Source organism: Eurosta solidaginis, chromosome 1 (genome assembly GCF_040869045.1).
Source record: "Eurosta solidaginis isolate ZX-2024a chromosome 1, ASM4086904v1, whole genome shotgun sequence".
Lineage (NCBI taxonomy): Eukaryota > Metazoa > Arthropoda > Insecta > Diptera > Tephritidae > Eurosta > Eurosta solidaginis.
Window position 1 is genome coordinate 168866365 of NC_090319.1, and position 232612 is coordinate 169098976.

Genomic DNA, 232612 nt, shown 5'->3' on the forward strand with positions numbered 1-232612 from the left:
CAAGGGTTTACAAGTTGCCGTGGTATACCAAAAGCTTAAAGACTCTAAAAAATTTGCGTAATAAATATCATAAACTTTTTAAAAAATCAGGAAGTCCCGAACTCAAGCAACAATATCTGAATTACGCGAAGGAGTTTAATTGTCTTGATAAGTTTCTGTACAATCGATATATTCTCAATTTCGAAAATAATATCAAATCGAATCCTAAATCGTTTTGGAATTTCATTCGCTCCAAACAATCGGTTTCAACAATACCGTTGTCTGTGTCTTACAAGGGCAAGAATTCATCATCGTCTAGTGATTCAGCCAATTTGTTTGCAGAATTTTTTAAAGCAAACTTTGCTATTGATGATCTGTGGAATGACGACGGGGATACGTTGAATGAGATAACGTCTTGTTTCGACTTCTCCTCATTAGTTCTAGATATTGATGATATTATCTTAAGTATTCAGACGATCAAGAGCTCCAAGCAATGTGATTATCAAGAATTTTCATCTTTTTTCCTGAAACAATGTGTAGCTTCCGTTGCAGAGCCCTTGTTGCATATATTTAATTTATCATTAAAGTCTCGTATCTTTTTGGATGAATGGACAACTACTTTTATTCAACCTATTCATAAAAGTGGTAGTAAAATTGACGTTACAAACTATCGGCCAATATCGAAGAAACTTTTCGAGAAAACTTTTTGAGAAAACGGTGATGTTTAAATTATCGTCCGCAGTTAAGCGTTATATTTGCCCATGTCAGCATGGCTTTGTTCCGGGGCGTTCAACAGTAACTAATCTGGTCGTTTTTTCGAATTACTGCATCTCGTCTTTTACTCATGGTTGTCAATTTGACTGCATATGTACGGACATATCCAAAGCTTTTGACAGAGTTTCGCACAAAGCTCTCTTGGCTAAATTGCGAAAAATGGGTTTCCACTCAACATTTTTACAATGGATTTATTCATACTTATCCAATAGGATAAATTTTGTTGTTATTGACAACGTAAAGTCATCGCCTTATGTAGCAACCTCAGGTGTGCCCCAAGGTAGTATCCTTGGCCCACTTTTCTTTATTCTCTTTATCAATGATGTAAGTGCTTGTTTCAAGCAATGCAATTATCTCCTTTACGCTGATGATTTGAAAATATTTTTCAGAATCAAGAACGAGTCTGATACTCTCATACTAAAATCTGAGTTAAATAAATTTAATGAGTGGTGCTGTAAAAATAAGCTTGCGCTGAATGCCAACAAATGTTATTACATAACTTATTCCAAATTATGTAATAAATTGATTTCGTCTTACTATGTCTCTAATAAGCCGTTACTTAGGGTGAATAAAATTCGGGATTTAGGTGTTGTATTTGATTCGTCTTTTACATTCACCGAGCACTTAAATTTTATTATCCCCAAAGCATATTCTTTACTGGCCTTTATTAAAAGAAATGGATCCGAGTTTGAGGACCCATATACTAAAAAACTATCATATAATGCCTTTGTGCGGTCAAGGCTTGAGTATGGTTCCATAATATGGAGTCCTTATTATGAGGTACACAATAAGAGAGTCGAACGTGTGCAAAAAATATTCATGAAGTACTGTTTATACGATATAAACTTCGATCTGCCTCTTCCTCCATATATCTCTAGATGTAAGCTAAAATCTTCACACATTAGAAAGTAGAAGATTAATTACATCTATAATGTTTATTTATGATATTTCCAATGGCAGTATTGATTGCCCGATACTGTTAGAGTCTTTGAACTTTTATGTTCCATCACGGACTTTGCGCCAATATACTATGTTTGTAGTGACCAGTTTAGATCTAATTACGCACTTAATGGCCCGATCACTCGCGCTCTAATTGCTATTAGCTCAATCAATAATAATTATTGTATTGATTTTGCGATATCTCGTCGAAGTTTTAAACATATGTTTTTTTCCATTTTAAATTAAGTTTACTGTAAATAAACCTTATGTTTAATAATGTTTAATGTAGTCTGTAAAATTTTTGTAAATCATAGACTGAATAAAGAAATATGAAATTACAAATGAATTAAAAAAAATTGCATTTGGTAAAACCAAGCAAGTTCACTGGGTCATTCAACGTAAAATGAAACAACGCGGCACACTTATAACAGTGACATTAGAGTGACCGTATATAATTAAGCATACAATTATATACGCTCACTTAAAAGGCCGATGGTGTAGTATTGCGTGGAATTCACCTCACTTCAAACACGCTTAACGTTACAAATATACTTACAAACAAACGTTCATATCTAATTGACCCAGATAACCACCATCAGTTCATTCGCATTTGCCAAATCGCCCAGTATATTGATGCGTCATACCAAACTGCCCAAGCGGGGATCATATTGACAATATGTAGGTCAATATAATAATTTGCTGACAAACCATTTCTCATTATTAAGTCATGCACTTCTGGTATGTAAACATTAATGTAAGTACGTATGTGTAGGTTAAGAAATTTTGTATAGATAGAAATGAATTTCGTCAATAAAGAGGAATTGCTTGGTAACGCAAACGCTGGATTTTCCCGCTTTCGGTATGAAGACTACTCGAGCCGTTCTCCAAGATTGCAGGACGCGGTTCGGCTTTATGCAAACTTCAAAGATTATTCTTAGCCATTCTATATTTGGTCCATCGGCCATCTGCAGCGTAGCAGGGAATATCCCATCTGAGCCCGGCGATTTGAATATAGCAAACGTTTTTATTGCCCATTCAATTTTAGTATTTGTCACCAATCCTGGTACCTCTCGCTCCGTATCGGCCCTTCTATGAAGCGAAAGGGTATGTATGCAGGCCTTAAACCGATCAGCCCCATAGGCCACGACAGGGTGCCTGCTATAGTGAGGGTATGTTCAGCCCAATTCTAAACAAAAATTCCTTGCGAGTTTTTCCCTTCTCCCATTCCTCGTAGTCTGAATAAAGAACCCCTGTGAGTTTTTCAATTCTTGGAGAAAACTAGGTATTATGAATATGATTGAAAGGAAGATTTCTCTGCCATTTTTTAGAAGCTTTTTCACATGTTGGATTAAAGGAAATGCATCTAAATAGTTTAAGTTTAATGTTTTTTTTTTTATTAAAAAACACTAACTTGTATAAATTTGTGCTAAAAGATATAAATATGCTACCACAAAACTTTTTTTTAAGTCCAAAAGTATATGAATAAGCAACGGAAGAGTTCTTAGTAAATTTGATGCAGCTATCCAGATATTACGCAAGGATTTTTTAAGAAGACTTCAATCGATTTTGGCTTATGACGGAAGAGGAATCAAACTCGGCTTGGAAGCAGGCAACTCCATTGAATTTGTGCTATAGCGCAGTCTTCTTCTTATGCTCCTCTGCTGGTGTTGCTATGGCACCAATTCGTTATTCATTACCAAATGAAATGCAATACTTTGTGCTTTGTTTATATTTTATTTCTCAATTTTAAACAAATTCGCAACAATAACTAAACTTTTCAATTTGTAAAACAAACATAGAAATAGAAATTTCAATTGACAAATCAGCTGACTTCGAAAATTCGAAATTCCTATTCCCCAATTATTGTTCTCCTTACGAGAGAATAATTGAAGGAATTTCTCCGCGGGAATAAAAAAATCCGCGAGAACAAAATTCCCAGGGAATATTTAGAATAGAGCTGGTTGTAATTTGGTACAGAGGTTGTGTTGGCTGTTATATATGAGCATTGTGAAAATTAACAGAATCCATTGGCGGCCAAGCCCACTTGAAATAATTATTTCAAAGGCGAATGGTAAAAAGAAGTCAACACCTCTGTTGTATATGGCTAAATTATGCTGATATTTCACCTCAGTAGTGATATGATGCAGCAAAGTTCGAAAGTTTAAAAAGTTTTTGAAAGTGGGTGTGGCCCAATTGCTTTGTATGTAGTAATGGGCGTTTCTTTACCTTTTCCCCAGGTACTGCCAGCAAAGGATTTGAGGATTTTATTACGGCTCTGGATTTTCGGAACAATTGCGTCTGCGTGCTCACCAAAATGTAGATCCTGATCAAACGTCACACCCAAGATTTTGGGGTGTAGGACAGTCGGTAGCGTAGTGCCATCGACGTGGATGTTCAAAATGGTCGACATTTGGGACGTCCATGTTGTAAATAAGGTCGCGGAAGATTTAGTCGGTGATAATGCCAGGTTTCGCGAGGCAAAAAAACTGGAGAGATCAGGGAGGTAGCCGTTTATTTTGTTGCAGAGCTCATCGATCTGTGGGCCAAGGGGAGCAAAATTGCTTCAAGCGTCTTTGCTACTGGCGATAGGAGAGATATCGGACGATACGACTCTCCTATGTTAGCTGGTTTCCCAGGCTTTAGTAGCGGGACCACCCTGGCCATTTTCCATTTTTCGGATATGACAAAGGTGGAAAGAGACAGGTTGGAGACATGTGCTAAGTATTTGAAACCCTCTTTCCCTAGGCTTTTAAGCATCGGCATGGCTATGCCGTCTGGGCCCACTGCTTTGGATGGTTTAGCGTGACCAATGGCATCTTCAACCTCTCTGGCGGTGATGGTAATTGGTGACGCGCTGAATTTATGTTTATGTGCGTGTCTGTTGGCCCTCCGTCTATCTTTGTCGACCGTAGAATGCATTACATATTGACGGCAGAAAGCACTCGCGTATTTTTTCGAATCCGACAATACTTTATCGCCGATGGCGATGGAAACTTTGTCATTGTGCTCAGACGGATTCGATAGGGACTTTACGGGGGACCAAAAATTACCCACACCGGCAGAGAGGTTACAACCTCTTAGGTGCTCCTACCATTTCGCCCGCTTGTGTTCATCCACAAGCAATCTGATGTGTTGGTTTATATTCCTTATTTGGGGGTCGCCTGGGTCGAGCCGTCTTATAAGGTCACGTTCTCTTGCTAAATTTGCGGCCTCCGCCGGGAAGTGGGGCCGAATTTCGGGAATTCTCCCGGCGGGAATGAAACGTGCCGAGGCGGATTCAATGACCTTGCGGAAAGCACGCTCCCCTTGGCGAGCATCAGTCGGGATGGGGAGGGCAGCAAAGAGGATGTCTGTAAAAGATTTGTATTCGTCCCACTTTCCTTTTTTAAAGTTTATGAAAGTGCGTTTTTCTGTAAAGATGAAGTCGGCGGTACGCTCGAACGAAATAAGTATAGGCAGGTGGTCGGATTCCAATGTTACCATCGGCTGCCAGTTGACGCAGTTTACGAGTTCTGCGCTCACGATTGAGATATCCGGCGAACTGTGACAGCTTCCTACAGCTAACTCGACACATCTACAGCTAAGCCAATCATTCCGACTTCCTGACGCATGCAGTGTATTCCAAGCCGAGGTCTATGCCATAGACAGAGCGGCAAAGCTGCTGCAAGATAACGCGGTCTCCAACACCGACGTAACAATCTTTGTTTACAGCCAAGCCGCCTTAAGGCCATTAGAGTCCAACATGATAAAATCGTGCGGAGTCGTAGAGCCTCTCTGGCTTCTATAAGTCATCTCAATGTCTCCCTTTGCTGGCTCCCTGGCCACAGCGGTATTGAAGGGAATGAACTTGTGGATGAGATGGCTAGGAAAGGTTCCGACTTAGACATAAGTGAGGTGGACAGCTCCGCCCGACCGCCGCTGAGTTGTCTCCTAGGGAGAATAGACGAATATGAGAACAGGGCAACGGACTTGCTATGGACCAATAGGGTTGACTGCGAAGTCTCAAGGTCCTTATGGCCATGCTTGGATAGGAAGGGCACCAGCTACCTTCTCAAACTGAACAAATCTGCGGTGAGGGTGCTTACGGGTGTCATCACAGGTCATTGTGCTATCGCACCAATGCTCCGACGGTGGCGAATACCAACAAGCTCCCTCTGCAGAAGCTGTCAGGATGAGGGGGAAGAGGAGTCGATCTACCACTTTCTCTGCCGATGCCCGGCGCTTCAAAGACGAATTCTCAGATTTCTGGGCTCACGCTTCTTGGCAGAGGTTGAGAGGGTGGACTTCTCGCTTCTTCTTGGGTTCATCAGGGAAAGCAAGTGGTTCGTTGAGGACCGCTAGGAGGTAATGGGGCTAAATGAACAAAACAATGGACAAAAATGTCTCCGAGTGGAAGTGTGGGTATCGCCCACGTACGACTTCTTAACCTAACCTAACCTACTTCGTTATTTTGTTCTACAATTAATTTCGCAACTACGTCTTTCGGCTCAGTAAATGCCGTTGAGGCTAAAATAATTTTAACTAAATCATTTCTGGCGCTTAAGCGACACACGTTAACCGTTTGTTCGACTGCCATTTCATGAGCTTTCGCTTGAGTGATCCCTTCAATAATAAGAGACCGCTCATGTGAGTCAGCTAAATCTTCAACTCTTTTTGCAAAATCTGTATAGTTGCTGTTGTTAACGTGCAACGCTGCTATTTTCCCTGCCACAATTTTCGAGTTGTCTGGTTTGATCCTACTACATAGAGCTACTTTGGTATTGCTTCACGGGATTTACCCTCAAGTTTTGATTTCAAAAATGCTATAAAAGTACCAGCTAAGTTTTCATCGGCGAACTCTTCAAGTAATCTAATTTTGTCTATAAAGGTTTCAAGTGCTAGAGGATCACAGCTGTAGTTTTCTCTAATAGTAGTAGCACACATTGTAATGAAAGATTCCTTTTGCTCAAGTGTTGCCATGATTTGATCGTTAAGATCTGAAGCTGAATTAGAAAAAGATGAAGCAACGTTTGCACTATTTGAATAGTTAAGATTTGACTTTAAGATAGAAGAAGTTGAAGTTAATTGTGCACTATTTGAATCGTTAAGATTTGGTTCTGGGTTGGAAGAAGTTAAATTTTTGCTAGAAGAATCTTCGAAGCCTGGGAAATTTGTCAAAAAAGATCTCTACATAATAGTGTGGCGAATATTAGCATCACTATGCCGCTAGTAAATAATCAGAACAACAAAAACAGCAAGCAGCCACACTTATGTACATACATGTACACATTAAGCAAACAACCACATAAGCGTGGCAACGAAAAATATTCGACACACATAACCAGCAGCTCGAAGTGAAGAGATATCTCACATGCACACATGTAGTAATCAGCTAAGAGAAGAAGTTGTTAGTCACACATAAGCACGCATATAGCTAACTAACGAAGTATGCGATACATCCTTTCAATGTTCGTCAAAAGTCTAGGCCTTAGGAGAAATGTGTGAACGAAGAAAGAGGGAGTATAAAAGCAGCGCAAACTGATTTTGCAATACTGAATATTGGACTTATCTATTATTCCACAGTTCAGCGATTCTTGCCTTAGAAGAAGATTAAAAAAAAAGCGGAATTTCCCAAAATTCGTTACAATTGGTGTCAGAAGAGGAATAGTTGAATAAATTCCAGAGAACAACAAGTATATGGCCAAGTTTGGTGAATTGGAAATTCAGTAACTGAAAAAGGAGTTCGAAGCTTTTGGATTGAATACTACTGGCAACAAATCCGAGCTACACACAACTAAGGGAAGCTATGGAATTGGAAGGAATCAATGTTGAAGAGTATGTCTTTCATCCTGATAGCGACGAGACAACAACAAAAAGGGAATAAAAAAAACCCAACACCGCCGATGTGACGAACACAGACTTGAACATGATATTGGCTGCAATATCTTCACAAACATCGACTATGGCATCTCAACTGGTGGAACAGAACACATATATGAAATCACAACTGGAATCTCAGGAGGCGCGTTTAACATCCAAGATGGAATCACAGGAGACACGATAAGAGGCACGTTTTTCAGAAATGTCGTCAGTAATAGCTCCCAGGATTGAAGCACAGGAGGTACGTATATCCAAAGTGTATTCACAAATACCATCCAGGACCGAAGCACAGGAGGCACGTATATCCGAAATGTCGGGACGAATTTCAGCACAGATATCATCGCAGAAGTCTGCACAACTGAAAGCCCGTATGGACAAAAAAATAGTTCAGTTTGAGAACAAATTAGAGGCCGAGGTAGATGCTTTAAAAGGTCGTATACAGGAGCTGCAACTAAATCGCCCAACTGTTTCAGCAAGCAGTCCGAAGGTTAGAACTCCATATTTTGACGACTCTGTTCCTTTACAGGTATTTAAGCTTCAATTTGAGAAGACATCAGCAATGAATAACTGGAATGCTGAAGATAAAGTTGCTGTACTATTCGTGGCTTTGAAAGGGCCAGCAGCTGAAATCTTACAGACTATTCCAGAGGGCGAACCGAACTGGTATGAAGCATTGATGGGCGTTCTAGAGAGGCGATACGGAACCGAGCATAGGAGACAGATATACCAAATGTAGTTACTGAACCGCTTCCAGAGGGCTGGTGAAACATTGCAAGAGTTTGTGTCGGATGTTGAGAAGCTTAAAATTCAGAGCTTTATTAATGGAATACGGGATGTTGTTGTTGTAGCAATGCTCGCCCCACCTAATAGCCGCGACCGATTACAAATTGTCATCAATATCCTCTAACGGGAGTCCAAGGAAACTTGCCGTTTCAACAGGGGTGGACCATAAGGAAAGGGGTGTTAGAGGCGTTGGTTCCACATTACAATTAAAGAGATGGTTGGTGTCATGTGGGGACACATTGCAAGCGGGGCATACATTTTGTATGTCGGGGTTGATTCTGGAAAGGTAAGAGTTTAACCTGTTACAGTATCCAGAACGAAGTTGAGCAAGAGTGACACGCGTTTCCCTGGGGAGTATGCGTTCCTCTTCCGCGAGTTCTGGATATTTTTCTTCAAGTACTGGATTCACCGGGCAATTCCCGACATAAAGGTCCGACGCCTGTCTATGGAGTTCACCAAGGACCTGCTTGTGTTTTTTCGCTTCATACGGCTGGGTTCTCAGGTGCCGTATTTCCTCAAAATGCTTACGGAGATGACTCCTTAAGCCCCTAGGCGGTGCTGGTTCGTCAATCAGATGTCTGTTGGGATGCCCAGGTTTCTGGGTATTCAACAGAAACTGTTTGGTCAGCATCTCATTTCTCTCCCTGATGGGGAGTATTCTCGCCTCATTATGCAGATGGTGTTCTGGGGACATAAGAAGACAGCCCGTGGCGATTCTGAGAGCAGTATTTTGGCAGGCCTGTAGTTTCTTCCAGTGGGTAGTTTTTAGGCTTGGCGACCATATGGGTGACGCGTAGCACGTAATCGGCTGGGTAATTGCTTTGTATGTGGTCATGAGCGTTTCTTTATCTTTTCCCCAGGTACTGCCAGCAAGGGATTTGAGGATTTTATTACGGCTCTGAATTCTCGGAACAATTGCGGTTGCGTGCGCACCAAAATGTAGATCCTGATCAAACGTCACACCCAAGATTTTGGGGTGTAGGACAGTCGGTAGCGTAGTGCCATCGACGTGGATGTTCAATATGGTCGACATTTGGGGCGTCCATGTTGTAAATAAGGTCGCGGAAGATTTAGTCGGTGACAATGCCAGGTTTCGCGAGGCGAAAAAACTGGAGAGATCAGGGAGATAGCCGTTTATTTTATTGCATAGCTCATCGATCTCTGGGCCTGGGCCTGTGGCCATTATTGTGCAGTCACCGGCGTAGGAAACGATTGTGACTCCTTCCGGTGGTGAAGGTAGCTTAGATATGTAGAAATTAAACAAAAGTGGGGATAGGACAACACCCTGTGGCACCCCTTGTTTAATTCTCCTTGGTTTTGATGTTTCGTTTCTGAATTGCACCGATGCCTGCCGACCACCCAGATAATTTGCGGTCCACCTTTTAAGACATGGGGGAAGGGTATACCCTTCCAGGTCTTGCAGTAATGAGCCATGGTTGACCGTATCAAAGGCTTTTGATAGGTCTAGCGCTACGAGTACTGTTCTATGGCGGGGGTATTGATTCAAACCGCAATTTATCTGGGTGCTAATGACATTTAGCGCGGAGGTAGTGCTATAGAGTTTTCTGAAGCCATGTTGATGAGGGGCTAGCTGCAAATGTGCTTGGAAATAAGGGAGCAAAATGGCTTCAAGCGTCTTTGCCATTGGCGATAGGAGAGATATCGGACGATATGACTCACCTACGTTAGCTGGTTTCCCAGGCTTTAGTAGCGGGACCACCTTGGCCATTTTCCATTTCTCGGGTATGGCAAAGGTGGAGAGAGACAGGTTGAAGACATGCGCTAAATATTTGAAACCCTCTTTCCCTAGGTTTTTAAGCATCGGCATGGCTATGCCGTCTGGGCCCACTGCTTTGGATGGTTTAGCGCGACCAATGGCGTCCTCAACCTCTCTAGCGGTGATGGTGATTGGTGACGCGCTGAATTAGTGTTTATGTGCGTGTCTATTGGCTCTCCGTCTATCTTTGTCGACCGTAGGATGCATTATATATTGTCGGCAGAAAGCGCTCGCGCATTTTTCCGCATCCGACAGCACCTTATCGCCAAAGGCGATGGAAACTTTGTCTTTGTGCTTAGTCGGATTCGATAGGGACTTTGCGGTGGACCAAAGTTTACCTACACCGGTAGAGAGGTTACAACCTCTTAGGTGCTCTTCCCATTTCGCCCGCTTGTGTTCGTCCACAAGCAATCTGATGCGTTGGTTTATATCCCTTATTTGGGGGTCGCCTGGATCAAGCTGTCTTATGAGGTCACGTTCCCTCGCTAAGCTCGCGGCCTCCGCCGGGAAGTGGGGCCGGATTTCGGGCATTCTCCCGGCGGGAATGAAATGTGCCGAGGCGGATTCAATGACCTTACGCAAGGCACGCTCCCCTTGGCGGGCATCAGTCGAGATAGGGAGGGCAGCAAAGCTGCTGTCTGTTGCAGATTTATATTCTTCCCACTTTCCTTTTTGGAAGTTTATGAAAGTGCGTTTTTCGGTGACGATGAAGTCGGCGGTACGCTCGAACGAAATAAGTATGGGCAGGTGGTCGGATGCCAATGTTACCATCGGCTGCCAGTTGACGCAGTTTACGAGTTCTGCGCTCACGATTGAGATATCTGGCGAGCTATGACAGCTTCCTACCATACGTGTGGGGGCGTCTCCGTTTATTGTGCAGAACGTCGTTTCTTCTATTTGATCCGCCAACATCTCACCCCTACTGTCCGCCCGCAAGTTTGAATGCCATAGGTCGTGATGGGCATTGAAATCGCCTAAGATAATGCGATTGTTGCCAGTGAGTAAGGCCTCGATTTTAGGGCGGTATCCACTGGGGCAACAGGTGACAGGAGGGATGTAGATGTTGATGATTTCTAGATTTGCATCGCCTGACCGGACAGATAGGCCTTGACGTTCTAAGACATTGTCCCTGCGGTCGATGCCAGGATCAAATATATGATATTGCACAGAGTGGTGTATAATAAACGCGAGGCCGCCTCCATTTCCGCTCTCACGGTCCTTCCTGTGGACATTATACCCAGAGCAGGTCTGCAATGCAGATCTTGCTGTGAGTTTAGTCTCTTGAATCGCAGCAATGCGGATGTTGTGCCGCTTCATGAAATCGACTATCTCCGTAATCTTCCCAGTTAGTCCATTACAGTTTAACTGCAGAATTCTGAAGTGCATGAGGGGTGACGCCGCCACTCTAGGGGTAAGTGACGGGTGACTACGCCTAGGTTGTGGAAGGCCAGGACGCAATTGCTGTTGTGGCCTTGGGACTGGGCGCCCTTGGGCAAGCATTGGGGTACCCGGATGATTTGGGTTTGCGACCTGGCAACATGGCGCGATGAAACCCGTCGAGGGGTTGCCGTCGCGGAGACCAGAACATCTAGGAAAGTGGCACCACCCAAGGCAGGAGCTGCATTGAGCGGATGTCGCAAGGCAGTCGGTTCTATGTACCGGAGCGACTCGGGATTTTTCTCGACCAAGGACTGTCATTTCAGTGTGACCCCATTTAATACGGGATGTCGAAACGAAGCATTCGCAGAAACGGTATCACATGCTCTGATTCAGGAAACAGCATCGCTTCTGTGTAAGCCAGCTTTCAAAGCACGCCGTGTGGAAGTAGAAAGGCCAGACTAGGTGAATATTGGAGGCAGTAAAACGACCGCAAAAGCAGAGGTACAGAGTAATTAAATGCTTTAAATACGGGAAGCCAGGTCACATTGCACGACATTGCGGTCTAGTGGTTCCAACAGCATGGAAGGTCTTACGTACAAAGCTAGAGGAGATGAGCAAGAGCGAGTCAGATGTAAAGATCGAGAGCTAGCTCCAGCTGTTGAATGTCCCTTTATCTCTCTCTCACAAATTGGAAGAAAATTGGACAGTCTTATCGGACAGTCTTACTCAAAAACATGATTTTCTCGAATTATCATATTTTACGTTCGCAATTTCTTGCGATAAATACTTATAAGGACGAACGATCGCAAAACAATATATTTATAACTTTTTCATTTTTGAGATACTAGATAAACAACTTTTCACAGCAGCCTTTCTGCCGCGATCGATCGCTTTGTACGCTCGTTCGTTTTCGATGTGTATACATAAAATTATTGCCTGCGGTCTCAACTACGAAAAATGTTTTAACGAACGTTCGTTGAACTTAGAATTTATGGTGAAAGATGGCATTTTTGAGCAATCGCGATTGTTCTTCTTGCGGTTGCGGATGCAAAAAGTTGAGCTTAACCAGTCGAAAAAAAGTTATATACGTGGTAGATTGTTTTTAATCTTATTAGTATTATATTAATAAAAAAAAAAAATGGGCAAAACATCGAAAATTGAAAAGGCAAAACTTGTGGGCCTTTAATAAAGATACCAATTTGTCAATATGCCTTTTATGCGAAAAAAGCCTAAAAGGCATATATTAGGAAACATTAAAAGACACTACGAGACCATACATAAACATAGCTTTGGTGAAGTGGAAGCGTCCACAAGCGCAAATAAAAACTCAAATCGTGTAAAGTTAAATAAAACCGAGTTTATAAAATGTTGCGTTGGAGTGGTAAAAAAACATACCAATTCGAATTTTCGACGACGAACTATATTTTAAGCAAATGATTGCACCCTACGAAAAAAAGTTTAATTTGAATTTGAATTATAAAAATATTGTTGAGCACGTGAACCTTATCGCAGATAATGTAAAAAATATTTTGAAACAAAACTTTTGCAAGAAAATTTTATGTTTAAAGATTGATATTGCTACAAGAATGGGGAAAAGTATATTGGGTATAAATATTCAATACATCAAAGATTTTAAAATTGTGATAAACACTATTGATATGATACAACTGAAAAAAGGCATACGGCATATTTTTTAAAAGAGGAAATATTAAAATGCCTGCGGGAATATCAAATTAAACTGAAAGAAATATATTCAACTACATCAACTGTGTAAGCCAGCTTTCAAAGCACACCGTGTGGAAGTAGAAAGGCCAGACTAGGTGAATATTGGAGGCACTAAAACGACTGCAAAAGCGGAGGTACAGAGTAGTTAAATGCTTTAAATACGGGAAGCCAGGTCACATTGCACGACATTGCGGTCTAGTGGTTCCAACAGCATGCAAGGTCTTACGTACAAAGCTAGAGGAGATGAGCAAGAGCGAGTCAGATGTAAAGATCGAGAGCCTAGCTCCAGCTGTTGAATGTCCCGTTATCTCTCTATCACAAATTGTAAGAAAATCGGACAGTCTTATCGGACAGTCTTACTCAAAAACATGATTTTCTTGATTTATTATATTTTACGTTCGCAATTTCTTGCGATAAATACTTATAAGGACGAACGATCGCTAAACAATATATTTATAACTTTTTTGTTTTTGAGATACTAGATAAACAACTTTTCACAGCAGCCTTTCTGCCGCGATCGATCGCTTTGTACGCTCGTTTGTTTTCGACTACGAGACCATACATAAACATAGCTTTAGTGAAGTGGAACCGTCCACAAGCGCAAATAAGATCTCAAATCGTGTAAAGCTAAATAAAACCGAGTTTATAAAATATTGCGTTGGAGTGGTAAAAAAACATACCAATTCGAATTTTCGACAACGAACTATATTTTAAGCAAATGATTGCACCCTACGAAAAAAAGTTTAATTTGAATTTGAATTATAAAAATATTGTTCAGCACGTGAACCTTATCGCAGATAATATAAAAAATATTTTGAAACAAAACTTTTCCAAGAAAATTTTATGTTTAAAGATTGATATTGCTACAAGAATGGGAAAAAGTATATTGGGTATAAATATTCAATACATCAAAGATTTTAAAATTGTGATAAACATTATTGTTATGATACAACTGAAAGAAGGCATACGGCACATTTTTTAAAAGAGGAAATATTAAAATGCCTGCGGGAATATCAAATTAAACTTAAAGAAATATATTCAACTACATCAGATAACGGGAGAAACAAGATAAAAGCCACCAAACTACGCCAGCAGGAAATTGGAGGTTCCTTCCGAATACGAGGATGACAACTGCGAATCAGTACAGGACCGCTTAAATTCAGTACTGGCCATAGTTAGATGTGCTGCGCACACAATTCAACTTGCAGCTCATTATTCCTTCAAGCAACTCCTAAGGGGGAGCATTAGGCGTGGTCGTAACTCTGTGGACACACGTATGCCACCTCTGGACATCACCCGCTGGAACTCAACTTTTGAAATGATGGAGGCCCTGTTGAGTTTAAAAGATCTTGTTAGGGTATTATTACCCACCGTAATTTATCTGCTTGTGGCCGCCAATGATTTCTTTATCCTTGCTGGAATTGTGGAGGGCGCCGCCTCCAAACCGATGCAATTGTAGTTGACTCGAAAAGAATGATTAGTGTAGCGGTAATCTCCGCTTTCTCCAGTGAAAAACACAAACGCATGTATTATGCACAGACTTTATTTATAAAACTACTCAGTTAGCAAGGCACGTCCGACTTGGTTAAGTGTAAAATTTATTGTATCTTGTTTTTCATTTTTCTGACGTGGGCTGCAGTTGCGTTTGACAGTCCGCGTTGCCAGCTGCACGGGCCTGTCAAATGCAACTTATGCCCCACGCGCATAGATTACATTATTATATTTCACTTAAGGGCTTATTTTGTCCTTATATCACCCTTCCTTTTCAAAAGAAGAATTTGGCAAATTAAACACGTGTGCCATATTTTTCTTTTGCATTTTATCAATTTGTTCGAATGAAAGAAAATATTAGGGTGTACCTTCCTTTTTTTCGTTTATACGAAGCAATTTTACATTTTCATATGTAATTAACTAAACATTATTTTGTATTTTTAAAGTCGTTAGCATTACATTAGTGAGTTTTTTTTTGTTGTTTTATAATACAGTTCTATTTTGAATTTTAATTTCTTTTAATTAATTAATTTATATTAGAAAATATATGTGTGGACATTTTAAAAAATATTTTTTTTACATTTTATATTGATTATATGCTAATACCGAAATTTAGATTTGTATTTTTGTTTTTTTTTTGTTCTGTCTTCTAGGCTGTTTGTAAAAAAAATTGTATGTACATATGAATCTAATATTACTGAATATATTAATTTATTTTGTTTATTCTATTTTTATGTACAGTCTTATCTTTTTTTGTTATTTCATCAAAAATTGTAACATTAGGGTCGTCAATTTTAATTACAGCAAAATGACCCTGGTGTATATTTTCATGTTTGTGGCGTGGTTCTTTTTGTACAAGAACTTTATCGCCTATTTTAATAGCTAATTTTCGTGCCGTTCTATCATAAAAAGTTCTGTTTTGTATTTTATTTTTAATTATTAAATTTTTTGCGATTTCATGTGTTTTTTACATTCTAAATTTAATCTCTTTAGCATAGTTTTCGGTATTGTAAAGTGGATCAATTTTTTCAATTTCGTAATTCATGAGGCAAAGTTGCCTTTTTACCAAATACTAACTCGAAGGGAGAAAATTTATTGTCGAAATCTGTGTAAGTTGTTGTGTTATGTAGGAAAGTAAAGTATTTTAAATAAACATCCCAATCAGAAAATGAGCTGTTTACATATGCACGTAATTATTCATTAAAAACTCTATGATTACGTTCAATTGTACCAACAGTTTCGTGATGGTATGCAGTTGAAAAATCATGTTTTATGTTTAGAAGTAATGTCAATCCATTTAAAAATTCATTTTTAAATTCTGTGCCTAAATCTGATTTTATGGCGTTTATTACGCCGTAAGTTAAAATCAATATTTCGAAAATTGCTGAAGCAATTGTTTTTGCTGATTTGTCTGGTATAGCAACGGTTACCAAATATTTAGACATGTCACAAATCATGGTAACTGCGAACTTGTTACCGTGTTTGGGCTCAGGAAGAGGTCCTATTGTATCTATAACTAGTACATCGAATGGTTTACAAGGAGTTGGTGTTAAAACAAGTTTTTCTTTCGCTTTAGGTTAAACCTTGTTTAAAAGACAATATTACAACTTTTGATATATTTCGATATATCACGAGTCATGTTCTTCCAATAAAATTTTGTTCGTAGTTTTGCGTAAAGTTTTTTGATTCCGCAATGTCCACCTGATATTGGATCGTTATGGTAAATTTTCATTAGTTTTAGTTTTGTGTCTTCATCTGTTACTGTCTCCACTGGATCTGTTAGGATAATTTCTAATGATTTTAAAATTTTTTTTCCGATATCTTTTAAATTTGTAATAGTAAAATGTTTGAAAATGTATCGTTTTTAGGCCATTCAATTTGTTTAATTTTGCGTTTGCTGGCTTCTAATTCTAGCCTCGAAAGTAATTTCTCTAAAGTCATTATTTCGTTAAAAAACTCAAAACTACGTAACTCGAGTTTTTTGTTTTATATGCGCAAAAATTCGTAAATTTGTTTTTTTTACATCTTTATCGTAAGTTATTTCAGATCTTATTCGCGGAATCTTTTTTGAAAAATTAAATGAAACGTGTAAAGTAAATTGTTTTTCGTCGTTTTTGTCAGTTTTCCTAAGAAGGTTTTCATCGTTTTGTTGTTTTGTCTTTGATCGTGTTTGTACTGTTAAAATTTGTTTGTTCGATTCCTCAATCTCATCGATTGTCATGCGCGATAGTGCATCAGCACCAACGTTTGATTTACCCTTAGTATATACAATAGTGAAATTATATTCAGCTAGTTCTAGCCTTATTCTTGAAAGTTTTGAAGATGGGTCTTTCATATTGAAAAGGTATACTAGAGGTCTATAATCTGACTTTACAATAAAATGGGTGCCATAAACATATGGTCGAAATTTTTTTATTGCGAAGTAAATAGCTAAGAGCCCCAATTTTATAATTGGTTTTTTCTGCTCTGCTTTACTAAATGCTTCAGAAGCGAAACAAATTGGTAAATCACTGCCTTGCGGTTTTTGACTCAAAATAGCGCCACATCCGGTTGTTGAAGCATCGACGGTAATAATGAATTGTTTTGTAAAATATGGATATTGTAGTAATTTTGGTGAAAGTAGTGTTGCTTTCAAGTATAAAAATGCTCTTTCGCACTCAACATCCCAAACAAATTCAACTCGTTTTCTGCTCGATTTAGAGGCGCTGCCAGAGACGCAAAATTTGGTATAAACCTTCTGTAATAGTTTGCAAACGCGACGAATCGACGTACCGCGTCTTTATCAGTTGGTTTTGAATACTTTTTATTTGCGTTTATTTTGAAGTCGTCTGGCAATAAACCTTTGGTTGAACATTTGTGACCTAAAAATGTAACATCTGGTCGTAAAAAGTTGCATTTATTTGGGTTACGTTTAAGATTGAAAGACCTACAAGTATTGAAAACTTTGGAAAGATTTTTAATATGGTGTGCTTCACTACCACCTATGACGATAATATCGTCGACGTACAAAAATGCGACATTGGGTGGTATACCCGAACAAGCGATTGTCATCATTCGTGAGAAAGAATTTGGTGCTATATTTAAGCCGAATAAAAGTACTTACCATCTAAATGCACCTCGGCCAGTGCTAAAAGAAGTAATGCCACGTGAGTCAGGATGCAAGGGGATTTGATGAAATCCCAAAAAAAGATATAATGTCGAAAAATACATTGCCCTGCCAAGATTGTCTTGAATATCGTCAACTGTAGCTAGTGGAAATTTATCAGCAATGAGTTTTTTGTTTACTGCGCGAAAATCTACGCACATCCGATAATTTTTTGGACCATTAGTATCTTTCTTTGGGACTACAATCAAAGGACTATTGTAATTAGAGTAACTAGGTTCAATCAAATCCTTGTCTAAAAGTTTATTTACTTGGCAGTTTATTTCTTCGCGTTGGGAGTATGGCAATCGATAGTTTTTAACATATACCGACTCGCTGTCTGTTAGTCTTAATTTTTGCTGGTAGAAGTTGTTTAAAGTCATTTTGTCCGTGTCAAGAGCGAAGATGTCGGCATAATCTATGCAAAGTTCAATTAATTTACTTTGAGAATGCTGGGGTATTTGATTTTTTTTAATCGAAATCAATTTTTTCGTACGTTTGTCTTCTGTTTCTGTCTTGTTAATTGTATAGACCTTGTAATTTGAAAGTTTTTCTGTCCGAATACTGTTTCTTTTCACATACTTTACATCATCCGTGGTGTTTATGACTTTAATTATTGGGCTACTGGAATTAACAAAGCACCTAGCTGCAAAACACCCTTTTCAATTTCCTGCGAGTCCACAAAAAGTGGCTTGGGTTAATCTCCTAAATCAAAAAGTCTGAAAATTTCACATCTGGGAGGAATGATACAACTGTCGCTTTCTGTTCCGTGCAGGATTGGTGCCGCGACTTTTTCATTTCCTACCCAAAAGGAAATACTATTTCTTTCATAATTAATAATGCATTTGTTAATTTTCAGAAAATCTTTACCCAATATGCCGTCGGATGGAATATTAAAGTTTTCTTTTACTACATGTAAAGTATGTTTAAGAGAAAAGTTTGAAAATTTTAAATATACGGAAATTTTACCTAAAGTAGAAACTGAATTGGAAGTGATACCGGTAATGTTAATAATGCCGTTTGTATTTAAGGAAATATTACTGTCTATACATGATATTTTTACTAAGGAAATGTCTGCTTGAGTGTCTACTTAGAAAGAACAAAGTTTTTTTACTCGTGAGATGTAATTCTATGAAATCTGAATAATTTAAATTTAAACAATAGATGCCTATTGGTGAGGGAAATTCGCTTACTCGCTTAGTTCGTCCTCCCCCAGTGTCGCTCCTGAGGGGCACTCGCGTTTAAAGCGCGGACGTTTGCACTTCTATCTCTACCGTTTGACGATCTTGAATTGTTACCTCTATTGTTACTATTATTTGAATTTGAATTTGAACGTGTATTACTGTTGTTGCTATTTTGGTATCTATTTCTGTTATCATATCGATATCGCTGACTACCGTTACGGTTGCTGTTGTATGAAAATGAACTATTATTTCTATAACCAGTGACCCCCTAACCTCCCTAACTGTGAAAAACTGAAAAATGTACACTCATTGAAAACTCATTTGCACACACAAATTACACTATAAATTTTCATGCGATTCTGTAAATTATTGTGTACACTGTTTTGCTGAATGAGCGCTGAATGTAAAAGTCATATGTCAGTGAGAAAATGTTGATCAAACGCCACGAAAAGAAAAATTTATTCTGCAACAGTACGTATGAGTTTTGAATGTCAGAATAGTGTACACTGGCTGCCAAGAAAACTCACAAAGTTTTTTCAGTGCGTTTTTTTGTTCACAGTTTTGCTTTACAGAATCAGAATTTCAAAGTTTACACAATTTCTTGTGTACACTTTAAAACTCACAGTTAGCGAATAGGGCCCCAGTATAGCTGCGATTTGTGTAAAAGCCACGATAGCGACCACGTGAATTTCTGAATGTATTGTTACCACGCGATCGAAAAGCTGAAACCTGACGCTCTTTTACTTCGTTATTTCCTCCGCTATGGCAGGCACCTTGTCGCTGGGCGGGGGTTTACGCCGCTTCCACGAGGCGGTGAACATAAAAAAGGAGATGCTCCGGCATCCTCCGCCCGTATAGTTCGAACTTCGTGGAGAGGTAACCAAGAATTGCTACTTTTGCCTTAACGGCTATGATTGTGCTACTGTTTTCCAATGTTAGGGGCGGCACCTCTTATCCTCCATATGCGTCTGTTTCTCCATGTTAGGGGCGGCATCTGGTACATACAGCCCCTAACGGGTCAATAAGTCATCAGATGCGTCTGTTTCCCCAGGTCAGTGGCGGCACCTGGCACACATAGCCTTAACGGCACGTGTGCGTCTGTTCCCCATGTCAGGGGCGGCACACAACGACGTCTGTTTTCCCCATGTTAGGGGCGGTCGAGTCTGAGTCTTTTTGGGAGGAGTGGTAGACTTAAAAGAAACTCCAAGGGTAATGGCGAATTCTGTTCGTGGGGTATGAGTGTAAACGAAGGGAGAAAAGTTACGGTGCAGGGGGTCGGATCCCTAGTACCGGCGGTAGATGGTGGGCGAGAAGGCCATCTGGCGTCGAGATCCAGCGACTTCTCAGGCTGTGGAGCGAAATCCCAAGCTACACAGTCTACGAGTGCTACTGTCCGAGCACGCTCTGTGGAGAACGGCAAAGGCAGGATATGATTCTGGTGCTGAGGGAAGCGTTAAGTCTCGGTTGAGGAGTCTAACCATCGTCAGTGCCACCGAGGATGAACTATCATCACTGGTGAGCAACGACGATCAAATAGACTCCGAGGCTGAGAGCGTTATGCTGAAGGACCAAGCCCAGATGTCAGGCACTGCGGAGGACAGAGTCGGAGAAGGTAAAAAGGGAGCAGAAAGCCCTGAAGGGCTACAAAAACTCTTCCTACTACCTTCGAAAGATGCAGAAGAAAGATCCTACCACTCTCACTGTGAGAGAAAAGGCTCCTATTAAGAAACACAGAAAGGTAGTAGAAAAGTACAAAGCAACTAACGCTGCCAAAGCTGACGGCCAGAAAGCGTCAAACGATCAATGCAGGGATGCTAACCAAGCGTTCTCGTCCGGATCGATGGCCGCACAAGGCCGGAAGAGGATCAGATCCGATGAGGGACCTGAAAAGGACTCGAAACAGCGGAAACCTCAGGCTACCTTCGACTGCCCCTCAGGTCTACAAGTAGCCATCATCAACAAAATCAACCCTGACGGGAAGATAACGCCGGAAAGGTGGCTGCTTGTACAAGGCAAGCTAATGGAGAGGATGCTCGAGGCTGAAAGTGATGAGATATCCTTCGACGGCGCGGGCTGGCAGAAGGGCGTCTAGGTCATCGGCTGCTGCAACAAGAAATCTGTGGATTTCTTAACGAATGCAGTCCACGGCTTGGGCGCTTTTGGCCGGGAGCACAGTTGGAGGTGGTCCCTCGCTCCAGTTTACCGCTTCGTCCGGTGGTCTCAGTATGGATGCGACCTCCAGTACTGGCAACGGAGTCCATACTGAAACTACTGGGAAAGCAGAATAAAGAGCTGAAGGTAGACCAATGGCTGGTGGCCTCGATGACCCCTTCCAAGACAAGGGCGGGCAGCGACCTACTGATCGCAATCGATCAAACGTCGCTTCAAGCCATAAAGAGGCTCAACGGGGTCGTTAGGTTTGGGCTGGGCTCCCTTAAGGTCTTTGTGCCTGTTGACAGGCCAGACGCCACAAAGGGAGAAGCTCGCGGTGGTGCAGATTAATTTGCACCACTCAGCTTCCGCCTCGCCCGACCTAACGAAATACATTGCAGAGAACGGAGTGGGCATAGCTCTAATTCTAGAACCTTGGCTGGTTAGGGGCAGGGTTTGCGGATTAGGGCTAGACGGCTACCGCCCACTTGCACCACAAGAGGGTAAAATTAGAGCATGCATTGTAGCTAAGAAAAATATTAATCTATATATCTCTACACAGCATTGCAACGGAGACCTCGTCACTGTAGTATGCGATCAAAAGCAGGATCCCAAGATGCTGCTATCGTCCGCATACTTCCCATACGAGGGGGGCACGCCACCACCGACACCTTTCAGCGAACTTGTGAAGTTCGCGGCCTTGTCATCGGCTGCGACGCCAACGGACATCATGAGCTATGGGGGAGCAGCCACACAAAGGCAAGTGGTGAGTCCATTCTTGACTACTTACTACTACCCTAATTGTATGCAACAAAGGCAACCAGCCAACGTTTAGGAATAGAATTAGAGAGGAAGTCATAGATATCACCCTGGCCTCAGACTCTCCCACTGTAATAATCGATGACTGGAGAATGTCAGACACATGCTCCTTCTCGGACCGCAGTAGGATACTCTTCAACATCGATCTTGAAGTGGAAGTTCCCCGTTCATATAGAAATCCAAGAAAAACGGACTGGAACAAATATTCTGAAGTAGTATCTCACAAACTTGCATCCACGGAAATGGAAGTCAGACGGGGAGCTATAATGTAGACAGAGCGGTAAACTGACTGACAACGATATTGACAAGCACTTTTGAACTCTGTTGTCCCCTTACTAGACAACGGGTAAGACCTAGAACTACGTGGTGGAACACAGAGCTAAGCCAACTCAAGTCAATAACAAGAAAACTCTTCAACAAAGCCAAACATAGCCGGCTGGAAGAGGACAGGGATGCCTACAGATGTAGCTTTAAGAAATACAAAAGCTGCATCAAGAAGGCAAAAAGAATATAATGGGAGCAATACTGTGAGAACTTGGCGACGCCAAATGAGGCATCAGGACTTCGCAAAATACTATCAGGATCTAGTTCAGCCCCTGGTAGCATAAGGAAGTCTGATGGCTTATGGACCGTCTCAGACAGGAAACTCTAGAGGTCTTGACGGAGACACACTTTCCTGGATGCACGGATACGACAGGCACGACGATGCCAGAAAACCGCGCATACACTCCATAAACCGACGTCACGGACATCGTTGACCGGGATAAAATATCATGGGCTATAAAATAATTCGAACTCTACAAAACGGCGGGACCGGATGGTGTGATACCGTCTATGTTAAAAGCCGTTTGTGACGAACAGACACCATATCTACACGGCATCTTCTCAAGATGCCTACAAGATGGTTATCTACCCGAAGCCTGGAGAAATGTACGGGTGGTTTTCATTCCCATAGCAGGAAAACTTAACATTCGGAAGCCTAGGACTATAGACCAATAAGCCTCTCCTCCTTTATCCTTAAAACTTATCGATCTACACATTAGGAACAATGCCAATCTCTGGCAGATAGATGCATCATAGGATGCATACAAAAAAGGCAAAGCAGTTGAAAGTGCCCTTCATGGGTCAGTCAGTGCCATCGAGAACTCACTAAGCTGGAGAAGGAACGTTGATATGAGATCAAAGAAAGCTCTAGCAGCATACTACGCGTGCAAAAGGGTTTTGGGCGGAACTGGGGACTGGCACCACATGTCATTCATGGCATGTACAGCACAGTCATTCGACTGATACTAATATATGGAGCTCTAGTCTGGTGGAAGGCGCTAGAAAAAAAGAGTAATCAGCAGAGGATCGGGAAAGTACAAAGGCTGGCATGCCTGAGAATGTCAGGCCCGTGAGCAGCGCGCCTCAGGAAGCGCTAAATTTCATCTTTCACTTGACGTCTCTACAAGTGTTCGTGCAGGGATTAGCCGCTAGAGGAGCTCTACGACCAAGAGAATCTAACATGTGGAAAACAGCTAAGCACGGACACTGGACGATATGACGAAGAGGCAATTAAACGGGATAATAACTGACCTAACATCCAAAACAGACCACACCACAGGGGTTTTGGACTTCCAGGTTCAGATCATACGATATCCTTCAAGGGAAGAATGCGAGGTAGGCGTAGACAACGGCATGGGCATCACAATATACACCGACGGCTCAAAAATGGAAAAGGGAACTGGAGCTGGGATGTTGTTGTTGTTATTGTTGTAGCAGTGCTTCGCCCCACCTAACAGCCGCGACCGATGTCATCAATATTCTCTAACGGGAGTCCAAGGAAACTTACTGTTTCAACAGGGGTGGACCATAATGAAAGGGGTGTTAGAGGCGTTGGTTCCACATTACAATTCAAGAGATGGTTGGTGTCAAGTGGGGACACATTGCAAGCGGGGCATACATTTTGTATGTCGGAGTTGATTCTGGATAGGTAAGAGTTTAACCTGTTACAGTATCCAGAACGAAGTTGAGCAAGAGTGACACGCATTTCCCTGGGGAGTATGCGTTCCTCTTCCACAAGTTTTGGGTACGATTCTTTGAGTACTGGATTCACTGGGCAATTCCTGACATAAAGGTCCGACGCCTGTTTGTGGAGTTCACCAAGGACCTGCTTGTGTTTTTTTGCTTCATACGTCTGGGTTCTCAGATGCGGTATTTCCTCAAAATGCTTGCGGAGATGACTCCTTAAGCACCTGGGCGGTGTTGGCTCATCAATCAGATGTCTGTTTGGATGCCCAGGTTTCTGGGTATTCAACAGGAACTGTTCGGTTAGCATCTCATTTCTCTCCCTGATGGGGAGAATTCTCGCCTCATTATGTAGATGGTGTTCTGAGGACATAAGAAGACAGCCCGTGGCGATTCTGGGAGCAGTATTTTGGCAGGCCTGTAGCTTCTTCCAGTGGGTAATTTTTAGGCTTATTGACCATATGGGTGACGCGTAGCACGTAAACGGCTGGCCAATTGCTTTGTATGTAGTAATGGGCGTTTCTTTAGCTTTTCCCCAGGTACTGCCAGCAAAGGATTTGAGGATTTTATTACGGCTCTGCATTTTCGGAACAATTGCGTCTGCGTGCTCACCAAAATGTAGATCCTGATCAAACGTCACACCCAAGATTTTGGGGTGTAGGACAGTCGGTAGCGTAGTGCCATCGACGTAGATGTTCAAAATGGTCGACATTTGGGACGTCCATGTTGTAAATAAGGTCGCGGAAGATTTAGTCGGTGATAATGCCAGGTTTCGCGAGGCAAAAAAACTGGAGAGATCAGGGAGGTAGCCGTTTATTCTGTTGCAGAGCTCATCGATCTGTGGGCCAAGGGGAGCAAAATTGCTTCAAGCGTCTTTGCTACTGGCGATAGGAGAGATATCGGACCATACGACTCTCCTATGTTAGCTGGTCTCCCAGGCTTTAGTAGCGGGACCACCCTGGCCATTTTCCATTTTTCGGATATGACAAAGGTGGAAAGAGACAGGTTGGAGACATGTGCTAAGTATTTGAAACCCTCTTTCCCTAGGCTTTTAAGCATCGGCATGGCTATGCCGTCTGGGCCCACTGCTTTGGATGGTTTAGCGTGACCAATGGCATCTTCAACCTCTCTGGCGGTGATGGTAATTGGTGACGCGCTGAATTTATGTTTATGTGCGTGTCTGTTGGCCCTCCATCTATCTTTGTCGACCGTAGAATGCATTACATATTGACGGCAGAAAGCACTCGCGTATTTTTTCGAATCCGACAATACTTTATCGCCGAAGGCGATGGAAACTTTGTCATTGTGCTCAGACGGATTCGATAGGGACTTTACGGGGGACCAAAAATTACCCACACCGGCAGAGAGGTTACAACCTCTTAGGTGCTCCTGACGGTTCACCACCTAATTTTTAACAAAAATTTTCAAAGTTGGTATCAAAATACACTTTTCGACCTCCGTTTTTAGAATCCGAAAGCAAAAATTAAAAATTTTATTTCTGTCGTATCATTTCGGCTTAACTTTTCATGTGAATGTTGTATTTTTCCAGATTTTTTGTACGCACTAATGCAGAAAACTGTTGGACGCACCCAGGGTTATTTTTATAAATCGCGGTCGAAGGCCGCCAACGCAGAAAGGTGTTCTGTGCAAAAAACTATGAATCGGGCCTCATATTTCGGACCCTCTCGGAGCCATTTTATGCCTTTTTGTAAATATCTTTCGATAGAAATAAAATTTTTAATTTCCGCTTTCGGATTTTTAAAACGGATGTCGAAACGTCTTTTGATACCACCTTTGATACTTTTTGTAAAAAATTAGATGAGGCACCTTCTTGTAAAAGAGTGCCGGAAAGAAATGAAAAAAAAAAATGGAAAGCGAGTAAACATTTTTAAAATTCATTTAAACAACCTTATAATCCGCAATTTTGTACACACTTAAAGTAAAAACTAGTTTTCAACCAAAGATTACATTGAACATCTTTTTGACTTTCTGGAACGTCATCCGGAAGTTGGACGAGGCAAGGCGCAGTTCGGATGCAGCCAAAATAGGTGAAATTATGCGAACATGAGTCCCATAGATACTATCCACTACTCCTGGGAATCCTGTTTTAAAGTAAAATGCGTTTTTTGTAGCGCTTTGCTCTGGAGTCATATGGGTTTTAATCCACTTCGCACAAATATGCTCCTCAATATCTAAAACCTCTTTTTTATTAACTATAGATGTTGGCCAGTGCAACACTAAAATTATTTCCACAAAATTTTTGATAGCTGCCGTCCGCAAAGAGTGTAGTTTTAAAATAGGGGTACAGCCATCCGTCTAGCAATATTCTTCTTACTTAACCCAAAATAACTTACAAATCGGCGAAATAACTTCATTAGAAGCTCATCATTTGTCACTTAAACGTTTTCTTACTTGGTGATTGATAGTTCCAAGGGATTATAGTGATCATGCGAATTATTTCCGTTTTAATTTATTATTTAATTGATATCCATTTTGCTATTAATAAAAAAATCAATTTTGCATATGCTGGAATTTCCGCCACAAATTGCTCAGCTGTTCATTTATCTGCCAAATCATAACTTTTTTAGGTTGGCACCATCAATTCAACATCAACTGAAATACGTTGTAATTCGTAATACCAAACAGGAGTTGAGTTGTCTTAAAGTTGAGTTGTTTTAATTACAACCCAACTAAATTGAGTGGTAAACCGTAATAGGGGCATACATTTCTAAAAGTTTTATTCAAGTTTTACTAAATTGTTGCATGAATCTCTTTTAAATATTTTATATTTTCTTTGAATTCATATTTTTAAGTTTATTTTCATTTCATTTGTGTACCTACTTGAAATTTTTCATTTACAGAATTTGGTGATGAATTACACTAGGCATCAAATGAAAGTATAAACGTTACTTATTAACAACCGTTTACCAGTTACGTTTTCAATACTTGCATTATATTCAAAAAGTATGCCATGATGATTCCCCGTAAGGTGAATAAACAGTTCGAACAAAATTATAATCTATTATTGAAATGTATAATTTGAGTTTGTGCCGTGGTTTAACATAGCAAAACCAAAATTAGCTGCAGAACTTACTAAAACTAAATGGAAAAATTAATAGAGATACATTTTTGCATTTAGTTTTTTCTGTCACAAGAGAAAAATCCGCAAAACTGAAGAAATTCGGAAATTAATTGTAGAAGATAGGAAAAAGGGTGAGACATATGCAAAAATTGCTGAAAAATATTCTATTTCGATCGGAGGGGCCAGAAAGATTTTTGAAAACTTCAAGAAGCGGAAAACATACAAGACTCAGAATCGAGGAGGTCCGAAGGCCAAATTCACGATACACGTTGAGCGCCTCATGAGAAAAAAAGTTGCAAGCAACCCGGAAATTTTTAGCGAGGGAGCTAATCGAAAGTTTGAATTTGAATGTTTATACCAGTACAGTGCAGACAACATTACGTGCATCTGACTTGAAAACCTATGTCGCCAAAAACAGACCCCTGATTTCCACTGCAAATAGGATAAACAGACTGGCTTTTGCAAAGCAGTATGTAAGCATGACAAACACGTTTTTGAACAAAGTGATTTGGTCCGATGAGTCAAAATTTAAGCTGAGGACATTTGGGGGACCTTCTGGTCACTTAAAGCCTCAGGGTATAAAATCAATGGTGAAACATGGAGGCGGCTCTCTCATTTTTTGGGGCTGTTTCTCAAAATTTGGCGTAGGTAATCTAGTAAAAATCGATGGTCGTATGACGGGGGCTTCTTATGTTGACGCTCTCAGTGAAATTCAGACTCCCTCGGGGTCCTCCCGGGGTCATTTAGGGGTCGTTCTGGGATCTTTTTGGGGACCTCCTCGGGGTCATTTGGGGGACATTCCGGGATGGTTTTGGGAACTCCATCGGGTCCTCCCGGGGTCATTTGGGGGACATTCTGGGATGGTTTTGGGGACTCCCTCGGGGTAATTTGGTGGACATTCTGGGATGGTTTGAGCGACTCCCTCGGGCTCATTTGGGAGTTATTCTGGGATGGTTTTGGGGACTCCCTCGGGGTCATTTGGGGGACATTCTGGGATGGTTTTGGGGACTCCATCAGGGTCATTTGGGGGTCATTCTGGGATGGTTTTGGGGACTCCCTCGGGTCATTTGGGGGACATTCTGGCATGGTTTTGGGGACTCCATCGGGTCGTCCCGGCGTGATTTAGTGGTCGTTCCGGGATGTTTTTGGGGACTCCCTCGGGGTAATTTGGGAGACATTGCCGGCATGGTTTTGGGGACTTCATCGGGGACATTTGGGGGACATTCTGGGTTAGTTTTGGGTACTCTATCGGGTCGTCCCGGCGTCATTTAGTGGTCATCCCAAGCATCCCCCAATGACCCCCAAAATGACCCCGAGGGAGTCCCCAAAACCATCCCGGGATAGCTCCCAAATGACCCCGAGGGAGTCCCCAAAACCATACCGGAATGTCCCCCAAATGATCCTAAGGGAGTCCCCAAAACCATCCCAGAATGACCCCCAAATGACCCTGATGGAGTCCCCAAAACCATCCCAGAATGTCCCCCAAATGACCCCGAGGGAGTCCCCAAAACCATCCCAGAATAACTCCCAAATGAGCCCGAGGGAGTCGCTCAAACCATCCCAGAATGTCCACCAAATTACCCCGAGGGAGTCCCCAAAACCATCCCAGAATGTCCCCCAAATGACCCCGGGAGGACCCGATGGAGTTCCCAAAACCATCCCGGAATGTCCCCCAAATGACCCCGAGGAGGTCCCCAAAAAGATCCCAGAACGACCCCTAAATGACCCCGGGAGGACCCCGAGGGAGTCTGAAACACCATCCCGAAATTACCCCCAAAAACCCCCACAATAATAGCAAAAGTAATAAATGTTCTTCTATTTTCTCTCAATCGCACAATAACAGAATTCTAATTTAAATTTATCCGTATAAATTAAATTATCAAGAGCGTTTGACTTATTGACAATTTGTCAGCGAAAAAGCACAGAATAGGGCCAATAGACTTCATATATCAAAATGATCTGGGCGAAATAGAAATTCATTTAGCCATGTCCGTCCGTCCGTCCTTGATTTAGGTAAATTTTGAGGCATCTTGATGAAATTTGGTATGTAGGTTCCTATGCGCTCATCTCAGATCGCTATTTAAAATAAACGAAATTGGACTACAACCACGCGCACTTTTTCGATATCGAAAATTTCGAAAACCGAAAAAGTGCGATAATTCATTACCAAAGACGGATAAAGCGATGCAACTTGGTGCGTTGATCTTATGACGCAAAAGAGAAAATTACTAAAATGTTGGACAATGGGTGTGGCACCGCCCACGTTTAAAACAAGGTAATTTAAGAGTTTTACAAGCTGTAATTTGGCAGTCGTTGAAGATATCATGATGAAATTTGGCAGGAACGTTACTCCTATTACTATATGTGTGCTAATTAAAAATTAGCAATATCGGATGACGAACACGCTCACTTTAAAGAAAAAAAAATTTTCAGTCAAATTTTAACAAAAAAATTGAATATATTTAAAGTATATACGTAAATTAGGTTAACATTCAACTCCAGTAATGATATGGTACAACACAATACAAAAATAAAAGAAAAGTGGCTCCGCCCTTTTTCATTTAATTCGTCTAGAATACTTTTAATGCCATAAGTCGAACAAAAATTTACCAATCCTTTTGAAATTTGGGAAGGGCATAGCTTCTATGACGACAACTGTTTTCTGTGAAAATGGGCGAAATCGGTTGAAGCCACGCCCAGATTTTATACACAGTCGACCGTCTGTCCTTCCGCTCGGCCGTTAACACGATAACTTGAGCAAAAATCGATATATCTTTACTAAACTTAGTTCACTTACTTATCTGAACTCACTTTACCTTGGTATAAAAAATGGCCGAAATCCGAATGTGACCACGCCTACTTTTTCGAAATCGAAAATTACGAAAAATGAAAAAAATACCATAATTCTATACCAAATATGGAAAAAGAGATGAAACATGGTAAATGGATTGGTTTATTGCCGCAAAATATAACTCTAGAAAAAACTTTGCAAAATTGGTGTGAAACCTACCATATTAAGTAGAACAAAATGAAAAAGTTCTGCAGGGCGAAATCAAAAGCCCTTGGAATCTCGGCAGGAATACTGTTCGTTATTACATATATATATAAATTAGCGGTACCCAACAGATGATGTTCTTGGTCACCCTGCCAAATTTTGGGCGATATCTCGAAAACGCCTTCACATATACAACTAAGAGCCACTCCCTTTTAAAACCCACATTAATACCTTCAATTTGATACCCATATCGTACAAATACATTCTAGAGTCACCCCTGGTCCACCTTTATGGCGATATTTCGAAAAGGCGTCCATCTATAGAACTAAGGCACACTCCCTTTTAAAATACTCATTAAAACCTTTCATTTGGTACCCATATTGTACAAACGCATTCTAGTCACCCCTGGTCCACCTTTATGGCGATATCTCGAAAAGGCGTCCACCAATAGAACTAAGGCCTACTCCCTTTTAAAATACTCATTAACACCTTTCCTTTGATACCCATATCGTAAAAACACTTTCTACAGTAACCCCGGGTCCACCTTTATGGCGATATCCCGAAATGGTGTCCACCTATTTAACTATGGCCTACTCCCTTTTAAAATATTCTTTAATACCTTCCATTTGAAGCCCATGTCATACAAACACATTCCAGGGTTACCCTAGGTTCATTTTGGTAAATGGGGATTTTCCCTTATTTTGTCTCCAAAGCTCTCAGCTGAGTATGTAATGTTCGGTTACACCCGAACTTAGCCTTCCTTACTTGTTTCATTTGATGTCATCATAATTGAAATACGCTGTATCTATACTTACTCATGTATGTATATACATGCATAATACATACCTGCTACTGTTGAGAAGTTTTTTAAATCGGATATTTACATTTAAGAATGGTATACGGTAGCTACAGTAGGCAGAGGCCCGTAGTCATAGTCGAAATAAAATAGAGTTTTATTGGTTTAAACATGGTTCTAAATTAAATATCATTTTAAGTCTGTTATAGTCCACTTAAAACATATTTCATCACCAAAAAAGTATTTCAAATTTAAAATGACGGAGCGCGATTTAAATTTTTTAAAATAGGTTTTAAGTTTGTCGTCTGCTGTCAAAAGTTGCGAGAAATTAAACCGTTTGCTATCTAAACGCGATGAACTTTAATGGAAGTGAAAAAAGGCTTCCCCGACAAGCAAATATACGTCAAGAACTAATTTATTATACCTAGAATTCGTATTATATAGCCATCATCCGGTGGACAAATCCTGAGCCAGATAAATAATTTTGCATGTAAATGCAACAACAACGATTTGAGCCAGATAAATCCAGATAGAAGTCTGGTTCAATTTGTGAGCAGATTTGTTTAATAGGTTTTTCGATGTTCACTTGGCAGCACTAGCTGTTTTGAGAGGTAGAACTGTCAGTTTGATGTATACATAAACAATTTGTTAGCCATATTTAAAAGCAATTTGTTCAACTAGAAAGGAGAAAATGGACAACTTTAATAAAATGTATGTATAAAAAATAAAATTTAAAAATTTTAATATATATTAACCATGCAAACTATTTTAGTGAAAGAAGAATTTGGTCTAGAGAGGAGACAAGAGCTTTTTTAAATGCGTACTTTGCTAGGAAGGAAGAGTTTGCCAGCATTAGGAGAAAAAATATGTCATGGAGAATGTGCTGATGGATTTGGAGAGCGAAGGTGTATTGGTGAGTTTGATGTTAGCCCACGATAGATGTTTACAAAGTTTATTAATAATTTGTTCTTGCTATATTTGTATCTTAACACAGAGTCAACCAACGACGGTGGAGATGCTTTCGGCAAAACTAAAAAATTTAATAAGCGCATATAAACAGAGAGTGAACAATAATGGCAGGACAGGAGCAACGCCATGCAATGCTCCATTTGCTGATTTGATGGAGGAAATATTTGGTGATAATCCAGTTATATCAAATAACCACTCCATAAATTTATTCGGCCAACCTCTAAATCTTCCACCACAGGATGGCACACCTAGCTCTTCCAACGAAGGCGGAAACGCAAAAAAATTACCAAAATGTTATAGAAAACAAAGAAGCTATAGACCTCCATTGAAAGAAAAAATAATGGAAATGAAAATTCAGTGCAGAAAGGAGCTTGCTGCCAACAAAATAAAGGTCCTCGAAGAGTATGCTGCAAAAAAAATTTAAAAGATGGAGCAGGCGCAGCAATTAAAGAAAAAGCGGCATGAAGAAAAAATGGCCATGCTCAAGCGTTTATGGATGCAAAAAAAAAACAATGTGATATGTTTATTATTAGTATTTATTATGAATTACCTTTTGTTCAACATGTGCTATTTTAAGCATGTATGTATAGTTATAGTTAGGAATATGAGTGAAGTCTGTATATATTTATAAACCTAGATAATTGTAAGTAGGAATGAACTTTGGAGTATTTTCGCGACACTTTTTAGTTTGAAAAATGTGAAGTCAACTTCTTTGTGATATTTTATGAGTACTTTTAACAATGGAGTGTTTTTTGTTTTTGAATATATAATGATGTAGCCTAGATTTAAGAAATATAATAGACGAATTTTCCTTACACCTGTACCTGGATTGGATGTTAGTGTTTTTTACTTTACCTGAAGCAGCAAATAATAAATAAATGAATTTATATGAATATAGGAACTTCAATCCAAATAAAATTTTTATTTCGAGGAAAATTTCAGTTTGACAAGTATTTTAGAACTAGAAACTTAAGCGTATAAGTAAGTATAACCTACGACGGCGTGCTAATAACATTTGTATCGATTAGGTTTTGTAGAACAATACCACGCATACTTCCAGAAGCCGCTTCGTTCCCCTGCAGATGCATATTGCTTACATGTTCTTCATCATCTATCAAATTCTCGTCTTCAATGCTGTCGTGTTCCAAACAACAAATGTTATGAAGAATGCATTCACATATAATAATCCGAACGATCGATTGCAGGCCTGTATTTTCAATGAAATGAAGCAGTCGTCTGAATCTCATTTTCAACAACAATTCTGATTGACGAATGTAAATAATTGAATTGCCTCTGGGCTGATGTCAAAAATCCATTATCTCGAAATGGACTAATCAACCATTCCGTATTTGCGTAAGCTGAGTCTCCAAGCAAACATGAGTTGACTGGAAAAGTGGATGTCATATCATCTAACGCTCGTTGGTATAAACTTGATCGTCTCAAAACTCGACTGTCATGTAACGAGCCCGGTTCACCAGCGAATATGTCTATAAACATTTTATCTGCGTCTACAACAGCATGCAATTGCAGGCTATAAAAATGCTTCCGATTGAAATACGCTTCTTTGTTTGATACTGGGGCTTTAATGTTTATGTGCGAGCAGTCGATACAACCAATCACATTTGGAATGCCCTTCATGGCATAAAACTTGCGTATATTGTCCCTTGCTTTGGACAGAGAAGGCCACTGAACATATTCATGGCCAATTCACAATAGCCATTCAATCACTCGCCTTATTACTCTCCATGCAGTTGACTCAGCCATGTTGAAACGACTCGCTATTTCACGAAACGTACTGGTATTTGCCATGTACCACAATAGCATATATGGCTGATTCTCCGCAAACTCTCAGTTTTGTGAGTGCAAAATTGAAAAAAATAAACGTGCGAGTTTTGAATATTTTTTGATATTTTAAAGTTCATTTATACTTGTGAAATGGACTGTCAAAGTGGCCAAGCTTAAAGAATAAACTTATAGATTTGACAGGTAAATCTCTGAAATTCGTTTGCACGGTTGTGACCGGATTGCCCCGGTTGTGACATTAGTAACAATCGATATAAAAAAATAGATTACAGGACATAGTTAACATTCTTCGCTTTATTTATATAAAAGTTTAATAATATTTAACCAAAATCAAGTAATTGTTCTATGTTATTTGGAGTTTCCAGTTTAACCTTGACTAACTTTATTAAAAAAATCAATAAGCAAATGAGTACATGAAGTAATGAGCATCATATGTACATATGCATGCATATACATTCATGCATACTCGTGTACATATGTGCTATATATTAATTAACGTACATATATTTAAAGGTATGAATTAAGTAAAGAATTAGATAGTTACAGATTACAAATGGTGTTGACTAACGATAGTAAATTATCGATTGTTAATTATTGAAGCGTTCGATTTCAATTTTATAAGCAAAACAATATCAGCAATAAACAATTAGTTTATTTACTTCTTAGCTTAATATATCTTACGAAATGTACCAAGATGCTAAACAATCATTTAGAACTAGAGTAACAATACCCAAATATTTCGACTGCTCTAATATTTCGGGAATATATTTCTGTCTTTATCATCAGAAAGACTATAATTTCAATTGATATTAACACTGAGTTATACATCAAAACCTCACGAAATTGTGACATTTTCCTCAAAAGTAGACAACCTGCCACGGTTGTGACATTTGACGAGCGCCACGGTTGTGACATTTCAATGAATAACTGTACATTACAAAAATGCAATTCAAGCTAAAAGATTTTCCGACCGTTTTGAAGGTTGTGTTAGCGAACCTGTTGAAAAACCCGTAAATTGCAGTACACACAATGTACCCTTTCCGAGTGGCAAGTGCCACGGTTGTGACGTGCATTTTCGAAACATACCGTTTTTGGTTTCCGATTATATATAAAAAAAAGACCGGTGTGATTAAGAATGCTATATTAACAAAAAAACTTTCAGTGACGCCTGCTGATTGAAACTGGCCCCTGCATGGTGTAGGCAATCCCGCACTGTAGTAATACTCGCATAAACAATTGGACGACATTATTTTTTTCAAACCTAATCGACACTTTTCAAAGTAGAGTTAGGAATTGAGAAATGAATACCAGCAACTCAGAAATGTGAAATATTTATCAGTGAATAACGTATTTAATATAAATAAAAACTATTATTCCCATTATTAGCGATTTGAGTCTGAACCAAATTAAATCATTCAAGAATTGAAGTTGGCGACATGCCACGGTTGTGACATTAGTATGGTATTGCCAATGAAATCTCGATAAAATTTTAGTATGATGCAACAATTTATTCTAAACTATTTGAAGAAAGTCACTTTTCAACATTTAGCGTGCATAGTTCATTGATAATGCTTAATGAGTATTAAAAACCGCCAAGCGACACAAAACTGAGAGTTTGCGGAGAATCGCCCAGTTATAATTATATGGCGGTAACTAAGTAAATTCTGGAAGCGCCTAGAAGATGCAACGAGTAAATCACAGAGTATAAAAGCACCAACAGTAGAGGCGCGAGAGTCAGTTTTGATTAAGCACGCTATCTTTCGAGCAATAAAGACCATTTTGCATTACTGAATAGTGGTGTTATTTATTCAACAGTTTAGTGATTCGAACTTAACAGAAGGTGGGAAATAAGAAGATTTGCAGTAAATTCGTTACAATATTATTAAAAAATATCTTGTCGTGAATTTTTGTACCGTATGCTTGATATGGGTAGTCAGGCAAACGTAGATAACTTGTCTGTCTTTCAGTACATAATCAATGGCATTACCGATACAGTAGTAAACAAAACGATTCTGTTCGGAGCAAAAACAGTGGCGGAATTCAAAGAAAAGTTAGAAGCATATGAAAAGATGAAAACAATTTTTGGGGAAGACAAGTTTGTGAAAAATAACTCTGGTGAGCGACCTCATAGCGATACGAATAATGTAAAAAAGGGTAATACGACTAAAACGCGGTATTGCTTTAATTGTGGTTCGTCAGAACATGAATGTTTCGCTTGTCCTGAAAAGTCGACGGGTCCAAAATGTTTCGGATGCAATAACTATGGATATAAACGAGTTGATTGTCCAGCAGCAACGAAGGTATCGGCTAATATTCTCCAAAAGCCAAACATGATTCGTCGAGTCACAATAAACGGTGAAGTTTTCTCTGGTTTAATAGACACAGGTAGTGATGTTTGTATCTTAAAAAAGTGCCACTTGCGTACAATTCGCCCTCAGGCGACATCCAAAGGTACAAAGCTGTCGCTAAACGGTGCAGGTGCAAATATCAAAGCTAAGGAGTCTTGTCGGGTCAATGTTAATTTGGATGGTGTTGCCTTTGATAATATAGAATTTTGGACAGTCGAAAATAGTTGTATTACCACTGATGTAATAATAGGAATGAGCCTACTCGATAAAGCTGTAGTGAGCATAGATCGAGGACAAGTCACTATAAAGAAGCATGAGAATAATACATCAACGAAGAGGGAATCCAATGCGGAGGTAAGCTGTTTTCTGGCGAAAGTTGACACTGATATATTTAGTGCAAGCGAACATGACATCATGGCCAGTAATTTGCCCAACAAGGCTATCCAAAAAACAGGTTTCGACTTGATTGCTACACCCCAGCCAAACAAGTGAGTACCCCAGTGGCAATGAACATAATACCGATAGGTGAGGAGAAAGTTTACCGACCTCTACGACGATTTCCACCTGTAGAGCAATACGACATTGACAAGCAGGTAACTGAATGGCTTAAAGTCGGAGTTGTTACAGAGAGTGTGTCTGATTATGCGAGCGACGTAAGGTTGGTCAATAAGAAAGACGGCATACTACGTCTTTGCATCGATGACAGGGCTGTTAACAAGAAGATTCATAAAGATAGGTATCCACTGCCAGTAATTGAATACCAAATTGACCGATTAAAAGATGCACATTATTTTACCACGTTGGACCTTGAGAAAGGGTTTTTCCACGTGAACATCGAAGAAAAAAGCCGCGAGTACACGCAAAGCGGTCAATTCGAGTTTACTAAAGCACCGTTTGGCTTGTGTAATTCTCCAAGCGTTTTTCAAAAGTTTATCAACTACGTTTTTCGAGATTTGATACGTGATGGAATAACGATCGTATAAGTTGACGACATCGTAGTACCATCCCGAACCATCGAAGATGACGTCACTAACATGAAGAAAACTCTTGATGTCGCTTCCGCGAATGGCCTAAATATAAAGTGGAAAAAGTGTCAATTTTTAAAGCCAGAAATCGAGTTTCTTGGTCACCGTATATCTAATGGAACCGTAGCTCCCTCGTCATCAAAAATGAAAGCTGTGCTGAATTTCCCGGTTCCGATTACAGGGAAGCAGCTTCAGAGCATTTTGGGGCTTGCCGGGTATTTCAGAAAGTATATCGCTAACTTCGCTATACGAGCGAAACTACTTACGGAGTTAACTAAAAACGACGGACGTATCAATTTAGGTCAGCTGGAATTAGCTGCACTCGACGATCTGAAGAATGCATTATCATATAATCCTGTTTTGCGAATCTTTGAGTATGGTGCTACGACAGAGCTGCATACCGATGCCAGTAGCAAGGCTATGGTGCAGTGCTTCTCCAAGCTTGCGATGATTACAACGCACTTCATCCCGTGTTTTTTATGAGCAGATGTACAACCTATGCTGCAAAAAATTATTCAAGTTACGTGCTGGAGGTCCTGGCAGTTATCAACGCTGTGAAGAAGTTCCGTATATACTTACTTGGCCAGATGTTTAAAATTGTATCTGATTGCAAGGCGTTCGAGTGTACGTTGAAAAAGGAGGATTTAACTACACGAGTTGCAAGATGGGCCCTTTTGCTAGGAGAGTTCAACTACTGGGTACAGCACCGAACCGGGACAAGTATGCGACACGTAGATGCTTTAAGCCGCAACCCAGTTGTAAATGTGCTGCAGGAGGAGAACACCTTTCTAGATAAATTGTTAGATGCCCAACGTCGAGATGATAGTCTGAATGCAATTTTAGAGATGTTAAAAAGTTGGCCTTACAAGGATTTCACCACCCAAAACGGTATATTATGTAAAGTTGTTAATAATAATATTTTGTTTGTTGTTCCAGAGGCAATGAGAGCTTCGGTTATACGCGGAGCACATGAACGTAGTCATTTTGGTTCCCGAAAAATGAAGGAAGTTTTGGAAAAGGAATTTTACATACCCGATTTAGACCGACGCATCGACAGATGCATACTTTCCGATCGCAAGCGGGGAAAATCAGAAGGTTTGTTAAACTCTATTCCTAAAGGAGAAATTCCTCTTGCGACTGTACATGTTGACCATTTGGGGCCGATCAGGGCCGTAGAGAGAAAATCCGGGCCCGGGACTAAACAATTTATGGGCCCCTATAAAAAATCACATTTGATTAATTTGGATTACATCAAACAAAATTTTTGCCACATCAACTAAATGATTTTTGGACTAAGAGCCGAAAATAAAATTAGCACAGAATATTTACTATTTATACTGTTTTATTGTAACGTAGAAATAAAATTCTCTTTTAACAGGCACATATTGCTTCAAATAAATTTTCTAGTTAGTTGGTAACATTTTAGTACATTTCTGATAAATATAATGATGACTATAAATTTTAAGTATTGAATATAGAAGGTTCGGATGTCAAAGAGTGGCTTTTCTTGATTTTTTCGCTGCAAAATTTTTTATAATAATATCAAAATTTAACTGCCTTGCCAAAACAGATTCAACACAAAGCATGGCAAGTCCTGAAATTCGCTCTTGAGATGAACACGATCTGTGAAAGTTTTTGATTCTTGAAAGGACGCTGAAAGAACGTTCTGCACTAGCTACAGTGACAGGTATAGTGCAAAAGATACGTAAAGCAACACAAATGTTGGGGAAAATCGTATACAGATTGTGAACATAGATGGCATTTAGCAATTCCAATGGTGACAGACCTTTATCAAAATTTACTTCGTAAATGTGTTTCAAGTGAATTGTTTTGCATTCTAAGCTTTGAGAAACGTCCGACTTGTATTTTTCGGCAAAGTTCGCTGAGCTCGCCCAAACCGTAGTTTCATCCATATCTTCAAATTGCCACAAAAAGGAAAACGTTTCGCTCAAATTTCTCATAGCTACAAATCGATCTGTAATGCCAGTGATTACCGAATCAGCGATCATCAGGAATGTATTGTTATTAAAATCAGACTGTGAATCATCCGTAATCATCTAATTTAAATTATCTTCAGAACGTCTTTTGGGTTTTCTCTTTCGAATATCCGGAAAATTTAGCGACATGTTCGATTGAATAGCAACTGTTTTGCGTTCGTTTAAAATTGTTTCCCATTGGTTCCTGATCAACTTCAAATCAGCTAATAAGTTATCTATATGTCGGACCCCAACATCTATGGTGGCGTCTCTAGCTTGGAGGACCACGTTTCTTTCATTTACGGTAGTCAGTATTTTGAACCAAATTGAGGACAGCAAGATACATTCGAACTTGTTGATGTACTTGAGAATGCCGGTACACAACAAGTTGCTTGCGCAGTCAAATTTGGCTTTTGGGTGAAAGACTATGAAGAGAGCTCGGTAAATTTTTTTTGAGGATATCCCATCGTTGTGGAGTGCGGCTGAAAATAGTAAAACATTTGTGTACAACTCCGAAGAAAGTAATTGCATCCGTACAACATTCTGCAGCAGCAACACCACATAAATTGAGACTGTGGGTTGCACAAGGCGAGTAATCAGCATTCGAGTTTTTGTCGAAAATGTGACGTAGTGATCCGTTGTAAGCTCCTTTCATATTGGGGCCGTTATCGTACCCTTTTGCACGACAATCTTCAATCAAATATGGCAAATTAGATCAGCGATTCTCTGACCAGTTTTTTGGTTACAATTCACGAAAGCCAAAAACAGTTCTTGAATTGTAAAATTTGTTTCTTTCGAATTGAAATGGATTTATCGCAAAATGAACAAGGTCAACGTTACTAACATCAGACATAGCATCAACGATAATAGCAAAATAGTTGGCTTTATTGCCTTGATCTAATATAGTTTCCCTCACGTGCTTTGCACAAATTTCTATAAACTCGTTCTGAATGTCTGGGGAAAGATAGTGAACTTGTAAACGTTTGTGCTGCTGTTGTGAAATCCTAACCTTCTCCAAATGATCTCTAAGTATCGGATCATATTGGCTTATGAGATCTTAGATGCCCAAAAAATGTCCATCGTTTCGTTCACCAAAATATATACTTTCGCCTTTGAAAGCTATGCCTCTTTCACTCAAAAATAAAATAGTGTCCAAAATTCCATATAAAATTTCTTTCCACTTTTGAGTTTCAGTGATTAGCTGGTCATTGATAAGTGTATCAATTGCAGCCTCCTTTTGAATTCGATTTTGTAAAGATCGCCATTGAATATAACATTTAGTGTGATCTTGAGTACTTTCGTGTTCTCGCAGTTTATCGTATAGCTTCTTCCATACCTGGAATTCGAATATCCGCAGAATAAATTTTAGGTCGATTTAAATTGTATCTGATTGCAAGGCGTTCGAGTGTACGTTGAAAAAGGAGGATTTAACTACACGAGTTGCAAGATGGGCCCTTTTGCTAGAAGAGTTCAACTACTGGGTACAGCACCGAACCGGGACAAGTATGCGACACGTAGATGCTTTAAGCCGCAACCCAGCTGTAAATGTGCTGCAGGAGGAGGACACCTTTCTAGATGAATTGTTAGATGCCCAACGTCGAGATGATAGTCTGAATGCAATTTTAGAGATGTTAAAAAGTTGGCCTTACAAGGATTTCACCACCCAAAATGGTATATTATGTAAAGTTGTTAATAATAATATTTTGTTTGTTGTTCCAGAGGCAATGAGAGCTTCGGTTATACGCGGAGCACATGAACGTAGTCATTTTGGTTCCCGAAAAATGAAGGAAGTTTTGGAAAAGGAATTTTACATACCCGATTTAGACCGACGCATCGACAGATGCATACTTTCCGATCGCAAGCGGGGAAAATCAGAAGGTTTGTTAAACTCTATTCCTAAAGGAGAAATTCCTCTTGCGACTGTACATGTTGACCATTTGGGGCCGATCAGGGCCGTAGAGAGAAAATCCGGGCCCGGGACTAAACAATTTATGGGCCCCTATAAAAAATCACATTTGATTAATTTGGATTACATCAAACAAAATTTTTGCCACATCAACTAAATGATTTTTGGACTAAGAGCCGAAAATAAAATTAGCACAGAATATTTACTATTTATACTGTTTTATTGTAACGTAGAAATAAAATTCTCTTTTAACAGGCACATATTGCTTCAAATAAATTTTCTAGTTAGTTGGTAACATTTTAGTACATTTCTGATAAATATAATGATGACTATAAATTTTAAGTATTGAATATAGAAGGTTCGGATGTCAAAGAGTGGCTTTTCTTGCTTTTTTCGCTGCAAAATTTTTTATAATAATATCAAAATTTAACTGCCTTGCCAAAACAGATTCAACACAAAGCATGGCACGTCCTGAAATTCGCTCTTGAAATGAACACGATCTGTGAAAGTTTTTGATTCTTGAAAGGACGCTGAAAGAACGTTCTGCACTAGCTACAGTGACAGGTATAGTGCAAAAGATACGTAAAGCAACACAAATGTTGGGGAAAATCGTATACAGATTTTGAACATAGATGGCATTTAGCAATTCCAATGGTGACAGGCCTTTATCAAAATTTACTTCGTAAATGTGTTTCAAGTGAATTGTTTTGCATTCTAAGCTTTGAGATGTGGAGATTGAAACCACGTTTTTATTTTATAACAAAAATTTAAATTATATTTTTTTAAACACGTCAAATTCTTTCTTTATTTTTCACAAAAAATGAAAATTTTTGAAAATTGAAAATCAATATTGAAACTTAAAATATTGATAATACATTTAAAAATTAAAAAGTTCAAAGTAACTAAAATACAAAGTTAAATAAAAATAATAAGAACCCTACATTACTCCCCCTTCAAGAAAATTTATCATTAAACAAATTGAATGTAACTCTCTTTTTATGTAAATTCTTGGTGTTGTTTGTGTCTGTTGTCTCAATTATTGCAGGCTTTAATCTATCAATAGGAATAGTTTTAATATTATTATCTATTTCAAGTTTAAAACATTCTTTGTCTTTTTCCACAATTTTGTAAGGTCCTTCATATGGTTGTTGTAATGAACGTTTATTAATGACTCGAACGAATGCAAATTTACAAGTTTGAAGATCTTTTGGAACATAAATTCCAGTATCAGCATCTTTATGATGGCTTAAATTTGATTTAACATTTCGAAAATGTTCACGTAAATTACTTAAAACTTCAGTTGATGAGAAATTTTTAGCTGATGGCACAACAAGTTCCCCTGGCAAACGTAAATTCTGACCGAAAACCATTTCCGCTGGTGTAGCCGAAATATCTTCTTTGTAAATAGATCGCAAACCAAGTAATATGACAGGTAACTCGTCATACCAATTATTTGTGTCCTCTCTAGCTATTATAGTAGTCTTTAATTGTCTATGAAACCTTTCAACCATACCATTTCCTTGAGGGTGATATGCGGATGTTGTAATTTGGTGACTACCAAGTAATTTAGTTAACTCTGAAAACAATTTCGATGTAAATTGGCTACCTTGATTAGTTGTTATCTTTAACGGAACTCCAAACCGAGAAATATATTCTCTAAAAAACTTATTTGCAATTGTAGGGGGGATTTTGTATGACGATAAACTTTAGACTTTTGACAATTAAGACACTCTTTTGACCAAATATTAATATCCTTATTCATATTAGGCCAATAATATTTTTTAACTATGAGCCGTCGTGTAGCTCTTGTACCCGGATGTGCTATTCCATGTAAAATATCAAATACTGTCCTTCGCAAATTACTCGGTACAAATGGCCTAGGAGTTTCTCCTGAAATTTCACACCAAATATCAAAATTTAAAATGGGAATATTAATTAACTTTAAATTTAGATATTGAGAATCAGATACAAGTTGATTTAAGTCATCATCTTTTTGTTGTTCAGTTTGTAAAATTTTAAAATTCAGTTCTGTATTATATATTGCATTAACCTCAAAAGCTCTAGATAGCGTATCTGCTACAACATTGGATTCTCCTTTAATGTATTGTATGTCATCAGTAAATTGTGCTATAAATTCCAATTGTGACGTTTGTCTAGGACTTCGTTCTGTTTTTGAATTTAAAGCAGTAGTCAAAGGTTTATGGTCCGTATAAACTGTAAATTGTCGTCCTTCCAAAAGATATCTAAAATGTTTTATATTTAAATAAATCGCCAATAATTCCCTATCAAAAGCGCTATACTTAATTTCAGTTGGAGAAAGTTTTTTAGAAAAGAATGCAATGGGCTCAATTTTATTATTGTAATTTTGTTGTATAACGCCCCCAATCGCTGTGTTAGATGCATCTACTGTTAAAGATAATTTAGCATCTTTGTTAAAATGATTTAACAATATCGTAGATGCAAATTTATCTTTAATGCATTCAAAAGCTTCATTCGAATCCTCATCCCATACCAAAGTTTTGTCACGTTTCTTATTTACTTTGTTAATTAGATCATAAATTTTGTTTGTAAATTCTGGTAGTTTTAAAATGTATCTATGATAATAATTTACCATACCAATAAATTTCTGTGCCTGCTTAACTGATTTTGGACGTTCCAAATTGCGAATAGCTGATACATTTTCATCGGAAGGTCGAATACCTGTTCCAGAAATGTTATGTCCTAAAAAATCTATATTCGTTACACCAAAAGTACATTTACTTGGTTTAATGTTTAAACCGTACTCTGTAAGGCGTTGAAAAAGGATACGTAAATCTTTTAAATGTTGTTCTTCGTCTTTGCTTGCAATAAGTAAGTCGTCGATGTAAGCATATACAAAATCTAAGTCACCTACTACCTCATTTATGAATCGTTGAAAGGTTTGTGCAGAATTTCTAAGTCCGAAAGGCATTCTCATGAATTCAAACATACCGAAAGGAGTTGTAATAGCAGTTTTATAAATATCTTCTTCAGCCATAGGAATTTGTTGATATGCCCTAACTAAATCTAATTTTGAAAATATATTTTTATTATGAAGGTTCATATTAAAATCTTGAATGTGAGGTAAGGGATAACGATCGGGAACAGTTACAATATTCAATCTTCTAAAATCACCACATGGACGCCAATCATTCAACTCTTTTTTAGGTACAAGGTGAAGTGGTGATGCTACTGAAGAATTTGAAGGCCGACAAATGCCTGTTTTAACTAAGAAATCAAACTCCGTTTTCGCGACTTTGTATTTTACCGGATCTAAGCGCCTGGGCTTAGAAAATGGAAGACTACCTTCTGTTACAAGTCGATGTACTGTTGTATGTTTAACAGGTTTAGTATAATTTGGTTCTGAAATAAGTGACGGAAACTCTTTTAATAATTTTGTAAATTTATTGTCAACCACAAATAATTTAGGTAATGGAATATCACAAAAGTAGGATACTGTATTAACTGTGAGATTGGTTAATGGATCTACTAAACGTTTATGTTTAATGTCTATAAGAGGACCATATTTACAAAGAAAATCAGCACCAATTATTGGCTTGGCTATATCCGCAATCAAAAATGTAAAGGGAAATTCAAGTCTTAAACCTAAATTTACGTTTAAAAGCCTTTTCCCGTAAGTGGCAATTGTTGAGCCATTAGCTGCAGTGAGAATTATGTCTGAACGTTTCGTATGAGGAAATTTAGACGCGGGTAATACCGAAATTTCTGCTCCACTATCAATTAAAAAATTTTGTTTGTTTTCTCTATCAAAAATAAATAAGCGACGCGTCGAAAATTCTAAATTTCCGTTGTTCGTCGCTGCAAGAACGGAAGAATTTAGTTTGTTGAATCTTTGTTTTTTGTTATAAGAGCAAGGTTGTTCACAACTTTTAGCATTATTTCCAAATTTGTAGTGAAATCTACACAACCAATTTGGATTATTACGTGAGCTAGAACGACGCCTAAAAGAATTTCTAAAATTGTTCCTAGAATTGGAACGCGACCTAGATTGATTCCGATACATTTCTCTTTTAATTTCACCTAACTCCAAAGAAAGTTTCTGAAAATTTTCACTCATAAAAGAGGTGGTTTTAACCAAGTTTTCAACAACAGAATTTTGTGCTTTTGTATCCGAAAAATTATTAATCGAAAATACTTAATTTTTGTTTATCATTTCCCAAATATTATCTGCTAATTTTGTTAATTCGGTAATATTATTAGAACTCGAACTAGCCAAAATCATACTCAAATTTTTAGGAAGTTTACGCATCCAAATTTTCTTTAAAATATTTTCACTAAAATTTGATTCGGCTAATATAACTAATGAACGATAAAATTCTGATGGCTTACGATCACCCATCTCAGAATCGTTTAAAATTTTATCAAGTTTCGAATTTTCGCTAAGTGAGTGTCTTTCTATCAACACTTTTTTAAGTTCAGTAAATTTGTTATTAATGTGGGGATTTTTGATAAAATCCAAAATAGTTATTATCACTTCCTGCGGAAGTGCTGTAATGGTGTGTTCGTATTTAGTGTTTTCTTGTGTAATGTTTTTAGTACTAAATTGTGTTTCGGCATGAATAAACCATGCTTCCGGACAATTAGTCCAAAATTGTGGAAGTTTTACTGAAACTGACAAAATTTCATTTTGAGTAACATTTGCATATGTATTTGTAATTTGTTGTTGATACGTGTCATGTGGTAAATCTATCAAAGTTTCGTTTAAATTGTTAGTAAATGTAGATTGTGTATTATGTTGTGGTGAACGAATCATATTGAATTAAATGAAAAGAGAGTTAACTAACAAAACAGTAAAATAAACTAGTAATTCTATAAAAAGAGAGTTTACAATAATAATAATAATATATCTATATATTAGTATACATACATAAACACATATAATGTAAATATAACTGTTCACCAAAATACTTGCTGTGAATATGCAGTTTGTTGCTGTTAATGCAATGGCTTTGTTGAGATTGCGTGTCCTCAATATAGTTGGATGATACAATATTGATGAGTTACGTTGTTTATTTTTGTTGTTGTTGTTACTTAACATCGCATTTAATAATAAATGGTACATTTACATAAATCTAAGAGCAACAGAAGTAGTGATTTGGATCAGCTTGAAAGACTGCACATTATTCTTCAAATTCTTTTTGAACACGTTCAATCCGGATATACGGTCTTGAAGGGAGTTCGTACGATGTAACAAATCTTTGTACTGAGTTGAAATTAATGAAACTTCTTGACGAATCTGACTTTCTGCATTAGATATTGGTTCTATATGAGGTAAACTTTCGGGTAACGATATACGAAATTCGTTTCGTATTGATTGTAATATTTTCTTGGATGCTATGGCTATATTGCGTATTTTTTTTATGTACCTTGTAAATATATTTTCAATAGTTTGGCCAGCTGCGGCGAGCAAAACTGTGATGCAATGGCAGATAATGGCGTAATTAATTGTTCAGTTGTACGTGTCCGAGTGTTTCACCAAAATGTTCATATTTTGTTGATTAAATATTTGTTGTTGGTTTTGCTTTTGTTTAAGCTATTTCCAATTCGGCGTGTATGCTTTTTGACCGATGTAAATTGGAATGAACGTCTGTTGTTTTGTTAATTAAATCTTTGTTTGAGATATTCTTCTCATTTTGAACAATTTACTTTTTTTTTTTTTTGCTCGTTATCTGTTATAATTTTATTACAGTTCGCACATATTTCTCTTTTTTTTTTATTTGTAATATACTTTTTGTTTTTAAAATCTCACTTCCTTTGTGCATAACAATGTCGCAAAAGTTAGTTCATTTTATCACTAAAGCAAGATCTCCAGTGTGGAGATTGAAACCACGTTTTTATTTTATAACAAAAATTTAAATTATATTTTTTTAAACACGCCTAAAAGTATGCGTCAAATTCTTTCTTTATTTTTCACAACAAATGAAAATTTTTGAAAATTGAAAATCAATATTGAAACTTAAAATATTGATAATACATTTAAAAATTAAAAAGTTCAAAGTAACTAAAATACAAAGTTAAATAAAAATAATAAGAACCCTACATGAGAAACGTCCGACTTGTATTTTTCGGCAAAGTTCGCTGAGCTCGCCCGAACCGTAGTTTCATCCATATCTTCAAATTGCCACAAAAAGGAAAACGTTTCGCTCAAATTTCTCATAGCTACAAATTGATTACCGAATCAACGATCACCAGGAATGTATTGTTATTAAAATCAGACTGTGAATCATCCGTAATCATCTAATTTAAATTATCTTCAGAACGTCTTTTGGGTTTTCTCTTTCGAATATCCGGAAACTTTAGCGACATGTTCGATTGAATAGGAACTGTTTTGCGTTCGTTTAAAATTGTTTCCCATTGGTTCCTGATCAACTTCAAATCAGCTAATAAGTTATCTATATGTCGGACCTCAATATCTATGGTGGCGTCTCTAGCTTGGAGGACCACGTTTCTTTCATTTACGGTAGTCAGTATTTTGAACCAAATTGAGGACAGCAAGATTCATTTCGAACTTGTTGATGTACTTGAGAATGCCGGTACACAACAAGTTGATTGCGCAGTCAAATTTGGCTTTTGGGTGAAAGACTTTGAAGAGAGCTCGGTAAATTTTTTTTGAGGATATCCCATCGTTGTGGAGTGCGGCTGAAAATAGTAAAACATTTGTGTACAACTCCGAAGAAAGTAATTGCATCCGTACAACATTCTGCAGCATCAACACCACATAAATTGAGACTGTGGGTTGCACAAGGAGAGTAATCAGCATTCGAGTTTTTGTCGAAAATGTGACGTAGTGATCCGTTGTAAGCTCCTTTCATATTGGGGCCGTTATCGTACCCTTTTGTACGACAATCTTCAATCAAATATGGCAAATTAGATCAGCGATTCTCTGACCAGTTTTTTGGTTACAATTCACGAAAGCCAAAAACAGTTCTTGAATTGTAAAATTTGTTTCTTTCGAATTGAAATGGATTTATCGCAAAATGAACAAGGTCAACGTTACTAACATCAGACATAGCATCAACGATAATAGCAAAATACTTGGCTTTCTTGCCTTGATCTAATATAGTTTCCCTCACGTGCTTTGCACAAATTTCTATAAACTCGTTCTGAATGTCTGGGGAAAGATAGTGAACTTGTAAACGTTTGTGCTGCTGTTGTGAAATCCTAACCTTCTCCAAATAATCTCTAAGTATCGGATCATATTGGCTTATGAGATCTTAGATGCCCAAAAAATTTCCATCGTTTCGTTCACCAAAATACATACTTTCGCCTTTGAAAGCTACGCCTCTTTCACTCAAAAATAAAATAGTGTCCAAAATTCCATATACAATTTCTTTCCACTTTTGAGTTTCAGTGATTAGCTGGTCATTGATAAGTGTATCAATTGCAGCCTCCTTTTGAATTCGATTTTGTAAAGATCGCCATTGAATATAACATTTAGTGTGGCAATAAAAAGCATTGCTACTGGCACTCCACACTAACCAGTCACGCTCCACGTTCTCTCCATTTGGCAATATTCTGTTTAACAACGAGGTAGGAAATGGCTCGTCATGGCAATCACGTGGAAAAATAACAGGACACTTTTGATGACCTCGACGAATTATTTCGTTGACTTCTTCAGATCGCAAAAACTCATTATTCACGGTACCGATATCGAAGTCGTTTAAATAATCTGGACTGTGATACAGAGTTCGTGGTATTGTTGGAAGACCTTTTGAAGATGAACCTTCATCAGTGTCACCACGAAAACTTTACGATTTCGGATTCATCTTAACATACATTTTTGTTTGAGGTTTTATTGTCTCCTCAGGCCCAGGCAAAAAATCATTATCAATATTCGTTGCTTTTGAAATTCGGCTTAAAATTTGCACATGGAACAACTAAAGACTCTCCTGAATTAAGAAAGACGTTTTAGTACCTCTAAATCGCGGCCCCCCGAGAAACCCCGATCCCGAGGGGAATCCCCCCCCCTCTCGTCGGGCCTGAGGGCGATGCAAGACACTAAAAAGGGCTATCGGTACATTTTAGCATTACTTCCAACAAAAACCCTAGGTACTGAAGAAGTTATACAAAAAATGCAGATTATTGCAGAAACGTTTGGCTATCCCCATTTCATGGTATCTGACAGGGGTGGCGCATTCATATCAACCGATTTCAAAAGTTACTGCACGAACCATGGTATTCAACAGCACGTCACAACAACTGGAGTGCCCAGGGGTAACGGGCAGGTGGAACGCCACACGCAGTCGTCATTTCAGCGCTAAACAAAGCTTCATTGGACAACCCAGATAAATGGTATCAAAATGTAAAATAAATTCAGAGAATTATCAACTCAACTTATCATCGATCCATAAAGACAACGTCATTTCATTTGCTAGTTGGTACAGAAATGCGTTGTAAAAACGGTACGAATTTGATAGGGTTGATTGAAACTGAAATGCAACAGCAGTATGAGAATGCAAGGCTGGAATTGCGCAATGAGGCAAAGCAAGCAATAGCGCAAGTGCAAGCTGAAAATGAGAAACAGTTTAACCGAAGACGTCGACAAGCAATGAAATACCAAGTAGGGGACCTGGTAGCTATTGAGCGAGTACAATACGGAACTGGTCTTAAAATACGCCCAAAATTCTTTGGCCCCTATCGAGTAACGTCAGTAAAGGGATTTGAACGCTACGAAATGCAAAAAGTAGGCGAGCACGAAGGGCCAAAAACCACCAACAGCAGCATAGACAAGATGAAGCCTTGGATTGAAGACCTAGTTTCGGATTACGAAGATGACGATGAATCGTGCAATGAAAATCAAGGCGATAGTCCCTCGCCTGAGGCAGGCGAGTAATATGGATGGCCGAGTGTGGAGTGGTCAACGAAAGTGGCAGTCGTTGCTTGACCGCCGTGGAGATTGAATGTCAACCGTAGACGCTGTTACTACGCTAACCGTGGACGCTGTTGATACATGCTTTCATAATAATATTCGCTTTTCATATACTTGTATGTTTAACTACTTGCCATATATTACCTAAAATATATATGTACTTCACTCTCTATTTAAATAAAATCCTACATACATACATAGTGTGCCGCTATTTGGAAGTCTGAACTTTGTCCCAAATTTTATTGGAAGATCACCGTACGGACGGTAAAATCAGAAGATATTACGGACTGTTACATATGTACATAAAATATTGGCAAGTATTGCATTCTTTTGGTTGTCGAAAAATTTATGAGTGCCCAAGCATATGTAAGGCAGAGTAAGCAAAAAAACAATCAGCAAGTTTAAGTCAGAGTAAGCGGACACACAATCAGTGCACGCAAGCTTATGCAGAGTATGCAAAGCGCAGCCATTATATACAAATTATTTTAATATTTCATCAAATATTTTGCCGCATATTTTAAATTATTTCTCTAAATCGTATAAATTTGCTATACAACGATAAACACTAGAAATAGAAATACCAGTGCAAGTGAGCATGAGGAAAGCCATCCCGACTCTGATGCAGATGCCACCGCCGTAAATATGGGAGCGCATAGCTCTGCAACACAACCGCAAGCAACCATTGGTAGTGATGCGATAGCATCTTTGGTAGCCAGCATCGAAGCCCTAAATGCCCGTGTACAAGGGTTGCGGAGCGAAATAAATAATAGCCAATCTGAGGTTCAACAGTTACGGGCGCGAATGGAATTAAATATCGCTAACGCAGTTACGTCTGAGGTGCAGCAGCCAGCTGCACAGTCGCCACACTCAGTACCAGATTTGCCTCTGCCAATAGCACCGCCGCCAACGTCGTTGCCAAGAAACGCATTTCAATTTGTAGAGGGTTCAGCCAGGCTTTATCCGTTGCCAACATTTGACGGTAAACCCAAGGATTGGCCGTTATTTCTTGCAAATTTTAATGATGCTACGGCAGAGTTTGGGTACAATAACAGACAAAACCTTATGCGATTACAAAAGGCTCTGCAAGTTAATGCCAAACGCTCAGTTACATCGATGCTCATTTACCCTGATGACGTGCCCAAAGTAATTAAGGAGTTGGAATTTAACTTCGGCCGCCGGGATTTGTTAATACGTGCACAGCTACAAAAAGTGCAACATTCAAGACAACCGCCTAGATCATTTATTGGAATTTTCGAGTCGAGTGCCCAACATATCAGCGTTTTTTAAATCAGCAAAATGTGAACACCATTTGATGAACCCAACTCTTTTGGATCAACTTATATTGAAGCTGCCATCGTCGAAGCAGTTCGAATGGAGCAAACACGCCGCCAACATTTCTCCATTTCCAACTGTGGAAACATTTGCCAATTGGTTGAGCGATCTGGCCAAGGTCGTGTCAATCATGCCTGGTGTAGCCGATAATTCGCTTCGCAATAGTCAGCCGCTTTCGTCATCGTGGCGCCAAAATACAAGCGCGAATCGTCAACCTACCTCGGGCGGAGGAGTAACGCGTCGTGACTTGCACAGTAGTGAGGGGCAGCATAAGTGTCCATGCTGCAGCCAGGACCATGTTATCACGAGTTGCCGTAAATTTAATTCACTAGACTGTGCAGGTAAGTGGTCTTTTTTAAAACAACAACGTATGTGTTTTGTTTGTCTTCAAGAGAGTCATGGTTTGTCTGATTGTCGCCGTCGCAAAGTGTGTGCCATAAATGGTTGTGCTGGTATGCACCATCAGTTATTACATCAAGATGACTAAACGCCACCGAGGCCCACTTCTGATCGAGAGCACATTCTGAACCGTCGAAGCATTTAAGAGTCTAGTCTTTTAAAATATTGCCAGTTATTCTGTCAGGCGGGCATGGTAACATGGAGGTTTACGCCATGTGCGTAGAGGGGTCCTCTGTGACACTCATTGAAGATGAGGTCGCCACGAAATTGGGGTTAAGAGGTCGAGCCAATTCCTTAACCTTGCAATGGTATGGTGAAAGCCAAACAACTGAGCCTTCAAGAACTATATCTTGCGATATCAGAGGGTTAAGCAGCCGACAGAGCTATCAGCTCAAAAACTTACATACGATCAAACGACTGAATTTGCCTACACAGTCGTTCGACAAATCGATGCATCCACATATACAAATGCTGCCAGTGCATAACTATGTAAAGTGGCATTTTGATGCCACTTATCTTTGGGTTTGCATCCCCACGCTCACACACCAAAAACAAACAAACGCAGCTATTTTTAATTTTAAATTTTATTTATTTTGTCTTTTTAATTGTTCAATAAAATGTTTGTTAATTGTTTTATTAATTATTGTTTCATATATATTAACACTTCTTAGTTTTTAGCGTGTTCACTTCAGTCGTGTGTAAAATTGATTGCTTAAAAAGTATGTATCTCTTGTGCAAGCCGCTCACACGCCGGGTTGCACTTTCGACATCAGCTGATGTGCGCTTGATGTGTTGAGTTTGATTGTAGGGTGCCATTACATCACCCTCCTTTGGAAAAAAAGGAGTCGGTAGGGTGATCAATTCTGCCGGCTTCTTCTTGCCAAAAATCAATTGATGTGTAAGATGTTTTAAATGGATGAACTCAAACACATATCAGCTTATGTTTCAATTAATAATAAGTACATTTATTTGCACAATGCTATTGAACTTATTTAATATTTAATATGTAAAATAGTTTTAATATATGGTAATTCAATTTATTTATACAAGAAGACAAAAAGAGTTTAAATTAATGCTGATTAAATTAATTTATACAATGTTATTGAAAAAGATATTTTTTTTGCATTGCATTGCACTATGCAAATATTAGTTATATGATATAATATATTGTATATACAGATTAGGTATAACATTTTGATACAAAATTCAGTTCATTTTTGTACTATTAATTAAACTTTAGTTAAAGTTTTAAATATTATAAAGTACAATATATTCTTTTTTTGTTTTTTTTTTAATTTTACATTAGATAAGGAAATTGTTCCTTTTAATTAATAATTATTTTGTATGTTGTATATATATACTTATAATAATAATATAGTGAAAATCTTATAATTATATAATTTGGATTATTTTTTTGAATGTTAATAAATTAGGACATTTTTTGTGTTCCGTTCAGTGTACGGATAAAAATGGTCTATGTTACTTTTTGTACACGGTTTTTATGGATTGTTTTTAATTTTTTTGTTTTTCTGTCAAAAATTGTTACATTTACGCCATCCATTTGCTTAACTACGCATGGACCCTCGTAAATGCTTGCATGTTTATCGCGTGGTTCTTTTTCTACTAGGATCCTATCGTTTAATGCAATGTCTGAATGACGTATATTTCTATCGCAATATAATTTATTACGTACCTTGTGTTTATTTATGAGCTCTTTTGCCAATGCATGGGATTTTTCCATGCGGTACTTCACTTCCTTTGCGTAATTATCTACATTATATATTGGATCAATGGTTTCTTTTTGTAGTTCATTTGGTAACACTGGCTTCCTACCAAATGTTAATTCAAATGGAGTGAATTTGTTGTCAAAAACAGTATTGGATGTTGTATTGTGTAAGAAAGTAAAGTACTTTAAATACGTATCCCAATCAGAGAAGTTTTCGTTAATATATGCCCCTGGGTATTTGTTAAATACTCTATGGCTACGTTCATTGAGCCAATTGTTTGGTGATGATACGCTGTTGAAAAGTCATGTTTGATATTCAAAAGTTTCATAAGTTCTGCAAAAATTTCATTCTTATATTCGGTACCTAAATCTGACCTGATGGATTTCATAGGACCATATATCAAAATAAAACTCTCGAAAATTGTTGAAGCTATTAGAGGGACTCATGAAAGCATATAAACTTATAAGGTGTAAAATTTATATCCATTTACACACGCTGTTATATGAACGCACCTAGTAATACTATTGATAAATCAAGAAGAGGCACAACTTCTCGAAAAGGGCCTGAAGCACAATATCATGGACCAGAATACAGTAAGAAATACGGAGCAAGCGATTGTAGATGCGGAGATCGCAATATCATTGATACCACAGGAAGAATCATAAAAAAGGAGGTGAAAGCACAGGAAGGACAAAAATCGAATACAGAGGAGAAAACAATAAAGAATCTACGGCATAAACTAAGGAAAAACAATGTTGTCACAACGAAAGCGGACAAACGAAACACCACTGTGCTAATCGAAAAAGAGCAATATATATCCAAAACCGAGGATCTCATAGAGGAAATGAAATGTCGTAGAATGAGAGAGGATCCCACAAATGAATACCAAAAACAAATCAAAGTTGTTATAAAAAATGCAACCAATATAGTAGATTCTAACATGGCACATAGATTGGTCCAAATGAACCCTTCGGCTCCTCCACTGGTTGCGCTACCAAAAATCCACAAGCCGGACACGCCAATGAGGCCCATCATTAATTTTAAATCGGCACCATGTTACAAACTGTCCAAATATTTAAAAACGATATTGATAGATACTCTGGAGCTAAGGAACGAATATGCAATAGCTAGCACAACAGAACTAATAGAGAGACTCGAGACCGTAGAGCTAACAAGAAACAGCAAAATGGTATCTTTTGACATAAAAGATTTATACCCATCTATACCACTATCGGAGACTTTGGACATAGTTAGCCCAACAATAGTTCATAACACAAAAAACAAAGTGAAAAGTATGCAAATCACAAATACGCTAAGAACCACTTTACGTCAAAACTATTTTCAATTCAACGATAAAATATATAGACAAACAAACGGTCTTGGAATGGGAAGTCCCACATCAGCAATTCTTATGGAAGTGTTCATGCAAAATCTGGAAGAAAAGTACATACAGGAGCTGAAGTCCAAATTAGGCGTGACATTTTATGCTAGATACGTGGATGACATAATATGCGTTTTAACTACTAATAGCGAAGAGCTTGTACGGGAGTACCTCAACAAGCAGCACGGAAATATAAAATTTACAATGGAAACCGAAAAAGACGGAGGAATCAACTATCTAGACCTCACGATAAATATTGATAAAGAAGCCAAAAGATTTAACTATGACATATATAGAAAGTCAACGGCCACCGACACAATAATACACAATACCTCAAATCACCCTCAACAGCATAAAAAGGCAGCATTAAGGCACTTGGTACATATACTTGAAAGAACACCTCTTACACAAGAAGCATATAAGAGAGAACTTGAGGTCATATATAATATCGCTGCAAACAACGGATATAAAAAAGCACTAGTAGATAAGCTCAGAAGGACAAATGGAGATCCAAAAAGAAATAATGAAAAGGAAAATAATAGCTGGACGAATATGGCATATACTGGAAAAGCAACATATAAATTGGCAAACTTCTTTAAAAAATATAACATTAACACAGCATTCAAAACATCGAACAATCTAGGGCGAAAACTAAGAACTAACATTAACTCAGAGGATCCGTTTAGCAGCCACGGCGTATACAAGCTTACCTGCGGATGCCAGCATAGTTACATAGGACAAACAGGACGGCAAATAAGAATGAGGTTCAGAGAACATATTGGAGATTACAACAAAAAAATACTGAATCCAAACATTATACCCGATTCTAACTTCGCGAATCACATGGTCGAGAATGAATGTTCCCCAGCAAACATCAATAAAACAGTTAGGGTTCTTCACATACAAGAAAAGGGCCGACGTCTCAACGTACTCGAAAACATGGAAATCTACAAACAGAAAACATTCGACGGTAGAATAATAAACGAACAGATAAACACAATTTCTGACACAATATTGGAGCCTTTAAAACTTGTCTACAGGAAACAACTTAATCACACAGGTACAACAGACAAACACACAACAACAAATAAACACAAAACAATTAACACACCAAAACAAAAAACCGACAAAGAAGGTCAAACGACTAAAATCACAGATTTCTACCTACCCCAGTCAGCCACACAAATCGATTAGTAAACCACCCTCGGTTCTGAATGAACACACAGCACATACACATAACTAAATATACACAAGCATCAATTTGACAATACCTGCTCATATACCTACGAACTATAAATACAGGACAAACGACAACAACAGATCAGAACGAAAATCGACACTGATGATGGCACAACGCCGAAACCGGTTTGTCTCAAAACCAAATTTGACAAGGGATGACGGAAAATCGTTCCAATAAACACTATTGATAAACTTGAATGTTTATCAGCTGTATTATTGCCGAACAAAATTTTTTTGATTGTTATACAAATTAAAAAATTCCAAGATTAAGTGAAAAATCAAAACTAAAATGCATTTACTTGGTGATGTTGGAGATTTCTGATGAAAATGCCTGCTGTAAGGTCTGCAAGGTTGCATTCCTTTGAGTTTACCGCGTTTAATATTGTGTAAATGATTTTTCATACAAAATTTGACAGCTCGTTTACGCACTAGATAAATTTATACGTTTACACACTTTATAAGGCATTTATACGGTTACATGAGTCCCCCTATTGTTTTTTCGCTTTTATCTGGCACTGCTATTGTTACCAGGTATTTTGTTAAATCGCATATGATGGTAACTTGCGAACTTGTTACCGTAACTCGATTTTGGTAAAGGTCCGATTGTATCAATAATAACTATATCAAATGGTTTACTCGGCGTTGGAGTCAGTACTAAATTTTCTTTAATTTTTGGTTTGACTTTGTTTACTAAACATTTTTGACAACTTTTGACGAATTTAGCAATGTCACGAGTCATGGTTTTCCAAAAGTATTTAGTACGAATTTTTGCGTAAAGCTTTTTAACACCGCAGTGACCGCTGATATGGGGTCATTATGATAAATTGTCATGATTTTGATTTTTGTATTGTCGTCTGTTATCGTTTCTACTGGGTCTGTAAGTAGTATTTCTAACGTATTTTAAATTTTATTTCCGCATTGTTTTAAATTTAAAATTGTACAATATTTGAGAAATAGATCATCTTTTGGCCATTCAACTTTGTTAATATAGTGATTGTTAGCTACTGTTTGTAACTTCGAAAGTAACTCTCCTAAGTTTGTTATTTCGTTACCAATCTCTATATCAAGTAGTTCGATCTTTTTGCGTCGCATATGTGCGCTTATATGCATTTTAGAAATTTGAATTTTATCATCATAAAAAATTGTGGTTCTTATACGCGGAACTTTTTTCGAATAATTAAATGAAAATTTGTCATAAACGTGTAAAGTAAGTTGTTTTTCGTCTTTTTTGTCTGTTTTCTTAAGAACGTTTTCATCGTTTTGCCGTTTTGTCATTGATCTTGTCTGTACTGCTAAAATTTGTTTGTTCGATTCTTTAATCTCATCGATTGTAATACGCGATAGTGCATCAGCACCAACGTTTGATTTATCCTTTATATAAACTATAGTAAAGTTGTATTCTGCTAATTCTAGCCTAATTCTTGAAAGTTTTGAAGGGGGGTCTTTCATGTTGAATAGGTATACTATAGGTCTATGATCTGACTTTACAATAAAATGGTTGCCATACACGTATGGCCGAAATTGCTTTATTGCAAAGTAAATAGCTAATAGTTCCAATTCTATTATTGGTTTTTTTTCTGTTCGGCTTTAATAAATGCTTTAGAAGCGAAGCAAATTGGTAAATCACTACCTTGTTGTTCTTGACTCAAGATAGCGCCACATCCAGTTGTTAAAGCATCAACGGTAATAATGAATTGTTTTGTAAAATCTGGACATTGAAGTAATTTTGGTGAAAGTAATGCTGCTTTCAAAGATAAAAATTCCCTTTCGCACTCTACATCCCAAACGAATTCAACCCTTTTCCTGCTTAATCGGTTTAGAGTCGCTGCCAGAGTCGCAAAATTTGGTATAAACCGTCTGTAATAGTTTGCAAACGCGACGAATCGTCATACCGCGTCTTTATCAGTCGGTTTTGTATACTTTTTAATTGCTTTTATTTTGGAGTCGTCTGGCAACAAACCTTTGGCTGAACATTTATGACCTAAAAATTTAACTTCTGGTCGTAAAAAGTTGCATTTATTTGGGTTAAGTTTTAGATTAAAAGACCTACAAGTATTGAAAACTTTTGAAAGATTTTTAATATGGTGTGCTTCACTGCAACCTATGACGATAATATCGTCGATGTACAAAAATGCGACGTTGGGTGGTATACCCGAAAAAGCTATTGTCATCATTCGTGAGAATGAGTTTGGTCCTATATTTAAGCCGAATGAGAGCACTTTCCATCTAAATGCACCTCGGTCAGTGCTGAAATCTTGTCAATCTTAATTTTTGCTCGTAGAAGTTGTTTAAAGTCATTTTGTCCGTGTCAAGAGCGAAGATGTTGGCATAATCTATGCAAAGTTCAATTAATTTACTTTGAGCATGTTGAGGTATTTGGTATTTTTAAAATCGAAATTAGTTTTTTCGTACGTTTGTCTTCTATTTCTGTTTTGTTAATTGTATAAACATTGTAGTTTGAAACTTTTTCTGTCCGAATACTGTTTCTTTTCACATACTTTATATCATCCGTGGTATTTATGACTTTAATTATTGGGTTACTGGAATTAACAATGCACCTAGCTGTAAAAAACTTTTTTCAATTTCCTGCGAGTCCACGAAAAGTGGCTCGGGTGAATCTCCTAAATCAAAAAGTCTGAATATTTCACATCTGGGAGGAATGATACAACTGTCGTTTTCTGTTCCATGTAGGATTGGTATGGCGACTTTTTCATTACTTACCCAAAAGGAAATTCTGTTTCTTTCATAATCAATAGTGCATTTGTTAATTTTCAGAAAATCTTTACCCAATATGCCATCGGATGGGATATTAAAGTCTTCATTTACAACATGTAAAGTATGTTTAAGAGAAAAGTTTGAAAATTTTAAATTTACGGTAATTGTACCTAAAGTCGAAACTGAATTTGAAGTTACACCGGTAACGTTGATAATGTCGTTTGTATTTAATGAAATATTACTGTCTAGGCATGATATTTTTATAAAAGAAATGTCTGCTTGAGTGTCTACTAAGAATGAACAAAATTTTTGTGACCCCTTTAAGTTGTAATTCTATGAAATCTGAATAATTTAAATTTAAACAGTATATGCCTACTGGTGAAGGAAATTCGCTTACTCGCTTAGTTCGTCCTCCCTCAGTGTTCGCTCCTGAGGGGCGCTCGCGTTTAAAGCGCATACGTTTGCGTTTCTACCTCTACCGCTTGACGATCTAGAATTATTACCTCTATTGTTACTATTGATTGAATTAGGATTTGTATTTGAACGCGTATTATTATTGCTGCTATTTTCGTATCTATTCCCGTTATAATTCCTATATCTTTGATTATTGCTGCCGTTACGGTTGCCGTTGTATGAAAATGAGCTATTATTTCTATAACCAGTATAGCTGCGATTTCGGTAAAAACCTCGATAACTACCACGTGAATTTCTGAATGTATGGTTACCACGTTATCGAAAAGCTAAAGCCTGACGCTCTGTTACTTCGTTGTTTTGTTATACAATTAATTTCGCTACCACGTCTTTCGGATCTGTAAATGCCGTTGAGGCTAAAATAGTTTTGACTAAATTGGATTTTGCATTTAAACGAGACACGTTAACAGTTTGTTCGACTGCCATTTCATGAGCTTTCGCTTGAGTGATCCCTTCAATAATAAGAGACCGCTTAAGTGAGTCAGCTAAATCTTCAACTTTTTTTGCTAAATCTGTGTAATTGTTATTGCTAACGTGCAACGCTGCAATTCTCCCTGCTACAACTTTCGAGTTTTCCGGTTTGATCCTACTACGTAGAGCTGTTTTAATTTCGTTGACTGAAGTTACTCGTCTTGGTATCGCTTCGCGGGCTTTACCCTCCAGTTTTGATTTTAAGAACGCTATAAAAGTACCAGTTAAATCTGCAGTAGCGAACTGTTCAAGTAATTCAATTTTGTCTATAAAAGACCACTGTAGTTTTCTCTAATAGAATTAGCACATGTGTTAATGAAAATTTTCTTTTCCTCAAGTGTTGCCATAATTTGATCGTTAAGATCTGAAGCTGAATTAGAAGAAGGTGAGGCAACGTTTGTACTAATTGGATCGTTAAGATCTGGATTTACGTTAGAAGAAGGGGTAACTAAATTTGTACTATTTGAGTCGTTGAGCTCTGATTTTAAAGTAGAAGAATTTAAAGTTAATTTTGCATTATTTGAGTCGTTAAGATTCGAAGCTAAATTCGAAGTTAAATTTTTACTGGAAGAATCTTCGAAGCCTGGAAAATCTGTTGGCAAAGATAATCTATTTTCTTGTTTGGTGACTTTTTCGGTCGAAGATGAAGTTAAACTTTCGTAGCTTGATGCTGATTTATCGGAATCGAATTCTGAATTTGAAGTTTTGTGAACTCTCTTCCTATCTCTAAGGTTGTACATATGTAGTTATCGGAATAGCGAAAGAATTTAGTTTAACTACTATGAAATTTATGAAGTACTTATCTGAATGTAGGCATTTATAATTGAAGCTGAAATGTTGAAGAAAAAGAGAAAAAAATATTTTGGGAAAGTCCTGTCACGGTCGCCATGTAAAGTGGCCTTTTGATGCGACTTATCTTTGGGTTTGCAGCCCCACGCTCACACACCAACAACAAACAAACGCAGCTATTTTTAATTTTATTTATTTTGTCTTTTGAATTGTTCAATAAAATGCTTGTTAATTGTTTTATTAATGTTTGTTTTATATAAATTAACACTTCTTAGTTTTTAGCGTGTTCACTTCAGTCGTGTGTAAAAATGATTGCTTAAAAAATATGTATCTCTTGTGCAAGCCGCTCACACGCCGGGTTGCATTTTCGACATCAGCTGGTGTGTGCTTGACGTGTTGAGTTTGACTGTAGGGTGCCATTACAACTACACGGACGTGCAACCAGTCTTGCTACTTGGACTGGACAATTGCTACTTAAGCGTGCATAGCCAAACAGGCGCCGCCAGATACAACCAACCAGTTGCCATCAATACAAAGTTAGGTTGGGTCGTGTACGGAGCACTTCGCGAGGAGATGACAACCACTCCAAAGGTGTTGCACATCCGTCAATCAGACACTATGGGCCAGCTCAATAAATTAGTGTAGGATTAGTTTTTTGTTGAAAATTTTGGGGTCAATTGTAAGATCGCATTAGAGTCCGACAAAAATCAGCGTGCCAGAAAAGTTTTAGCAGAAAGAACGAGAGATCTCGGTCAGAGGTATGAAGTTGGTTTGCTTTGGCGTGAAGAGAGGGTCAATCTTCGGTCAAGCTATGCAATAGCCAAGCAACGTTTGCTCAATATTGAGTGACGCATATTAAGAGATCCAGATTATGCCAAGCGGTACAAAATGGAGATGGCAAAATATTTCGAAAAGGGCTACGCAAAACTACTAACACCAGATGAAGCCGCCAGGGAAGGGCCAACGACTTGGTATCTCCCACATTTTGGAGTAATTAACCCGCATAAGCCACAAAAACTGCGTATTGTTTTCGCCGCAGCCGCAACTATGTACGCCGTCTCTTTCAATTCAGTATTACTAGAAGGTCGGGAGCAAGATCAACCACTACTGGCTATAATCCACAAATTTCGCCAAGGAATAGTTGCCGTCGCTTGTGACATCCAGGAGATGTTTTCTCAAGTGCGAATCAGAGACGCCGATCAGGATGCACAGCGATTTCTATGGCGAGATGGAAATCAGAACGAGCCGATCTGTACATATAGAATGCAAACAATAATTTTCGGAGCAATTTGCTCACCATGTTGTGCTGAGCATATTAAAAATACTAACGCCGTCAAGTTCCAGTCAACGATGCCCAGAGGTATGCGTGCCGTCATTGAACGCACGTATGTCGACGATCTGGTCATAAGTTACAACAGCATCGAAGAAGCCGTCCAGGTTACTAAACAAGCCATTGAAATTTACGCCGCCGCTGGCTTTAAACTACGCAATTTCGTTTCCAACAACAAATATGTCAAAATTTAAACAACGAGGTAATAAAGATGGAGCGTCACGCAACAATGGAGAAAGTACTAGGTATGTTTTGGAACACTGCTAACGACAGCCTAGAATTTAATTTCAGATTCCATAAAATTGCCCACGTTGTTCCCGATGGTACATGATCGCCCACTAAGCGCGAGTTATTGGCCGTTGCCATGTCAATGTTCGACCCGTTTGGTCTTTTGGCGAACATAACAATAAGCCTTAAGTTACTTGTGCAGTCGTTGTGGAAGTTGCGTGTACAATGGGACAAACCAATACCAAATCAGTTAGCAGAACAGTGGTCCAAATGGTGGAAAAACATACAGTACGTGAATTGTCTTTCAGTGTTACGATGTTATTCCATTATGTTTCCAGCAGCAGAAAACATACAGTTGCATATTTTCGTTGACGCCAGTTCCTGCGCGTATGCCGCTGTTGCGTATCTACGCGTATACAAAAGCCATAAAGTTGATGTTACGTTGGTGTGTGCAAAGTCACCACTGAAGGGCATGACAATCCCGCGATTGGAGTTGCAAGCCGCAGTTTTGGGTTGCCGTCTCAAGGAGTAGCTCGAACGCTACCATGATTCTCGAGTGCATAGTACAACATTTTGGGGCGATTCCAAAACCGCCATACTCTGGATTCGCTCTACAGATCGAGACTACAAACAGTTCGTCGCATTTTGTGTTACCGAAATTTGAGTGTTACAACTGCAAATCAGTGGCGCTGGATTCCCACCGCCTTCAATGTAGCAGAGGAAGCAACACGATCACGTAGACCGTTCGAGTGTGAACCAAAATCAAGATGGTTCATGGGTCCTGAATTTCTATATCAAGATGAGTCACATTGGCCTAAACAAATCGCAGAGTTGTCGTCTGATCATTGTGCCTTAGAAGAGTCGGAAAAACGAGTAATGATGCTGTCAAATTTAGAGAAGTATCCTAGATTTGTTTACTAATTTTTCGTCTTTTTTAAAGATTGTCAGAACGGTCGCCTGGGTTTTTCGATTTTGCCATAATGCCAGAGTTGATACTCGTCGAAGAGGGGAGCTTACCGCCTTAGAGCTTTCCGACGCCGAAAATGTAATCCTTCGAAGAGCTCAGTCCGAGTATTTCTCTGAAGAGATCAACTCCATTGAGAAGAATAAATTTCTGTTAAAATCCAGTGCGATATATCAACTCACACCATTTTTAGATGTCGATGGTCTGCTCAAAGTCAATGGCAGAATCGACGCCGTATATTGCCTACCAGTCAAAGCTAGACGCCCAGTTATCCTACCACATTATCATCATGTTACACGACTTATAATGAAGCAATATCACTGCCGTGTACACCATCAAAACGATTCGCTTACTATAAATGAAATGAGGCAAAGGTTTTGGGTATCTCGTGCGCGCGCATTACTCAAGTCGATCATGAAGGAGTGTCCCAAGCGCATCTTTAACAACGCCAAACCCGCAACACCACTAATGGGTCAGTTGCCGAGTGATTGACTTACGCCATATGTCCGCCCTTTTTCATATTCTGGGGTTGATTACTGCGGTCCGTTTACTGTAACAATAGGGCGAAGAAAAGAAAAACGATGGGTGGCATTATTCACCTGCTTAACTACGAGAGCAGTGTATTTAGAGGTAAAAGACGAGCTATCAACTGACGCATTTATTTTGTGCCTGCAAAATTTTGTAAACAGACAAGGGGTGCCAATTAAAATTCGGATTGATAATGGCACAAATTTTGTTGGAGCGCAAAGGGAGTTGAAACAAGAAGAACGTTTATTTGACTTCAATCGTATTGAGGGCGAGATGGCACAACGTAATATACAATGGGGTTTTAATTGTCCTGCGAATCCGTCTGCAAGCGGTTGCTGGGAGCGCCCGTCCAGTGCGTCAAGCGTTTATTACAGCGTGTGTTACTACAAGAAGCACCGCGACTTGAAGCCTTTCGGAGCGTTCTAATAGAGGCGGAGAATATCTCTAATAGTCGTCCATTGACTGAGTTGCTAATTACGCCACATGAAGACGAGCCGTTAAGCCCGAACCAATTCTTGTTAGGATGCCTCAATTCCACTCAAACGCCCAGCCAAACCGAAAAGCAAACGTGTCTACGAAAGCAGTGGCGCATAGCGCAAAACTTAAAGGATCGTCTTTGGAAGAGGTGGACCGTCAAGTATTTGCGACAGTTACTCCGCCGTTCTAAATGGAGAGCGGAAGTATTTGCGATTCCGCCCGACTAAGAAGCCAGTGGGAGCGAGGTAGAATAATGGAGGTGTTCGTAGCTAAAGATGGGCAAGTTAGGACTGCTACAGTCCGTACTAGCTCTGGAATAATTCGTCGTCCAGCAAGCAAGCTAGCCGCTTTAGAAGTAGTGAATCCTCCAGAGGATTCACCGGGGAGTGGGATGTCATTGCACGATACGAAACAAGATGGCATCATTGTAACTTGACGAAAGACAAAGCAAAAGTGTATGTCATGTAAGCGGCAATTTTCAGTACAATATCGTCAGTGTAGCGGGCAAGGCACCAATTTTGAAATACACAGCCATACAACAAAACGTCATACAAACACAACGTTAACCACACTGTCAAGCAACAACACAATAATTAAATTAAGTGAATTGTCATTTCAATAATTGTGCTTTTTAATACTTGTACTCAATCTTTAATAATAAATGTTTTAATGTAAAATATAAATCGTTCCTTCGTCGTCGACAGTTCTATTAGGTTGATTTTATCAATAAATTCAAGTGATAACGGATCGCCGCTGTAATTTTCTCGCATAATCGAGGCACAACTATTAAAAAATTATTTCTTTTGCTCAGCAGTAGCCATTTTTGGATTGCTAATGTTTAAATTGGGACTAACCATTAAATTAAAATTTGAAACAGAGTCTGAAATAGATTTAGAAATTGGAATTTGTGATGAATTTGTTGGAGTGCCGAATCCTGGAAAGTTTTCAAGCAAGGAACATCTAGGCTTGGGAGATTCTATTGTGGCATTTGAAGAATTTGAAGAACTATCGGAATCTGACATGTATAGGGAAGTGAGACGAAAAATTTAACTAACACTGTATTTTAGAAAAATATGTGAAATCTAATTTGAATCGAAAGGTATTAGATTAGACCAGTGTCTGTTGAAAAATGATTTTACTGAGCTGTATGTATTTTTGTAAGCTTTTAGCTTTTATAATTACTCAATTGGTTAGCGAATACTTATTGGAAAAACTTTAGTTAGTGAATTTTATTGAAATAATAAGTTAGTGATTAGTTAATAAGAAGAATTATTAGAATTATTTACTTTACGCTCTTGTTGTCCAGAAATCCAAACCCAATGACTTGAATTAGCTGAAAAATTTCCATGCAAAACGGGAAATGGGAATTGGGATTCACATGCAATTTAAAAGATTATTCAACATCTTTGTTTATGAATATAATTATTGAAATTTAAGAAGTAAAGTTTTTAATTGTACAAAATGTGAAAAAAAATTTGAATTTGAAATGTATGGCAAAATTTGTAATTTTAATTGAATTTTTATTATCTAAATGCAAAAATTGGAGAATGGCAAATAATTTTATATAAGGGCTGAAACGGACGCACCGCTTTTATCAGAATTTTATGGTTTTATTTTTATAGAGACGGGCGCACCGCATCTTTCCAAACTTGTAATATAAATGTTCTCGGACGCACTGGGATTAAAAAAAAAATGTATGTCATATTTATTCACGGAAAAGAAAAATTGTAATCATATTTTTACACGGACGCACCGCTTAAGAAAAGTAAAAAAAATTTTTTGAATTTTTTTAGGGCAGAGTTGGACTAAAACCAACAACTTTTATTCAAATGGTTAATTACTAAATTTTGACAAGTGTTTTCGAAATAACCAAATAATAAAGCTTAAACAATTTTTCCGTTTTTGTCCCACCCTGTCCCACAGTCCCATGTACCTATATGTATGTGAAACTTGAATATAATGTAATGCAAAAATATTAATTTTTTTGAAAAATCGTTTTTGAGAATGAATATAATATAAAATATATTTGCATTATTTTAATAAGTACGTAACGTAAATGTCGCAAAGTGAAAATGTTAATATAATATTGAATGTGTTTTCATTTTAATAAGTATGAAAAATAAATGTTGAAAAGTGAAAAAGAGTTAATATAACATGAAATGTATGTACTATAAATTATATATTTGAAATTGAAAAATGATTTTTTTTTGCACACTGTGCGCCATACCAACTGCCGCTACTGTACCACCATATAACTGTTCGCTGCTCTGCTGCTGATGAGCAATTTCCGCTATCTTCTATTCTTCTTGTGGTCCCGTTATGGAAGCGACGAGGGTGTCGTTTTTTTTTTTTCTATGAAAAATTTTGTTGTAGTTTTCTGTATCGTCTAATGGTTCAAGTGGCGTTTTCCACCAAATTTATAATTTTTGACGATTTTTCGTAAATTTTAATGTATTTAATTTTGTAATTTTTACATAAATATTTTGTGCGTAAATTGTTTTTTATATAAATTTTGCATGTTGCAGTAATTCAAGTTTTTTTTTAAATGTTTTGTACTGGTGGTTCCGCCATGATTATAAACTTTTAAACGTTTAGTGTTTTTTTTAGATATTTTTCAGTTTTTGAATTTTTTGCAATTTTATTTTTAATTATATATTTTTTTTTGTATTTTATTTGATTTTATATTTTTTTGTAGGAATTTTTAAATATTTGTAATTTTTTTTTGTAAATGGTTTGAATTTCTTTTGTAGGTTTTTTCTAAATTTTTATATTTTTTTTGTAGGTTTTTCTGAATTTTGTATTTCTTTTGTGATGGTTTTTAAATTTTTATATTTTTTTGTATTTTATTTGTATTTTTATTAATTTGTCCGATATTTTTTGAAATTTTGTATTGGGGTTTTCCTTTAATTTGAGCACCCACATCTGTTGGGAGGGTTGCCTCCTTTCGGCCACACACCGTTTTTACAGGGCTTCGGCCCACGGTCGCCATATGGAAGATCCATTTTGGATCTGGGGAAAAACTAGCGCTCCAATGCGCTCGCCACTACACACGTAACTCACCTCTTAACTTTTTTCTTTTAATTTCTTTTAATAAGATATTTATTTTCGTTGTGTCAGTATTAGAAAATCTTTTATGAATAACTTTTTTTCGTTTCTTAAACACTTAGTTTTAGATGTAAAATCGCGCTCTTACACTTTAGTTCTCAAAGTTAATATAAAACACTTTAAATTTAGGTTCTTTATATGCTCTATAATTTAGTATTAAACTTTTAGGTTCTTAGCTGTTCTTACTTTTACAACTTTTTTAATACATTCACTGTAAGTTGTGGGTTTTAAAAATTGCGCGTGTCTATCAGGTGAAGGTTCACTTTAAAACTGACTCGAATGAAAAATTTACGCTTTGAAAGCAGCCCTGCTGCTATGCAAAAGCGCATAGCGGTTAAATCGCATGATGAAGTCGAATAACGGGAGATTCGGCCAATCAGAAATTCTACGCGTTATTCGACTTCAACATTTTTAGTGATGCCAAGTGCATCTGATGCATGGTTGCATCTTGCATTTGGATGTGAGAAGGAGTTGCCAGTTTTAATTTAATCTAATGCAGTGACTTAATATGGCACTACAATAGGAACTTTACGGTGGACCAAAGCTTACCTACACCGGCAGAGAGATTACAACCGCTTAGGTGCTACTCTCTTTTCGCTCGCTTGTGTTCATCCACAAGCAATCTGATGCGTTGGTTTATATCCTTTATTTGGGGGTCGCCGGGATCGAGCTATTTTATAAGGTCACGTTCTCTCGCTAAATTTGCGGTCTCCGCCGGAAAGTGAGGCCGGATTTCGGGATTTCACCGGCGGGAATGAAGCGAGCCGAGGCGGAAAGGACGCTCCCCTTGGCGAGCATCAGAAGTGGGCGGTACGGCGTAGAACAGCATGGAGCCTTGGGCGTGAACAGCATGGAGCCACAAAAGAATTATAAAAGTTACGTGGACGTCGGGTTTTGGGATCTAGCCTAGAACAACCTGTCCGATGCAACCATCCCTTGCACGAGACACACTGACAAGAGTATGACCGTCTTAATAATATTCTTATCCGGCAGACCCAGCAAAACCATTTTTTAGGACGGGGGTCAGGAGACGGATTGGTTTCGATACCTTTCCGGAGCAAGAGAATATGAAGCAGTCCCGCTGTAAGGAGCTACTGGGAGGATGACATTTTGTGGGAGGGACGCAACAAATTAAATGGGTTATACTGAAATGACAGTCCTTGGTCGGGAAAAATCCCGAGTCGCTCCGGTACATAGAACCGACTGCCTTGGGAAGCAAAATTTACACTATCAATATATTTTGTTTTTGTAATTCCCTGAATAATTTGTATTCGAATATTATTGAGAGTGTTGACACTGCTCTGGTTTGTAATCAGATTCAGTTGTATGCCAAAAATGTTTGGCAAGTAATTGATTGATAATTCTTCTTATTTTCCTTTCTCCTCTCTTCTCTTCTCTTCTCCTCCCTTCTGTTCTCTTCTCTTCTCATCTCTTCTCTTCTCTTCTATTCTCTTCTCTTCTCATCTCTATTATTAATATTATTTATTATTAATAAAAAATCAAAAACCTATCATTGAGTGCTCAGTGTTCCACCGGGGTCACAAGGTGACGGATCGTGAAAGGTCTCTTGTAGTTTAGCTGCGAATAACCAATAACGGTCAGAGAGGAGGGCGTGGCGCAAAAGGCAATACATACCCAATGAAACTTGGTGCAGTGGCAAGTGGGTGCCACCCTAAAACTTCAATAAGCACCCTTAGGGTCGAGTTCAGTAAGATCCTGATGGCGACAACTGGAAACACGTTTAGGAAAAGATTGCTATGGGCAGGCCTTGACGTTATTCTACTACCATACTCCACGTCACACAGGGAAGACGTGCAAAGAAACGTATGTGCAGATGTAAAATGATAATTTTTTGTGATAGTTTGTTATTGTTTATTTATTATTATTTTTGTTTTTATTAGTTTTGTAACCCTGATGACGATTGCCGCCGAGCAGTCGAAATATATTGGTTGAGAAAAAAGAATAAATCATCAACGGTGTTTTATTTTACAACACAGACCTCGAGCCAGCTAAATAAGATAGTTATTTGAAAAAAAAAGAATATATTAGATAAATACAAAAGTGACACATTAGTATATAGTTTTCTTAGGCTGGATTTATCTTTCAATTCAGAACAAACATTTTGCTTACATTTTTCTCTTTCTTCTTTGTTCGGAACTGGACGTTTAATCCAGATTTAGGGCTATATATTCTCATTTTCATAAACATTTTTTGTTTATTGGGCAGATAGGTTTCAAAAAGTTAACTGAAAAAACGGTCTTAAATATGTTTTTTATTTACCCATTTCCACATAGTTTTTGATTAAGTCGTTCACTATCATCTCGTAGTTAGGACTTTTGTGTTTGCCTAAAAAAGAAGTAACGACCTTTTCAAAAGAATCCCACGCTGCTGCCTCCACTGGTGACAATAGCTCTTTGAAATGATTATTGGTCATTATTTTCCTTATTTGCGGTTCCACAAAAATTCCTTCCTTTATTTTTGATTCTGAAATCTCTGGAAAGATTGTCTTTAAATTATGAAAAGCTTTGCCTTCTTTGTCAAAGCCTTAACAAAGATTTTGATAAGGCCGAGCTTGATGTGGAGTGGAGGTAGAATTATTTTTTCCTTCTTTATAAGTGGAGAGTAGTTTATGTTATCCACCCCAACCTGAAACTCGATTCGTTCTGGCCAATCCTTTATGATATAGTGGTATTGACGACCTCGGTATCCCATTTGCATAGAAAGCAACATTATTTTGTGTATCCAGTTTGTAGACTATATAGCATTCCAACAACTTTAAGATCGGCACATATTTTCCAATCATGTTTCTCGTATTTGATTAATTTAAGCAATTTTTGCATTATCTCATACGTTTCCTTCGTATTTACTACATGCGCGATCGGGATAGATGGCTTTTCGTTGCCAATATGCAATAATACGGCCTTTAAACTTAATTTATTGCCGTCTATGAACAATCGTCACTCCTTTGAATCATATGGTTCACCAAACTGTTTGAATAGACCAGCAATGTCTTTGCAGTAACAAACACTGTCCTTATTCGTATAGTACTTGGAAAATTTTTCGTGACGAGTTCTATAATATGTTACCTTAACATAGGATGAAACAATTTAAATTGTTGCATACGAGAGCGGTGTAGTTCGGCCTTTTCCTTTGACAATTCCAAATCCCTTATCCAATCATTGTTATGCTTGTGACAAAGAATTTCTTTATTTTTCCGTTTGAAATCCAGCACAACATGATGCCGCGTAATCAGATATTGCTGTTGACAATGAAACTGGAGCCGGAACTAAAGTTAAATTTGATTCTGGCAATGTAGGTTATGACACTGTAGATACGCCTGACACTGTAGATCAAGCCTACCTAGACAAAAATGTTCCCTAGTTCTACCAAGAAAACACTACCTGCCTTAAAAATATGCTCTTGCTTGAAATGTACCTGGGTTTGAGAAAACGACACTAACAGTTTTTTGTATCTACCCTACAAAAATCGTGTGACCAAAACGCACACAACCACACGAATTTTTGACAGGGGTGATGATTTGGAATGAAAAATTCTGCAAATGAAATAGCATGTTGACAATTTTAGCTTCCCACAATGTATCGTGCTCTCTCGCACCTATTATATTCATAGGTATTGTGAAATATGTTATTTTTGCGTGCAAAAAATTTTTCTGTGAGTCCGCCATTTTCCACGAATTTAGCTGCAGACCTGTGCTAATTTTGGGGCATTAAATATTGTCGAATATATATACTTTTAGTAGGTAAATATAAAACGTTCATGCAAATATGAATAGGTGTGATAATTGAACATATTTTTCACAAATCCATTTAGAAGCAACAGTTGTTTCCTTATTAAACTTCAATAATATACTTAAGCTTGCCCAATAAATCAAACGATGTAAATCATATATTTATTTGCCCTTTTTTCTTCATCCAACAGTTAACAAATTCTATGAGCGACCTATCCATTGGAGCAACCGTCTCCGACTGCTCCGCAACCCAATGCACCATATACAAATGCTAACCTACCAGGTGCTCCTCCAAATAATGCTACTCAGCAAGATGTTCTACCATTATCCAATGCACCACCAACTGGTAGGCAATTGCAACAACGGTACCATCAATAACAATAACTTTATAGCAGGTCAATATGCCAATGATCAACCAGCTAAGCCGCCGCCTCGAGCCAATGCGCCAACTTCCAAGTATTCTCCAGCAACGACACTGCCAGGGCAGTCTGTACCTAGCGGTCCCAATCAGATGACTATAAATAGCACAATTATACCTGGCTTGCCTCTTATGCCACCACCAACATGCAGTATACGCAAACAAACATTTTTAAATAATTTTCTCTCTAATAAATTTTGTTAATTTTCTAGACTGGTCAGCTACACCACCAACATCAATTGCAGGCGGTGTTACACCTCCATACCAGCAAACAGGTGAACAGAAAATGCCACCGCAACTGGGTCCAATGGCACGATATTTTGGTCTAATGCCATCACAATCCGGTCAAATGCCACATCAACACCCTATGCACCTGCCATTTGGTGGCCATGAGCAACATGGTCCTCCAGGTATGCCGCCCACATTTACTGGACCAGGTGGGGCAACGACACCACATCCAGTTATGCCAAGGTATATACCACAACATCAACCGGGTTATGCAATGCCAAATCAAAATAGCGCTTGTGGTGCTTTTATTACTAATCAACAGGATTTATTACAACCATTGGTGACCACAAAATATATGGTACAAGATCAGGGTAACTCTTCGCCACGTTACGTTAGGTATTGATGTTCGAAATAAATGTTTTGCTTGGCAATTACATTGATCTTTCTCGTTTGCAGGTCCTCTTTTTATTGCATACCTGCCACAGCTGATTTATTAAAAACAACAAGGTTTGTCCATTACACTTACCCTCCCACCAATGGCACGCACGGTTGAAAGTGAATAGTAGGCACCCATTGTAAATTTTGGTGAATTGGGTCCAATTAGATGTAATCGTTGCAAGGCTAATATGCAATTTGTAGATGCTGGTCGTCGTTTCCAATGTCTTATGTGTAAAGTACCTAACAACAGATGGTAAAAAAAACTCATTCACTTCTACTTGTGTTTATTGATCCATATTTTTTCTCAACAGTGCCAACTGTATATTTCCAACATTTGGGCCACATCGGACGACGTGTTGATAAATATGAACGTCTTGAACTTGTATTGGGTACATATGAGTTTTTGTGTAAAAAATGTTTGGGCCCCTATAGCTCTCAAGGTAAACCTCAACTTAATCCAACATCAATGCCTCGCAATCAATTGTGGTCGCTATACGCACTACATTGGGTCCACACATCAGGTTTGTCATGTCGCTTCTAACAATCTGATAGATTGTGATATAAATTTCCATCGGCAATATCTGTCAATTGATGCCTCAAATGACTGACAGCTGTCTAGCAGGGTATGGACAAGCATATTGTTGATTCCAGTGGTAAGGCCACAATTTCAAATGATCGTGTACCCAGTATGAAACTATTGGATATTGTGCATCCAGCCGTAAAACTCTAGTCGACATCGCCAAATCTCAAGATACTGAGGTAAGTTTTTTGTTATATTAGAAAGTGTAGAGTAAAAATGTTTCTAGTATCAGGTCGGCCATGGCACCACTTCAGTAGTATTTTAAGCAGGTGAAATCTTAAAACAAGTTAAGCCATATGTTGAGGAAGGCGTGCATGCACGTATCATCATTAAAGCTACACGTAAAACACTACAATTTTGCATGACCAAAATATGACATGGCTGTACATGTCGAAGCGCCAATCAAAAGAACAACAACGTGCTTTATTGGAAAAAGCGCTGCCACAGCAATGTCCTCCAAACTTATTCATCAACAAAAAGATTTCTTTTCTAAAATGGTTTTGGACGCTGTACTTTTCTTTGATGGATCCATCGTCATACAAAAATTATAAAATCGTATTATTAAATATAGAATTGGAATTCAAGGCTGAGCGTGATAATGCTGAAGTACGTGTGTTATGGAAACGCGTTTACAGTGGATCAGCAAGGAAGGCAGTCGGCATGATCTGGTGGTGCACTGTGGCTAGTCATGTCGGCTGGGCGGGGTTCTTGCCACCCTTGCTGTCCTGCGCTATAATCAGAAAACAGGTCATATCATGCCTTTAAAAAAAACTAACACAAGCGCAGAGACCACTCAAAACGCTTACAACTTCAAAATAAAACGATTGAAACGGTTGAACCGGATGTCACGGATAGGCCGTTACAACATTCAAATTCAAAATTCAGAAAAAAAAATCTAAATCCAAAAAAAAAACAAACTTAATCGAACCGGAGGTGACCGGTTACCCAAGCGTTCAAAATCCAAAAAAAAAGCTGAAAAGGGGAGAAAAAGTAGAAAGGGCCGAATATACATAGGGGCGCCGCGGGAGTTGTTGCGACGCCCGGTGCTTATTCCCACCCTCAAAACCATGACCACCGACGCACCTATATTTCGATGGCCCCTTACCTGTAATGCCTATGTGCCTTCTAATTAAATGAGGAAGTCAGCATTCCCATATATAAAATTTATTAATTACAATTCATTGGACAAATCTAAAAAAAATAGTTCAAATTTCTGTGCATACATGTGCGTATGTTGGGTTACTGATACATATGCACACAAATTTTAAGTAGTTGTATACTTGAGAATAAGCATATTTAAAAGGTGAATGTATTTCTATGCCTATGTATATACGCAAGTGTATGATAAAGTATGGGTGAGTTGATTCTACTAGCAACTATGAATAGATATGTATGCTTATAGAATATGCTGAGCCAAAATTATAATAAAATTGTATTTTATTAAACAAATGCAATCAAAGCCTTAATATTACTGAAGTAAATTTTGTTGGTTGCTGCCAACCGCAAAATTTACTTACACATTTTAACCTAGGTAGGTAGGTTGAACTGGCCGGTCCATGAGGACCTCACATAGACTGATTGAGTCCGTAGTGTTACCAGAAGTTTGTTTTAACGACCAAACTGAAAAACCCTATCAAAAACCAGGACCTATGTTATAAAATAACTCCGTCCTCTTGGCAAATACTAGAAGCTTCCTAGGACTTAAGCCACTTGCTGCTTCTAGATCTGACAGCTGTATCACTCCTAATAGCTGGAGTCTTAGCCTGGCAAGTGCAGGGCACGAGCACAGAACGTGCTCGATCGTTTCCTCCTCCAACCCGCACTTCCTACACCTGCTATCACTGACCAAGCCTAATTTAAAGGCATGTGACGCCAGAAGGCAGTGTCCAGTCAGAATACCCGTCATGAGTCTACAGTCCTCTCTTTTTAATGATAGAAGCAACTGTGTTAGTCTAAGGTTGTAAGACCTACACATAATCTTCGACACTTTACAGCCCCGCGCTTGAACCCACGCCTTTTCTGCTTGGTCGATCATGTGCACCTCTCGCCTTCGCTTAATCTCGCCCAATCTAATTGGGACGTCTACGGAGCAAGCTTCAAGGGATGCGCCCTTTTTAGCTAATTCGTCCGCTTTTTCATTCCCATCTATTCCCATATGCCCTGGGACCCAATATAGATGTATGCTTCTCCCTGTCCCGATTCTCTCCAGAGACTGCTTACACTCTAACACGCATTTAGATGCTGTGCTATGCGAGATTATTGCCTTAATTGCTGCTTGACTGTCAATATAAAAGTTAACACGGTTGCAGATTAAGCTATTCTCTTCCAGGGTTTCTACTGCTTTGGTTACGGCTAATATTTCCGCTTGGAAAACGCTACAGTAATCCGGCAGCCTGTAGGATCTGCTTAATTGCGGATCAGCGCAGTATACCGCAGACCCTACTCCTTCCACTATTTTGGAACCATCGGTGTACACATGTATCGCCTCGTCCGCCATTTGCGCACCCTTGCGCCAACCGTCCACCTCTATTGTGGCCTTAAGATCTCCCTCAAAGTGCAGGTAGGGAATCATGTAGTCTGTTCGTCTTGTGACTGAGGACGCTATACTACTATGGCCATATGGTCGGCGCTCAAGCTGCCCCGAAGCACCGAGCCTGGTTGCGGTCGTTAATGCTTTGTTCTTTGCTACCAGGTCTACAGGTGGAATGTGCAGAATGGCATACAGTGCAGCCGTCGGGGTTGTTTTCAGGGCTCCCGTAATGCAAAGCATCGATAGTCTATGCAGACATTTTAACCTAAGCATTAGAAAAAAATTTGCGCATATGCTGAATGCGAGCAGCAGTTAACCACGCCTCAAGTTTTGCGTTTAATGTAACATAAAGTTAGGCGTAATTTTTATAACATATTTGGATGTTAACTTAATGAAAACGTATTTCTTCTACAGTGTCATCTCAAGACAGCTTAATTGTATACTTAAGATTTAAATTCAATTATTAATTTAAATTCGAAGAAAAAGAAAATGGTGTAAATTCCTAAATCGCCCGTATTACGGAGCGAACTCACCCATTAGATGTTGTTCTCGTTGTCATAGCTGGTGCTGTTGTAGATGGATGGTGCTGCAGGAGGTCGTTTGAATGGGCCTCTGCCTCATGATGTCACTAATGGTGCTGCAGGAGGCCGTTTAGATGGGCCTCTGCCTTATGATGTCACTATTGGTGGTGCAGGAGGCCGTTTAGGTGGGCCTCTGCCTCTTACGTGTTACTGCCGATGCTTCCAGAGGCCATTTAGGTGGGCCTCTGCCTTTTAGTTGTCACTGGCGATGCCACAGAAGGCCGTTTAGAAGGGCCTCTGCCTTTTGGTTGTCACTATTGGATTTGCAGGTGGCCGTCTAGATGGGCCTCTGCCTTATGATCCCACTATTGGTGGTGCAGGAGGCCGTTTAGATGGGCCTCTGCCTTTTGTTGCAGGTTTCGGTAGGCGTGGTTGATGTGGTAGTTTGATGTTCCTGGGAGAAGAAAAAAAAGTAAAATAAGTGGCATTTATTATTGTAAAGTATTAAACCTTTTTATTTTATAGGCACCTTCGCAAATTTTGTCGGGCTTCTCATTTGCCACAGCGATTTGCTATTTGGCCCTTTGCCAGTGTTTTGCAAAAAAATGGGACGCGTTCCCACGGCAATGCGGCACGTAGCACACAATGCAGAAGCCGCGTTTCACTATATCAGTGTCTCAGCCTCTACTCTTTTTTTTTAACTTTTTGTAGGCTTCTACGGTAATGTTTTTTTTTTTATTATTTAGGATGGACTCTTTCTTTGTTTTTTTACATGTTACATAACGTTTCCACTTAGGGGTATTATTAGCAACTTATTTCATTATTCACAAGTTACTCGGAATATTTCGAATTTCCCGATCGGCCACGCACTTGAGCTACACTTTTCTTTATGATTTCTAAAATGACGCTTCCGCCGTCATGCCGTTAGGAAGCCAAAATTTCCAGTCCTTCCTGCGACTGCGCCACGGAGAACCGCCGTTAAATGGCAATATTTAACTGTGGTTGCCATGGTGGAACCATACAAGGTGGTGGCCATGGTGACATGCCTACGCCATTATTAAAAGCTCCATGTACCTTATTTTTGTGAACCGATGGACTAATGTCAAAATCATACCGCACCAAAAGTTGATGTGTCAAATCCTATAAAAACTTGCGAGTCCGCTGCCACCTTGTATAGTTACGCCATGGTAGTTGCCGTTAATGGGAATTTTCCCACACCATTGGAATCTTTGGCGATGCCACCCACGCGAAATTAAAGAAAATTTGTTTTGGACCACCCCAGGCAGGCATGAGTGAGGGTGAATCCTACCTTTTTCCCTATCGCTAGCCAACTGTTACGTTCCAAGGGTGAATCTCCCAAGTGGACCATAACACGTGTTGATAATGTTCAAGAGTATCAGAAAATTGTTGATGCTGAATGGTGTATTCTGTACAATAAACTAGCTAAGTAAGGCGTCAATGTTGTGTTATCTAAACTACCAATTGGTGATGTTGGTACACAGTATTTTGCAGATTGTGATATGTTATGTGCTGTTCGTGTACCAGAAAGATTTGAAACGTACAATGAAAGCTTGTGGCGGTGCTGTTATGACTACAGCTAATGATATTAATTCAAGTGTTTTGGGTCAATATGATTACTTTGAAGAACGTCAAGTTGGTGGTGAACGTTTCAACTTTTTCCAAGGTTTGATATGATATTTCAACATTTTCCAAGGTTTGATAGTGGGTTTGACACTGATTTTATTTTCGTAGTTTTTAATTTAGTTATTTAAAGGTTGCGTGAATGTTAAAACATGTACATTGATTTTGCGTGGCCGTGCCGAACAATTTTTGGAAGAAACTGAGCTTCGTTACATGATTCTATAATGATTATGCGGCGTACAATTAAACATGATTCTGTTGTTGCTGGTAAGTCAAATACAAATTGAAAGAAAATGTCTAATCTTAGGGCCTCATTCTCTATTACGAAACGAACTTTCGTTGCGGATCAGAGACGAATCGCTAGTGTATTTGCACTATGTTAAACGATGGCAACTTATCACTTGACAAATGCTTTTGCCTTCCTGTTAGTTGGAAACGTAAAGGCCGAACGAAAATGGTAGAGAATACCATTGCTAGACGAAATCGTTTGGAGGCGACTCGTTCGTCTGATCTATCGTTCGCAATACAGAATGAAGCCCTTAATATAATGAAAAGTTTGTGTACAACTACCGAAGAAAAAACTATAAAATTTGTGTCAGTGAAATGATAAGTATTGCTTTTGGTTGTTAGTTTTGAGGCATCGTCTTCGAGTGCCTTGTGATCGTATATGCCGTTTCTTTTGCCAACTACCTGTCAGGCGTTAAAGTGATCAGTAACTTTGGTAACGGCTAATACTTCCGCTTGGAAAAAGCTACAGTAATCCGGCAGCCCGTAGGATCTGCTTATTTCCGGATCAGCACAGTATACCGCAGACCCTACTCCTTCCACATCTTTGGAACCATCTGTGTACACATGTATCGCCACGTCCGCCATTTAAGCACCCTTGCGCCAACCGTCCACCTCTTTTGTGGCCTTAAGATCGCACTCGAAGCGCAGACAGGGTATCAGGTAGTCTGTTCGTCTTGTGATTGATGACGCTATACTACTATGGCCATATGGTCGGCGCTCAAGCTGCCCCGAGGCAATGAGCCTGGTTGCAGTTGTTAATGCTATGGCCTTTGCTACCAGGTCTACAGGTGGAATGTGCAGAATCGCATACAGTGCAGCTGTCTGGGTTGTTTTCAGGGCTCCCGTAATGCTAAGCAGTCTGCATACCCCCTCTAATTTTTTGAGGTAGGTTGTTTTTTGTGCGGCTTCCCACCAAACAAGAACTTCATAGTATAGGATAGGGTTTACAATCGCTGTATAAACCCAATGAGAAAGAGGGGGCGATAAGCCCCACATACATCCTAGCATTCTTTTACATGCATAAAGTGCTGTTGAAGCCTTCTTTGCCCTCTCCTCCACGTTAATCTTCCATGACAGCTTACTGTCTAGGATGATTCCTAGATATTTTGTGCAAGGTTTCTCCCGTAGGGTCACCCCTCCTAACTTAGGCCTGGTACAATTTGGGACCTTGCACCTCTTTGTAAACAAGGCCATAACCGTCTTCTCCGCGTTGGCTTTCAACCCGACATTAGATGCCCAGGTATGAATATCCCGAAGTGCTCGATCCATCAAAGAGCTAATCGTTGGAAGGTAATTTCCACTTATGACAATCATCCGCGTAAGCAGTAAGTTTTACGGGTCCCTCATCAAATCGCCTGAGCAGTGGGTTGGTGACCAGCGTCCACAGCAGAGGTGATAGCACCCCTCCCTACGGAGTTCCCCTGTCCGCTGATTTCGTGGCCTCGTACAATCCCCATTGTGACGTAATCTTCCTGCAATTTAACATGCAGCCGATCCATCTGGTTAAGGCTGGATGTACTTTAACGTAATTGGGACCATCCATAACCGCCCATTTAGAAACATTGTTGAAAGCCCCGGCAATGTTTAAAAAGACTTCTAGACCACATTCCTTATATTCCAAGGCTTTTTCTATGCTTATTACCACCCTATGCAATGCGGTGTCTACTGACTTGCCTTTGGTGTACGCCTGTTGTGTTGTGGAGAGCAGCTTTTCATCCACGTTGGACTTTATGTACACATGTATCAGCCTCTCAAAGGTTTTGAGCAGAAATGATGTTAAGCTAATGGGTCTATAATCTTTGGGATACACGTGACTGATCTTCCCCGCCTGTGGTAGGAAAGCTACACAAGCGGTTCTCCAAGAGTGCGGTACATGATTCAGTCTTATTTACCCATCGAATATTATTTTAAGCCATTCCACCATCGCCCTATTTGAAACTTGTAGCAAGGCCGGGAATATACCGTATGGGCCCGTTGATTTAAACTTAAAGAACGTTTTCACTGCCCATTCGATCATGGTATCGGTCACCAAGCCCGGCACTACCCGCTCCGCGATCGAAGTGTGAGTGATGTCTGCTGGCTCTTCTAAACCGCCTCCCGTTGGGAAATGTGTGTCGAGAAGCACCTCAAATGATTCCTCACTATTACGTGACCATTCCTCGTTCTCTTTCTTTATTAGTCCCTGGACTATGTTTCCCCTTGCCAGGACTTTTTTCAACGGTGCTGTTTCGCTGGAGCACTCTATGTCCCTACAGAAACTTTTCCATGAGATTCTCTTCGCCCTGGAAATTTCACGCTTGTAGATCCTCAGTAGATCCCTGTACTAGTCCCGTCTCGCTTCGCTTTCCGCGGTCTTTGCGAGCTTAAACATTTCTTTTACCTGTCTTCGTTGAAGACTCAGCTCATTGCTCCACCAAGGCGGCTTTGCTTTTCCTCTGAATCTTCTTAGATGGCAAGCTTTGTTATACGCAGTCATAAGCATCCTTGTTAGGAGTTAATTCGACTCCTCCAGTTCCTCCACATTGGCAACCTCTTTGGGTTGTCCCAGCTTTGTTTCTACCTGTTTCTGGAATTTAGTCCAGTTCGTTGACCTAGGCTTTCTAAAGGTTCTTCCCTTCTCTACCCTCTTTAGGGGGAAGCTGAAGCTGATATACGCACGGTCGGAGAAGGATGGTCTATCAAGAACCATCCAATCATACCTTGATATATCACGCTCGGAGCTCAATGTAATATCCAGAACATTGCTGGACGTTGGACCAATGTATGTAGAGACATTTCCCCTGTTGGCTATCCGTAAATTGGTTTGCAGGATGTAACAAAACAGAGATTCGCCTCCCTCGTTCGTATCTGCTCCTCCCCACGCATTGTGGTGCGCATTTGCATCTGCGCCTATGACCAACCGCCCTTTGCGCCCTTCCTCCTGTACTAGCCTTTTGCACTCCATCGGTGGAACCTCCGCAGCTTGGGCCATGTAGCAGGACGCCAAGATAAATGCCTGCTTATTCTTTTGCTCAACGGCCACCACAACGAGGTCCTCAGTAGTGTAGTTAGGCAGCATATATGAATGCAGCTGTTTCCTTATCATTACTACAGCTCGCACCCGTCCTTCCATTTGCGCACAGTAAACGCCACACCCGCGCGCGCTAAGTCCAGAAACCTTTCCTCCCGATGAGATCCACGGATCCTGGATAAGTGCCCCGTCAAACGAACCCTCCTCAAAGGTTAGGAGTTCGCTCGACGCCACTTTACTGTTTTGGAGGTTTATCTGTAGGACTCGCAGCACCATTGGGCTGTTTGTCCCCCTCCAGAACCTTCGTCGTGACGTCGTCGTCCTCCCCCTGCCCTTTTTGGTTTAGAGTATTTGAGGCTCCCTTCAGCCTCTCGTAACTGGTGTACCGGGTGTTCTTCTGTGCGAGTCACTGCACCATTTGGCGGTTGGTCCTCTTCTAACCCCTTCGTGGTAACGTCGGGGACCTCCACCTGTCTTTTTTCCCTTAGGCTTTTGAGGTCCTTTTCGACTTCGCCCACCTCTAGCGTGTTAGGGTTTTTATCCTCGGGACTTCTTTTCCTGAGCCGCATGTAAATTTTGCCAGCGCCAAAGGACATTTTGCCATTTGCAGCCTTCGCCTGCTTGTTTATTTGGAAGATATAGAACTGACCTTCCTCAGTAGGCCGAGATAGAGTAAGTACCTTCCAATCCTGTGTCGGTATGTTCGAATTCTGAGTCTGCAGAAGTCGCAGTGAATCCTCCTACTTCATCACGCATGCTATCCATACCTTAACTTTTGGTACCGTGGGGGTTTGCGCTTTATCCACCACCTCAAACCGCGCTTTCGTGCCTTGCCTTTGGAGGTTTTGAACCACTTCCTCCAGCCACCGCAAGCTCGCGATGTTGTCGCACGCTATCATCTTCACACCATTATACCATCCCCCCGAATCAAAGGTTGGAAGGCACTTACTTGGTTGTTCCCGCATCATCTTAAGCATTAAGCTAATAAGCTCCCTTTCCACAGATTCCACCTTTCAGTAGTCATTTGTCCCGAAGGACTGCTACGATCAACCAGCGCCACACTCAGTGACTGCTTTGCCACATCACTCATCTTCTCGGGAAAAGGAGGACTCTTAGCGTTATCTCCTTTTGGCACCTCCGAGAAAGCCGGAGTGTTAACGTTAACTCCCTTTAGCGCCTCCGAGAAAGCCGGAGTCTTAGCGTTATCTTCCTTTGGCTTATCTCCTACTTCCGTAGTTGGAACTTCGCTCTGACTCGCAGCTTTCGAGGTAGTTGCTACATCGGGGCCCAACTGTTCTACAACTTTGGGTCTACTTGTCTTTTCTACGCGACTGTCCTGCCTCGCGGCTCTGGGACCGGGTCCTTTCTGCCTCTTGAAAGCACGCTTGTCGCCTTCCGCCCAACGTTGCCTCTTCATTCTGCCTTTAGACACTTCTTCCTCCTCGTACCGGTTGCAGAACCGAGGGTTTCTCGCAGCAAACCTTTCGAACTGCCTTCGACCTACTTCTACCGCCTCATAGGCCCATTCCAAGCGGTCGATCTCCACTTCTGTTGGATCGACCACTGCTCCCAATCGTTGTACAATTCTTAGTGCTTCACGGTACTGCCTGCGAGAGAGCTCTTTTACTTCCTCTGCTCCGTACCCTTCTCCACTCTTCTACTCCGTTTTCATTTGTGTGATTTTCCAACGCGGAGTTCATTGAATCAGCACTACTCTCGCTCCCCGAGTCCAACACATCGCTTAATGCGTATTTATCACCTTGGCTTGCGACTCAGTCCTCTTATCATCCTCCTTATTACAATTATATGAGTCGCTCATCTTAGTCGTACGGGGAAGCACCGTCAGCCGCAGCAGCGCCCCTTACTGTGATAACGTCATCAATACTTCCCGAGGTGGCCCGGTATCGGGAAGGCTCCTTTCGAATACAGCCGAATTTATCCCCTGGCTGCAAATCGTCCAATAGGCACGGTCCGCATAACACCCTGGATTAGGGGGTTGGCAGTTCTTGGTCACCGACATCCCGCCGCCCTCCTATGACGCGAAACGGCGTAGATGCCAATCCTAAACAGCTCCGCCTCATAGTCGGGCGCTATGGAGATCGGCTAAGCCCTCACACCAACGACAAGGTGCCTACCCTGGTGAGGGAGAGATTGGGGAGATAGCTGTTTACTTTATTACAAAGCTCATCGATGTAGGAAACAATAGCATAGGCGTAGAAGCAATAGTGACTCCTTCTGGTGGTAAAGGTAACTATTGATATGTAGAAGTTAAACAGAAATTTGAATATGAGTTTTTTTAAGTTATTGAAAAAAAAGCGTTGAGGATTTTTAATATCTTACGGGGTACCTTCGTACGTGTTTCTAAGAATGAAGAATGAGACTTATTCAAACTTCGCTATACAATACTTTACCCCATTTTAACACAACTATTATTTTTTGATTTTATTAAATTTTATAAAATGTTTCTACCTCTACAGTTCAATTTACGTATTAGATGGTAAAGATGGCTTCGCATTTTCTCCATCAATAACTGTGACAAGGTGGCCACAGCGTAACTCGGAGCCTCCCTTCAATAGCTCTCTAGTGGTGATGGTGACAGCAGAGAAACCCAACTGTTTACAAATTTTACACTTCAAAAGGAATCAAAATATCTGCCATTGCGTCTACGGCTCAAATATACCCAGTATACGAATGAATTGGACGCAACTAATTGTCTGTCTAACCGATAGTATACATATTCATGATATACGAGACATGAAAATGTTACATCAAATGGAAAATATTGCACCAAACGAACTGGGTGGGAATATTGAAACAGTACACATATTCAAAATTGATGAGAAGGCTGTGATGATGGCATTAGAGCGTGAGTTATTGAATAACATACGAAAACAACTTTAACCCATCTATTTATTTGCGCTACAGCTGAAGCTTTACAAACAGCAAAAATTGCTGGCGCCAAGCAATTGGAAAAGGCAGAGAAGAATTCATCTCACTGTACGGATGGTGCAAAGTCAAAAACTGCTGTTGTAACTGCTGCCACCGACACAACGGTCATCTCTACTTCGCCGAGTAGCGGCTCGTCCGACTATCTATCGAAGACAGTGTCATCATATCCTTTTCCAACACAGGTTAGCGATGTGTTTGCGCAGGAAAAGATTTCAATTGGAAAACAAAAACCAATTAAGCGAGTTTATTTGTTATTAAAATACTTACTTTTCGATCGCGGGTTCGAATCGAGCTCAAGGCCTAACAATAATTTTTTATCATTATTATTGTTATGATAAATTTTTTCTTAATTGAAAAATTTTTTAAATTAGAATAGAAGAAAGAAAAAATTGTTAATACTTACTTTTCTTTATATCAACTGTATTAGTTTAAGTTGCAATTTCATGTACATATATAATAAGGTATGGTCGTGATCCTATTGCTGACGGAATTAGACTTGAAACCAATCACTACTCCTGCTAAGAGTTGCAGAATTATTGCTTGAATGATTAGATTTAGAACAATAATAAATCTGACTCAATTACTAGTCCTACATTTTTCAGTTCATATTTTACTTTACTTTATTATTTTCAAATTCAATTACGACAGCAATCGGATTCCACGACACCTTTTAATATTCTTGATCTGAAAAAAGAGTAAATCTAATCTAAATTTCTACTTAGCTTAAGTTGTAGACCATAATTGATTCAAATAATCAAATTATTTATTCGGAACCATGGAAACAACTCAAATTTTACATGAATATAATACACGTCTACGGCGGCCACCGTGGTGTGATGGTAGCGTGCTCCGCCTATCACACCGTATGCCCTGGGTTCAACTCCCGGGCAAAGCAACATCAAAATTTTAGAAATAAGATTTTTCAATTAGAAGAAAATTTTTCTAAGCGGGGTCGCCCCTCGGCAGTGTTTGGCAAGCACTCCGGGTGTATTTCTGCCATGAAAAGCTCTCAGTGAAAACTCATCTGCTTTGCAGATGCCGTTCGGAGTCGGCATAAAACATGTAGGTCCCGTCCGGCCAATTTGTAGGGAAAATCAAGAGGAGCACGACGCAAATTGGAAGAGAAGCTCGGCCTTAGATCTCTTCGGAGGTTATCGCGCCTTACATTTATTTTTTTTTTATAATACACGTCTGAATTGTCAAAATATAAAGTTAGCTGCTTTTTTTGGTTGATATTTTATTCATGTGGCTGCTCCAGGTAAAGTAAATCAGCAGGTAAAATTCAAGTTATATGACGGTTATATAAAGGGTAAAACCACAGTAAAATTGATTGTCAAATGACTCGAAAATGTAGAGTGAAATGACCGAAAATATGACCGCCATTTGACACGCACGGTGACGTGTGTGAGCAGAACAGTGCTATGCTCACATCGTATAAGTGGGAGCGGAATGCACAATCACATAAATAGGTACGAAATGGGAAAAAAGCGCAAAAAATCTACTTAATGCAAACGTGACTAAAATTTACCAAGGGGCGTGACCGCACAATGACCGTAAAATGGCTAGTCAGATAACGTGGAGCGTTTTCGCAGGGTAATAACCCTTCGAAAATCGACTGCTAACTAAAGCGCAAAATACACGACACGAACATTCCGCAATCTTGTTCGCAGCTTTGCCCATACACCATACGAACTTTTGGCCGAACATTAGTTCTCTTTCCGACAGCGATGAATACGGACAACAATTGTGCTGCAGCAATATTGCTCGCTGTGGCAATTAAGCGTAAAAAAAGAGAGAAGATCGCAAAAAAAGAATTTGGTGCAAAGAATGGTTTTAAAAACGAGCAGTTCTTGGACAAAGTGAGCTTATTAAAGAACTGGAATTCACGTCACAAAATGATTTTAAAAATTACGTTCGTATGAGCAAGGCAACATTTGACCAACTTTTACAAAAAATTTTGCCACTCATAACGAAACGGGATACAATAATGAGAGAAGCCATTCCCCCTCATCACCGCCTTGCTTTAACTTTGCGCTTTCTAGCTAGTGGCAATAGCTTTGAAGACTTAAAATTTTTGACAGCAATTGCGCCCCAAACGATTGGGAAAATAGTTACAGAGACTTGTGATGCCAAAATAAGTCACTTGAAAGATTTTATTAAGGTAATTATTTATTGATTAAATTATTTGTTTTCGACTAAACAAGAAAAGTTTCATGTGTACATATGTGTGTCTGAAAATTATTGGTTTTTTGAAGTAAAAATAAAAATAAATTATTCGTCCGTTTCAAACGATGCAAAGAAATTTTGTAAGTTTTCTACCGAGTTCGAATTAATGGATGATGTATCTTCAACGATTCGTACGTTTTGTGTGACTTGAGGTGACATTCTACTACTGTTTATGGAAGAGCCGCTACTTAAAGGAGTCGGAACTCTTATTGTATAATTCTGCATGTGTTGGGGCACCACGTAGTTAAGTTGCGTAGACGTGCGCATTGGGTATTGCGGAATGACATTTGGTGTTAATATTTGACTTGGGTTAAAAACATTTTGGATTTGAATCGCGTGTCTAAATTCCAATGCTCCCAAGCAACCTTGAAATAAAACATCTGATATGATTTTTCGCGCAATCGTTTTCTGGGAGGCCTCCATTTCACTATATTGCGAAGCCCACGATTGAGCCAAGAAGTCACCTTCTGTGGGTTCGCGGCTGTTGGCAAGTCTCTCGCATGCAATTTTAATAAGTGTATCTTCTTCAGAAACTTTTCTTTTGCTTGGTCGAATAGTGAATTCCTAAAAAGAAAGATTTATAAGTTTTTCATTACTTTTCAGCTTCCACAAACAGAAAAATATTGGAAGGTAGAAGCGAAAAATTTTGATGCACGCTGGAACTTCCCAAATTGTATAGGCGCAATTGATGGAAAACACGTCAATATAACAAAGCGACCTGAATCTGGAGCTTTTTATTATAATTATAAAAAAATTTTTCCATCATTTTAATGGCAGTGGTTAATTCTAATTACGAATTTTTGATGGTGGATGTTGGCCAAATGGAAGAGCGTCTGATGCCGGTCTTTTTAGCGAAACAAAATTTTTTTTATCTCTAAAAAATAAAACATTGAAAATTCCTGACCCTCAGCCGCTTCCAAACTGCGAAGAAAAACTACCATTTGTATTCGTAGCTGACGATGCTTTTCCCCTATTAGAAAATATCATTAAGCCATTTAGCCACAACACACTCAAGGAAGAAGAAATAATTTTTAACTACAGGCTTTCTCGGGCGAGAAGAATTGTTGAAAACTGTTTTGGCATTTTAGCATCAAGATTTAGAATTCTCCTACAAACTATTAATTTATCACCAGAAAATGTATGAAAATTGTGTTAACCTGTTGCTACTTGCATAACTTTTTACGGAGGCAAAATGAGGAGACGTATTTTGAAGGTGGATTCGATGTTGAAGAAACAGATCCCGGAGCGATAGAATACGCCGATTGGCATAATGACCATGGACTTACAGCTCTTCAAGCTTCAAGTGCAAAGAATGCATCCAATTTAGCAAAAACTACTCGAGAAAAATATTGTAATTATTTTAATACAGTGGGAGCAGTTCCGTGGCAGAACAATATATTAAATATAAGAAAGTGAATCATTTACGGAATAAAAACAAAATGAATGTTTGTGTTCACAAAAAAAAAAGAAGCAATAAAATTTGGACTTTGCAAATCGATACTCGACTTAATTTATAACCACCCATACCATCACCGCCATATGCGTGTGCGTGCATGTACATGAACGTGTATGGGTGCCTTTTGTCAGCACTCATGCATATGCATGTCGGGGTTGATGTGTGGGTGCCTTTCCCCTTCAAAACGTAGGATTTTGCGGGTCAACGGTTGTCGCTTTCGATACAAGCGGCTTCTTTGATTTCAACAGCCATCCTGTAAGCATCTGCCGCCGGCGATCTCTGCCGTAGTCACATACTCACAAGGTAATATATTTTCCTGTATATCTCTTATTTACCCAATAAAACATATCATTATAACGAGATATTCTCGTCTGCTCTTTATTTATTCAAAATACAAGCCGCTCACTGAGATCGACCTCGGTGCCCACCTACCTTCAGGAGCAAACGCACCCCGGCCGAACATTTGGACCTATCTCCCCGAGAAAGGAATTAAAGCGCCTATATACAGTCCACCTCACAAAATATCATAGCTGACCGCACCACAAATCACAAAAATTTATCCGGAAAAGCATTTGCCCACCAACAGCTATACAACACAAAATTGGAAGGTTATATTAGGCCTCACATCAGCGCACATATCGTCACATATCACCAAAACGTGAAAATTAATATTATTCAACTTAAGTGAAGAAATGGTTTCATATTTTACGCACCTTTTTCTCAATGACCATTCGATGTCGTCCACGCGCCGCAAAGAAAGAAAGAGCAACGAAAAAAAAATGCATTCGATGCAGGTCCCATTTTTTTGTTCCAATTCATCAGAATTTTCCATTCAATACACATATGTGTGTATGATTGTTCTTTTGCCGTTGACATATTTGTAACCAACGTATGTCCCCATGTAGGTATGTATGCCTACTTGGTTCGGCACATTACATTAGTGTTGCATTAAAAGAGGCAAGCGGGTACCGAAAACCTGCAAAACACAAAATCGGGATCGGCCGGTTTTTCTTTTTTTCCCATACGGTCTCCCCATTACATACAAACACATAATAAAACGAGCAATACAACATTACAAAAATTATCCTCTTATAAAAAAAAAATATATAAACTTTTTTCTTTTTTTGTGCATTCGGTTTCCATGGTTTTATGGGCTCGTTTTTTTTTTTGGGCCGGGGGCAGGAATTGTTGGTTGTCAACAATAAACACCTTGAGCACTCCTCAATGAAGGGTTCGGTACAAAAACAATCCGAGTCCCGAAATGAGATAAAATCAACTTTTCTACGGCACTAGTGCGTCAGCTCGCATGACAAAAATACATAATGTATATAAATTCGCATGCTATAAATTCACCACATCAGCTCTATCAAAAAAAAAAAAAAAAAACACGCGACAGGGTGGTACATTGGTACGTAACATTTAGCATAAAGGTACATGCAGATAGAACCCGCCGTTAAGAGCTTCGCAAATCTGAAAATTCTGCTTCGTTTGCACTTGATCTATTTATTTTAACATACTTTTTTACAAAATAAAATTTTATTTTTACAAATCGCAACTCCGTTGCGCTAAAAAGAAAAGTTTCGCTTCCAGGCACCGCCAAACATTTATAAATGTGAGTCTACCCACGCAATCATAAAATATCTACTGACTAACTTAAATACGGAATGATTTGGGTGGGTGGCTTGGAATCATGTCCTTTCCAACCTCCCACGCTTATCACCAAAACAAGTAATTTTGCGCGGGTGGCTTGAAATCACGTCCGTTCCAACCTCCCACACACCGCAATCTTACTAGTTTTGTTAAATATGCATAATCTGCTCGAAATCACGTCCATTCCGACAGCACTAATAATCATCACCCAACCAACCTCACGGACAGTCACCCTGTCACCTCAATAAGATGCCACACCACCATCAACAAAAAAAAGCAGTCGCCCGCGAGCGACACGATACGTTAGATGCTGGAACGGAGACTTCGACCTCTTCGTCCAGCCCAGGAAAACCTAAACACAAAAACTGCGAGTCTGGAACGAAGACCTCGGCCTTAACGTCCAACAAAAAAATGTTGCCAGTCTGGAACGGTGACCTCGGCCTCTTCGTCCAGCCTTATTGGCCTTCGACCATACCTATATTACTTTATGAATTTCTATATTTAAGAGTTACGTATAAGCCAGTGGCATTTCTAACTGGGTCCATCGCAATATGCCAGTAAATGTTTCTTTCTTTTCAGTTTCTCTTAGAAAAACATAATAATTGAAATTTAATTATTATAAGCCGGTGTTAAGCTCATGAATTCTTAAATATAAGTATAAACTGAACACGCCATTAAACAAACATACATAAATATGTACAACTGAGCCCGAGTTTACAAAGCTTCTCATTCGCAACGAAGAAGAACTTTACAAAAACAAATCTACATGGCACACAAATTCATATAGAGGCAAAATGTCTCAATTGTATTGTTAGTGTAGAAATGAGAAAAACTGAATTAAGCATGAAAACAAATACCAGCAGGATGGCCTAGTGGTTAAAGGCTACTGCAGTTTCACCATGTGATTCACGGTTCGAATCCCGGTGAAACCTTTGATAACATTACAAAATTGCCTGATGATGATTACGTTGGCGGTTTTCGAAATGGGTCCATCGCAATATCCCAGTAGATGTTTCTTTCTTTTCAGTTTCTCTTAGAAAAACATAATAATTGAAATTTAATTATTATAAGCCGGTGTTAAGCTCATGAATTCTTAAATATAAGTATAAACTGAACACACCATTAAACAAACATACATAAATATGTACAACTGAGCCCGAGTTTACAAAGCTTCTCATTCGTAACGAAGAAGAACTTTACAAAAAGAAATCTTCATGGCACACAAATTCATATAGAGACAAAATGTCTCAATTGTATTGTTAGTGTAGAAATGAGAAAAACTGAATTAAGCATTAAAACAAATACCAGCAGGATGGCCTAGTGGTTAAAGGCTACTGCAGTTTCACCATGTGATTCACGGTTCGAATCCCGGTGAAACCTTTGATAACATTACAAAATTGCCTGATGATGATTACGTTGGCGGTTTTCGAAATGGGTCCATCGCAATATCCCAGTAGATGTTTCTTTCTTTTCAGTTTCTCTTAGAAAAACATAATAATTGAAATTTAATTATTATAAGCCGGTGTTAAGCTCATGAATTCTTAAATATAAGTATAAACTGAATACACCATTAAACAAACATACATAAATCTGTACAACTGAGCCCGAGTATACAAAGCTTCTCATTCGCAATGAAGAAGAACTTTACAAAAACAAATCTACATGGCACACAAATTCATATAGAGACAAAATGTCTCAATTGTATTGTTAGTGTAGAAATGAGAAAAACTGAATTAAGCATGAAAACAAATACCAGCAGGATGGCCTAGTGGTTAAAGGCTACTGCAGTTTCACCATGTGATTCACGGTTCGAATCCCGGTGAAACCTTTGATAACATTACAAAATTGCCTGATGATGATTACGTTGGCGGTTTTCGAAATGGATCCATCGCAATATGACAGTAAATGTTTCTTTCTTTGCAGTTTCTCTTAGAAAAACATAATAATTGAAATTTAATTATTATAAGCCGGTGTTAAGCTCACGAATTCTTAAATATAAGTATAAACTGAACACACCATTAAACAAACATACATAAATATGTACAACTGAGCCCGAGTATACAAAGCTTCTCATTCGCAACGAAGAAGAACTTCACAAAAACAAATCTACATGGCACACAAATTCATATAGAGACAAAATGTCTCAATTGTATTGTTAGTGTAGAAATGAGAAAAACTGAATTAAGCATGAAAACAAATACCAGCAGGATGGCCTAGTGGTTAAAGGCTACTGCAGTTTCACCATGTGATTCACGATTCGAATCGCGGTGAAACCTTTGATAACATTACAAAATTGCCTGATGATGATTACGTTGGCGGTTTTCGAAATGGATCCATCGCAATATGACAGTAAATGTTTCTTTCTTTGCAGTTTCTCTTAGAAAAACATAATAATTGAAATTTAATTATTATAAGCCGGTGTTAAGCTCACGAATTCTTAAATATAAGTATAAACTGAACACACCATTAAACAAACATACATAAATATGTAAAACTGAGCCCGAGTTTACAAAGCTTCTCATTAGCAACGAAGAAGAACTTTACAAAAATAAATCTACATGACACACAAATTCATATAGAGACAAAATGTCTCAATTGTATTGTTAGTGTAGAAATGAGAAAAACTGAATTAAGCATGAAAATAAATACCAGCAGGATAGCCTAGTGGTTAAAGGCTACTGCAGTTTCACCATGTGATTCACGGTTCGAATCCCGGTGAAACCTTTGATAACATTACAAAATTGCCTGATGATGATTACGTTGGCGGTTTTCGAAATGGGTCCATCACAATATGCCAGTAAATGTTTCCTTCTTTTCAGTTTCTCTTAGAAAAACATAATAATTGAAATTTAATTATTATAAGCCTGTGTTAAGCTCATCAATTCTTAAATATAAGTATAAACTGAACACACCATTAAACAAACATACATAAATATGTACAACTGAGCCAGAGTTTACAAAGCTTCTCAGTCGCAACGAAGAAGCACTTTACAAAAACAAATCTTCATGGCACACATATTCATATAAAGACAAAATGTCTCAATTGTATTGTTAGTGTAGAAATGAGAAAAACTGAATTAAGCATGAAAACAAATACCAGCAGGATGGCCTAGTGGTTAAAGGCTACTGTAGTTTCAGCATGTGATTCACGGTTCGAATCCCGGTGAAACCTTTGATAACATTACAAAGTTGCCTAATGATTATTACGTTGGCGGTTTTCGAAATGGGTCCATCGTAATATGCCAGTAAATGTTTCTTTCTTTTCAGTTTCTCTTAGAAAAACATAATAATTGAAATTTAATTATTATAAGCCGGTGTTAAGCTCATGAATTCTTAAATATAAGTATAAACTGAACACACCATTAAACCAACATACATAAATATGTACAACTGAGCCCGAGCTTACAAAGCTTCTCATTCGCAACGAAGAAGAACTTTACAAAAACAAATCTACATGGCATACAAATTCATATAGAGACAAAATGTCTCAATTGTATTGTTAGTGTAGAAATGAGAAAAACTGAATTAAGCATGAAAACAAATACCAGCAGGATGGCCTAGTGGTTAAAGGCTACTGCAGTTTCACCATGTGATTCACGGTCCGAATCCCGGTGAAACCTTTGATAACATTACAAAATTGCCTGATGATGATTACGTTGGCGGTTTTCGAAATGGGTCCATCGCAATATGCCAGTAAATGTTTCTTTCTTTTCAGTTTCTCTTAGAAAAACATAATAATTGAAATTTAATTATTATAAGCCGGTGTTAAGCTCATGAATTCTTAAATATAAGTATAAACTGAACACACCATTAAACAAACATACATAAATATGTACAACTGAGCCCGAGTTTACAAAGCTTCTCATTCGCAACGAAGAAGAACTTTACAAAAACAAATCTTCATGGCGCACAAATTCATATAGAGACAAAATGTCTCAATTGTATTGTTAGTGTAGAAATGAGAAAAAACTGAATTAAGCATGAAAACAAATACCAGCAGGATGGCCTAGTGGTTAAAGGCTACTGCAGTTTCACCATGTGATTCACGGTTCGAATCCCGGTGAAACCTTTGATAACATTACAAAATTGCCTGATGATGATTACGTTGGCGGTTTTCGAAATGGATCCATCGCAATATGACAGTAAATGTTTCTTTCTTTGCAGTTTCTCTTAGCAAAACATAATAATTGAAATTTAATTATTATAAGCCGGCGCTAAGCTCATGAATTCTTAAATATAAGTATAAACTGAACACACCATTAAACAAACATACATAAATATGTACAACTGAGCCCGAGTTTACAAAGCTTCTCATTCGCAACGAAGAAGAACTTTACAAAAACAAATCTACATGGCACACAAATTCATATAGAGGCAAAATGTCTCAATTGTATTGTTAGTGTAGAAATGAGAAAAACTGAATTAAGCATGAAAACAAATACCAGCAGGATGGCCTAGTGGTTAAAGGCTACTGCAGTTTCACCATGTGATTCACGGTTCGAATCCCGGTGAAACCTTTGATAACATTACAAAATTGCCTGATGATGATTACGTTGGCGGTTTTCGAAATGGGTCCATCGCAATATCCCAGTAGATGTTTCTTTCTTTTCAGTTTCTCTTAGAAAAACATAATAATTGAAATTTAATTATTATAAGCCGGTGTTAAGCTCATGAATTCTTAAATATAAGTATAAACTGAACACACCATTAAACAAACATACATAAATATGTACAACTGAGCCCGAGTTTACAAAGCTTCTCATTCGTAACGAAGAAGAACTTTACAAAAAGAAATCTTCATGGCACACAAATTCATATAGAGACAAAATGTCTCAATTGTATTGTTAGTGTAGAAATGAGAAAAACTGAATTAAGCATTAAAACAAATACCAGCAGGATGGCCTAGTGGTTAAAGGCTACTGCAGTTTCACCATGTGATTCACGGTGCGAATCCCGGTGAAACCTTTGATAAACATAATAATTGAAATTTAATTATTATAAGCCGGTGTTAAGCTTATGAATTCTTAAATATAAGTATAAACTGAACACATCATTAAACAAACATACATAAATATGTACAACTGAGCCCGAGTTTACAAAGCTTCTCATTCGCAACGAAGAAGAACTTTACAAAAACAAATCTACATGGCAAACAAATTCATATAGAGACAAAATGTCTCAATTGTATTGTTAGTGTAGAAATGAGAAAAATTGAATTAAGCATGAAAAAAAATACCAGCAGGATGGCCTAGTGGTTAAAGGCTACTGCAGTTTCAGCATGTGATTCACGGTTCGAATCCCGGCGAAACCTTTGATAACATTACGAAATTGCCTAATGATTATTACGTTGGCGGTTTTCGAAATGGGTCCATCGCAATATGCCAGTAAATGTTTCTTTCTTTTCAGTTTCTCTTAGAAAAACATAATAATTGAAATTTAATTATTATAAGCCGGTGTTAAGCTCATGAATTCTTAAATATAAGTATAAACTGAACACACCATTAAACAAACATACATAAATATGTACAACTGAGCCCGAGCTTACAAAGCTTCTCATTCGTAACGAAGAAGAACTTTACAAAAAGAAATCTTCATGGCACACAAATTCATATAGAGACAAAATGTCTCAATTGTATTGTTAGTGTAGAAATGAGAAAAACTGAATTAAGCATTAAAACAAATACCAGCAGGATGGCCTAGTGGTTAAAGGCTACTGCAGTTTCACCATGTGATTCACGGTGCGAATCCCGGTGAAACCTTTGATAAACATAATAATTGAAATTTAATTATTATAAGCCGGTGTTAAGCTTATGAATTCTTAAATATAAGTATAAACTGAACACACCATTAAACAAACATACATAAATATGTACAACTGAGCCCGAGTTTACAAAGCTTCTCATTCGCAACGAAGAAGAACTTTACAAAAACAAATCTTTATGGCGCACAAATTCATATAGAGACAAAATGTCTCAATTGTATTGTTAGTGTTGAAATGAGAAAAACTGAATTAAGCATGAAAACAAATACCAGCAGGATGGCCTAGTGGTTAAAGGCTACTGCAGTTTCACCATGTGATTCACGGTTCGAATCCCGGTGAAACCTTTGATAACATTACAAAATTGCCTGATGATGATTACGTTGGAGGTTTTCGAAATGGGTCCATCGCAATATGACAGTAAATGTTTCTTTCTTTGCAGTTTCTCTTAGAAAAACATAATAATTGAAATTTAATTATTATAAGCCGGTGTTAAGCTCATGAATTCTTAAATATAAGTATAAACTGAACACACCATTAAACAAACATACATAAATATGTACAACTGAGCCCGAGTTTACAAAGCTTCTCATTCGCAATGAAGAAGAACTTTACAAAAACAAATCTACATGGCACACAAATTCATATAGAGACAAAATGTCTCAATTGTATTGCTAGTGGAGAAATGAGAAAAACTGAATTAAGCATGAAAACAAGTACCAGCAGGATGGTCTAGTGGTTAAAGGCTACTGCAGTTTCACCATGTGATTCACGGTTCGAATCCCGGTGAAACCTTTGATAACATTACAAAATTGCCTGATGATGATTACGTTGGCGGTTTTCGAAATGGGTCCATCGCAATATGACAGTAAATGTTTCTTTCTTTGCAGTTTCTCTTAGAAAAACATAATAATTGAAATTTAAGTATTATAAGCCGGTGTTAAGCTCATGAATTCTTAAATATAAGTATAAACTGAACACACCATTAAACAAACATACATAAATATGTACAACTGAGCCCGAGTTTACAATGCTTCTCATTCGTAACGAAGAAGAACTTTACAAAAACAAATCTTCATGACACACAATTCATATAGAGACAAAATGTCTCAATTGTATTGTTAGTGTAGAAAGGAGAAAAACTGAATTAAGCATGAAAACAAATACCAGCAGGATGGCCTAGTGGTTAAAGGCTACTGCAGTTTCACCATGTGATTCACGGTTCGAATCCCGGTGAAACCTTTGATAAACATAATAATTGAAATTTAATTATTATAAGCCGGTGTTAAGCTTATGAATTCTTAAATATAAGTATAAACTGAACACATCATTAAACAAACATACATAAATATGTACAACTGAGCCCGAGTTTACAAAGCTTCTCATTCGCAACGAAGAAGAACTTTACAAAAACAAATCTACATGGCAAACAAATTCATATAGAGACAAAATGTCTCAATTGTATTGTTAGTGTAGAAATGAGAAAAATTTGATTAAGCATGAAAAAAAATACCAGCAGGATGGCCTAGTGGTTAAAGGCTACTGCAGTTTCAGCATGTGATTCACGGTTCGAATCCCGGCGAAACCTTTGATAACATTACGAAATTGCCTAATGATTATTACGTTGGCGGTTTTCGAAATGGGTCCATCGCAATATGCCAGTAAATGTTTCTTTCTTTTCAGTTTCTCTTAGAAAAACATAATAATTGAAATTTAATTATTATAAGCCGGTGTTAAGCTCATGAATTCTTAAATATAAGTATAAACTGAACACACCATTAAACAAACATACATAAATATGTACAACTGAGCCCGAGCTTACAAAGCTTCTCATTCGCAACGAAGAAGAACTTTACAAAAACAAATCTACATGGCACACAAATTCATATAGAGACAAAATGTCTCAATTGTATTGTTAGTGTAGAAATGAGAAAAACTGAATTAAGCATGAAAACAAATACCAGCAGGATGGCCTAGTGGTTAAAGGCTACTGCAGTTTCACCATGTGATTCACGGTCCGAATCCCGGTGAAACCTTTGATAACATTACAAAATTGCCTGATGATGATTACGTTGGCGGTTTTCGAAATGGGTCCATCGCAATATGCCAGTAAATGTTTCTTTCTTTTCAGTTTCTCTTAGAAAAACATAATAATTGAAATTTAATTATTATAAGTCGGTGTTAAGCTCATGAATTCTTAAATATAAGTATAAACTGAACACACCATTAAACAAACATACATAAATATGTACAACTGAGCCCGAGTTTACAAAGCTTCTCATTCGGAACGAAGAAGAACTTTGCAAAAACAAATCTACATGGCACACAAATTCATATAGAGACAAAATGTCTCAATTATATTGTTAGTGTAGGAATGAGAAAAACTGAATTAAGCATGAAAACAAATACCAGCAGGATGGCCTAGTGGTTAAAGGCTACTGCAGTTTCACCATGTGATTCACGGTTCGAATCCCGGTGAAACCTTTGATAACATTACAAAATTGCCTGATGATGATTACGTTGCCGGTTTTCGAAATGGGTCCATCGCAATATGCCAGTAAATGTTTCTTTCTTTTCAGTTTCTCTTAGAAAAACATAAGAATTGAAATTTAATTATTATAAGCCGGTGTTAAGGTCATGAATTCTTAAATATAAGTATAATTTGAGCACACCATTAAACAAACGTACAAGAAATATTCACTTCTATCTGTTCATAACCGCTAATTTTTCATCCTAGCTCAGGTGGCATGCTGAGCAAGTCGGAAAGGATTCCCGGCCATTTGCGTCGCAGACGAACTCCTCATCTAGATTAAGTTTAGTGTGTAAGTTTTATATTAATTTTTCTTATTTCAGCAGAGGTCATTGGCGGAAAACGATGTTGCGTATCGCAAGGGGGGCCGGCATGTTTAGGCAGGATGCCTAAATGTTCCGCATCTGATTGCGATCCCCAATGCAACTCTGCAAATCCATACTCAATACTCGACTTAATTTATAACAGCCCACACCATCCCCGTTATATGCGTGTGCGTGCATATACATGCACGTATATGGGTGCCTTTTGTCTGCACTCATGCATATGCATGTCGGGGTTGATGTGTGGGTGCCTTTCCCCTCCAAAACGGAGGATGATTTTGCGCGTCAACGGTTGTAGCTTTATATACAACCTGACTCCTTGATTTCAGCCATCCTGTAAGCATCTGCCGCCGGCGATCTCTGCCGTATTCACATATTCACAAGGTAATATATTTTCCTGTATATTTCTTATTTACCCAATAAAACATTTTATTATAACGAGATATTCTCGTCTGCTCTTTATTTATTCCAAATATAATCCGTTCACTGAGATCGACCCCGGTGCGCCCACCTACCTTCAGGAGCAAACGCACCCCGGCCGAACAACTTGAATGCTTATAACTTTTGTATTAGCCCATCGAATTTGTTGATTGAAAATTTTTTTTTGTGTAATAAAACAGAGCTTAGAGAGAAAAAAAATCTGCAAAAAAATAAAAAGTTTTCGAATTCCTTCCTCGCAAAGTACAATTTTTTTTATATTTTTACAAAAAAAATTTTAAAAATCCGTAATGATTGTTCGTTATCTTTGAATCTGCAGGGCCTAGCAAAAAGTGTTGTATGCACCGGTTTGGAATTTCTCAATTCGTTCTTATATATATGATTAGGTGGACCCAATTTTTTATTTTTTTTTTGAAAAACGGGAATTCGTAAATATTTCAAAAACGTTACCATATGATTAAAACTAACCTTGATTTTCGGAATCAGGGGGTGATTTTACATAGGAATTTCATAATGGCGTCTCTGGTGCAGAAAAAAAATTTTAATTTGTGATACAGTGTTATTGTTAGGCCTTGATACGAGCCCGCGATCTTACAATTCAGTAGGCTGACATAACATAAAAAATTGTTGGTACATCCCAAAGCAAGGGGAAAAGGTGTCAATTAAGAAAAAATATATATTAACAATAATAGTGATAAAATAATTATTGTTAGGCCTTGAGCTCGATTCGAACCTGCGATCTTACAAATCATTTGTTATGGTCCACTTGTGAGATTCACATTCTGAACGTTCCGTAGGGAAGATCAAGGCCGTACTAGGGGGTTAGAGGTGTTTGAACCCCCCAGGGGGTTATATTTAAAACACCGGCAAAAGGGCCAAATAGCTAATCGCCGTGGCAAATGAGAAAGCCCGATAAAAATTCGCGAATGTGCCTATAAAATAAAAGGTTTAATACTTTACAATAATCTAGTGACGATAATTGTGAAAAAAATAAGATTTTGGCTTTTTTCTGTTCGGGTGTTGAACGGGCACAAACTAGAGGAACTTGATTGTGAAAATATCTAGAAATTCATTTACTAACTGAGGTTATATTCGCATGAGTGGCTAACTAAGCAGCGTAAATGCACATATATTTCAAAAGCGTTCAATTTTTGTGCTATCGGACGTTGAAGCGATTTTCCAAGACTTGGGGTTGCGAAGGAAATCACAATAAGGCGAATTACATACAGTGAGTAGAGAGATAACAGCGAACCAAGCAGTTCCTACGTGTGGCGCAACAAACAAATTTACTACACAAATTGTTCGCATTACGTCTACGATAATTACAATATACACCGCCAATAGCTTAGTAAAATTTGGTTTACCCTATATCCAAAATGTGACTGTGTTCCGGAACTGAAATTTCAAAGAGCGAACTTTTCCGTTCATATCTGGTTCGCTCAACATTAAAGAAGGAAGCCGTAAGTAGAGCAGTGCGCAAGAGAGTAATAAAAATCCTAATCCCAGTAAACGCCCACCCCTACGCTCTACATTAAGTTATAATAGTATAACGCCGAAGTCACTTCGGCCAGCGTAATAGGTGCCACACGCAGTGACCATAAATGCCATTTATTCTACTCTTTTTTCTCTTCCCAGGAGCACCCCAAATATCACAGAATCAACAGTATCGTGAGGTCTAAGCGCTGAAACCTGTTACAAAAGCCGCCAACAACAGCACGCGCTACCACCATCAATACCGCCAACAACCGTGCGTTAGCACCATCAGCAGCGCAACACTGCGCGCTACCAGCAACAACAACAGACCGCACCATAAAGGCGGCCTCGTACTAGGAACAACAACACCAGGCTGCACCATAAAGGCGGTCTCGTACTAGCAATAACAACACCAGGCCGCACCATAAAGGCGCCCACGTACTAGCAACAACAACACCAGGCCGCACCATAAGGCGGCCTTGTACTAGCAATAACAACACCAAGCCGCATGCTGCGACAACAACAGGCCGCACCATTAAGGCAGAATTATACCACTAATAACAACACCAGGCCGCACCATAAAGGCGGCCTCGTACCAGCAACAACAACACCAGGCCGCACCATAAACGCGGCCTCGTACTAGCAATAACAACACCAGGCCGCACCATAAAGGCGGCCTCGTACTAGCAACAGCAACACCAGGCTGCACCATAAAGGCGGCCTTATACCAGCAATAACAACACCAGGCCGCACCATAAGAGCGGCCTCGTACTAGGAACAACAACACCAGGCCGCACCATAAAGGCGGCCTCGTACTAGCAACAACAACACCAAGCCTCACCATAAAGGCGGCCTCGTACCAGCAACAACAACAACAGCTGCACCATAAAGGCGGCCTTATACCAGCAACGACAACGACAGGCCGCACCATAAAGGCGGCCTCGTACCAGCAACAACAACAACAGGCTGCACCTTAAAGGTGGCCTTATACCAGCAACGACAACGACAGGCCGCACCATGAAGGCGGCTTTATATCAGCAACAACAACAACAGGCCACACCATAAAGGCGGCCTTATACCAGCAACAAAATCAAGAACAACAAACACCAAATTTAACAACAACCGGCCGAGTTCGTTCCGTGTTACGGATGAACCAAAAATTTTTTCCCCCCTTCTTCAACATACTTTACGCCGAAGTCACTTCGGCCAGCGTAATAGGTGCCACACGCAGTGACCATAAACGCCATTTATTCTACTCTTTTTTCTCTTCCCAGGAGCACCCCAAATATCACAGAATCAACAGTATCGTGAGGTCTAAGGGCTGAAACCTGTTACAAAAGCCGCCAACAACAGCACGCGCTACCACCATCAATACCGCCAACAACCGTGCGTTAGCACCATCAGCAGCGCAACACCGCGCGCTACCAGCAACAACAACAGACCGCACCATAAAGGCGGCCTCGTACTAGACACGACAACAACAGGCCGCACCATAAAGGCGGCCTCGTACTAGGAACAACAACACCAGGCTGCACCATAAAGGCGGCCTTATACCAGCAATAACAACACCAGGCCGCACCATAAGAGCGGCCTCGTACTAGGAACAACAACACCAGGCCGCACCATAAAGGTGGCCTCGTACTAGCAACAGCAACACCAAGCCTCACCATAAAGGCGGCCTCGTACCAGCAACAACAACAACAGCTGCACCATAAAGGCGGCCTTATACCAGCAACGACAACGACAGGCCGCACCATAAAGGCGGCCTCGTACCAGCAACAACAACAACAGGCTGCACCTTAAAGGTGGCCTTATACCAGCAACGACAACGACAGGCCGCACCATGAAGGCGGCTTTATATCAGCAACAACAACAACAGGCCACACCATAAAGGCGGCCTTATACCAGCAACAACATCAAGAACAACAAACACCAAATTTAACAACAACCGGCCGAGTTCGTTCCGTGTTACGGATGAACCAAAAATTTTTTCCCCCCTTCTTCAACATACTTTTTTTTAGAACCTATATAGTACAATTAATTTAAAGTTAGTAAATTACAAGATGGTATTTTCCTTACTTTAAATCAAAATATGTCAAGCACCGCAAAGGCGGCCTTATACCAGCAACGACAACGACAGGCCGCACCGTAAAGGCGGCTTTATACCAGCAACAATAACAACAGGCTGCACCATAAAGGTGGCCTTATACCAGCAACAACATCAAGAACAACAAACACCAAATTTAACAACAACCGGCTGAGTTCGTTCCGTGCTACGGATGAACCAAACTTTTTTTTCCCCCTTCTTCAACATAATTTTTTTTAGAACCTATATAGTACAATTAATTTAAAGTTAGATGTTAAAGATGTTATTTTCCTTAATTTAAATCAAAATATGTCAACATTTGTTTTCTTTTAATTTTTTTGTAAGGAAATTTTATACAATTTAGAGCATATACGTATTCGGCTCTTAAATAAGAAAATTATTCAACTTAAACGATAGAACGTGTTACATGAGTAATATTATAATTATGCGAGGCAGTTTAATAGACTTGAATGGTTTTTTTTTTCTAATGCACAGTCATATAAGAAGCATACCCCTTTTCTTAATATATTTGGGTAATTCCATGCCAAACCGATTGTTGGTAACTCAATGCTGCCTTCCCAATATATGCTGGTCGAAAACAAGTACTAAATTTCGTTTGTTCAATGGTAGAACCAATATTTTCGGGAAGCTACCTGATGCGAATGTAGATTCAATATTCGCTGTTCATAATCCGCATAAGACTTCATTGTGTCAAGCAGTGTATGGAAGCCCTAAATACCATTCACTGATCAAATGGACGTGGAATTACGCAGCTTACCTAGACATTGTTAGTAACAACACCGACACATTCATCGATTACACTTAATTAGAAATTAGTAGCATTTGATACATAAATACTAATACATAACCATAACTACTAATACATAACTAATAATTCACTAATTAAGTTAAAATTTTTCATTTTCATTGTTTTAATGTAGTTGTGTGCGAGTATTCGTACTTTCGAACTATTATAAGCAAATCAAGTCGAATACCTCGAATAAGCCGACTAATTTGAATAATTTAAAGAAATGCAGGCCTTTTAAATTTTTAGGCGATCATTTTCTGAAGATCTTAGGTATAATAAGAAGAAATTGAAAACGGCAAGGAGTAAGATGATTGCTGTTAATTAAAGGGGGGGGGGGGGGGGGGGGGGGGGAACTATTAACTTTATGGAATTTGTAGTCTCGAATGACTTCGTTAACTTTTCCAAATGAGATCGATCAATTTAATCGAATATCTTTTTTTCTCATTGACATATGAGTTGAATCCTTTTTTAGAGTAATAATCTTTTATAAATAGTTTATAATTATCAATTTTTCAAAATATTATTAATAAATGTTAAATAAAAAAATTGAAAAAAAAATATAGGAGGAAGCGTAATGTAATTTTTGTAAGAAGTTTTCGAGAATAAACACTAAGCTTACTAAATTTTGATATCTGTTTACCAATCGTTTAGGAATAAGGTGGAATAGTCGAGAGGGTTCATTGCCTTAAGCTTATAAATGTATTTTATTTTATATAAAATTATAATGAATTACCAATAAATCTTTGTATAATGATAGGAATGCTAATTTCTTGGTTCATTTAGAAGGCACTTAGAGTTCTCAGGTAAGGGGCCACCGAAATTCTGGTGCGTCGGTGGCCATGGTTTTGAGGGTGGGATCAGCACCGAGCGTCGCAACAACACCCGCGGCGCCCCCAAGTATATTCGGCCTTTTTATTTTGAAAATGACACTATGGCATCATTGTCCAATGTTCACATCGTTTCTGCAACAGATGTCGCAGCACTGTGTAAATCAATTGGCAAGAAACAGGATAGAAGTAGTAATAATAAAGACAAATAAACAACCGCTGTGATAGCAACGGCGCCTAAGCGTTGACGATGAAGGAAACAGTTTCCGAAATGGATCTATACAACGAGCTTTGGCAGTTGTCTAAATTTCTTTTTTCTCCTATTCTAATTTAAAGTTTTTTTCAATTAAGGAAAAGATATCATAACAATAATAATGATAAAATAGTTATTGTTAGGCCTTGAGCTCGACTTGAACCCACGATCTTACAAATAGTGTTGAAAAGTGGTATCATAACAATTATAAGATAAAACAATTATTGTAACAAAACTCTATGTCAGAGAATAATGAGTTAAACCGATATGAGCAGGAAACTTTTATGTTATCGAACAAAGTGACTTGGTTAAACTCTAGTCAACTTTAACTGAAGTTAAAACTTGTACTGAACAACCGGGCATGAATAAACTAAAAAAACCCCAATTTTACAACATGGGCATACAGTTAAAGACCGATTGTATACAGTTTATTTTGTATTAGAAAACATGAATCACCCCGGGATTCATTAAGAATTTAATATTGAGATATATGACGTACCCTGTTATGTCATTCTAGCCGGGTTTTTTTCACACACGTATACGTTTACGTTTGCGCGTTAAAAAAAAACGCTTATCCTCGCTTAGATAATGCTTAGAAGACCCATCTAGCGGCAGTGGTTAAATAACTAGATACAGCACAGGGTGTACCGAAAAGCGGAGACACAACCCTCTGATGGCCATAGGGTATAACAAATTGCTGAATCAGTTGCGATGAGTTGCGCACACGCATATAATACTTAGAATTAGTGTAGAGGGTGAAACATATACACATATTTCAGTTACATCTGAATATAATGCGTATTGAAATTTAGTTGGACATTTTATGCGCAGCAATTTCACTAACCTTTAAATTAGCGACTTTAGCATTCAGGTGTGGGGTTGGTATTTCACTAACCTCTTAGGGGAAAAAAATTACTAAAAGAATTTTATAAAGAGAAATGCTTTCAACCCGAAGCACCAATAAATCTGAGGTTATATCCAACCAAGCTAGCCATTCTTCTATCACAACAACCGCCCCCATTACTACAATTGGTGCCCAAACCCCCACCACCTCCACATTAAACAAAAATGCGTAACCGCTGAATTTACCACCAATCGGTTGAGCAATACCGCCACCACCGCTGATACCATAACCAATACACAAACTAATGCCACCAGCACAGCCTCGGGTAATCCACCGCCACCGCTGAATTTGTTAATACCATACTTGATGTACCAACTATCAATGCTACTCTAGTTGTGTCTGCTGCGTCGCCGCCGCTATAATCAACCCTGTTGTGGATAAACAACTTTTGGCTAAATTTACGAGGCTTTCGAAAGTATAAAGAACGAGCTTTTACTGAGTTCTGAATAATTCGCTTTTATTATTTGTAGCGTATGAATGTTGTGTCATATGAATGAATTGTAATGAATAGTTCAATGAAATATATGGCGAACTTTTGCGCTTTACTAATAGTTATATAGAAATTGTTGAAATTAGTTTAGCTAGCGTTTTAGTAATTAATTTGGAAAAGTGGAAAGCGTTTTTATTATCTTTTCGTGCCTCGTACGCATCTAAATTTTCGTAGCTAATTGATTTCCCAAGGAACGCTTCGGTTTATTCAAACGCGCGTTTCATTTAAATCATATTTAAAATATTGTAACGGTCTTCAGGTATATTTCCAAGCATTCGGTGGTTTAAGCAGTAACAATTGTCTGCTTCAATCCGTAGACTCTGTAACGTGTCCAACTATGGTGCTCGTTCTTTAAGTGTGAACATTAAAACACGTTTTACGTTTCTCACCATTCTCTCCCATGCGCCTCCTGCAGATGGATTGTCAGGTGTGCTTACTCCATTCCTTTACGATCGCATTCCGATTGCATGCTAACATGCACGCTTACCCAGTCCTCATTGCCCGCGCCGACAAAATTCGTTCCCATACCGCTCCAAAGTCGGTTTACAAAATTGCGACAGATAATTACGACAGAATCTGTCGACAGGTCCTTAGCTAGTTCTAAATGGATGGCCCTGATATTTGTCTAACTAAGCGCGACGGTGGCCACCGTGGTCTGATGGTAGCGTGCTCCGCCTATCACACCGTATGCCCTGGGTTCAACTCCCGGGCAAAGCAACATCAAAATTTTAGAAATAAGATTTTTCAATTAGAAGAAAATTTTTCTAAGCGGGGTCGCCCCTCGGCAGTGTTTGGCAAGCGCTCCGATTGTATTTCTGCCATGAAAAGCTCTCAGTGAAAACTCATCTGCCTTGCAGATGCCGTTCGGAGTCGGCATAAAACATATAGGTCCCGTCCGGCCAATTTGTAGGGAAAAATCAAGAGGAGCACGACGCAAATTGGAAGAGAAGCTCGGCCTTAGATCTCTTCGGAGGTTATCGCGCCTTAAATTTTTTTTTTTTTTTTTTTTTTTTTTTTAAGCGCGACCCAACAATTTTCTTGACGCCGGCCTATAGATACCAATATGGGCCCCAAATAGTCGACGCCTGAATATGTTAACCGGCGAACGAAGGCATAATTCGATCGCTGCGTACTTGGCCCATGGATTGCTGGTTCAGGTACAGCTGATACATTTTTGAACATTCGATAATTAGGTTTAATTGATCTTAATAATCGGTGTTCGCTAGGAATCCAAAGCTTCCGACGTATTGCGCATAGTTCTGCTTCAAAATTATGATGAAGGACAATTTCATGATAGTGTTTGGCTATAAGCCTGGATATAGGATGGTCTTTTGGCAGAATTATTGGGCGCCTAGTTGACAGTGGCCGGCAATCCACGTAATTAATCTTCCCAGCCAATCGTAAGGTGCCTTCCTCGTCTAATATTGGGCTGTGTTCAAAGAGTAAGGTACATTTCTGAATTTGCGCACCTTACGTAATGACTCTTTCTCGTCAATAACCACTTTTTGATGTATTAGTGCGCAAATCAGTAACTCAGTTGGCTTAATTTCATTTGCAGTAACGAACTTTGATGCATATATTACACATAGCCTCTACCCTTCCGAAATTCTAGTATAGTGCGGGTGGAGCTGTGTGTAGAAGTCCACGAAAGTGGGTAAAGCTTCTGACCGCCATTCACCTGGGAATGGCCAGAGCGATTCCTTTGCATGCGGTTCAAGCAGCTCACTACTTCCGGTCGCTTGCGGCCAAATATCCTCTGGGTAGCCACTGAACATCCGTTTAGTGGTGAGCTAATTTGAAAAGGTGACAACCTGGCTACGCCACTCTGACATACTCGGTTTAAGGGCTAGCTGAGGGATCTTTCATCGGCAGCGGCTGCAAGCGGGCATCTGTCTTGGACCAAGAGGTTCGCTATATAAAAGTGCAAATAATATTTTCATCCCCGCTGAGCGGATTGTGCGCTGGGGTTGGGACCCGCTACGTCAAAAGACGTATGACGACAATGGCAACGTTTGAAGGACAATGATTTGAGGGCATGCACCTGGAACGTCCGCTCCCTGAATGGCCTTGGTGCAGATGCCCGGCTGGTTGATGTCCTCGTCAGAGCAAAATCTGACTTCACCGCCATCTAAGAAATGCGTCGAACGAATCAAGGAAGAAAGGAGATTAAAAATTGTGACATCTATTTGAGTAAAATAAATAAATGTAAGGCGCATTAACCTCCGAAGAGATTTGAGGCCGAGCGGGACGGGACCTACTTTTCTTATGCCGACTCCGAACGGCATCTGCAAGACAGATGAGTTTTCACTGAAAGCTTTTCATGTCATAAATACACTCGGAGTGTTTGCCAAACACTGCCGAGGAGCGACCCTGCTTAGAAAAATTTTCTTCTAATTGAAAAACCTTGTTTTCCAAAATTTTGATGTTGCTTTGCCCGGGGTGAGAACCCAGGATCCTTGATATGGTAGGCGGAGCACGCTACCATCACACCACAGCAGCCACCATGTCTATTGGAGTGGCCATACAAATATGCGCAGTTTCGGCGTCAGATTCGTGCTGGGAGAGAGACTTTGTCGCTAGGTATTGGCGTTCACGCCTGTGGACGAACGTCTCGCCGCTATCTGAATAAAAGCAAAATTCTTAAAATATATCATTCATCTGCGCTCATGCACCGAAAGAGGAGAAAGGCGATGAGGTGAAAGACTCATTTTATGAACGATTATAACGCACACACGAGCGCTGCCCCCGCCATGATACAAAAGTCGTGCTTGCGGCTTTCACGCCAGAATGGACAAAGAAGGTGTTTTTTGCCCCGTAGTCAAAAAGTTCAGACAACCCAATAAAACTTCTCCTAATGGACTGAGGCTGATAGACTTTGCAGGGGCTCGAAACACGTCATATCCAGGACGAGGTTAATGCATAAAAAGATACATCAAGCTACATGGCTGTCCCCGATCGAAATAATCGCAATCGACAACGTTATGATAGATAGACGGCATGGCACCAGTGTTTAAGATGTGCGCACGATCCGAGCACCTAACATCGACTCGGACCATTACCTCGTTACAGCCAAAATACGCGAGTTGAAAAGGGAAGTCAGACGCCTCTTTGGGAAGAAAAAATCAGAGGGAGAAAGGCGTGAGTGCGAGGAGCTTCAGCTGCTAGCCATCAGGAATAACGCCCGAAAACTTTACCAAACAATTCGGGGCAAACTCTTGTAAGAACGAAAACGGCGTCCATGTAACTGATGTCGACAGAGACAGCGATTTCCCGTACAGGTATGACGAACCCGATCCCGCTATCGATGATGATAAAATAAATGTCCCTCCACCCGATTACGACGAAGTCAGAATAGCAATAATCAGATTGTAAAACAACAAGGCCGCGGGCGCTGAAGGAATGCCTGCGGAGCTATACAAATACGGCGACCTGGGTACTAGTCATCACACTCCTCATCAATCTATGGCGTTGATCAGACAATTAAATAAAAGCGTTGGACGCGTCATATTTCTCTTGATAATCATAAGTAAGGCCAACTGAACCTTAATCAGGTTATGTTACGCCTCACATTTTTAGAAATTTCATGCGCCCAACGCTTTTATTTAATTCTCTGATCAACGCCCTAGATTGATGAGGAGTGTGATGACTAGTACCTAGGACCTACCTAATTATTTTCTATCTTTTGGTATTATTACTACTTAATGTAAGTATTGATTTAAAGAAAACCGTTTAACCTAAAATTTTTTTTTAATTATTTTATTTTCTATCTTTTAGTATTATGTAAGTTTTGCTATCAATAAAACCGTTTAACTAAAAAAATTGTTTAAATTTATTTTATTCGAATATCTCAATTTTTGCGACACCTAGCGTAATTTTTTTTTACTAAAGTGGTTTCTATTTCTGTATGTCAAATATGATTTCCAAATATGAGCCAAATCGGACAACAAATAGGGTTTTTGTGAATATCTCGATCCTTGCGCCACCTCGCGACGACTTTTTTCATAGGTCGCTTTCTATTCATGTATGTATTATGTGTTCCAAATATGAGCCAAACGGACCACAAATACGATTTTTGTGAATATCTCGATCTTTGCGCCACCTAGAGGAGATTTTTTTCATAGGTAGTTTTCTATTCATGTATGTATTATGTGTTCCAAATATGAGCCAAATCGGACCACAAATACGACTTTTGTGAACATCTCGATCCATGCGCCACCTAAAGGCGATTTTTTCATAGGTCGCTTTCTATTCTTGTATGTATTATGTGTTCCAAATATGAGGGAAATCGGACCACAAATAAAATTTTTGTGAATATCTCGACCCTTGCGATTTTTTTCCTATTATTGCATTGTCATCGGGTTCTGAACTAAATTCCAAATTTCAGGCTTGTAGCTTATCGGGAAGTTACTTAAATTTGTATTAAAAAATTTGCGCTGGCCGTGCAGCCTATCAAGTCAACCTAAATAAAACCTTTTAAAAAGAAGCAGCAAAGATGGGTTTGATGGTGAATGAGGAAAAAACGAAGTATCTGCTGTCATCGAGCAAAGAGTCAGCGCATATGCGCCCAGGCAACCATGCTACTGTTGGCAGCCATAATTTAGAAATAATAAAAGACTTCGTTTATTTGGGAAGCAGCATTAACACTAACAACAATATTAGCTCTGAAATCCAGCGAAGAATCACTCTTGCCAATAAATGCTACTATGGCAATTGAAAAGTAAATTTCTCTCTCGGCAAACGAAAATCATACTCTTCAAGTCACTTATCGTAAGCGTCCTGCTATATGATCCATGACAACATCAGATGAAGCGGCTGTAGAAGTGTTCCAGAGAAAAGTTCTTCGAAATATTTATGAACCTCTTTGCGTTGGCGAGTAACGAAAAAGATTTAACGATGAGCCGTACGAGCTTTACGCAGATATCAACATAGTAAAGGAGAACTAAAACGCAGCGGCTGCGCTGGCTAGGCCATGTTATGCGAATGAATGATGACGCTTCGGCTAAGAAAGTGTTTCTATCGGAACCAGCCTATGGAAGCAGAGGAAGAGGGCGGCCCCCACTCCATTGGAAGGATCAGGTGGAAAACCCCCTTGGTGTGACCAATTGGCGCCAGTTGGCAGAGAGAAAAGGCGACTGGCGCACCTTGTGGGACGGCCGTAACCGTTTAAACGGTTAAGCGCCAATTAAGAAAGTAATATCGTACCCATGTCATTACTCGTAAAAACTTATAATAATTTGAATACTTGTTGAATGGGATTACCACGTCTGCTAAATCTATCGTGTATATTTGCTTACAGCGTTTCTCTTCTTGGCATTCGTTTCGATTAATATCGCTTGGCATTACTGGCCATTCAGTATCAGGTAATCTCAAACAGTTAAGTCCATTTAACCAACTACCATTTCCAGAATATGTTTTGATGCTCGTTGCACAATCGGCTGGGTTGTATGTACCTGGGACCAACCTCTCAACTGACTGGGTTTTGATGTTTGCAAGATCTCAGCTATAATGTGTGCTACGAACTACTTGTAGCATCTGAAATCGGACCTTATCCACTGCAGAACTATTTTTTAGTCTGACCAAAATATCACTGTATTTAGCTGCACGTCACGGCTATTGTATACCGCTTCTTTCAACCTTATACCCAGGACAGCTGCTAGGAACTCAAGCCGTGGAATGGACAGGGGCGTTTGGAATAATTTTCATCTTTAAATTTTGAGCATTGATTTAAACTATGACTTTGATCAAATAATGATAATGTTACAGTCATTATGGGCTTGGTGGACCTTTCGGTTTGCGGAATGAGGGATCGTCCAATATAGTCCGTGTTGGGATAACATCTATCGCCATGGACACATACATGGCGTTGTTTTGCAACCAGTTTGAAAATTGACGCACATTTGGATGCGGATTTTGTATTTCGAGGATGTGCAGTGTCCACTCTTCTCTCTTGTTGAGCGGTAATTTGCTCATTAACTCGTCGTTTAATATTGGGTTATTCAGCACCATCGAAATAAAATTTAGTATATCGCCGATTCGTCCGGCAGTGACAGGCTCCTAATCAGAAGCTCTGGGCGCTCATAGTGAATTTCTACTGTTTTCACGGCTGAATATACGCTAGATTTGTGTATCAGTAGTGACTCTACTCGCTGCCTCCTTTTAGGGCTTTCTGAAGACGCAGCAAATTTTCCAACTGGGAGTACGAGTGCATTTCAGTGGTTTCCTTAAAGGCCACGGAAAACATAGGCCACTCTTCGGGTGAATCATTGAGCTCTGGTAAATCTAATATCTTACATGAATGTCGTATTGGACTCCAGGATTGGTGTTCCAGAGGGGCGTTTTGTGGGTTATACACTGAAGGTGTCGTGGGTGGAAGATTGCTTCCTGGCGGAAAATTACCTCAATAGAAGTTGTTTATGTGGCAGTGTGACTGCATTATTGGTGGCTGACATGAGGGCGATCACATGAAAGCGCCACGGGTTGCATCGAATTGGACGTTGTCTGCATTAACGTCGACGGAGGCGTTGGCGGGGTTAACGCTGACTGAAGCTGCGTCGAAATTGTTTGCAGTGGTATATAGGCCACTGTTATAATGACTGCTAGTACCGTTGTGCTGGCAAAGTTAGCGCATGTGGGTACAAACTGGTGTGTATGGTGCTGGCACAACTAGCACCTGGAGATATAAAATTGGCCTGTATGGTGCTGGCAGAATTAGCACCGGCAATATAGGCACTGGCTGAAGTAGTGCTGACTTTCGTGAGGTTTGCTTTTTATTGTGCTTGAGTTCGAAGGAAGGAGTATCTCAGATACAAATATACGATTAACTGTGTTAACAAATATGGCTTCATCGGGCTTGAAGCCGGCAGACTTGGCTTCGTTGCTGGATACGTCGGCGGCGGTAACGTTGTTAGCTGTTTGACGATGTAGGGCATCTTTGTATTCCACCTTTTCCTTCTCCGATGATACAAGTGACATTTGCAAGGTTTTTATTTGCTGGTGTAAATCTTGAATAAGTTGAGCAAGTGCCATCATTGTGGCGGTGGATTCGTCCTCACTGCTGGAAATCTTATTCCTATTGTTGTTGTCGGCCATCTTCTTATCTAGAATATTCGATGAGCGCTTTCTCTTACGAAGATTATAGCGTGAAGTTACTGGTGCAGATTTTAAGCGAGTATTCTTTCCGAGCTTCATTAACGATATTTACGATTTGCGATTATATAAGCGCGGTTAGCATATCAATTTGTACATAAATTGCGAAAAGATATAAAAAGTAGTTGTGAATAAACAAATTTTGGCTAAATTTACGAGGCTTTCGAAAGTATAAAGAAGAAGCTTTTACTGAATTTTGATTAACTAGCTAACTGGTTCCTCGAAGAAACGCTTCGGTTAATTCAAACGCGCTCACATTTTTTGGTACGGTTGCAGTTTTGAGTATTATTGCAGATAAATTGTAATTTTTGGCATAAAAGGTAATATAATTCAAATTCAGTTTTGAAATAATTGACAAGCAATTTTATTTAAATCAAAATTTAATAATATTTCCTAGTGTGAACTCCTGTTTAACCTCCAGAAATCATTCTCCTTGCGTGCACGCACGCTACCACGCACAGGCACTCCCATTATTTGCAACCACATATTTTATTTCAGTTAACTATCGTTCTTTTTATTTGTTTATGTTATAGTTTTATAAAAAGTATATATATATATAGTTTCCACAATAGTTTTGGGTTTCTTTAATTTTAAATGGAATCACTGAGTTCAACTTAGTTCTTTTCCAACCGTGTTCGCCAAGTCCAAAAATGTATATCCTAATGATGGCCGCCTTTTTCTCTTTTTTTCCGACTTCCCCGTTTCCAACTTGTTTCAACACCTGTTGTCCATTCACAATAGACAACAGGGTTGCACCAAGTGGGAAACAGGGTGAGATCATAAGGCTGCGGTTACACCATCCCCCTTTTTGAAAAAAAGGTTGAAGTCGACAAGTTGATCAAGTTTGTCGGCTTCAACTTTTTTTGGTGGTATGGGTTTCAAATACCTTCCGAATAGCAAATTGAACAAATTGAGAAAAAAATTGGACTTTTGTGGCAGATATACTTAAGTTAACGTAGTTAATATAACTAACTACATTTAAAATTAGAACCTTTGCGGCAGATATAGCTAGGTAATCTAGTTAATTTAATTAATTACATTTATTTGTACTTATATGTGTTATGCTTAGTTTTTCATTTATTGTAAGCCTACATATTTACATATTTGAATATTAATAGTTTATTTATTATTCTATTTTTTCTGTAAGTTAGCTTAGTTTATTTAATTAATTACATTTATCTGTGCTTTAAGCCTACATATTTACATATATGAATATTAATAGTTTTTATACCTTTTTGTTTGTTTTCTTTGTACTTCAAAATTTCATTTACATCGGTTTTGTATAGTAACTTATACATACATTTTCTATTTGTTTATTTTACTTACAATACGTATTGTTTTCACCGTTTGACATATTTTTATTTAAGTTTGCTTTTACTTAAAATAAGTATGGTTTTAAAGTATGATAAATTTTGATTTAAATTTTCTTTATTACATACGTATTGTTTTCACCGTTTGACATATTTTTATTTAAGTTTGCTTTTACTTAAATTAAGTATGGTTTTAAAGTATGATAAATTTTGATTTAAATTTTCTTTATTAGCGAAATGAAATAATAAAAAAAAATTTTTTACTATCTCAAAATGAAATTGGGTACATCCGATTTTATTTATCTAGGTACTCCTCTTATGCGGTTTTTATGTACCGTTTTGTATTTTTTGTTTTCATTATCAAAAATGGTTACATTTACACTATCTATATTTGTTACTAAATATGGACCCTGATATATGTTTTTATGTTTTTCCCGTGGTTCTTTTGGAACTAAAACGCATCGTTTATGTTTACTACTATTGGTTGTGCATTTTTGTCGTATGCATCTTTATTTCTTATTTTGTGTTTTTCTACTAACTCTTTAGCCAAGGCGTGGCATTTTTGCATTCGGTACTTTACATCTTTTGAATAATTTTCGATATTATAAATGGGTTCGATTATTTCGTTCCTCAATTCAGATGGCACAATGGCCTTTTTACCAAAAATTAATTCAAACGGAGTAAGTTTATTATCGACATGTTATGCCAAAACGTAAAATATTTCAAATATGTATCCCAATCATCAAAGGAATCACTTAAGTACGCACGTAGGTACTCATTGAAAACTCTATGGTTTGTTTCGAAGGTTCCTACGGTTTCATGGTGATCTGGTGTAGAAAAGTTGTGATCAATATTTAATAAACTGGTTAAATTTGCAAAAATTTCATTTTTGAATTCAGTGCCTAAATCTGATTTGATGGATTTCATAGTACCGTATATTAAAATGAAGCCTTCGAATAGTGCTGACGCGATGGTTTTTGCACTTTTATCTGGTATTGATATTGTAACTAGGTATTTTGTCAGATCGCATATTATGGTAAGCGCGAACTTATTACCATATCTCGATTCTGGCAATGGGCCTATTGTGTGATGGGATCATTGTGATAAATTGCTAATAATTTTGATTTTTGTTCCTGATCGGTGATTGTTTCAATTGGATCCATTAAAATAATTTTTAAAAGTAGTAAAAGCTTATTTCCTATTTCCTTAAAATTTGTAATTGTAATGTATTTGAAAATTAAATCGTTTTTTTGCCATTCTATTTCCTTAATATTAAGTTTTCCGGCTTCTTTTTCTAGCCTTGAAAGTAAAGTATCGAAATTCTTTATTTCGTTAGAAAATTCAAAATCAAGTAAAATTGTTCTTTTATGCTTTATATACACGCATATTCTTAAAAATTGTTTATTGTTTTTATCACGAAATATTTCTGATCTAATACGAGGAATTTTTTTTGAAAAGTTATGAGTGAATTTATCATAAACGTTTAATGTTTGTATATTTTCACATAAGTCTAGATTTTCGATAGAACTACATTTATCCTTTTCCTTACTCATAGCCCTAGTCTGAACGGCAAGTATATTTTTGGTTGATTCTTTTATTTCGCCAATGGTTATACGAGAAAGTGCATCAGCTCCTACATTTGATTTTTCCTTTATGTATTATATTGTGAAATAGTATTCTACCAACTCAAGTCTAAAACCCACCTATACTGATACTTAGCATAGACTTGACTTGACTTGGCGTAAACTTGGCAACTTAGCCACGATTATACTCCACTTGGCGCATAAAATCTGGCATCATAATCAGCGTTTAAATTTATTTTTAAATAAATGTCAATTCGTATGACAAAATGTCAAAATGAAATGGAAACAACCAAATGGCATCTCAAAATGTAAACGTCACTTAGAACTTACATAGAAAATCAAAATTCAACAGACTTCTAAGTCAAGTTAAGTTTTGAGTAATCAGTAACATGCAATGTTCATTTAACAGAACTGTAAGTGACAGTTCGCAAGCCAAGTCAAGTCTATGCTAAGTATCAGTAATGGAGCCTTAATTCTAGAAAGTTTTGAAGATGGGTCTTTCATAGTGACTAGATAGACTAAAGGCCTGTGATCTGATTTTACAATAAAGTGATTTCCATAAACGTATGGTCTGAATTGTTTAATGGCAAAGTAAATGTCTAATAATTCCAACTCAATGATGGCTTTTTTTTTGTTCTGCCTCATTAAATGGAAATTTGTCTGCTATTAACTTCTTGTTAACTGCGCGAAAGTCAACACACATTCGGTATGCTTTTTTGCCATTTATTTTCTTTTTAGGAACTAAGATAAGAGGACTGTTGTAGTTAGAATAGCTTTCTACTATTAAATCATTTTCTAATAATTTTGTAACTTGTCTGTTAATTTCTTCCCGCTGCGAATCGGGTAGACGATAGTTCTTTATATACACTGGTTCGTTGTCAGTTAACCGCAATTTCTGCTCATAAAAATTATTTAACGTCATCTTATCGTTGTCAAGCGCGAATATGTCAGCATATTGTATGCATAGATCTAAAAGTTCAGATGGTGCATCTTTTGGAATTTGATCTTTTAAGATCGAAGATATTTCGTTAATTCGCTTCTCATCTGACTTAGTTTTGTCGATTATGTAGACGTGATAATTAGATAAGTTTTCTGCTTTAATAGAATTTTTGTGTACGAATTGTATATCACTTGTGGTATTGATTAATTTTATGACTAGATTATTGGAATTTGTAATGCATCTTGCGGTAAATACGCCTTTTTGTATTTCTTGAGATTCAACGAAAAGTGGAGTTGTTGAGTCACCTAAGTCGAAAATTCGAAAAATTTCGCATCTTGGTGGTATAATACACATATTGGCATAATGACTTTTTCTTTATTTGCCCAGAATGAGATGCTACTATTTGAATAATTTATTACACATTTGTTATAATGAAGAAAATCTTTACCCAGTATACCGTCTGATGGGATATTGAAGTTATCTTTTACCACATGTAAGCTGTGTTCGACTAGATTATTAGAATAATTTAGGTCTATGTTTATTTTACCTAAAGTAGCAGCAGAATCTGATGTAACGCCAGTGATATTTACTATTTCGTCATAGTTAATGGGAATGTGCTTATTTAAGCTTGAAATTTTAATCAAAGAAATATCAGCATGTGTATCTAGTAAAAATGTGCATAATTTGTTAGATCTGGCTATATAAATTTCGACAAAATCCGAGTAATTCAAATTCAGACAGAAAACATTTTTAGTATTTATTCGTTTATCTCCTCGTCCCTCAGTGTTCGCTGCTGAGGGGCGTCCAAGTTTAAAGAGCGAACGTTTGCATTATTTCGCGTATTTGAACTTCCGGCGTTAGTATTGGTTCTGTTTTGTAGCCTATTTTGACTGTTGCTAGTGTTACGCGAGTTACTATTGCTTCGGTTGTCGTTGTTTTGCCTATAGTTGTTGTTTTGCCTATTTTGATTGTTATTATTGTATCTACCGTTATTATTGTTGTTGTACCTATTGAAATTATTATTGTTATTGAACCTGTTGAAAGTACTATTGTTGTTGTATCTATTATTGTTGTTGTAGTAGTTATTGCCTCTATTGTTATTGTGAAAGTTGGTTTGATTGTTAAACCTTGATCGAAAAGCTAATACCTGTCTTTCTGTAGCCTGATTGTTTTGTTCGACTATCATTTTTGCTACGACGTCTTTTGCGTCACTAAAAGAGGTTGATGCGAGATGTTCAATCGGAATTGACTGGTCACAAATGTTAAGTGTAGTATGGTAACGCCATAGCCGGGGATAATTCCCAGTCACAAGCAGCATTGGTTAGCATATTGTGCTTTAAGCTATTCGTTACTTTTTTTTATCATTGTAATTTGCTTACAGTCGTTTTCGTACACTGCTTCAATAAAGTTCATTTATTCTTAAATCGTATTTTACTTTTTTAGTCACAAGATACATTGGAGACCGTGACAGGACGGTGAAGCAAGCATTTCGTTATAAAAAACCACTATACATACATATAAAGGTGCTCGCTGCCGTCAAGAACAGTAATAAATTGGAGTACACGGAAAAGAGAACAATTTGGAGCCTCACATTTTAATATACAGGGCAGTACATGTTCTCGTATACATATCGTAATTAGTGCTGCATTGGCATATACACAGCCTACGCACATAATCGCAAGCGTATTGTTTTATATTGCGGTTGTTTACATTTCACTTTTGGTTTTCTGAGTACATGTACATATATATCATAATTATCGCTGCATTTGCCTAAACACAGCCTACGCACATAATCGCAAGCATATTTTTTATATTGCGGTTCTTTACATTGCCCTCAATCGCATTTGCACGTTTTGTTTTTGCTTAATACGGTAATAAGCAAAACCGCAGATTGCATATAAAAAGAAAAGTACTGTTTTCCGCGAAAAATATCACACCATATCTCCGTTTTATATTGTGGTGCTTTACTTTGGCATCAGTCCGTTTGCACGTTTGTTTTTTACCTTCATACGAGAACACGCAGCTTGCAAATTAAATAAATTTGAGGAAAAACCAATCAACACACAATTTTTGATATCTAAAGGCCGGAAACATACCAATGATACATCGGTGGAATTGCCACCGCTGCGTCAACAACGCGGTTCATTGAAGCGGAATATCACAAACCTTAAAACTAAAATTGAAAGGGAAGGTGCTGCAGCTGACGCCACGATTCTAGAGTGTCAATTGCAAATATTGGAATCATATTTCAAGCAAGTATGTCACATACAAACCCAAATTGAAAAACTTTGCTTTACAGACAATGGCCGCAGTGATTTAGAGGAAGTCTTCACCACGACCAAGTCAAAATTATTAGGATTCTTGAACAAAGCACGTCGATCAAGCAACGCTGAATTAAGCTATTTTAATACAACGACCCCTTCGCTTTCTTCACATCGCTTGCCCAAATTAAAGTTGCCAAAATTTGACGGCAAGTACACAGAATATTCTCGATTTATACATACGTTTGAGTCGTTTGTACACTAGGACTCGTCCCTATCACAAATTGACAAATTTAATTTTCTTCCTGATTGCTTGTCCGGGGATGCGCGAGCAGTTATTGAACCATTCGACGTTACAGAAGCAAACTATCAGCGAGCGCTGCAAAGACTAAAATAGCGCTTTGACAATAAAACCTTAATTTTTATTGAATATATAATGATTCTGCACACGTTGCCATCAATGAATAAAGGCGATCACATCGCTTTGCGATCTCTTATCGACAACGTTGCTTCTATTAAAGGGGCTTTATTATCGATTAGCTCCGAAAAGGACATAATGGAAGCGTTGCTAATTGATATTATTTTAACCAGGTTAGATGCTGACTCAAAAAAGGCTTATGATGAACGCCAAGAATTTAAAGAACTCCCATCATTCGAAAAGTGTTACACTAATCTAAGCCATCGTTGTCAACTTCTCGAGAGTTGGAATAAGCGCTCCTCTGACGTGGCTAATCACATTCCCAATTCGAAGGTAAGCAAATCAAAAGCTTTCGTCACCTCCAAATCAAAATGTGTCTGTTGCCAAGCAGGGGACCATCTCATTCATCGATGTATGAAATTTCGCAACATGAGTGTGGCCCAGAGATTTGACTTAGCTAATACGCCAATTACACGGCTCAAGTATCCTTGTGCCAATTACCAATTTGCACGAGGATTTGCCCGGTGTATGCACTGGTTGCGCTATTTGCGCAGAGAACTGCGCTAAAATCAAAACGACTTTGATATTTACGCATGTCTCCAAATATTTCGCATGCTTTTTTCTTCGTGTGTGGTGAATGTTACACAGTTTAACAGTGGTTTCTGATAATATAACATCAGTAATTATTGCTTAAAAATGTTAATATCGAAGGCGTAAGGACCATCTCTAGCTTGTAACAGGAATTCACACTAATTCAATAATACATAATAATTTTTTATACAATTAGAACCATTTCATTTGTTGTGTTAGTTGAAAAATGAATATTGCGCAGTGCTGCAATGAGTTGAGCTGGTCTTGCAATTAAAATATATATATTATAAAAACAATGGAAAATAAACGCTTCTAGTGCGAGTTTTTCGACCTATACCGTGAATTAACAGCACTGTGGAAAATAAAGAGTGGTTTTTTATACACTTAGTGCCTTTTTTATACAATTAATATACATATACATGTTTCCTTTGTTGCGCTACTTTAAAAATGAATATTGCGCAGTGTTTTTGAGCCGTGTATGTCAAAATTTTCAAATGCACAAATTTCGTCGTTTTATATTTCCGCATGGATTTTGTGTCATGTATTGGCCGTCTAAGCTATCATCTCTATGTATTAATTGTTTGGGTACAGGTCATGTAGTCGCTAAGTGTCCATCACAAACGCGATGCCGGGTGTGTAACACTTTGCACCGTACATTGCTACATCGAGTGTCTTCATCTGGAGAGACGCCTATTTCATCTTCATCGACCTTGTCATTTTCGCACTCCGGTTCAGCTCCAGCATGGAAGTCCGGATCGAACCAACCCACCAACCAAAATTTTGCATCGAAAACACCTACCTCATTGTTGGCACGGGCTACTGGTTGATCTATCATTCAAACAGCAATCGTTTTGATTAAGGATGCTTGCGGCATCTTCCAACCAGTTCGTGCATTATTGGATTCTTGCTATGAGCTGAATTTTATAACGCTTGAAACTGCAAAGCGTTTACGTCTACATCAAATTCGCTTCAATCAGGAAGTAGCAGGGATCGCAGGCGCTAGCGAAAGAGTATCCACTAAGGTAGAAAACACGATTCAGTCACGGTTTTCAAATTTTAATTGTACTGCAGAGTTTGCGGTTGTCAATACGATATCATCAAGACAGGCTAGCCAATATATAGATACGAAAGGTTTAGAATTTCCTCCAAACGTCAATTTGGCGGATCCCTATTTTTTTAAGCCGCATAAAATAGATCTGCTTATCGGAACAGACATTTTCTTCGGACTTCTCGATGAAAGAAAATTGTTTCTCGATGGGAATCAATGCCTTATAGTTAATACTCTTCTAGGGTGGATAGTAGGTGGGAAATACGAGAATCACAGTACCTTGCGATCGAATGCATGCTACTTTACGAAATCACTATCTTCACCTAATTTATCCGCCCAACTACAACGTTTTTGGGAAATTGAAGAGTATAAACAAGAGCAACAACTCTCTGAAGAGCATGTGGCATGCGAAGCCCATTACGTCAAACATGTTACGTACACAGCAGATAATCGGGTTCAGGTTTCCTTACCATTTATTAGCTCACCTAAAACACTTGGCAATTCGTTTCAGAATGCTTACAGGCGGTTTATATCTCTAGAACGCCGTTTCAAAGGAGACACAGAGTTAGAAAAATCGTACACCGAGTTTATGAAGGAGTATGCATCACTTGGGCACATGTCTCCGATCAATGAGGTCGACATCAGTCCAAATCATTATTTTATACCGCATCATGCCGTGCTGCGCCCAACAAATGTAACAACCAAATTGCGTGTCGTATTTGACGCATCTCAAAAAAGCTCATCTAACATATCCTGCAACGATTTGCTTATGGTAGGCCCAAAGATCCAGCCGGATCTCATAACAATTTTGCTTAAATTTCGCCTTTACAAACATGTATTAACTGCTGATATTTGTAAAATGTATCGCCAGTTCTGGATGTCACCGAAAGACAGACAATTTCAACTAATTGTATGGAGAGAGGAACCACATCTTCCTTTACAGTTCTATGAATTAAATACTATAACATATGGAACGGCTTCAGCACCATTTCTAGCAATCCGCAGTTTATTTTTTATTGCTGAAACGTATGGAATCTTTATCCTCTTGGCGCACACGTCTTGAAATCCGATCTATATGTAGACGATGTTCTTACAGGCGCCGATACTCTAGAGGAGTTAAGGCAACACAAATTCGAATTAACCCAGTTATTAGCGATGGCCAAACTCGAACTCGCTAAATGGAACAGCAACTGCATTGAACTTTTCACAAACACAGATGAGGTAGCCATTCAGCTGGCCTGCGGCGTTACTAGTACACTGGGAATGTTATGGGAACCAAGGTCAGATCAATTTTGTTTCCAATTTAATAACGAACCCCACAGGAATACTACAAAGCGTTTAATTCTTTCAAAGACAGCAAAGATATATGACTTACTAGGGCTTTTGAGTCCAATTGTAATTCGATGCAAGATGCTTCTTCAAGCACTTTGGTTACACGGTGCCTCATGGGATGAGGAAGTGCCCAAGCTACTTTCCGATTTATGGGCTAGCATAGAAAATGATCTGCCTAATATAAACATAATTGCCGTTCCTCGCTACGCATTTACTTCACCGTCACAGAGAGGCGAACTGCACGGGTTTGCAGATGCCTCTGAGCGAGCTTATGGATGCAAGTCCAAAGTAGCTCCAGTAAAGGCACAGTCTGTACCAAGGTTGGAACTGTGCGCTGCATTTCTTTTAATACGAACATGGAAAAGGTTTGAAGTGAACCTTAAGCAGAATATGAACACAGTATATTTTTGGACCGATTCAACCACAGTCCTTCAGTGGTTAAAAACTCATTCCTCAACTCTTACTTCATTTGTCGCCAACCGGGTCTCGGAAATCCAGGAACATTCGCAGGGAATCATATGGCGACATGTACCATCGAAGGATAATCCGGCCGATTTAATTTCACGCGGCTGCAGTGCTGCTGATCTATGTACCACAATATGGTTTTCTGGCCCATTATTCCTTAGTAAGGAGTCAAAACATTGGCCGGAGCTGGTAGTCATCATCGACGCACCAGTGGAAGAGCAGCGTAAGCCCAAACTAACTCAATGTTATAAAACAAATCACACAACACACATTGTAAATGATATCGTCACTCGAAATTCCTCATATATCCGCATCCTTCGCATAGTAGCATTTATTCATCGCGTATATAACACAATTCCACCGCAAAGAAAGATGCAAATACAAGATGTAGAACCCATTTCTGCTGCGGAACTCAATAATGCATTCAATTTTGTTGCCGTAACCTTACAACGCGATTTCCGCTCTTCGGAAATTAATGCATTAGAGAACAATACAAATATACCTCCATCGTTTCAGAAACTGTCGCCACTCTTGTGCCAACTGCAAATATTTAAGAAGATGCACACCGTTGTTAGAGTAAGCGCACGGTTGTTGCAAGCACCTATTCCAATAGAAGCAAGATGCCCGCTAAACCTGCCTCACGACCATCGTTTCATGATCCTCTATATAGAGCACTTACATCGTACAAATCTTCACGCTGGACCGAAGGTTCTATTAGGTTTGCTCCGATAGCGCATTTGGATTGTGAGGGCTAGAGAAAATGTACGCAAGATTGTGCGACAATGTGTTCATTGCTTCAAATATCGACCAATATTGCAACAACAAATCATGGGACTCTTACCAGCGGACCGATTTCATACAGAGCGGCCATTTTATATTTGCGGAGTGGATTTTTGTGGACCTTTCCTTACCACTTACCGTATCAGGAGAAAGGTTCCCTACAAAACCTATGTGGCGATCTTTGTGTGCTTTTCGACGATTTAAGTGCCGATGCATTTATATACTGTCTCAAACGATTTATAAACCGGCGAGGCGTTCCACATCGAATTTACTGTGACAACGCAACAAATTTCGTGGGGGCTCACAACAAATTGCAAGATTTTTACCAGCGCTACTTGTGCGATCAAAGGCGAAAGGAAATTTCCGACTTTTCGTCCATCACAGGTTTCGAATTTCATTTTATCCCACCGCGATCGCCGCATTTCGGTGGGCTCTGGGAAGCTGCTGTTAAATCAGCATAGCAACTTTTTACCAAATACTTATCCCAAGGTGGTCTCACGTATGAGGAACTCTTGATAGTCATAATTGAAGCAGAAGGCATTCTTAATTCTCGTCCATTGGTAACAATGTCAAACGATCCTAATGATGGAATCGTCTTGACGCCATCTCACTTTCTTATTGGTGAAGCGATTAGGAGCGTACCCGAACAAAATTGTGACACCAACAAGCTATCATATTTATCACGATGGCAACGCATCACCCATATAAAAAATTTGTTTTGGCAACAATGGCGACGTGACTACCTTTATGAGCTGCAGCAGCGATCCAAACGGCTAACTCACCAAGCTAACTTAGAACTTGATCAGCTTGTACTTTTATATGAAGATAATATACCATCTAACCAGTGGCCATTAGGCCGAATTACCAACGTTATCCCAGGTCCAGACAAAAAGGTCCGAGTGGTGGAAATTAAAACAGCAAAGGGAATTCTTCGCCGACCAGTTCATAAACTAGCCCCATTACCATGAGGATATTGAAAGGATCCTTTCAACGGGGGCAGGATGTTCAATCGGAATTGACTGGTCACAAATGTTAGGTGTAGTATGGTAACGCCATAGCCGGGGATAATTCCCAGTCACAAGCAGCATTGGTTAGCATATTGTGCTTTAAGCTATTCGTTACTTTTTTTTATCATTGTAATTTGCTTACAGTCGTTTTCGTACACTGCTTCAATAAAGTTCATTTATTCTTCAATCGTATTTTACTTTTTTAGTCACAAGATACACAAGAATTGATTTGACTACGTCTGAGCGCGTATTTAGCCTACAAACATTTACTGACTGTTCTCGTGCGCTTTGGCTTTTGATATTCCCACGATTATTAGAGACCTCTCTAAAGCATCAGATAATTCCTCTACTCGTTTAGCAAACTCGGTTAAATTATTGTTCGTAACTATTAGTGAAGCTATTTTCCCTGCAACGACTTTTGAATTGTCTGGCTTTATTCGACTTTTAAGCGCATCTTTAATTTCTTGGATAGATGTTATATTTGTCGGAATAGCTTCTCTTGCTTTTCGAGCTTCGATTTAACAAGTGAAATGAAAGTTGGCATAGATCTATACAGCCTTCTACTAGTACAATTTTATCTATGAAGGAGTCTAGCGCTAAGGGGTCACCGTTATAATTTTCCCTAAATAAGGGCGCCCACGACCCAATAAACTATCTCTTTTGCTCTGGTGTAGCCATTATTGTTGGTTCTAGAAAATTAGTACGAGATTGGTTGGAATTTGAGAAAGTTGTTAAAAGCCCTAAAGAATTGTTTGATGTAACGACTGGGTTATCGAAACCACAGAAGTTTTCTTGTAATGAAATATTTTCAGTATGAGGTAAAGAGCAACTTTGTTCACCGATACGACTGTCGAGTGTTTCCGGCATTGATGAGTCAGATAATTCTTCTTCTTCCTCAGATTCGATTTTTTATGCGTCGAAGGATCCTTTTCCTTCCCCAGTATCTGATATAAAAGTGATATCTTGGACTAAGTCGCTGTAGTTGGTTGATACTTTAACTGTGCAGTTGAGTTTTGTAAAACATTTAATTAATACTTCCCTACAGCGTGATAAACTTTTATTCACATCACACCTAGGTCGGTTTTCAAAATGACCATTTACCTCTACTAAAATGTTATTATATGCCTCAATTAAAGAATTTTTATATTCATCTAACTTCTCTTGCCTTGTCGGTAAAGAACGACCTGTATGCAAAATGCGTTTTTTAATTTTAAAGAAATTTTCTCTAAATTCTTTGAATTTTGTTTCGAAATTTGACATTAGCAGAAGAAAGACTCTTACACTTGCAGCTTTTTATGCTTGGATATTAAGGAATTTGAATGAAAAAGAAGGTTGAAATGATTTTATAATATAATCGAATTGTCAAAAAGTTGCAAGTTTGAGGTAAGAATATGAACGAATTTGAATGAAAAAGGAATTTGGAATGGTTTTATAACCTAAATTGTTTGAGTTGTTAATAAGAACAACTTTGAATGGAAGAGCGATTTCAAATGGTTTTGTAACCTAAATTGTATTAACCTAAATTGAATTGTTGCTGCAGATTTGAGACATGAATGTGAACAAATTTGAATTGAAAGGGAATTTGAAATGGTTTTATCACCTAAGTTGAATTAATAAAAGTAGCAAGTTTGTGTTATGAATGTCAATTTTAATTGAAAAGAAATTTAAAATGATTTTATAATCTAATTTGAAACCGCTTTACTTGAACTGTGCATTGAATTTTAGTATAAATTTGTTAGGGTTATTTGAAGTTAGAATTGCTTGAAAGTGGATTGAATTGTATTCCAGATGAACCGTCGATTAAGTTTTGGCTTTGGAAAATTTTGTTTTGTACCGGGCGTGCTACCATATACGACCTACAATGGAAGCCTGATCTATTTTTTCAATTTTCGCAAGACGATATTAATTTTAAACGGGTTATGTTTATTGCAATTTAGTATTTATTTCAATATTGTTTAACGTGACGGCCGCACCGTTGCACAAAAAAAAATCATTAAATTTTACGTGACGGCCGCACCGTTGCACTAAAAAAACATTAATTTTAGAACTTTTACGGACGCACCGCTTTCATCATAAAATATATTCATTGTTTAACGTTTCGGCCGCACCGTTTCACAGCAAAATGTTCAGTAAATGAAAAAATGTATTGAATTTTCATTATTTAAAGTGTCGGCCGCACCGTTTCACAACAAAATGTTTCTTTTTTTGTTCTTTTTTTGTATTAAAAATTTTTTGTATTAAATTTTATTTTGTTTTATCATTTTTTTTGCTTTTGGTTTTTTTTTCGAGTATTTTCAAAGTATAAGATGTATTACGAATTTAATAGTTTTTAATGTAGTGAATTTTTAAAGTGTTTTAAATGTACTGAATGTGTTGGAAAGTAATTAAATTTCCACAAAGCGTGTCAATGTATATGCATACGTCATTTTAAAATGCACTAAGTATATTCTCTTTTAGCCACGATTTATATGCATATACATACGCACTTTATAAAAATGTCTATAACTTCCCAATATAGATTTGCATTACTGCAAGGGAAAATACGATTTTGAATTGTGTATCACCAATTTCATTTTTTCCGGTTTGTGTCAAAAAAGATTTTTTTTTGTATATAATTATTTGACGTAAGAAAAATTCAAAATTCCATTCAAATTCGAAAAAAAGATATCAATGCGGCGCACCGCGTTTAATCAAAAAAAAAAAAAAAATGTGAAGTTAAGTATACATATATATTAACATTCATATGAAAAAATTATTTTGAATACTTATATACATATATGTATATACTTATTTGGTTTTTGCCGCTACGTCTGTTGCCGGTGGTGGCTGCTAATTACCGCTGCATGCCAATGTCGATGCTGCTGCCATTGGTCGCTGCTGCTGCTGATGTTTCTTGGTGCTGGCGTGGGCTTTTATATGCCGTTATGGCGTAGTACCGTTTTGGTATTATAATTGAAAAAAAAATTTTTTTTAATTTTTGCGTTTTATATATTTTTAGGGTTTTATATTTTTTATATATTTTTTTGTAGATTTTTTCGTTTTAAATTTTTTTTGTATTTTATATTTTCTTTGTAGTTTTTTTTGTATTTCATATTTTTTTGTAGTGTTTTACATGGAGTGCAAACTGGGATGTGCACCCAGAAATGCGCGTAGTAGTGCACGCCTTAGTTTAGTTCCCTGTTTAAGTTCATTTAGTTTGTAAATTAATGCAGTTTTATTTTAGTTGCTTTAGAACTGTATATGTATTTATTTTTACTTGCATTAGAGCTGTATATGTATTTTTAGTTGAATTAGAATTGTATATGTATTTTTAGTTGAATTGGAGTTGTATATGTATTTTTAGTTGTAGATTCTTAGTTCTCATAATTAGTTTTATTAGCTCTTGTTTCTGTTTTATAGTTTTTCCACAGTCACGGTCGAAGATTGTAGGTTCGAGTCCTATCACGGTCGCAATGTGAACTCCTGTTGAACCTCCAGAAACCGTTCTCCGCACGCACGCTATCACGCACAGGCACTCCCATTATTTGCAACCACAGATTTTATTTCAGTTTACTATCGTTCTTTTTATTTGTTTATGTTATAGTTTTATAAAAAGTATATATATATATAGTTTCCACAATAGTTTTGGGTTTCTTTAATTTTAAATGGAATCACTGAGTTCAACTTAGTTCTTTTCCAACCGTGTTCGCCAAGTCCAAAAATGTATATCCTAATGATGGCCGCCTTTTTCTCTTTTTTTCCGACTTCCCCGTTTCCAACTTGTTTCAACACCTGTTTTCCATTCTCAATAGACAACAGGGTTGCACCAAGTGGGAAACAGGGTGAGATCATAAGGCTGCTGTTACACCAGCATTCGGTGGTTTAAGCAGTAACGTCATCTCTTTCAGAAGCTCTGCTTCAGTTGCTGCGCTATATGCCATTGTTTGCGCAAACATTTTTCATATGATAGTGCAGACGTTTGTATTTCATTTGCGCACCCTAGCAAAAAATGATTTGGTGTTACAGGTTCGGTGTCTTTATTTTCTAGTGGAACATGTGTTAGTGGACGCCAATTTATCAAATTTTCTGCTCTGTAACGTTTCTAACTGCGGCGCCCGTTACTTAAGTGTGAACAATAAAACGCGTTTTCCGCTTCTCACCATTCTCTCCCATGCGCCTCCTGCAGATGGATTGGCAGGGTTTTCGAAAACCCACTCAACCCCTCTAAGATCGCATTCCGATTGCATGCCAACCTGAACGCTTACCAAGTCGCGCCGGGACACCTTTTCGGACTACAAAATTGCGTCAGACAATTATGGCATAATCTGTCGTCAGGTCCTTAGCTAGTTCTAAATGGATGGCTCTGATAATTAGACGAGTAAAACGAGTAAACGTTTTTCTCGAGGCCGGCCTATGAATACCCTTATGGTCCCAAAATAGTCGACGCTTATATATGTAAACGGGCGAACGAAGGGCTTAATTCGATCGCTGGGTACTTGGTCCATGGTTGGTGGTTCAGGTACAGCTGATAAATTTTTAAACATTCGATAATTAGGTTTAATTGACCTTAATAATCGGTGTTCGCTAGGAATCCAAAGCTTCCGACGTATTGCGCATAGTTCTGCTTCAAATTATGGTGATGAACAATTTCATGATAGTGTTTGGCTATAAGCCTGAATATAGGATGGTCTGTTGGCAGAATTTTTGGTCGCCTAGTTGACAGTGGTAGCCAATCCACGTAATTAATCCTCCCAGCCAATCGTAAGGTGCCTTCCTCGTCCAATATTGGGCTGTGCTCAAAGAGTGAGGTACGTTTCTGGATTTGCGCACCTTATTTTACGACTCTTTCTCGTCAATAAACACATTTTGATGTATTAGTGCGCAAATCAGTAACTCAGCAGGCTTAGTTCCATTTGCAGTAACGAACTTTGATGCATATATTACACATAGCCTCTACCCTTCCGAAATTCTAGTATAGTGCGGGTGGAGCTGTGTGTAGAAGTCCACGAAAGTGGGTAAAGCTTCTGACCGCCATTCACCTGGGAATGGCCAGAGCGATTCCTTTGCATGCGGCTCTTCAAGCAGCTCACTACTTCCGGTCGCTTGCGGCCAAATATCCTCTGGGTAGCCACTGAATATCCGTTTAGTGGTGAGCTAATGTGAAAAGGCGACAACCTGGCTACGCCACTTTGACATACTCGGTTTAAGGGCTAGCTGTGGGATCTTTCATCGGCAGCGGCTGCAAGCGGGCAGCTGTCTTGGATCAAGAGGCTTGCTATATAAACGTGCAAATAAAATTTTCATCCCCGCTGAGCGGCTTGTGCGCTGGGGTTGGGACCCGCTACGTCAAAAGACAACCCTTTACGGATGACGACCATGGCAAACGTTTGAAGGACAATGATTTGAGGGCATGCACCTGGAACGTCCGATCCCTGAATGGGCTTGGTGCAGATGCCCGGCTGGTTGATGTCCTCGTCAAAGCAAAATCTGACATCACCGCCATCTAAGAAATGCGTTGGACGAATCAAGGAAGAAAGAAGATTAAAAATTTTGACATCTATTTGAGTAAAATAAATAAATGTAAGGCGCATTAACCTCCGAAGAGATTTGAGGCCGAGCGGGACGGGACCTACTTTTCTTATGCCGACTCCGAACGGCATCTGCAAGACATATGAGTTTTCACTGAAAGCTTTTCATGTCATAAATACACTCGGAGTGTTTGCCAAACACTGCCGAGGAGCGACCCTGCTTAGAAAAATGTTCTTCTAATTGAAAAACCTTGTTTTCTAAAATTTTGATGTTGCTTTGCCCGGGGCGAGAACCCAGGATCCTCGGTATGGTAGGCGGAGCACGCTACCATCACACCACAGCAGCCGCCATGTCTATTGGAGTGGCCATACAAATATGCGCAGTTTCGGCGTCGGATTCGTGCTGGGAGAGAGACTTTATCGCTAGCTATTGGCGTTCACGCCTGTGGAATAACGTCTCGCCGCTATCTGAATAAAAGCAAAATTCTTAAAATATATCATTCATCTGCGCCCATGCACCGAAAGAGGAGAAAGACGATGAGGTGAAAGACGTTTTTATGAACGATTATAACGCACACACGAGCGCTGCCCCCGCCATGATATAAAAGTCGTGCTTGGCGGCTTTCACGCCAGAATGGACAAAGAAGGTGTTTTTGCCCCGTAGTCAGAAAGTTCAGCATATACAATAAAACTTCTCCTAATGGACTGAGGCTGATTGACTTTGCAGGGTCTCGAAACATGGTCATATCCAGGACGAGGTTCATGCATAAAAAGATACATCAAGCTACATGGCTGTCCCCCGATCGAAATAATCGCAATCGACAATGTTATGATAGACAGACGGCATGCCACCAGTGTTTAAGATGTGCGCACGATCCGAGGACCTAACATCGACTCGGACCATTACCTCGTTACAGCCCAAATACGCGAGTTGAAAAGGGAAGTCAGATGCCTTTTTGGGAAGAAAAAATCAGAGGGAGAAAGGCGTGAGTGCGAGGAGCTTGAGCTGCTAGCCACCAGGAATAACGCCCGAAAACTTTACCAACAAATTCGGGGCAAACTCTTGTAAGAACGAAAACGGCGTCCATGTAACTGATGCCGAGAGAGACAGCGATTTCCCGCACAGGGATGACGAACCCGATCCCGCTATCAATGATGATAAAATAAATGGCCATCCACCCGATTATGACGAAGTCAGAATAGCAATAATCAGATTGTAAAACAACAAGGCCGCGGGCGCTGATGGAATGCCTGCGGAGCTATACAAATACGGCGACCTGGGTCTAGTCATCACACTCCTCATCAATCTATGGCGTTGATCAGACAATTAAATAAAAGCGTTGGACGCGTCATATTTCTCTTGATAATCATAAGTAAGACCAACTGAACCTTAATCAGGTTATGCTACGCCTCACATTTTAAAAATTTCACGCGCCCAATGCTTTTATTTAATTATCTGATCAACGCCCTAGATTGATGAGGAGTGTGATTACTAGTACCTAGGACCTACCTAATTATTTTCTATCTTTTAGTATTATTACTACTTAATGTAAGTATTGATTTAAATAAAACCGTTTAACTTAAAATTTTTTTAAATTATTTTATTTTCTATCTTTTAGTATTATTGTTACTTAATGTAAGTATTGCTATCAATAAAACCTTTTAACTAAAAAATTTTTTTAAATTTATTTTATTGGAATATCTCAGTTTTTGCGACACCTAGCGTAAATTTTTTTACTAAAGCGGTTTCTATTTCTGTATGTCAAATATGATTTCCAAATTTGAGCCAAATCGGACCACAAATAGGGTTTTATGAATATCTCGATCCTTGCGCCACCTCGCGACGATTTTTTTCAGAGCTCGCTTTCTATTCATGTATGTATTATGTGTTCCAAATATGAGCCAAATCGGACCACAAATACGATTTTTGTGAATACCTAGCGGCGATTTTTTATAGGTCGCTTTCTATTCTTGTATGTATTATGTGTTCCAAATATGAGCCAAATCGGCCCAGAAATACGATTTTTGTGAATATCTCGATCCTTGCGATTTTTTTCTTATTATTGCATTGTCATCGGGTTCTGAACTATATTCCAAGTTTCAGGCTTGTAGCTTATCGGGAAGTTACTTAAATTTTAATTACAAAATTTGTGCTGGCCGTGCAGCCTATCAAGTCAACCTAAATAAAACGTTTTAAAAAGAAGCAGCAAAGATGGGTTTGATGGTGAATGCGGATAAAACGAAGTACCTGCTGTCATCGAGCAAAGAGTCAGCGCATATGCGCCTAGGCAACCATGCTACTGTTGGCAGCCATAATTTAGAAATAGTAAAAGACTTCGTTTATTTGGGAACCAGCATTAATACTAACAACAATATTAGCTCTGAAATCCAGCGAAGAATCACTCTTACCAATAAAAGGTACTATGGCAATTGAAAAGTAAATTTCTCTCTCGGTAAACGAAAATCATACTCTCCAAGTCACTTATCGTAAGCGTCCTGCTATATGATCCATGACAACATCAGATGAAGCGGCTGTAGAAGTGTTCCAGAGAAAAGTTCTTCGAAAGATGTATGAACCTCTTCGCGTTGGCGATGGCGAGTAACGAAGAAGATTTAACGATGAGCCGTACGAGCTTTACGCAGACATCAACATAGTAAAGGAGAACTAAAACGCAGCGGCTGCGCTGGCTAGGCCATGTTATGCGAATGAATGATGACGCTCCGGCTAAGATAGTGTTTCTATCGGAACCCGCCTATGGAAGCAGAGGAAGAGGGCGGCCCCACTCCATTGGAAGGATGAGGTGGAAAACTCCCTTGGCGTGACCAATTGGCGCCAGTTGGCAGAGAGAAAAAGCGACTGGTGCACCTTGTGGGACGGCCGTAACCGTTTAAACGGTTAAGCGCCAATTTAGAAAGTAATATCGTACCCATGTCATTACTCGTAAAAACTTATAATAATTTGAATACCTGTTGAATGGGATTACGACGTCTGCTAAAGCTTTTGTGTATATTTGCTTACAGCGTTTCTCTTCTTGGCATTCGTTTCGATTAATATCGCTTGGGATTACTGTCCATTTAGTATCAGGTAATCTCAAAAAGTTAGGTCCATTTAACCAACTAGCATTTCCAGAATATGTTTTGATGCGCGTTGCACAATGGGCTGGGTTGTCTGTACCTGGGACCAACCTCTCAACTGACTGGGTTTTGATGTTTGCAACATCTCAGCTATAATGTGTGCTACGAACTGCTTGTAGCGTCTGAAATCGGATCTTATCTACTGCAGAACTATTTTTGAGTCTGACCAAAATATCACTTTACTTAGCTGCACGTCACGGCTATTGTATGCCGCTCCTTTCAACCGTATACCCTGGACAGCTGCTGGGAACTCAAGCCGTGGAATGGACAGGGGCGTTTGGAATAATTTTCATTTTTAAATTTTGAGCATTGATTTAAACTATGACTTTGATCAAATAATGATAATGTTACAGTCATTATGGGCTTAGGTGGGCCTTTCGGCTTGCGGAATGGGGGATCGTCCGATATAGTCCGTGTTGGGATAACATCTATCGCCATGGACACATACATGGCATTGTTTTGCAACCAGTTTGAAAATTTACGCACATTTGGATGCGGATTTTGTATTTCGAGGATGTGCAGTGTCCACTCTTCTCTCTTGTTGAGCGGTAATTTGCTCATTAACTCGTCGATTAATATTGGGTTATTCAGCACCATCGAAATAATATTTAGTATATCGCCGATTCGTCCGGCAGTGACAGGCTCCTAATCATAAACTCTGGGCGACCATAGTGAATTCGTACTGTTTTCACGGGTGAATATACGCTAGATTTGTTTATCAGTAGTGACTATACTCCTATCCTTTTAGGGCTTTCTGAAGACGCAGCAAATTTTCCAACTGGGAGTACGAGTGCATTTCAGTGGTTTCCTTAAAGGCCACGGAAAACATAGGATACTCTTCGGGTGAATCATGGAGCTCTGGTAAATCTAATATCTTACGTGAATATCGTATCGGACTCCAGGATTGGTGTTCCAGAGGGGCGTTTTGTGGGTTATACACTGAAGGTGTCGTGGGTGGAAGATTGCTTCCTGGCTTAAAATTACCTCGATAGAAGTTGTTTATGTGGCGGTGTGACTGCATTATTGGTGGCTGACATGCGGGCGACCACATGAAAGCACCACTGGTTTCATCGACTTGGACGTTGGCTGCATTAACGTCGACGGAGGTTAACATAGAGGCGTTGGCGGGGTTAACGCTGACTGAAGCTGCATCGAAATTGTTTGCAGTGGTATATAGGCCACTGTTATAATGAGTGCTAGTACCGTAGTGCTGGCAAAGTTAGCGCATGTGGGTATAAACTGGTGTGTATAGTGCTGGCACAACTAGCACCTGGAGATATAAAATTGGCCTGTATGGTGCTGGCAGAATTAGCACCGGCAATATAGGCACTGGCTGAAGTAGTGCTGACTTTCTTGAGGTTTGCTTTTTATTGTGCTTGAGTTCGAAGGAAGGGGTATCTAAGATACAAATATATGATTAACTGTGTTAACAAAGATGGCTTCATCGGGCTTGAAGCCGGCAGACTTGGCTTCGTTGCTGGATACGTCGGCGGCGGTAACGTTTTTAGCTGTTTGACGATGTAGGGCATTTTTGTATCCCACCTTTCCTTCTCCGATGATACAAGTGACATTTGCAAGGTTTTTATTTGCTGGTGTAAATCTTGAATAAGTTGATCAAGTGCCACCATTGTGGCGGTGGATTCGTCCTCACTGCTGGAAATATTATTCCTATTGTTGTTGTCGGCCATCTTCTTGTTTAGAATATTCGATGAGCGCTTTCTCTTACGAAGATTATAGCGTGAAGTTACTGGTGCAGTTTTAAGCGAGTATTCTTTCCGAGCTTAATTAACGATATTTACGATTTGCGATTATATAAGCGCGGTTAGCATAACAATTTGTACATAAATTGCGAAAAGATATAAAAAGATGTTGTGAATAAACAAATTTTGGCTAAATTTACGAGGCTTCCGAAAGTGTAAAGAACAAGCTTTTACTGAATTTAGATTAACTAGCTAACTGATTCCTCGAAGGAATGCTTCGGTTAATTCAAACGCGCTCACTTTTTTTGGTACGGTTGCATTTTTGAGTATTATTGCAGATAAATTGTAATTTTTGGCTTAAAAGGTAAGATAATTCAAATTCAGTTTCGAAATAATTGACAAGAAGTTTCATTTAAATGAAAATTTAATAATATTTCCCAGCATTCGGTGGTTTAAGCAGTAACATCATCTCTTCCAGAAGCTTTCCTTCAGTTGCTGCGCTATATGCCATTGTTTGCGCAAACATTTTTCATATGATAGTGCAGGAGTTTGTATTTCATTTGCGCACCCTAGCAAAAAATGATTTGGTGTTACAGGTTCGGTGTCTTTATTTTCTGGTGGAACATGTGTTAGTGGACGCGAATTTATCAAATATTCTGCTCTGTAACGTTTCTAACTGCGGCGCCCGTTATTTAAGTGTGAACAATAAAACGCATTTTCCGCTTCTCACCATTCTCTCCCATGCGCCTCCTGCAGATGGATTGGCAGGGTTTTCGAAAACCCACTCAATCCCTCTAAGATCGCATTCCGATTGCATGCCAACCTGAACGCTTACCAAGTCGCGCCGGGACACCTCTTCGGACTGCAAAATTGCGTCAGACAATTATGACAGAATCTGTCGCCAGGTCCTTAGCTAGTTCTAAATGGATGGCTCTGATAGTTAGACAAGTAAAAAGCGCGACCCAACGTTTTTCTCGACGCCGGCCTATGAATACCCTTATGGTCCCAAAATATTCGACGCTTATATATGTGAACGGGCGAACGAAGGGCGCAATTCGATCGCTGGGTACTTGGTCCATGGTTGGTGGTTCAGGTACAGCTGATACATTTTTGCACATTTGACAATTAGCTATAATTGACCTTTGCGTGCGCTTGGAATACAAAGCTTCCGACGTATTGCGCATAGTGCTGTTTCAAAATTATGGTGATAGAAAATTTCATGATAGTATATGGCTATAAGGCAGGATTTAGGGTGTTCTTTTGGCAGAATTATTGGTCGCCTAGTTGACAGTGGTAGGCATTCTGCGTAATCAATCCTCCCGGCCAATCGTAAAGTGCCTTCCTCGTCTAATATTGGGCTGAGATTAAAAAGAGAACTACCATACGTAACGACTGTATTGTAGCATTCATTCATTCAGTCATTCGTTCATTTGAACAAACACATATTTTCGTTTTGGTATGTCTTGAAATGCATTGACTCTTACATACATATTCATTCATTTGTACATACATACCGTCTAGGTCTCGTAACTTGAGGCTTCTCCTATTTCAAATTGCTCACTCCAAACTTTCGCCTACACATAATTTATTCCCACGACAACTTCCATACGCTATTCCGTTTTTGCTTACTATGCATTTCCCACAACTAATGTTATATGCGCTGAGCTTGCGATTCCCACCGAGCTGTATATATGTATCTGCGCAGTTCATATTTTGTACACTTAGTACGTAAGTATGTAATAATGTAATTATGTATGTAGGTAGCTCATAAGAATTGTATAAATACTAAGTTAACATCGCAAATAAAGACAATTATTGTTTTTGTTTTTATCGGCCTATTGATAAATGATTCAAGGTTCGATTCGAGCTCAAGGCCAGAACAATAATTTTTTTTTCTAATGATATGTTATTTTATAATTTTTCTAAATTTGAAAAGTTGTATTTTGTTTTTGGAATTGTAAGTAGAAAATTTTTCAGACAACCTGCCATAGCTGCGCAGATAGATCCATTTCGAAAGGTGCTAAACCTTCATCATCAGTACGCTTTAGGCTCGCTGCGCAAACCATTTAGCTATACAGCGGTGGCGTGTTTGACTGACAAATCGCTACTTCTATTCCTTCTTACCAACTATATTTATTCAGTGTTGCGCCATCTGTTGCAAATCACTAATGATGCTGGATTTGTTTATTGTCAATTACTTTGCTTTGACATTCCCAAGTGCTCATGGTTTTTTAACAATTGTTTTTGTTTTTATCGGCCTATTGAAAAATGATTCAAGGTTCGATTCGAGCTCAAGGCCAGAACAATAATTTTTTTTTCTAATGATAATTATTGTTATTTTTTTAATTTTTCTAAATTTGAAAAATTTTAGTTTGTTTAGATCTATCTATGGAAGGTTGTCTGAAAAATTTTCTACTTACTATTCCAAAAACCAAATACAATTTTTCAAATTTAGAAAAATTAAAAAAATGACAATAATTATCATTAGAAAAAAAAAATATTGTTCTGGCCTTGAGCTCGAATCGAAACTTGAAAGACAATTATTGTTTGGTCAACAAACCGAAAACCAGTTTTACCTTTTTTTAATCTATAGGGGGACTCATTAAAGCATGCACATTTATAAGGTGTAAAATTATATCCATTTACACACGCTGTTATATGAACGCACCCAGTAATATTCTCCATAAACTTAATTGTCGATCAGCTGTATTATTGCCAAAAAAATGTTAGATTGTTATACAAATTAAAAAATGCTAAAATTAAGTGAAAAATCAAAAATAAACATCTTTACTAAGAAATTTTTGTAAATCACGGATATCGGAGATTTCTGATGAAAAGGATGAGAGTTATGTTTGCAAGGTTGCATTCCTTTGAGTTTACCGCGTTTACACCATGAAATGAGCGCGTAAATTTATACAAATTGTGTAAATGATTTTTCATACAAAATTTGACAGTTTTTTTACGTACTAGATAAATATAAACGTTTACACACTTTATAAGGCATTTATAAATTTAAATGAGTCCCACTTATATATATAAAAATAAAATTCTGTGTTTGTGTTACCTATGGAAATGTATTTCCCACATCTCAATCATCACCAAATTTTGGATATAGGCTCCTTCGATCAACACGAAGGCTTTAGGCTAAAAATAATTTTGATATATAAAAGGGGCGTGGCACCTCCCATACAAATGGAATTTTTGGTACTGCATAACTCTGAAGGTATACATGCCAGAACATTGAAATTCAGTAAGGAGTTATATGAGGTCAATCCCTAACACTACCATGAAAATGTGGTATTAGGAAAAAGGGGGCGTGGCACCTCCCATACAAATGGAATATATCATACTGTAAATTCTGGATGTAGTAATGGTGGGATAATGAAAATTTGTAAGGAGCTATATGAAGTTAAGTCCTAACACCTCCAGTAAAATTTGGAATTGGGAAAAAAGGGGTGTGGCAGCTTCCCTACAAATGGGATTTTTCAGAACTATGGCTGCGGTACAAACTGAGGTTATTTTAACACCTAAATTTTGACTGTATTGTTGAGTTTGGCTTTTATTCCTTTCGGACGTTTAGTAATCTGCCGCCGTTAAAAAAAATTTGTTAGCTTCAGTCTATCTACATCTTCAATAAAAATCAAATTCTGTGTGTGTGTTCCCTATGGAAACGTAGTTCCCACACTTCAATCATCTCCAAATTTTGACTGTAAGTTCCTTCGATCAAGACGAAGGTTTTTCATATTTCAGAATTCAGAATTTTAAATAAAATTTTTTTTTGGCTATGCGAACGAGCAATCTTAGCTCCCAAAAATGATAATGTTAACAAAATCAATGATCGCATTCAAAACAAAATTCCTGGTGAAGTGACGAAATATAAATCGATCGACACAGTTACAGATGAAGACCAAATTGTGAATTATCCAATTGAATCTCTAAACCACATGGAATACCTGCGCATATATTAACTTTGAAAATTGGCTCACCAATCAGGCTTCTTCGGAATTTAGACCCACCAAAAATTGTGCAATGGGACCAGACTCTGCGTTAAGAAATTAATGCCGAATGTTATCGAAGCAACAATCATCAGCTGTAAAAGCAAAGGTGAAAATGTGCTCATACCATGGATCGGAACGATTCCTACAGATTTGCCATTCAATTTTAAGCTCTTACAGTTTCCTGTACACACTGCTTTTGCAATTACAGTCAACAAAGCATAAGGACAATCGCTTACTGTTGCAGGATTAAATTTAGAGAGTCCATGCTTTTCCCATGACCTGCTATATGTTGCTTGCTCTAGAGTTGGAACCGAAAAAAATTTGTTTATCTTTGAACCGAACAAAAAAAAAACCAAAAATATTGTGCACCCACTTGCATTACAATAAGATACAATAACAAAATATTTTAATTGATATTAGAGAAAAATTGTAAGTTTACAAACGGCGATGGTTCCTAGGACATGTTTCTGAATTTCAATTCTTCATCAGCTAGCCTTTCGGGAGCTGAGCGTTGAAGTCGGATCTTCAACATTCATATGAGTGCAAAGGCAGATGCCTTTGGCTGCTTAGCCATATGAATGTCCCGTTGTTCGCTGTACAATTGGTCTCTAAGAGTTAACTTTTTGTTTTTATTCCTTTTGATCACCATGTAGGCACATATACTCTGTATGTAGTTTATTCCTAATGGTGTGGATATAATTTTTAGGCGCGCTTTTGAAAGCTTAGTAACATTTGTTCGGATTTTTACAGTATTTGTTTTTAATACTTCCGCTGTTACTATTATATCAATATGATCATATGTATTTAATTAGCGAGCATTGCTCATATTGCTTATACACTGGTTTTTGTTATTGATATTAGAGAAAAAATGTAAGTTTACAAACGGCGATGGTTACTAGGACATGTTTCGGAATTTCACTTCTTCATTAGCTAACTTTTCGGGAGCTGAGCGTTGAACTCGAATCTTCAACATTCATATGAGTGCAAAGGCAGATAGATGCCTTTAGCTGCTTAGCCATATGAACGTCCCGTTGTTCGCTGTACAATTGGTCTCTAAGAGTTGCCTTTTTGTTTTTATTCCTTTGATCACCATGTAGGCACATATACTCTGTATGTAGTTTATTCCTAATGGTGTGGATATAATTTTTAGGCGCGCTTTTGAAATCTTAGTAACATTTGTTTGGATTTTACAGTATTTGTTTTTAATACTTCCGCTGTTACTATTATATCAATATGATCATATGTGTTTTTATTCATACCAAGTATGAGTGCGAGGTAACACGACTCTTTCTTACCAGTGCGGATATTATGAAAATAGATATGAAAGTATGTGATAAGCTACTGAGCCTCGTTTGTGTGTACAGACTTCACTCTGTTCCCTTACATTCATTTTATGAAGAGTTTTCATCGTTTTTAGAAGAGGTTAAAACAACAAATCTAGTTATTTTAGGCGATTTCAATATTGATTTATTCGGCAACAACTCTGCTTTAGATAATCATCTTGAGTTAATGGCAATTCATGGTTTGTCATCGTTTATTAAATGTGTTACTCGACCTGACTCTGGCACATGCTTAGACCATATATACGGACGCTTCGATGATTCTATTTTTTGCCCATGTGTGGCTTTAAACCTTGATCTGGGAGTTTCCGACCATTGTATGATCGGTCTGCAAATTACTTGTTTAAATTTTATTCGTAATAATAACCGTAAGAGGATGACAGCTGTCAGGAAAATTAATTTCAGAGATCTTCTGATATCACTTCGTTATGAAAAGTGGGAAAATGTTTAGGCAGAACAGGACATAAGCAAGGCGTACAATTTATGTTTGTCTACGCTTGAAGCTCACTTAAGTTAATCCAGTTCTGTAACTTTTCCAAAGCGTTCGGATGTGATTCTCAAGCCCTGGATTAACCATAATTTACTCAAAAAAATTAAGCTAAAAAATACGAGCTAAAAGTTACAAACATTCCAGCAACAGTCGTCTCCGGAAGCGCGTGAACCGTCTTACAAGCAGGTTGCATAAAGAAACTCGTTTAAGTCAGGAACTTTTTTATAAAAATAGGCTAATAGCTGCATATGGTGACCTTAAAAAAGAATGGAATGTGGTTTATGACATCCTTCATCGGAATTCGGTCACCAATGCTAATTCTATTGTTTTAGATATCAACGGGGTGGATGTTTCTCACCCAGTGGACGTTGCTAATCACTTTAATGACTTTTTTGCTACAATCGGAAAAACTTCCTTGCCCAATAATAGCCCTATTAGCTGCACATGTAACATCAACCATTTTGATTCTGGAAATACTTCTCCAGGAATTAGCTTCTTTTTTGACCCTATCTCTGGCACAGAGATCCTGAGGTTAGTAAACTCTTTGAAAAACAATAATTCATCTGGAAATGACAATATTTCGAATCGCATGTTAAAAAAGATTGCTCTCTATGTTGTTGACATTTTAAAGTATTTATTTAATTGTAGTATAGTCTCAGGAGTATTCCTAGAGGATCTGAAATGTACTGTTGTTTTACCACTATATAAGAAGGGAAATAGGAAAGATAAGAACAACTACAGACCTATTTCTCTTTTGACATCAATTTCGAAAGTTTTTTAGAAAGCTGTTAAGTGTAGGGTCATGGCTTATTTAGAAAAAATTAAATATTTCAGTCCTATGCAATTCGGTTTCCGGTCAGGAGCTTCTACTGAAGATGCTCTTCTTTACCTATGTTGCTTTATGTATAAGTCCATGGACGAAAGAAAGTATTGTGATAGTCTTTTTGTTGATATAACAAAAGCTTTTGACATGGTTGACCATAATATTCTTCTAAGTAAACTACATTAAGCTGGCATCCGTGGAAATGTTCTTGATTGGTTTAAATCATATTTAAATACAAGAATACAAAGGGTCAGAATAGACAATTCTTTAAGCACAGCTAGATCGATGGATTTGGGGGTCCCTCAAGGTTCAGTCCTTGGTCCAGTTTTATTTTTAATTTATATAAATTTTATATTTTCAATACCTTTCCTGGGTAAAGTCACTGCTTTTGCAGATGACTTGGCTACTGCATATGCGACAAACAATGCATTCAATCTTTTTGCGGATATAAATCATGATGTGCACCTGCTGAGGCAATGGTTCGCTTCTCATAAGCTGATTGTTAGCAATAAGACCAAGCTGATGTATTTCAGCCTCTCAGGCAAGGAAGTGCCAAGCAGTGATATTACTTTTCATTCTGCAAGTTGTATGCGGTATGAACTTTATACTCATACTTGTATTGATCAGGGGTCTCGAGTTGGCTATGCACCTGAATTTGACTGCGACGGAAAATGCTTTAAGATCGAAGTGGTATCCAATTTTAAGTACCTGGGTGTTATAATAGATCAAAATTTGAGTTGGTCGTCCCATATCTCTACTATGAAACAATATCTGTTATCCACTCTGCGCTCATTTTATCGTCTTAAAAAACTATGTTCACGCAGTGTGCTGAAAATGGTGTATTTTGGACTAGTACAATCTAAATTACAATATGGTATAAGTTGCTGGGGAAGTGCGTATAATAGTAAAACTCGTCCGCTCTTAAGTCTGCAGAAGTGTCTCATAAGAAGAATATGTAACGCGAACCGCCTATCACACACTATGAACCTTTTTAAACGGTTAAATATTCTGCCTGTGCGGCACTTGTATTTCTATAAAGTTTTAAAAATATTTTTTATGAGGTGTGGGTATCTACGTAGTCCAATATACCCCCCACAAAGGCTAAGAAGCAGCTCACACTCAAATGTTGTAGTTCCTGCTTCTCGTACCACCCTGTTTCGCAACTTCTACACAATAGTGTTCTGCATGGTTTTCAATAAGCTTCCCGAAGCTATACGAAGCATTAGGAGACTATCCGTTTTCTTGAAGGAGGTGAAATTATGGCTCCTTTGTTTGAATCATGATGATATAGAAGTTCTGTTGCGGCCTGTTACGTAAAGTATTTCCCTTTAAAAATTTTAAAATTTAACAAATTTTATAATTAATTAATATAATATAATATAATATAATTACTAGTATTTTCATTATATTTTTTGTCTTTCACTACCTCTGTATAATTCTTTCGTAGTAAGCACACTTGTAAATTGGCATTTGTTTAATTCTTCAACTTCTGTAAATATTTTTTCTTCATTACATAGATTTTGTATTGCACCCCACAATGTACAACATAGATTTATAGTTATTTAAGGAAATGGTGTTATCTCTGTCCTGTTATTTGGACACTAAACACCATTAACTGTTATCTTTTGCTAATTTTATATATATAATTATACTTCTGTTTTATGAATTGTATAAATTTAAGATTGCACAGGATAATAATGAATAAAATGAATGAATGAATGAATTTAATTAGCGAGCATTGCTCATTGTGCTCTGTACAATGGTTTTTGTTATTGATATTAGACAAAAATTGTAAGTTTACAAACGGCGATGGTTATGGAATAAACTGGATGGCATAAACTACCTACAGAGTGTATGTGCCTACATGGTGATCAAAAGGAATAAAAAAAAGGCAACTCTTAGAGACCAATTGTACAGCGAACAGCGGGACATTCATATGGCTAAGCAGCCAAAGGCATCTGCCTTTGCACTCATATGAATGTTGGAGATTCGAGTTCAACGCTCAGCTCCCGAAAAGCTAGCTGATGAAGAAGTCAAATTCAGAAACATGTCCTAGTAGCCATCGCCATACGACACACATAAAGCAATTTCGAAGGCACACATACTTGAAGAAGTCTAAATACTACAGTCAGAGAAAATAGCCAACGAAAAAATTCAAGAGGGTTGCAAAGCATTTAAAATCATATCATTAAATTGGTAAAGACTGGCAGCACAAAACATAATTGTAGAGTGGAATATACAACAATTTGAATGGTAGTAATAAACAAACAATTTGAATGGAAGTAATAAACAAACAGTTTGAATGGCAGCAATAAACAAACAATTTGAATGGCAGTAATAAACAAACATTTTGACTGGCAACAATAAACAAACAACACGACTGGCAGCATTTAAATAATAAGTGTAAATTAGAATAATTTTGGCAAATTCACGGTTGCTCAACTAGTAACAGAAATTTTTAATTTTGAAAAAAAAAAATAAAAAAATGTTTGGTAGTTATACATAAATCTAAGGAAAAAGCTTAGGAAACATTTTATTTCTAGTTAAATTACTAAACATTTTTCTCAAAAAAAAAAAAAAAAAGAATACAAGCTACGGCCATCCCTCAGTTATAATAGATGACGTAACTGAGGAACAATTTCATGAACTTTTCGATAAATGCGAAAATAAATTAAAACAAAAATTGAAGGAACTCAGTGAAGAGGTTTCCAATAAACCCACAGTGAAGCAAGGTCCGACACCGATAACTATAGAGGAATAACAGGGACGGAATAAGCTTGACAAAAAAGAAATACCTAAAATGCCTGCCCCGGTGAAGAGATTAAAGCCAAAACGGGGAGGTAAACAATTTCAAAGGAAAAAGAGTATATAGACTTCTTAATTTATCAACAAATACGGAAGAAAGATTGAAGCTAAGAAACAGAATTAAAGAATTGAGAGAAAATAAATAGAGTAAATTGGAATGCCCCAAAAATATTTTAAAAATCCCGTTAACTGGGACGAAAATGCCACGTTAAAAATAGAAACAATAGATTTTGAAAAAGAATTAGTTTTTCTAAATTTTGGAAAACCATTGGAACGAACAAGGAGCCCACAATCGAAAATGTAAAAAATCCCACTACCAGAGGTGAAGAAACTGTACGAATGTTACGAAAGGTTTTCCCAAATAAATTTTAATAAATAAATACTAAAAAAATATATATATATTTTTCTACTTACTTAACAATGAAATAAATAGTTTTCTTTTTAAAAACTAGCGTACAAAACCGTATTTAAAGAAAAACTTTAATACGTTAATTCCCTTCTTTCCATTAAAAAGAAATGAACAAATGGGAAGAAATTTATAATGTAAATCGGAAGAAAAAATAAAGGCAGAAAAATCGTATAAACATATAAACAAAAATACCTCAATAAAGCCTGAAACAATAATTAAACATTTAACGATTATTTTAGAATCACTGAATAATTTGGGAGCTTCAATAGAAAAGTAGAAGCTATTCTCACAAGAAACCACCAGACAGAGGCATACTAAATTTTTTCGAGTGTAAGAGACAATTTGGTGTCCTCGCTGGGAAGGTACAACATAGAAATAACAGTACCTACTACAATTGAAAAACACCTTGACATTGACTTCAATACCCTCTTATCAGAGTCCTCTCCAATTCAGACTCCATTATCTGAAGAACAAAAACCTGCAGAATTTCCAAGTACGATCACCGAAATGGTACAAACAGTAGTAGATTTCATTAAAACAGCCTCATCAGTACTACATGAGTTTGATGGTAGGCTAGAGAATTTGAACAGTTTCCTAGATGCTCATGATATTCTTGAACAGATAAAAGATAACCATGAAGCTATGGCTATAACATTGATCAAAACTAAACTAAAAGGCACGGGCCGAAACCTCATTAGCAATGAAACACAATTCAGGAAATAAAGACAAAGTTGAATGAATCAGTAGAAGTTTTGACGGCAAAACTCCTGAACATACACCAACGCAGTAAAACTGCAAACCAGTACACTGCGGAAGTAGAAAAAATTACCAAGGCACTGGAAGGAGCTTACATATCTGATGGATTAAACCCAGACTTGGATATTCTACACAAGCAGCAGTCAAAGCTATGTGCAAGAACTGCTCTAACGACAAAGTCAAGATGATAATGTAAGCCGGAACGTTCACATCAATGAACGATGCCATTTCCAAATTCACTAATAGTTGTACGGAAATAACAGGCAGCTCAAATACAATTATGAGCATAAGGCAACAAAACCAATATCGTAGTGGTTTCCGTGGAGGTTACAGAAATAACAACTACGGAAATTATCGGAATAGAAGATTTAGACTACAAAACCGATTCAACAGCTTTAGACAGAATAATAACTTTGGAAGTGGACAAACCGGCAGTCCTCAAAACAGAAATAGAAATTTCAACCAAACACGAATAATATTGGCAATGTTACGTAATTGCACCCAGCAGGAAAACCAGAACACTCCATCTCAACAGTAGATAACAAAAAAGTGCGTATACTTAGTCCACACTTAAACAGCTACATATCCTCCAAAACTAGTCTAAATAATTCGCTTTCAACTCTCCAAGTAGACACAGGAGCAGACGTATCAATTATAAAAAAGGTCAAATTGACAAAAATTTAACAATAAATAATTTACAAATAACAGATCTAAAGGGCATTGGACAGGGAGTAACGAACACACTAGGTACAGTTACATCAGATTTAATAGGAGATGATCTTTTAATAGCGCAGAAATTTCGCATAGTAGATGATAATTTTCCAATTCCATGCGATGGAATCCTAGGATTGGACTTTATCAAAAAATATAATTGCATTTTAGATTATCAAAAAACTGAAGACAGATTAATTCTAAAACCCCGTGATTTTCCACAAAATATAATAATTCGAATGACAAATTCACAATTTTTATAAGCAAAAATTACATATAAAAGATGATAGCCCCGTCTACATTAAAAATTACAGATTGCCGCAAGCGCACAAAAATTTAATAAAAAAACAAGTAAAGAAATTACTTGATTGTGATTTTGGCGACCTCTTAATTAATTACTTATTTTGTTTAAAGCTGGCTTCAGGTCAAATTGAGTAAAACACATTATGCTTAAGTTTTACTACCAATATATTTCGGTTACTCTTCCGGTAACCGTCTTCATGGCGTAAATCCTATTTATTTACACGTCTGCTCTGTCTGACGTACACATTACACAGCTCCACGTCAGTCAGAGCAGACGTGGTTATGCTTGTGGCGCAGTCCTGAGTCAAGAATACGAAAGCAAACAATTACCAGTTGCCTATGCTTCAAGATCATTCACAAAAGGTGAAATTAATAAAGCTACAATAGAGAAAGAATTAGCAGCAATTAATTGGGCCATAACTTTCTTCAGACCATACTGCAACGACAGCCTTTGAGGGTTTCCTGACGACACGCAAGCGGGTATATGAACAGATATGTAAGCAACCGCTAACCAAATATCCTTCTCCGCTTTACGATATTAACAAAGCGGATTTTTGATTGTGTGAGTGGGTTAAACTGTTGCTTGCACATATGTGTATATACGTGCCGCTTAAGGGGCGAACGCGGGTTGGTTCAACCAAAGCAGGAAGGCGATTCGTGATTTACGGTGTCCTAAATGCCGCAAGGCTTAGTGGGCATTAAAAATCGAAAATTCGCGGTCTTAACTAGTGCCAAAAGTGAAGTGAAAAGTTCCATATCAAAGTGCGTTTTGTTCACCTTAAAGTGTGGGTGCGCGAGTGACAAAGTTTTTTTCTAAAGTGCGATTTCACGCCAAAAGTCAACGCGAGCGAATAAAATAAAAGTAAACCTGGATACCAAGGAATCCTCCCTAGGTGCACCGCCGAGCAAGGAGTGCCACCACCACTGGGCGTGGAAAAATCCCCTCAAGAAAGCAGCAAAGCGACAGGTAAGCCAAAGTGTGAGATTTGAAATTCCTTTTGTTTGGAGAAACCTTTGTGTTTTTTACCCGCGATTTTGTTTACACCTTTTTCCTTTTATTAGGACATTTTTTTTGAACCTTGGTTTAAATAATTTTGTTTGAAATTAACATTTTTTTTGGTAAATTTTGTGAAACAGGAGAGTTGTTAGTAAACCATTTTATTTTTAGAATTTTTTTATAAAAAAAAAATTTATTGAGTTAAAAATAGTGTCGAATCGTTAGATCGGCTCAACCTAAAGTCCGCTTCGCGAAGGTAGAGTTTTTCATAAAATTTTCTTTGGCGCCTTTACACAAAAATCATTCCTCTGTTATCTAGCTAAACATTTTTGACCCAAAATTCCTTTTGACATTTTGAACGTTTTCGTTGTGACCAATATTTTTCATTGTATTCCCGTCGAAATATTTGTTGTGAACTTTTATTTTATTGGATTTTTATTCGATCGAGTTTGGTGTGAATTTATAATTCATAAATATTAAAATATGCATAAGTGCACTTACATGTACATATGTATATACTTATATATGTACACGAGCACATATGCAAACAAAAAGGTAGATTAAAAGAAGAAGAGGAAGAAAATATCGGAAATAATTTAAATATTTTTTTTAAGTCATTTTAAATTTGGAAGAAGAAAAACGAAATAGCTAATTTTAATTTTAAATACAAAAAAAAATGTTAAGCAGAAATCCTTAAAAATAGTTAAAATAATATATGCGTTCTCTTTTTGCAGCGCACGAAGCCAGCCGAAGGCCGCGACTTCTTTTCACATAAAGTTACACAAAATCACACGTAAAAACATACCAAAAGATACAAAGAGTTGGCCAAAGAAAACACGCAAACTAACAACAGACACCAACCACACATACAAAAGGGGTCAGTAGTCCAATCAAGGGATTGGTTTCTGGCCAAAAGGGGCTGCCCGAGGCTATATTGGCCAAAAGCGTCCAAACGGATTAGCGCCAGAATCGACGAACACCAACACACTTAAGCACACGCACATAACACAGTCAGCAGACTCCCAGTATAGCAACATTCGAGCTCAAACATATAATAAAACACGCAACACCATACATTTTTCACAAAACCAACAACAGGTAACATAACACACTTGTATATCCACAACACAAGAAATTCTGGCAACGGGTCGTATCAGCCCATTAGCAACATATTTACATTTTTTTGGCCACGCAACATCCATCGTCGCTAACTTGTTGCTAAACACTTAGTGGTGCAACCACCCACGTAGCTAACAACGTAGTACACGGCATCATCGGCCACATTCATCCACCTTTATTCACTACACTGAAACCCAACACGCCACTAATCACATCTGAGAGCGAGAGAAGTTAAGCGCGACTCACCCGGAGCGGGCTCGCCAACTTGAATATTTTTATTTACTCACCACAGTTTCAATTTATACTTATTATATTAGGCCGTACAACTATTACTTTTTTTTGAGAAAAAAAAGGATATTTGAAGTTTGAATTTATATGAATTTAATTACTTTTTAATTTAATTAATTTTTTTTATTATTAGTTCTATAACTTAAGGCGTATACGTTTTTCTTTTATTCTTGATTTTTCTTACCTTAATTCCAAATTCCGGCGGCCACCGTGGTGTGATGGTAGCGTGCTCCGCCTATCACACCGTATGCCCTGGGTTCAACTCCCGGGCAAAGCAACATCAAAATTTTAGAAATAAGATTTTTCAATTAGAAGAAAATTTTTCTAAGCGGGGTCGCCCCTCGGCAGTGTCTGGCAAGCGCTCCGATTGTATTTCTGCCATGAAAAGCTCTCAGTGAAAACTCATCTGCCTTGCAGATGCCGTTCGGAGTCGGCATAAAACATGTAGGTCCCGTCCGGCCAATTTGTAGGGAAAAATCAAGAGGAGCACGACGCAAATTGGAAGAGAAGCTCGGCCTTAGATCTCTTCGGAGGTTATCGCGCCTTACATTTAATTCCAAATTTAGCATATTACCACTTTTTGTCGACAGGCACACAAATTTTTGGGTTTTCACACCCAGCCCTACGAAAGCATACCTATTTGTATATGCATGAGCCACTCACGAAAATTTATTCTCAAACAATATTTTTTATGGTAATACTAAATTTTCGGTTAAAAAATTGTATGTCGAAATCTTTTTCTGTGAATTCGTAATTTTTAGATAATATCCACTCGGCACTTTCACTATCGTATTTTCGCGGTAAAAAGAAAAAAAATTGTTTGTAAATATTTTTGTCATTTTCTATTCAAAATGTAGTCCCAATTTGGCTTAATTTTCTTTTACGCGATTTTTATTATTTCGAGTTTTTTAGCAGGTGCATAAAAGTATGCACATGCTTTGAACCGATACGTGAAACTAAAAACAAAAGACATTTGTGCATAGGATTAGCCGTGACCACGGTCAATCGGCCAAAGGCCTGTAACAGAACAAAAAAATTCCATTGTTCTGCATATGTTGTTTTTTTTTTTCTTTTTCTACTTTCAGCTCCGCACAACGATTTGGTACCAACTCGGGGTTCTGAGCGAGGTGAGTTTATCATAAAAGAAAAAAAATTGTATGCACACACATCTTAACCCACGTACATTTATAAAATTACCATCTCAGAGTAAAATATCACCCACCCACACCTATAGTGAATTTTAACATTTTTTGAGTGAACGCACACACGTACGTGCATTTGTACATATGTTTATACATGTGCTTGTGCATAAATAATTAGATAGACATTAGGCCGTTGTTGAATTTTTAATATTTCTTTGTAATAATAATTATAAAAGTTTCTTTGTAAATTTTCCTTGCAAATAAAAATTAAAAGTTTGAGATTTGGATTAGAGAAGAAGTAATGAAACGGGAGTTATAATTGTTGATTAGCTGTAAGGAGTCATTTATAAATTATTTTAATAAATAATTTTTAATTTTAATTTTTTTAATAAATATTGTTTATTAATTTGAAGTTGGAATTCATTGGAATTAGCGTCTTTATATAGTGGTATATGGGCTGAGGAGTATTATTTTTCATACATAGGTAATTTCAGCTACAACATGTCTGGCTAAAGGTAGTTTATTTGTTGGTGTAGGTGTTGCCCTTGCGGCAACTGATGGTAAGTTCGGGCAGTTGAGGGAAAAGATGGAAGATACGTAGATACCTAAAGACGGAAGTTACTCAGGTTCAAGGGGACTCTACTCGGGAAGCGGAGCCATAGCAGAGTCCAAAGGCTGTTCACATCTCGTAAACAGGAGGGGTGGGAAGGCTCCACCCGAATCGGACAGGTTTTCTCCGGCTTTCCTATATTTATTTTTCTTTAGTTTGTTTAGATACTTTCCCTCAGGCATGAACTCAATTTTGCTACGTAACTGTTGGGGAAGGAGAAGTGGCAAGAACCGCGCCTCAAAGCCGACGAACCTCAGCCAGGCTACTACCATGCCACTCCGCCACTCCTCCTCTCCCGCACCAGGCAGTTATGTAACAATGGCGCCCAACGATTTAGCCCACTAGTTATTTCCAATTTTTCACATATTTCGTTTCTTTTACTTTCCAATTTTTCTTTTCGTTCACCTCAAGTTGCTTTTCAGTATAATAGTTTCAGCTTTTCACTGCCTTATCTATTTTCTTAATTTTCCTTCTCGCGGACAGATTTAGGGTCACGAGGGCAACATCGCTTGTTGTCAGCAACGAGAGATATGTGCCCAAGTGACAAACCAGTGGGGGGAGTGCTGGCGGTGATTTCTGAGTTCCTTTTAAGAACTCCAACGTTTTTTAAAAGTGGTATCAGAAGTCATCGGCAGTACTTCAGGACAATAAATTTTTTTGTTTTTGTTTTGTTGCAAGCTACATCAGCTGCCATGCGTATGGTCCATCACCGTACGAATGTGAGGTTTTTGTACGTTTGCAGGGGTAGATAATTTGACAGGGTAAAAGGGGAATTGTGGCAACCACGTCTTGTCCTAGTTCTTAAGACGTTGTAGTGCCACAGTTCGCAATTAAGAGGGGATTAGCTGACTTTGACTTTGGACAGAATACTTCATTAATTTACTCAACTACCCACAGAGCCCATCAGGCGAGGACAACACCAAATGCACCAACAGTACCACAATATATTTCAGAAAGTTTAAAATTTCATTTGGAAACTTAATTCAAAATACTTAATCATACTGAGATTTTTACATTTTTCTTATAGTTTTTTTTAATCATTTATACTTTGAAATCTTTTTTGTAAACAGACAGGTTTATTATTATTTTTTTAACACTTGTTTAAAGTTTTATTACTTTTTTTATAAAATCTTTTTTACAATTTAATATTATTGCTTTTTAAATTATTTTGTAACACAAACGTATTCCAGGAAACAGTTTTCTGAATTTTTATATATTTCCCTGGTTTTATTGCTACTCTTTGAGGTTTGGTCTACAACAATTGTCTTTTATAGTTTCTCTAGCGTTTTGAATAAGTCATTGAAAAATTTAATATTATTATATTGGCAATTTTTTTTATATATATACTTTTAAGAATTGTTCTTGAATTCGTTTTTTTCTTTTTTTTGCATTTTTGCTGTCATTCTGCGCAACAGTTTTGTTAAACACAAAACAATTATTGAAATACAGTTTTTCTGTTTTTAGTTTTTTTGATTAATATCAGACAAGCGTTTTATATATATATATCGGTACACCGTCAAAGGTTTTTATCGAGGCTATTTATTTTGAATTTGTTTGCCTCTTTGAATTTTACCCTTTTAAATACATATACATACATATACTTTAAGAATTGCCCATTTTTGAATTTTGCACATATACTTTTTTACCCTTTATACACATAAGAATCTTTTTTATACACTTTTTATATACATATATCCACACATACATATATTTCTTTCATACCATCTTTATCATTTGAATTGCGACTGTTTATTTAAAAATTTTTTAACTCCGATTTAAGAAATAAATCCATAGGTGAAATAACCGTTGAATTTAAAAAATTTTTTTTTTTGCTGTACAAAAGCGTTTCGGTTTTATTTTTTTTGTTTCCTTTGTCCAACTTTGGAGTTTGTAGTTTTTTTTCATTACGTTTCGGTAGTCGGGTTGCGGACTCCCTTTTGATACCAGTTTCTTAGTTTATGGACAAGTCCAAGGACCAGGGGGCGATTCCAAAGAAGGGTTTAGGACTGTTAGGAAGCAACAGGCGAATCACACGTAGCGTAGCAAGGGGTTTGGAGAAAGAGGTGGTAGGTCCTACTTCAATCAAATCGACACAGGCATCGAATTACCAGCCGAATTCGTCCCAATAGACCTCTGGAATCTTTGCACTGCTAGGGTATTTGGGCAAGCAGAGGTGTCGGTTACTGATAGGGTTGTCATAAACACGTCAGATCGCTCGCTGAATTTTTCACAGAAATTGGAAAGATTGTTGGAAATGTCGGACACAGAGGATGGAGCTGTTGGAGGTGAAGGGATACAAGACCCCAGGACAGGTGCAGCGGGGACTGGCAGAGACAGGCGCACGCAAGCATCGGTAGAAGAGCGCATCGACCAGCTAGGACGTATGATGGAGGTGATGATGCAGCAGAACGCTGAGATGAATCATCACATTGGCGAAGTGCGAAAGGTAAGGGAGGATATATCCACTCTTAGCAATCGTGTCGCTCATGTGGAGACATCTATGCGCGCTCCTGCTGCATCAGCTCCTCCACCGAACACATCCACGCCAGGACAAAATCGGGATGCCACCACGAACCTGCACAGAACCGCGAACCTCACAGATACAGGCAACGGCCACTCCAGCTATTCTGGGCGAAAGAAAGTAGATTTAGACAAATTGCACGTTAAGTTCGACGGGTCAGCAAAGGGGATGACGGTGGAAAGTTTTGTTTTTAGGTTGGAACGAATGCGCGTACAATACCAGTTGTCTTATCAGCAGTTGTTTTCCGATTTCCACTGTCTAGTTTCAGGGCCCGCTCTCAAGTGGTATTGGCAGGTGCTGGTCACGCCGATGATGACTCGCTTGATTATTTTGGGTTGAAGAGGGAAATTTTATCTCAATTTAAGTCGGCAGAGTCAGACTACAGCAGCCCCAAGAGAGCTTCGACGAATACTATGCTGACGTCCACGACCTAACGTTCCGACTGAGGCAAAGAATCCCGGAGAACGAGCTGGTCAAAATTATTAAGGGCAACCTAAAGTCATATCTGGCCAACCTGACATTCGCGACAAAGACAGAGACATTGGCGGAGTTGAAGGCCGAATGCAAAAGGCCGGAAAAGTTAATTAAGGAAAACAGGTCTAGGGCGAAGCCAGTCAGCGAGTTAGGGACAAACAACGTAGATTGGTCAGAAGGTCAGGAGAGTGAGTTTAACATAGAGGCGTTCAACAAAGACAATAGGAATTTAGGAGTTAGAAAAAATATGTCTCGTGCCCCTGTCACACAAAACCATCCCAAACCCAACATCCCAACCAATTTTCCCAGTTCTGTCGCAAGTTCGTCGTCCAATGTCCATAGTCAAAATGTTAGTCCTGTCCAAAACCAATTGTTTTGTCCCTCCCCGTTTCACCTTATGTTGTGTTATGCTTGTGGCAAGCCGGTGGATGTCTATTTGAAGAACCCTGCAGAAGCAGCAAAAGACACAAAGTGCAAGTCGAATTTCCACTTTATGAAATGCTTTGCGTGTGGAGGTGATTCGTCCTTTTGTGTCTTTAAACCAGAGGCGGGAAACCGGGCGTTGGCAGAGATGTCCGGGAGCTCTGCCTCAAACCAGTATCGCCCGGGGAATTAATTGGAGATAGGCAGATAGAAATTTTAAAAAGAGATAGAGAGAACGAGGTAAAGGAAAAAGTAGAGGAAAAGAAGAAAGTTGAGCCAGTTAGAGGTAGTTTACATGTTAGGAAGTTGAGGTATGAGGAAGCAAGGAGAAGAGTATTCTGCGAAGAGATCAAGGCTAAAAAGAAGAAGAAAAATTTCGAAAAAATACGGAAGATGCGGGAAAAACACAAGATTTTCAATAGGATTTGACAAAGAATCATTTCCACCATAGTTACTATGCAGGGTGATAATAGGTTGTTCGCCAAAACGGAGATCGGTGGACGCGAGGTGCTCGCGCTCTTAGATTCCGGGGCCGGGGCTAGCTGCTTGGGGAAAAACACCCATAAATTACTCGAAGGGAAGGAAAGCCTGATTCTGCCGATTCAGGGTCAAAATGTGAAGACAGCGAATGGGGGTGAAACCGCGGTTGTTGGTGTAGTGACTCTTCCAATACTCTGGGACGGTACCACTCGGGAGCTGGAATTTCTGATAGTGCCTGGGCTTCAACAAGAGGTCTATCTGGGGATCGATTTCTGGAAAGCCTTCCAGCTTAATGTAGTCATTAGGGGGCCCCAAATCCAATCAAAGGTTTCTGTCGTATCAGAGCTTACTCCTGCTGATGGCGACTTATCATTCGATGCGGTGCAACATGATTTGAGTCCCGAAGAAACTGTAGCTTTGGACCATGTAAAAGAACAGTTTCCTTCCTTCGCAATATTTGGGTTGGGTAAGACCGATGTAGAGGAGCACGTCATCGAGGTGACGGATGAGCAGCGTCATTACCCTATTTCTCCGGCAATTCAAAAATTAATATTCGCAGAACTGGACAGGATGTTGTAGATGGGCGTTATTGAAGAGAGCAACAGTTGCTGGAATTCCCCCGTCTCACTCGTCATTAAAGGAACTAAAAACCGCCTATGTTTGGACGCCCGCAAATTAAATGATCGCACCATCAAAGACGCCTACCCACTCCCACATACAGACGGTATTCTAAGTGGGCTTCAGAATACCAGGTACATATCTGCCATTGATTTAAAAGACGCGTTTTGGCAGATACCTTAAGAGCGAAAGTCCAGGGAGAAAACTGCTTTCACTGTACCTGGTAGACCTTTGTACCATTTCACAGTAATGCCTTTTGGACTGTGCAACGCGGCACAGCGAATGTGTCGTTTAATAGACAAGGTCATCCCCGCTTATCTTCGTGAATCTGTGTTTGTGTACCTAGATGATCTACTGGTTTGTTCCGGGAATTTTTCGTCCCATTTAGATCCGTACGGATCTAAATAAGGTGGCAGCGATGCGAGACTTCCCCGAACCCCGAAAACCGAAGCAACTCAGACGGTTCCTAGGGATGACAGGCTGGTACCGCAGATTCATACAAGATTACGCGACAATTGCAGCACCGCTGCACGACTGCCTCACTAAACACAAAATAAAATCTTTTAAAATGACGGACGAAGCGATGCAAGCTTTTGATTGCTTAAAGCAAAAATTAATATCTGCGCCGGTGTTAATACATCCTGATTTTGAAAAGCGCTTTTACGTGCAATATGACGCATCCACGGACGGAGTCGTAGGGGTACCCTTCCAACTAGACGAGGACGGAAACGAACGACCCATTGCCTATGTATCTGCGAAACTAAATAAGGCACAAAGAAACTACAGTATCACGGAACTAGAGTGTTGAGCAGCGGTTCTCAGTACAAAGGGATTCCGGCCCTATATCGAGGGATTGCCCTTTACGGTAATAACTGACCATGCCAGCTTGAAGTGGTTGATGGGTCAGAAGGACTTGTCTGGCCGGCTGGAAAGGTGGAGTTTAAAATTACAAGGCTTCAATTTCGACATCCAGCACCGTAGGGGCACTCAAAATGTAGTGCCGGATGCTTTATCCAGGGTCGACATGAGTGAAATTTTAGTAAACGACAGAATACTGGACATCGACGTAAATTCACCTTACTTTAAAACGACTGACTACCACGAACTCATAGACACGGTGACAGCGAACAAGGACAAATTACCGGAACTGTGCGTATTTGATGGATACGTTTATAGACGGACGCAATTTGACAAGGGGGAAGGGCTTCAAGGAGACCATGCCTGGAAACTCTGGGTACCTACTGAACTTCGTTCTGGGTTGGTGGAGGCATCGCACTGCTCGCCTTCTGCAGGTCACGGAGGTATACACAAGACCCTTGCGCGCATCCGTGAAAGATACTACTGGCCAGGACTTGTGGCAGATGTACAAAATTATATTAAAGGTTGCGATACCTCTAAAGGCAACAAAACCCAAAATGCTTTCCACAAACCGTTGATGGGAAAACAACATGTTACTGAACGCCCTTTTCAACGTTTATTTATAGATTTTATGGGTCCATACCCACGTACATGTGATGGTAATATTTATGTGTTTGTGTGTCTAGATCACTTTTCGAAATTTATGTTTTTGAAACCCGTGCGTAGGGCAACCTCAGCTGAAGTTGTAAAATTTTTAGAACAGGATGTTTTTCATGTGTTTGGTGTACCGGAGTATGTACACTCCGACAATGGCAAACAGTTCGTTTCAGAAATGTTTACATCATTTTTAGCAAGATACGGTACGACTCATGTAAGAACGGCGTTCTACTCGCCACAAGGCAACGCGACAGAAAGGGTCAACCGATCAATATTGCAAATAGTTAGGTCATAAAAAAAAAAAAAAAATAAATGTAAGGCGCGATAACCTCCGAAGAGATCTAAGGCCGAGCTTCTCTTCCAATTTGTGTCGTGCTCCTCTTGATTTTTCCCTACAAATTGGCCGGACGGGACCTACATGTTTTATGCCGACTCCGAACGGCATCTGCAAGGCAGATGAGTTTTCACTGAGAGCTTTTCATGGCAGAAATACAATCGGAGCGCTTGCCAGACACTGCCGAGGGGCGACCCCGCTTAGAAAAATTTTCTTCTAATTGAAAAATCGTATTTCTAAAATTTTGATGTTGCTTTGCCCGGGAGTTGAACCCAGGGCATACGGTGTGATAGGCGGAGCACGCTACCATCACACCACGGTGGCCGCCAGTTAGTACCACTCGGTTAGTTAGGTCATATGTAGGCGAAAACCAGAAAAATTGGGACAAACACATTAGTGATGCGGCCTTTGCATTACGAAGCGTCATCCATTCGGCGATTGACACATCACCGTATTATGCGTTGTTTGGTATGCCCATAGTGCAACATGGTGCATCGTACGAATTGTATCGAAAATTAGGCGCGGTCAAGGATGTGAACTGCGAGTTAGAGTTAACATCAGATAAGCTTCAGGTGATTAGAAATAATATTATGAAAGAGCTGAGGTTAGCCCACGAACGCAGCAAGAAGGTATATAACACTAGAAGTAGGGATGTGACGTTTAAGATTGGACAAGTGGTATACCGCCGAAATTTTAAACAGAGTTCACAAATCGACAACTATATCCCAAACTTGCTCCAAAACAAGTAAAATGCATAGTACTTAAAGTAATAGGTAATTCGATGTATGAACTCGGTGATGTTAGTGGAAACAGAATCGGGGTATACCATGCTAAAGATATATTTGCGGCATGATGTTAGTTAATGTTCAATGTTGCATGTTATTTATTACTCGCCTTTGTACCTGAAAAACTTGACCCGTAAAAAATTGACATCCACTTTTATAGTTTTTCTTTTGTAATTATTTATTCAATTATTTTAGGTTTTATTGACCTGTTAATGTAAGTATACCGTTTTGACTTAACTTTTATTTAATTATACATTCCCAACTTGACATATTAATCCATTTATACATTTGTAACTAGACTAATTTTCTTCAATCTGTGATATAGTTTTAGTTCAAACTGTGATATAGGATTAAGATGCCCATCTGTGATACTGTAGGTTAGTTTTTGCTTGAGAACCCAGTGATGTTCGGTTTAGATTTTTGGTAATTTATTTAATTTTTTTGTAGTGTAGTAAATACATGTTGTTGTAGTATATGTTTTAGTGAAAAGTTAGGTAAGAAACGAACTAGAAGCCCGGCATTAGGTCGTGGGTCGAGGCCACACGTTAGCTCTGTACTTATAAACCAACCCAAGGCTGCGTTATGAATTTCTTTATGCACACGCTCCGTGATGCAGGCACCATCGGCGGATGCGAGCCTGTAACGACAGCCTTTAAGGATTTCTCTGACGACACGCAAGCGGGTATATAAACAGATGTGTAAGCAACCGCTAACCAAATCTCCTTCTCCGCTTTACGATATTAACAAAGCGGATGTTTGATTGTGTGATTGGGTTAAACTGTTGCTTGCCCATATGTGTATATACGTGCCGCTTAAAGGGCGAACGCGGATTGGTTCAACCAAAGCAGGAAGGCGATTCGTGACTTACGGTGTCCTAAATGCCGCAAGGCTTAGTGGGTATAAAAGGGGGTCCCGCTGATCAACAGCATTAAAAATCGAAAAATCGCGGTCTTAACTAGTGCGGCCACCGTGGTGTGATGGTAGCGTGCTCCGCCTATCACACCGTATGCCCTGGGTTCAACTCCCGGGCAAAGCAACATCAAAATTTTAGAAATAAGATTTTTCAATTAGAAGAAAATTTTTCTAAGCGGGGTCGCCCCTCGGCAGTGTTTGGCAAGCACTCCGGGTGTATTTCTGCCATGAAAAGCTCTCAGTGAAAACTCATCTGCTTTGCAGATGCCGTTCGGAGTCGGCATAAAACATGTAGGTCCCGTCCGGCCAATTTGTAGGGAAAATCAAGAGGAGCACGACGCAAATTGGAAGAGAAGCTCGGCCTTAGATCTCTTCGGAGGTTATCGCGCCTTACATTTATTTTTTTTTTGAACTAGTGCCAAAAGTGAAGTGAAAAGTTCCATATCAAAGTGCGTTTTGTTCACCTTAAAGTGTGGGTGCGCGAGTGGCAAAGTTTTTTTCTAAAGTGCGGTTTCACGCCAAAAGTCAACGCGAGCGAATAAAATAAAAGTGAACCTGGATACCAAGGAATCCTCCCTAGGTGCACCGCCGAGCAAGGAGTGCCGCCACCACTGGGCGTGGAAAAATCCCCTCAAGAAAGCAGCAAAGCCACAGGTAAGCCAAAGTGTGAGATTTGAAATTCCTTTTGTTTGGAGAAACCTTTGTGTTTTTTTACCCGCGATTTTGTTTACACCTTTTTCCTTTTATTAGAACATTTTTTTTGAACCTTGGTTTAAATAATTTTGTTTGAAATTAACATTTTTTTGGTAAATTTTGTGAAACAGGAGAGTTGTTAGTAAACCATTTAATTTTTAGAATTTTTTTATAAAAAAAAAATTAATTGAGTTAAAAATAGTGTCGAATCGTTAGATCGGCTCAACCTAAAGTCCGATCCGTGAAGGTAGAGTTTTTCATAAAATTTTCTTTGGCGCCTTTACACAAAAATCATTCCTCTGTTATCTAGCTAAACATTTTTGACCCAAAATTCCTTTTAAAATTTTGAACGTTTTCGTTGTGAACAATATTTTTCATTGCATTCCCGTCGAAATATTTGTTGTGAACTTTTATTTTATTGGATTGTTATTCGATCGAATTTGGTGTGAATTTATAATTCATAAATATTAAAATATGCATAAGTGCACTTACATGTACATATGTATATACTTATATATGTACACGAGCACATATGCAAACAAAAAGGTAGATTAAAAGAAGAAGAGGAAGAAAATATCGGAGATAATTGGAATATTTTTTTTAAGTCATTTTAAATTTGGAAGAAGAAAAACGAAATAGCTAACTTTAATTTTAAATTCAAAAAAAAAATGTTAAGCAAAAATCCTTAAAAATAAAAATATTTAAAATAATATATGCGTTCTCTTTTTGCAGCGCACTAAGCCAGCCGAAGGCCGCGACTTCTTTTCACATAAAGTTACACAAAATTACACGTAAAAACATACCAAGAGATACAAAGAGTTGGCCGAAGAAACACGCAAAATAACAACAGACACCAACCACACATACAAAGAGGGTCAATAGTCCGATCAAGGGATTGGTTTCTGGCCAAAAGGGCAGCCAACGGGCTATATTGGCCAAAAGTGTCCAAACGGATTAGCGCCAGAATCAACGAACACCAACACACACAAGCACAAGCACATAACATAGTCAGCAGACTCCCAGTATAGCAACATTCGAGCTCAAACATATAATCAAACACGCAACACCATACATTTTTCACAAAACCAACAAGAGGTAACATAACACACTTGTATATCCACAACACAACAAATTCTGGCAACGGGTCGTATCAGCCCATTAGCAACATAATTACATTTTTTTGGCCACGCAACATCCATCGTCGCTAACTTGTTGCTAAACACTTAGTGGTGCAACCACCCACGTAGCTGACAACATAGTACACGGCATCATCGGCCACATTCATCCACCTTTATTCACTACACTGAAACCCAACACGCCACTAATCACATCTGAGAGCGAGAGAAGTTAAGCGCGACTCACCCGGAGCGCGCTCGCCAACTTGAATATTTTTATTTACTCACCACAGTTTCAATTTATACTTATTATATTAGGCCGTACAACTATTACTTTTTTTTGAGAAAAAAAAAAGGATATTTGAAGTTTGAATTTATATGAATTTAATTACTTTTTAATTTAATTAATTTTTTTTATTATTAGTTCTATAACTTAAGGCGTATACGTTTTTCTTTTATTCTTGATTTTTCTTACCTTAATTCCAAATTTAGCATATTACCACTTTTTGTCGACAGGCACACAAATTTTTGGGTTTTCACACCCAGCCCTACGAAAGCATACCTATTTGTATATGCATGAGCCACTCACGAAAATTTATTCTCAAACAATATTTTTTATGGTAATACTAAATTTTCGGTTAAAAATTTGTTTGTCGAAATCTTTTTCTGTGAATTCGTAATTTTTAGATAATATCCACTCGGCACTTTCACTATCGTATTTTCGCGGTAAAAAGAAAAAAAATTGTTTGTAAATATTTTTGTCATTTTTACTATTCAAAATGTAGTCCCAATTTGGCTTAATTTTCTTTTACGCGATTTTTATTATTTCGAGTTTTTTTAGCAGGTGCATAAAAGTATGCACATGATTTGAACCGATACGTGAAACTAAAAACAAAAGACATTTGTGCATAGGATTAGCCGTGACCACGGTCAATCGGCCAAAGGCCTGTAACAGAACAAAAAAATACCATCGTTCTGCATATGTTGTTTTTTTTTTCTTTTTCTACTTTCAGCTCCGCACAACGATTTGGTACCAACTCGGGGTTCTGAGCGAGGTGAGTTTATCATAAAAGAAAAAAAAAATTGTATGCACACACATCTTAACCCACGTACATTTATAAAATTACCATCTCAGAGTAAAATATCACCCACCCACACCTATAGTGAATTTTAACATTTTTTGAGTGAACGCACACACGTACGTGCATTTGTACATATGTTTATACATGTGCTTGTGCATAAATAATTAGATAGACATTAGGCCGTTGTTGAATTTTTAATATTTCTTTGTAATAATAATTATAAAAGTTTCTTTGTAAATTTTCCTTGCAAATAAAAATTAAAAGTTTGAGATTTGGATTAGAGAAGAAGTAATGAAACGGGAGTTATAATTGTTGATTAGCTGTAAGGAGTCATTTATAAATTATTTTAATAAATAATTTTTAATTTTAATTTTTTTAATAAATATTGTTTATTAATTTGAAGTTGGAATTCATTGGAATTTGCGTCTTTATATAGTGGTATATGGGCTGAGGAGTATTATTTTTCATACATAGGTAATTTCAGCTACAACATGTCTGGCTAAAGGTAGTTTATTTGTTGGTGTAGGTGTTGCCCTTGCGGCAACTGATGGTAAGTTCGGGCAGTTGAGGGAAAAGATGGAAGATACGTAGATACCTAAAGACGGAAGTTACTCAGGTTCAAGGGGACTCTACTCGGGAAGCGGAGCCATAGCAGAGTCCAAAGGCTGTTCACATCTCGTAAACAGGAGGGGTGGGAAGGCTCCACCCGAATCGGACAGGTTTTCTCCGGCTTTCCTATATTTATTTTTCTTTAGTTTGTTTAGATACTTTCCCTCAGGCATGAACTCAATTTTGCTACGTAACTGTTGGGGAAGGAGAAGTGGCAAGAACCGCGCCTCAAAGCCGACGAACCTCAGCCGGGCTACTACCATGCCACTCCGCCACTCCTCCTCTCCCGCACCAGGCAGTTATGTAACAATGGCGCCCAACGATTTAGCCCACTAGTTATTTCCAATTTTTCACATATTTCGTTTCTTTTACTTTCCAATTTTTCTTTTCGTTCACCTCAAGTTGCTTTTCAGTATAATAGTTTCAGCTTTTCACTGCCTTATCTATTTTCTTAATTTTCCTTCTCGCGGACAGATTTAGGGTCACGAGGGCAACATCGCTTGTTGTCAGCAACGAGAGATATGTGCCCAAGTGACAAACCAGTGGGGGGAGTGCTGGCGGTGATTTCTGAGTTCCTTTTAAGAACTCCAACGTTTTTTAAAAGTGGTATCAGAAGTCATCGGCAGTACTTCAGGACAATAAATTTTTTTGTTTTTGTTTTGTTGCAAGCTACATCAGCTGCCATGCGTATGGTCCAGCACCGTACGAATGTGAGGTTTTTGTACGTTTGCAGGGGTAGATAATTTGACAGGGTAAAAGGGGAATTGTGGAAACCACGTCTTGTCCTAGTTCTTAAGACGTTGTAGTGCCACAGTTCGCAATTAAGAGGGGATTAGCTGACTTTGACTTTGGACAGAATACTTCATTAATTTACTCAACTACCCACAGAGCCCATCAGGCGAGGACAACACCAAATGCACCAACAGTACCACAATATATTTCAGAAAGTTTAAAATTTCATTTGGAAACTTAATTCAAAATACTTAATCATACTGAGATTTTTAAATTTTTCTTATAGTTTTTTTTAATCATTTATACTTTGAAATCTTTTTTGTAAACAGACAGGTTTATTATTATTTTTTTTAACACTTGTTTGAAGTTTTATTACTTTTTTTATAAAATCTTTTTTACAATTTAATATTATTGCTTTTTAAATTATTTTGTAACACAAACGTATTCCAGGAAACAGTTTTCTGAATTTTTATATATTTCCCTGGTTTTATTGCTACTCTTTGAGGTTTGGTCTACAACAATTGTCTTTTATAGTTTCTCTAGCGTTTTGAATAAGTCATTGAAAAATTTAATATTATTATATTGGCAATTTTTTTTATATGTATACTTTTAAGAATTGTTCTTGAATTCGTTTTTTTCTTTTTTTTGCATTTTTGCTGTCATTCTGCGCAACAGTTTTGTTAAACACAAAACAATTATTGAAATACAGTTTTTCTGTTTTTAGTTTTTTTGATTAATATCACACAAGCGTTTTATATATATATATCGGTACACCGTCAAAGGTTTTTATCGAGGCTATTTATTTTGAATTTGTTTGCCTCTTTGAATTTTACCCTTTTAAATACATATACATACATATACTTTAAGAATTGTCCATTTTTGAATTTTGCACATTGAGAATCTAAAATAAATATCAGTGGAGGCATGTAAAATACTAAAAGTCACTACAAGATCCGAAACTAGAAAATAATATAAATGAATGGTCGCCTCAAGTAACGTTGTAAACGACAAAATATAAAATGTTGGGTGGGGCAAAAAAACAGACTGAAGTCGCTAGATATATTTTCTTTTTATGTTTTCAACTTATATTAAATAACGGCCGTACTGGAACGGGAATATGTAAAAAAAAAAAATTTTATGTTACGTCCTTAATAGCCAAAAACCGATTCCAAATTTTTTTTAGTGGAATAACGTTGCATGTATTCGTTAAAATGGATGATAAAATGTTCTTTCACTATAAGCAGCATCACTCTGATAGTAGACAAAACGTTGTTCGTCTGAAAAAGCGGTCATTTACTTCATAAATTTTGTAATTTTTATTAAAGAAAAACAAACATAACATATCCAGTTACAGAAAAAAATATAAATAAATAAGAAATTAAAGTTCTTTAAGTCAATTGGTAGAATACCTACATCTAAACTAAACCGATATCACCACACCAATTACAAAGATCCTTGTAAAATTGTTAATATTCGTTTGGTAAAAAAGTTGACATCGCTAGTAGATCCTTTATCTTTTCAGCACTTATAGCTACAAGTTCATCTCGGAGCATTTTCAATCCGCTTAGCGATGCCAATGATGCTCCTTCATTTTTTGACTTCTGTAAATTGAAGGGGTACCACGCCTCTAAAGTGGAATGAGTTTTTCTTAATTTTAAAACATGGATGTGATCATCAGTAAACTGTAGCCATCTAGCTTCCGTAATTTTACAACGTGGATTTCTTGTGAACGCTTCCGTAAGCACGTTCAAGATTTTAAAATCCTGTTGGCACATTTTTTAACCAAAAATGGATTTGATGGCCTGGATAATTCAATTAAATTGACAACATCATCCGGAGTATACAATTTAGATTGAGATTTTTTTCTCTCTATAAGCGCGAAATCACGACCACATGGTAAGAAACTGTGTCCAGAGATTAAAAACTTTTGGTTCACCTCAGAAAAATTGATAAGTTTGATAAGAAATTGGCAAAGAGCAACCATGGTCCAGTTATTATTTTGTCCCCCACATCGTCAGATCAGATAATAAGCTTTTCCTCTACCCCTTTTGGAATTACAGCGTGATTAGTTAATATATATTTAAGAATACATGAGCCAATTTCCGAGGAACCTTTTTTGCTATACATGCCATGTAAACATTTATGTTATAAAGTTATAAGTTATATTTACTTTGTCAGACATGCACATTCAACGTTTTTCCAAATTACCGTTTCGGGAGCATACTTCTTCTGAATTTGTTTTCCTTTTGTAGAAAAATAGGCTTCTCCACTGTTTCTTAACTTTTTACTTTTAATATTTTTCCAATTTTCATAGTCAACTTTTCTCTTTTTACCTTTATTTAGTTTACTTAACACACTGAATTCTTCCGCACTTGCCATTATACCGCTCACTTACAACGCTACTCAAGTGAACGCGCGCTTTAAACTGTGTTTTGTGCGAAAAACAGTACTGAAAACAACTTTCTTTTTTTTTTTTGCATGATGGAAAATCGGCGTTAGAATATAAATCCACCAGAAAACGTATTTGGGAAAATAATGTCGGTTACAATGTTATTTGAGGCGACCATTCAAATGAAGAAAAAAAAAGTCACATAGAGAACCCTGTAATATATGAAGCGCTAAATAAATTTGAAGTAAAAAGACATGTCGAGCTCGTTTTCGATCCTCCGAAATTATATTTCAGAAAAGGAAAGAAAATATTAAGCACAATAGATACAAGCAACCTAATTGTTGAGGATAAGATTGACTTAGGCGAATTCTTGACCAGGCTTACAAAAGAAGCCGGCTATTTAGGTCTTGTAAAGATACAGTTGTCCTTAGGGGACAAATTGTTTAAAAATAATTATACTCGAGTAAGCAAATTTAAGGAAATAGGTACCAAAGTTCTCAAAAATCTAACAATAGCACTAACCCCAGGTTATGAATGCGACAAATCCCGGGAAAATTAAAGAAATTCTTCATAAATATCATAACGATCCTATTTGGGGAGGCCACCCAGGAATAAATCGCATGACAAATAAGATCAAACAAAAATACAGCTGGAAGAATGTGAAAATTGACATAAGAAAATATATAAAAAATTCGTCCACTATAAGAAAAACAAAGTTAATAAACATATAAAAGAGCCAATGGCTATAACGAAGTCACCTCCGAAAGCATTTGACATAGTACATATTGATACAGTTGGACCAAAATCAATTCATGGAAATGAATATGCAGTTACTATCGTTTGTGATTTAACTAAATACTTGGTCGCAATTCCAGTCCAAAGTAAACACGCTGTAATGGTTGCTAAAGCTGTATTCGAGCATTTCGTTCTGATTTATGGTTGTATGAAAACAATCATGACGGACATGGGAACAGAATACAAAAATAACTTATTTAAGGAATTGTGTAAAATTTTCAAGATTGAACTCAAAACTTCAACACCTTACCACCATCAAACATTAGGAACTGTTGAACGCAGTCACAGAACATTTAATGAATATGTACGTTCTTACATATCTAGTGACAAAGACGATTGGGATGAGTACCTCAGGTATTTCACATATTGTTACAACACAACACCATCTACTGTACATAAATATTGTCCTTTCGAGCTCGTATTAGGAAAAAACCCCCAAAACTTACGAATTCCTACAAGAAAATACAATAAGCCCAATCTATAATCATGAGGCTTACGACAAAGAAATTAAATACAGACTACAAATAGCACAACAAAGAGCTATAAAGTTAGTTCAGGAAGCTGAAAGAACACAAAAATTAAATTACGATAGAAGTAGCCATAGTATAAAACTAGATATAGGAAGCTTAGTATTAGTTAAAGACGAACCAGGTCATAAATTAGATAGTAAATATAAATAAATAAATAAATGTAAGGCGCGATAACTTCCGAAGAGATCTAAGGCCGAGCTTCTCTTCCAATTTGCGTCGTGCTCCTCTTGATTTTCCCTACAAATTGGCCGGACGGGACCTACATGTTTTATGCCGACTCCGAACGGCATCTGCAGGCAGATGAGTTTTCACTGAGAGCTTTTCATGGCAGAAATACACTCGGAGCGCTTGCCAAACACTGCCGAGGGGCGAGCCCGCTTAGAAAAATTTTCTTCTAATTGAAAAACCTTATTTCTAAAATGTTGATGTTGCTTTGCCCGGGGTGCGAACCCAGGGCATACGGTGTGGCAGGCGGAGCACGCTACCATCACACCACGGTGGCCGCCAGATAGTAAATATAGAGGAACATATAGAGTAGAAAATATAGATAGTAAAAGTAACTACACTTTCATCCCCTACAATGTAGAAAATGTAAATGAAAATAAGATAATAATAATTCTTAAAAATAGGCTTAAACTAATATAATAATAAAATTTAATTTAAACGACAACTTCCATACGCTATTCCGTTTTTTGCTTACTATGCGTTTCCCACAACTATTGTTATTTGCGCTGAGCTTGCGCTTACCAGCGAGCTATATATCTATGCAGTTCATATTGTGATGCATATTAGTATCACTAAGCGATACTACCATCACTAAGCCGAGACTAAGCAGTATGTACATAAACAACTCAATCATCATGTAAAAACATACATACAAGGCAACAGAGAGTTACTCACAAACGCATGTCATTATCAGCGAAGTAGTACTCACATATACACACGCATATGGATACAAATTACAAATGTACATGTGTATAGCTGGTAAACAAGCATCAAGTTCACGAAATTACTAGACCTTAGGAGAAATGGGTGAACGAGGAAACCGAAGAGTATAAAAGCAGTACAAGCTGAGGTATGACGAATCAGTTTGATTTAAGCATGCTATTGGTTGCGAAGTAGGATCGGCAATAAGATCGAACTTCAAGCCCGGCTACGAGAGTTAATGGAGTTGGACGGAATTAATGTGGACGAGTATGTCTTTTATCCTGATGTGGAAGAATCAGCGACTAAAATGGGGGAGAAGATAGGGAATCCGAACCAATTGGCAAGTGTTGACACTGACGCGATACTAGCGGTGTTGAAGCAAATGCCGTCACAAATATCAAACGAAATGTCACGCAACTGGAAAACCAGAAGACAAGTATAGCAACCCAACTGGAATCACAGGAGATACGTATAACATCTAAGATGGAAGCACAGGAGGCACGCATTTCAGAAATGTCGACACAGATTACATCTAAGGTTGAAGCACAAGAGGCACGAATAGGTATCCGAAATGTCGGCGCAAATTTCAGCTTATATACCATCGCAGATCTCTGCTCAACTGGAAGAGCGAGAAGGACGTATTTCCTCGAAGTTGGAGGCGCAAGATACAAAAATTTTACAACTCGAAGACAAAATCGATGCCGAGATTGAAATATTGAGAGGTCGTATACAGGAGTTGCAACTAATTCGCCCAGCAGTTTCAGCGAGTAATCCAAAGATAAAAACTCCATCTTTTGACGGTTCTGTTCCATTCCATGTGTTTAAGCTTCAGTTTGAGAAGACCGCAACAGTGAACTATTGGAATGCTGAAGATAGATTTGCTGCACTGTTCATGGCAATGAAAGGGCCTGTAGCTGAGATCTTACAAACCATTCCAGACGGCAAACGGAACTGTTATGAAGCATTGATGGGCGCTCTAGAGGGACGATACGGAACCGAGCATAGGAGACAGATATACCAAATGGAGTTACTGAACCGCTTCCAGAGGGCTGGTGAAACATTGCAAGAGTTTGCGTCGGATGTTGAAAGGCTGGCTCATTTGGCGAATGCGGACGCACCCGTGGAATACACCGAAAGGGTAAAAATCCAGAGCTTTATTAATAGAATACGGGATGTCGAAACGAAGCGAGCGACATACGCAAACCCAAAACCTACATTCGCAGAAACGGTATCACATGCTCTGATTCAGGAAACAGCGTCGCTTCTGTGTAAGCCAGTTTTCAAAGCACGCCGTGTGGAAGTGGAAAGTCCAGATTGGTTAGACACAATTTTGGAAGCACTGAAGGGATCACAACAGAAAAATTTTGGAGTTATGAAGTGATTAAAGTGCGGTAGCATAGGTCACATTGCACGTCATTGCAGCACCGGTCCAACTTGGCTGGTCGTAAACGTAAAGCTGGAGGAGATAAGCAAGAGCGAGTCAGATGTAAAGATCGAAAACTTGCCCCAGCTATTGAATGTCCTGTGATATCTACCTCGCAAATTGGAAGAAACTCGAGCAGTCTTACCATCAAAGGAAATGTGGATGGCAAGGAGCGTGTACTGACTGTAGATACGGGCGCATCCCATTCCTTAATCGGATCTGTTTTGGCCAACAGGAGAGTAAAGTCATTACCTGGAGCAAGGTTGCGTAATTTCACTGGCGAGTATAACCAAGTCCAAGGAGAAGTGGTATGTGAGGTCTTAACTGGAAAGGTCACGATTCTACACAAATTCGTTGTGGCGGAGATTGTTGATGAAGTCATATTGAGAGTGGACTTTTTAGTTGACCATGACATCAGGATCGACATGCAAAGAAGGAATATGCGCTAAAAGAACCAGGATATACCACTTAACTTGGAGAAAGGGTTCAGCAGTAAGCGAGTGCTGGTGAAGGAGATTCAACAGAGACCACAAAAGTCAAAGAAAGTAAATCGGCCAAAGGTTGATGGAATGAATGGGCCAAACAAATCAAAACCCAAAGTACCCGCGAGAAAAACACTGGCATTGACAAACCCTAATGGGTGCACTAAAACGAACGAAAGAATTTCCCCGAAAGAATACAATGGGGTTTTCAAGCCAGGGCGCACTACTGTTGTGAAACGTCGGAACGATACTGATTATGCGAAGCCAATTCGTCAAGCACAAGCTCTACGAAGTAGTTCATTGGCCAAACAACAGAGTGTGAGGGAACGGTCACGGATAATGAGTAGCAGGATGAAACGACAAGAACAATAATTCGGAAGGTTTCCTGGAGGGAGATTTGGTACTGCTATACAATCCTCACCAGCGGAAAGGTGTTGCATCCAAACTTTGGTGCAGTTGGGAAGGCCTGTACAGAGTGTGAAGAGGATCAGTGATACCATCTACAGCATACAAACCATTGGGAAACCACGAAATAGAAGGGTGGTTCATTTGGAGAGGCTAGCAGTGGTTAGATCGAACGATTTGTCTGATCGGGACGATGCGCGTTGCATCACCGGCTATACATGGGACCTACCTCCATTGACTGGGTTTTGATGTTTGCAAGATCTTAGCTATTCTGTGTGCTACCAACTTCTTGTAGCATCTGACATCGGACCTTATCCACTGCTGTACCATTTGGGTCTGAATAAAATATCACTTTATTTGGCTGCATGTCATGGCTATTGATGACCACTTCTTTCAACCTTATACCCAGGACAGCTGCTTGCAACTCAAGCCGTGGAATGGACAGAGGCTTGAGCGGAATCGACTAGCTACAAGTATGACTTCTGTGTTATTTGTGTATTGAATAAGCCAGAAAGTGACGGCAGAAAATGCGATCTCGCTCGCATCGTCAAAAAATGCAGTTGTATGATAGCATTAGGGTTCAGAAAACTTACGCTATAGCATCTGGGCATCTTGAAATATTCGATGGTGTTCAGCGTTTTTTACCACTCCATGCATTTTTTAAATTGTCTTCAGGGATGGGCTCATGCCAGTCAACGCTTCTGTGCCACAAGTTTTGCATCAGCACGTTGGCTCGTAAAACCATACCACAAACAAGACCTAGTGGGTTGAATATCGACATAGTAATGCTTAACATTTCACCTTTTGTCGGTCATCTACTATAGTCAAAAACAGCTTTTGGCACTTTCTAAAATGTTAGCTTCAACAAAAAAAATATTCTTTGTTTGGGTTCCAGTGCATACCCAGTACCTTTTCGGTTAGCACCTTCGGCATATATACTTACTTTGTTGCGTACACGATTCCGCATTGTTCGATACAACTCGCATAAGCTCTTCTGAATTTGATGCAAACCTTCTTAGCTTGAAGCCTGCGCTGCTGTCGATGTTAATTACATCTTTGGTTACTTTAATACTTTCTTTAATGGTGTCGAAACTGTCCATGTTATCATCTACATAGTGACTGTCGACGATGGCATCCACTGCTCTTGCGTACATATTTAGATATTTTTTAGCATGCATATTTTTTATAAATTACGCCGAGCAAGGAGAGCTTATTGATCCAAATATCACTGCGCACATAGCATTTACTTCGGATGCTTTTGATTGGTCCCTTTTCTCCAAAGAAAGCGTTGCGCTTTTTGATTTTCTTTACGAATCAAAATCCGGTGAAATATGAATGTCACCACACACTGCTAATTTACTCTGCCTAAACTTGCATAATGTTGCAAAAAGCGATTTGGGTAGGTATTTTTCCTGCCCTTTCATTAAGGCACAATTCAACGGTATATTATTGTTTTTGGAAGCAGCGTCAAAAGCAAGTTTACGTTTGTTATCCTTATTTACGTTACATGTAGCAAAATGTGGCAAATACCACCTACGGTCGGCACTTACATTTATTTCATTGGGGGAAAGCCGCTTCGCATATCCCACTTTCCATACTCTTCATCTCGTGCCATTTTTGTTTCAATTTGCTCCAGACATTTTACGGCCATGCTGTAACTCTGCGGAAAATTTATATATATATTTACTCCATAGTAAACCAGTTTCAGACCTGCCGTTTACAAAATTTTTTGTCTTTTGGCAAACATTTTCGGCTTTTATATCTACTACTGAGTGTAAAATTGGCGATTTCACAACTTCAAGCTTTTCTGCGGCAAAATTTTCTGACATTTGTTTGTTTTTTTCATCCAGTTTTGTGAAATCAATATCTACGTGACCAATTGTGACGTCATTAGAACGATATTCGTTCGATCCAAATATTGTCCAACCTATCATTATTTTGTGGACTGCAAAACAATCATCTAAATTGACGTGTTTACTTTTTCTTTTTAAATCTGCATGCGAAAGTCAAATTAGCATTTGTGGTGTTAAAAAAAAAAAAAAACATTGGTATAATTTGCGATTGGTATATTTCTCAGCTGTTCGTGACTTTGCATGAATTCGCTCAAGTTCAACGTTTGCTGTAGCAGATACAACTTCTTTGTTGTACGAACTCCCCTCATTTGATAACTCGCTGCTGCTTCATTTATGCCGCGGATTCCAAAGGACATTTGCCGCGACCGTTCACTCATGCTTTTGTTTCCAATCCACTTCAGCCGAAGGAAATCGGTTTTGCCTTTGAGGTCAATGGCATCTGATGCCTTTTCTTCTAACAGCGATATTTTTGCGCCTTCGTCTATGAAAGCAATAACGTTGATTTCTCCTTATGGACCTTTTATTCTTACGGGCAAATATTTTAGGAGTGTCTTTTTATGCTGTGGTGAATTTGAAAATTGGTAGAATGATTGCATTGGATTCAAATACATTGTAGCAACAGCTGTTTCAACTAAAGAAACATTTTTTTTGTTATTACTACTGGGATTGTGACAGTCATTATGGGCTTAGGTGGGCCTTTCGACTTGTGCATGGATTGTGGACATATTCCGTGTTGGCATAACATCTATCGCCATGGACAAGTATATGGCGGTGTTTTGCAAAATCTTTGAAAACTGACTCACAGTTGGATGTTGATTTTTTTACTTCGCTGATATGGCGTGTCCACTCTTCTCTCTTGTTGAGCGGTAATTTGCTCACTAACTCGTCGATTAATATTGGGTTGTTCAGGTGGGGCGTAGCACACGAAATTTCTAAAAATGTTACTAAATTCGACACGAATGAATTAAAATTTAATATATCGGCGATTCGTCCGGCAGTGACAGGTGGAACTGCTCGAGCCTTGGCAATTTGGCTCCTAATCAGAAGCTCTGGGCGCCCGTAGTGAACTTCTAATGTTTTCACGGCTACATATAGGCTAGATGGGCGTATCAGTAGTGACTCTAATTGCTACTTAGCCTCTCCCATTTAGGACTTTCTGAATTCTCCACGAACCCTAGGATTGGTGTTCCTGACGGGCGTTTTATGGGTTATACACTGAAGGTGTCGTAGGTGGAAGATTGCTTCCTGGCGGAAAATTACAGCGATAGAAGTTATTTATGTGGCAGTTTGGCTGCATTATTGGTGACCGGCTTGTGGGCGACCACACTAAAGCTCCACTGGTTGCATCGAATTGGACGTTGGGTGCATTAGCGTCGACAAAGCTTAACATAGAGGCGTTGGCCAATGAGTGCTAGTATCCGTAGTGCTGAAAAAATAAGCGTTTGTGGGTATAAAGTTGATATGTATGTTGCTGGTACAATTATCAGATATATAAAATTGGCATGTATGGTGCTGGCAGAATTAGCACCGGCAATAAAGGCACTGGCTGAAGTAGTGCTGACTTTTGTGAGGTTTTCATGTCTTATTGTGCTTGTGTGCAATGGATGGGGTGTCTCAGATACAAATACACGCCTACCTGAGTTAACAAAGATGACTTCATAGGGCTTGAAGCCTTTATTTGCTGGCGTAAGTCTTCAATAAGTTGATCAGGTGCCACCATTGTGGCGTTGGATTCGTCCTCACTGCTGGAACTCTTGTTCGTGTTGTTGTGGTCGGCCATCTTGCCATCTAGAATGTTTGAGGAGCGCTTTATCTTACAAAGATTATAGGGTAACGTTACTGGTGCATATTTTAAGCGAATAATCTTTCCCAGTTTCATTTATCATATTGTTACGAATATTAGTGACACTAAGTGATACTCACATCACTAATCTGATACTAAGTAAATAAAGGCACAACTACAATAAAGCAAGCTGCCACACTTGTATGTACGTAAACAAATTAATCATTATGTCTACACATATGTCCATACAAGTAGCGGGGAGAACGCACAAACATATGCATATATCTGAGATACTCCCAAAAGTAGGCAATCATCGGTGGTGGTATCACTCACATATACACGCGCATATGGCTATGCTTCTGTAGTTATAGCTGAGAAATTTATAGCTGGTAAATAAGTAGTAAATTCTAGAAATAAAATGGCCTAGAAATATGCCAACGAGGAAACCTAAGAGTATAAAAGCAACATCAGCTGAGGCACGACCAATCAGTTTCATTTAAGCAAGCTATAAGTTGTAAAGTATCAGTGTTATTGTGAAGTACTTTAATAAAGGCCATTTTGCATTATTGAATATTAGAATTATTTATTCAACAGGTTAGCGATACGAACGTTAGTAGAAGATTGGAAATAAGAGGAATACCACTAAAATTTGTTACAATTGGTGTCAGAAATTGTTGAATAAATTCCGAAGATTTCGAATACGACTTGGACATGGCAAAGTTAAGCGAATTAAGGATCCAGCAACTGAAAAAGGAGTTGGAGAACCGGGGATTGAATACAACTGGCAATTAGATCGAACTTCAAGCACGGTTGCGAGAGGTAATGGAGTTGGAAGGAATTAATGTAGACGAGTATGTCTTTTGTCCTGATGTGGAAGAGTCAGCGACTAAAATGGAGGAGAAGATAGAGACTCCGAATCCATTGGCAATTTCGTCACAAATATCAACCGAAATGTCATCTCAACTGGAAGAACAGAAGACGTATATGGTATCCCATCTGGAATCCCAGGAGACACGTATAACATCCAAGATTGAAGCCCAGGAAAGACAGATGTCATCCCATCTGGAAGAACAGAAGACATATATGACATCTCGGTTGGCTGTGTAGTTGAAAGCACAAGAGGATCGCATATCCTCGCAGCTGGAGGCACAGGAAACAAAATTCTCATCGCAGCTGGAGTTTTTTAGTGAAAGACAAGATAAAATGTAGGCCGAGATGGATGCTTTGAAAGATCGGACTCAGGAGTTACAATTAAACCGACCAATCACTTCAACGTTGTAAGGTAACTGGCTTTTGGTGGTAAGGCGGAGGTGGCATGCGGCATGGTTGCAAGCCCCTGCTAGATCGCCGAATGGGGTGGGTTTAGCACACCCTCCTTACCCGCAGTTACCTTTACAAAATTAAGAGTGGTTCATGCCTAGCTGAAAAGAAATAAATAGGAGAATCTTGAGGAAAGTAGGAGGAGAAAAAGAAGGTTGAAGGCCTGTCCTGTCAGGTGGAGTCTTCCCACCCTCTTCAGCGCAGCTTGCGCTGAACCATGGGCGCTGTGCTGACTCCTCTTTCCTTACAGCGCCCCCAAACCTGACGTCCGTCTATGTCTTTATATGTCACTCAGCCATTTCTCCCCCGTGTCATCCTTCACCTACCGTAGCGCGCCCTAAGGCAAACCACACACCAAAATTATGTTTACCTCAGCCCTGCATTTCAATGAAGATCACGCAGTTCAAGGATACATTCTTCAGGTGTTTATTTACAAACAATTCTCTTAAACTTAGGTATGTTCTAGTCTAAGTAATCCTATCTCTATGATTAAAGCTCCAGAATAGATATTCACAAATAGGAATTTAATAAAAAAAATCCCAGAACTCGAACTCAGCAAAAGATTAAACTATAATAATCCAATCTAACTGTGTTTCTCCTAGTCTACTTAATTACAAGTCTTGAAGGCAAATTCAATTTATAATGTGTTTTAAAACCCAACAAAAAAAATGTTAACACTAAAATATGTCTTAAAGTATGAATTCTTTCACCTAGTCTTCGTATAGTTTAATTATAACCTAACTAACACACAAAAACTTACTTTATATTCTTATTATCATCTATATATCGCCCCATCTTAATGTTTTCGTTTGCACAAGCAAACCTAACGAATCTAAAAGATACTATCTCTCTTAGCTTAACGCTAACGCAAAATTGAAAAATTTTATATGTGGCGGATTACTGACCTACCACAAAATTCATATGAAATTGCGGAAAGAGAAAAGAATAAAAAAACTTGTTTTGAGAAAGAAATAAAATGTATAAGAAGAAAGGGAAATACGCTCAACGAGATCGCTTTTCTGGTGAGCTTATGTTTATGTATGTTTGTATAGTACTTTTTTTTCTCAGCTACAATGCATGCACATACATCTATTTTCTTGCCCTCGCTGCTAATCATTCAAAATTCATAGAATTAGGAGCGCCTAGCTTAATCTATGTGCATACATAAGCGCATATATGTTTTTATGTTTTGTATTTGCACTCGCCTGGTCTCTCCGTCGCTCTGCTACCGTCGCTCTTGAGCACCTGTTGCTGAAAAAAGTAACTCAAAACACATATGCTAATATACATACATACATACATAAATGGAGCGTGATCACTACGCTCTATCACCTATCATTAACTTTGGGGTATTAGCTTGTGAGACTTAACACCATGTGGTCGCAATTATATGTACATAGCAGTAACGTGTCGTCTTACAAAAAAAATCGGAATAAAAAAAAGTTTAATAAAAAAACTGCCAAAAAAATTAAAAAAAGATAGAGGCGGCCAAGCACGGGCGGTGTGTATCTCTAATGTGCGGCTTGGAGCCGCGAAATCGGAAGGTCCAAAGGTATTTCTTGTTTGGTAAGCAAGTATGTGTTTCTGGTGTGTTTTTTTTTTTGGGGGGTTTTTTTTTTGTTTTGTTTTTTTTGGTGTTTCTAGTTTTTCTTTTCTAAACAGGGGTTGAATTATGCCCTAGCAATTATAAAGGCTAAGATCCCTAAAAATGGGTCGAAAAATAGTTAAACCTAAAACATGTGCAAGATTTTTGTTACCGATCGGTTTGTTTGGCATGCAGATTTTTTAATTTTTATAAGCTTTTCTGATCTAATTGTTGATAGTGCGAATAAAAGAGACTTATTCCACCTTATAACTCAACGTTTCGCCAAATTTCCTTGGCATCATCAGGAGTTGAGATATCTATATTTATTTAATATAAGAAAGCGAACATTACAATAAGTTTTTATTTTTTTACATCCATATATATAGAGATATGTAAGGAGACGGTGAACATGATTACACATCAAACAAAAATTACACTTGACAATAATGTTAATTTTGCACTTACTTACATAAAATATCATCAAATCACATCAAATATGTTAAAACCATTAAACTATTAAAACTAAATCAAAAATCGATACCATCGTTTTTTGTGGTAAACTTGTCACTATAAATGCTATAAACATAATAAATATGAAGCGGCAATATTGTCAGTGTCTTCTCTTCTGTTAATCGTATGTTCTCTTTTTTGAAGTATTCGAAGGCTCTCTATGGTGTATCTCGTTTTTTCTCTTTTCTCTTTGTCCAATATTCTTGTATTTGCTTTCTGTTTTTGTTGTTTAAATAAATAGATAGTACTAATTGTATTTGTACGGCTGGCTTTCCGTGATTGAATATACAAGATTTTTGTTACCGATCAGTTTGTTTGGCATGCAGATTTTTTAATTTTTATAAGCTTTTCTGATCTAATTGTTGATAGTGCGAATAAAAGAGACTTATTCCACCTTATAACTCAACGTTTCGCCAAATTTCCTTGGCATCATCAGGAGTTGAGATATCTATATTTATTTAATATAAGAAAGCGAACATTACAATAAGTTTTTATTTTTTTACATCCATATATATAGAGATATGTAAGGAGACGGTGAACATGATTACACATCAAACAAAAATTACACTTGACAATAATGTTAATTTTGCACTTACTTACAATCCCTTTCTTGGACACCCGCATTCACAACAACAACAATAATTTGATTTTAGATTGGTACTCTAAACCAACGGCTTCTGGGCGCCTAATGAACTATTTTTCTTCTCAGCCCTTTAAATATAAAATTAATACAGCAAATAATTTTATACATAAAGTATTATCAATAAGCCATCAACAGTTTCATGAGACCAATGTAAGAAATATTAAAAACACGCTTAAAAAGAATAACTACCCTGACTACTTAATAACCAATCTAATCGACAAAAAACTAATGGACATAAAAAACACAACAAAACAAACCCCAAATATAGATAACCAAACAAAGCGATACTTCAGTGTCACATACATTCCCAGGCTGACAGAAAGTCTTGCACATGATCTTAATAATAAGAGAACATCCCACACAACATTGGCATTCAAATCGAATTGCACTCTAGCGACGTGTTTCACTAAAACAAAAAGCCCTATAGATATCCAACAACAAAGTAATGTAGTATATGAAATACAGTGCAAAGGTAACGACAGCGAAAACTGCAACAAAGTGTACATTGGCACAACAACAAGAACACTAGGTACGCGATTAGCTGAACACGAAGCCGACATACGCAAACAAAAACAAAGCACAGCTTTATCTCAACACGCGGTAACAAACAACCACACAGCTGACTTTGCAAATACAAGAATATTGGACAAAGAGAAAAGAGAAAAAACGAGATACACCATAGAGAGCCTTCGAATACTTCAAAAAAGAGAACATACGATTAACAGAAGAGAAGACACTGACAATATTGCCGCTTCATATTTATTATGTTTATAGCATTTATAGTGACAAGTTTACCACAAAAAACGATGGTATCGATTTTTGATTTAGTTTTAATAGTTTAATGGTTTTAACATATTTGAATATTTAAAGCAACACATTTTTATGTAAGTAAGTGCAAAATTAACATTATTGTCAAGTGTAATTTTTGTTTGATGTGTAATCATGTTCACCGTCTCCTTACATATCTCTATATATATGGATGTAAAAAAATAAAAACTTATTGTAATGTTCGCTTTCTTATATTAAATAAATATAGATATCTCAACTCCTGATGATGCCAAGGAAATTTGGCGAAACGTTGAGTTATAAGGTGGAATAAGTCTCTTTTATTCGCACTATCAACAATTAGATCAGAAAAGCTTATAAAAATTAAAAAATCTGCATGCTAAAACATGTGCTTTGGCAAAAAAGCACAAAAAAATTGCAATTAAAATAATGTGTATATGGGCTAGTAGCAAAGGCAAAGAAAACCCCACAACAAAATAGGGGTAAACACCAAAAATAGCGAAAATGAAAAAAAGAAAGACGGAAAAAATCTTACGAAATCGCTGGTGACGTGAAGTAATTAACTCCAGCGAGTGCAAGAAGAAGCCAAAATCAAAGTGAAAATCACTTCAAAAGGATTTACATCGCACCTTTTACCTATATGTCCGCAACAAAAAAATCGAAAAACGAAATCGAAAGAAAAATTTCAATATTTAAAAAAAACAAAAAAAAAATGAATTACACGAAAACTAAAATCCTAGGTGCCTTTCTTCACCCCTTCTCCCTCAGCTACCTATACCTTTCCAAAACCTCTATATTCGTACGTATAAAATTAACCTTCTTTACAGCTTTAAAATATTATATACAAATATAAAGTAAAAACTTATAAAATAAACCGTTTCCTTGGGTGATTTTTGGACTGGACCGTCTCCCGGGGTTGGTGCCTCTAGTTCAAAATTTCCGCTTCCTGATGCGTGTATGGCGAAATGAGTGTCGTTGTACTTGTTGTCGTCACCGACTTTAAAAAAAGTTGTGCTTCCTATGATGTATTTGCTCTATGGCTGTATCGTATTACCTGGTGTTGCTTTTGTTGTTGCCCCCCTTTTTTTTCCTTTATTAACAACTTTGATATACGATATATATACATACATCAATTTATCAATTTCCTCAAAAAATATAAAATTTTGTGCGAGAAGATAACGAAAACATTTTTCTCATTTTGCATCAATCAGTTGTGGCAAGAGGAAATAATCCTAATTAGAGGGGAAAATAAATTGGATTGTTCCATAAATATTTTAAGTATGTGGTTATATATATGTTTATATTCTAAAATTATAGTTAGATAGTAGTAAATTTGTTACATATCGTTTAAATAGTAGAATGTTATTTATATTTTTTATCTCTAACGGTAATTTATTGAATAATCTTATACCGTAGCTTCTAATAGATTTAGCGCAGTTCGAAAAAAGTGAGTCCTGATGTTCTGAGAGTTTCGTAGGTTATAATCAGTGCTTTCTACTGCTGTTGTGCCTCCTATGAGGTATTTCCTCTACGGTATTGTATTACCTGGTGTTTTTTTTTTTTGTGTGTTGTGCGAGGTGACAGTGGGCGCGTGCGGTACATGCCAGTGCGTCGTTCAGTTGTTGTTGTTTGAAGTTGTGCGAGTTGATGGCCCTTCCTTCCTCATGGATGGGATGTGAACTAAAACAACAAATACAAAGAAAGGTCCTAATTAGGTTTATATAAATGTATATCCGCCTCTACTATACGCGGGCACACACAAAAAATTATTATTATTTTTTCATTGTCTGCTTGGATTTCCGTTGCTTGCATCGACATAAGCCTGTCTAGCAGCAAGGGTTAAAGCAGCTGCGGGTTTCATTTGCCTTGCTTTAACGTTGGAGACTGGACAGGCCATGCCCCTGTTCGTAAGCCAAGGGAAACACCTAGCAACGAAGAGCACAGATACCACTTACCTTTATATCGGGCCTATAGCCGTGACAATACCTGGGGAGGATTCCCCTCACGCTCCTGGGGCTGCTCTGGGTAATTTTAGCGCTTCGCATTTACTTGTTTTACGCCCGCACTTTTAACGTGAATTTATACGCGCACTGAACTTTCACTTTAAAAAAACTTTTTTTTTTGTACAACTATATTTTGGTGTCACTACACTTCGCACTTGCCCAGATTTATTGAAACTTTGGCCCGTTGCCTTGTCTTACTCCCTTTTATACCTACTGCTAGGGCATAGAACGTTAAGTAAAAAACGGAAAATTTTAACAAAAATACAAAATACCTATCGGATTTCCCGTATTCACACGTACACAATCATAAACCCACACACTCACAGTAACTAGCCTTTAGATGTAAATCATACGTGGATTTTCCATAATGTTGCTAAGCCTTCTGCAACATTGTGGCTGCTGCAAACGTCGTGCTGCTAGCGCCTTTTGTTTCTGCCACCTGCAACAATACTGCTGCCATGTTGCCTCTCGTTTATGCCCGTGTGGTAAAAGGCTGGCGTTACAGGCTCGCAACCGCCGATGGTGCCTGCACTATGAAGCGAGTGCTTAACAAAAATTCAACGCAGCCTGCAACATGTGATTCCCTTGCTCAATGTGTGGCCTCGACCCGCGCCATAATGCCGGGCCTAATGTTACCATCATTACTAACCTCTCTAGTTATTCCTTCCTACGCATGCGCCTGGGTTAACTCAGTGTGCTTCCAATTCTACATCTTATACTTTACTTAAACTATATCACAGACAACTTAGATACTCTTCGTACCTAGCAGTAACAAAATATTACAGATAACAAGATAAAAAAAATTTAATAAAAAAAAATCACAGAAAAATAAAATAATAAATAAATAAAGCGATCGGAACATATCACAGCAATATGGTAAAAAGGTGTATAAACTAATCAAAAATATATAAATAAGGGGCTTAAAGATACATACACAAATAAATAAATAAAGTCAGTCGTAAAGTAAATAAATAATTACATGGGTCAAGAGATATGTACATACAAAAATGCGTCAATTAATAACAGACAAAACAATTAAAATAATATGACTGTAAATACGACAACATTAAACAGACGGACTTGCATTACAAAGACACAACGGACTATTTTGCAAAGATATCCTTGGCGTGGTATACCCCCATTCGTTACCCATTTATGTCGCCTAGCTCGTACATTGAATTTCCAATGACTTTCAAGACGAGACACTTAATATTCTTCGGGTCCAGTTTAGCGTTATAGCTCGCTATATGCGAGCTTTGCCTAAAGTTGCGGCGGTACACCACTTGTCCGATTTTGAATTGCACTTCTCTAGATCTGGTGTTATAAACCTTTGCGTTCTTGTCATGGGCCAACTTCAGCTCCTTCATGATCTTATCTCTAATCATTTGCATTTTCTCATCGGTCGTCGAAATCTCGCAATCTCCATCTTTTAAGGCTCCGAGCTTACGATACAACTCATACGACGCTGCATGCTGTACCATGGGAATACCAAACGCTGCGAAATATGGGGAACTTCCTATACTGGTATGTACCACACTGCGAAGAGCGAAGGCGGCATCACTGACGTGTTTGTCCCAGCTTCTCTGGTTTTCTTTGACATATGACCTTACGATTTGTAACACCGATCTGTTAACCCTCTCTGCAGCATTCCCTTGTGGTGAATATAATGCCGTCCTTATGTGTTTTGTACCATATTTTTTCAGGAAGGAAGAAAATATCTCGGAGACAAACTGTTTCCCATTATCCGAATGTATGTATTCAGTAACACCAAATACATGGAATACCTCCTTTTCTAAAAATCGAATAACTTCAGCTGAAGTGGCTTTACGCATCGGTTTTAAGAAGACAAATTTAGAGAAGTGGTCAAAACATACAAACACAAACACATTACCGTCTGACGTACGTGGATACGGACCCATAAAATCAATAAATAAACGCTGAAAAGGTCGGTCAGTTAGATGTTGCTTTGCCATATGTGGTTTATGAAAAAGATTTTGCGTTTTGTTCACTCAACAAGTTTCGCACTCGCTGATATGCATCTGGACATCAGTCACCATACCAGGCCAGTAGTATTTCTGACGTATCCTTGATAAGGTTTTATGAATTCCACAGTGCTCAGCAGATGGTGAGCCATGGGAAGCTTCCACCAAGCCTCCCCGAAGTTCAGTCGGTACCCAGAGTTTCCAGGCTTGGTCCTGCTGAATATGGTCCCCCCTAGAAAGTTGCGTTCGTTTATAAACGTAACCGTCTGAGATGCACATTCTGGCAGTCTGTGTAAGTTGTTTGTCACGGTTTTCTTCAGCTCTTCATATTCGTCTGACTTGAAGCTGGGTGAATGCATGTCGATGTCTAACAGTCGGCTGTTCATGTCGATATCGTCCATGTCCATGCGTGACAGTGTATCCGGTACTACGTTTTGTGCGCCTCTGCGGTGTTGTATGTCGAAGTCGTACCCTTGCAGTTTAAGACTCCAACAACGTGCGAGCCGTCCCGACAAATCCTTCTGGTTCATCAACCATTTGAGGCTCGCATGGTCTGTTATGACGGTGAAGGGTACTCCTTCGACATATGGCCTGAATCGCTTTACGCTCAGCACTGCCGCGTAGCATTCGAGTTCGGTTATACTGTAGTTGCGCTGGGCCTTGTTAATTTTAGCAGACATATACGCAATTGGCCGCTCATTTCCGTCGTCGTCTAGTTGGAACAACACACCCCCTACTCCGTCGGTCGACGCATCGCATTGAATATAAAACCGTCTAGAGAAATCAGTACTGGGTCAGTACTGGGGCTGATATCAAACTCTCCTTCAAGCGCTCAAAAGCCTTCTTTGCATCGTCTGTCATTGTAAATTTTTTTATTCGGCCTTTACTGAGGCAATCGTGGAGCGGCGCTGCAATTATCGCGTAATCCTGAATAAACCTGCGGTACCAGCCTGTCATCCCTAAGAATCGCCTAAGTTGCTTCGGAGTTCTTGGCTCGGGTAAATCCCTCATGGCGGTCACCTTGTTGGCATCCGTGAGAATGCAACCATTGCCAACGACATATCCTAAATACCTGACGGCAACGGGTAAGCATCCTTTATTGTACGAGCATTCACCTTCCTTGCATCTAAGCATAACCGATTTTTCGTTCCTTTTACCACTAGGGAGAATGGCGAACTCCAGCTGCTATTGCTCTCTTCGATTACTCCCAATTCCAGCATTCGGTCAAGCTCTGCATATATCAATTTCTGGATAGCCGGCGATATTGGGTAGAATCGTTGCTTCACGGGTAAGTTTTCATCAGTAACCTCGATTGTATGCTCCTCTATATCAGTTTTGCCAAGCCCTAACACTGCGAATGATGGAAATTTGGCTTTTACTCGCTCCAAGGCTGCGTTTTGCTGCGTTTTCCTTCGTTTTACATTTCTCTTTATCTAAATGGAATTTTTAAGAATTATAGTTTTGTTTCCGGGTTTCCTTGATCCTGGCATAAGTTCCCTGAAATGTCTGCCAGTTTGTGGTTTCCCTTATCGGACTTGTACACACAAAACGACGAATCTCCTCCACACGCAAAGCACACCATATTATGGAACGAGGACTTACATCTGGTTTCTTTGCGGGCTTCTGCCGGCTTTTTCACGTAATGATCCACCGGCATGCCACAAGAGAAACACAGCAAGAGATGGAAAGGGGAAGGACAAAAGGATTTCACACTGGACTTAGACGGATCACTACAAATTGACGAGGAAACATCATTTCTGTATTGACTTTGTGTTGGTACTGGTACTTTCCCATATTGGGTTTTATTAATTGCCTCGATGCTTTTCCCTATAACCCCACTCTCCTCAAAGCCTATTTCGCTAACCTGTTTGGACCTGCTCTTGTTTTCTCTGATTAGCTTTTCTGCCCTTTTGCATTCTGCCTTCAACTCAGCAATCGTTTCTATTTTGGATGCAAATGTTAGGTCAGCTAGATATGGTTTCAGGTTTCCCCGGACAATGCCAATAAGTTCCTTTTCACTTATGCGCTTCCTCAGACGAAATGTTAAATTATGAATCTCTCCGTAAAATTCGTCAAAATTTTCGTTACTTTGTTGTTTTCGCTCCATTATTTCGCGTATTATCTCATAGTCTGTCTCAGCGGTCTTAAAGTGGCATAGCAGTTCGGCTTTTAGTTTAGGATAACCAAAGTCGGGGTTTTCTGCATGTTCTTCGAGTACCTGCCAATACCACTTTAAGGCATCGCCGGTTACCAGGCAGTGAAAATCCGTGAACAACTGCTTATACGTGATTGCATGCTGTTCACGCATTTTTTCTACGCGAAAAATGAAGCTTTCTGCACTCATACCTTTACTAGAATCGTCGAACTTAATATGCCACTTTTCAAGATCGACTTTCTACCAGCGTCTGAATTCACCAGAATGCGAAATGTTTTCGCCCTGGGTCCTATCCGCTGCGCTGTTTCGCTCATCGTCCTCTTGCCTAACGTTGGTCACTTCTGGCGTGGACGTGTTTCTTGATCGAGGTTGAGGTATCTGGGTAGGTGCGGCCACTCCACTCACACGCTTATTGAGGTCTGCTACAGCGGCTCGCAGGTGGTGAATCTCGCCAGTATACTGCGCAAGCAAATCCCCTTGTTGTGCCATCATCGCCATCATTCGGCTCAGCTGTTCCATTTGGGCATCTGACGAAACCGACTTCCCACCTACGGCGCCCGCACCTGACGTCAACGGATGGATCGTTGGGTGAGGCATTTCCCCTTCCTCTCTCGTCTTAATCGGCCATAGCGAGCACCTCCTCAATCTTCCGCGAAAAGTTAATACTATCGTCGGTTCTGCTACTCGAAAATTCGTCTGTTATTCTAATACTCGGCCTCTCTTGCCCTTGTGACCCGAAAACCCTAGCAGTACAGCGATTCAACAAATCGATAGGATCGAAGTCAACGCGATGAGGTATCCCTGTATCGATTTGGGTAAATATAGAGCCAGCAATTTGGTTCTGGCCCTGGTCGTGCTCCTAGTAACCCTACGTTGTGTTGAATATGCCTAACCCGTCTGGCACTATCCAATCAATCTCTTCTTCTTGTTCCATACACACAGAATTACCCTCTTTCTCTTTATTTATGGGACCGGAAAAATTGTATGCTAAACTATCTGTGAACGCAACTATGGATCTTACCAAAAAAATACTATACTCCTCCCAGGTTAAAAGTCACCAGCAGATATTAATCAATAGTAAAAAATATAACCAATGCACAAAAAAAAATTTCTTTATGAAGACCACAAAATTCAATTCAAAAGACTTCAAAATTCGATTTAAATGTTTGGGTATAATTAAGTATAAATATATGATAATAAGAGTAGGTATAGTTTTAAATAGTAATAAAACCAGCTACTTCCATATAAAAAAAATTGTAACCACAATTACCGTAGAAAAAAATAAATTCACATAAATAAAAAAAAATCCTATATGGTATATTAGAAATAGCCTCATACAAGGGATAATTCAAGTAGGGGTACGCTATACAGCCAAAATGGATAATCTCTCTAGCACTAGGTTTATATTCAAAAAAACTTTTCGAACCCTGCTCCCAAAAAAAAAAAAAAAACAAATAGAAATATAGCAAAACAATAAAAATTATAAAATATATATCTAAAGATAATATCTTCGTGTACGTTAAAAATTATATCCTCTAGATTTTCAACTTAAATTAAAACTAATATATCCAAATATTTTCCTAGATGCAATTACTTGTTATTTGCTTTGGTGTGGCGTTGCCTTGGCGAAGGTTCGGCGAAGGCTATCGAAGGAGGCTGATGGTGTCCGTATCTTCCATTCTGTCTTACATCAGTCCCAGTGTCGTCCGTGGGAGCGTAACACTACACGCCCTTAACTGATTTCAGGTGTGGATGCCGCACTCCCTTGCTCCTGTAGTGGCAACTTTGCTTTCAAACCTCACCTACCAGTAATGCCGGATTGCCAGTAAGGTAGCCTGACCAGTTCCCTCTATCACGTAAACTCCTCTTCGTAGCTAAATTCCACGTCAGGTACCACTTAATTCAACTGCTGAAGTCAGACTAAGGAACCCTGACCTGAACATCTTGCTAATTCCATTAAGTTTGCCCTGTAGACACTAGTCGCCAAGACGGGTCTCAGCGGCGCTGTCATCAAGAAGGTCACTGTCAAAAGTCAAGAGAAGGAAATGAAAGGTAATGAAAAGGATGGTGAGGGATAGAAGAAGTAAAGGAATAGCAAATATTAGTGAAAGGTAAATGATCAGAAATAAGTGAAATGATTACTGCGATATTTATGTAGAGAACTTAAAAGATCAGAAAAGTCAGATTCATACTTAGAGAATTTAGAAAGGCAAACCTAAAAGTAATAAAGAAAAATGTGGGAAATAAATCAGAAGAAGATTGGGCTATTTCGTTGGGCGCCATTGTAACGTAACTGGCTTTTGGTGGTAAGGCGGAGGTGTCATGCGGCATGGATGCAAGCCCCTGCTAGCTCGCCGAATGGGGTGGGTTTAGCACACCCTCCTTACCCGCAGTTACCTTTACAAAATTAAAAGTGGTTCATGCCCAGCTGAAAAGAAATAAATAGGAGAATCCTGAGGAAAGTAGGAGGAGAAGAAGAAGGTTGAAGGCCTGTCCTGTCAGCTGGAGTCTTCCCACCCTCTTCAGCGCTGCTTGCGCTGAACCGTGGGCGCTGTGCTGACTCCTCTTTCCTTACAGCGCCCCCAAACCTGACGTCCGTCTAAGTCTATATGTCACTCAGCCATTTCTCCCCCGTGTTATCCTTCACCTACCGTAGCGCGCCCTAAGGCAAACCACACACCAAAATTATTTTTACCTCAGCCCTGCATTTCAATGAAGATCACGTAGTTCAAGGATACATTCTTCAGGTGTTTATTTACAAACAATTCTCTTAAACCTAGGTATGTTCTAGTCTAAGTAATCCTATCTCTATGATTAAAGCTCCAGAATAGATATTCACAAATAGGAATTTAATAAAAAAAATCCCAGAACTCGAACTCAGCAAAAGATTAAACTATAATAATCCAATCTAACTGTGTTTCTCCTAGTCTACTTAATTACAAGTCTTGAAGGCAAATTCAATTTATAATGTGTTTTAAAACCCAACAAAAAAATGTTAACACTAAAATATGTCTTAAAATATGACTTCTTTCACCTAGTCTTCGTATAGTTTAATTATAACCTAACTAACACACAAAAATTTACTTTAAATTCTTATTATCATCTATATATCGCCCCATCTTAATGTTTTCGTTCGCACAAGCAAACCTAACGAATCTAAAAGATACTATCTCTCTTAGCTTAACGCTAACGCAAAATTGAAAACTTTTATATGTGGAGGATTACTGACCTACCACAAATTTCATATGAAATTGCGGAAAGAGAAAAGAATAAAAAACTTGTTTTGAGAAAGAAATAAAATGTATAAGAAGAAAGGGAAATACGCTCAACGAGATCGCTTTTCTGGTGAGCTTATGTTTATGTATGTTTGTATAATACTTTTTTTTTCTCAGCTACAATGCATGCACATACATCTATTTTCTTGCCCTCGCTGCTAATCATTCAAAATTCATAGAATTAGGAGCGCCTAGCTTAATCTATGTGCATACATAAGCGCATATATGTTTTTACGTTTTGTATTTGCACTCAACTGGTCACTCCGTCGCTCTGCTACCGTCGCTCTTGAGCACCTGTTGCTGAAAAAAGTAACTCAAAACACATATGCTAATATACATACATACATACATAAAGGGAGCGTGATCACTACGCTCTATCACCTATCATTAACTTTGGGGTATTAGCTTGTGAGACTTGACACCATGTGGTCGAAATTATATGAACATAGCAGTAACGTGTCGTCTTACAAAAAAAATCGGAATAAGAAAAAGTTTAATAAAAAAAACCTTCCAAAAAAATTAAAAAAAGATAGAGGCGGCAAAACACAGGCGGTATGTATCTCTAATGTGCGGCTTGGAGCCGCGAAATCGGAAGGTCCAAAGGTATTTCTTTTCTAAACAGGGGTTGAATTATGCCCTAGCAATTATAAAGGCTAAGATCCCTAAAATGGGTCGAAAAATAGTTAAACCTAAAACATGTGCTTTGGCAAAAAAGCACAAAAAATTGCAATTAAAATAATGTGTATATGGGCTAGTAGCAAAGGCAAAGAAAACCCCACAACAAAATAGGGGTAAACACCAAAAATAGCGAAAATGAAAAAAAAGAAAGACGGAAAAAAAAATCTTACGAAATCGCTGGTGACGTGAAGTAATTAACTCCAGCGAGTGCAACAAAAAGCCAAAATCAAAGTGAAAATAACTTCAAAAGGATTTACATCGCACCTTTTACCTATATATCCGCAACAAAAAAATCGAAAAACGAAATCGAAAGAAAAATTTCAATATTTAAAAAAAGCAAAAAAAAAATGAATTACAAGAAGACTAAAAGCCTAGGTGCTTTTCTTCACCCCTTCTCCCTCAGCTACCTATACCTATTCAAAATCTCTATCTTCGTACGTATAAAATTAACCTTCTTTACAGCTATAAAATATTATATACAAATATAAAATAAAAACTTATAAAATAAACCGCTTCCTTGGGTGATTTTTGGACTGGACCGTCTCCCGGGGTTGGTGCCTCTAGTTCAAAATTTCCGCTTCCTGATGCGTGTCTGGCGAAATGAGTGTTGTTGTAATTGTTGCCGTCACCGACTTTAAAAAAAGGTGTGCCTCCTATGAGGTATTTGCTTTACGGCTGTATCTTATTGCCTGGTGTTGATTTTGTTGTTGCCGTCACCGACTTTAAAAAAGTTGTGCCTCCTATGAGGTATTTGCTCTACGGTATTGTATTACCTGGTGTTTTTTTTGTTTTTTTTTTGGGTGTTGTGCGAGGTGACAGTGGGCGCGTGCGGTACATGCCAGTGCGTCGTTCAGATGTTGTTGTTTGATGTTGTGCGAGTTGATGGCCCTTCCTTCCTCATGGATGGGATGTGAACTAAAACAACAAATACAAAGAAAAGGTCCTAATTAGGTTTATATAAATGTATATCCGCCTCTACTATACGCGGGCACACACAAACAAATTATTTTTTTTTTCTTTGTCTGCTTAGATTTCCGTTGCTTGCATCGACATAAGCCTGTCTAGCAGCAAGGGTTAAAGCAGTTGTGGGTCTCATTTTCCTTGCTTTAACGTTGGTGACTGGACAGGCCATGCCCCTGTTCGCAAGCCAAGGGAAACACCTAGCGACGAAGAGCACAGATACCACTTACCTTTATATCGGGCCTATAGCCGTGACAATACCTGGGGAGGATTCCCCTCACGCTCCTGGGGCTGCTCTGGGTAATTTTAGCGCTTCGCGTTTACTTATTTTACGCCCGCACTTTTAACGTGAATTTATACGCGCATTTAACTTTCACATTAAAAAAAACTTTTTTTTTCTTTTTTTGTACCATTGTATTTTCGTGTCACTACACTTCGCACTAGAACAGATTATTGAAACTTTGGCTCGTTGCCTTATCTTACTCCCTTTTATACCTACTGCTGGGGCATATAACGTTAAGTAAAAAACGGAAAATTTTAACAAAAATACAAAATACCTATCATATTTCCCGTATTCACTCGTACACAATCATACACCCACACACTCACACTAACTAGCCTTTAGATGTAAATCATACGTGGATTTTCTATAATGTTGCTAAGCCTTCTGCAACATTGTGTCTGCTGCAAACGTCGTGCTGCTAGCGCCCTTTGTTTCTGCCACCTGCAATAATACTGCTGCGTTTACCATGGACACATGTTGCCTCTCGTTTATGCCCGTGTGGTAAAAGGCTGGCGTTACAACGTCTACTCTGAACGTTTGATGGTTCTGTTCCCTTCCAGGTATTTAAGCTCCAATTTTAGAAGACGACTGCAGCGAACAACTGGAATGCCGAAGATAAAACTGCTGCATTGTTCGCGGCTTTAAAAGACCAGCTTCTGAGATATTACAGGTCATCCCAGAGTACGAACGTAACAGTTGTGAAGCATTGATGACCGTTGTAGAACGACGGTACGGAAGTGAACACAGGAAACAGATCTACCAAATAGAATTGCAAAACCGGTCCCAAAAAGCTAACGAGAGTTTGCCTCGGATCATCTAGCAAATGCGGACGCACCCGTGGAATACACCGAGAGGGTAAAAATCCAGAGCTTTATAAATGGCATACGGGACGTGGAAACGAAGCGAGCTACATACGCAAACCCAAAGTTAACATTCGCTGAAACAGCATCCCATGCACTGGCTCAGGAAACTGCCTCGCTTTTGAATAAGCCCGCATATGAAGTTCATCGCGTGGAAGTGGAAAGGCCAGACTGGGTAGACACAATTTTAGAAGCATTAAAAGAAACGCAGCAGAAAAACGATGGTGCCATCAAATGCTTTAAGTATGGAAAACCAGGGAACATTGCACGTTATTGCAGTACCAATCCAAAAAGTTCCAACAATGTGGGTGGCCGTAAACGCAGATCTGAAGGAGATGAGAAGATCTCCAAGTCCACTCAATCGTTAAACTAACGCGATTCAGCCTAAGGGGCGACAGATGACTCCCTCAATTGAAATCCCCATAATCTCTATCTCGCAAATTGGAAGAAGGTCAAGCAATCTTACTGTCGGAGGACATGTGGATGGAAAGGAACGTTTACTGACTGTTGATACGGCTGCATCTCATTCCATCATTCGATCAGATTTAGTCTACAAGAAGGTAAGACCATTGCTTGGAGCAAGATTACGTACAGGCACAGGAGAAGACACCAAGGTAAGTGGAGAAGTAACGTGTGAAGTAGCAATTGGGAACGTCACGGTACTACACAATTTTATAGTGGCAGCGATTGTTGATGAAATTATAATTGGAGGGAACTTCTTAATCGACCGAGGCATCAAGATCTATATGCAAAGCAAGACGATGCGATATAAGAACATGAATGTGCCACTTAATTTCGGCTACGAGAGAGGTTACAGCAGTAAACGAGTGCTGGTGGAAGAGAGTCAGCAAATACCACCAAAATCCGAAGCAGTCTTTTGAGCAAAGGTTGATGGAGATTGTGGGACAAACAAATTGTGGGTTGTCGAGGCAGCAAACAAATCAACACCAAATTTACTTGTAGGAAAAACCCTGACTATGACAAAACAAGATGGACATATTCCGGTAAGAATATTCAATGAGTTAAAGTCCCCAATCAAACTGACCAAAGGAGCTATATAGGGAAGTTGCCAAGAGGCTGATATAGTTATTAACTGTGAGCAGCTCCAGGAACACGTTTCAACGAGCACCACTGATCTTTCAAATGACATCACGGCATGGACGGAGAGGCTAGAGGAAGGCTATCAGAGTAAAGCAAAACAACTGCTCCTAAAGTACGCGAACATATTTGGCCAGGATGGCTCCAAGCCAGGCCGCACCAAAGTTGTAAAACATCAAATTGACACTGGAGATGCGAGGCCGATCCGTCAAGCTCTACGTAGTGTTCGACTGGTGAAGGGGGAAGTTGTGAGTCAAATCGTACAAGAAATGAGCGACAGCGGCATCACCGAACCATCAGCTAGTCCATGGATCTCACCGGTAGTACTTGTAACGAAGAACGATGGAATAATGAGGTTTTGCGTGGACTACCGGAAGTTGAACACTCTGGACTCGCTATCTGGTACGAAAGGGTTTTCCACACTGGACTTGAAAAGCGGCTACTGGCAAGTGGAAGTGAAGGAGGAAGACAAAGAGAAAACAGCCTTCAGTTTTTGTGATGGCCTTTGGCAATTTACAGTGATGCCTTTTGGACTATGTAACGCACCAGCTACTTTCGAGAGACTCTTGGATCAGGTATTGAAAGGACTACATTGGAAAACATGCTTGGTGTACCTGGACGACATCATCGTATTGGGAAAGAATTTGGAAGAACATCTGAAGAACTTGTAGGAGGTGGTCCCAAGAATAGCTGGTGCTGGTCTGAAACTTGGGCTGTGTACATATTACCGGCGATTTGTACCAAATTTTGCCAGCGTAGTCCATAGCCTCCACGAGCTAACAAGAAAAATTAAAGCTTTTGAATGGAAGAAGGAGTAAGAAGTGGCTTTCCAAGCATTGAAAGAGCGTTTGTTCACTGTCCAATGTTGGCATATCCGATTCCAGGAGCAACGTTTATTCTAGATACAATGCTAGAGGATATGCTATAGGAGGCGTTTTGTCACAACTTGTTGATGCAAAGGAGAAGGTAGTTGCATATTACAGAAGTGCAATGGGAAAACCAGAGAGGAACTACTGCGTTGCACGGAGAGAGCTGTTGGCATTGGTAGAGTGCATTAAACATTTTCACAAATACCTCTACGGCCAGGGATTCCGCGGCAGGACAGATCACGCAGCGTTGAAATGGCTTCTGCAGTTCCGTAATCCGGAAGGACAATTGGCATGGTGGATCGAGCGGCTACAAAGCTATGCCTTTGAGCATCGGAAAGGTAGTACCCATGGGAATGTCGATGCAATGTCATGAAGACCATGTAGTTTGGAATGCAAGCACTGTTCAAAGACCGAGGCTAAATAAGACATTATAGATGTCCGGCTAATGACTATAACATATATGGATGAATGGGACAAGGAACAAAAAGGAAGTGTTAGCTAGAAGATACAGATCTATCACATGTTATGCAAGGGCTCGAATGAAACGAAAGACCAAATAGAGAGGAGATATCAGCAGAGAGTCCCATTGTGAAGTCATATTGGTCACAGGGGAACAGTTTAGAATTGATATCCGGTTGCTTGCATCGAGTATGGGAGAGTGAGGATGGCCAATGCAAGAAGAAACTGATAGTTGTTCCCAGAAAGAGGATTCCTGATGTGCTCAGCGAGCTGCATAATGGTCCAAGCAGAGGTCTTCTTGGAATCACGATGACGCTCGAGGGAATTTCGAATCAGCTGTTTTCCAGGAAATGTGTAAATCATTGGGCATTCGAAAAACACGGACAACTGCATTGCATCCTTAGTCCGATGGTATGGTGGAACGATTCAATAGAACATTGGAAGGAAACTTAAGGAGAGTAGTGGACAAGTTCCATAAAGAGTGGGATACCCGCATACCATTATTCTTGATGGCTTACCGATCAGCAGTGCATGAGGCAACGGGCCAAACCCTTGCAGAAGTAATTTTTGGCAATAACCTTCGACTGCCAGCTGATTTGAAGTTTGGGATAGATGGCGATGCGGAGAGAAATGGCAAGAAATCCACTGGTGTCTTGGAAGAAGAGATGCGAGAGATACATGATCTTGTAAGGAAACGAACAAAGATTATGAGTGACAAGTTGAAAGCCAGATACGATAAAGCAATTAATTCGGAAGGTTTTGAGATTTGGTGCAGTTATACAACCCACAACGAAAAAAGGTTTGTCCCCGAAATTGCAGCGTAATTGGGAAGGCCCATACAAAGTTGTAAAACGGATCAACGATGTAGTGTACCGCATACAAACCATTGGCAAACCACAAACCAAAATGAAAGTCCAGGACAAACATACATACATAGGACAAACAGGACGGCAAATAAGAACGAGATTCAGAGAACATATTAGAGATTACAACAAAAAAATACGGAATCCAAACATTATACCCGAGTCTAACTTCGCGAATCACATGGTCGAAAATGAATGTTCCCCAACAAATATCAATAAAACAGTTAGGGTTCTTCACATACAAGAAAAGGGCCGACGTCTCAACGTACTCGAAAACATGGAAATCTACAAACAGAAAACATTCGACGGTAGAATAATAAACGAACAGATAAACACAATTTCTGACACAATATTCTAGCCTTTAAAACTTGTTTACAGGAAACAACTTAATCACACAGGTACAACAGACAAACACACAACAACAAATAAACACAAAACAATTAACACACCAAAACAAAAAACCGACAAAGAAGGTCAAACGACTAAAATCACAGATTTCTACCTACCCCAGTCAGCCACACAAATCGATTAGTAAACCATCCTCGGTTCTGAACGAACACACAGCACATACACATAAATAAATATACACAAGCATCAATTTGACAATACCTGCTCATATACCTACGAACTATAAATACAGGACAAATGACAACAACAGATCAGAACGAAAATCGACACTGATGATGGCACAACGCCGAAACCGGTTTGTCTCAAAACCAAATTTGACAAGGGATGACGGAAAATCGTTCCAATATACAAAATGAAAGTGGTTAATTTGGAAAGGCTGGCAGCGGTTAGATCGAGATATTTGTCTGATAGGCACCACTTAGGTGGAGGGCAGTGTGACGAATATTAGTGATACTAAGTGATACTCACATCACTAATCTGATACTAAGTAAATAAAGCCACAACTACAATAAAGCAAGCTGCCACACTTGTATGTACGTAAGCAAATTAATCATTATGTCTACACATATGTCCATACAAGCAGCGGAGAGAACGCACAAGCACATGCATATATATGAGATTCTCTCAAATGTAGGCAATCATCGTTGGAAGTATCACTCACTATTCACGCGCATATGGCTATGCTTCTGTAGTTATAGCTGAGAAATTTATAGCTGGTAAATAAGTAGTAAATTCTAGAAAGAGAAACGCCTAGAAATATGCCAATGAGGAAACCTAAGAGTATAAAGGCAACATCAGCTGAGGCACGACCAATCAGTTTGATTCAAGCAAGCTATAAGTCGTGAAGTATCAGTGTTATTGTGAAGTACTTTAATAAAGGCCATTTTGCATTATTGAATATTAGAGTTTTTTATTCAACAGTTAAGCGATACGAACGTCAGTAGAAGATTGGAAATAAGAGGAATACCACTAAAATTCGTTACAATATTTACGATTTGCGATTATATAAGCGCGATTAGCGCAGCAATTTGTACATAATTGTGAAGAGATTTAAAAAGATGTTGTGGATAAACAAATTTTGGCTAAATTTACGAAGCTTTCGAAAGTCTAAAGAACAATCTTTTGCTGAGTTCTGAATGAAAAATATGGTTAGTGATGGAACGATATTTCACTATCGGTGATTGCATCGCCGTGAATGAAAAATATCTGTAGTGATAGCTATTGCTATCCGCAAATCACATTGAAGATTGTGCATTCACGAGTTCAAAATTGCTTCGTTCTGCGCATCTACGTCACACTTGTCTGCTTCAGCGAATGGAAGAAAGAGAGAAGAATACAAGAGCTAAAGTAAAATGACGTAAAAATTGCTCATAAAAAACAGCTGAACTAATGTTTCCATGCGCAATGCGCCACCTTCTCTTATCCATCATGATTGATATCCAAATATATCAGTGATTGGCGATTTGACTTCATTCGATTCTTTTGAATGACAATCACCTCTGGCAGCATTTCGCCAATAGCGATATTTCTTAATGAAGCGATGGGTATTTCTTCACTCGCTTGTGTTTACTTTTAGCTAGTGTGCTCTTTCATGCGATGTTATTATGAATTGATGGTTTTATAAACAACGTTTTGATCTGGTTGGCTGCGAAAATTTGTTGTATTAATTATTAAAAATCCATTTTAATGCCGAGTGAAAGATGAGAGCAAATTATAGTAAAAAAAGAAGTGAAATGTGGCAATTTTTTGAGCCCATAAATGAAACGCATGCAAAGCCCGGTGATAATTGTAAAAGTCCCCGTTCATATAAATATTTTATGAAGTGTATAAAAGAGATTAAATTACTGAATTTGTTTGTTTTTAATTGCAAATTACGCCAAATATACTTGGGTTTTTAGATTTGTTCTAAGATTGGTTGCCTGTGTAATTCCTAAGTTAATACTTCTAGGTAATAGCCTTTAGCAGTTTTATAAAATTTGTGTTTTTGATGGAAAAATAAAAGAATTATAGAAATATATATCACTCGTCTTGTTGTAAAAAGATGTAACTCAAAATTTAAGTTATTACGCTAGCCTTAAGATATATAGATACATATGTCACCGGCAACCGTACTTGTTCTTGCATTACTCCATTATCGACAAAATGTATCTCAACCAGGTATCTGCGCGTGTTGCGCAACATTAGTGGAAGGAGGCCGACATGTACAGGTCTGAATGTGTGCATGCAAAAACAAAAAACGAATTCAACTGCACATGCGTGGGTGTGAATTGAGTGAAAGTGGTATGAAATTCCGTTTAGATACGAATGGGGGTATGCGCACGATCTAAATTAAGCTCAGAAGATCAGTGCAAAAGTTGGATCAAAAGTGCGTGGGCGTGCCGCGGAAAATTTAAAGTCAAGTGAAGAAAAAAAAAATCAATTTTTTTAAAATCTTCTATGTTCGGAAAACGGTCTCGATTCCGTTTAAAAAATAGCACAATTGTAAAGTATAACAATTTATTTCATTTTCATTTGAGAAAAAAATTCACTTTTAAAATTAAAGTTTAGAAAAATTTAAAAGCCGAACATCTTTCAATTTTATTTACACTTTCTTGTACTTTCAAAAAGAGTGAAGGTTCCCTTTTCCATAAACGGAAAATCGAGTAAAATCAATTTTGATAGCCTGGCCAAATAACGCAAAAGAAGTTGTTTTTCTTGCAGACATTAAATTCTGGAAAAAATTATTTTTTTTCTTGCACGGTAAAATTAAATTAATCCCTTAGTTCACATAAAATTCAGTTTATGTCATTTCACCTTAACTTGAACCTAAGCTGACTTAAAAAGTTTTTTTATTAAGCATAAATCGAAAAAAAAAAATTCTCTAAAATGCAGACCAAAATTAAATGAGAAGTAAAGGAAGAGAAAAAAAATTAATAATTAGTAGATAAAATAAAACTTTAGTGAATTTAGAAATTAAATTAAAGAATGTTGATTTAAAGTCGAAAATTAAATTAGTTAAAGAAACCTAAACTGCTGAATTTGTTAAAACTGGGCTTTTTTTTTTTTTTGATTGGAAGTAACAATTGACGATAAATTTAATTGAAAAAAAAAATATATATATATATATATATATACTCGTAAATAAACCGTATGTATGTCCGGAATTAATGTGAAGTGAAAATTGTAGTTAAATTAGATTAAAAATTAACTAAAGTTTGAAAAACTAAAATTTAAATTAGAAATTCAGATTGAAGTAAAATTGCTAGGAAAAAATTTAAAGTAGAATAAAATATTCAAAGAAATAAAACAAAAATTAAATTGAATTTATTTAAAAATTTGAAAAAAAAGGGAGTTAAATTTGCTTCAAAAAAAAGATTAAGGGAGGGAAGGCATTTAAAGATAGAATGTATTCAAAAATTAAAATATGTGAAATCTAAATGAAAAAAAATAAAAAATACGCAAACTAAATTAGGAACTTGTTTAAAACAAAATTAAATGAACATTTACGTCAAACACAGAGAGTATTATAAACTAAAGTTCAGGTCAAAATTTTAATTATGAAAAATGAAATGAGAATAAGGTTTAGTGAAAGGGGATCCAATTAAAGTAAGAAAGTGGCCGAGATAAAATAAGATTAAACATATTTAACATAAAATGAAAATGAATTTAAGAAAATAAAGATAGAACATTCGGTTTAAGTTTTTTTATTGCATGCACATATGAATGTAAGTCCATACATACTGCATGATATGCCAATTGGAATTGGAATGCTATGTGTAGGGTATGTCTGGACGTACACAAGTAAAGGCAAAAAGCAATAAAGGATCCGACTAGACCTACAATATACAGGCAATAAAAGGCATCTCGTTTTTTTTCTGTTTACTATCTTTATAGATTTTGTGGCAGGACCTGGGAAGGGCTAAAAACGTTCTTACCCGCATTGTCATAAATTTTCAATGGAACTAGTTAAATTGGAAAATTTTAAAATACATATGTACGTTCCAACGTCATATGTAGCGAAAGAGATTGCCGTGGAATGAGAGAAGGGAAAGAGAGAGATAATTCCAGACCAGAGCACGATCGTGGCCAGCAGGCAGAAGTATTAACTGAGCGAAAGCCAGCGCCCACGCCAACGCAACTTTCAACAGAGGAAGCCAGCCAACGTCAGCAGCAGCGACAGCGTCGCCACCAGCAGCAACGCCGACAGCAACACCAGCAACGTCACCACCACCAAATCTCAAGGAGAGCCGAGGGAACACATTTTTTTTTATTTTTTCCTCCTAACCATTTGTTAGTTTCAAAATTTTTTTAAGTATCACTATTTCTTTTCTTTTGTAAAGATTTCCTTTCTTTTCTTTTGCTAGGGACACGTGGTTTGCACAATTCTCGTTTTTTTTCGTTTTTGTTGGTTACACGTAAGCACATTTTTGTTGGCTTCTAAGCTAGCTTTCGGGTTTTAGTTTTTTTGGTATTTTCTTTGTCATTTTTTTCCTTTGTACATGGATTTCTTTGGGTTTCTTACGGTGTTCATACAATTTTTATTTCCACACACTTTCAAGTTCAAGCTACCAATATTAATTTTTTTTGTAATCAAATTTTTATGACACATGCTTTTTTCGTGTGATTTTTTTGTTCCTTTTGTACCTTTTGGCCGCACAATTTTGTGACCCACTCGACGCCCGCTTCCGCGAGTGAGTAAGCGTAGAGTCGATTGCAAAATTCCATTGAACCTTACTTAGGCAATGAACGTATGGTATTTGTACGAGTAAGAAGAGACATATGTATGTAAACTTTTCCTCCCTCACAGGACCCCCACAGCTTGAAGGCGCCTACAATGCTGATGTGCTGAGATCAGATGAGTGAGAAAATGAAGAAAAAAAAAAGAAAACAAAAATCACCATATTCTTCCCTTTACATATATACGTATGCAAGCATTGACCTATATATATACTTATGTACATAATACCTTAGCCTGGTCAGGAATTTGCATTAACTTTGGCTGTTTTGGTTTCCTTCTTTCCATGCATATATACATACCGATAGATTTTTTTACTGTTTATTGAAAGGAAAGATATGACAATGATTTCTTTGTAGAAGCAAAGTATCTTTCTAATACAGAGTACATTAGGGTCAGTACTGTTCATTCTCTTTTGTTTGAATTTTCTTGTATATTTTTTTTGCTCCAACCTTGAATGGTCGTTGAATTCATTGTAGAAGAATTATTTAAAAATTTCGATAATATTTTCTGTTTATATAGATACATTTTATTACTAACTAGAATTGTCAAAACATTTGCATTCCTTTTGTTCGCGATAACTTTTATATACGTAAATTTAAGCCTAGTGGTTAGAGTGTCATATACTTATTTAGTTTGCGAATTTAAAAGTTAAATAAAGAATGTGTATAACGTTGTCAAATTTGAAAGGTTGAAACTAAATTTAGTTCGATAATGGAAGGCTAACTTATCAACTCTTTGGTGTGGGTGTTGTTCCCGGAAGGAAGAGGGGAAGTGGGGGGAACAATGACGTGAAAGACCCTTAGACAGGTATTGGGGGCGCTGTAAGAATAGAGGAGTCAGCACAGCGCCTATGGCTTCGCGTAAGATCCGCGAAGAGGGTGGGTAGACTCCCCCTGACTCTGGACGGGCCTTCTTTCCTTTTTCTTCCATTTCCTACTTTCCCACTATTTATGTATTCTCCTCTAGGCATGAACCACTTTTTTTGTTTAGATAACTGCGGGTAAGGCAGGTGTGCAAAACCCCACCCCATTCGACGAGCTAGCAGGGGCTTGCAACCATGCCACATGCCACCTCCGCCTTACCATTAAAAGTGAGTTATCATAACAAAGTTTTTTGGGAGAATTCAATTCAAGTTGGCGGCCACCGTGGTGTGATGGTAGCGTGCTCCGCCTATCACACCGTATGCCCTGGGTTCAACTCCCGGGCAAAGCAACATCAAAATTTTAGAAATAAGATTTTTCAATTAGAAGAAAATTTTTCTAAGCGGGGTCGCCCCTCGGCAATGTCTGGCAAGCGCTCCGATTGTATTTCTGCCATGAAAAGCTCTCAGTGAAAACTCATCTGCCTTGCAGATGCCGTTCGGAGTCGGCATAAAACATGTAGGTCCCGTCCGGCCAATTTGTAGGGAAAAATCAAGAGGAGCACGACGCAAATTGGAAGAGAAGCTCGGCCTTAGATCTCTTCGGAGGTTATCGCGCCTTACATTTATTTTATTTTAATTCAAGTTTTGTCATATTATATGGTTGAATTCTCCGGCTAATTTCTAGGGCACTAAAGTGGGTGGCTAATTTACTTTTAAAAAAAATTTGTATAATAGTTTGAAGAATTTGCTATATTTTTGTTCTGCATTTTTCATTTAAAATTAATTCACTTTACTATAAAAACATTATGCAGTAAGATACAACTTTCAGAATAAATTCATACGGAGTATTTCTGAATACATCGGTGTAGTATAAAAATAATAGTAAATAAATCATGTTTTTATGGTCTCACATATACAGATTAATATCGGATTGATTCATATTACATTTAAAAATCAAAGCATTTTCAATTAGCAAAATTTATAAAACAAAGATGCATAGACATTTATTTCCGCTAGTTTCATCTCATTGAGTGTAATACGAGACTGAACATAATGTCGTCAGCCAGTTAATAATATTGTATCATAATATCTCAAAAAAATTTGAATTTCACATTATATCAGTTTACAATAAAAGGTACATATTTTTTCCTTTTTATTCCAATTTTGGTTCATATATTCTGTATACTAAACTAAATTAATGTATAACATTCAATCTACTCCGGTAAACAAACTTGAACATTCCTTTTTTTATATCCAAGTATACAAATTGCAGATTCGCTTATTAAAAATAAATTAAAGCGATCGCTATAGCTATAAAAAAAGCCGCGATTCAAAAATAGCCATCACTATTTTCACTGATACTTCAAAATAACTGTATCGGCCATCACTAAATATGATGCATTTTTGCGCTTTATTAATAGTTATATAGAAATTGTTGAAATTAATTCAGTTAGCGTTTTAGTTAATAAATGTGGAAAAGTGGGAAAGCAAGAAAGCGTTTTTATATCTTTTCGTGCAGCGTACGAGTCTGAATTGCTAACTGATTTCCCAAAGAACGCTTCGGTTAATTCAAACGCGCTTACATTTTTTGGCACGGTTGCATTTTTGAGTATTAATTCAGATAAGTTGTAATGTTTGGTATAAGTGGTAAGATAATTCAAACTCAGTTTTAAAGTAATTGACAATCAGTTTCATTTAAATCAAATTTTAAATACTGTAGCGGTCTTCAGGAATATTTCCGAGCATTCGGTGGTTTAAGCAGTAACAAATACCAATGCACAGTTTACTACCAAAACTGATATTGCTATGCCAGGAATGGCTGCAACACCATCCCATCATTTTTCGCTTGACCAGTGGGTGCTAGTGCATCTGGCGAAGTATAGAAACAAGTGGAACTAATCCGGGTGTTGAAACTATGGCATGTGGAAGATGGGCTTGAAGTGTATGGAAGGAAGCGCATAAATCTCGAAGAATTTGATGCAGCCGTTCCTAAATTCAATGGCGACAATCACTACAACGTAAATAAGTGGCTTATGCAACTTGAAGAATTACAATGACCGAAGCAATTGATCAAAATTCGGGCAATATAACCTGCCCAAAACCACAAAGACCTGCAGGATCATACTTCATTTGCCATCAGATGGACCACATTCATAATAATTGACCTAAGAATCCATCTGCTGCTGTAGGAGAAGTTTCTGAAGACATACTTGACTAACGTTGCCAAATGTCCCGTATTGGCTTGGACTTCCCTTTTTTTTCATAAATTTTAAAGGGTCCCGCCGGGAAATATTTTGTCCCGGCATTTTTACAATATGAAATTTAATTAACGAAACGTGGCCTTATTTGGCGGCTTCATTGTATTCAGGTCTTTAGCATATTGCATGCAACTCTGTAAAAAAGAAAAATTCATTCCTTCTGTGGTTCTGAATATTGTCAATGTTTGACATTTCTCAAACTTAAATATTCATTTTGCCAAGTGTTTTGTTTTAAAAAAACTTTTGCAAAATCAATCCATGGACTATTGATTTCGCATTCAATAGAGTAAACATATTAACTTATAGTCTGTTGCATAATAATATTAATTTACATATGTGTGTTCATCCTTTGCTTACTTCTTGGGACTAAATTCTTGGAGCAAACTGATTAACGGTAAGTAAATATGTGTTTTAATGTGTTATTTAAACATCGATATATTCTTTTAGGTGGTAATCAGCGCTTCGGAAAATAATCAGTCTGATGTTGATGCATCACTTCCGAAAAGGTCAAAAAGGCTTACCCGACACAATTATAAGTGGGAAAGTGGCTACTGCCAGTAAGAGACAATATTTATAAGGCACATTGCCGCCTTTTAAAAAGGGAGTATAATTGTGGTTATGGCGGTATACACGATCTCAGACAACATTCACTTAAAAAGATCCATACTGATATGGCGAGTGCTGCTGTAGCCAACGTTATTGAGAAACTTTTTAATCAGCAGGACGGAACCGTTTCCAAGTTTAATGAGGAGGTTTCTGCTGCAGAAGTATACTCCGTTTATCATACTATAAAGCAGGGATGGGCCTATTTTCGACTCCTAAATCAGTTTCAGTGCCGGCGAGTGCAAGGTGAGACGTTTGTGTGTTTTTGGGGTGTTAGGGAAGTAAAAAAATACATTGAAAATATCGCACGCTTCGTCTCAAACGATATTCATCGCAAGAAGTAGAACTGGATTTCGATTCCATTCTTAATCGATTTAATCGATCTGTTTTTTAGAAATGTAGAATCGGTTGTAAAAAAATCACTCAATTCTTTAGGCATCGAAGTTTTCATCACTAGGGGGACCCATGAAAGCATATAAACTTATAAGGTGTAAAATTATATCCATTTACACACGCGGTTATATGAACGCACCTAGTAATACTCTTGATAAACTTGATTGTTTTTCAGTTGTATTATTGCCAAACAAAATTTTTTTGATTGTTATACAAATTAAAAAATTCCAAGATTAAGTCAAAAATCAAAACTAAAACGCCTTTACTTGCTGATGTTGGAGATTTCTGATGAAAATGCCTGCTGTAATGTCTGTAAGGTTGCATTCCTTTGAGTTTACCGCGTTTGCGGTAAATTTATACAAATTGTGTAAATGATTTTTCATACAAAATTTGACAGCTCGTATACGCACTAGATAAATTTATACGTTTACACACTTTATAAGGCATTTATACGGTTACATGAGTCCCCCTACTATCTGCTTTACGAACTCTTGGGAAAATACAATCATACTCTGTAATTTTGGCGGCCACCGTGGTGTAATGGTAGCGTGCTCCGCCTACCACACCGTATGCCCTGGGTTCAAAATTTTAGAAATAAGGTTTTTCAATTAGAAGAAATATTTTCTAAGCGGGGTCGCCCCTCGGCAGTGTTTGGCAAGCGCTCCGGTTGTATTTCTGTCATGAAAAGCTCTCAGTGAAAACTCATATGCCTTGCAGATGCCGTTCGGAGTCGGCATAAAACATGTAGGTCCCTCCGTCCAATTTATAGGGAAAATCAAGAGGACCACGACGCAAATTGAAAGAGAAGCTTGGCCTTAGATCTCTTCGGAGGTTATCGCGCCTTTTATAAATTTAGCGTTTTGGTGGCTTCGAGAGAAATATGAAGAAATTTCTGCGCACTTCTGGTAAGCAATATATTGAAACTGTGTTTATCTATTTTATGGTATGATCATATATGTAATACTCCTACATATATTGCTAATATAGGTTGGGTACACTTACAAAGATCAGAGTGCCCATATATTGCTGTTTAATTTTTTTGTTTTAGTAATCAAAAATCGAATGTACCCAAATTTAAATTTTTTCTTCTCACACTTATGCACAAAAATTTCGTTGGCAGTCTTTTTTTAATTTTGAATTCAAAACTCATTGCGAGCATATTGTACTAGCAATATAGGAGTATTACATATGTATATGGGTATGATACTGTGCTCAGTACGAAATGAAAACTAATTAATTAAACATTTTTAGATTCTAGTAAGCGAGTTGAGTTTGAAAGTGACTCTGAAGAGGAATTCAATCTTATAAATAATCCAAATACTTGCATATCTATTGCCTGGAAGTACTTTAGTCAAGTGCAAGGCAATTCGGCGAAATGCAAATCGTGCGGAAAAAAATACAAAACAGGTGGAAATACAACCAATTTGGTAAATCACTTGAAGCGGTCACATCCAACGTTGATGGAAATGCCTTCACCAACAGCTCCGAAAGAATCCTTTCTTGAACCTAATAACACCAACATAAGGAAGCCTCAGGCTGTAGACGAGCGAAAAAAAACAACTGTATAATGCTTTGATTAGAATGATTGCCACAGATATGCAACCCTTTAGGATTTTCTAAGATAACGGGTTCAGATCATTTACACGATGCTTGGATCCCCGGTACGTTTTGCCTTCACGAGTAACATTAAGAACACACAAATATGTACTCAAGTATGAGAATAAAACTCCAAAGCATACTTAATAGCATCAAATACTGTGCAGTAACAACGGACGGTTGGACGTCACGCTAAACATATGTCGTTTCTAATGCCATAAACGAAGCGAGAACATTATATTGTAGTAGTAAGTATTAAGGAAGAAAATGTATTGGTTAATGTTCCCAAGGTTGGTTTCCCTACATTTTGAAATAAAAGATTCAAAAAAGCGCAAAAAGTATGACATTTCGGTATATATACTATACTAATTATCTCACTCCCATGAAAGGATCAAGTGAAGACCCATGTGGCATTACTTGATGCTTCCAATTCCAGAAACTGTCCTGCTTTATTTGTCGGGAAAAATCGAGTAAATGATTAAGTATGTAAGCAAGTTCATTATTACAAAGAATAAGCAAAATTTAAATAAACTTTGTTCCTTTCGATTTAATCGATTAAATCGATTTTTTTCTAGAATCGAATCGCAAAAATCGATTCTTAAAAGAATCGAATCGAATCCAGCTCTAGCAAGAATGTTTGCTTTGTTTATGACTAGCGCCGGTAAAGGCTAGTTTATCCTAAAACGCTTAATAATTTGAACATAATAAGAGCCGTGGCAGCTCTATTTTCCACATAGCTTGGTGACTGTGCAGTCACAGTTGTATAAGGCCAAATACTCTCTCTTTATCAATCTTATGTGTGTTTGTATATTATTCTCTTCCTGTGTTCTTTGCCCCACATACCTGGGCTCGAATTGCATATTCCGTGATCGAAACGGCAATCGTACGAATAAAGATTACGTGACTGATCGTACGAATGGCAATATTGGTATTATGAGGTACGTTCAGTAACGTATCGTAATTTATGACAGGCAGTAATAGATTGAATGGTGATTTGTAACAGATATTTTGACAGTTAAATGTCATATTCTAATTGTAAATAAGAAAAATTATTTATTTACATTGTGGAATAAATTCCTAAGCAACTTTTAAAAGGAAAAAAGGGGAAAAGAAGTGCTTACGAAGAAATTAACACAGGTAATTCTAGTGATGAGTGCACAATTAAAAATAAATATAAACAAGTAAGGAAGGCTAAGTTCGGGTGTAACCGAACATTACATACTCAGTTGAGAGCTATGGAGACAAAATAAGGGAAAACCACCATGTAGGAAAATGAAACTAGGGTAACCCTGGAATGTGTTTGTATGACATGTATATCAAATGGAAGGTATTAAAGAGTATTTAAAGAGGGAGTGGGCCATAGTTCTATAGATGGACGCCATTTGGGGATATCGCCATAATATTATTTGTTTTTTACGATATGGGTATCAAATGAAAGGTGTTAATGAGTATTTTAAAAGGGCGTGGGCTTAGTTCTATATGCGGACGCCTTTTCGAGATATCGCCATAAAGGTGGACCAGGGGTGACTCTAGAATTTGTTTGTACGATATGGGTGCCAAATGAAAGGTGTTAATGAGCATTTTAAATGGGAGTGGGCCTTAGTTCTACAGGTGGACGCCTTTTCGAGATATCGCCATAAAGGTGGACCAGGGGTGACTCTAGAATGCGTTTGTACAATATGGGTATCAAACGAAAGGTGTTAATGAATATTTTAAAAGGGAGTGGGCCTTAGTTCTATAGGTGGACGCCTTTTCGAGATATCGCCATAAAGGGGGCCAGGGGTGACTCTAGAATTTGTTTGTACGATATGGGTGTAAAATGAAAGGTGTTAATGAGTATTTCAAATGGGAGTGGGCCTTAGTTCTATAGGTGGACGCCTTTTCGGGATATCGCCATAAAGGTGGACCAAGGGTGATTGCGTTTGTACAATATGGGTATCAAACGAAAGGTGTTAAAGAGTATTTTAAAAGGGAGTGGGCCTTCGTTCTATGGGCGGACGCCTTTTCGAGTATCGCCATAAAGGTTGACCAGGGGTGACTCTAGAATGCGTTTGTACAATATGGGTATCAAACGAAAGGTGCTAATGAGTATTTTAAAAGGGAGTGGGCCTTAGTTCTATAGGTGGACACCTTTTCGAGATATCGTTATAAAGGTGGACCAGGGTTGACTCTAGAATGTGTTTGTACGATAAGGGTATGAAATGAATGGTGTTAATGAGTATTTTAAAAGGGAGTGGGCCTTAGTTCTATATGTGGACGCTTTTTCCAGATATCGCCATATAGGTGGACCAGAGGTGACTCTAGAATGTGTTTGTACGATATGGGTATCAAATTAAAGGTATTAATGAGGGTTTTAAAAGGGAGTGGCCCTTAGTTGTATATGTGAAGGCGTTTTCGAGATATCGACCTAAATGTGGACCAGGGTGACCCAGAACATCATCTGTCGGGTACCGCTAATTTATTTATATATGTAATACAACGAACAGTATTCCTGCCAAGATTACAAGGGCTTTTGATTTCGGCTTTCCGAACTTTTTCATTTTCTTCTACTTAATATAGTAGGTGTCACACCCATTTTACAAAGTTTTTTCTAAAGTTATTTTTTGCGTCAATAAACCAATCAAATTACCTTGTTTCATCCCTTTTTTCGTATTTGGTATAGAATTATGGCATTTTTTTCATTTTTCGTAATTTTCGATTTCGAAAAAGTGGGCGCGGTTATGGTCGGATTTCGTCCATTTTTGTACCAAGATAAAGTGAGTTCAGATAAGTACGTGGACTAAGTTTAGTAAAGATATATCGGTTTTTGCTCAAGTTATCGTGTTAACGGCCGAGGGGAAGGACAGACGGTCGATTGTGCATAAAAACTGGGCGTGGCTTCATTCGCCCATTTTCACAGAAAATAATTACCGTCATAGAATATATGCCCCTACCAAATTTCAGAAAGATTGGTAAATTTTTGTTCGACTTATGGCATTAAAAGTATTCTAGACAAACTAAATGAAAAAGGGCAGAGCCACGCCCATTTTGAAATTTTCTTTTATTTCTGTATTTTGTTTCACCATATCATTACTGGAGTTGAATGTTGACATAATTTACTTATATACAGTAAAAATATTCAATTTTTCGTTAAAATTTTACTTTTAAAAAACATTTTTTTTTAAAGTGGGCGTGTTCTTCATCCGATTTTTCTAATTTTCATTTAGCACATATACAGTAATAGTAGCAACGTTCCTGCCAAATTTCATCATGATATCTACAATGACTGCCAAATTACAACTTGCAAAAATTTGAAATTACCTTCTTTTAAAAGTGGGCGGTGCCACGCCCATTGTCCAAATTTTACTAATTTTCTATTCTGCGTCATAAGGTCAACCCACCTACCAAGTTTCATCGCTTTATCCATCTTTGGCAATGAATTATCGCATTTTTTCAGTTTTTCGAAATTTTCGATATCGAAAAAGTGGGCGTGGTTATAGTCCGATATCGCTCATTTTAAATAGCGATCTGGGATGAGTGCCCAGGAACCTACATACCAAATTTCATCAAGATACCTCAAAATTTACTCAAGTTATCGTGTTAACGGACAGACGGACGGGCATGGCTCAATCAAATTTTTTTTCGATACTGATGATTTTGATATATGGAAGTCTATATCTATCGCGATTCCTTTATACCTGTACAACCAACCGTTATGCAATCAAAGTTAATATACTCTGTGAGCTCTGCTCAACTTAGCCAAAACTAAAGTTTTCATTTTACTGATGCTTCTAGTTTTTGCTCGGACCAATTTTAATTTACTTAAACCTAATGAATTCAATAAAGTAATATTGGTCGAAATCGTTAATGGTGCACGAATGGAATTTTAGCCCAATTCTATACGGCAGTATGACACATTCACCATTAAAATAATAAAACAACTTGTGCTAATCTCAAAGGCAAATTTGTCAGCTTCCGTTTTCAGATTCGCGATCATGGATCTAAAACGAGTCTTTTCACACCCTTCTCAATATTTTAGGAGGTGTAATAAGAGTGTATGCTGTCGTATAGAATTACCGGAACGAACAGACAATTGTACCTGCGGGAAGATTCCAATCTGTGCCGCTTACGCTGGAATACATTCCCCTAATGCATATAATAAAGATATATGTACTCTTTGTTATATGTAATTTGTATATGTAACAATTTGCAACAGGGGTCGACTGCTAATACTCGTCAAACAATATCGGAAATGGCGTCAAACAACATGTTGTTCACGTAAAAAAATGTGTATAAAGGGGTTTTGCACGGCTTTAATATTGACCCCAAACAGGTGTAACACCTGCCGGGGTAGTATTGTATAAGCGCGGCCGAATCCCGCCCATGCATATAGGTGTGCAATATAGGTAATTTTTCGGTTTTTCGTGAATATCTTTTGATAGACTCAAAATATGTCTTTTCCGCCTTCTGATCAATGATAGAGGGGTCAAGGTGCATCATTTTCCACCTCACGATATATTTGAAAGTATATTAGCAGCCATCCCTCTTGTAAATTATTCGTTATTGTAATAAAGATGGCAACAATTTGGTAATCCTATACGACAGCATGACACTACTAATACGCGTCCAAAAATATCGACAGAGCTGTCAAAAAACGCGTATTGACATCAGTATTAATAATCCGAACCCGGAAAAGAAAAATTTTATCTCTGTCCGGAGATATTTGCAAAAAAAAATTGTGAACATAAGTGTTACGCGCGGATATAGTTTTGGTGTCCAAACCGGTGTTGGGTAATTTTTTATAAGCGGGGCCGAAGGCCGCCAATGCGGAAAGGTGTTCTGCGCAAAAATACTGTGGATCCCACCCCCGGTTTCGGAGGGACCCGTGGGTAATTTTTCGGTTTTTCGTTAATATCTTTTGAACGACTTAAAATTTGTCTTTTCCGGCTTCGGATTATTAATACTGATATCAAGACGCGTCGCTTGACACCTCTGCCGATATTTTTGGACGCATATTAGCAGTGTCATGATGTCGTATAAATCTACCAACAATTTTTATAAGGTGTTCGAAGAACCGGTACTCTAGGCTTCCTTTACGTGGTTGTTGTTGTTGTAGCAGTGATTCGCCGCATCCACTAGGTGCGACCACTCACAAATTGTCATCAATAAGCTCTAACGGTAGTCCTAGGAAACTTGCAGTTTCGACAGGGGTGGAGCAGCAGAGTGAGGGGTGTTAGAGGCGTTGGTTCCACATTGCAATCAAATAGAACATCTATTGTCATGTAGGGTAACATGTAGGGAGACACTGCAAGCAGGGTATACATTATTAATGTCGGGGTTGAATCTGGATAGTTCAATATGTTACAGTATTCAATTGAAGTTGAGCCAGGGAGTGTGCTTCCTCTTCTTTGAGTTCTGGGTATTTTTCCTTAAGAACTGGGCTCGCCGGACAATTCCTGGCATAGAGGTCCGACGCCTGTTTGTGTAAATCACTGAGGATCTGCTTGTGCTTTTTTGCTTCATACGGTTGTATTCTCAGGTGCTGTATTTCCTCATAATGCTTGCGGAGATGACTTCATAAGCCCCTGGCGGTGTGGCCTCTTCAATCAGATGTCTGTTGAGATTGATATTCAACAGAAACAGTTTGTTCAGTATTTCATTTCTGTGCCTAATGGGGGAGTACTCTCGCCTCATTGTTTAGGTGGTGTTCTGGGGACATAAGAAGACAGCCCGTTGCGGTTCTGAGGGCAGTGATTTGCCAGGCCTGTATTTTCTTCCAGTGAGTAACACTTAGGCTGGGCGACCATATCGGGGACGCGTAGCATGCAAACGGCCTACCAATTGTTTTGTAAGTGGTAATAAGCGCTTTTTGTCTTTACCCCAAGTGATGTCGGTAAGAGATTTTAAGATTTTATTATGACGCTATATATATTAGGAACAATTGCAGTTGCATTCTTCCCAAATTTTTGGGTGTAAGGCACCCGGTAACGTAATGCCATCATCGTGGATGTTGAATGTGGTCCACATTTGGCGCGTCCATGTTGTAAATAAGGTCGCCGATACTTTGGTCGGTGACAATATCAGGTTTGGCAAGGCGAAATATCTGGAGAGATCAATGTGTGGGCCTGGGCCTGTGGTCATTATTGTGCAAGTGCGGATAGGACACCACCCTGTGCTACTCCTTGTTTAATTCTTCTGGGTTTAGATGTTATGTTCCTGACGTGCACCGATGCTTGCCGACCAGACATAATTTGCGGTCAACCTTTTGAACCTTGGAAGAAGAGAGGACCCTTCCAGGTCTTGCAGTAACGTGCCGTAGTTGACCGTCTTTATCTAGTAGAACGCTATTTCGCCTTTTTGTCCGTCTGTAGATCAGAATGCCATGGGATCGTGATGGGCCCTGCCTAGGATTATGCAATTTTCTCCGGTGAGTAGTGCGCTGATTTCAGGTGACAGGAGGGATGCAGATGTTGATAATTTCTAGTTTTTGTTATAACAGTACTTCACCCTAACCAATAAGCTCTATCACTCGAAGAAATACCAAGGAAACTAACGTTGTAGTTTTTTAGAGTTGAAAACATGGAGCCGGAACTACTTTTCTTTTTAGAAAGTTCCGACGAAGACGTGGATGGGCATGACCAGAAGGTTGTAAGACGGCAGCTAAGAGACAAAAGCAGTCCTCTTTCTTTGTCTGAAAATGCGTAAGTTCGTTATAATTTCACTATAACTTGAACATTTGCGAACTGTTACCGAATCGTTTATATAACTGGCTAATTTTTAGGTTCATTAAAAGGTTTAGTCTTAATAAAGCAGCATTTAATTATGTCCTGAGGAATACAAATTTCAATTTCCATTCCTCAGCAGCTGCACCGCCCATTCTCCAGTTGGCAGTAACGCTTTCATTTCTTGGAAGTGGCAGTTACCAGCGGGCGGTAGGGGACGATTACCTTATGGGAATGAGTCAAAGCTTGGTTTCAAAATTGAGCACCATGACTGAAATAGAAAGAAATCTATGTCCAGAATATATCCGTTTTACACTGGAGAGTTTGAGTGGCTGTATGGAATGGTTCTACGAGAAGTATAAGATACAACGAAGTCAGAAAATGAAATAAATTTTTTTGGATGCGCCAAAACTTTTCCCTCCTACAGTAATTGGATGTATTGACGGTACCCATATTGGCCTGCAGAAACCCAGCGAAAACGAACATATGTTTTTAATCGTAAGGTATTTCATAGTTAAATGTAATGATTGTAAGTTAAATATAAACTTCGAAGAATATAACGATCGAAGGAATTATTTTATCCGTATAAACACGTATCTTGCTGCAGATATGCGATCACCAATACAAAATTAATACAATAAATGCTAGATATGGAGGGGCTGCACATGATTCCTTTGTATGGAAGCAATCAGAACAAACAATAATGCTAGAAGAGAAATTTGAAATAAATTCTAACAATAATTCGTGGTTACTTGGTATGTATTTTTTAGTCAACTAGTATGAAGATTATATATGATAGGAACTATGGGCATTTATTCTCTACTTTCATTTAATTAGGTGATTCCGGCTATCTACTTGAACCTTGGTGTATAACCCCATACAGAAATCCTGCGGAGGGTTCAAGTGAGAGTGTATTTAATGCGGTTCACTCAAAAGCCAGATGTATGGTGGAGAGAACAATTGGTATTTACAAAGGGCGGTAGAAAATACTATGCAACGATAAGCGCGGAAGATATACCCCAAAAAAGGTGGCAATGTTTTCCAACGTTTGCTCAGCTCTACACAACATATGTATGGAATTTAAAGTCCCTTTTAACCAACCAAGTGTAACTGCCAATGATGTTGCTGTGAATGATATTGATATAGGCGAGCACACACAAATTATAAGAATTGGTCAAAACATTCGAAACCAAATAAAGCAATCCCTTCTTTATTAAAATACAAATGGCCAATCACAAAAGTTAATATACAGGCGTCTTGTCTGAAGTTCTTAGCAAGTTTGGCCTAAGATGAAATATTTTGGCATTTTTTTTTCAAAAAAGTGTGTCAATTACACATAATATAGGCAACGTAAGTTGAGAACTTACTTGGAGTGGCTCTGGCACAAGCTTTACAGCAATTTGCTCCAGACGTTTTTACAGGTAAGTGTAAGAAATTCAGGAGAAATAACTAAATAAACTATAATAATCCTTTTATGTTTACAGATTCTTGGTTGTCCAAAATAAGCACAGGAATAAATTGGCGCTTGAGGATGATCAATTTAAAGAAAGTTATTGAAGGTGTACATGATTATTACAGCGATGTATTAAGTTATTCATTAGCAGATTTTCCTCAACTTGATGCTCAGCGTATTTCCGAAAAATGTGATCCTGCGTTCCTGCTCGAGCGTTTTTTACAGCTTATACTAGGTTGCGCAGTAAATTGTGCTGCCAAGCAGATTATATACGACAAATAACGTGCTTAGTGGAATCACTTCAAGCTAATATAATGCGAGCACTGCAAAATCTTAAGTCAACTTGGCATGGAGAGTGTTCATCTCGTAGTTCGTCAAGTATAGCTAATTTCGATTATAAAATATTGCAGGAAGAAAGAGATGCTTTGGCTCAAAAGTGTTTTGAATCTGATAAAAAGGTATTTGGTGGAATTGAGTTTTAATTAAAAAATGTTATTTTTTTAAATTTCATGTTTTACAGATTTTATTACTCATAGAAGAAAAATCTAAAATACAACAAGAGCTTAATAAACCACAGGATGAAGTTCATCGGTTGGAAAATACAACTGCTCAAATTGGTATTGATCGTGTATCACTGGGTCCAGTTCAAGCTGGTTCTGTACGTTATTGTGACCTTCGTCTATAGCTCGATCGAATGAAAGAAGACCTTATACAATCAGATGCTGCACGAGAGGACCTGAAATTTAAGGTTCAGCAGCAAGAAAAGGAAATTCAAACAATAAAACAGCGTAATGACGATCTGATAGTAAATATCCTCCATATTTATAATGCAACCAAAGATTTGCTATTTTCATTCACGTATTAATTTTATCTTTTTTCATTAAAGAAAAACACTTCTGAGTTAATACAGCTTAAAGATGAAGTTGACGTGCTTAGAGAATCCAACGATAAATTGAAAGAGTGCGAAATCGAAATGGAAACATATAAGAAAAAATTCGTGGAATTTGTAAACTTTAAACTGGCTTAATCTTATTATATATTGACATATAACTTTATAAAAAATAACGAAAATAATTTAAGTGAAACGAAATTAGCTGCGAAGGTTTTAAAGGCGCCACCCCGTGTTTCCAAGAAAAAAAGTTGGGGTCTTCCCACCTCTTGTATACTAACATAACGCCAGCTTTCATCGTGCCAAATATTTTACTTGTTGTTAACATTTCAATCTGTAAAAAATCTATTGGTTAGGGCCTTTGTGAATTAAGCTAACGATATGCACTTGTAAGATAACAGATAAAAAGAATAACAATTTTTATCAGAATTTTTTTTATTTATTAGCTAAAATCATTACATGATTTGTATAACTAAATTTATAGTATTTAAAAATAACTATACTAAAAAAAAATTTGACTGGAGTTCAATAAATTTTTTTGTATCCAATAAATGTATATATATATTTATATAATAAATACTATCCCTTAAAACTATGGAAATTTTTTCCTTCAAGATTTAAATAAGGTTCAACATTTTAATTTCAGTTCTTATATACATACGTCCTTTGGGGAAACAAACATTTTATATTATAAATACCTTTAACTAATTTTATATTTATTTACTTACATTATTAATCTCGAAATTTTCCTTTTTATAATTGTAGATTGATCACATTTTGATAAAATGTTCCTTTTTGTTGTGCTAAGATCACTTTACTTTTTTAAAAACAAATTTAAAACGTAAGAACTATAAATTAATTCGTTTAATTTTCAAACTACAACCAATTTTAAATGCACACGAACGTCTTTTTGCTGTCGTATGAAATTTTTTAACGTTTACGATTTGTTTTGTACGTTCACTGAACACATAATACCGAATTTCGATATCAGGTATTCGTTCACGTATCACGTAATACCAAATAAGTACTATTAAGAGACGAGTGTTCAGTTCACGCAATACGTAATTCTGGCCCTGCACTTGATCGTCCCTCACCTAGCACTTAAATGTGCAAAGCGTGCCCGTATGAGCAAAAGGCTCATACGAGCCGTTTTACCCATCGCTGCTATAAAGCATTCCCTTTAGTTATAATAGAATGGAGTTTAAAAATAAATTACTTCCACGCATTTGTGCAGATTCATTTATTGCTAAAAAATAGGCTGCATAACTAAGGCCGAAGAAATTGTGTGCCAAATCCTTAACACATCGTCCGTTAAATGTATTTTGAAAAAAAAAAATCTATACTTTTCAATTGTTACCGATGCAAGCAATAAAGGAAACAGGAAAATGTTTCCCATATGTAACCGATTTTACAACTACAAAACTAGTGTTAAAAATCGTTTGCTAGATTTGATCGAAAAACCAAAATATTATAAAAGCAAATTACACAGTGCACATTCTCCATAATATTGCCAAACATTGTACAGAGAAATTGGACTTTGACGTCGTGGTTTTGATTTAAAAAATTAGTTCTTTTTTCAGCCGGTCTGCAGCCATGAACATACAGTTTTAGCTTATTTATGTTTTCTATACAATATTATGTTTAGTTTAGAAAGATCAATCAAAAATTGGAGTCAAATTTTCTTACCGGTATGGTGGTTCATCATTAAATATACTTATTATTTATTAAAATAAAGCAGGGATAGTTGCCAAGTTGATCGACAGTCAAACAAACCTGTTTGAACAGGAAGCTTTGGAGAACGATGTTTTGGTGTTTTACAAAATTTACAATATATTGAAAAGAGACATGACTTTTCTGAAACCAACATAATTTCTAAATTAATGTTTCTAAACTTACGAGGTCCCCTAACCTTTGCAAATTTTGAAGAAGCTTACAAATAAACGCGACCTTTCTTTAGGTCAGAACCTAAATATTTCGTTGTGTTGTTGTTGTTGTTGTAGCAGTGCTTCGCCCCACCTAACAGACGCGACCGATCACAAACTGTCATCAATATCCTCTAACGGGAGTCCAAGGAAACTTGCTGTTTCAACAGGGGTGGACCATAGGGAAAGGGGTGTTAGAGGCGCTAAATATTTCGTCATCGCCGTTTGTAAACTTTGCAATTTTTCTCTAATATCACTAAATATTTATATCCATTATACATGGCCACCCCAATGCATAATTTATTTAGTTGCACAAGTGTGTGTACATAAATACAATATCATGTATAGCTCACACGCATGCATACAGAATTATAGAGTCACTCACAGATTTATATATTTATATTTATTTATTTATTTACCAACGTAGTACAGGGTAAGACCAGATATAGTATTTTAGAAGTACTTCAACTAGGTTATTAAACATAAAACAGTGCAAATATGTATATCCTAACCTAAATCTAAGTAACAAATTTAGAATACATCAAACCTTAACGAAAGAAAAGATAGTCAAGATCAAAGAGTGAAAAGGGGAAAGAAAAGAGAAGCAGGGATCTTAAACACCCTTACAATGTTTTTGCGTTGTCTTTATACAGCTTTGAAGTACTTGACTATTACATCCTTGTAGTTTAATCTATTTAGTCCAGCCTTTACATTATCTGGGATTGAATTCCATAATTTAACCGCGCTAATGAAAAATAGTCTAGATGAGGTTAAGTAATTATGCGATGGTACGACCAGACTCTGAAGTCTCAGTGATCTCACTGGTCTCAACCTTTCGAATAAGTAATTTGGTGTCTTCCACAATAATAATTTTTATATAAAGATACAATTCCTGGCGGCTAGATAATTTTCAAGGCTGCACCCAAGAATTTTCGTTCGCCAGGCAGATGTGTGATGATATCTACCAATCCCGTAAACGTATCTCGTAGCATTGTTACACGCTACAGCAACTTTGTTGTATGACACTGAGTCCATTTTACCATATACTGTATCAGCGTACGTTATAAGTGGCATAATTAACTGCAGCACAAGTTTTCGCCTGGTTTCAACGGGTGTGAATGGGGTTGAGACTCTTAACTTCCGTAATATGGCAAAAACATTGGTAACTACCCTGTTGACATAGTCACTACAAGTAAGTTTACAGTTCACAATAAAACCTAGACTTTTTACTCTGTCAACAAATTTAAGTGGACTACTTCCAATATACAACGCAGGAAGGTCAATATTATATACAACACTATGACATATAGGCAAAACATAAGACTTGGATGCATTCAAACTCAACGAATTTTCACTAGCCCAAACAGAGATTGCAGAAAGATCATTATTAATTTTGAAACATAAATCTTCAACAAGACCGATACGACTTGACAAATATAATTGCATGTTATCGGCATATGCATGAATATTGACATACTGGCACACATCGAAAATATCATTCACAAAGAGACTAAACAGAAGTGGACCAAGGACCGACCCTTGCGGTACGCCAGCATACACAGGTTTAGACTGCGACAAAGAATTTCCTGATTTAACTTTCTGCGTTCTATCCTTAAGATAACGAGCAATAAGCTTGACTGAGCTATCCTCAAATCCGAAGTAATACTTCAGCTTCGTACATAGCAGCTTATGATTCACAGAATCAAATGATTTGGAGAAATCCAGTAAACAAAGAAGTGTTATGGCCGCCAGTATAAAAACTAGTTCTTATATCATCCAATACTTTAACCATTGCTGTAGAGCAGCTGTGCTTTGGTCTGAGGCCTGGTTGCAACGGACTGAGTAAATTATTTTGCTGGATAAAGTTAGAAATTTGTGCTGCCATTAAATTTCCACATACCTTCGAAAATGTAGGCTGTATGCTGATAGGCCTATAATCACCTGCACACGTAGCATTAGTTTGTTTTGCAATAGGAAGAATAATTGCTTTCTTCAAAATCGTGGGAAAACATGAAGAGGTGAAGCAGAAATGTATGATGTGTGTAAGCGTACCTAGTATAAACTCTATAATCAGGGCTGTCATGGAATCCAAGTCGGTTTTGCGTTTTGTCGGATTCGCAAACCAATATTGATTTAAATTGGTGTCATAAAACCGTATTGGTTTTGCTCTTTTCGAATGTAAATGACAGCGATGTTCGAATCAGCTGATTTGAGTGTTATCGGTGCATCGGCAATTATGATGTTAATTTTTTTGGCGAAATTTTGTAAAATTAATTGTTTTGTGCATTTAAACAGAAATAAACAAATTTATTGAGTGCAAAATGGCATCAGCAGTTGTAGCATTTATGTTATTGGAAGGTTAAAGTTGTGAGAAGGTCAAAAGAAAAATTTTGAGAGATCGCAGCAATCCATTGGAGCTGCCAGAGACAGCGTAAGTAAAAATATTCCTTAATGTGCGTTTCGAAATATTTATAGTGTACTTGCAGTTTCATTGCATACTATGGCATAAACAAAGAGGCTTTCCGAATGGTATTGAACACCATTGAAGAACACTTAACTCGTTTGAAAGTTCTGCCAGTGCTGCAACTAGCAGCTACGTTACGATTTTTAGCTGAAGGATCATATCAAAGATCAGTTGGAAAGAATTCTAGCATAGTGTGGATAGAAGCACGGTGTCAACGATTTTAGATGATGTGCTCAACGTTATGAATCAGTTAGTTTGCCCACAGTGGGTGAAATTAGAAATGGACGAATCTCCGAACAACGCATATCAAGGGACTATTTTTATACAAAGTACACAATTCCCTCCATAATTGGTTGTATTGACGGGACACATATAAAAAATATCAAGCCGAGTACTGACGAACATTTTAATATTAATTTTATTTTGCTTATAAAACTGGATTGTACAAGTACATGCATTTAGATTTATGATGCTGACATGAAAATTCGAACGGTCGATGCTCGGTATCCCGGCTCTAGCCATGACTCTTTCTTATGGAACGTCAGTAGGGCCAGAAAACATTTCCTTAGGAAGTATGAGTCAGGTGACCTGACATCTAAATTGTTAGGAGATTGTGGATATGGCATAGTACATTTTTTATTAACACCATACAGAGATCCAAGCTACAACTCCAAAGAATATAAATTTAATTTGGCGCATTCATCAGGTCGAAATATTGTAGAGCGAACAATAGGAGTGCTAAAAAGCAGATTTCGATGCTTATTAGGCACCTTGCACTACAGGCCAGAAAAAGTGGTGAAAATTGTAAACGTCTGTTGTGCGCTTCATAACATCTGCAGAAGGTACAACGTGGAATATAACGAAGACAGCATTTCTTTACCATCAAATAATATCGAGGAAAATGTTGAATCTCCACCTAGCGCTACACTGCAGAGTGAAGGCAAAAGAATAAGGGATGAAATATCAAACAGTTTATAGTAAAAATATGCAATGCTTGATAGGTACATATGCATGTTTAAACAAAATTCTATTTTTTTATTTAAAAGAAAAATGGACATATAAGTATATATATTAACTAAAAAAAAAACCAAATATATATTCATTAAAACTAAAATAACATCTATTCAACGCTTTCTAATTGATTAAATAAGGTAATATTTAAGAAGTAATACATTTAATTTAATAAGGTACGAATAAGGCACATTTTAAGGTACTACAGTCACAACCAACATTTTGGAAAATGGGAAATTTTTTTTTTTACTGTTTTTCGTAATCAAACTTTTGGAGCTCGAGTTCAAGTTGCTGCTTTTTTATCTCATTTTTTTCCTGCAACGCTCGCAAAATACCTGCATTATTACGGACAAGTTCATCCTTCAGCGCAGTTACAGAGTTAGCCACAGATTCCTTGCCTTTTTCTATGGCTCTGTAGACTCGCCTGATGTTGCTGGCATTTTCCTTTTCAATTTTTATAACTCGTCCAATTTCTCATTTATTTCGAGCTTTCTCTCGTTGTCTTCATCTAAAAATTTTTCTAAACGCTCCCCCCTAATTTCAGTCCGTTACCTTTTAGGAGTGCTGGTAACTGGAGACATTGGCCGCTTCGTAGACGTGGATGGTAATTCATCGTCACTTTCGTTGGGGCCAAGTTCATTGCCAGCTACAGCTTCCACAGACTTTGTCAAGCCACAAATGCGCACTATTGCCTCTTCCGTTTGAGAAAGTTGGTGCATGGTGAAGGGTCCTCCACCATTTGCTCGGGACTCGGTTTGATTTTGTGCAAGCTTTCTTTTTATGTCGCTTTTCCACTCAGTCCATGTCTGTAAGTATACAGGAAACGGATCAATTTAAAGTTATATTACGTTTAAGTACCAACTATGTTTTACCTTTCTCCATCCATTCACATCCTTTTGTGGTGGACCGGCACTGTTTAGCGACGTAACTAACTGTTACCAAAGATCGTCAACAGTTGGCTTATCCAGCTTCGTGGAGCCCTTCGCAATATCTGGATATTTCTCCATAAATTCAATCAAAATACTGTTTTGCATTGAATTTTTATGCTTTCCCCTATTAAGAATGAAAATATATGTAAATTTACATTTATTTTTATAAAATAAACCTTTATTTACTTACATTTTTAGAAAATATTCAACTGCAAGAGAAAAACAACTATGAAGAAATTAAATCCAACGGCATTTAACTGATTGGTTTGTTTCCGATAGCAAAATCGATATTATTGGATTCTGTGACACCTAAAACCGACACTAATTCCAATTCAAACATTAAACCGATAACATTGGATTTCATGACACCAAAGTAATTTTTTTGTCGTTTTTAAATCCGATTCCGACAACAATGGATTCCATGACAGCCCTGAATAAATCTTAGAGAGATTACATCCTCCCCCAAAGCATTCGATTTTATACTTAATAAAGACTTCAAAACATCAACCTCGCCATTTTATCAAATTGAAATTTGTTATCAGGGCCGACATAGGAGGAGTAATCTTTTAGCAGGGAGCATTGACGTCATTGTTAGCGGTAACAAAAAAGTCATTTAGTTCATCCACATCTATTTCACACTTAGTAGTATCCCTGCCATGTATTTAAAACCTTTTTAAGTTTCTCAACAACTCCTTGGATGGAAGTGAGGGATCTAGCTTTGATTTAATGTACCTACACTTTGCCTGCCTGATAATAGCTGTTGTTTCATTTCGCACTTCTTTGTATCGATACCAGGAAATATTTGTCCTATTTTTACGCCACTTACCATAGTATTTTTGACGTTTCTTAATAGCCGATCGAACTCTCGAATTGTACCAGGGACACGAACTGTTAATAACACTTGCGCCACGAATAGGCACATGCACATTAAACAATCTGGTCAAGTTATTATTAAGAAAATCTAGCTTGGTATCAACCGTGTCAAGAAACCAACAGTCAGTCCAATCAATACCACATATATCGGAATACAACGCATTAACATTCAACGATCTAAAATCACGAAACACAAACGTACACTCTAAATCAGATCGGTTCATTTCAACATCTATAGTACAGAAAATTAAATCATGGTCAGAAACAAAGGATATTTGCTCGAATTTTAGGACGTGCCAGGGATCACAAGTAACAAAATAATCAAGAAGACTGGGTACAGAATTATTGTCAAATCTCGTCGGGTTAGCACTATTGACAACACATAGACCTGCTGTTGCAAGCTGGTCAAGTAGTTTACTACTGTAGGAATCATTATCAAGTAGGTTCACATTAAAATCACCACAAATGAAAATACGTTCATAATCAATTACAAATTCGGACAAATCAACAAAAAATTATTCTAATGAAAAATTTTTTTGGGGTTGTAAACACATATTACCATAATTTTATTTACTCCATCAGACAGTTCAGTGAAAATATATTCAACATCAAAGGAATTAGAAGTTTTTAACAGTATGGATTTGAGTGTTTGTTTACAGTACACTGCAACTCCCCCTCCTTTTTGTACCTACGATCATTCCGAAATGGATTGTACCCATTAATGGAAAAGTTGAGATCAGGAATCTCACTGCAGAACCATGTTTCAGAAACACAAATCACATCCACCTCAGAATCCTTAAAAACATACCTAACAAGATCAAGTTTGTCATGGCTAAGGCTACGTGCATTAAAATGTACTGCATTGAAGCCACGATTTTGCTTACAACAAATATCAATCAAAATTCTTTCATTTTCATTAGCGCCAGGGCGAGATCTATGGAATGACCCCATACACATAAAGCTGAACCAAAACAAAACGAACCAAAGGCAGGCAAGCAACACGAGTGTGTGTACAAAAGACCATGGCAAAAACAGTGGAGGAATGACAAGATAAAAAAGACAGACAATTAAACACATGACTGCAAAATAGAGCGAAAAACGGTAGTGACAGCAATTAAACATATGATAGGATGAGAGTGTAGGAGGACAGTAGAAGAAGATTAGAGAAAAAATAAAGAGAATATATAATATCAGATACACTTAATATTAATCATACATAATCAGGTGTCTGCAGCAACAACACACTCAATACTCGCGATATCAGTCACCTTGACAGCTTTACAATTTGGACGTACACGAATATACACATATCCACGAATTGAGAAAGCAGCAACGAGCTTTTTCTCTCTTCTCAACTGCAACGCAAAATGGATTAGCTCACGATTGTTTTTGGTTAGGCACCCCTAAACGGGAAGGAAATCAAACTCTCTACCGAGGTTAAATATCTCGGAGTTATTCTAGACAGGAAGCTTGACTGGAAGCGAAATGTGGAGGAACGATCCAGGAAAGCCACAATGGCTCTCTACGCTTGTAAGTCGGCAATCGGAAAAAGGTGGGGTCTCCAGCCACGCATAGTCCATTGGATCTATACGGCAGTGGTGAGACCCATACTCTTCTACGCCGTCACCGTATGGTGGACGGCACTCGATATCGAATCTAACAGGAGTAAAGTAACGAGAGTGCAGAGGATGGCGGCAATGCTCACCAGCGGTGCCCTTCCCTCCACTCCCACCAAAGCTCTTGAAACCATATTATTCCTTCTCCCAACTGATCTTTATGGCAGATACTGTGCCTCCTGCAACGCGGCGAGGCTCAACGCTATCGAACCATGGAGGGATTGCAGGTTTGGTCACACCCGGATCCTGAAGCAAGTCCCTGAAACCTTCTTGAAATTGGACCATACAACATCGCCCCCTTGCTGGGACAACAAATTTTCCACAAGAATCCCAGAGAGGAACGAGTGGGCAAACGGCGTAGAGCCGGGATCACACGAAATCTCCGTTTTTACAGATGGCTCTAAACTAAACAACAGAGTCGGCAGCGGGATATTCTCGGAGAAGCTCAATCTAAGCGAGAGCTTTCGCCTACCTGATCACTGCAGTGTTTTTCAGGCTGAACTCATAGCTATCTGGGAAGCAGCCCGCTATCTGGCTAACCTACAGGTAACCAATTCTATTTCAATTTTCTCTGACAGCCAAGCTGCCATAAAATCCCTGCAATGCAGTAACACCTCGTCACTAGTGGCATTGAAGTGCAGAGAAACCCTCAACATCCGCTAATTGGGCCAGCCCTCCTCTAAACACTTGCAAATACCACCTGCGATCTCTTTTCACGGATCAGGCAAACGCCAGATGGGCGAGGGAACCTACATGTAGTATATCCAAGCAAATCTGGCCTAAGCTGAATGAAAAGAGATCGCGATCGGTGATACTATTAAACCGTATCTCTATAAGCCCACTAGTGGGCCTTCTTACAGGTCACTGTCTCATGGGCACTCACGGTGCCTATATGGGCCTGCAGACAAATGACTTCTGCCGCAGCTGCAGGGACGAGGAGGAGATAGAAAGCGTTGAGCACTATCTGTGCCACTGTCCCGCACTGTCAAAAACCAGGTACCAATGCCTCCACAGACACTCTTTTGGGTGCCTTGCGGAGCTTGAATCTATAAACCCAAACGATATCTTGCGTTTCATTAGGCAAACGCGCTGGTTTGGCCTCACTGGGGTCTAAACTCTCCTCTTCTTCGAAAGTAGGGTAATAGGAAATAGGGGCCCCCTGCGTGGTAGCACAACGGGCCACAACGGCCTACGTGAGTCTCCGCTCCGCACACATCGAAAATATCATTCACAAAGAGACTAAACAGAAGTGGACCAAGGACCGACCCTTGCGGTACGCCAGCATACACAGGTTTAGACTGCGACAAAGAATTTCCTGATTTAACTTTCTGCGTTCTATCCTTAAGATAACGAGCAATAAGCTTGACTGAGCTATCCTCAAATCCGAAGTAATACTTCAGCTTCGTACATAGCAGCTTATGATTCACAGAATCAAATGATTTGGAGAAATCCAGTAAACAAAGAAGTGTTATGGCCGCCAGTATAAAAACTAGTTCTTATATCATCCAATACTTTAACCATTGCTGTAGAGCAGCTGTGCTTTGGTCTGAGGCCTGGTTGCAACGGACTGAGTAAATTATTTTGCTGGATAAAGTTAGAAATTTGTGCTGCCATTAAATTTCCACATACCTTCGAAAATGTAGGCTGTATGCTGATAGGCCTATAATCACCTGCACACGTAGCATTAGTTTGTTTTGCAATAGGAAGAATAATTGCTTTCTTCAAAATCGTGGGAAAACATGAAGAGGTGAAGCAGAAATGTATGATGTGTGTAAGCGTACCTAGTATAAACTCTATTACGACCTTAATCAGGGCTGTCATGGAATCCAAGTCGGTTTTGCGTTTTGTCGGAATCGCAAACCAATATTGATTTAAATTGGTGTCATAAAACCGTATTGGTTTTGCTCTTTTCGAATGTAAATGACAGCGATGTTCGAATCAGCTGATTTGAGTGTTATCGGTGCATCGGCAATTATGATGTTAATTTTTTTGGCGAAATTTTGTAAAATTAATTGTTTTGTGCATTTAAACAGAATAAACAAATTTATTGAGTGCAAAATGGCATCAGCAGTTGTAGCATTTATGTTATTGGAAGGTTAAAGTTGTGAGAAGGTCAAAAGAAAAATTTTGAGAGATCGCAGCAATCCATTGGAGCTGCCAGAGACAGCGTAAGTAAAAATATTCCTTAATGTGCGTTTCGAAATATTTATAGTGTACTTGCAGTTTCATTGCATACTATGGCATAAACAAAGAGGCTTTCTGAATGGTATTGAACACCATTGAAGAACACTTAACTCGTTTGAAAGTTCTGCCAGTGCTGCAACTAGCAGCTACGTTACGATTTTTAGCTGAAGGATCATATCAAAGATCAGTTGGAAAGAATTCTAGCATAAGTGTGGATAGAAGCACGGTGTCAACGATTTTAGATGATGTGCTCAACGTTATGAATCAGTTAGTTTGCCCACAGTGGGTGAAATTAGAAATGGACGAATCTCCGAACAACGCATATCAAGGGACTATTTTTATACAAAGTACAAAATTCCCTCCATAATTGGTTGTATTGACGGGACACATATAAAAATTATCAAGCCGAGTACTGACGAACATTTTAATATTAATTTTATTTTGCTTATAAAACTGGATTGTACAAGTACATGCATTTAGATTTATGATGCTGACATGAAAATTCGAACGGTCGATGCTCGGTATCCCGGCTCTAGCCATGACTCTTTCTTATGGAACGTCAGTAGGGCCAGAAAACATTTCCTTAGGAAGTATGAGTCAGGTGACCTGACATCTAAATTGTTAGGAGATTGTGGATATGGCATAGTACATTTTTTATTAACACCATACAGAGATCCAAGCTACAACTCCAAAGAATATAAATTTAATTTGGCGCATTCATCAGGTCGAAATATTGTAGAGCGAACAATAGGAGTGCTAAAAAGCAGATTTCGATGCTTATTAGGCACCTTGCACTACAGGCCAGAAAAAGTGGTGAAAATTGTAAACGTCTGTTGTGCGCTTCATAACATCTGCAGAAGGTACAACGTGGAATATAACGAAGACAGCATTACTTTACCATCAAATAATATCGAGGAAAATGTTGAATCTCCACCTAGCGCTACACTGCAGAGTGAAGGCAAAAGAATAAGGGATGAAATATCAAACAGTTTATAGTAAAAATATGCAATGCTTGATAGGTACATATGCATGTTTAAACAAAATTCTATTTTTTTATTTAAAAGAAAAATGGACATATAAGTATATATATTAACTAAAAAAAAACCAAATATATATTCATTAAAACTAAAATAACATCTATTCAACGCTTTCTAATTGATTAAATAAGGTAATATTTAAGAAGTAATACATTTAATTTAATAAGGCACGAATAAGGCACATTTTAAGGTACTACAGTCACAACCAACATTTTGGAAAATGGGAAATTTTTTTTTTTACTGTTTTTCGTAATCAAACTTTTGGAGCTCGAGTTCAAGTTGCTGCTTTTTTATCTCATTTTTTTCCTGCAACGCTCGCAAAATACCTGCATTATTACGGACAAGTTCATCCTTCAGCGCAGTTACAGAGTTAGCCACAGATTCCTTGCCTTTTTCTATGGCTCTGTAGACTCGCCTGATGCTGCTGGCATTTTCCTTTTCAATTTTTATAACTCGTCCAATTTCTCATTTATTTCGAGCTTTCTCTCGTTGTCTTCATCTAAAAATTTTTCTAAACGCTCCCCCCTAATTTCAGTCCGTTACCTTTTAGGAGTGCTGGTAACTGGAGACATTGGCCGCTTCGTAGACGTGGATGGTAATTCATCGTCACTTTCGTTGGGGCCAAGTTCATTGCCAGCTACAGCTTCCACAGACTTTGTCAAGCCACAAATGCGCACTATTGCCTCTTCCGTTTGAGAAAGTTGGTGCATGGTGAAGGGTCCTCCACCATTTGCTCGGGACTCGGTTTCTTTTTATGTCGCTTTTCCACTCAGTCCATGTCTGTAAGTATACAGGAAACGGATCAATTTAAAGTTATATTACGTTTAAGTACCAACTATGTTTTACCTCTCTCCATCCATTCACATCCTTTTGTGGTGGACCGGCACTGTTTAGCGACGTAACTAACTGTTACCAAAGATCGTCAACAGTTGGCTTATCCAGCTTCGTGGAGCCCTTCGCAATATCTGGATATTTCTCCATAAATTCAATCAAAACACTGTTTTGCATTGAATTTTTATGCTTTCCCCTATTAAGAATGAAAATATATGTAAATTTACATTTATTTTTATAAAATAAACCTTTATTTACTTACATTTTTAGAAAATATTCAACTGCAAGAGAAAAACAACTATGAAGAAATTAAATCCAACGGCATTTAACTGATTGGTTTGTTTCCGATAGCAAAATCGATATTATTGGATTCTGTGACACCTAAAACCGACACTAATTCCAATTCAAACATTAAACCGATAACATTGGATTTCATGACACCAAAGTAATTTTTTTGTCGTTTTTAAATCCGATTCCGACAACAATGGATTCCATGACAGCCCTGAATAAATCTTAGAGAGATTACATCCTCCCCAAAGCATTCGATTTTATACTTAATAAAGACTTCAAAACATCAACCTCGCCAATTTTATCAAATTGAAATTTGTTATCAGGGCCGACATAGGAGGAGTAATCTTTTAGCAGGGAGCATTGACGTCATTGTTAGCGCTAACAAAAAAGTCATTTAGTTCATCCACATCTATTTCACACTTAGTAGTATCCCTGCCATGTATTTAAAACCTTTTTAAGTTTCTCAACAACTCCTTGGATGGAAGTGAGGGATCTAGCTTTGATTTAATGTACCTACACTTTGCCTGCCTGATAATAGCTGTTGTTTCATTTCGCACTTCTTTGTATCGACACCAGGAAATATTTGTCCTATTTTTACGCCACTTGCCATAGTATTTTTGACGTTTCTTAATAGCCGATCGAACTCTCGAATTGTACCAGGGACACGAACTGTTAATAACACTTGCGCCACGAATAGGCACATGCACATTAAACAATCTGGTCAAGTTATTATTAAGAAAATCTAGCTTGGTATCAACCGTGTCAAGAAACCAACAGTCAGTCCAATCAATACCACATATATCGGAATACAACGCATTAACATTCAACGATCTAAAATCACGAAACACAAACGTACACTCTAAATCAGATCGGTTCATTTCAACATCTATAGTACAGAAAATTAAATCATGGTCAGAAACATAGGATATTTGCTCGAATTTTAGGACGTGCCAGGGATCACAAGTAACAAAATAATCAAGAAGACTGGGTACAGAATTATTGTCAAATCTCGTCGGGTTAGCACTATTGACAACACATAGACCTGCTGTTGCAAGCTGGTCAAGTAGTTTACTACTGTAGGAATCATTATCAAGTAGGTTCACATTAAAATCACCACAAATGAAAATACGTTCATAATCAATTACAAATTCGGACAAATCAACAAAAAATTATTCTAATGAAAAATTTTTTTGGGGTTGTAAACACATATTACCATAATTTTATTTACTCCATCAGACAGTTCAGTGAAAATATATTCAACATCAAAGGAATTAGAAGTTTTTAACAGTATGGATTTGAGTGTTTGTTTACAGTACACTGCAACTCCCCCTCCTTTTTGTACCTACGATCATTCCGAAATGGATTGTACCCATTAATGGAAAAGTTGAGATCAGGAATCTCACTGCAGAACCATGTTTCAGAAACACAAATCACATCCACCTCAGAATCCTTAAAAACATACCTAACAAGATCAAGTTTGTCATGGCTAAGGCTACGTGCATTAAAATGTACTGCATTGAAGCCACGATTTTGCTTACAACAAATATCAATCAAAATTCTTTCATTTTCATTAGCGCCAGGGCGAGATCTATGGAATGACCCCATACACATAAAGCTGAACCAAAACAAAACGAACCAAAGGCAGGCAAGCAACACGAGTGTGTGTACAAAAGACCATGGCAAAAACAGTGGAGGAATGACAAGATAAAAAAGACAGACAATTAAACACATGACTGAAAAATAGAGCGAAATACGGTAGTGACAGCAATTAAACATATGATAGGATGAGAGTGTAGGAGGACAGTAGAAGAAGATTAGAGAAAAAATAAAGAGAATATATAATATCAGATACACTTAATATTAATCATACATAATCAGGTGTCTGCAGCAACAACACACTCAATACTCGCGATATCAGTCACCTTGACAGCCTTACAATTTGGACGTACACGAACATACACATATCCACGAATTGAGAAAGCAGCAACGAGCTTTTTCTCTCTTCTCAACTGCAACGCAAAATGGATTAGCTCACGATTGTTTTTGGTTAGGCACCCCTAAACGGGAAGGAAATCAAACTCTCTACCGAGGTTAAATATCTCGGAGTTATTCTAGACAGGAAGCTTGACTGGAAGCGAAATGTGGAGGAACGATCCAGGAAAGCCACAATGGCTCTCTACGCTTGTAAGTCGGCAATCGGAAAAAGGTGGGGTCTCCAGCCACGCATAGTCCATTGGATCTATACGGCAGTGGTGAGACCCATACTCTTCTACGCCGTCACCGTATGGTGGACGGCACTCGATATCGAATCTAACAGGAGTAAAGTAACGAGAGTGCAGAGGATGGCGGCAATGCTCACCAGCGGTGCCCTTCCCTCCACTCCCACCAAAGCTCTTGAAACCATATTATTCCTTCTCCCAACTGATCTTTATGGCAGATACTGTGCCTCCTGCAACGCGGCGAGGCTCAACGCTATCGAACCATGGAGGGATTGCAGGTTTGGTCACACCCGGATCCTGAAGCAAGTCCCTGAAACCTTCTTGAAATTGGACCATACAACATCGCCCCCTTGCTGGGACAACAAATTTTCCACAAGAATCCCAGAGAGGAACGAGTGGGCAAACGGCGTAGAGCCGGGATCACACGAAATCTCCGTTTTTACAGATGGCTCTAAACTAAACAACAGAGTCGGCAGCGGGATATTCTCGGAGAAGCTCAATCTAAGCGAGAGCTTTCGCCTACCTGATCACTGCAGTGTTTTTCAGGCTGAACTCATAGCTATCTGGGAAGCAGCCCGCTATCTGGCTAACCTACAGGTAACCAATTCTATTTCAATTTTCTCTGACAGCCAAGCTGCCATAAAATCCCTGCAATGCAGTAACACCTCGTCACTAGTGGCATTGAAGTGCAGAGAAACCCTCAACATCCGCTAATTGGGCCAGCCCTCCTCTAAACACTTGCAAATACCACCTGCGATCTCTTTTCACGGATCAGGCAAACGCCAGATGGGCGAGGGAACCTACATGTAGTATATCCAAGCAAATCTGGCCTAAGCTGAATGAAAAGAGATCGCGATCGGTGATACTATTAAACCGTATCTCTAAAAGCCCACTAGTGGGCCTTCTTACAGGTCACTGTCTCATGGGCACTCACGGTGCCTATATGGGCCTGCAGACAAATGACTTCTGCCGCAGCTGCAGGGACGAGGAGGAGATAGAAAGCGTTGAGCACTATCTGTGCCACTGTTCCGCACTGTCAAAAACCAGGTACCAATGCCTCCACAGACACTCTTTTGGGTGCCTTGCGGAGCTTGAATCTATAAACCCAAACGATATCTTGCGTTTCATTAGGCAAACGCGCTGGTTTGGCCTCACTGGGGTCTAAACTCTCCTCTTCTTCGAAAGTAGGGTAATAGGAAATAGGGGCCCCCTGCGTGGTAGCACAACGGGCCACAACGGCCTACGTGAGTCTCCGCTCGGACAGCGGAGGCAGCCACTCTAACCTAACCTAACCTAGGCACTCATGTATGTGTATTTTCCCGACCGAATTTATTCTCAACAGTCAACCGCATTCTAGAATTTTCAATTCAAGGATTGTATTGTGGTTTCCCGCAAAAGGAAGCATCAGGCCACGATCCTCTTCTGAAGAATTTTCTTCAACAAATTGTTTAGAAATGTATTAGCGTCTGCGCGACGAGAAGAAAAACCCAACTTACCACCAAGGTTTACGGAAGAGATACATATCTACTAATAATAACAATTTGGTATGATATATATCTGAGGAGATTAAGGTCTAGCTTTCCATCTAATTCGAAGGCTACTTATCGTGTATTCGTTTTTCTACGAACTGGCTCACCTAAATACATGTTTTGTGCGAACCCGAAAATGTATCAGCTAATTCGGACGAACTTTTGGTGCCAGGGTAATGCCGATGGACAATCAATACCATTTATACAAATTTTCTTATACATTTTTGATGGATAGGTCAACACAGTAGCTCTACACCACGGCGGCAGACTTTAACCGTTCAGCCGGTAAATTCAGCCGCCACGAACTATAATACTCCAACTGGACGATTATGTTTAGCTAAGCTGCGAAGAGCTACAGCGTTTTTGCTGGCGTGGGCAAGTTATGGGAAGATCTCCACTGGGTTCGGAGAAGCAGGTGGGGGAAGACTTTGATCTCTCTTGGTTCCCTCTCTTGGCGTCAGTTATCGCGAAACAAGGTTAGCTGGAGTGACTTTTTACGCAACGAATGGCATCTCCTAAACGGTTAAGCGCCAATTAAAAAATGTATCTTCCAACCGGGAGGAAAAGGACCAAAACAAACCAAAGAATATCTTCAAGATAATTTTTTTCCGCAGTAGTGAGGATACTTGAGACTGGCGATATCTTACAAAGTGAAGTTTCAGCATATTTAAGGGTTAAATACGTATCAACCAAGTGAAGAAGGATGAATGTAAAATCGGTAGGGGTGGTCTCCAACATTCGCTTCTTAATTAGAAGAGGTTAAGAAATAAGAGTTTTTCATTTGTCCCTTTGCAAAAATAGTACGTGTTGAGGCATCCATTATATTGGTAATTCGTTTTTTTGCCATATACATAAAAACGGATTTCAAAACTTTTCGAAATATTTTTTCGCTTATTTCATAAGCAATTTGTTTTTTTGGCATTAAAAAAAAATGAAAAAGTCAAACCAACAATTTTTTTCGTTTACTTTGGTTTGGCGTTTCCACAAAGTTTAAGAGTGATTTTAAAATTTTTTTAAAAATAAAAAAAAAGTTATTGCCGCCAAGAAGAGTAAATGGTTTTACCTGGTAATATACCATGGTATAATCACTTCAGTGTTTAATTAAAATAGAAGATTTTATTGTAATTTACACAATTGGCATGTGCTCAGCTTACTTTGATGTAGTCAGGAATTTTATTCCTCTCATTGACTTGGTCTAGCACCTTTCTTTTCCAATCTCTTCCCCCTTCTTCATATCGTCGTGTTGCTTTACATAAGGTGCATTCGCATATACGCAACTTAAATAAACAGAGTAATATACAAAGCTTCCATATATACTGTAAGGAATTTAGGGAAACTCCGCTTATTTTACACCTTCTACTAACGTTCGTATCGCTAAATTGTTGAATAAATAACTCCAATATTCAATAATCCAAAATGGCCTTTATTAGACTACTTTGAAAGTACTTCACAATAACACTTACACGTTGCAACCAATAGCGAGCTTAAGTCAAACTGCTTGCTTACTACTCAGCTTGCTCTGCTTTTATACTCTCTGGTGCCTTGCCCGCATATTACTCCAAATGTCTAGACGTTTCTCCGTCTAGAATTTTCTACTTGGTTAACAGCTATAGACGTGTGTTTTTGTAGTTTATAGCATCTCGCATAAGCATATGCGTGTGTATATGTGAGTACTACTTCGGCTGATGATTACATGGGTTTATGAGTATCTCTCCGTTGCCTTGTATGTATGTGGGTAAAATGGTTAATGCGTTTGTTGTTGTGCATTTACTTAGTAACAGCTTAGAGATGGTAATATTTGTCACAATATAATCTCCGTGCTACCGCGCACCGTGCGAGAATACACATTGGTCTTTTCTCAACGAGAGATTTTACAAGCGACCAGAATTTGAACTATACAGTCCACATAAAATAGGCATAGTCACATTACAAAGAAAATCTAAGCAATAATATTTCCACATTTCTAGACCTTCGAGATTTTTAACAACATTTCATCGAAACCACCGCCACAAAAAAAATCGGCAAAAATATCGCAAAAACAAAACAAGGTACGTGGTTATACATTCAAACGCACTGTGAGAAAAAAAAATTTTTTTACGACCTTTTGTCTATCAGCTATATCTCCCTACCCGCGGTAAGCTATATGTTGACACAGCTTAAGGTAACATAGTGCATTTTTTTCCAAGCTAATTTTCTTTTTAACTGATACTGCACTATTTTCTGGTTCACATAACTACACTTCCCTTTGCATACTTCAGTTTTGTTTATTTCCAACAAAAACAACACTACACTCTGTTTTATGTGTATAAGTACCCAGCAAAAAATTCACTGGTACTGGTAATATTCAACTTTTTTTAATTTTTTACACTTTCGCTTTTTTCACTTTTTGTATATTTTCTTTGATTTTGCTCATAAAATCACTGGAATAGCGATATATGATATATTTGTCACAATCACAACGAAGTCCAGTTATTTTGTTGTAGAATATATATATATAAAAAAAACAAATCCATTTATTCCTGTAAAATTTGCGTGGCGAAACTGCGTATAGATATACATGTACATAAGAATTTACACTGAAACAAATAAAAGTTCATATTAGAAATTTTTTTCTCATTTATTACAATGTTAATCAATTTGCGTTCTTGGGTCATATTGGTGGTTGTTATTTTTTTTGCAAATTAAATTTTAAGTATAATTTAAATTGCATTAATTCCTATATGTATACATATCTAACAATGGAATCCTTCATGCAAAATGCAGAATCGATCTTGGAATTCGAAACAGATTTCAATGACCAACCCATAGCTGACCACTCCATAATCTCCCTCAGTATTTAGCAGGGTGAATTTAAGATTATGTGGGATAAGCTAAGGTTTGCATATGAAGAAGCTACCTCCCCAACTCAGGGGCTGTAACCAAAAGAACTTTCTTTAAAAAGAAATATAGATACAATCGTATGTACGATGCTTGACTGCAATGGGGAAGTTGTCTGACAAGTTTTCCAAGGGCACCAAGGAGCCTGAATCTCCAACCACCCGAATACACAATATACG

The 232612-nt window shown here is 38.3% G+C and overlaps 1 protein-coding gene and 1 long non-coding RNA gene across 2 annotated transcripts; one reads left to right on the forward strand and one right to left on the reverse strand.

Moving 5' to 3' along the window:
* The first annotated feature begins 31427 nt into the window (after positions 1 to 31427).
* On the forward strand, positions 31428 to 32663 carry LOC137239659 (uncharacterized). The gene is made up of 3 exons (XR_010949447.1): positions 31428 to 31594; positions 31656 to 31796; positions 31878 to 32663. It is a non-coding gene; the product is annotated as an uncharacterized lncRNA (long non-coding RNA).
* Positions 32664 to 85508: 52845 nt separating this feature from the next.
* LOC137239663 (uncharacterized) lies at positions 85509 to 204059 on the reverse strand. The gene is made up of 2 exons (XM_067765218.1): positions 203986 to 204059; positions 85509 to 86115 (listed from the first exon to the last, which is right to left on the reverse strand). The coding sequence occupies exons 1-2, from the start codon at positions 204019 to 204021 to the stop codon at positions 85597 to 85599; spliced, it is 555 nt and encodes a 184-aa protein (XP_067621319.1). The 5' UTR covers positions 204022 to 204059; the 3' UTR covers positions 85509 to 85596.
* Between the last annotated feature and the right edge of the window lie 28553 nt (positions 204060 to 232612).

Excerpts from the sequence above, each read along its gene's own strand:
- LOC137239663 (XM_067765218.1), bottom strand. The coding sequence starts at position 204,021 with ATGCCACATGGGTCTTCACTTGATCCTTTCATGGGA. Across the intron at positions 86,116-203,985 it reads CACTTGATCCTTTCATGGGA|GAATTCACTATTCGACCAAG; the intron begins GTGAGATAATTA and ends CTTTCTTTTTAG.